Source organism: Pithys albifrons, chromosome 13 (genome assembly GCF_047495875.1).
Source record: "Pithys albifrons albifrons isolate INPA30051 chromosome 13, PitAlb_v1, whole genome shotgun sequence".
Classification (NCBI taxonomy): Eukaryota; Metazoa; Chordata; class Aves; order Passeriformes; family Thamnophilidae; genus Pithys; species Pithys albifrons.
The window spans coordinates 7,808,919-8,015,801 of NC_092470.1; the positions used below are offsets into that span (position 1 = coordinate 7,808,919).

Sequence of the window (206,883 nt, forward strand, 5' to 3'; positions counted from 1 at the left end):
TACAGAAGGGCTGCTGCAAAGCAACCAGGGTTGCTGGTTGACTTCTATTTTAAAAGCATATAGAACATCCTGAGCTCTTTCTCAGGGTTTTGGCAAAGAGGCTCTTTCAACTAACTGTGTTCTTAGGTAGAACAGCAACAAATGACTCAATGATTTGTTTTTACAATGTCCTCTCTGGGAAGACTAATTACCAGCTAACCTTCTAGTGTGCAGTTTCAAACATGAAAAGAATGGGGCCCCATTCTTTTTCAGGAAAAAATCATACTTCGGACTGGAGAATCTGTCTGGGTGGGAGCATTTTGCTGAAAGTTTCTAAAAGCTTTAGGAGTATGGGCTGGCCAAGAGAGACTTCATGATGCTTCTAGAAGTTTGAAAAATTAAGTAGGAAAAAAGAATGTTTTCTCAGTATTACTATTTCTCTCTTTGGGGTAGTAATACAGTCACCAAAGCAAAGCCACTGGAAAGCTCTTTTGCACACAAAGCTCAGAAAAGCAAAGGTAAATTCCATGCCTTAGTTGTGGAAGTTGTGTTCAGCAGCAAGAACCACATTGCACAAAGCATTGTGTTGAGCCACCAGCAGATTCTGCTTGACAAACGAAATCAAACTGATGGGCTTCTTCCAATTTGTCTTTGTTCTTTACAAAGTTCCCAAACAAACAACTTTTCTTTCATATTACTCTTCCTAATGGACTTCTTTCTCCCTTCTTAACTCCTATTCCTCTTGGAGTAAGTGGTGCTCTCTAAAGGCTTGGGCTGAGGCAAAGCACCAAATGTTTAACTTTACTGTACATGTAGTCTCTGCTGGCATTTTCCAGCTTTGAACTAAGCACTGAGCAGGCCAGGCAGTAGCTCCTGTTAGACTGTGTTCCTGGGTGTTTTATAACCTTTAAAATAAAAAATAAACTTGCTATGTTTTTATTCAGTTAAATCTTTCAATACTTTGAATGTCATTAAAGCTCCTGAAGACATACTTGATTACTTCAGCTTGAGCCACAAACCATCTCCCATTGCAACCACAGGCAAATTAGTACTGAGCAACTGCAGATGCTGCTGAGCAGAGAGAAAAATTGATAGACCAGGACAAAATTTACCAAAGGGAATGGGGAGTGGGAGGCTGAAATGGGTTTTCACTTCCTCCCTTCCCCCCAGTCCTTAGCACACCTCACACAGCCTGACGCCTCGCTCCCAACCATGCACTTGATCTTGTCTCCTGCACAGCTCCTCTTCTACAACTATCCTTTAAGCTGCATTATTTCAGAAATTTAAATTAAAAGGTTCCTCTGCATAAAAGAGATCTAGTTACAGAAACTTCACACAATATTCAGAATTTCCAGAATCCATATAAAATCCAAACCCCTTTCCTTCAGCTGCTTATTTCTGTTGGATTTTCAAGAAGTTCAGAACTGGAAAGAAACATCCTCTCTTCCTAAGACTGGAGGTATGACCACTACCTATGGAATATATTTACAGCACAAATAGGCTCTGAATAGTCTACAAACCAAAGTTACAAGAACTGTGTGAGTTCCAGTTACAATGTAAGCATGCATTTTGAAACTCTTCTAATAAAATCAAGTTATTTCAGCTGCAATGGTCAGCAGGGACAACAATATTTGTTTTCTTTTGCAACATCTTTGTCAATCTTCCTTCATGGCACAAAAAAAAGGAAAAAGTGTTAATTAATCACCTGATTATTTGTATGCAGTTGATCCAAACCACAGCCCCACTGTCCTCTACAAACATCATCGACTTGGTCTTGCAGGTTTTAAAAGCAAAACGAAAATCTAGGAGTAAAGAAAATAACTATTATTACCATTTTACAGACAAGGGGGTGACTGAGAATTTTAAAAAGGAGCAACTCCATCCCAAGATTACAGAGGAAAATGGACTGCAAAGGCCAGGACTAAGCACAGAGGTCCTGACTCCTAGGACAGTACTGGCTTATTACTTACACTATTGTAAAGGAAAAACACATATACAGAGATGAGACTCTTGCAGAGGAATTCTGCTTGTCTAAAGATCTCTAAGAGTAGAATTTAAATACTTTACACTTCTGACAAACTGAGCTGGGGAAAGTCCTTGAAGTTCTTTGGAATGAATGATCTTCCAAGGCCCTGGGTGGAGGGGTCTGGTTTGCCTTGTTACACACAGCCACTCCAGCCACTCACTTGTACATATTCAGACTCAGCGCAGATCTCTCAGCTAATAAATAATACCATCAGCTTTCACCAGGGCTTGCCTGCAGACAAATGAGCTTATCAGCACTTGTATCAGTTTACTGCAGTTTTGGTGTGTTGTTTCCTGCTTCTCCACAGCCAAGTGGCAAGGTCCATCTTGGGTATGCCTGTAAGAGATTTATTTATCTATTTATTTGTACACTCACATACGTGTTCAGGTTGCAATTTTTCAATGTGGGTGCATACAGCTCAACCCCTTGCATTCTCTTTCTCTCCCCATTCCAACAGGAGCTGAGCTTGTGGAGGACCTAAGCACTGTTCATCCTGGCTGAGTTCACTGGGAACTGACAGTGTTCAGTGCCTCCCAAAATCTAGGATATATAGCTATTTAGGTATCTGTGAGGCATTGCCTCAAGGAAAAAAAATAGGCATCACTTAGTGGCTGGCTGTGCTAAACACTGATTCATTGCTGCCTGACTAAAAACCTTTGAAAAGCTAAGTCCAGAGATGGGCCTTCCATGAGATTTGTAACCAAGGCCCAGCCAGCACAGGCAGCACTCACAGGTGAGAGCTCCAGGCTCTGCACTTGCCTGACCCTGTTCACTGGATCCCTTATGACAGCCGTGGAGACCAGACCCACAGGGCAGGTGTCAGCACCTCCACATACCAACTTTGAGCAAGTTGGTTCCTAATTCAGGAATCTTATTTTAGTCTCACCCTGATTAATTCAAATTATATTCAATGCTGCCTGTTTTAAACTGAAAGCTATTGATGACTGATGGCAAAGTTACATAACCATGTATGCAACATGCAGGGTCACTCTCAGAGAATCCTGATTAGAGCCTCTTACTAACTCTGTTGTTAAATCCTGAGGACTGAAAAAATCAAGGTGCCAATAAACAACTGCACTGTAACAGAGGCCTCGAGAATGTGAAAACTAAAAAACTGGGGGGAAAAAAGAGAAATCATGTTCTAAGTAAAAGAAAGCTATACATTTTAGCAAAACATATATAGAGAAAAAACACATGCAAAACCTCATAGAAGTTCATTTTGAGTTCTTGATAATCACCCTCCTAATGCTAATGATTTCATAGACTGATCAAATAATTAGTGGTGATAAGTTTTTTTTAAACTTGCCACTTAATTATTTTGGTTCCTTATGCACCTAAGCACTTACATAGTGTTATTTATGCAGGCCTGTATGTTATTTTTCTCTACTCTTTTGTGCTGTCTAATACTGAACAAACAGTATACAGTCACATTGCTCTAAGCTCCTGCTCTTTCCTTTCTACAGTGCAATTACAGTGCAACACCCTCTTAGCAGGCACCAGGTACCACAGACAACTGGGCTGCCTTCACAATTACAACAATATCTCAGCCAGTGCAAACAAGTGATGCAATGCAAGCTGTGTTCTTCCCAAGGGCAGAGAGCATCCCCCAGCCAGACTCTCAACTTGCTTCTTCCCAAGGAGAATCACTTGCAAGGTCACTTTTGAACCCTTACTTCCCATGAGGTGGCCATAGTCCACCCAGCAGAGCTGAGGGAAAAGAAAATTAACCTCTGAACTGTCTTTGCTCATGTACAGAGTACATGAACTGGCAAACAGCAATTCTAACACTAATTAATTGCAGCTTCACTTGCAAGGATTGAAAGATTCTCCTAAATAACCTGAAAGGTACATGACTAGTACCCAATTCTTGTGATTTTATTCAGAAGCTTAAATTAGATGGAAACATCCAAGTCTGGTATAAATTCCAAATGCACAAGCCTCAATTACATTCTCAATGTTTCTTATAAGGCTTGCTGGTGATTTCCATACAAATCTATCATTCAGAAAATGTTGTAACTAAAGAAAAACAACACCAACGAAATAGATCGTAACTTCATCTGTTTAAAGCATTGTGGAAATAGAGAACACCAAAATATATTAATTAGTGTAACAAAGGTTTTGATGGCATTAGTACTATAACAAATCTTCAGTTATTAATCAGGTGTCTTTATTTGACCATCATTGTTTGATCACCTAATGTCTACATTTGATATTCTGATGAATATAAATAACTTTTTAAATTATGATTCTCTTCTTTAAGCAGTCAAAATATGTATCTCTGAATTGGCCCCTAGTGGCATTTGAACTTTCAGCAGTTTTTCAAATATATAACTAGATATGAACAGAAAAGCACATAAAAGAAGACATCCAAGTCAAATGTATTAAAAAATAGTTTGAACTTTTGCAAAATGTTGAATATCTCTGAACTCCGGTTAAGGCTTAATATCCAAGTACACCTGTTTTCCTGTTCATTCCCCAGCTTCATTCTCATTCAGAATGTGTTTCAGAGTTCAGTTCACTGGATAATTTTTTCTTGTCATGACAGTCTCAGTTCAGCTGCCTCTGGTTAGAAACCTTTTCTTGTGGCAGCCCATCTCATTCTCCACCCCAAAAAATGGTGATAAGCAACCAGACTTCTTAAAGGCCAAACAAATGTTCTTTCAATCTTTTCAGACATTAACTGTCTGTAACACAGAACAAAACACTTCAAACCCAGCAATTCCATCAATATTCTTACCTAACAATCTAAAGAACCTCAAAAACCTTACCATCTTTTGCCTTAAATGTGTACATATAAATGTAAGAGAAAACCAAAACACACCATTGCACATGGAAACAGCCATGAGAACACACACACACCAGATGCCAGTTTTTCTGTGCCACTGGAAGGTTCCCAGGCTGCACAGGGGCTGGAATGGTCTGCAGGGAGACTTTCACAGCACCCACCAACCATTGCTGCCAAGAGGTCTTCTAGCACCTTTCTAGCAGATAAACAGCTTCTGGAGTGTCATAAAGGGCCATGTTTGGGGCAACTTGGTCTGGATTGGACCAAAATTGTGTGCTTTCTTGCACAGTGTAATATGACCTATTACAGTTTAGTCTTCATGCCCATAGCATTCCATAGCATCTAAAGGAATTGTGAACCAAAGGTTTGACCTTCCAGTAGGTAACATCTGTTGTCCCGGTGATGTGTTCCACAACAAATAAGGACATAACACTAAAGATAACATGTGACATTGACAAAGAAAAACAAAACAAAACAAAACAAACATGGGAGGGAGAAAATAAATGAGAATACATCACATTTTTCTGAGCAGGGCAGAACAAATGTTTGACTGAAAAGCTTCAGGTCCGGCTGGGAGAAGGCCAAGACTAATTTAACCTTTGGTCAAATGGTTGGGAGTTAGCTAGTTTCCTTTTTCCTCTTACATCACTCTCAGAGATTTCGACAAAAATAATATAGCCCCGATTACATGACATTACAGGCTCTCATAATGCACTGGGGAGGATAGTGTTGAAACCCCTTGGAGACAAATTAATCCCAGCAAAGCAACAGCTGTAAGATTGCTATAAACAGGGAAAACAACTAAAATGTTTGCATTATACACTTAGATGATTTTAATTCAAGTTACTAAGGGGATTAGATTATTGGATATTTTTAATAGGCCTGACAGCTTTGTATCATCATGAAAGTATCAGTTGTCAGGTTGCACATAGTTGCTATTAAGGCATTTAGCCACTCAGTACATTCTTCTAAAAGCTAAAGCAGACCCAGGTACAAGATGATTTATCTTGCTTTCAGAAACACAGTCAGAGAATACATGTTCTGCAGAGTTTTCCTGAATGTGCTGGAACGGATCAGCACTGCTGTCACCGTCTGCCTCCCGGAGCCCCCGTGGGTGCTCAGGTGTCAGGCACCTGCTGCAGGGACCAGGAGCCCCCTGGGCCCCAGCAGGGAAAGCTGCTGCAGCCGTGGCACTTCAAAATCAAGATTTCCCCACTGGAAGCAAAGACAACCCTCCCGTCCCACTCTCTGGTTACTCTGCGCACACACCCCCTTTTCTAATAGCCTTTAACGTGGTATCAAACACATGCTGTTCTCCTCTGCTACAAAACCACTCTGGTTGTAGCCCACACGCTTATTTTGCAAGAAGACAAACTGACCTAAAGACGGATCTAGTTTAAGCCCCTGTCTGTGGCTGCACCCAACCCACACATTCCTCCCAGTTTTTGGGGTCTCTGCCCATGTGCTGCCACACAGCCAAAGTTCAGCCACCTGTGCCTTACCTGGCAGAGACCCTCTTCTGTCATAGCAGAGACACATCCCAAGGCCATCTGTGCTCCAGGCCAGGTAATAGGCCTTGGAGAGCTGCAAAGTGGCCTTTCAGTTGGGCCAGACTGCAAAGCAGGGCTGATCCCGGCTTTGTTCCTCACCCACCAACCCCTCCTGCCCCCACAGCTCTGCCTTAGGCCCCACGCACCACGGCAATGGCCCTGGGTGGGGATGATGCTCCAGCCCAGCAAGGACACAGGACAGGTGACAGGCAGGTTCAGCTGGGCCAGGTCTGGATGTAGACAGTGCATGAAGTGAAGCACCGAGAAGCCAAGCTGGCTGGGAGATGTCCATGGCCACAACAGTGGGGCACTGCCACTTGGCACCTCAGCCCCAGGTGTGCCAATGGGCAGGCACTGGGCACTCACCAGTCACACCTTCATCACCAGTCACAGCACAAACCCTTCCCATCCTCATACCCTCCTCATGGTGGCAGAACCCCCCAGTGCAGCCCTGCCCTCCCCCTCTCCCCACAGCCAGGCCCAGGGCACCTGCTGCAGCACAGCAGCTCTTGCCCAAGCAGCTGAACAGTGCCCCTGTGGGAAAGACTTCAATGAAATGCTTTGCTTTCCTGAGATAAAGCAGCCAAAACTCCCTCCCTCAGTTTATAGCAGCCGGGGGAAAGCTGTGCAGGAAGCGAGAAGTGCAGAGACCTCTGCATGCGTTATGAGGAGAGAGGAAGACAAGTTTTTCCAAACTGAGAAATATGCTCATATGGAGTGGTATTTTTAGGTGTTTTGTGTTGCTACTTTGAGAACAGGGGCTGGTTGGGTTTTATCCTCCCTTACTTAGTTTGGATTCTATTTCTGCCTTCCAGTTTGGAGGAGTAGAGAGAGTTGGTCATGGTAACTGTGAATTATGACACTACATTCATTTTTAAGAGCTGGTTTTATATATGGTAAGGTTAATTTCATCCAAGTAAATTGTGATTGCAGTTTGTTAGTGCTTCGTTTAACAGATTGCAGCTAATAATGTCATGGCTATAACAACTAGTATATATTCTCACAAATATTGCTGTGAAATTTAGTGCATAATACAACTTAAAAATCTCATGAAAAGCATAAAGCAGTTTCATGAAAACGTGCATCGCTTTTAAATAAACACAATTTTTCATTTAAAACTATTCAGGTGAGACAAGATATGACTAGATATGCTGTTATTTTCCTATACATGTTTACCTTTTTATACATATGTTTCATGAAATCATGGATTTCAAGACAGATTTTAGGAATACACTGCAGGAACTATACCTTGATAAATCCTGTATCATTGTGTTGTATGTAATCCATAGGGGTTTAAAAATTTTAAAATCCACAGGAGTTTAAAAAACACACTGTCTTCTTACATAAATTTTAACATAATATAATAAAATGTGTAAACTTGAGAACAAGTAATTAATAAAACCAGTGAAAGTTTGCACATGATGTTGGAAGCTCAACACTACCCCCAAACCTCAAACCTGTGAATGCACAAGGCTCTTGTGTGGAGACTGCACTTCAGGCTGGGGCTGGGCTGGGGCAGGCCAGGGAGCAGAGGGTTCCCTGACAGCTCAGGCAGGTTCCTAAACCTTGCAACTCCGAAGGGATGGTATCTCTTGTTGTGTAATTCCCATGCACGCTGTTCACAAAATCACAGCACTGCTCTACTGTGAAATCAGAAGGATGGAGGGGCTTGCAGGCCACATACATTGCCAGGTGTGTAGTGAACCTGTGGGTGTCTGCTGTGCCTTTCTGGGCATGGGGCTGTGCCAGTCAGCTGCTGCCCTGGGACCACTGCTGGGGCCTGGCTGGTAGGGCAGTGCCTCTTGGGCTGACATGTTGTTTACAGGAGGTCAGATAAGCAATTACCTGTGTTCTTGTGAAGAGCATAGCTGTCACTTCTTGAGAGATGCAAAGTATATCTCAAAGACAAGGGTCTCCACTGCTATGCAAGGTATGCTTTGAAGATATTCTTCCGAATGAACCTTCAAGATCTACTGAATTGGAAAGGCATCTCTACATATGATAGAAGAAACAATAAGAAGATCTGTCAAGTAACAAGGTCATAATAGAGCACTTTCCTTAAAATGTAATTGTTCTTTATGTATGCAAAAGATATACAAGTCTGCTGGGAAATAAACAAGGTCCTGCAAGGATCATTCCAAACTTAGAAACTAAGAATGCTCTTACTTCATGGGTGCCCTGTTAACTCTGTATACTTTCATGTATTTTCTACAGAACATTTACACTTTAAAGTGTATAGCCTGTGCCAGAAAAGGAAAAGGAAAGACAGGGCAACAAATATAAATATAAATTTATACCTTGCAGAGTTATGCCATCTTTTCAGTCCTATGGTTTGAGAGCTGTAATCTCAAGCAGGGACTAAGCGAACTAAGCAAATGAGAAAAGCTCACTTAAGTGTGGCCCACAGTCATTACAGCTTTTTTTGGCCTGCAACTGACTCTAGTACCACACCACTGGGAAAGACCTGACCTTGGCTATCCACCAGCAGCTAAACAAGTAAGTACCATTTGACCAGCTTGGCTCTAGTATTGCAAGTAAAGAGATTGGCCTGTGTGGGTAAAGGAATAAGGTAAAGGAGTGCAGGATGGGAGCAAGGAGACTGCTAGAATAACCTGCAGTGTAACAGCCAGCCTGCAGGAACATCAATCCACACTAACAGGGCTCTGAAAACTCACTGTTTTCCAGCAGGACGCTAGAATATGCACACTGCTCCACCCATCAGCATGCAAAAGTAATTACTTGTAGAAAAACAGGGATCATAACCCACGGCACTTAGGGCCAAAAAAAGTCAGCACATGGATGAACCCCACGCAGGAAGGCTCGTGTGTGGCTGAGAGCTGAGTAGAGGTATCCATGGAAAGTAGCAGCTTCCAGCTACCACCCAGTTCAACTCCATGTGGAACCACCCCATTACCCATCAGCTGGCCCATCTGGAAATCAACAGGAAATGGAAAGTTCTGCCTTGCCAGAAGAAAGGTGTTGTCCTTGGCTATGATCTACTTACTTCACCTCTAACTTCAGCAGGAAATGCCCAGTTTGGATACCAAAATAACATAGTGGCCACTCATAAAATGTTGCTGACCCCAGCAGTGTAACACACTGTCAAGCAAATTCCACAACCTAATGGAGTAATTTTAGTAAAGTTCCTTGTTAAAAGTACTGAGATCATACATTTCTAGTAATTGTATGAAGAAAAACAGTGCTTTCAAGAGGATAGTCTGGTAAGGAGAAACAAATCAACACAGTCAATTAAAAGAAGCAATGATTAGAGTTTGTGGCACTGTTATATTTCAGCCTTATTAATGATTATAATATAGGAGAAAAAATCCCTTCCTAGGACTGACTAGTCAAGATCTGTGGGGTGAAGGAAGGAGGAGATAGCTGAGGTTGCTCTCCTGAGTCTCTGCATTAAAAGCCCTTTGTATGATACAGCTTTTAATAGACCACTCTCAAAAATTAAAAATACCAGTTTTAAAAATCAGTATGAGCCTCACTGCATATAAATGCAGAGATATGCATATATACATATTATTGAAACACATATTTTTACTTAACCTCTGAATTTGAGAGCCATGCTGGTAGGCAGATTTCTCAAATGTCTTCCATTTCATGGTACACTGTTATGGTGGGAAGTTATTGACATCAGAAAGGAAGAATAATGAAACTGAGGTCACAGAGTTATTTACACTGGCGGGTGGATCCCACAGCATTCCTGTATGATTCGATTGTTTTGATGACCCTCTTTTTGGGATTCTGTCACACATTACATCTGATATTTGGATCCTTGTAAGTTGAAAGGGACACTGAGAGGTCTGTTTGGTTTCTGTTACCAGTCAGTTAGCACAAGGTTAAAAAGTCTGCCCCTATTCAAGCCAATGGCACAATTCCCATTTCAAACTCCCTATCCCAAAGTGCTCACAAGCCAAACAGAAGGAGCCATATAGATACCAAGCTCAGCAAGGGACACTTAAAGAAGACCCAGGGAACAATCGGAGAAATTTGATTAAATTACTGAGAAGGGGAATGTGAAAGAGCAGTTGGCAGTATGCAAACTCCTGTAAAAGGCAATCTTTATTTTAAATTTTAAAAGGGAAATGTGGGAATTATTACCCTAAGGACTCTTATTTAGAGTTGAGAATTGACAAACTACTGCTACATAAACCAATAAAAGAAACACAGCACAAAAAGTCATGTTTAGATCATAAGTAGAAATCTCATAAATGCCCCAGAGCTGAGATGAGCCCTCCTTCTGTTTTCAGACCATTACTGTAAAGCTGTTAACCTTCACAGATACTGTACCACGGTCTGCCCAGCAGCAATTAAAAACCCAGGCCACAGTGACTGGGAAAAAACAGACCAGTGACACATTAGTAACAAGGCCGTGTAGGTATGGCTGTGAATAACACAGCTCTGATCCTAGTGCAGAAGCCAAGGGCTTCATTACATTTAATTGCTTCCGGCTTTAAATCAAGGCCTGCTTCAAAATGAGGGTGGCAGCTATTAAACGAAATTACTTTCCCCTCAAGCTCATATGGAAAAGTACAGTACCCAAGGAAGACAGTTTCTATTAAAAGCAGTGTGGTAAAGGTGCTGCTGCCAGTCCAGAGATGGTTTGTAACTGGGAGCAGCTCATAAATGAAGTTTTATATGGTATCTGTCTTTAATATTTTATGAGGGAGAAGCCTTTGCATTTGGCTCAGTTCCCTTTTGCAGCTCCTTGTGCTACACACCAACCCTTGCTAGTGCAGAAGGCACACGGCAGCACCAGGCTCTTGTCCCGGTGGGTTCCCCTGCAGGGTGGACACTGGGACTGCCAGGAGGATCCTCAGCAACAGAGTGCTCTGACATGCAGGCAGGTTTGGATGACTCTGTGTTTGAGCACGTATTTCAAACACAAGCACATTAGGTGATAGAAGAAACCCTCTCCCACAAAGATCACAACACTTTTATTCTGGACCTACCCAGATGACAGGCCCAATTAGTAGTGAATAAAAAAGCAGTATGAAAAAAAACACCCGCAACAGCCCTTGATCAAATAATCTGCTGTGGGAGATACCAGATTCCTAGTGGACAATCTGAAATGGAAATGAGGGATGGGTTACTCAAATCAAATCAAACACAAACTTAACGAGAATTTACCCAAATCTTCTGACAGACTTTTTAAATCCCTGTTGTGTTTCTGGCTCCAACTCATATTCAGCATCTGCTCTCTATCCTTGATCACTATCCGAATATTTGTTCCATGCACTTAATTTCATTCTCTTTCATTTTACAGCCTGCCTGGTTCATTTGTTCATGCTTTGATTTGCCCTCACATTTTCTCAGCTTTTCATCTCTTTCTGCTTTTTTTTCCCCTGTCTCCTGGCTTCATTGTCTCTTTCTCTCTTTTTTTTTTGCCTTAGTCTATACAGCCCTAAATTTCCCTTCCCTATTTCCCTGTTGCCTTCCTGTCACCATTTGTTTTCTATCACCCTGCTTTCTGCTGGTTGATGTTGGAAATATTTCAGGAATTTCTAATTCTCAGTGCCATGAGAACCGTTATCTTTGCATTTTCACTGGTGAAAGTGCTCTCAGCACGGTGAGGATGATGAGGATGATGACGGAGCAGGCCTGGGACGGAGAGGCTTCAGATGGACTCTTCCCTGAGCCCACTTTGCCTCCAGAGTGGTACGCTCCAGTGTGGAATGTGCGAGAGGAAGCCGGGTCCGTGGGGAGCGAGGGCTGGGGGCAGGGAATGCGTGTTGAGAAACCTCAAATTCCACACAACACAAATGAGCACAGGAGAAACTGGAATACAAGAGAGAAGCAGGATGAGGGACCAGCTGGAGAAGGGTGGGGGGGAAGAGCAGGGAAAAAAAATACACCCACCACCACCACACCCCAGCCTTCAAGTTGTGCTTCCATGCAGGTGCAGACGAGCAGCAGTACCAGCCCTTGCTAATATTCACTTGCTCTGAGTAGCAACACCAAGAAAGCCTTAGACCTCAATCCACCCATTATTTCTTTCCCTGAGCAGGGTTAGGGGTCACCTTTAAAATAACAACTGCAAATGAAAGGCAATTACGTGGAATAAAAAATGATCTGAAAAAGCCAGCCAGTGCATGGAGTGCTGGTGACTTGTCACTGCAGTGTGACAATATGCCAACTCAAAGTCACCACAGAGAGAAAAATAAATAAATGCATAAGTGACTGTATTGTAATACCTAGAGATGTCTCAGGAAATGACCATCAAAGGTTAACCAACCTGCTCTGTTATTGTTTCTGCTGCGCCTGCTATTGTTATTTGTATTCTGGTATCACCAAGAGGCCTCAACCAAGATCAAGGCCGTTGTGTTAGGCACAAGATAAATATGCACAGGAAGAGAAAGTTCCTGTTTTAAAAATTTGAAGCCCAATGGATGAGATGAGAAAGAAGTTGAGGAAAAACAGAGATAATGAGAAGTGAAATGACTCAAACTGAGTCACAGCAGGTCAGTCTGAGAGTGCCTATCCCATCTTTTACAGTGGCAAGGAGATGAGTGGGAAGAAACTGGGACTACTGTGTATATGATTATGTTTATTGCTTAGAAATGTAAAAATTCCACAGGTTCTTCCACTCAGTCTCAGAAGCCTCCTCTCTATATGCATATAAAAGGTAGTTCACATTTGGTCTTTGCTAGGTTGGTCCTTCACATGCCCACCATAGTGTCTCATCATGATAAATGTCCATGATGTTCACAACCACGTGTAGATGCTGATGAGATCAGGATATGTTCACCTAATACAGAATATCTCTGTCTTGTCCAGCTCTCTTCCTTCTTCCCCTCAGTTCCAGCACTGGCTTAATTAAGCTCTCACAGTCTCAAGAGCTGCCCGAACTGTCATGCTGTTATAGAAAAGGAAACCTCAATCAGTAGGTAGGACTCAAGAGTAGCTTGGACTCAGGTCATCTCTGCTTCAAGTTCACATTCTCCAAATACTGCTGCGAAGAGTTTACTAAAAAGCCATGCTGTGCATTTCAGCTGCAGCTGAAATTCAAGTAGTAATGCTGGTGAAGGGAAGCCACATGTCCACAATGCACTGTGCCAAACAGCAGCAGCACAGCACAGTGCTCTAAATGAGGCTTTCAAAGTCTTCAGAAACATTTTGCTGAAGTGCTATAACTTGCTAATGTAAGACATTGCAGAGATGTCCATAAGTGCCGATTGCACACACACCAGGATGGAGCCTTGGAAGAACTGCTGCCTATCACTCTTTACCATCTGCATTTTTCAGAACTTCAGGCCTTAAAAAACGTAGAATAAACCCAGTGCTAGTCCTGTAACAGCAGCTACTTCCAAGATTCAGGATAGATGCAGTGACTGGTAATACTGCAAGATGCTCATAAGATAATCAACCACAAGGTTTCTTCACACTGGGCCAACAGGGCACAGCAGTACCACGTTTGAGAGATGGCTGTACATTAACATCACAAGTACTGAAAAGACTTTTAGCATCAAACAACTTTCAGCTACCAAAGCAGCATGTTTATCAAAAGCTGTTGAACAGTTTGAGATGGCCAATTAGAAAAGAAACAAGAAATTACAAAACTCTGACATGGGGAAGGAGAAGAGTTTTCTGAAATCCCAACATAAACTAGAGAGAGGAGGTACTTCCATCAAGTGGGCCTCTCTCACAATGGCACATTCCTGAGCACCTTTTCAGAACTATTTGGGTCCAACCTATAAAGATCAAAACACAAGAATATCCAGCAGCAATCAGCTGAGAAAACAATTAGGACAACATAGAGTGGGTTAAACACTGTGGCCTATTTAAAGCTCTTAGAGGTGGTCCTTTATTCTCAGTAGTTCTCAGGCATGTCACAATAAAATCGCTTAAGGAGAAGAATCAAATTCAATGTACTTAACAAGCAGGTTCTATTCCAAATACTTGAACTTCATTTGTAATCATTAAACACTGGTGGCCTCAGGATGCAAAAGACAGAGAGGAAAGGACTCAGATATGAATCAAAAGATGCCCGATCACAAAAATACTTTATCATTACTTTCTAAGCTTTTGAAAAAAAGATGAAAATATCAGAATCAGTTGGTTAAAACTTGGTTGCATAATGCCAAGGTCATGGGTTCAATCTCCTATGTGGGCCATTGACTTAAGAGTTGGAGTCGATGATCCTTGTGGGTCCCTTCCAACTCTGAATAGTCTGTGATCTGTGAATGAAACTGCTGCTTCAGAAGGTGTTCAGAATATGGCATTTTAGGCAGATGTGGCCACACCAGACTGACAGAACTGACAGAAAAGTACCTGTGGTTTATTGTGGATCACAAACTGAATAGGAGTCAGCAAAAAATATAAACACAAGAGGGCAGAAACAGAAGCACAAGCACATTTAGAGTACACTTTACAGGCCGGAGATAGTGAAGATAAAACAATGAGGCTGACCAGAGATTTTGAAAGCATGAGCAATGAATGATTTAATGAACTAGGGGGATGCAGCTCATGGAAACGGTCCAGGAAGTGAGAAGGGTGGGCAGGTTAGGAACAGTAAGAACCCCTGAACATGTAAAAGGGTACACAAAAAGGTCTGGCAGAGTTTGACCTTCATACATGTAAACTGTGGCAATGAAAGTTCAGATTAGGCATTAGGAAAAATACTTCTAATGTTAAAATATTGGACTGAACTAGATCCCCAGACAAACTGTGGTGTCTTCATTGCTGGACACCTTTAAGGATAGTTAAGTTACTTGTTGGTAATGACTGAGGTAAACTGCATCACTCCTTTGGGCAAGGAGACAGACTGGGCGTTTGTTCAGCATAAAGATTTTTCACATTTTTCACTGCAATTCGTCAGTCCCCTGGTATAGAACTTGTTCCTCTGGACAGGAAAACAACACTAGACTGGATATGCTCATATTCAAATGCCCCAGTTGTCAGACATTCAAATTAGAGAATTGGTTTGAAAGACTGGGAAAAAAAGGAAGCCATTGGCATGTCTTGAATGGTAGTCTGGAGTCTGTATAACAGCAAATCAATTCAGCAGTGAAGGACAGAATGTATTTGGGATTGTCCTCAAATCACTGCCCATACTGAGAAACCACAGCTGTAATTTTTTGTGCAAATCAGTTTTCAAATACTGAGGCCACCTTCACATTCCCTCAGGCAGTACCTCTTTTTGTGTTGTCTGATACAAAATTCCTCTTGATTTTTCCTGTGGAGAAGAGAAGGTAAGGGTTCTCCCCACAAGGCTTATGGGCAAAAACAAGAAAAAGAGGTTGACAGGATTTTTAAGCAAATGCTCTTTATTACCTCTCATATTAGGTTCAAAACATTACCTTCCTTGTTCAACATGTCAATCTGTTTGACTTTTGTAACAAAAATATAGTTAGACCTGTGCATATTGCATTTCAGAAAACTCATTTTTTTTGAAACATCTGTTTGGAAGTGTTAAGGTTCTGCTGAAAAACCTCACACAGATGTGGGCAGTGTGCCATATTCTGAGCAACAACAGAATCTCCAAACATCCTCCCAGGACATGCTTAAATAAAATTCCCAAAGAAGAATGAAATCATAACCTAAATTTCCTTTAGGTAAGTTGCACATGGTACCATACCTGTCGAGTTGCACAGAACACCAAGTCACCTGCACGGTCTGACAGCGCAATGCCTTGCACTGTTGCATTTGGTTCCATGTACACAGTCCCACAGCAGGTTTTCCACTGCCCCATGACTATTGATCCCTAGCACATTATCCAAAGAAGAAGAAAATGGGGGGGGAAACACCACAGAACTCAGAGCAGTGTGTTTTTCTTACTTCTTCCCTTTTTGCCATTATGTACCCTGTATGTGCTGAATATTTGCCAGGACTCTCCACCCAAACTTATTGCTCTCAATTCTCCCGTGGTTTTCAACACTTCTCTTGGGATTCTCATCCTATTGTTTCTTTCAAATTTCATTTTATTTTCTCTTTTTCTCTCTAGCTTTCTTTACTTTCCCCCTCTATTTTCCACAGTCCCTCTCACCCCTGCAGGAAAGAAAGAAAAAAAAAGGAACGAAATGAACTGTATTTTAACAATCAGAATAACAGTGAAACAATGCTCTTGAGATCCCATCTGTTGCCAACACATCTCCCAAGACAGCAAATGATGGGCATTCCTTGCTAAATAAAGAGAATTTCCCACACCCATTAAAGATCTACACAGCAAAGACTGTTGCTTAAGTATTTACTTTTTATGGCATACAAGAAAACTACCTGGAATTGTAAATACCAATGACATATTGTTCACATCTCTACCAAACATGTGGTCAGTGGCCATATGGATAACTTCGGGGTGTGAAATGTCCTTTCTCTTTTTTTACAGTGCTGCAATATCCTTGTGCCAGAAGCTTTTTTAAAAGTTTAATTGCATAATTCTACCTCCAGTATATGAAATTAAATTCTATTTATAAATAAAACCCTCATGCCTTCCTACCCCCAAAATCTACCAAAGCAAACTGACTCAGTTGCCACATCCTACCTAATAAAAAGCTGCCTCTTAAAATTTTTTTTTAATTTATTCAAACTTCCTCAGATTAGGATTTCACAATACTTGATCTGAAACAGAAACATTTATGCACAACATTTATATACTGCATGTAATTCACAAAGAATAGCAATACTTTAGAATATAATTGCTTTGGATTTCTAGGGTGGACTTATTAACAACATCAACACTGGAATAAAACTTCTCAAAGTTACAGAGTTTACTAAAGCCTTAAATGGGAGCATAGCAAAGCTACAGCAGAGCATGTTTAAAGTGTCATTTCTCATTGACTTGATAATGAACTTCTCCATTAAAAAAGGAAAGTGACAGACTTTTGAAAAGATATTGTGCAAGTTCTTAGGAATTTTCTGGGGAGTTGCCTTGACATCCCTACTGTTTCAGCTTTAGGTCTGCACTCTAAAGACATGCAATTTCCATATGGTTAAGCAAATGTTTCTCACCAGCATATCTCCAAACCCAGGTTATTTTGTATCTCCTTTTTCATTAGAGTCGTATCCCAGATGGTGCTTCACAACAATAGGTGTTACTGTGAAAATACTGAGGCTTCAGAAATGTAAAACCACAAGAGAAAATCTAAGGCAACCCTGGAAAGAAAGTGGTGCAAAATAATACAATTTTCTTTGCATCAGTGCTGTGAGACTTTTTGAAAATGAGGGGAAATCCATAATCCAGAGAAATGAAATGAGGAAAAGGCAAATATGGAAGAATGTAAGGGGAGGTAACAGGTCTCTATTAGTTGAAGAGAAGAAAGGGGAAAAAGATCAAGCAGTGCCTTTGTAGAAGCAGCTTTTGAGTTGAGTGGGGAACATCTGAGTTGCTTGAGGATGTGGGTGGTGTGGTTATGCCCTCTTGCATGTGAAAGAATATAGACAGCACTGCTCTGTACAAGCTAGAATTGGAAGGAGGGGAAACATGGAAAGCCACACGGAAAGAAACTGCATTAGGAAAAGTGGGAAGATAAAACCAACCACAGACAGGATTATAGCTCAAGCAAATCCAAACCCTGACATGCATATTTGGTGTTCCACAGGTATGATTGATGCTGTGAGGAGGAATTATTCGGTGTTCAATCAGAAGGCCAAATTTCAAGGCAGTGGAAGCAAAGACAAGGTGCAAGCAGAGAAGGGAGGCAGATGATATGGAGTCATGATAAGGAAGTTGCTTTTGTGAGATATTTAGTTGAAGAAATTAGGCAAAAGATATTCAGTGAAGGTTCTGAATGAATTTACAGTTGAATCTCATTAGGATGAAAACAATGTCACTATAACCACGACACTGTAAGGCACAGCTCATAGGCAAGGATAGCATCTTTTATTATATGTAACTGATGTAGACCTTATTGATGTAATTGAAAGATAAAGACCTTCAAATAGCGAATTTCCTCTCTGCATTCCATACAAAGACTACACAGACCATGTTTTTCAATAAGATTAAAGATAAGTCTGAGAGACGGCAAATAGTGGAAAAGTCAGAGGCCTAGACAATATAAAGGTACATACCTTAGCAGAAGGCACTATCATTTACATATGGAAGAGAAGGGGAGACAGCTGTCTGGACAATGTACATAAAGCCTTGGAAGGAGGAGGACAGCTGAAACAGTTCAGAGAGGTGAATGTATTTGAAAGAAGAATATATGCACTACCATTATCTTCATATAACAAAATCCTTTGTTGAAAAATATGGATGATAAAAAGAAAATCCATGTCAAACTATAATGTATCTCTCCAGCTGAGTACAAACATCTCTGAAAACTCAGGGTTTGATCCTTATATCCAGAAAATGTTATTTCCAAAGAATGTTCTCTCTGCAGTGATACAATATCACAGATATTGCTGAACTGATCATCTGGTGCTGTGACAAACTATTTTGGAACTACAGTCTTTCAGGAAGTAATATAAACCCTATCTTCTGCCTACACATAACATGCTGGTTTTACTAATCCATTACTCAGCAAATCGTGTTGCACAAACTGCTTGTGTCTCTTCTCTGAGCTAAAATAACCACAGCCAGAAGTAAAAAGTCTGAGTTTCCTCATACAAGGAGGAAACAGCGAAAACATGTCAAGAGGAAATGGTCACACGTGTTTAGCAATGCCTGACTGATAAAATGGTGTGAACACATTTGTAAATCAGCTAAAATGCCTCAAGGATTACACATTGTGGTTACATTTATGCTTCCTTGTCTATTCTGGCAAAGTAACAGTCTCTCACATTTCTAAAATACTGCCATAAAGACGCAGGAAGCACAAGCAGCAGGTACAGCTTCATACTCCTTTCCAGTTGGAATTTGTAAAGTCACTTTTGCCTTTCCCCCTTTCCATTCCATGCCTCTTTTCACTTATTCATCTTGTAATCTGTTCCCTTATCTGGCCATGGCTGTGGAATGGATTTGTACCATGATGCACATGCAAACACTCACTCTCATATGCAAATCAAGGAGAGTGACATTTTCCTACAGTTTGTTGGGTGGGAAGAGTAGGAATACATGCTATAAACAATTCTGAAGGATTATAAATAGTGCCTGCTTCTGTCTGTGAGACAGAACCCAAGTCAGCAAGAGCCAGTTAGCCTTGTGCCTCCCACCTCTCTGTGAGATAAAGAAATCCACAACTAATTTGCTACTTGAAAAAAGCAAAGGACATAAAGAGCACAATCCTCTCCCACATGATGAGGGCTGAATTCATAGCCTTTACTCTTTACCATTAGTAACTATTAATACTACCTCAATTATGCTTGATGATGATGAAGATAGAACTAGCATAAAGATCCATTATGTTTTATTAATGTTAAGCGCATGTTGATTATAAATGGGACAGGATGTATTTACAAGAGCTTCACTCTTCGAGGAAGGTTGTGAAATCAGAGTCCAATCCTGCACCAAGAATAAAACCTGCACCTTCCATAATTGTAATAGTATCCAGATGTTCCTCTGTAACATGGATGCAGGTGGTGAAAGCAGTAAACTGGTACAGAGCAGATGTGCTCTTAGCACAGGTGGGACTTGCTCCCAGTGCTACAGTGAATTTTACACTCACTGATGTAACAAAAGAAGAGCCCAGAAGAGAGAAATGTACTGTAAAAAAGTGAATCAAAAATGTAAAAATCAGTTTCCATTTTGGTGGCACACCATGACAGTTGAGATTTTAGAAAACCTACCAAGCAAAACAAACAGGGACTTTTTACATTGAATCTACAACAATCCAGAGCCATGAGCAATGGAGCATGCTCAGACACAGGAACCCTGGAGGGTGCAGTACCTCGTACTTTTGGGATGTGTGTAATGTGCATCAGTTACAGAGATTGTTTCTGCCTCATACCACCACACAGATAATCTCTACTACCATGTTTTCAGTGTATATTAATTACTGACAACTTGAGATTTACACACCTTCTTTACTCTTCTATTGTTGTAGATTAGGGAAGACTGATTTGACTTTGTCAGCAAGCTGGGCCAACCAGTCTGATTCCTACTAACTTTTCAGACTGCATCTAAATAAATCTTATGAGTCTTCACTGTCATGTAGAACAGACTTTCTGAAATTCTACATGAAGGCTGAATGTTATTTGCACTTCTCTGTCATTACATAACACATACTCCCAAAATACACGCATCAGTTAGACCCTGTCTGTGCCAGGTGTCGAACCAATCTATTCCACTCTAAAGGATAATCTGTGCCCCAAAACTGTACACTGACAGTCCATTGGATATGAGGAGACAAAATGCACTTGAAAATTGAGAATATAATCATCACCCTGACAGCATTCCTGTGGGCTACTCACAGACATGTTCTCGGTGGATATATAAGCAAGGGAAAGTCCTGGAGAGGGTGTGAAAAGGGAAGGAACGAGACACTGTCCTGGATGTTATTATGTTAGGCTATGGAGTGCCTGCTAAGGGCAGGAGGCAGCATAGGAGTCTATTCTACAGGTTATGCTATTAAGGATTTTAGATACCAGAGACAGAATTTGTCCTCCGGATACAGGCAAGGCTGCAAGAGACTGTGAAAATGAAATCTGAAATCAATGTAAGGATGTCCTGGCTCACCTGAAAGATCAGAAAGGGGACCCCCAGCAGAACTCTGAGTGGATCTGATGATGCAAGACTTGGGTGACAGACACAGGAGGAAGAAAACACCACATAGTAAACTAGCATAGAATGCCAGCACAGTGTCCTTGGCTTGCAAAGCACTCTCAATAAACTGCAGTACTTTGGTAACCAGTGCACAGATTTATGTTGGGTTAGTTTTCATTATCTCCATGTCATTATTTATTCTAGATGCTCAGGGACACCACCAAAAATAAGTGTTTTATAGACCAATAGTAAAGAGGCTGGTCCCTATCCCAGAGAGTTTGCAGTCTAGACAAAATCATCTCTGCTATTCCTAATCATATCAAGCTGAATCTGGCCATTCACATTTGGAACACAGATGAAAATAAAATTTCTGAGGCATGCCCCATGACTACTTCCCCTCTGTGAGTTGAGTAATCAAGTTATAAACCATACCATGATGGGCTGGGCAATTAAACATTCTCGAGCTCATCTGAAGAAATTGCTATGGTAACAATTTCTATACCAGCTCTATTGGTGGTCCTATTTCTTCTACCCTTCTTCTTTATTTAGGAATGGTCATTCTTTATCACCTCTTTAACCACACAACATGGTTCTCCTCATAGCAGCAGACATATGAAGTTTAAGAATACTGCTATATAAGGAAAATATTATGGCTATGATATGTCTGGATCAAAGAGACAAAGATATCACATACCCAAACTGTGATATTAATTCCCTGTATGAATGAGAAGTTTGATGATGGTATGCTGAAAATATTGACAGTGAGACAGCACAATACCTCCTTAAGCAGCTTCCAGACAAATACTTTAGGGGACAATCACAGGACAGTGAGTGTTCTCCCAGACTGCAGGAGCATAATTGCTTTGTCATTGATAGGACCTAATAGCTTGATGGCTGCAAGATATCTACAGTGGCTGCAGTGCACTGTGGCCATAGCTGAGTTAGCTTTAAATTACCCAACAGAAACACCAGCCACTGGTCTAAAGTAAGCTGCTTTAAGACTTCCAGACTTGGGCCAGACACTAAGATTCACCCTATTCAGAGATGCAGGAAATCAACTGAGGCAGAAGCAGAGTTATGGTGAACTGCTGCACATCACCACTGCACAGTAAGATCACAGGATGTAATGATGAATACCACACATTGTCTCAGGAGAACCCAGATAGTAAAGTAGTAAAATCCTTAATAATCAAATTCTTTCCTTCCTGCAACATATATGGGGTTTCAATTTAAGGAATTGAGTGGTTTCATATAGATGCCATTTGATGCATCTGTGATCTTCATAAAAGTAAGGATCATGGTGTTCCTAAAAATCTCAGAGCTAATGAACCATACAGAGAGATGTTGGGGCAAGGTTGGAGCGAGGTTTCAGTTCTGTGAGAAATGTCTCTTCCCCCAGCCAATCTCACCCTTCCTTCCCCTGGGACCTTTTCCTGGTAGTGCCCCCAAGATGTTGGCCTGCTCTTCTTTCCTTCCCTCATGCTCTTTAGTGGGGCATGTCACTCTCCCTTCCTGCCAACAGCTACCCTCTTATGAGCAGCACCTTATCCCACCCTGAGCCTTGGGTAAAAAGAAGTGGGGAAAAGAGGGTAGAGTCTACTTCCCACTTCTACTATCTTCCCACTTCCAGAGCACAAAACAGGTGGCACAGAATCAGCGCCAAGTAACTGACTGTTCTTTGCTTCTGCTTCTATTAGGAATTTTTACATTATCCTATTGGTCAGTGCCAGCTACTCTTTCTGCCCTAAGAGCCAAAAGACAATGTCAATAATCTGCTGCTCAGATAAATTATTTATAGGAAGGCAGCACTGGAATGGAGCACAAAGCTGCCTGAGTGTCAAACTGTCTATTTTAAAGGTAAGCCCCAGTTCCAGAGAGCACCCTTACCCTTATATAAACACAGCTCACATGCATGTTAAGGTGCTTCTATTAAACAACAAGCTCCTTTCTTGAATGGGGGCTAAAATTTATTAGGGGCAACTGAATTGTAGCTCTAATACACACATCCAAAGGAATAATTCATTACTGTTATGTACAGAAAATGCTTTAGAGCTTTTGTATTAAGAATTTTGGAATACTTAGTACAACCAGAAATGGTGCATCCTAGAAATTTCTGAAGAGAGTGTGTTTGCTGTAATACAAGTGATAAAACTACTACCAACAGCCAAGTTTCCTTCCAGCTTTTCATTTCTGAGTAATTTCTGCAATGAAGAGAGAAGTGTAATAGACATGAAGGAATGTGGCAATCCATTTGTTTTATTTCTATGAAATTATTGCTGATTGCAGGTTTGGAGGATGTGTGGGTGAAGTTTGCTGATTTATTTCACTTTGGTCAGGAATGCTTTTTTAAAACACCTTTAACCTTTTTCTTCCAAACAGTTAATTTGGGTCACTACTTTTGCACTGAAGCTTTGATTGTTAGAGGAAATACTTCTGCATACTTTTGCTCTGCTGTAAGAGAGGCAATATATTGTGGGCCATATGCCAGCAGATTTTAACCACAAACTTAGAGAAAGGAGACAGATTAGATTGTGGTGGTCTTATAATTAGAGTTTCTCTGTACTCTTTTCTTGCTAAGAGTAAGTATTCGCCACTAAAGTGGTTCTATGTCATACAGATGGTGTATCCATGGTAATAGAGCAAACTAAACCCTCTCAGCTGCATTCCTGTAGTCTCTGATAAGCATTCTATAAAAATTTTATCACAGAAGAACTTCTTTAAAGTGCCCAACCAAATAATATACTTTAAGGTCTTTGGTGAGTTCTGAACTATTTTTCGGCCTGCAAGAATCTTACTCAGTTAGAGGCAGGTATCAAACAAACACCTGGTTTGTGATGATAAGGAAAAGCCTAACTTCTATTCAAACATTTACAAAACCAGTTCCTTTTAAAAGCTGATGGTCAAGGTAAAAAGAGAAACAAGATCTATCTGGTCATAGCATCTCTCAGCCTGCCATTGCCTGTTTGCCTTCAGCTGCAAACTTTGTAGATGTTTGGGCAATCCAGGCTTAACCACCTAAGACACAGATCCAGTGGATCCTGCACCAGCTCACCAGGGAGACTGCTCAGCCATTTCATAAATCTCCATCGTTCTTTCCTGATACTATGGGTTCAAGTCTTCCACTTCCTAAAGTCTTCCCATCCTGTGAAACAGCCAGCAATTGTGTGCCCTTGTGCTGTGGGTTCCTTTACTCCTGAGCAGCTGCTGGTGCCAGAGCAGGATCAGCGATGTGGTGACTCTCCCAGTCAGATCCAAGCGTGTGTGATCGCCCTGGGCAAGAAAAGGGATGAACACATTGGATGTTCCAGGGAGCTGTGACAGAATGGTGAGCTGTGCACCCATAGGTGGAACTCCAGGGTTTTTAACAGATGCAGCAGGACAGCCAGATGCACAGTCTTTGCGACACAACAGCTGGGCAGGGATGCTCCTCTCCTATCCTGGCACCATGACACAAACTGCAAAACCTGACTGCTTCCATATTCCATCTTTACTTGAAACACAAACATCCAAGTGAAAACAGTCTGACATCCCACTGGCGCAGTCGAGTGCAAAGCAAATTATTTTTTAGCCAGTGCAACAGAAATGTTGCATTAGACAACAGGTAGAGCCCTGAACCCACAAACCCACTGATGCACGTTTAGATGAAGGCAGTGTTAGTATCCACTGGCTTCCATTTTATATCCTCATGCCTGAAATTTCTAATAAGGATACTGCTTGTTTCAGTGTGTTTTTTAAACATATTTCAGGTTTAAAGAAACTTAATTTTGTAACTTTTAATTGCTTAGAGGATCTTAAAGGAATGCACAGAAGCCGCAGCACAATAAAGGCTTTAACACTGAAATAATTTCCTGTATAAATGAAACCTGGGTTCATATCCATGTTCCCCAAAACCATCGTAGTTGGCTAAAAATATCTCAATTAAGTCTGAAACTGATTTGCAGAGCAGGAACCCATGTAGAGAATTTTTTTTCTCAGATCTCATAATCTCTTCAGTGATTCTGCTGTGTAGAGAACTTGTTCGTGAGGAATGAATCTCAGGAAGTTGCAGAAGGAACCTCTTTCTCCTGAGGAACAAAAAGTAGATGCTGAGCACCTCTATGGGACAATAACTTCAACTTTTGCTTTACATGCCCATAACAAATGCATGCAGCACTAGCTGAGGAGGCAGCTTGCTGTGGGGGGAGAAAGGGAGGGAAATGCAAAGCTGGCAAGACAAATAACACTTTTACCCCAAATATGAGCTACTGCATAAACATGTAGGTTTATTAAGTCATTCAGAGAAAGAAATATTATGAAAAAAAAAATTTGGTAGGACTAGTGGATTCATTTTACTGTGTTCCAAAACAATCATTCCAGTGACCATCTCAGTGCAAAAGACAATAATTTCTCTAGCCATTCCCATCTGCGTGCTTTACCAGCTGTGGTAGATATTCCAAAGGGTCAGTGAGGATGTGCTTTTCTGCAGTCATCACTATTTTCTATCTCTCCTACCCCTCAGGCAAAGATGTATTTTCAGCTTCTTACTCCTTCCATCCCTTCAACAGATAATTTTTCCCTTGAAAAAGCTTTGCTGTGGACAAATGGTGCCTTCCAGAGCTTCTCAGAACATCAGTCTAAGTGAGTGTATTTTCCTATCAGTGTTTAGCATATTGATTAACTTGTTTTTAGATAAAAGCTGTGAAGGAGAATATGCTTCTTTCTTCTGTCCCTCAGCAGGGATCTCAGCAGTTTCCCACCACCTCCAGACTACATGCTGAATAGAGGTGTGGGGCCAAGTTGTCTGCAAACACCAACAGCTGTGTTTGGTGTAGCCAGCAGCCCGAGCACATGTCATCTCAGCACTGCCCTCCAGGTATGTTATTTGCTTTTAGTGCCATAAACATCAGAAAAAAAAGAAGCTTATGGGAGAAGTTCTATACAGCACAGTAGGAAATATCATCCTATTAGTTCATTGCTCTTCAGCTATCCTGTAAAGTTGATACTGATAATATTCCACTTAGAGTATTCTCAAAAAACCACACAAAACCTACAGGGAGAAATGAGGTTCAACTTGCCACTCTCCAGGTATATGTGTAGGTTTTCAAGAGTTCTTTTTAAAGAAGTGTATAAATTTTACTCCTACCCTATTCTAACGGCTCTTCAGAAAGGAAAAGGAAATCCAGGATCCAGAATGATTCAAAATATCAGTCATGAATAACAGTTTGGAGTTTCACTTCTCATTTTGGTGATAGATAGGGTCCTGCTTTCCAGTCTTTCCCACAGTTACAATTCTGGTAACTGTTCTTTGGCATCAAATACCTTTTTCAAGCATTTTTAACATAAAATCTGGAAAAATTATTTTTCTCAATGGAGAGTCTCTGCCCTGCTATTCACATGAATCTTTGAAACTGTTTTGTGGAGTCATTTACTAGCTGTGTCCTGTTGGAGGTCAAGGAACACACAGGTACTGCTGGACTTCCAGATCACACTAGATCCCTTTCCACCCTGCCCAACCACGATGTGTCTGCCCTGCAACAGCAATGACTGCCTGCAGTCTGTGGTACCATGCCAAGAGCAGCTCCCACCAAACCAGCCTGGCACAGCAGCAGTGACACCACAAGAAGGCAGATGTGGGCTAGGGCCCAGGGCATTACACAGGCTGTATCAGACTCTGCCGGAATTTTCATGGCACTTCAGCCCATGCTGTTGGATACTGAAGATTGGATCTAGCTGGGGGAAGACTGCAATGGCAGGGGAGGATATACCAAGAAACAAATCCCAGAAGCTGCTTCAGATCCCTGCACTGTAAAAGCTCTCCTGCTGGCACTGCAGGTACCTCACAGGTAGTAGCAAAGCAAGTGTTTCAGAACCCAACTCCAGTCCTTCCCTGTCACACTGAGACATGACACGGCACATCCTAATTGCATCATAAGAAGTAAAGCAACAAAGCCAACCCTAGTTGCCTCCCCCTGCTCAAAGCTTGTTGTTTGTTTCATAGCAGGATGCAAAAACAGAAGCACAAAGTGTTCTCTTCAAAGTCAGGATGCAGCTGAGCAGAACTTGCTGAGAAATTCAGGCGACCCGGGAACAAGGCTGTGATGTGATGCAGATCGATGTGGTCTAACACTTTCATTTCTTCTCATGACATAAGTCATTTTTGTAATGTCATTAGAAAAATGCAGAATAGCTGCAACTGAAGTGTTGACAACTCCTCTTTGGTGTCATGCTGCTTTCAAGTTAACATCTTTAGAAGAAATGCTGGCATAGTCATGTCCTCAGCAAGCACATGAAAGAACGTCACCAGAGACCCAGAAGTTCACAAGCTAAACACATGGTTCAGAAGCTGACCATTTGCTGGCAAGCCCACGTAACATTTGCTTAAATTCCCATGCTACTGAGATGATTAACAAATAGCTTATTCACCCTGCTTTTTTCCCATGTCCTAATAGCTCAGGTGATAAATAATCCTTTACAAAGGTTAAAAAATTATCCCCCAAACTCTTGCAGAAATCTGTTGCATCGCAATAATCAGCAACTACTGATTTAAGAGACATCCTAACAAAACAGGGCAATTACAGTCACTCAAAAGGTACCTGCCTAAGAACAGTCATTTTGAACACTGGCTCACATTTTAGTTCAGCTTTTTACATCTGGGGTCATAATGAAAATTCAAAAAAATTGACTTCATACTGACAGCCCAGAAAGTGGTCAAGCAACATACGAACACAAAATGGCATCCAAAACAAGTTAAAACCAAATGTACTGGGTCTTTTTCTGCTGTCTTCATATTCATTTGATCCAACTTAACCACTGAAACATACTTGTGTATAATTTTTTTCTCTTCCTTATTTCATATTCATATGAAATAAGTGGGTTTGGACTGTAGAGATGCAATCTGCTAGAGATTCTTCCTCATTTGCCCATCAAAATACTAGTCCCTTGATGTAGCAGAAGTTAGCTATTACTACTGCCCTTATTAACCAACCAAAGAAACCCAAGTAAGTTGCAGCTGGCACACACAATCCAAGCTACTACAGGCAAATCAGCAGTGTTTACCCCCCCTCGATTGGAATTTTGCCTGTATAGTTGCACCTGCAGCAATTCTATCCATATATACTAAGTGCTTTTTATGAAACTTTTGTTTTTCTTTTGAATTCTTTTGAATTCTCTGTATGATCCGACTCAGATCACTCTGTCCACAAAAATACCTCATGAGGCTGTATCAGGATCTCTGTACCACAAGCAGGTTTTGCAGCTATCAGTCCTTGTGGAAAGCATGTTGCCTTTGGATCTGCCAGCATTCTACTAAACCACAACAGGCTTTAATCAAAAATACCAGGAGAGGGAAAAGGCCTGTAAATGGAATCACTGTTTTCCTTTGCAATTTACATGCCTTATAAGTGGAATGTATGGATTAACTTCAGGCATTTCAAATATATTGAGAAGAAACATCAATATAAATTCTCCAGTAGGAGGAGTTTGTGTTCTGATCAAAAATTTTCTGTCTTCTGGTCAAGTTTCCAACCACGATCACTAAAACAAACAAGATTCTTAGGAAGAGTGCATGATACATTTTCTAAAAATCAGGACCCTGCAAGATACTTTGAAATAGTGACTCAAGATCTGAAACAAAAAAAGTCATGATAATTCCTGGAAGGCCTGATTGTGAGTTATCCCACCTGATGTGAAATGGTAAGAGAACACAGAACAACTTGATACTCATTCTAGTCACAGAGCTTGAAAAGGTTTTAAAGGACATATAAAGACCAGTAAAAGAATGGATTGAAAAATCCATAAAAAATACTTCAAATGGACTTTGAAATTTTCAAAACCATTTTAAGGTCCAAAAAAAATAGTTCATTTCTTTTTAATAATTCATTTACAAGTTGTATTAGAAATTATTCTGACATTTGGGTTTTATGGTCCTATTTCTCTCTTTCCTTTCTCCTCTCACTTTGGGAAAAAATGGAAAACAGGTAGGACCAAATGCAGAAAATGCTTTTTTCTGTTGATATTGTTCTAATGAAAAGAAACTACTTCCATGGAATTCACTAAAACAGAAAGGGAGAGAAAGAGAGAGAGAGAAGGATGTGCATGCACACACCTGTCCTAACAATTATAGTTTATATGTCCAAGGATGGACATATGTCTGAGGATGGAAAATCTCCAGTCACAACACTTGTACTTCTTTAAACCTTTGAAATTTCTCTTGGCAATGCAAATAATTATCCCACATGATGAATTTATCTATTTGTCTGATGACTGAACCATAACCTTGTACCTAACTAGCCAAAAACTGAAGATCTGCCTGGGTTTCTTTTATCTCATTAGCAATACAACTAGTGTATGGGTGTGGGGCTTTGTGAAGATGACAACTTAGGGTTGGCCCCAGGCAGCCCCAGCTGCCTGGATATGCCAATCTCTGGGAGGGCATATTCATTCTCATGAAAACAACCCAGTCCTTTCTGCTACTTTATACAATTTCCCTTTCAAAACATGAACCTACATAGTACCCACATGCAATTCTAATACTGCTTGAGAAATTTGTACTCCCAAAGTAATTTATACTGATACCTCATTTCCTTTTATGATTAGAAAGTAAATAAAAGCATTGTGGCTCTATACAACTCACAGTCATGTGCACTGCTCTATCACTGCCAAGAGAGTTTATATGTTGAATAACACTTAGACAGTACAAACCCTTCATAAAAATACTCCTCATAAGACTTCAAGCATTTGAAATGTTCCCAGCAGCACTGCTTGATCAGTCATGAGGTTTCTTTGTCTAGGAGCAACTCTGCAATACATTTTCTTGTGCCATAAGAACACAATTTCCTTAGGTTTATTTTTCCCATTAGTAATTTGGACATAATCTTTCAAAATCTCCCTCAGATATACAAAACTGAAGATATTCTGTCCAGAGAGATACTTGGCACCAAGGAATAATTGCGAGTAAAAGATCTCAAAACTTCTATTAAAGTCATCCAGTTGAACGCTCAGTGCCATGTATTTGAATTTCATCCATGTTTCATGTTTGGAAAAAAAAATCTAAAGGACAAAGACACCTCTTTCACAATGGTTAGAGATTGTCTCATTAGATAGGTCTGGTCGTTGAGAAGAAAGTGCAGAAGGCAGCTCAAGCCTTGCTGCCATAGCCATTTGTTTTGTTAACTACCTGCCAATGTTGCAAAGTGATGATCCGGCTGAGGTACATGGATTCCCAGCTTTCTTGAATAAACACTGTACTCCCCACCCTGAACTTCTAAAGCAAGAGTTCAAAAGAAAAAGCCAAGTTCATTTTCATATGCTGAAACAGGCAGAAACCAGCAACCCTTGGTTAAACAGGCAGGGCTTTATTCCTGACTTCCCCATTTACTTGTCAATATATTTGAGCAACTAAATTAATGAACTGATGTGTCTGTCCATAGTGCTAAATCTGAACCTCCACATTAAAAAAGATATTACACCTTTAATGGCATGTGGTGTGAAATGCATTTCACCATCCCTATTAATAATTTCCAAAATGATATTCAATAAGGAAAGGTATATCCACATACAAAAGCAGCTAAATTATTACAATGGAGAACACAATTGATAAACTCAGGGTGTTGCTGAGCTGTTAATAAAATTTATCATTTTATGCAGTACTGTAGCACATTTACTTGGTCAAACAACAAAGATTTGCCCGCCCCCCCCCTCCCCCCCCCCCCCCCCCCCCGTGTTGCAAAAGCATCTTCAAACTTGAGCCTAAAGGTAACACTGTATGAAGTCTTCCAGCATCCCAACCAAAGGGAAACATGATAATTTATAAATTATTTGCTTTGTAAGCACAGTTTCTCTGATATGTTTGCCCAGGAATTAACACAAACTATTCCCAAAGTACTTTCCTTTGAGGTGTAGTATCTACTGGAATACTCCAACCAATACTGGGTATCTTACAACTCTGTCAAAGTAAATACTATTTCAAGCTATGGCAGTAATGTTGCTGTTCACTATGGTGAGAAGGCAGCACTCCTTTATCAGATGGAATGATAGAGCTGGGAAGGACAGAGAAGAAAGATTTCAAGCATGAAGGTCAGTCTGTTGATGTGATATCTACCTGCCTCACTGACATTTTTCAGCAGAGTGACAGTGGAACTAAACATCCTTTTTAGCTACAGAAAAGATGACTCAACAAATTTGCTATTTGACCAAAAAGCACTGTCTAAAGCAAATATTCGAAGTAAGAAAGTTTTAACTTCTCTGTACAAAGTGTGTGCCATCTAGGTTCCTTATCTGTCAGATATGCTGCAGTTCTGGTACTTTGCCACACTTTCCCTTTGATTAACCTCTCTTTGTCTCACTTCTCTGATCATTTTTCCCCCACATATCTTTACTGACATGTGTGTTCTAAAGGGACTGTTTTTGCATCTTCTTACCATGAATAACATTCCTCATGGAGCCCTTTAAGATGCAGAACTGTAGGCAATAATGTAACTTGTTGTTTTCAGAAGCAATGCAACTGTAGATATGCAGGTTTAGGATTGCTAGCGCTGGATCTTTACTCGAAGGGCCTTGAAAGATATTTTGTATCTGGTCTCATAGACAGGATAAGAGTTCAAGGGTACAAAAAGTCAACCCGAGTGCTATTCCTCCAGTTCCAAGAGACACAGAAGTCAGCAGTCTTGTTCTGGCTGCAGCTGATTGAGTGAGGAGGTTACTGGTGCCAGCTGCTTCACAGCACATCCACCATCCCTGCACCACTGCTTGGATCCTAATCTAGGTCAATTAAAAGGACTAGGTCAGATTAAACTCTTTAACAATATATGCATAACTGTTTTCTCAGGCAGCCTATAGAGCACAAAATTATTGTGGTAGACCTCTAGAGAGTGGGAAAAGAAAGAGAAGAGAGCCCCTGGGCAGTAACCTGCTCACCCCGTAAAGCTGAAATCTGAAGAGAATGTGTGACTTTATTGTATCTTCACATTATGGTTCCCTAGACAGAACTGAGCATTGTTTCCTTTATCCACAGAAACAATGCCATGCATAACTCCACAGGAAAAAGTTATTTGCAGAAGTTACTTGACAGTATTGTACTTATCTGACAGAGCTGGGGGTAGGAATTAAATTGTGGCTATAAGAGAAAACCACAATGGGTGCATGGAACATACACAATGAAGGAAGTGGGTATGACAGACCAGCTAAGGGCAGGTCAAGTGGTAATAGATACCAAAGGGCACCAGAGGGATGTAATGGAGATTCTCCAGAGAGAACTGAGGTGGCATGAGTCTGATAATTCCTTAAGAGAAGAACCTCATGCAAGCCTGAATAGCTAGTAGGACCTCAGGAAAGATGCGCTTCTTGTAATCAGAAGGTTCACCACAAGAATCACATGGTCAGTGCCACAAACTTCTGATTTCCTGGACTACAGGGAAGATAATGGGAAAGAAGCATGAACACTTGTAGAAAACACAGTCTGTTGTTTAAAAAAATGTGGGAATAAGGAAACTGCAAAGCCTGAACATATAAATAAAGCTGAGGAAGAATTCATGGAGCAGTTTTAATTTCTTTCCAGTGCAACAGTTCAATAAGCACTGAAGATCCTGTATCATTAATACTGTTGGGTGAGGTCATCCATCCACATGCCAAGGGATGACAACATCTGATCTAGAAAGAGGCAGTGCTCTCATTCTGCCAAGATATTTGTGTCTGCTGTTATAACTAGAAGTTTGAAGAGACCCGAGATTAAGTCCCTCTGTACAGTCAACACCATGAAGTAAAGCTTGAAAGGCCCAAAGCCCACCTGCTGGGCAGTGCAGGACAGGTCTGCTGGAGAGCTTCACTGTATCATCCTGGCCAGCACTACCTGTAGCAGCCCAGAATGAAGGATGCTCTCGAGGAAAGCCCCAGTCTGCCTCCAGCTGATTAAAGAATCCATGATGACTGCTTTGAGCCCTTTTTTTTGCTGTGCACGTCAGTTATTTCCCTTGAAAAGTAACAAATACTTTTTTCTCCCCTTTTTAAATTAAGAACAAAATAAACCAGCATAAGTTAGAAATAAATTCTGACTTATTCTATGACTGTAACCATACAAACCCTCTGCAGGATATCGAGTTACACAATAGCCTCAATCCACAAAATATAACTTACAGGCATTACATCATCCCATCAGACCCAAAGGCAACAGCATTGTTACCTAACAGCTTCAGACAGCTGATTAACCACTTTTTGTAGGGTGTCCATTACACCACACCCAGCTTGTTCATAACCATGTTGTTGACAGCACAACACCGAAGGAGAAAAGCCGACTGCCCCCCACACCCCCCTGTGTCCACACAGAAATGCTACTGCCAGGATGAGTTTAATTGGTTGTGAACTCAGCCACAAGTACTTAGAAACCTTCAGAAAATAAAATAAACAAGCACAGCAACATAATGGCACATCTGAGCTTGTTTCAAGATGGTAGAGTGAAATTCTAAATTTATTCATGTTATGCCACTTCTTTGGGGAAACAAGAGTGTTTTAGAAGGATCAATGAAGATCCATAAGAGGGGAGTCATTCACCCTTGGCAATGACACTTTGAGATTCAAAATTGCACTATGGAAAAGGGTCTTTTCTTAAAAAAAAACAAACCACAGCTTGTTTTATTCTATTTCCTTCACATTCTTTCTGCTCATTTTTATGATACATTTCATCATGATGTACATTACTGGTGCTGAGTAAAGTGATCTTTTCAGCTTGACACAGAGTGGATAATGCATACTTTCCTTCTAACCTCTCCTTTCCATGTGCCTGCTGGAAATTGTTTCTCATTGTTCGTAAATCCAAGGCATGTTTACACTGGAATACAGGAAAAGCTAAAGCAGAATGCTAGTGTGTAAGCCATAGTGGCTTTTTTTGGCTTTTGCTGTGAAGTGATAAATGATTCTTGGTCCCCCATGGGTTAGAGGGCACCAAACTTCAAATAACTACAACATCCGATAACAAAGTTTTTCTCCATCATTTGCAATCAAAACACCAAGAACACAGCCCTCTGGACCTCTCATCCTTCATGTTCAATTGTAAATCCTGATTAAATAGCTTGCAGGTGTCAGGATTAGAGTATATTCATTGGGAGCCTAAACACAGCACCAGCTGGGTTCCTCATTTGCCAGTTGTAGTTGCTTCTTTGTTTTGAAACTGTTGACAGTACAACTAAAAATATTCCTTTGGGTAGAGACGGCATTAAATAACAAGCAGGATGAGTAAGAGAACAGCTGTAGATATTTTTCTGTGTTTAACATACCTGCCTTGTTGATTTATAGTAAGCCCTCCATATAATGTACATTCTGTGTAATCCAAAACATTTAACCTTTGGAGCTGAGGCTGTGATAAAGCTATCAAACACAGGAAAGGGTCTTGACAAGTCCTGTATTACCAGCCTTTTTCTCAAAGGAAAAGTGAAATATAGATTCACCTCCCTTTTAGTATACAACAACAAACAGTATTATACTTTATCAGTTGCTACCAACTAAATTGTATGTCAGACATGTACACAAACACCAGCATGGAGATGGGAGGAAAAAAACATGTAACTGAGGCAAGTTCTCAAAATCCTGCTCTGGTGAGTGTCCTGTTGGTCTGAGCATGGCTTCCTCGAAGGAGGAGAGGTTCAGCTCTTCTTTTCAAAACAGAATCAAAGGGAGTGAGTAGTTAAGAAACAGAGACACCATTTGCACAACTAGTCCTTTGCACAAAAACAAGCAGCATCTGCCAGCAGGCAAGACCATCAGTCCAAATAAATCCCTTTTATTATGATTTTACTGTGCAAGGGTACTCCACTGCCAGTACTGTTGTCTTGAGATCTATACCACAGTTGCAACCCATTTCTATCATTAAAAATTTGCCTCTTTTTTTCTATTTTGTCCAAAGCCATGTTCTCTTTGGAATTAAGTTCTGGCTACTTAAAAATCACTAAAGTTTTCAAATAGTTACTCATTTTGACTTCCTGTCCCAGACTCTTGAGTAAACCATAGTAATGTTTTAATCCCAAAGGCCACTTCATTTCAGTGGGCAGTGAACCAAGTCATACGGAATAGATGTAAAGAGAGACACATATGTGTACAAAAGACATTATTACTTTCCCCACAAAAGAGAGAGGGAAAAATCTGAAAAATTTAATAGTCTTTTCATTACATGGCACTGAAGCAAAAAAAAAAAAGAGGGTTTCAGATAATCAGTCCAAGATAAGCTTAAACAAAATATTGACTGCTTTACACATCTGCATTTATGAGGGGGGAGGATCATGAGTAGACATGGGCCAAATGGTCCCAAAGCAATTTGCACAGTAGTGAGGCACTCACCTCACTCATGACTAATTGAACTCACTTTTCCCAACATCAGGTCTCAGGAGAAATTCAAAGCACACTAGAGCATCTAATACTGAGATTTTAACAAGTTAGCTTGCAATGCTGCTAGAGTTTTAAAGGCAAGTTCTTCCCAGTAAATAATATAATGAGAAAACATCAGTACTTAAGAGGATGCCACAGGGTTAATGCCAGGTTTTAAAAGACTTCAAAATGGATTTTACCCAGTTCACATGTCAGGAGGCACAGCACGGAATCAATTTACAGCAGGAGCCAAAGATCACAAATTTTAGGGGAGCCTGGGGACTGATTCCCCCAATCGGTGCCGTGGGGTGCACAGATGAAAGAGCAAACTTGTTTTTTTTCTTTAATGATGACAGCGTATTCTGAAATTACGCACAGCAGGCAGGAGAAACCTGCATAGATTTCAAAAGATACTGCAGGTTTGTGTGCTGAAGCACACATTTAAGGTCCTAGTTAATGTGCTAGCCTTTCACCTCTGGAGGCCTGGGCTCAGATTTATCTGAGGTAAAATGAAGGAGAATTTGGGACTTCATCTTAACCCTTGTTGGCCTTTAGTGCACATCACAGGAGCACAAACCAGTCACCAAACTTTGGATCAAACTCTACTTACTTGTATTATTCTGAAGTCAGCCTGAAGTAACTCATGTCAACAGTAAGAACACAGTTCAGGATTTCCACTGGTTTAAACTGGAGTGAAAAGCCAGATTCTGTTCTTGTTTATATCAGTGGAAACCTACACCTGTACCAGTATTCAGGGAATCCATGCAGAGAGATCAAGTGTAAGATATGAGAGAACAAGACACCCACCCAGACTAGAAAGCAGACTTTTTTCAGAATATTCGCTCAGAGCTGCTCTACATTCTCTTTATTAAAAATAACACCTCTCTACATTTTACAGCTTTAAAGTCTTTGTTTTATCCAGATTGTTGTATCCAGCTCTAAATTAATTTTTAAAAAAATTATCTAAATAGTGTTGTTTGAGCTGATTTGAAGGGGAGGGGGAAATCTGAATTTCCTCTGCAACCAATACTTTTTAAATCCCTCTGAAATTTAAGTTTAAACAGCATATGTAGTGCTAAGCCTTAAAATACCTCAATGATGTTCTTTCCACCTTGGTTGCTGAAATATTTTGTAGGAAAACATGACAATCAATTTCTGTTACTCATCAGAAACCTTCCCTTATTCCATGAAAGGCCTTCAAATAAATTCTGTTGATAATGAACTTACAAAGCCCTCAGCAGGTTGAGACATCATTCTTAGAACCATTTTTATAACCACCAAGCCAAAAACCTTGCTGTGTATATTCACTGGAGTCTCCCTTCCCCCTCCTCACTCTTTCCAAGTTCATGCAGTAATCATGGGTATAAAGAAGCCCAGCACTCACAGCTGTTTCAATACTGCAGGCTAACAAGTCTGACACAAACATTCAGGCTGGAAGTTTGGCAGTTGTTTGTGTTGCACGTGTTGGACAACATTTTGTCTGTGCTTCAAGTGACAAACTGGCTTCAGAAACAGGTTTAACATGACAGCATCAACAGCGAGGAAAAGGGCCACTTCTGTAAAGTAAATGTCACACACACACATTGTCAGAGCTCACAGAAAAATCAGTCAAAACAGAATAATTCGACATCAGAAAGGAGTCAGTTATGCCCAATCACTTATGCTAACAGGAAGGATGTGTTATACAGTCCCACACAAGGAAAAAATATAACTGTGCAAAATATGATATATTTCAATCTGACACAGCAGACAAGTCTCTAATACAAAGAAATGTGTAGAAAAATACACTAAAGGACTGAACACAAAATGACAAACTACACCTTTGTGCTGGGAGAGGCAGTCATAAAGATTTATTCTGCTAAAATTCTTTCTCATTCTGGCTTGTTTTCATTGTTATAGAAAAATGTTTAAGGTAAAGAGAAAAGTCTTTATTAGCTCATTTGAGATCTTCTGTTTCCTAATCAGGACAGATGACTAAAGCAAGGAAGGCAGTGCAAACTTCCAGAGCTACAGCTTACCTGAGCCAGACTGCATGGCAAACAGTGGGGACAGAACGTCCAGAAAACAGAAGCCTTTGCCTTATAGGTTGCCTATAGGTATGAACAACCAAACAGCTTGAATGTCATCTCCAATGATCAGATACAATACATGTTCATTCACTCTCACAAAGCCAAAGTGATGTCCACGAGATGCTACTTTTTAACCAGAGTCCATCTTGGGCCCTGTGCTCTTCAACATCTTTATAAAGTACTTGGATGCAGGACTGGAAGGGACATTGAGCAAGTTTGCAGATGGCACAAAACTGGGAGGAGCTGTTGATGGCTGGAGCTGTGTCAGGGTAGGTTTAGGTTTGATATTAGGAAAAGGTTCTTCCCCCAGAGGGTGGTCAGGCACTGAACAGGCTCCCTAGGGCAGTGGGCACAACACCAAGGCTGCCAGAGCTCAAGGAGCATTTGGATGATACTCTGGGGCACATGGAGTGACTCTTGGGGATGGTTTTGTGCAGGGCTGAGGGCTGGACTTGATGACCCTTTATGAGTCCCTTCCAACAAGGCATGTTCTGTGATCCTGTGGAATAACCTGAAGCTTTTGTTCTATACAGCTCCATGCCTATATATGAAGAACTGTATTTCCCTGAATGGCAATGTCTTCATTTTATTCTAATCCAATAACTGAGGATAGAAACATGAAAACTGTAAGTAAATTCCAAAGGTATTTTAGCTTTCTTTTCCTATTGACATAGATTAGGCATATTACTTACACCTTCCTTGGAAAGACAAACAATCTGATCTGTTCTAATTGAACTGTATGTATAGAATATATGCAAGTTGTGTGTGTAGATGTGTAAAGAGAGATAAATCGAAAAAATCTTGCATGTCTTATGTGAGCCTTTGGTTAAACAACTTATTTACTAATTTGAAGTTTAGATTTCATAATTAAAACATTGTCAATGCTATGAAAGTAATTTCAGGCAGATTAATTATGATGGACAGTTGTGTCTGGAGTTGTCTGAATTTTGTTTCTTAAAAACAACTTGGAATAAATCTTGATCTATCCATAGAGGTTAGGAACAATGGTGTATGGAACAGCCTTCAACTCAGCTTACTGTAAAGGGCACTTGCTGGTTTCTAGCAGAGAGATGAGGCTGAAGCACAGCCACCAAAGCAAAGCAAACAGGCATTAATTTCACTTTGAGCACTTGAATTGTGTTTTGGAGATTCCTAATCAACCTGTTGCTCCTGTTCACTTGGAAGACACATTTCTCTCTTTCAGGGATGATCCTCAGCCCCACCTGTGACAGCGTGGCAGGGCAGCCCCAGCACACTCACCCTGCATCCCACGCCCCACAGTTCCCACCTCACTTTCGTACCCAAAACACCACAGATCTGTTTGCTGAAACTCAGGTGTGCTGGCAGGAAATGGGCTGTACAGATACTGCCTGTGACTGCTGGGTGTCTCTGGTTTCTTAGGCCAGCTAGAGCAAGGAAACTGGGAAACTGGGAATTAGTCACTCATGGCAACTAGCATGCAGCACAGATCAAATGATTATTTAACAGGAATCTAAAAAAAGGTACCAGAAATGCCAATTTACACGTTTTAGCAAGTATTTGGCATGGCACAAGCTGCAGATTAATACTAACAAAACCACCACTTTGCATTAAAACAGGCTGATTTTTCAGCATACTTTTTCACAGAGTACATGAATTCCATAAACTTCTATTTGTTATGTAAATAAATTTGAGATGAAACACAGAGACTGAAATGAAATTAATACAATTATCTTGGTGACATGTATCAGTTTAGGGTTTTGTCTCAAGTGGGCAAATTATGCCCAACCAATACAGGTAATTATTCTCTAAACAAGTTACTGCCATATGTTCTACAAATTCTGCCTCAGTACTCCTAAATGTTTCCTAAAAGATGATCAGACTACTGCAAATTCTTCCTAGTCATAAAAGACAACTCTTCTATATCATCTCAAATATTTAAATCAGCAAGAGCTAATTATGAAGTGATGTTTCACAGAACTTTATGTCTGGTCTAGTATTAAGTATTTTCATCAAATATGATGGCTAATTTTACTGTAAGTAATAAAAAAGCTCTTTCATGTAGTATAATTTAAAATGACCACATTTTTCAGCAAATGAAATGACATGTTGTCAATGAAATTTAAGCAACCTCAGGAGAACCACAGACATTTGACTAAATAATGATCAGATGAAAAATTAGTTGGTTAAGTCTTACCAAGGATGTCCACACATTAGAGTTAAGTCTGTACTGAAATGCTACATAAATATATACTTCTTTAGGGTTTCTTTCTTTCTTTTTTCTTTTTTTTCTTTTTTTTTTTTTTTTTTGCAAAGTGAGTGTTTTTCATTTAGAGATTATATCATGAACAGATGTAGGATAATGTTAATAGTCCCTTCTGGAAACATTAATCACAAGGTTTTACTTATTATTTGGTGTCAGCATTTAAAAGTTAAAGCATTTCCAGAACTGTCACCATTGAAATATTCCTTTTGCTTAAAGCTAAATTACAAAACAGTAATTTATTTTACAGTCCCAGCATCTTTTTAAGGGCATATATAAGCAGGAAAATGGCAGGCAGTGCCTTGTTCTCATGGCAGCTTTGTAGACTGGCAGTAGTTAGCCTGTTTCTACTTCAGGAAGAGAACTGAAACCCCAACTTTACCAACTTTTTAAAGGTTCAAGCAATTTTGAGTGTCCACAAAAGAGATTTTTGTTGTCAGCATGATACTGACATGATGTTTTCAAAGGTAGATTTTCCATTCTCAGCTCACTGAGCAAATATCAACCAGAATCAAATAAAAGCTGGCTAAGGCCTTGCTACCAAAGAGACCTTAACCTCTCTTTCATACATATTCTCACATGGAGAATATTGGACAGGTGAAGCAAACTGCTACTGCTTCAAAACACTTGGAAATGTATGTGCAGAAATGTCCCACTACTTGTATTCAAAACACTTCAGAAGGTAACCAAAGCAAGTCCATATCTTTCTATCCCCAGGAAAGGACCTTGTTGGTTACTTCAATGTCCTGGAACTCAGTAACTGGGCAGCTTTCCAGTTCAAGGTTTGCTACGTACCCACAGGTTGAGCAAAGACATTACGTGCACTCCTGTACTTGGAGTCTGTCCTGAAAGCATCAGTGAAGTGTAATTAAACAGAGCAGCACAGTCTCTGCATCCCCACAGTCACTCTCCATTCCCATTTGACCAAGGTGGAAGTTAATTGCTCCAGAGGAGATCTACCTGAGGCTTTAGAGCAGGCAGATAAGAGAAAGACTACTCACTTCCTTAAGCAGTGCTATATTTGTCAGTATTTAGAAGCCAAGAACTTTTTCTATAATATCCTTCATCACCTCTTCCCTTTTGGAATGAATGAACATCAAACAAACTCCTTCTGGAGATGCTGTCTCTCTCCACTGGCTCTAGAATTGAACCAGCTTCAACATCTTCAGTTCTGAAGTTTCAGCCTAACTCCACTAACTGTTCCCTTAGATTTTGTTAGGCATCTCTGGAGACCAACAGCAATGGGCTAAAGTAAAGATGGAAGTGCTTTTGCTTCTGTGTTTAGTAAAAGAGACCATATCTTGTCGCCTGCACCAAAAAGTGACCTAAACCTACTCCCTGGCAAACTGATTCCCTACTTAGCTTCCACAGCACAATTTTCTAAAACGCCCATGTGAAAATGCAAGCACGTGCACCAAGAATTATTTGGACACATGGTATCCATCATTTGGATTTACTAATTTTCCAAAATAAACTGTTTTGTCAGTTTTCCTGTACAAGTGAATTTTTGTGTAAAGGCAACGTGTAATGTTACAAGACACATTCATGTGCTGAACTTTCACAAAACCAAAATTGTTAGCAAAGCTAAGGTGGTGGGAGGCACTCCATTTTCACTTTGGCCACTTTCTGCTACCTCACATGAGTGACCTAACTGAGGACACAGCATTAACCAAAGTTACTTGAAGGACAAAATGTTTATGTAAGGAGATCCTTTCAGAAAATTTATCTGCATATGACACGCACAAAAGAGGCCTCTGCAAGGAACAGTAAATAACTACAGCTTATTTCCAGACCTAATTCCAGAGGCTCTACGTTCCTTCAGTTTGTCACATGTATTTCCTCAGGACACACTCACAGAGCCAAGGTTTGTGTGCTCCCTTCTATTACAATCACAGTTTTCACCCCTGCTTTTACACCATAGGCCTTCATACTTTCCATTCTCAGGGTATTTACATATGTTCAGTTTATTGATGGACTGAATTCTTCCTTGCTTGACATGAATTTTTTTTAATGCTTTATGTTTCTAGTTAAATACTACACTGTACTTAGAAATCAAAATTCCAGTCTTTACATATAACCACTCAGAAGTTTTGGGACTCTGAAACTTGGCCATGGCAAGATGAGACCAATACAAGCCACCTAAAGCTGCAGAGCCTCCACTGCCACACAACAGAAAAATGTACCTACAATTCCTCATTCCCTTGAGTGTCTCTCCTGGAAAGGGTTTATACCACTGCACACTTCAAGAGGTTTGACATGGGATCAGTTTGAAAGCATTCTGATTTGACCAAACCAAGGCTCACATTTTTACACAAAGGTTTTTTCAGCACTCATGTATGCAGTCTCATAAATGGACTTGTACTTGAAAGAGTTCACAATAACACAGTGTTAAGCTTCACAATCCGAACTTTAAAAACACTGAGTTAAAACTAACTTTTCTTCAGTTGAGGCTGGTCTCCTCAGAGGAGCAAACTTACACAACCACATGCTTTATCCTTGTTTCCATCTGACATTAACTTTGGAACCCATTCCCTCATTTCACCTAAATGCAATGAAGGCAGAACAGCTGCAACTCTACATCAAACCAGCCTTGTTCCTCCTCCTTTCACTTCCACCAAAGAGAGGATGCAGCTTGAAAGAAGCAACAGCAATCACCATCTTCAAAGCACCAGAGCAAACCTGCTTTGTGAGGTCTCTGCTCCCCAGACCAACCTTAACTTCCCCTTTCTAGCTCAGATACGGCCCAGGTCTTGTCTTCCTACTCCTCAAGGAGTGAAATGCAATTTTATTTGCAATGCTAAGAAGGGTAAAATGGGCAGTGGGTCATCCTGGTACCTCTCCATTAATTACATTGTCATAGTGAAAATTCCTGCTTTGTGGACTCCTCCACTTTCTTTCATCTGCAGGGTTCAGACCAGCCAAGGTGCTCAGAGAGTCTGAAAGCACCTCTCGCTTGGATCTTTGGAACTGTCAAGAATCATCAGCAATTTCAGTCCATGCTTAGAAAGTACTGCCAAAAACACAGTTTCAGACAAATCCTCACACTGAGCAGCCTTTACCCAAGAATCTTGCCCAGTCCTTGTGGCACAGTCTGGAGCTGCACCCATCCTCTTGGGAACTGCTGTGGATGCATGACCTGAGCTGTGCAGGGCCAGAACTACTGGATATTTTCACTAACGTTATACCTTCTTGCAGCTTCCAACTCCAATTATTTTTGAAGATATAAAGGAATGCTTCTCTTCCCTGACTCCCTTCCTGCCCCTGCCCTGTATAAAAACCCACATACTCAAAAAACAGAGACAAAAAAATGAGACACTTTCTGTCCCCTTGAAGCACTGCCCCTGCTTTAAGCAATACCAAGTAAAAGCACTTCTGTAAGAGGGAATAATTTGCTTATCTTCTTACTGGCATCTGCACAGAAAAACCCCAAAAAATCCTTAAACTGTATAATGAGCCTTTGTAGCAGAAGAAAGTTAATTCTGAAGGGCACAGAAGTTTCCACCCTCACAGCCCTGAGTGTGCCCATCAGGGACCTCTGACTCTGCACCAATTGGGTTACAGGACGCAGGAATGGTGGTTGGTGTTTCAGGCTGCAGTTCCTGGCCGAATCCCAAAGTAAGTTGCAATTAAAAGGTTAAATGTTGGTACCTGTCAAATGTGAAGACATACAGTGCTGTAACAATATGAAATAGCTTCCTTACAATTAAATTAATTTCATCAGGTATTGAAGTAGGGGTTGCAGACATTTTGCCTTTGGGTAACTTGAAGAAATACCTAAATGAAGTGCAATCATTTTCCGTCACTACTGTGTCTCAAGTAGAATACAAGCCTGGCCTTCAGATCGTTTCAACTGAATGATCCAAATACATGTAGGTCCAACAAATATTTGTATATTTTTTGTTTTCCATTAACACAGTGTTTCTGTTAAATTAGCCGTGTTGTTAAGAAAATTACATGTTTGTTTTCACTACTAGTCTGTGTTTAAACCAGCTATAAATGAAGAGACAGTGATGCTTCCAGGTAATCACAAAATGAATCTAAAAAGATTTTAGACTAAAATGGACTAAAAAGAGGCAGTATTACATAAATTACAACCCTCCCACATTAACCTTCCTCTAATCAAACTGTTCAGTGGTATAATTATTTCTCTGTTACAGGTCCATAGAAATAGGCTTGGGAAATAGAACACATCTGAAACAGGGAAAATCCCATAAATGGCAGATAACTCCTGGGAACTGAAAGCTCACTCTTACCCAGCAAACTCAAGACTAGACTTTCATAAGCTTCTAGACTTTTATGATTGAGCCTCTAATTCTTAAATCTAATTTGATTAAGGAGTGAGAATTATGAAAAATATGAAAGTATATTTAGCCAGAATTTCGAAGCACTCTGGGCTCTGGCCTGGATTCAGAGGATGGACCAACAGACTTCCCTAAGTTTCCTCAGTTGTAATACTCCTCCAAGCACTTAACTTCTACCTGTTTCCTTTTTCTTAGGTGCAAAGGGATGAGAAAGATGTTTATTCTGTTCTGAAACATTAGGCATCTTCCAATGAAAACGATTCACAGTTACTTTAAGTAAGTTTAAAATCTATTAGGTAAAATAGTATTCTCAAATGCTGCTCTTGCTACATTAGGAGGTCAGTGCAAAGATCTCGTGCCTGTATCACTGTTTAAAGTGTTGCAGGATTTTAACAAAATGTACGTGATTAAAGCTTTGGCTCAGCAAGTCTTACAAATTGACTTTTACAAATCCTACAAATTAAGTAAATTGTACTTACGCATATACACAACTCCTGTGTTTAAATACAGAAGTTCAGCTTGGCTGCAAGAAACATACTACACACAAAGCCAAAGTAAGAATAAATCTTAATTTTCCTGTACAGACGTAGGTGACACCCCCCCACTCCCAGCCTTGTAACTTGTCCTTCATTCATCAGCTGGTGTGTTTATTTTTGCTATACATGATGTGACTAGAACAACTTAGGCAATGAAAACTTCTTAATCAAGTGAAGATCTTTTAAAGAAAAAAGAGGACCTGCTCCACTTTTCAGAATGCAAGGTCAGGAGTTATATACACACATTTAGAGCCCAGTTTCATTTAGGTAAGTTTACAACTAAGAAAAGGAAACATTTCTTCATAGAACTTGTGAAACTCACTGCCACATAGAATTACTAATACAAGGAATGTTTTGGCAGTAACAGAAAGAGAACTAGATAAGTACATTACCATTAATAATCTCTGTCCTTACATAGATTATAGCCCTGTATCAGATCACACAGCCCGCAACAGCAAATCAGAGAGAACTCAGTTCCAGCTGCTGCCCAGCACTGCTCTTGCCCCCAGGCAAAGCACTGCAGGAATGTGTCTATATGCACCCACCTACCACCAGGGCATCACAGTTTTCCACCAGCCCGTGTCTGAGCAGCCCCATATTCCCGTGCCCAGAGCACAGAATGAGAAAGGAGGCTCTCTCAGTTGTCCCTCCAGCTCACATTGCAAGACAGGGCTGCAGTAAAGCCTTGGAGTGAAACACATACATTACTATGGAGTAAGAGAGGTGGAAAAGCAGCAGAGATTTTTTGAAGCTCTAACTCAGCTCACCTCAATTATATCAACTCAGCAAAGGGCATTACCTTACACTTGTTGCAGAATGAAGAGGTAAGACAGAAAAGAATCCTACCTCTGCAGAACATTCCCCTAAGGATGTGGCCTTCTCAACACCTCCCAGCTCTCTCTTTGTGCTCATGGGAAATGCCCTGGGGACCCAAGGGATATGTGGACTTGACTTCAAAGTGCTACCAGAATTTATTCATGGTGGAAATGAGAAATGAGTTATTCCTACACTCCAAGGAATTAATAGGAAAATATGGAGAAAAGAAACAACTGTATTTTTGAGTTTGATTTGTTATTTATTTTCTTTTTAAATTTCCCTTCATTCTTTTTCTGCAGAGGCATGATATGCTTTTTTACTACTTTCCAGGCTTGGTTCGAGCTATACAGTCACTTTACCTGGGCCTTTGAAGACAAACAAGTCATGGGAGAAGGAAGGAATGAAGCATACATCAGCAGAGGAGGTGATACCTGAAACTTAAAGGAGAGAGGGAGAGAGGCTGCCCGCATGGGTTCATCGGTGCCAGGCACAGCTGCAGAATAAACACTGCACTGTCCTCAAAATGATGAAAGGTAACAATTCAAAACTATGGGCAGCCTTTTCCCTTCTGCCTCTATTACTTCCTTTGTGTGCGAAGATTACTTTTTTCCTTTTCTTAAGCAAAGCCCAAAATCACAGCTAGGTTTGCTTCTCCATTCCAGTGGAACAGCTTGCTCTGTCCATGGCCCCCACTACCCAACCTCTGCTTTCTTCCAGCCTCGAACTTCCTTCCAGAACAACGACCCCGTGCCAGCCAAGGGCACACAGCTCAGCACTGAGCAGAAAGCTGTGTTTCTGCATATTGTTCTGTAAACCCATTCCAAAGTAAGAACAGCACCTGTGTCAGGAGGGGAAAAGCTAGGGAAAGAAGAAAGCAAAGACGAGAAAATGAGGAAAAGTGGAAAAAAAGTCTGTAGGTATCAGAATTTTGAGTCTGATGAGAGGGAGAGAATGGGAAAGAAGATAAAGCTTAGAAAAGGATGACTAGTTTAGCAACAATATTTGACAGGACCAAAAATGAGATGGGGAAACAAACAAAATAAAACAAAATACTCCCCCAAAAAAGAAAGAAAGACTCAGGTAAGGCTTTCTTTCAAGCTCAGAATGCTACAGGTAAGATTTAGAGGTTTTGGATTAAAATAGCTTTATTGGAGTTAGGAGCAGAGTCAGCTTCTTAGCTCAGAAGGAAATTTTCATCCAGGAAATTCATAATCACAGACTTCAGTACCAATCATGAGGAGAAGACGGGATTGTTTTCATTTTCTTTCAGTTGCACAGTAAGTCAGTAGAAGGAAGGGCTGATTACTCCACAGAGGTAAAACCAGCAGGGAGCATCAGCCCGAACATCACCACAATGTTTTATTTTGTCAACAGCTTCAGTACTTACTTTTAACCTTTCTACTGCACTGTGCATTTTCCTAGAGAACTGAGATTCAGTGATTTTACCATTACCCTTGAGCACCAAAGATAAGATGGCATTAAACAGAGGATGAAATACAGCCCTAGGGAAACCAGCAATGCCAGATTTCAACTCAGCACCAGAAATTATTTGGGTTCTGGTCTTTGTATCTTGAAAAATAAATAGCAGACTTAGAGGGTGTATAGAGAGAACAGCTAAAGTCATCAATGGTTTGCAGCAATTAACTTACAAGGAGAGAACAAAAATTTCAAGGATTTTCAATTTGGACAGAAGATCAAGGAGGGGGGCTACAATCAGGATTCCCCAAAATAATGGAAGAATTGGGAAAAATTAATGTAAAAACTTTATTCACAAAATCCTGCTAGTTTGGGGCCATTAGGAGGCACAAAAAGAAGATGTAATAGAAAAGAGATAAAATATTTCCTTACCCAGTGGGCAATATACTTCCTGCCCTTGCTGCCACAGGAGGTGGCAAGGACAGAGTGTGCCAGCGAGTTCAGAAAGGGATTACACACATTCACAGCACTGAGAAAACCATCAGCATCCTTCCTGTGAATGATAAGCACAGCAAGGTCCCCATACAAAAGCCTTCTTTCAAGAGAAGTTCTTCCAAAACCAGAAGGAAAACAGCATCTGAAGTAACGCATCTTGAATTTTTCAGGATATGTTACAAACTCAGCTGCACAAATGTTAGCATATGAAAAAGAATTTAAGAATTTTACCCAATTAGCACACAAATAATCATTTAAAAGCTCCTTTGGTGTAATTTTTTTGTCCCAGTCAGAACTTAAATTCCAATTGCAACTACTCTGATATATTTATATTATAGCAACTCACTTTTCAAAGTTTGAATCTACTTTACTTTCATTGAAAAAGATGTTTCTGAAATGAAACATCTGGCTAAAAGAAGAGGAGGAGTTTTGGCATCGCCAGACTTTAAAAATCTTACATATAAGAACCTATGGTGACACATCAAGAGGGGAAAAAAAGTAAGGAGAAAACTGTCATAGGCTTAATCCTGCCAGGGAGGCAATTGTTTTTCTTCTGAAATAAAAGTGCTACAGCTATAAGGGGCTTTCAAAGATACAACTTCTCTCGACCAGAGAACACAAAACACTGATTGACATCTATATAAATTTCCACACGGAGTATTTATTTTCATACACTGCTGCATTCTATTGTTATGAAAGGGAAATACTTACAAAAGATTCTTCTTTGGGTGCTATGTCATTCTGATTAGACCATGAATATGCTGACAATTTTATCAACAAGATTTTGCCTGTGTATAAGTTGAGAGATTTTTTCATGAGAAGAAAATTATTCCTGTTTTGTGATACCTTCCCTTCTTGGGTACTCGGAGATGGAAGCAGAAAAGAAAGGCCTTCAGCCAAGGTATTTTTAAGCAAGTTGTAAACACAAGTTAACCTGGGAATGTGAAATATTTTCTTTATTGGGAAGTAAAAACATCTGGCCCATCTAAATGTATTAAGTGGAATAAGTAGACCATTTGTACTGTTAATTGGTGGGAAAATGAATGTTATAAGATGATAAATTATAACCATGAAATTTGAAATACATGATGGCACTGTAAAACAGCTTCTAGCTCTGTACACTGATTTTCTAGTCTTTCAGCAGGGCAATGACAGATTGCCTTTAGTGCAACTTTAATGCCTTCATTTCCAAAACTATAAGGATTTGGTAAATTCTGTAGCCTTCTAGAAAGGGTAGTTTCCCCCACAGTATGAAGGTTTGACCTACTACAGTGAAAAACCTTTAGGCACTTCCAATTAAACCACAGAATCAAAAATAAAATCTCATGCAATTTCTACACACTCCTTAACACACTCCCATCCAAGGACTAATCACAGAGGAGTAACTTAGGATCAAGCAAGAAATGATGAAGCTTCTCCATGAGACTTTTGGGTCATGCCACCAGCTTCATGCACAGAAAAGTGCACAATTCCTCTAATAGCTCTGTAGGAACATTATTAGTCATTCTTATTCCAGGTCACTATGTCTGTTCCAGAACCTGGCTCTTCTGCTAGAAACCTAAACTGCAGCTCAAATTTCCTCAAGACCAGTTTATATCAATTTGTTTGTCTTTAATTGTTGTCTTTTAAATAGCACTGCTTTTCTGGTATTTTCTCCCATGGATATATTTATAAGTCACATCTCAAATTTCATTTTGCTAGGCTAAATAAACCATTGCCAATTAGTTTCTTCTTACAGATAAGCTTATCATTCCCATGATCCCAGTAACTCTCCTGTGGACTTGTTGCAGCCTGAGTTCCCCTTTTTTTCAACAAGGGAAATCAGAGTTGTGCATGGCATTCAGATACAGGTTTATCATGCCTTACCAGGCAAAAATACTTCCTTATTTCCACTGGGAAGATTTGGTCCATCTCAAATTCCACTTGCCCTTTGTGCCTGGAGCATATTGCTGGGGACCAGCTATCCAGAGATCCCCTAATACTCAGATCTTCCTCCATTGTTTCCAAATAATGAGCTCCAGTTTATCTCAGAAATTGTCAGTGATCCCAAAGTCCATTATCTTGCACTTCATTCCAGTAACTTCCAACCTGTTCTTAATACTCCAAACCTTGAGGTCATCCATGTCTTCCTGTAAGTAATTCCTGCCCTTTCTGCATTAGCAAGAGGTCCCAAATGTACCGCATCAACAAATGTCCTCAACATTAACTGTCAACATTTTCTGTCAAAGTCATTAATAAAAGTATAAAACACATCCAATACCCTGACTGATCACAAAGGAACTTTGTTACAACCTTTCTGCCTGGTACATCCTCTCTCTGCAGCATCCACTCCCCTCTTTTGGGCACTTCCTTACCCACAGTGCCTGTACAAACCCCCACCTCCTGTAGCCTCACACTGGGAGTCCCCTGTAGATCCCTAGCAAATGTTTTGTTGCCAAACATCTAGAACAGATATACTTTTCCCAGACATGATATTGTTTCAAATACTGATTTACTAGGCTGTGATCTAACTTTGGTAAGCACATCTCATGTCATCTGTCTTTTAATCTCAATCTTTAACTGTAGTTTGTCTTTAACACTTGTTCTTAAGCCTTGGAAGCTCATTATATCCACTCATTGCTTTTCTGCCAGTGGACTGGAGGACAGAGTGTATTACACAGTGAGTGTGGTACTTTCGAATTCTAGATAATGTTTGATTGAAATCTTTTCTAGAAAGAGATGACAGATATGAAAAAGCTTCTACACAGTGGGAAACAAAATAAAATAATATTTTAGCTGAAAAGAGATATCTTGGAAGGAAATATGATTGAACAGGGAATGACTAGTCATTATTTTTCAGAATAGAAGAATAAAGTAGAAGCACCACGTAAAATTACATGAAACAAACAAATTAAATAACTTGTTGCCATAGGACATGCAGAAGTCAAAAGTAAGAATGTCTTGTGAAAGAGATTTGATCAGTTCATGATCAGTTCATAATCACCCAGCACAAGATATTCTTAAGCTGCCAATGTAAAAAATTTGAGAGGGTCTATATCTAACCTTATTAGAAATGGCCACTGTTGGTACATCATTAAATGAATATCTGTTCTGACACTGGGATTTCCACCGCAAACCAGGATTGGGTGGAACACCTAATACAGGTAATCCCTTTAATGATCTCCAATTATATCATCCATGACACCGAACAGAACTCAGGCCCCTTCATCAATACATAGGAAATACCCTTAGAAATTAATGAACATATTTCCATACTCCATTCATCCACCCACACGGAATTCCAGAGCACTGTATAATCAATCCTGTTTTATCATGCTCCTCAATAATTTACTCAGCTCTCTGCTGAAGCGAACGTGGTCCCACATCCCCCTTACACAGCACAGAAAGTATTTCTTCCCTTTAATTTTTATATCATTTGAAATTGTGTAATAGCAAAACATAACTAACTAGTCATGTATGGAAAACCACAAGGATAATTTTACAGGGGACACTGGAGCAAAGCATCTCGTGCCCAGCACAAACTCATTTGACACTATACCTGTAAGATCCACACACTCTGGAGTGTTCGGTCTCAGCCAAAAATATATTTCCTGCTGAAGCACAAGACAACGTCACAGCCCCCAGAAGGAGCCTGTGGAAGAGAGGTGGGGGCTCAATGATTTTTCTCCCAAAATCAAGGACTTGTTTTGGCTTCTTCGTTGTTGAAGTAGTTTTGCATCTGCACGGATAATAATAAATAAATACATTGTAATCACTGTGGATTTATGAGGCAACGAAGTTATTTGGACTTTTGCAGAAAGCAAGGCTGGGAAAATAAGCTGGCAATTTTTCTGATGTGTAACATGCCCAACTAAAACAACCTTAAGTATAATTTCCCTTATTCAGCTATACTAAAAAAAAGAGAGCCAGCCACAGCTGGCATTAAACCCACAGTCTGTGGGCAGCTACATTATGTGCCCACTTTGCAGACTTCAGACAGAGCACTCACAGGCTGCTCACAACACTGACAAAGCAAATCCTACCCCAACTCTCACACCCTTGGCAATCACTTCTCTTCCTGCTTACTTTTCTGTCTTAAATTAATGTTCTAAATCCTCCATCACTAGCAACACCCTGCTGATCTTGCGCCACACTTACAAACACAAGACAATCACCAGAGAGTTTCTCCAGATGAGCCACCAGAGAAATAAACCTCACATTTTATTTTGTTTGTCTTTTCCTGAAAGGAAACGTTCTTGATGTGGCATCTTAATTTGGGTATCTACTGACTGGTGTAGCAAACTGTCTCTACATCCAGTATCCCAGCTGCTTCCTCTACAGATGTTAAACTTTTTGGAGCTTCTAAGAAGGCTAAGGTTCAAAATATTAGGAAATAATACCATTATATTTCCTGACATGGACCTTACAAGGCCAAGTCACCCTGGCACACCACCTTACAAATGCCGTGTTTTACCAAAGTGATTTTCAAATTCTTGTCAAAGTAAGGGTTATTTTTTTCTTAGCAAGGCTTTTCCCACACAAGAACAGATTACAGGAAGGTACTAATGCTGTTATTTTAGTCCTGAGTTCCCACTTATCTCCAGCTTTGGCTATAAAAGAACATAGGGATCTCTTTTGGGACCCTTACCAACATGAAATACATAACTCAGGCTTCACACCATTTTATAGCCAGCTTTTTGCCATTTCATCTGTACATTTATTTAGGTAGACTTCCTTAAACTAAAAGATACAATATGCTGCTTTCTATTTTTAAGTTCTCATCCTTGTACCTAAGCCTTGCAGAGATAAAGCAACAAGGGAAGGAGACACAGGGAACTCCAGCCATTTCAGTTATGAATGCACAGCTTTTAAGTGGTCAATAAATAAAACTTGACTTCCCCCCAAGCATAATCTACTGAAAACAGCCAGACCTTTCACATACAGTGAAAATAAATGTATAGCTGACTTAGCAGGAAGAACTCAACAAATACAGTGAACAGGATAAAAATTTCTGTAATAATATTGGCAGCCTTATAGGACTCCACATTCAAAGCTGACAAACAAAGATTTTAAGAAAGAAACATTCTTATGTCTTCCCTAGGGATGGTGACACATCTCTAAGGATATTCATGAACATGGTCTAAAAATGAATCCTTATTTTCTTGCTGAACACAACATTTCCCTGTTACTTATGTTACAATCAGAGATGCCAGTTTAACAGACTTTGAATTATCTGCATAACATGACTGAATATTAACTATCACAACTACTACTTGAGGCCCATGTGGGAGAGAGGATGTGGACCACAATGCTTAAAGATCAAACAAGACAGGAGTCCTTGCTCTGAGTTCTGCCAAAGCCTGTGCACTAAGGCAGTTCAGGTGAGAGCACAGGCAAAGGAAGGTGACAGCACATACAAAGAAGCAGAATGAGCAACACGAGACCACTTTCAGTCTTATTACTTCCACACTGATGTAGTTAATTTTCATGGGTAGGATAGTATGTCACTACCAGCAGCCTTGGAGCTTTAGTGCAAATGGGTTGCCTTTCATGCCCCATTCTTGCTAGACAGAAGACCTAGACCACTATCAATGCCTGTTTATCCAGTTATGAGATTCTGCAAGGTTTTAAGAGCCAGGAACCATATATTGCACAAGGACTATGCTGTGAAGTTCCAGCTTCCCTGAAGTCCACAGCAAAATTCCCATTGACTCAAGCAGAGCCAGGACTTCCTATCAGGTCCCAGGAGGTCAGCTGTGCTGAGAACTGTGAGCTGTGTGCATTGCAAAGAGCAAGTATCACCAACCTTTCAGCTTGCACTCGCTCCACTTGTGATCGTTTTTGCATGTGGTGGTTTCAGCTTTGTGTGCTTTACAGATCAAGAAGCCACCACAGCATTCAGGGTTTGTTTTATTTATTTCATGTTCTAACAAGGCACCCTTAGTTTCTGTTTTCCAACCAAAAGTGCTGCAGGAGTGGAAATTAGAATAAAACCTCATAATTCATCTGGTTTCCCACCCCCACAAGCTAGCTCTTTGTAATTATCCATTTGTTGCAGCTCAGTTACTAAAACCTCCCTGCTTCAAGCCTTGTCTCGTCAGCATCAGTTGCACATTATCAACAGAGCCTCAACTGTTCTTGCCTTACTGATGGAATCTGAAGACAAACCAGGATTTGGATGAATTGTACTCATAAGGACAGTAGTTGATTGTGGAAAGACACGGCAGTTCTTTGGCGGTGCTGCTCCTGACAGCTCCACCACCACAACCTCTCCCACCTCCAGAGCCTCCACAGCCACGTAACAAAGAGAAGGAGCCTGAGATAATCTGCACAAACAGATAAAGTCTGAGCTACAGGAAGTTTTGCATAGGTTCCTGCGAATTTTTCCTTCAATTTGTTTATATTTTATGTGTGCTTTTGTAACCACTCAATTTCACTTCAAGTTTCACATTTGAACAAGAACATTAAAAGCTCCAGTCAAAGCTCACTTGAAATCATCGGGTTTCACTTGCAAAACTAAGCGGCCTTCAACATTCAAAAAGGTGCAAATTCAAGTGAAAACTGCAACCGACGGTTTTATATCTAAATGAAGAGCAAAACTTTCAAGTAGGCAAGTTTTTTGTGGCTCTGTAAGAAATATTTCATGTAGCAGTTCTCCTGGTTTTACTCTTACTCTGTGTGGAGAAATGTGCTGTCTACGCTCATGTTGCAATACTCTAATATGCCAGATCATTTTTTCTTTAAACTGCTGCTTAAAATCTCTCCTTCATACTCTCTCTGGAGCAGAATCAGCCCCAGGACTTTGGGGCAATGAACTTTTATAATATTTCCCCCAAAATCTCTGCTCCTTTTTTAGGAGTAAGGGGTTCCTTGCTCATGGTTATGCACCGTCTGCCATTATCAACAAAGACTAAAATGCCAAGGATGGTCTTCAGCTGTCAGCTCTGCCCCTCTGAACAGGGTGTTACAGGATGTCTCATTCAGCATTTGAGCCACAGGAGAGGGGAGATTCTTTCGTTCAGAGCAGGGAATAGTCTCACAGCTGCAGAGCACAGGAGGCCCAGGGAACTTTCTAAGGCCAGCAGCTGTGGAAGGAAAATTTGGCTGGATTGGTCCATTATTGTCGATGTACATAAGGCCCCAAAATCAGTGTCAGGAAATTATGCACATGTAGAAAGACTCATAGCCTTATTTTTCATATTTAGCTGTGTAACTGTAAAACAATCAAACCTTGCTTTGATGCTATGCTCAATATTGTTAGTATTAATAAATTATTCTGGCTCTTCCAGTCAGGTCATATTTAAATGAATTAAATCTAAATTTAAGAGACCTATCACTGCCTGCTTTTTCAACTAAACCAGTCCACCAGTGCAGCAATTATGACTTGAAAAATTCATCAGAAGCATGAAGTTAAACCAAGTCAACATCTCTTCTTTCGTACTTTGGTATGTATAAAGTCAGGAACACTCAGTTTTTACTCTGTGACTTAAACACCAACTACTTATCCCAAAATTTTCAGCAGTATAGCTGTGTGCCCAATCCCATTGCAAAAGTTTCAATTTTAGAAGCTTCCTAGGAGCCCTGCATGAAGACAATGAAACCTAACCCAGCATTCGGCACTACACTTTTTTTAGCACTTCTGGCTGTGTTGTTGTGCACAAACCTAAAGATGGGGATATTTCCTGTCACTCTACTGCCAAATTATTTGAGTCTTCATGTAAACTCTGGGCTAACTCACGTTATTTTTGCACCCTGATTTCAATTCCTGTCACATAGAGGCAACTCTTGCCTAACTTCATGCAGGAGAGTTTTTAGTTCGACTCTCTGATATTCTGGGGATGTAAATTCAGAATATAATTAACAGTACATGTAACCTCAGCAAGGGCTGGGAAGACATATTTGCCAATATGTTCAGGCACACACTGGACGCAATTTTTCTATTTCCTTCCAGTTTCGGTCTGAGGTGAAGTGGCAAACACTGCCACTCCAAATCTAATGTTCTGCAAAGCAGCAGCAGCTTCAGCACTCCCTACTTTATACCCTGCAGAACAAGGCAAAGAAGAAACAGCCTTGCTCAAGGCTGAACAACAGGGGCAGAAACCTCCATTCAGCAAGGAGAGCCAAAGAAGGAGTCAGAGAGTGCCAAAGCCACCGGCTTCCTCCTGCTGGCTGTGCAAGTAAGAAAGGAGCCCAGAACAATGGAGACAGCAGAACAGCATTACTCTGGGGTCACTTGGTTTCGTTCCCAAATGGCTGCTAACAGATGCCTCTAAGGAAAACTTGCTCTGCGTTGCTGCTGCCTCATCACCCTGGAGCCACATACCCCATGGTCAGTTTGGCAAACTGCTCCTCCTTGTCTGCTCCATCTACCCAGGCTGACATCCAGACATCAGTGGGTCCACTCGGGGGGCCCAAACTCCACTGGCTCCCCTGTATTTTGGACTAATCCCTAGAACTAGTAATTACTCCTTTGGCAGTGCTTGCCTACCAGAGAGCATCTCCCAGCCCACTCCTGTGGCATCATGAAAGAAGTGCAGTGAAGAAAAGGATCGATACAGGATGGGTCAACTGAGAAGCAGAAAATGGTCAAAGGCCACTTGATAAGCCCAGGAATAGAGGGGTTGTGAGGCAAGAGAGGACACTGAAGGAAAGAACAACAATAGGAACATATCATGGAAAGGGACAGAGAATTGTGGGAACAAGAAAATAAAAGGAATGGTATGACATGATGGCCCCCAAACTATGGCTTGAAGGCAACACATAGTAAGTGAAAACGTTCTGAGGATGGCATGGAAAACAAAGTATAATGTTGCTGACAATGTGATAATTGTGCAGTGTTGGTGACAATAAGCCAAGACAGGCTGGAGAGCACAGCTCTCGGTTAGAGGACTCCGGCTGTGGAGCTGGCCAGCTCCAGCTGGATCCAGTGTGTGTGGGCACACCCTGCAGCAGAGATAGAACAGTCTGGGCCCATTTCCCTGCAGACTAGCGGGTGTCACACAAAACGTCCCCACCACTGCCTGTGGCTGAACTGGCCTCTGATTCCTAGTGCTGCTCATTTTGGTGCTCTTGCCAATGAGATGGTGACAGACATGTGAAGACATGGTCACTGCTGCTTTCTGATCCTGTCTCTGAGGGTATGATTTTAACTACCAAAAGTGCAACTCTGCTACACTTGACAAGTACCCAAAGTAGCACAAAACCATTAAAGATTCCTGCCAGAGATCAGATAAAGGAAAAGACCCTCCTGTGAGAATCAGAAAATAATGAAATTTCTTTATTTCTGACAAAATAAACACTGGAATGTTTATTTTCTTATGCCCATTTCATGTACAGGATGATTTTCAAATATTTCCATTTATTTTATAATATGCAGCAAAATGAATGTTCCTACACAGTGAAATAAACAACCCTTTTTTTCTCCCTGCCATGCACACACACACGACTCTACACACAGGAAACTTCCTTCCACATCCTTCCTTTGTGGTTGGGAACTCCTCTGGGGCTGACAACTCCCAGCAGAGCCAACAGAACACTTGCCATTGCTTTCAGTCAGAATATGACTGTGTCCCTTTCTTGTAGCAGGCAGAGAGTTAATTGAACAGAGTTGAAGATGTATTGTAGGAGACAGGAGTAAATCAAATTATATGAAAACATTCCCACGGTTTTGATTTACTTCACAGAAAGAAGCAAAATATTAGACATCTTATATTACTTCACATTTGCCTGGAGGGCAAATGTGAGGTAAATGTTCAGAAAATTCTAAAAATGTAGCAATAAGCCTCTTCTGCTCAGTTCTGTATGAAAAATGCATTACTGAGAATACAATATTATTCTAAGATGCTGAACAGGAGTCTCTAAACCCTTTTCAGAGAGTAGTAGATTCCACTGGTTTAGATGGGATATTCCTTTGCAAATCTGAAACTGTAAACTAATAAAAATTGTAAACAGAAGGGCTCTCGAAGTGGTAAACTGGACAAGTTTGTAGTGCTGCTGACATCTACTGAGAGAAAGCCAAATTGCACATCTTAGTACAGCGATGAGCCTCCCTTGGCCTCATTTGTTGGTTGCTCTTGTAATTTTCAGCCACACATTAATTATCTTGTATCGATATTCACTTGCTTCATTTAAGGTTAGTGAGTCAACAGAGGCATTACAGGAAATGGTAAGGAGGGAATCAAAGGGACATTCAGGAGATGGCTGTATTCCTCAGGAATGCTGCAGACTTGTTCTTACAAAAGTCGGAAAGCCCAGATTGACACACAGCATCAGGTATATCAGGATGCATTTCTAGTTCATACCAACTGCACATAAAGCCCTCAGACTGTGGCAGTTGAAGCTGAAACCCACCTAACACAAAATACTAATCAAAGACACCATGTTGCACAAGTAATATTGCAAATATATGTATCATTTGTTTCTCATAGGAAATTGATAATTTATCTATGTCAGGAATAAAACTATCACCACTATAAGAACTGAACTCAAAAAACAAGGCAGAAACTCTTTCTGATCTGTGTGTCTCATCACAATGACATATGGTAGTTACATTATTCAGGCAATTCAAGAAAAATTTTTGCTGGTATCTTGTGCATTATAAAGTATATTCTTTCCCCATGCTGAACAGAGAAGAATTCACAGCCATCCTTACAGCCATAGAACAATAACCATTACTGCAGGTCTCATGTCTAGGGATTACATCCCACATCAGGAAAGGTGTGTCTATCTCACTCTGGGTAATAGCAAAACTAATGGGGGTTTGGGGGGAGAAACAACGTAAAATTCTAATAGTGTTGGAGTGAGTCAGGGTAACAATGACTGAGTGGGTGTGTGCTTCTCCACTTTTGGGGTGAATTTCTCATCCCTGATGTTACACTGATTTACAGAATTATAAATAAAAACTAATTTGACAATAAATATTTGTAAGATGTGGCAATCTATCTGTAAAGCAGCTCAATTAATTTTCTTTCTGTAATAAGAGAAACATCCACAGTCAAAATTAAATATCACATTACAAGATTTGATCTGTGAATAAGCTGTTATGAAATGCCCCTCTGACCTTGACAGGACCAGGATTTCAGAGTCTGCAAGGGCTTTTCACAGTTGTTTTCTGCAGATTCTGAAACAGATATAAACATGAGATCTTTGCTCATGAATCTGATGTATAAAATATCCCCAGCAGTAATTTTTGGTCACACAGGACAAAGCTCAAACGTTTTCAGGTAAGTAGGTCCAATGGATAAAGCTGATACACACTCAGCTCCCACTTCAGCTCCGCTTTGAAAATCACACATAGATTAAAAACTGCAGCACAGGGTTTGAAACCCTCTCCTGATGGCTCTCTAACTGAAGGTACCTCATTTCCATCTATGCCCCAGATATTACCTTGAATTTTTCTTGGTACCTAAAGCTTGGCTTCTACCTACATTCTGACATCTCATGACCTTGGGAGGACTATTCAATGCAGCACTTACTTCTCTCACCGAGTACCTGAGGATTCATGAGCCATCCCTCCTGTCTGATCCAGGACATTTCCCACTGCTCACGCTGGCCTCCTCAGAAAAAGTAGTTGCAGCCTTGTCAGCCTTCCTGAAGTAGGAAAAGGTGGGTTATAGAGCTTCTGCACCACAACACTGCTTCCCAGAGCAACTGGAACCTAATCTTTCCCTTCAGCATGTCAGATAGGTTAGAACCCACGTTCTCCCTCTCCCCAAGGTTTGCTACAGTGGGCAACAGCTTCCCCTGAGGAGATAAGCTTGCACCAGCACAGAATCGTTTGCAGGCCTCTGGCTAATGAATCCTTCAGACATCCAGCAAAGAGAGTTGAAGGGAACAGGCTCCCTACAATAAGGGGATTTAATTTCAGCCGAATTGTACCTAATCTTTTGTTGGTGTGATTTCAGTGAACAGGTCACCCAGTTCCTGGAGAGGAATACCCAGGAACCCTCTCTCCTGTCAGAATGCTAATCCCAGAGTGCCCAGAGAGAATTCCTTACTGGCTCTCTTTCTGCTTTCTGGTGTAATCTGGACTTTGCACACAGAGGGGGCTTCTCACATATTTTATAAGAAGCCCTGGCACTTAACTCATGGCTGTGCCTTTCACTCTGTGCTCAGACTTGTAAAAACTGCACAGCATAGAGCTCAACAGTGCAACATCCAAGGCTCAGGAAATCCCTTAATGAAATGCCATTTATACACTTGTGTCAATGCACTTTAAATGGACATTTAGAAGGGCTAAGTGTCTAGTGAAGCAAAATCCCACAGCCTGGTACTTGGATGGAGTTCTAACACACTGTTATGTTTAATAATACACAGATCAGAAATAAAGATGAGGGAGCAGATACATTTGAACAACTGTTCCTGAACAGAAATCATTTCCTTATTCTATTATAAATCTATTTCTGATTACCTAAAAAGAATGCTGAAACTTAAGACTTTCTAGAAATAACTCTGTTCCAAAGATGAGTCTGTGAAAAGGCTCATTCTGGCTTGCACTCATCGAAATCCAAGGCACTCAATATCAACATTTTGGCAATTCTAATAACAAAGACTGCCAAAAATATGTTGTCTATCAAATGTACATGGAAGAAAGATGTTAGACTATTAAGAACAGATGTCACGGATATCTTCCACAATACTCATGCTCCCCAAGTACTCTGCAAGGCAATATGTACAAAACCTCATTGAAAGATTAGATTAATGCATCTTGCTCAAATGCTTCCAAGTGTTGTATACACATGTAAACTTACTCAGAAAATATGTACCTTTAAAGATGGTAGAAAGGAAGTTTGTGTCATAATTTGATAATGGCCTTGTATCTTACAATTTGAGCTTTAACACTTTGATAACATAGTAAAGACTACTTTTTATAGTCTGCTATTTAAACCATTTTGTTCTGTGTGTGCAAGGTTTCCCAGTTATTGAGTATTCATTTATTTACATTTTAATTATTACTCTGCTGACAAAGAAAGTTTACTCCAAAAATCCTATTAGAAAAACAACTAAACAACTTAATGAGAGGAATCTTTACATAAAAATAGCTTATTGTCTAAAATCAAAAGACCACTTAGAAAACATAAATATCTTGAAAGTTCATTTGAACAGGCACAGAACATGCCTTCTTCCTCTGCTTTATTTATTTGCATTATTAACAACTCTAAACAGTAAAAATTAAGCCAGTTTCCAAAGCTTGCTTGCTTTCTTTCTTTATGTATGTATGTATTAATTAATTAATTAGCACAGGAAGGATTGTAATCTTTATAACTGACAGAATTAAGAAAATATTTTACCTCTAGGGTTGATACTCCAGGTTTCAGGCATAAAAAATCACCCTGAACAATGGAAGCCAAAATTTTCATGTGTGAGTGATTTAAGTGATGGAGTGTTATAAAACCCTAAAAACAAAAAAAAAACACAAACAAACAAAACAAAACAAACAAAAAAACCCCAACAAAACTCCCCCAGAAACCTACTGCATATTTTAAAGCTCATAATAAAATATTGGGACACCATTTTGTTTCCTATGACATTTTCAAGTAAACAGCCAAGAAACCAAAGCATAGAAGTTTGAGCTAATGCTTTTAATTTTTAAATTTTCTTACTGAAATCAGAATTCAGTAAGAAGCAGATCATGGCTCTGTAACACACACCATCAAACTGCATTCACATGAGCACACAGACCTGAGCAAGACCCATCTTTATTTTAAGTCTAAACCTGCATGCTGAACTAAAGATTTCCTGAAGTAAAAGACCAACTATTTGATATCAAAATGACGGGGCTGAACTCAGAAATGTGATATTGTGAATGACATAGGAATAAATACAACACCATTTTAACAAGGCAACACAACCCTAATGTAATAGCAGCAACACCACTGACATTTTCTGTCCTTTAAAAGTCTGAAAACAGGGCTCATTTCTTGCCACAGTAACATCACCACATCATCATCAACACCAACAATACCTCCCTGGCCATGGCAGGCTCCAGGCTGTGCCAACCAGGGCCCAAACCACCAATTCCCTCTTTTTTTTCTTAAATCCTCCCCTCACAATTAGCACATGTGAAGGTGAACTTGGCATGTGAGGATGGCTCAATATTTTCCTCCCTTTGAATAACCTGTTTCTATCCAGTTTCCACAGCAATTGTATGAGTGTTTACATTGTGGGGTTTGTTGGTTTTTCTTCATTTCCCTCCTCCATTAATAGAAAGCAGACATGGCATGCCTGGGAGAGTGTGCTGGGCCGGGCAGCACTAGGGGCACAATGCGGGGTTGGCTGTTATTTGTTCTGTCCCTGCCTGCAGGCCCAGTGCCCTGGCTGTGCTGCAGGCCCGGCTGTCATGGAGAGCGCGGGTGCCTTCAGGAAATGCCTGTTCCAAGTGTTTCCTCAGCCCTCACCGAGCTTCTCCCTGCAGGGAGGCTGCACCCTCTCCCTCTACCTGGAGCAGCACCAGGGCTGCCACCAGCCCTGTCACTGCTCCGGTCCCTGTCACTGCTCTGGTTCCCTGTCACTGCTTCAGTTCCCTGTCACCGCTCCGGTCCCTGCCACTGCTCCCATTCCTCTCATTGCTCTGGTCCCCGACACCGCTCCGGGTCCCCTGACACCCCAGGCTGTGCCACACTCACAAACATCCTGGCTGGTGGGTGCCTTGCAGGGAGTTACTCCTGCTTTCTGTGCTTCTGTCCCCTTCAGCTCCCTAAGGAGGCCTGATACTGAATTAAAGTATCATGGGAGAAGTAGATATTTAATTACATGGTTAAGTCAGTTAGCCCAGCTTGACAGGAAAACATGTCAGAGTTGGAGTTAACCTGCTGCTCAGAAACTGCAAACAGGCTTGTATTCCTCAAGCAATGGAAACACAAATAGGATCAGGCAGGGGTTGCATACACCTGTATTGTCAATAAAAGTATCAAAAGACATTTTCAAAGCATTTGAATATTCAAATTTTATCATGGTAGGTTACTCTGCTGGCATGAGGTTCCACTACCCAGCACAACGCAGTTCATTAGCAGAGGTTCATTAAGCCAGGCAGAGCTCAGTGTTAATGAGGCCGATTGCCCTGGCCAACCAGCCAGCTTTGTTTTCAGGGACACACCGGTGTCTCTGACAGTGTTACAGCAGCATTACACTAGTTAATTATACAAAAATCTAGTTACAATTTTCAAACTCTAAAGCAAGTTTCAAACCAGGCCATTTTTGTCAAAGAAATAAAAAAAATGGTTTCTCTCTACTTTAGGGTTTAAAATTACTATGGCACCCTGAACGATTGCCACAACAACAAAAGCCACAAAATGTCTTTCGTGGCACACCCTGCAGTGAGGAACAGGGTGGTCATGGGGGGAAACATTGACTCTCCAGAGAGAAGCAGAGATTGGGACTTTGCTGAGGTCATGGCTCAGGCAGGCAGCACCTGGTTTTAAGCACCTAGTCCTGACCACAGACAAAACACTCCCAGGCAGGTGAAACAAATGGCAAGACAGATTCAGACTGACCTCACAAGTCTCACAGTTGTTCCAGCTGTTCCAAAAAATACTCTTGTCCTGGCAGACTGTGTGCCAGTTCGAGTATTGTCTGTCCTCACACAGCTGGCATTAAACCATAAAGGCAGCATAACCACCACACTGTCTGTTCTGCCATGTAGACAACAGGAATAAGTTTGTCTCCACATAATATCCTGGTTTAATTAGTTCTCTTGGGTGATCCTGTATTACACAGCACCAGTATTAATAATCGTAGAGCCATAACCTGGAAAAACACTTCCTGCTGCAGTGGCAGGCTGTAAAATGGAAGGCTGTAATCCTCCAGTAGACTCCTGGCTTTCCACTGGCTGGACATGGCCCTGTGGTCCCTGATCAAAGCCCATGTCCAACGTATTTCAATGCGATCTGATCCCGAGCAGCCCCGTGACACACAGCACTCCTACAAACATCCTCTTAAGTTACTACCACAGATATCCATCTCACTGCACTGTCCAGGCAACAAAGAACGGATTTCATATCGAGTTCTCTGATAAAGTGTAATCTGACTCTCATGCCTCCTCTACTCCCACCAGCAAAGCTATTTACTTAGACATCAGTTTAACAGGGAACATAAGTATTAAGTATAGGCTAGGTTTAAGAAGGAGTGTCATGCTGTCCTTCCTGACATGTCTGGAAAAGGTGTACTAGGCTTTCATCCTGATCTCTGAGTCTTAGAGGCTCCAGTTATTTTGGAGTTATTCTTACACACCAACATGTAAGACAGAGCACACCATGTTCTCTGCAGCAATTGCCTCCAAAGCTGCAGCAGAGAATTATGGACCACATACACAGGTTAGACAGATGTGACACAGCCTGAAATACAAACTGCTGCTCTCTCCAGACCTATGAAACTTTACCTCTCATCTCCCTGTTTTTAAAAGATAGGAAATGTGCATTTAGGGTGACAGTCTCCCACAAACCCAGTCCACGAGTAAAGGCACAGTTTGATCTCTCTAGCACGAAACAAGAGGCAGAGCCTCTTTTCTGGGAGAGAAGAGCCTGATACCTCCTAAGACAGGCATAATGGATGAAATATGAAATGGTACTTTGCCAATTCCCTTTATGCTAAGTCAAACACGATTGATAACCCTGAGCAACTGCTTGCAAGATAGAGAACAGAGCTCTTCTGAACATCTGGCTAATATATCTGACCCGTGCTCTGTTTTGCAAGAGGATTCTGATAACCTAATAACAATATATGCTGTTTGCTGCAATGTTTTTGCTTTTGGCTGTGGAGTTTGGTTTTGGTTTATTTTTTGGTTTTTTTTTTCTTTTAAACAGACTCCTATTTATGAAGTAACAAATTGTAGCTTTACTATCTAATGAAGGCTTTACTTGATTAAGAAATTTTCTACATCTTACTTTATTTTCATTTTTAAAATGTCTTTGCATATACTTTGTGGCACATGAGTACAAAAGTCAGCTTGTAATATATGTACCAAGAAGTTGATTATCTTTGGATCTCTAGAAAACTTTATAATTATTTAGGAAATAAAAATACCCAAATAGAGAAATTACTTAGCATTTTAAATGTACATATGTCAAGTGTCTCAACAGTCACTAATACAAACACAGAAAGTTCATTTCCTCTCTCCTGTATGGCAGTTTGAGTCACAGGAAGGGTCAAGACATAGTGTTCAAGCTCTTTTGCCTTTAGACAAAGCACAAAAAGAATGCATAAAGAGAGTTTACATCTGTTACAAATAATTGGAAGTACATTTTATTACTGTTTTTTACCAGCATTTTTCCTCTCTGAGAAAAACTAATCAATGTTGGAACAGGGCACAGTTCATAAGTAAAAGCATTTACCCAGATTGCCCCATCCTTTCAGCTAGATCAGAAAACAAAACTGGAGGATGAAACCTGAACTATCAATGTATTTCAGATTCAAGATCTGATGAGCAATTTCCATTAAATTCCATAGGACTTCAGATATCCAAACCACACTATCAGTTTTTAACCCCAAATAGAACTAAAAAGAGGAGCTGCCCTGCACCAAAGGGTTATGCTGCAGCTGTGCTGAGGGGCAGCACACACAGCAGCAGCAGCACACCCTGATTAGCCCTTCGCCTGGGCAGTGCCGAGTTGCTCTTTCAGTCAATGAGTGCTCTGTTCAGTGGATCTGTAAACACCTGTAGAGGAGAACCAAACACTTTCCCACAGGGGATTGTTCAACAGATAATTCCTCTGTTAAAAGAGCTGCTTAATACACACAATCTACATTTTCCTCTTAGATTTATCCATTCTGCTTCACTCCCTGTCTTTCCTCAAATGCACCTCTGAGTAATAAACTCTAAATAATTTATCTTCCTCCTCTGTGCTCCTATAACAATGAATAGATGGCACTGACTGAACTGTAACACTACAAATTTCCGGCGCATAGTTTTAACAATAAAGAATTAGGTATTCTAATAAACACAAGGTTAAAACTAAGGAAAATTAATTACCAAGCTATAGATCAATGAGCAAGAGGTGAAACAGCCAAAGAGATGCTCTTATTAGATTATCCAACTCAAGGCTGATTTATAGTTTTCACTGTGCTTCCTTATCCATCATTTTTATAGTACGTAGAAAGGGTTACAAAGCACAAATTGCCTTGTTTTAATTAACGATGCAGTTTGGGATGGAAGCATGGCTACCCTAGTCTGAGCCTAGGTTACCTTTTTTGTTGTTTTCAAAACATGAAAGCAGAAAACATATTTTATAAATCTGTGAGAGCTGTAACAGAATTGAACACAACACACTTATCAGCCTGCAAGCTCCCTACTATGGTTGTCTATGACTTGTGCAGAAGCATCAAGCTGTGGAGCAGCCCTGCTGAAAAGGCTCTGAGGGTCTTGGTAATGAGCAAGCTGCTCGAGCCAGCAGTGTTCCTGTTCAACCTGATGAAGGGGAGACTGCAAGGGGCTTGGACAGCATCCTCCAGTACCTCTGAGGTCATCAAAAGACAGAGCCAGGCACAGGCTGAAACAAGGGAGGCTTCGCCCCTGGCCTCGCAGGACAGTCACACACAAGAACAGGGTATCCTGAGAGGTTGTATAGTCTCCATCCTTGGAAGTTTTCAAGGCTCTGCTGGATTAAGACCCTGAGCAACCTCACCTGGCCTCACAGCTGCCTGCTTCATGCAGGAGGTTGGCCAAGATTTCTCCCCAGGTCCCTTCTAACCTGACCTGCCACACAATGTCAGTCTGACTCGGGATGCAACAAATTTGACAGGTGGCACAAGAGAGAACTTTTGAATTGTACTCACCACAACTCTGCCTCTCCCACCTGTGAAAGGGACGGTGACCCGCAGGTCAGACTGATACAGCAGTTCCCCAAAACTTTCTCAATCTGATGGTGTGACATAACTCAGCCAGCTCACACTATTGCTCCTGCCAGAGACAACTGCAGAAACATGTGCTGATGTTGACAGGCTGGGCTGTGAGGAAGCATAAATTAAACCAAAAGTGGCAACTGAAGATTACTAAATCCTGAATACGCTTCAGAAGAACCCCTCATCTTGTCTAGGGCCCCTGGCAACAAAGGTACAGATAATCTCAAAATTATAATAACAATTAAAAAAACAAAAGCATGAATGGAGTCACTTTAATATAATGTGTAAATAACTCAAAACTTTGACATGATTCACTCCTCCTGAAATAAGTGGGTTTGCAATTATATCCCACACTACAGACTTTTTTAAAAATACAGAAGTTGCACAAAAACTGAGCATGCTTTTCCTAGCCATTCCCTCATCACAGTTGTAATACCAGGATCAGATCTGGACTGCAACCAGTATTTCATTCAGTCCTGTAGCTTCATTGCTACATTGCTCTTCTAAACACTTTGGCACATACAAATATCTCCTCACTGTCTGTAAGGGATACCACGTTCTTAGCCATATCACATTACCAAAAGTAAAAAGATAAGGAAAAAAATATTTTCAAATATTGAGAAGAACTTGTTAAATTATTTATAATTTTCTTTTCAGCACAATTTAAGTGGTTACCATGGCTGGAATGAAGGACAGTGCACTGCCAGGAATTTCAAAAAAGACCCTTCCACCCCTCGAAAAGTTCAGTTGCCTTCTGCTTTAATGGCTTCTGGCAAGCTTGCACTATTGTTTTTGTACAAACAGAAGTAAGTTTGATACAAATAAAAAATGGAACTTTATGTGAATGAAGCAAACATCAAATTCCTTAATCTTCAAAAGAAACTGTATCCCTGAATAATTAACTATGATGTATTTATAAAACTAGAATAATTGAAAACAGAATTCTAAGTTGATTCATGTGGACTGTGCTGAAATATTTATTATTGCAAGTCCAAAAGATCTGTCTGGGTTTTGTCACTGGAAATGTCTAAACTCAGTGTCCAGATGTTTATTTAAGTTGCTCCCACATAGTTCTAATGTCAATTACCAGAGGTTATCAGAGAGCATCACTGTGTATCTTCCTTGACTAATATTCTCATTTCTTCTGCATCTTTGATGTTTTCTTTCATTAAAATTCCTGGCTCACAGCCACAAAAATCTGCCATGCAGGCAAAAAAACTGGTCTGCAGACATGACACATGATGATGCCCAATGTCTGTGCAAGGATAATATTTATCATCAGCTATCATTTAAGCAGTTCTATAATCAGTACAATGCCAACTTAAAACAGTTCAGAGAAGTACGTGTGAAAGCAGGGAATAAGAATTTCTAACCAATATAAAACAACTTGGGACAGCAAAGAAAATATTGTTACATATAATGAAGATTTCGTGGATCTGTGTGGCTTGAGGTTTTTTTCTCATATGGGAAAAGCCAGAGGAAAGCCAATGACAAAGTAATTTCACACATAATTACAAATGGAATTGATGGATCTGTAACTCTGGAAACCAGAATTACATCTAGACTTTTATAGTAACCAGGAGACAACACAGACCACTCATAACAGTGACTTAAACAGAAAGAGCTTATCACACAGTCTCTGAAGATTTCATACATTCAAATGCAAATAGCTAGATAAAATAGCTCATTGCTATTGATATTATCTGTTACCCAAAATCAGATGGTTCATTTTGTTGTAGGCAAACTCTGGAAGATTCATTTTGAAGATTCGTATGAAAACAGAAGAAAATCAATATGAATTCAATGTAAGTGAAAGTAGAGCTGTAAGATGGCTGGAGAAAATAGTGCCAATGGCATTTCATGTTTTCATGTTGGCACCCACGTAGTAGCACTGGGTTCCTCTCTTGGTGAGGAATTGTAGTTCTCATTGATGGGCACCTTGCAACCTCAATGGAAAACTGCCTAAATGACTTGGAAGTGTAAATATCATTGCCTATGCAGTTTACTCTCCTTGTGCTGTTAGTAGGGAAGGTGTACCCACCTACCAGCCAAAGCCCTTTAGCTGAGCATTCAGCCTTGCTGAGAGTCATTCTCCCTCATGGAAGATCTCCTACAAATGATGTCATTGCACCTCAGGATTCAGCTGAAATTCTGCATGTGCATCCCAAAATCCTATGGCTTCTCACAGAATCATGAGTTCTATCACAGCATTTGTGCCCACGGCAGCACCAACTGAACTGTCTATTCACAAGTGTACAAAGAGCATTCTCCTATCAAGTGCTCAGCTTCAGAGACTCAGCAAACCTTAAGACTGCAGCTACTTGCCACATTATATCACTGTCTTGATCTAATAAGCAAGTACATTAATACCAGCTGTGTGGAGAGAGGGAGGAAATATGAATATGTTCATTAAGCATTATGGCTCCACTTATCTCCCTCATGACTGCAGTGGAGATCTGCCAATTCATGCATGACACAATTATGGTCCCCAGTACCAAACGGGAAAAAAAAGTAATGAGGGTGTCAGTACAAATTCTTACAAATTTTCCTGTCAAGAAATCTCTTACACTTAATGCTGGAGAACAGCTCACTCATACTTGGGTGATCAGAAGAGAAATGCTTGGTTCAATGATTCCAGCAAGTAGAAAATCACTTTGCTTCCCACACACATTTCACCATGCTCATTTGTGTCTCCTCACATCCAGTGAGTGGTTCACAACTCTTTATTTACAAATTCCCTTGCACACAGAGATTAAACGAAACACAGACCCAATATCCCAGTTCAACAGAGCACTTGCACATAAATGTTCCTGGAGGAATCAAGCTTTGACTTCAGCCCTACAGTGAAGATTTCGCGCTTCACCAAAACAAGGGCCAATTTAATAAAATCTTAATAACCAAATGATCAAAACGGTTGCTTTAAACAAGAGATGACTAAATGCCCCTAAAGCTTTGCATACATAATAATAATCATCACAGTTTGTATTTACAAAGGGGTCAAAAGGAGTTAAGCATCTGTATCCCATGGAAAGTCAGTGTGATGGTAAAATGTTTCAGCTACAGTCAGCTAACATGTGCCTGCCTCAGTGGCAGCAGTGACACGGCACTGCAGAATATGAGAAAAAACACAATCATTAGCTGATTGAATAAGAAAAAATACCACAACAGAATAAATGCTGTTTTCACACAGCTGCCTTTTCAACTTCCCTCTTCTTCCCAGAACGTGGGAGTTCACAACCTTAAACCAAACATTAAGCAGCCAGGAAATCTCAATGGTGATCTCCACACATACCATCCTAAAAGCAGTGGACTCACAACAAAATGTGAACCACAAACAAAGGGAAATTACAGGCCATTTAGCACCTCCCTGGAACAAGGCCACACCATGCAAGACCTACTCCCTGAAAAATGTGTTCTTACAAAATACTTCAGAGAGATTATGCTTCCTTCTTATACCGCAGTGAAAAATACTCAAGGCTGGCAAAGCCGAGAAAAGCCACCTTTTGCTCCAGCAGGGTCCACAGGGGTAGGGCATAGCTTATGCCAACACAGCAGCCCCATTTCTTGTTCCCTTTCTGCCATTCATTTGCTATAAAAGGCCGGTTGCAATTCCCCTGGCCCAAGTACACTCCTTGCGGGCCCTAACCTGCTAAAGGCAGGTGATGGACCAGATACCAAATCGTGCCAAAGTGTTCTGAACCGGGTCCCACTACGGATGATTTTCACTGGCATGGTACATGGTACACAGTGAGCCTCCTGGATGCAAGGAATGGGCTCAGCAGGGAGCCGCACAGAGCGGCCAGCCCCGCACCCCAGGGAGCCGCACAGCGCGGCCAGCCCCGCACCTCCAGCCCGGGCTGCGCCGCTCCCACCTCCTCCAGAGGCTGCTAAAGGCTGCCAGCTGGCGGTGTGTCTGGGACACGGGAATTGGCTACGAATACCACACAGAAACCCCTCAACTTTTGCCTGGGGCTGCTCATGGAGCATGACCAGCTCTTGCCATGACTTCCCACTCAAATTTGGATTAATCAGTCCATAGTGACTGGATATTCCTTTCCCTGACTCCTGATCCTGTGTCTCTATGGCAGGTTCAGAAACCCCACAGCAGAGTCAGTCATGGTTTCCAAAATTCTCTCAATCTGCAGGCCCCATTTCCTCCACACAGGTGCTTGCAGCTTACTGATTTTTTTGGGAAAACTACTTAGAAGTAGGCCACAAGCCATCAGATAGAAACCTTCTAACAGGACTCTAAAAACCAGGAAAAGCTTATGTTTCTACCCCTAGTTACTCTTACAGTTCCTCTAAAATAATTAAGTAGAGGAACATTCAAGTCTTTCTTCCTTCAAGTGTTATTTCCTAAATACTTGGCATAAAATTTCAGGTGGCTAAACCCTCTAGATCACATTATCACCACAGCTGGCAAGCCAGTTCTCTCCCTCAGGAAAGTTACAGCTGCAAACAAAGTACTTTGGTGGATCAGGTACTCCCAACAATTCAGAAATCAAGGGACTGCAGGTGCTGCTGCACAGATCCTGCCTCACATGCTACAGCTCTCTGACTCTCAGGACACCACTTGAATTCTGCCTCTGTGCCATCTCTCTGACCTGCAAAATTGGCCAGCTTTAGGTCTTAAGAGTCTTTTCTTACCCATCTGCATTCCCAAAAGTTTTCTTTCCCTACGTGGCAATTTATTTCCTAACTCCATCTCCAGTGTTTTCCTCGTGAAGTACTGGGGCAAAAGAGTTCCAATCTTCCTCCAAATTTTACATGATCAAAACAAAACATTATTCACACAAGGAACTTCACAAACATAATATCAATTCTTTACTTTCACTGTGTTAACAGCCCGTTCCAATATAACAGTCCACTCTCGGAACAGGGAGCACGATTCTCAACTTGCAATGTACATTTCGAAATGTTCTGGAACTGGAAAACAGTGAAATACACAACAGCAATATCATCTTCAATCAGAAACTTATTTCAGTATGACCAAACCATTCCACGATTTGTCCTTTATTATCCAACAAATCATTCTATGATCCTCTTATTCTCTAACCTTTTACAAACTTCTGGATTACACATCCTCCTTAACATGGGACTCTCTTTACACGTGACTCTGCTTTCTTTTCACAGAATCTTAATTCAAAGTGCAAACTTGTTGCTCAGAACCAATAACCTCCCCAAGAAAGCCTCCAGGTTTAGCAGTAATAAAAAACTTACTTACAATTCATCCCTTGAACTTGGGTTTGTATTCAAACAGCACTCTTCCACAAAGACTCAACACTGTGCTGAGCAGCTGCTAATTGTTTAACAAGCACACATAATGCACTTCACCTGTTACCACAGTGATTTACACGCCCCACTGCTTAAGGGTGAAGGTTGCCCATTCAAGGGATCACTTTGGCAGAGGTCCAACATGCTGAATGCTCTCTAAATAAAGACTAAAAAAGCCTCTTCTTCACTAAGTTCAGAGAGCAGAAGTGTTAACAGCACAAGGAAAGAGCTCAGTTTTAGTTAGTGCAAGCGATGGTCAGCAGAAACCCATGCTGAGATAGATTTCAGTCCTGTAGAGAACAGATCCCTGCTGTGCAGCTTTGGGTGGATTCCTTCAGCACAGAAAAGCCAGCACCGAGAAAACTCACAGAGCATCTTAAAAGGTGTGAGAGCACAGCCAGTATAGGGTGATGATCCTGAGAAGGGAACAACCTGGAAGTGGCAGCTTGTGCTTCGTGCAACAGCAAAGGGGAAAGCCACTACACTCTGCTTGTCCTTCAGCGGCACAGACTGCAGTGAGCAGGGGGCAAGATGCAGCCAGACAAGCAGGTGGTAGCATGGACAGCATTGGTGTGAGAGATGGGCTGCATCTACAAGGGAGGAGCCCTCCTCTGGCCTGTGTTCTGGCTGAACAGAAACAGATGCTACTGGAGATCAACGTGACTGGCTGAAAACATGCCAAAAAATTGTGCTGACAAAGGCAAGGGAAGGTGAGAAGCTGGAAGGATGAAGAGGGAGCACAGAAAGAGAGGAGGGGAAAACAGAAAAAGGTGGTGAAAAGGTCAGAAGGCCTGGAAGTGGCAAACATCTGCAGTCTGAACCAAAATGGGAAATACGAAAGGAAAGCCTCAGTAGGAGGGCCGCTGTGGCTAAAATACAAAGACATTCACCTGTCTGTGAGATATTCCAAGGACTGAGGTACGTAGGAAGTGCCCAAGTGCACAGCTGGTACTTAGATGGAGTTCCAGAAAACAAGGTAAGACGGCAGTGGCAGGAGGATCCATGACACAGGGGAAGAAGTCAAACTCAGACACAGGCAACAATGTCATATGAAAGGGAATGGATGGTGCAGCAGATGAATTTGGTTTATGACAGGAGGTTAAGTCTAATAAGAATAAGGGAAGAGCAGATGACAAGAAGCCAGTGAACAATGACAACATGAAGACTGTGAAAGGAAAGGGTACAGATGACCTAGTCCAAAAATACCACACATCAGCTTAGCAGCAGTTCCACCTGTCAAACTGCAGTGCCACAGGGACTGCCTGGGAGAGCTGGTGGAGCATTTGGGAGAGAGTTATTGCCTGCTACTGAAGTGCTGAACGCACTCAAGAAGTGGCAGAGACCCCCCTTTCTCCATTTCTAGGTAATATCATGTAGCTTTTTGAATGACCTGCAGCTGAAGCATCCTTAACTTCCAGAGACACCATTCCTGCAGCAATATGTACACATCCAGGGACAGCTCTGCACACACAGCTGCTGCATCTTGGAAAACTGGTGCTGCCAGGCTAAACAAAGGATCACTGAGCTTTGTTTTTTTGGAACTGAAGTCAAACTAGGCTTGGAATATTCTAGTCAACAGTGGAATATCATTGTGAAATGTTCTCAGATGTGTTCCTGATCTTTCAAAAAGTCACATTAAAATGCAGAAAATGTTATTGTAAGGAAAACTGGTATTTATCTTCAAAGAACAGCTGAAACTTAAAAATACACAGAACACTTTCTCCAAGAAAACCAGAGGGTGGATCCCTTAATTTACATTATGAAAAAATAGTATTTCAAAATATGAAAGCAGTGTACAAAAATAAGGAAAAACTTCCAAATCTTTAATAAAACTATTAAAGTCTTCAGATTAACCTGATCTCTTGATGTGCTTTGTCATGATAAACAAAAATAAAACAGCAGAGTCCCTTAAAGCCCAAACACAATTTGAGTTACAAAATAACCTGGAATTCTCAGCTATTTACAATATAAGGGCTGAAAGTGTTACTTTAAGGTGCAGGCACAGAAACAAGTTCTTGTGTGGTAAGAAACTGACTTACAGCCTGAGGATCGTGCATTTAATTGTAGCTGTCTGGGTATGTATTTTCACAAGGTAAAAGCAAGATAATATTAAATAGGTAAAAGAAGTATCTCACATTTATACAAGACAAGAGCTTTCAATCACATGAGCAGTTCAGAGGCACCGTATCTTCCTTCATGGACGTGTGTGCCAGTGCCCTTTGCAATCACACTTCTGCACAGAAGAAACCTTCTCTTGTAGATGACCCATCACAGCCTGCAAAAGGGCATTAGAGAGCTCACTTTACTTAAGCTGAAAACTGTGGGGCATTCCACAAGGATTAACTGCCCCAAGTGCTCAAAAAAAAGTTCCCAAATTACACTCAGGTTACCACTAAGTGACATGTACATTTATGAGGTTTACATTGAACCCTTCCCGTAGCTGTAATGTGAAAATTTTAAGAAAAAAATTACTAGATCAAGTATTCCCAATATTCATGTTTGGGTTTTAGGAAGTACTGCACAGTTACATGGCTCATCCTCAGGCATCCCTTCTTGAATTCAGTCCTCTGCTGAAAAATAATCTTCATCTCTCACTTCTCTGTACTGCATTGAGGCCTCCCCCTCTGGTTCAAACCTGACCATTTTTATATTCAGTCTCTCTGCAAGCTTCTGCGCTGCAAGCTTGGCTTGCATTGCCTGTGTAAGAAAAAAAAGGACACAAGTTAGAAAAAGATTCATTTGCCATTGTCATGAAAAACTACTATACTGAAGTTTAAACTTGACATCATATCAGTAATTCCAGAGTGGGCTTAATTAAAAGTTTTAGTAACTAGCAGACAAATTTCAGGTTTCTTTTCACATTTATACATAACTGAACTATTAATATTTGACAACCCCTTTCTAAGATTAAAGATCCCCCATGTGGCAGCTCTCACCTGTGATACACCAATGTCAGTTCTAACAGAACAGAATCAGTCCACAAAAGAGACCAACTGTGCACAGTAACCAGGTAGCAAAAACAAGGTTTGGCTTTCAGCAACCTCAGCAAAGAATGCCTCCATTTTCCAAATAAATTACCACCCTTAAAGATTAAGAAATTAGCAAGTGCTTTTAAAACAATAAGCAGCAACAAACACTTTTACAATAGTGTCTAATTTAAACATTAGCTTCACACTATCTGGATAAGTTAAAATCCATTACATTGGAATTTGAAGAACCTCAGAACTGGGATTCTTCAGACACAGCATAAAGAAAGGCAAACACAGATACCAGCATGTTATAAGAATAACAAATACTGTCAGGCCTTCATTTACGCAGGTGCCAAAAACTCTTCAGAGACTTACAGGCAAGGTATACATTTCCATGTCTAGTTAGAGGTGAAGTGAGTACAGTCAGGTTAGCACATCAACACACAAAGACTGTGTTCAATGTAGGAATAACAGTTTCAGAAAGCATTAACACATTCTTTAATTATGTCATTAAAAGAATCAAATGCAAGACAAAGTGCCTTTCCTCAAAGTCTGCCCATCTCAAGTCATTACCATGAAAAGATTCCTTTATCTTTCCTTTTCCAGGAGAGATCCTGGTGATGTACTTTTCAGACCAAACAGTAAATTCATACCTCATAAGCTTCTTTTTGCTGTATCTGAATTGCTATGGACTCCTCTATGGGTAACAGCTTAGCAGGGGAGTGGTGAAGGGGTGGCAGTCGAGCTGCTGTGATATCATCCAAATGTTTCTTATCTCTGAGCCGTCTTTCTTCAGCAGTAACTGGGGAGCCAAGTCCCCCAGGGGACCGGCTGGCTGAGGAACTATGAGATGATCCACTTTGCTCCCCTGATAATCTGAAAGACATAACACACCCAAGCTGTGACCCAAATTTGCAGCACAAGGTTGAACAACTTCTGTTCCAAAACATATTTTTAACACCTAAGAGTTGAAATCTGAAATACCGTTGAGAACATACACAAATAAAAAATATGCAGCACTCATTAAAACTAAAACTATTTCTCTGTAGAGAAACAATATAAGTTACTCCTGATAGAGAACAAAAGAGGTATGGCAATTAATTAGCAAGTAGCAATGCTTTGGGAGCCATATGAAGTACAAACTGCTATGAGTACAGACAATGTGAACTGTAATTTCCCTGGAAGTGTAGGAAAAGCAAAACACTTCCTGCTGTTAAAGTTCTACACATTCTAGAATTGATCCACCAGAGAGTTTTGCCATTTGCCTAATAGTTTTGCAGCTTAAGCTATGAAATTCCATGAAGATTCATGAATTAGACCACTGCTCAATACTGACATTCTGTGGCACTCAAGGAGCCAACATATGAACCCCTCATGTGTCATAAGACTTTAAATCCCTTTAATCATCACTCTAAAGCCATCATGCTTATTCTGTAGCATTTCCAGTTTTATACACATCAAGTCCCTCACAAAAGGTTTTCCTATCCCATTATACTTACGCATTTGTTTTAAATTTGCTTTTCTTTATGACTGGGTTCCTGGCTCGAGCCTCTAGAACTTCAATATAATGTGGTGTCTTGGGATAGAGGCTTCCAAATACATTGCCCTTATGTTTTGCCACATTCTGTTCTTTTTCCAGTGTTTTTTCACTGTTATTTCCATCTACAATTGTAATTTTCTGAAAGGCATCAACCAACGTGTCTTTGCTGTTGTCCAGAGCAGTTGTGCTTTCTGCACCACCCTCAGTATTGCTCTGAGAGACCTGCTGATCATTTTTCAGATGACTGCCCATGGCTGACGTGGAGACAACTTCACTGAAATGATTCTGATCTTTTGTAGCAATCTTTACTTCATCATTTTTCCTCTGAGTCCTTTGAGTTTCCAAGGCTGTACCTGTGGCATCTTCCTCAATACATTCTGTCTCCTGCCCTTTGCAAGAAATCTCAGAAATATCTTCAGAGTTTTCATTAAAGACTGAGAAATTTTCACAGTTCAGTGTGTCCTGGTTTTCCTGTTTACTTGTATTAATCTCCTGTTTTGCCTGGAACTCCAACCTGACAGCAGACAACAGCTCAGCTGTCCTGGCTCGTTCTTCCTCTTGCAAAATGGCAAGCCTCAGCTTTTCAGCAAAATCAGAGATCTTCTTACCCTTATCTGGAAGCCTAGAAATGAACTTCCTAAGAAAAACAAAAAATAAATTAACAGGGTATAAACAATCTTATTTCAACCTGAGATACAGAAGCGTTTTATTAGGGCAGCCAATGGGACAGGTTTTACATTTACCAGCTTCTCATTTACACATCAGACTCCTGAAACGTGAAGATGCAAAGCAGGTGCAGTAACCACGTGTGGTCACTGAGTGACTCACAGAACCATGGAATGGTGTGGGTTGGAAGGGACCTTGAAGGTCATCTCGTTCCAACCCCCTTCCACTTTTCCAGGCTGCTCAGAACTCCATCCAGCCTGTCCCTGAACACTCCCAGGGATGGGGCAGCCACAGCTTTCCTGGCAAACCTGTGCCAGGGCTTGTCCCCCCCCTCACAGGGAAGCGTTTTACCCCAATAGCCCATCTAACCCGACTCTCGGCCAGCGTGACCCCCCTGCCCCTTGTTCTGCCACCCCACGCCCTTGCCGTCTTGCTCCATCTTTCCTGTCGGCCTCTTCAAATATAGGAAGGCCACAATTATGTCACCCGGGAACCCTCCCTTCCCGGGGCTGACCACCTGCAGTTCCCCCCGCCCTCCCTCACAGCCCAGCCGCGCCCTGCCCTGCCCGCGGGGCCGCACGGACAGCACGGCCCGAGCCCTGCCCGCACTCTGGTCCCCCACCGGTCGGCCAGCAGGCGCTCCTGCCGCCGCAGCATGTCCCGCAGCTCGGGCAGCGCCCGCCCGCGCAACGCCGCTCCGGCCGCCATCGCCGCCCGCCCGCCTGCCCCGGCCGCCACACGGGCGCCGCCATGCTGCCGGAAGTGACGGCGCGGCGGCGGGGCCCGGTCCGGCGGGAACGCGAAGCCGAGTCGGCCCCTCAGGGGCGCGGCAGTGCGGCCTTCGTGGGGGCTGCGGGTGCTCCGGCCGGCCCGGGACAGGGGCTGGGGGGCTCAGCCCGGCACGGCAGCTCCAACACCGCGGAAAAGCACCTGGAGCGCTGTGTTTGTTTCTGGGACCTCTCTGACATCTTTCAGCGATTTTTTCTGGGGGGCAGCAGTTCTGGAGATTCTGATTCTTTCCCCTTCCCACACTCAACTGGTGTCTTTATGTCTGAGTGTTTTTGACACCTTTTTACTGTGGAAATCAATAAAATCTGAAAATATTTTTCTTTTCTGCAGAAATAAACTATTACAGAAATTTCTGTTATCTTTCTAAGTTTTTTTTACGCCATTGTGCTGTGAAAATCGATAAACTCTGAAATTAATTATTTTTTTTCTACAGGTACAAACTATTAGGGCATTTCTGGTATCATTTTTGGATGATGTATAGGGCTTTAAAATCCAGGGGTTTCACCTTTCCTTACCTGTGTTATGCTACATTTATTATACTTTATTTTAAAATGCAATTACTTTTTGTTTTGAAATGCAAATCTTAGAATGGATATGTTAGAGGCATGTTTTTTCAGTGAATAATTAGCAAGGTTTGACTACAGGATCTGAAGGGTCACACGTGCCTGGCGGGCGGGTCCGGCAGCGCGAGGCTCATCCCGGAGTCACAGAACCCTTTCTGCAGAGACACGGCATTCCAGAGACAACTCCAGGAGTCACAGAGCCCTCCCTGCAGGAACAGCATCCCAGAGACAACTCCAGGAGTCAGGGAGCCCTCCCTGCAGGAACAGCATCCCAGAAACAACTCCAGGAGTCACAGAACCCTCCCTGCAGGAAGAGCATCCCAGAGACAACTCCATGAGTCAGGGAGCCCTCCCTGCAGAAACAACATCCCAGAAACAATTCCAGGCTCGAAGCAGAGGTGGGTTGTGTTCCTGAGCTCAGCCCTCTGAGCGAGCTCCAAAAGCCTCAGACTGAAGTGTCTCCCCTGTGCATGGCTTGGTGTTCCATGGATGAGAGACGTGCCTTCTCCTTGCATCCGAACAGCCTTTAGCAGAGTGACAATTCCTGTTCAGGACTCAAGGTTTGCTGTTCAGAGGTCTGGTAGAAGTGTTTACAGGACCTTTACTTTTTGACTTGTTCATGCACGATACAGAGACCGAGCACAGAGGTTCAGGCTGTGGTAACACCGACTCCAGACCTTCCAAGCACAGCACCCTCAGGAAGACACTCCATGGAGCAGTGAGGTGGTGGTGAGTGGTGGCTCCCTGGGGGCAGCTGACGGCTTTTCTAAGCCCATCCCAGTGGAGGTTTCTTGGTCCAAGCAATAGAGAGAAGGCACATTTCTCAGAGGCTCTTGGAGTGGCTGTTTTCTGAGCAGGATGAAGGCAAGCCCAGCCCGGAGAGACTGGAGGAGGAAGCGCTCCAAAATGTCCACCTGCCCTTTGTTTGTGCAGCTGGACAGCCCAGGGAAGGGCTGAGGGCCAGGGGAAATGGGATTAGGCAAGTAGGCAGCTACCTATGGAAAAAACACCACGGTCGGGGTGAGAACACCACGAGAGCATTTCACTGTCTGTTATGCACAACCTGGATCATCTCCTGTGGAAAATTCCTCAGGGAGTTCTGCCTAAAAGTTCAGGGAAGAGGAAAGCACTGAGTTTTTCTCACCAGGAGATCCCTGGCTGTTGAAGGACACAAGTTCTTTGAATTGCTGCCATTGTAATGCTGGGTTAAGTTATGCCATCTATGTAGCATTTCTTGTAGAAGGAACTCTTGATCCTGCTTTTCAGCCTTTCTCCTCTGCAGATAGGAGAAAGTGGGAAGGCTGGGCAAGGAAACAGCTTCTGCCTCTAGGGAAGTGGGAGTCTAGAAGGAGCAATCTCATTAGACCACTGCCCTGCAGTCACAAGATGTTCAGCTGCTTTATGACATGTACAGAAAAATAATGCCACTATTTACCAAAGGTTTCAGCTTATGTGCTAAACTGCATGCATAGAAAAAAACAGAGAAAAAATTAATTAAGTGCTGGAATCATGACTGATCATTCTGTACCTCTACCATTCTCCAAATCTGTATTGGTTTAAAGTTATTGGGAAGAAATATTGCTCATCTTTACCTTGAGCTGCTACCACCTTCTTGTCTTGCGTTCCTTCCATGCTGCAGTGCTTGAGGGCCTTAACTCAGGTCTCTTAAGCACATTTCTTCTTTTACACAGGCAAATAGCCCCAGGTGCTGAACAGGAATGAAATAAAACATAAGTGGAATGAAACTCTCAGCATGTACATCTCTATTCTATGGAGCAGGGATTTCCCGTGCAGAACTGCAGACTTAATGCAGAGAGAACTTACTTCTCATCTGTCCACATCTAAAAGTCTTCAGATGTCAAAACAAAAAGTGCTTAAAGCTCTCTGAAAAGTATCCAACTCCTACAACCCCATGTTGTAGGTTCAGCACCAAGCACTGCTGATCTCTACAAGATTTTATGAGGTCCTGTTGGCAATCTGTGCTGAATGCAGATGCCTGGGGAAGCACTTTTGAGTAAAGAACTTCGCAGTCTTCATCTGAGCATTGCAAACCTGTGATTTGTCATGTTTGCATGACCTCTTCTTATTTAGTTGACATACAGATTGCTTTATTGTGACAGTCTTAAAAATAAATCTCTATTATCAGTGAGTGGATATAAACTGTAAATAAAGATGGGCCACAGCCATCCCAGCCTCATCCTGCTGAAGCCTGGAGAGCATCATCCCAGATGCATTCAGATGTTATCTGTGGGATCTGAAGCTGCTGGGGTTTTTTTTGCAAGAGCTGTTCTACCCACTTCTTGTTTATCCTGTGCGAGTCAATAGTTCTTTATTTCATGAAAGAGTTCATCTACTTTGTTACTTGGCTTTGAGGAGGAGTCTTTAGCAAGGGAGTGCCTTCCTGTTCTCAAGAGCTCGTCTGCCAAAGGAAACACCGACAGGAACATCGAGGCTCCACTTTGCATCCTCACATGTTTTGAACAAACAAGGTTATGCAGAGTAACAGTTTGCAACGTTTTGAGGTAGGTTTATTCCTAAATGACTGTGGACACAACAGAATAGCAAGTTTAAATACAGCATTTATTGCAATTTATCCTTTTCATGTCCTACGTACAGGATCTATTAAAAGCATACAATGTAATGCAGTATTTATACAGCATATATGAAAACTGTATCCCAAAATACTTTCCAGAGTATCTGGAATAAATCCCAAAAGAATACTTGTCATGGTACAAATGTAGTCATACAATTGACTTACATTTAATGCACTTTCTGGGACCTTTCTATATGGCTTTTATTGCTGTTTATGGAAATTTTAGTAGTTTCTATAGTACTAATTAACCCCATCTCAAATTGACAAAATTTATACAGAAGTGTTACAGTCTTTTCAGTCAGATTTGTTATTATCTATGCTAGTTTACATTGCTGCTGGTTTGACTACAAAGCTCTACATTTTCATGGAACACAGTCATATAAATACAGTTCCTCTCCTGTTCCTTTAGACCAGAAATCCAATCAAATGATGGTCATCCAGCTTAAAATACAGCATGCACTTCAGTTCTTATTGGGTTTAGAAAAAAATACTATACTTCATCAAACAGTCAAGACAGAATTTACACGGAAATCTTTTACAGTAAAAACTTAAGGCCTTGCTGCAGTCTTGGTAAAGTCTTGAGCAGATTTTCGTAATTTTGCAAGTCTCAGAGTTAAAGTAGCTCTTGGTATTTTCAGAGGAGATTCTCTATCAAAATAGAATGAACTTCCTTTTAAAGTCCATGTCAAACCAGCATTTTGATACATATCCTGCCCTCTCCTACCATTCACTGAGCACCTCACAGTTACCAGGTTCTGTTTTCCAAGTTCTGGCCAAAACAGAAGGATAAAGGATTTTCACTTATTTAAACTTGGTTATTATCTTTTCCAACAACATGCATTTCCTTTTATCTAAAAAATACCACTTCCATCCATTTACCTTAAGTTTGAAGGTAACTTTTACAAACCCTAGTTCAGAATTAAATTCCTGAAATATAGAGGGATTATTTGGGCACATAAATGCTAAAAGACATTACGTGACAACCTAAAGTTGCATCCCTAATGGACATTGCTATACCAGATGGGATTAGTTTTTAGTGTCTTTCTCTTCAAAAAACAGACGCTGTACAAATATTTACTGTTATCGGCCACTAGATGGGGATACGATGCCACAGGCACCGAGTTGATCCGTGAAATCGGAGCTGAGCCCTTATTCATCATCTTCTGGGTTCAATATGAGGTCAATATTATTATTTTAAATACAACTTTAGTAAGTGTACTTGATTTGAATAGACTTGCATTAGACTGGATATAAAAGCAGTCCCATTGTGGCCCTGTGGCAAGGTGAGTACCTCCTGGGACTGACTGAATGAAAGAACAATACTGATCATACAAAGCTTAAATTGTTGGTTTTCTATAGTTACTGTAATTAAAATTTTAAAAGTCCTTCATTCATGTTAACAGAACTACAAGAAAACAGTCATAATTCACTAAGACTTCGAGATCAAAACAAGATGTAAAAAAATCCCTTATATATATTTAAATTACTTCAGTACTAGATACAGTAATTCCTGCTGCTACTTTGTAGCCAAGGATAGGCTTTTAAGTGCTTTGGAAAAAAATTACTCAAACGCCAAAGCCCTGATTCCGAATTGCTGTTGCTGTAGGAATTGCAGGGACTGCTGCACTTGCAGTTACCAAAATTGTTTGATGGAAACTGCTTCCTCAGATGGAAAAGTAAATAAATAAGGTGTCAGGGGTTTTCCTACCCAGTTGCTATTGAATGTATCACCAATGGCCACTCTATCCCATGACTGAGGAAGTGCAAACCGGTGCCTCAGTCCAACAAAGCAAATTCCATTATGATCTGCTCTATCGGTTACTATTTTGAGCAACAAACACAACACTCATCTGCACTGTGGAGGGGAGTGTTTGGCACAGCCCAGCTGCATCTCTCCCTTGCAGCAAAAGCGTGGGGGGCACAGTGAGCTGCTGCCGGGGCAGAGCCCTGACTGTGCCAGGCCTGTGGGAGGCGTGGGCTGCCCTCGGGCTGGGCACAGACACAGCAGGAGCTGCCACAGCCATGCCCTCTGCCAGTGCAGCTTCAGGTAGTGCTGGCAACAGAATATATAGAGCTTCATTACACAAACAGAATGACGACACAACTGAAGAAAACAAAAACTGTACAGCTGTACAACTCCTTCCTTGTAAGCACCTGACATGGCACGCTCACTGCACAGCTGCTGCAGGGGCAGCATGTGCTGCCTCACTCACCCCTCCTTCACAGTCAACGCCAGTAGTAACTTCAGATAAAAGTTACTAAAAAGCTGCTTTCAGGATAAATTTAGCAAGACTCCATGCTGTTGTTCTTCTCTATGAATTGATAAGAATTTATCTAATCAAGCTGCAAAGACGCAAGATATCTGCTCATATTTGGAAAGCACAGGCACTCGACTGCTCAAGATGTGCTGTTCTTTGTGCTGAATTCCAACACCCTCTTGAACGGCGTGTACGTCCTCACCGGCCTCGGGCTCTCGGGACCTCTGTGCTCAGGACTTGGGCTGGCAGAGAGAGAAGAAAAAAATCTTACAGAGGGTAAATCTTACAGCTGGGCTCAAAATGCCATGGCAATGAAGTTGTGCTCTGTTTTGATAATGACAGGCTAAAATTAATCACTGTATTTGGGATGTTCCATAATTCTTTTCTATAATGCCACAAGGAATATTTAATAAAAACTGTGGCAGATACTGGCACGTTTACATGCAGGCAATTGCTGCAGTGGAATGTCCAGCAATAAAGTTACTAGGACTAAGGGTCCCACAACAAAAAAAGACAGCAATATACATTTTAGAACACAATTATGAACAGAACAGCAATTCCATGAAATTTAAACTGCACAGAAGTACATTTTCACATAAACCTCTGAAATAGAAAAAAAATTAGATAAGTAGGGCCTGTGCTTACATAACAAAGAGGACCCAGAAAAGACAACAAAGATAGGTTTCTGTTGACAGCCTGAGTGAAAAACACTGTTTTAAGGTGTCAAAACACATGCAATCGAAATATGCTCTAGGCCAAACTCTGAAATGAGTTTCTTTTAAATTATTAAGGAAATTTTAGTTCGGTTGCCGATTTCCAATCAGCTTAATGACTTTATATGCTCATTTATAGTCCTCAAATGAAATGATTCAATTTGCAGGGCAGTTGGGATGAACAAGTTTACTTGTGGGTAGTAAAAATGATGTGCAGTGTTCCTCCTTATCTTACTATTTTGTTTTGTTTTGCCCTTCCCTGTGGTGACCTGGGGAGAAGCCTCAAGTGCAAGTCCCCAGCTGTGTTCCCAGGGCTCAGGGCAGCCCTGGGCAGTGCCCAGGGCAGAGGAAGGGGGGGCACAACTCCTGATCTCTACAAAGCCAGGCTGCAGAGCCACCACAGACCAGAGACAATGTTCTGCTGCAGGAATGGAAATGTCACTACATGGTTTACTTGGCATCTCCCACTCGGGCTAGGAGATGTCCAGGAATTGCTACAGCCCTACCCTGTTCCTGTCAGTGTGCCCTGCCCTTTGCAGTGGTCCTGGCACATCTCTGGGCACACACATGTGCACAAAGCCAGCCCTGCCCAGGCTCTGCTGCACTGGCAGCACACACAGTGCATCACTGTTCCCATATCTCACAGATTCAGGCTCTGACTGCCAGTTTTACTCCCTGCTTAAATCACATTACTGTAAATAACTGCTCCCCAAGGATTTGCAATATGTTTGCATCTTTAAAAAGAAATAATAAATCCTAAACCCTAAGTCACTGGAGTACACTACACCGAGGAGTGAAGTGCTTCTTTAAACTCCACAACCCACTTGAACAGTTTATTAGCAAAATGCTTTACTAATACAGCACCAATGAGAGACATTTTAGGGAATTTTCCTACAAACAAGCCAGAAAAGCAAATACCTGTATGGAAGATCACATTCTACACCAGTATCTCTGGTTTCTATACTGGTCTTGGGTTGGTTTTCCATTAAGTAGTCCAGTTTATCTTGTAATTCTTTATTCTGGAAAACAGTATTTTCATCACAAGTTTATTTTATTTAAATTATGTTAATTAAACAAGGAAATAAAATTGCACATTGCCTTTGCCCCACAAGAAATAATGTAAAAGTATTTATTGAAAAAATAAAGGAATCCTTAATCCTGGGAAAAAATACAAATTAAACCAACAATTTTATTCAAAAGCTTCTGGCTTAAGTCATTATAATACCCTTATAAAATTGTAAGTTAAAAAACTTATCAAGAAACTTGAGACTTTATTACATACATTCCTCATGTGACTGGTGATGTAGTTTAATTGCCATTTGAAGAACAGCAAATACATATAAATAAAATGTAAATATGCATGCAGATAACATTGGAGACAGAAGTTCAAATTTTATCTAGTTTCATAAAATAATCACAATAATATAAACTTAAAATGTAATGCCTTACCTCACATTCTAAGAAAGAGATTTTTTCTAAAAGTTGTATTATAAATAATTCCTTTTCTTTTACTTTCTTCTTTAGCATTTCAATCTATGAAGAAAAATCAAAGACATTTAGTCTGATGGGGCTGGAAAGAGGAGGAAGAAGACCTGGATACCACAGGAAGAAAACATGTTTAATTTTATTGTTCAGCAAGAACAGAATACCTTTAAGTTTCCACAAACTGCTTTTATCAAATTTAGTGGACTTTTACTAAAGTGAGTTCATTCTGTAGAACAGCTAAACTGAAATCAAGGAAAGTTCAGAATTTTTTCTTTTTTCCTGGAAGTCATCATGCTACATTGATATGCAAGAGAGACTATTTGTTAATACTTGGGTCAAATTTTCCAGGCACTCTCACCAGTCACATTTTAACTTTATATCTTAAAACCTGTCTTGTGAAAAAACACTGATAGCCACTTCCAAACCACCAGTGTAAAACCTTTCCAGGATGTCTGAAACATGATTAGTAGAAATATTCCGATCCTGCTAAAAGAGAGACTCAGGGTACAATAATGAAAACAGCAGCAGTACTATCACCCTTTCAACTAGATATTATAATATATTTAAACTAAAACACACAGAGCTATGCAAAATAATGAAGCAAAACAAATGCATCAATAAAACCAAAAAATGGAAAGTTATAACACCAACTGAACTTTAATTTAGTCTCCATGACCTGCAGTTACCATATCTCATTGACACAATGATCAGTTATTACTTGGGAGAGCTAAAATGTAAACACCATACAGTGTTTTCAGCTGGACAGTTTCAGAACACAGAAGTGCTGTCATCATCCATCCTTCTCAGAATCAGGTATTTCTCTTTTTTCTCTTTTAGTTTAAAGTGCCTGTGAAACTATCCATGTCATCTAAAGCTTTTATCATTTCAGTTTTCAACTTACAGAAACAAGAAGCTTGTGGCATTTTCAGAAAATCTTAGAACATATCTTGATTTTCATATTTAATTACAACTTTGTTTAATAGTATGGCTAAATTAAGTCAGCTGTGTCTTCACTGGTTCAGTAGCTTCAGTCCTGCCAATAAATTCCACTTCAGAAAAGATAAACTGTTCTTTTAGGACTTTCAAGTGGATCTTTTCTATTAATATTCTGTTCTCCTACTCTGCATACAAGGAAATAATAGTAACAGCGATAATCAGTGCAATGCAAAGAAGCCCAAAGTCAAGCACAGCTGTGTGAGCAGAGGAGGGCTTTGCCCTGGCACACAGCAATTCATGTTATTGAAAGTAATCAACCTCATCAGCTGCTTGGTCTGGTTTTCACATCAAACACAAAATATTTCTGTTTCCAAAGAAGTGATCAAATTATCTGTCACCCAAAAGCAAGACCAAACTCTTGTGTTTCACAGCCATTAAGTTTTATATTCGCTCTATGATACAAAGGTTCTAAGGCATGGAACAAACTCTGACAGTAACCATTATGTTTACCAGTCTGAGGTGCAAATAGATTTTTTGTAAGTTAAAATTAAACTTCTAGTTGTTTATTCTTCACATTGGCTACAGAGACACAAACTCCTGAAGGATGTTTTTGAGTTGTTTGAACTAGAACAGTCTGAAAGCAAAAATGGGCATGGACACCTTAAAATCTAACAGAGAATACAAAGAGGAAGATCTTGACAAACAGTTTCCTCCTGTTCCCAAACACAGAACTGAACTCCAAAAAGGTATTTTGTTGGTTGGGTGAGGCTGCTCTAAGGCCCAGCAGACTGACCCCTCCACAACAGCACTCCCTGCCTGACTGTGACGTGTTTACATGGTACACAGAACCCACCACACCAATCTCTTTGTCCTTTTTAAGAATGACACCAGATTTTTGAAATATGCCTTCTCTTCTGCAGACAATGTGGTTGTGCATCACCACATGCTCCAGGTCCCAGCCCAGCAGTAAAGCAGGAAGGTGTGGTTGGCCCAGGCAGATCACAGAAAGATAAGGCTGTCCTTGTGTAACATATAACACCTTTTGGTGGATCTTTCTAACACTGGGAACTCAAAGGCACAGTCACACAGACCAAGTACATTCCAGGAGAAATGAATTCAGCAGTGGCTAAAAGGGAAGGTGTTTCAGCACCAGGAAAGGAGTCCTGCAGTGCTGCTCCAGAGCACCCTGTGAGGCCACTGCAGGAGGAAAGCAGGGCCAGAAAGGAGCAGGAGTGCTGCATCCCCAGACATATGGCCAAGGAGCTGCCTCAGCAGCTACTGCAGTCCAAGGGCTGAAACAGGTGGTCTGACACAGATGACACAGCCAAGCACAGTAATTTACTATATAAAAAAGTTTATTTACTGAATAAGGACTTGAATACACATCATCTTATGCCATTAGCACCAGACCAGGAGTTAATAAACCTGATTTCATTAACCCTTGAGGTGATATGCCACAGAAAACCAGGAATAACTCTAAGAAATTATATTAATATATTAATCTATTAAATAAAAAAAAACCCAAAGCCCACAAATCCAGGTCTTGAAAGTATCTTTGCTTCAAGGAGCAGCATAAATCAGGAGAATGACTAGCAGATGACAGAGCAATCAATTTTGACTTCAGGTTGAATATAAGGTAAGGAGGCAGAGAGGAGAAGCAAGATAGGTCAAACACAATTCTGAACTCCAGGCCGGAGTGGTGGCCAGAACAGTCTGGTCAGAATGGTCAGAAACAAATCAGTGCAAGCCAAAGACTCTCAAATTCTGTGGACTGATTCATGTATCCAACTCATTTCTGGACTGGCTCCAGGATAAAATTATCGCTGAGATGTTCCTATGTTTTCTTTGGTCAATACCCAAGGCCTATACTGCCCCTCATCCTTGCTGTGTGTGCAGCCTTCAGCCCTTCAGCTCACTGCCAGCTCAGCAATGGGTGCCCAAATCTGGCTTTTGCATAACTCCCCTCTCAGATTTCTTCACCATTTTCTAAAAGGTCTATTCAGGTACATCCTTCAGCCTCTCTCTACCAACCTTCTCCAAAAGTGCCCAGATAGACTTTCCCTAACACTTAACTCCTAACCTGACTTGCATTGTTAGGACTCCACATTTCTACCAGTATTTCTAGAACCTTCATATCCACATTGAGCAGTCAAAAAAATTGCAACCTACTTAGAAATATCATTTATATGAATGACCCACTCACTCCTTTCAAGAAAGTTCTGCTAACAGTAAATACATGACTTCTGCCGCCCTGGGCCACAGTCACCCTTTTTTCTACCACTTCATTCTCTCTTACCTCCTCCACCCCATTGTATTCATTGCTCCTGCTTTCTCTTCTCCTGTTGGGAGACATCTGATTATTCCAGAACTGGGAAGGGAAAAGCTACAGGCCCCAGGCTACAGTTTGTAATTTATCAGGTTTGTGAGCAGCTGAGGGGCATCAGGAGCCCTTAGGCCACCCCAGGGGTGGGGAGCATTCCCACAGTGCCCCCGCAGTGAGAGAGATGTAATCCCTGGCTCAGGCAGCCACAGGCTGCTCATGGGAGCTCAGCCCCTCGGCTGCCCCACCTCAGTCCCTGGCACTTCATTGTCAGGCACAGGAAGGGCACCTGGTCCCCTCCTGCCCTGGCACGATCCAAGAAGTTCCCTGCAGACAGTGCTGGGTGTGCAGCTTGCATTTCACATACCCACAGCAATTTCTAATGGTCTGAATCAGCACATAAGGCCCCACACACAGTGTGAATCATCCTGGAGTTATCCACTGGCTCAGGATTGACATGGTCATGCACTTCCTTTCATGATCTCTCCTTGTTTCTATCCTCTTGCTGTTATCACCTCTATGCTTTTGCCTCCTTCAGAAATCTTGAGGTTACTCCTCTCAAACTTACTCCATCTCCAACTGTCACCTTATCTAGCAGCAGCTCCCAGAAAATTCAATTCTCATCCATCCCATGAACAAAGATCTGTTTCTTCCTCATTAATGCACCTTACAGAGTCTCCAAATACCAAACAGTTGTCATGGGACTAGAATGGGCTGTGTAAATACTTTCTAGGAAGAGCTACACTTCTATCTCTTGCACCAACAACTAAACTTTGCTTCACTAAGGCAGAAAGTGAGGTATGAGAGTCAACAGCATTAAACTGATCTCATGGATAGAATACCTAAGGAGAACAGTCAAGAGGAGAATTGCAAGACCTAAAAGAAAGAGTCACTAAAGAAATGTAGGAGCTGTGAGTAGTGGTACTAGAAGGAAAAGTCAACAGAATTACAAGGTTACTAAAGCAGAAGGAAAGAGCATCCTAAGAGTAAACTAAATATGCCCAATTGTAGAGCCTTTACAAAGAAAATCTGAAAAAGAAAACTTTATTTCATTCTGTTTACTCAGACACAGACCTGGAGGCTTAAAATATACAGTGATCTATTGGATTGAAACAGATCCAGCTATTAGATAAACTCAGTCAACATTTACCACTTGATATTATCATTCATAAATTTAAAATATTTATCAGAACATGACAGCTTTGATATATTTAAGTATCATATTTTTTCAAGTATACTGTATTTTCCTTATTCATCTGCCATCAATGGACGGGGCATCTGTAACACTGACACAGAGACATGGACAAACTGGTCACAGATACGACAAACACAGGACAAACACATGCCACACAGGTGCACAAAACAAGACAGACAAGGCATTGCAACATCAGCCTGAACTCTAAGAGACAATTGTTGTGCAAGGAGAACAGGATTTTCCTCAGTCCAGTATTTCCCTGGACCTTAAGTGATATTTATCAGAGGCTAGACAAGAGTGTTGAAATTCTTTCAGGGAACAATAATACAGTAAATAGGGATAAGCACCTTCACCTTTAATCCTCCCTAAATCCTTTGAGCAACCTGTCAATACTTTTTGTGTCTTAAAACTCACATTGTGTTTAATGAGAAAGTAACAACTGATTAATATAAGTTAATGCACCAGCTTCGAGACCTTCCTAAACCAACAAGCTGTATGAACACATCAGGCCAGGCTTTGATGTGCCTGGATTGCCAAAGCAGGCCCATGGGGCTGAGATGTCCTCAGGAGTGACAGACATTGGCTCTTTGTCTGCAGTTCAACCCACCTGCTTAAGAGCTACCTCAGTAATGGGCAAGTTTTCTAATTAATGACTTGGCCAGGCAATTCCAGCTGAAAGGGCTGATGTTGTGCATGTGCAAACACTCTCACCAAACATCAGCAGTGACTCTACTCGTGCCAATAGATAAGCAATGTGCTGCTTGCTCAAGTCCACCGAGGCATGCCAAGCACCTGAACTGGGGAGAGAGGGGTAGGGGGCAACTTATTGATGTTCTGCCCTTTATCTTCTTCCTCCAAGCTCCCAAGATGGGTTCTCTTTCTGCACTTCTCGTTTGTGTTTTTGTTGCTGTTTTGTTTTTATGGTAGGCACTACATAATGCAGATTTTGGTTAATAAAAATTTGGCATCTGTCTGTTACTGGTGATTCCATCTTCTTATCTTCTACACTTCTGTCCAGCTTCTTTTACTTGACCTTGAAACTGTTCTTCCATATTAGAACAGGGAAATTTTCCTATGTATCTGGAGTCGGAGCATCTTGATACAGCTGTTTGCAGATGGTTAAGTCTTTGGTGGAAAAATTTCTTCTTTACTCCCCACTTGTGCAACACAATCTTCTGTACACAGGACATCATTTGCTCATTAGTACTTTGTCCTTTCATGCAAGTATCCTCCACAACAGAACAGGAGACAGCTTCTCCCTGGTGTTTGGTCCCCATTTATTATCCAGCGAATCTGAGACTAAAGCTGGAGAACAGCTCATGGGCCATGACCTAGAGACAGTTCAATTCAGTAGTTAGGGGAATTTCATGTGAAATCTGAGTTCTGTTGATAATTTCTTGGCATGAAATCAAATATCCTTTCCTCTCCAGACCCCTTCAGAACAGCTTCCTGTATCTGCATCAACCCATTCATCTTGCTTACAAAATGTAAATGCTTATTTCTTTCCCTCTCCTGCCTCTCAACAATGAAACAATATTACATATAAAATAAGCTTATTCTGCAATGAAACTGCAATCCATTTCAATGTCAATTGCACACATTTCAAAACTAAAGTTCTCTTCAATCTTTCCATGTTTGAAATTGAGATCAAGCCACTAAATTATTTTGTTGGTGATTTAAAAGCAATGTTTTGTATTTCATGTATTTTACACTAAACTCTCGTTTCCTACACTGGCACAGGATGAACTGGTTGAGTGTATCAAACAGATACATAAAATACAAGCCTTCACCCCTCCCACAGAACAAAAGCAGTTTCAGCCCTGAATGAAACAACATGGCAGGAGTTTCCCATGCCCTCTCATGGCACCTCTGTACCCACCCCTGCCTGTCCAGTTCCATCTCTGCAGTGGAAACTCCTTAGTGGAAGGGCCTGAAGTTCGTGTGTCTCCCTGCAAATTCCCCCTCTCATCTTTGACCTTAGAGTCTCCCTGCAGATTCTTCCTCTCAAACTGTCCTTTTCCTGGATTGCCTTTGAAAGTCTCTCTCTGTCCAGCCCTGCTTTGGTATAGCTACAAAGACAAGGGCTAAGAAGCCCCTGAGCTTTCGAAGAACCCACTGTGGCCATCTGCCTCTTCTCTCTCTTATTTTTAAAGCCTGCAATGCATGAATAGTGTGAGTAAAGGGCCGGGTTTCGAAACACCTGCCAGATGCAGGTCCTGCACTTTCAACTGCCAGTTGTACTACCCTACGCCATGAACAAACACATTTATTTAACAAACAAGTTCAACACAGGGATAAATCTGTCAGCCTTAAATCATCTGCAATCTCTCCTAATGAGACCATGAGGCTTTAAGACTATGCAGGGAAACTTTCTGCTCACCTGCTGCACTAATGGGCTGTGATCTTGGCTCTCACAGCAAACAATCCCTACAAGGCTGAAAAATGGGTGTGCATGGGACCTAACACACAGAGATGTTGATGGTGTCAACTCCAGCAAATTTCTACTTTATTTCTTCCATTTGTTTTTCTTCTGAGAGTGTATTTTCTGTGCTCCTATTTAGTTTATGACTGGTTTGACTAGATTAAGTTGAAAAAGGTTCTATTAATGCCTAAGATGGAAGGATTTATTTTCAGAGAGAAAAAAAAAAACAAAACAGAAGTAAATTATGTCTTTGCACACTGAATTGTGACTGTCCTTCTCTGCCTGGGCTCAATTCCCCAGACCACACATCTACTGCATTCAGTACCAACAAGATGGGACCCATAAAGAGGAAGGTGTTAATACTCCTTCCCTGCATGGCCTCCTACATTTGGTGCTTCTCTGCCAGCATCCCCTTTCATGCATGCCTAAATTAGGACTGACCACCACCTCCTGAGACATTTTTAAATGCCATCAAACCAGCACTGGAGCTGTTGGAGCTGCTCACAAAACTCCACCTGCTGCCTCACAAAACTTCACTGTAACACTTTCGCTTTTTCCTGACTGCTTGCAGTTCTTTTGCAGAATGCCCTGTATCTGTTGCTTGCAAATGATCCCTCATCCTTCCATCAAAAAGCCCAAAGAGCAATCTAGTTCATGATTTTTTTTCAGCCAGGAGATTCCTTCCAGTACTTGTTCAATTTTGACAGTTCTCCATGTGAGTTTGAAGCCATATATCTTGTTTGTTCAGCACCCCTTTTAAGTGATTTCATTTCCCCAGTTTGTCTAATCTGGACATGGTAACAGCATAAACTCCTCTGTTACACTGAAAGAATAAAACCATTATTCATACTTCAGATTGGTGTCCAAGGATACTTAGATTGATAGTAAATAAAGCTCATCCTGCAGGCAAGCAAGCACATGCTTGGCCATCTCTCTCACCCAGTAGTTCATACAGTAGTTCTGTTTCAGCTTCTAACAAAAGCACTGCCAATAATTTTGACTATTTCCTTTCTTTAGACTTCTCTCTTGAGTTTCCCAGGCCAGCCTGTTCTCAGTCTGTTCTCATGCTCAGCATTTCAGAAAGCAGGATTTCTCACTGCTTTGATCTTCTTTCTCAATTATCTAAATGCAAGTTATCAATCATGGTAATACGTTCATAAACCCTACATACAATGGCATGTTATTTTACAGATATCAACTATGACAGTACTGCAATAATGAGTAACATGTCAGGGTTTTGTGACAATTTTCTAGATATTTCTCCTCATTACATTCTGCAACCAGTTAAATTCAGTGTAGAGAGGATGTGTGTTTAAATATACCCTGATATACATGTTTTCTGGGACTTAAATAGTAGCACAATCTTCCCAATTTGCCCTATGAAGTATGTTTAGTGCTGCTACTCACTAGTTTTTAACTGAACATGGGAGTAGACCCTTCAGATAGCATTCTTTCTCAGTATTTTTGTTGCCTGTTTCTCAGCTTCTATGCCATAGTTAACGAGTGTTGCTTAAAATATACCTAAAACCACTTATCAAATACTGCACAGAGGAGAGCACAGAATCCTGAGAAACACCACATGCTGGGATAGCCCAGGGCACACACATCTGCAGTGCCTCTTCTCTTTCCCCATGGTGGGCAGCTGCTCTTCCTTACACCAGTAAGGCCTGTATTAAGAGGCCAGTTTAAAGTAGTGCATTCCAACTGTACTGTGGGTATTTCCTCAAACACTTCAAACACAGAACAAACACAAGCCACAGACAGCACAAAATTTTTAAAAACCCCAACATTAAATGCCGAATGTATTTGGTATCATCTGACCTGATCAGACTTCTGGTACAAGAGCCTTTAGCCAGAAAATACAGATGCAGCTACAGGTGTTCATGGAGTTCTCAAGGAAACTGAATTAAAAGAAAAACTAAAACACACAAGGACTGAAGGAGAGACCAAAAATACCTTCCCTATGGCTACGTGGCAGTGAAGAATTAACAGAGGCTTAACTGATTTTGAAAAGCAGACAATTGTGACAGGTAAGTAGTGACTTGGTCACCTCCCACTCTACTTGTTAAATATGATAACCAGACCATCCAGATGGGCTTTCTGTGTATATGAAGGCACCAGCCGAGATACATTACAGGGAAACAGCAAGCTAAACTCACTCATTGAACCTAATATTTATGAAGTCATAACCACTGGCTCAAGCTTTATATATAGTGTTTTATTGCCAAAATACCCCAATGAGCTGGAAGGATTTGTTCTGCCAATGCAGCCCACTGGAAGTCAAGTTACATCCAGAAGTTTAAAATATATTTCGTACTAAAGGGGAAAATTGAGGTCACCATCCTCATACATTACTACAATCATTGTGGTTGCCACATGTATCAAAAGTGACAGGTTCTTTAGAACTTTTGTTTAGAACAAACAGAAAAAACTCAGAATATGATGGTTGGTGTACAGAGATACAAAACAGATTAAATAGTTGTTCCTATAATCCATTCATTAGATGGATTGTTAGATTGGAGAAGTTTTCTGTCATAGAATATCATAGTATAAAGATTGTTAGGTCAGTTTTAAACCAGCTGTGATGCTTGAAAACAGTGAGAATGGCAGCTGAGCTAAAAAAAAACTCATGGTTTGATATGACAGAAGAACTTTAATCCTTCTGTGTGAAAGACACTGAGTACCACACATCTGACCATACAGCAGGACCACATCAGAATCTGATAAAACAAGACAGATACAGGTCAATATACATATAAACACCACTTTGACAAAAATGGAACAACAATGTCCAATCAGAAATCCTGTAACAGCATGTTGTGAATGCAGAAAGAATGCCTTGGATTTCAATGTTTCCAAGCACTTGATTTTGTGAATATGTGATGTACAAATACAAACCAAAGATATTTCATGAAGGCCCATCCTCTGTGCAGTGGGAAGGCTCATGCAACAGAGCTCTCAGTCTGCTTTGGAAAGCTCCAATTTAAACTTCATTTACCTGTTTTCTATGCCATTCTTTTATCCACTTGAAGAAACAGAAATGTCTGCAATCATAGCTTGCTGACTGTAAAACAGTTTCCTGACACGTAGGTAGCCTGTAACTTACAGCAGCTACCCAGAAAATTCCACTTAAAATTTTACAGGAAATTGTATCAGCTAAGATGATATCCCAAGACCAGGGTAAAAAAACATGAGTGGTGAAATACTGTGTTTGTCTGCCTACTTCTGTGAGGACACAAATTAAAAAACCAAAACAAACCAAAACCCCCCAACAAAAACAAAAGACTAAAACACTGAAGGTCAGTTTTTGCCTTCCACTTCTGCACAGGAAGGAGACCCTGAATGACCAGCCTGCATTGTGTCAGCAGGTACCCTCTGAATAGTTCCAATTGAGTTGCAAGTTGGATGTTGCATTCCCTGAACTACCACAAAGAGTTACAGAATTAGAGTCAGCCTAAAGACCAGAGCTGATAACCCACAGCCACTGGATTAAACTGCTCTCACCTCCTCTTTCTGCCTCACTCCCTCCAGGTGCTCAACTCATCTTCCATTGTAACTAAGGTGCCACAAGGAAACTGCCACAGAACAGAGAGCTCTGTGGAATATGTACTAAAGGAATCAGTGTTCCCTAAAGACTCAGAGCTGCTTTACCACATCTCACCTCCTCAACCATATGCTTGACTTTCTTCTGCTGGCAGTGGACCATGTCATCCAGGTGTTTGATGCGCTCTCTCAGGCTGGCTGCCACCTCCTCCAGATGCTGTGACCTGGCAAAGCATGAAGGGTCCAGCTGTCAGTGGGGAGCTGTGCAGGATAAGCAAAGCAAGGGCAATCCCCAGAATTCATCATAAATCAGGATAGGCAAGTCAAATTCCACTGAAAGATGTCAATTTGTCCAAAGTACATTTAATGGTAATCTCAATCAAAGTGTTTGTCTCCACCCAGGTTTACTCACCCTTGCCTTGCATACTGACACACTTACTCAGAGCCTGCAGTGCTGACAATTAAGCAATGTGACAAAACTCGTCTCAAGATGTGTTTTTCCTTTAAGTGAAAGGTTTTTAGACAACTAGATCTTTATCATTAGAAAGACGTTTAGCCTGACATTGCCACCTGCAAACATTTTGGAAATGTATACTGAATAAAAGCCAGGAAGCAGGTCTGCTTTCAAAGCTGTCTTACTGCAGGGAAGGCTTGAGTCAAGAATTTGGCATCGCTGCCAAAAGCAGCAGAATGCCAACTGGAGTGGCATAAACAGTCAGCAGGAATTGCTGAGAACATTTTAAGTTTGTACCTGACTCTTCAGACAGATTCTGCATTTCTCTCTTTAACAGAGAATTTGAACACTCACAGAATTCCTGTCCCAATTTGCTTTGTCAGCTTGTGAGAAAAGTAGTTTGAGAATATGCAAAGAAACGGGAATGAAGCTTTTTAATAAATTTTTGGCTCATTGGCCATGGAGGTCTCCATTTTTATCTGAATGTACAGTTCTTACAATTCCTCAAAGAAAGCAGTCGCTTGCTTACAAAATGAACTTCCACACGCCTCGGCTCAGGACTGGACAGAATTTGAGAAGTGGAGGAGGGGAATCATCTTGGTCTGTGCATAGCAGAAGAAGCTGTTGAAGCTGAAAATAGAACTACCAATCTGAGACAAAGCAGCAGATGGCAAACTGTAAGACATGATTCCAGTGAATGACTGAATTGTATCCTGCTTCTATTAACAGTGAAGTACTCTACAGAAATGGAACTGCAGCACTTTGACAAGGACCCAAAAAATTCAAGACATCACTCCAGATTTTTCAGTCGTGTATCAAGTTCTCTCAAAACTGCAATTTATATTTTGATTGCAATTTTAACACATATTTGGTCTCTCATTGAAAGAGTCAAAATTTTAAGCATGGACATCAATGGAGAAATGAACAGATGTTTGTCCTCAGGTGGAGATCAAGCCAGGTACAGAAAGGTAAAGAGAACTTCAGAACAGACTTCAGCATTCATTGCTGCAGAGCACAGATTGCAACTCTGAGCTCTCTTGCATTGCACAAACTTCTGCCTCTCCACTGCCTTGTCCCTTTTACTGCAGTGTAACTTTGAGGCTGAAAGGGATGCACTGAAGCGAGAAGTCTCTGTTATTCAGAGGTGAAGGAAGACAGCAATTATCTTTCATCTCCATATTCTATATTGGTGAACATCTGTTCACTTTATTATTTCAACAGGCTGCTGTGAAAGGCCGTTCTTGCCCTGACACCAGAGCTGGCCACAGATAGCACAACCAGGCAGTGAGAGGCTCTCAGCAGGGACTTCCTTTCATGTTTATACTTCCTAAAGAACAGCAGGATGCCAAAACCCTTGAAACTGAATTTCTGGGTGCCATAGAACCATAAGCAGTAATCAAGCACAATTACTCAGTCTCTGGTTATAATTTATCTCTACCCACTCAAGCAGACTTTTGAGTGGCTGGGCCAATTTTCACTCCACTTGCAGTTACTCTGTTTCAGTGCTGGATAGAATTCTCTCCAAACTTTGCCTCTGGCTTTGCTTGGAGCTTTCTCTTGCCTGGTCATGGAGCTCTGTCAGACTCAAAGAAGCAGTAATAGATGTACAGATGTGGACAGGAACATCCGAGCGGCCCCTCCAAGCCTCAAATCTGTTGTCTGCTTTCCCTCTTTTATACCAAAGAGACACCTCTGGCAGTTACATGCAAAACTCTTGCTCTCCTCAGGGGTCCATGTTTTCCAAGGGGATGTCCTACAGCTTAACACAGGATGGAGAATGTCTTCTTGTTTAAAACTGTGTTGAGCAGTCCAGAAGGAGATAACGACAGTATTCACAGTCAGGATCCTACTGTGCTGATTTGGGGATCCAGATCTAAGAAAGATGCAATCCACAAATATGGCACAACTTGTCCCATCTACAATGTACTCTGCATATTTGCAAGCAACTTTTCAGGAGAGATGCATGAAGGTGGTCTTTGTTGCAAAAATTAATCATCTTGATATTTTACATGTAAATAAACCTACATTCAGATAGACAATCCCTACCAGACTACAGTTTTAAAGTTAAGAAAAGTAAAATTTGGGTGTCTTTAAAAACAAAGCATCCCCTAAAGTTTCCAGCAATACTAGAAGTTCCACAGACAAGACAAATCTCACCTTTCACTGTCGGAGTTGTTTTCAGATTTTGCTCCAGATATTTGTTTTTCATTTAATTCAAGTTGTTTCTGCAGCTGCTGACGTTCCTAAACAAGAAATGTTATCCTTCAGTTCTCCATGTGTCAAAATGTAAAGGCTTCACCAAGCATATTTCATTGCAATTCAAAACATCATTTGTGAAATTAAAATAGAAACTGATTAAACTAAATTTATGCATTTCCTACAGCCAATTTACACAGAATGCATAATAATAAAATCAAATTCCCTGCTATGCATGGAAATAAGATCAGAGTTTTCACTTTTCTATTTGAAGATGTGTGGCTGTACTTGAAACTGACAGTTTTAATAAAAAGCTGAGTCATCAAAATCTTTAACTACAAAAATGTCAAATTGTCTGTGTTATTACTCAAAAAAAATATCTCAATCCAAGGCTGTATTTTCTTCCCCCCAGATATCCCTGTTTATTTTTAAGTGCCCACCAGCACAGTGCTTGTGAAGATCTACAAGGACCTGGGAACTGAGTCAAAACAAGTTAACAGAAAAGTAAGTTTGTTATCCACTTTAATGGGAATTTAAGAGGCATCCAGCCTTATTCAGCAATTACCAGCCAGTCAAGAGCAAATTAAATAACTAGCATGAAGAAACTCTTCTGTACTTCTGAACTACATCGGAATCCCTCACTCACTGCCTAACACAGGCTGGAGCTGAAGCCCAGATGAAGTTAATGGAATCACTCAAGGGGGATATTAAGCTGAATGATTTCTCAGTGTAGTCACTAATTCTACTAATAGATTTGCCAGTATTAGACAAAAGGGGCTCAATGCACATTAGACTGACCAGTCAAGCCAGTGAGACTGACTTACAAAAACCTATTTCTCAGTATACCATGATTAAATGTGAACTACAGTAAAATGGGTGTAAAAACCCCACTTCATTTGTACAAACAGAAGATTTTGTTCTCTCCAATGACTAAATTCTCCCTGCCCCTGTATTTTACATAGTGAGGCACAAATCTTTAAAGATAATGAGATCTCTGCCACTGAATGAGATGAGAAATGCCAAAGTACATGCAAGACCATTTCATGGTCACTGCAGCCAAGGCTGCCCTTGAGCTTCACATTCTCCACCAGCTTCTCCTGGCTGGTGAGAACAAGGTCCAGCACAGCATCTCCTTGTTGGCTCCTCTGCCACTTGGAGAAGGAAGTTACCCACACATTCCAAGGACCTCAATTGCTTATGCCCTGATGTGTTGTCCCTCCAATAGATGGTGGCTGAAGTTCCCTATGAGGACCAGGGCTTTTGAACGAGAGGTGAGAGCTACTCCCATCTGTCTGTCTGTCTCTGTGTCTGTCTGTCTGTAGAGAGTCTCATCCTTTCAGTATCCCTGGCTGGGCAGCCTGTGACAGGTCCCCACTGTAATGTGACCTGTCCCTGCCCTCCTTTTAACCCTGACCCATAAGCTCTCAGTTGGTTCCTCATCCATCCCCACCTGTTGCTCCATGCACTCCATGGACCTACCACAACATTTGCAAGTGATTTTGGATCATTTATGATTATTACTTGCTTAGGCTTGGGCCTTGCACACCAAAGGGCAATGGAACAGTCATTTAAACTCTTTATTTAAAGTAGTGGTTAATTTCCTAAAGAAATGTTGACAGCTTAGCCCTGACTGCAAAGACCAGTACAAAGATAGAACCACTACTTCATCACAGTGTCCCTGTGCCAGCCCAGGTCCTTTTACTGATGTGAATACCACAACACAGCAATGGTGTGTCACTGAGCAGGGAACTGAGCAGCAGAAAAACAACAGTAAGCTGTTACATTTCCTGCATGCACTGGTGCATTTCCTTTAAAGGCAGCAATCAGCCACCTTTCCTACCTCCTCCATGCGTTCAATGAGCCGGTCCAGCTCCCCAATCCTCTGGTCCTTTTCCTGGATGCTTGTTTCTGTGATCTGCATCTTCTTATTTGCCTCTTCAATAGCCTTCAGAAGCCGATTTGTTTCCTCCTTCAAATAAGAACATTTACAGTCACACTGACGTCTAATATATTAAGGATGATCTTTCCTTTTCTTTTAGGGTATAGAGGCAGGCTATAGCTTTTAGGCAAGCTCACAGCTTTTCACTGCACCCACTCAGAAATCTAGAGCTGTGACCCTAAGTGTGAATTACTCAGAGCAAAAGCTTTGGGGTACTTGAAGTACACAGGTATTAGTAAAGCACCACTATGACAATCTGAGAACAATTTCTTAGATATTTCTTAGATATTTGTTTTCCCTTCTGAGGATGCTGTGAAGTAACAGCTAAGAAAAATAGGCTGTGGCAGAAGGTAGCTTTTAGAACATCACAATTTGCCACATTCAGCTTTGTACTCTCCTTACATATAAAGCAATATGAATAGAAAGAGACTGGCACATCTATCTTCAATCTCCATCATTATCCCTCTCTATCAGCTAAGAAAATGTAATAATGACTAACTGCTCATAGAGCGCTTTTCCTTGGGGATGAAGAGAAACCAGGGGACAGGAGGGGTTCTTGCTCCAGTAGCATCCAGTGAAGTCGTTCCCCCTCTCCTTCTTAAACTGTCACTAAAATTAGACATTATATTTTTCTTTTTTTTAAGAGAATCAGAAATTAAAATCCCAACTAACTCTACTTCAAACTTTGAAATCTACATTATCATTAATGTTGCTATGTTTGAACATATTCTTTCCCTAGTCCTACAACCCAAGAAGTTTGGGAAGGTTAGTAACTAGAGCATGACTAGTCACAGAAACAGAAGTGAAGGAACACGTGTCAGCTCTGGAGTATTAAATGACTGAGAGACAACACCCAGCTGAGCCCCACTCCTGCAGGCTGCCTATACATACCAGCAGGATTTCTTTCTCAGCTTTATGTTTCTGTTCCTCTTCTCGCATTTTTTCCTCATACTGACTGTACAGTTTTCTTGTCATCTCTCTCATGACTTCAGCATTGGCTTCCTGTGCTGATTCCACCTGTCAGGGAGGAAAGTTGACCCATCAGTCAGCAAGTGTTGCTGGCAGCAGGAGAAAGAGTTCACATCATGGGAAGAACACTTTGAGCTTCAGCTGCACCTTGTTATAACTCCGACATTGCTGAGGCAGATGTTCACTGGCATCAAGAGCATTTCCAGCATTCTGCCAGTGCACACATCATCCCAGCCTGGAGAAGTTATCATTCCAGCATGTTTCAGTTTGTCTGAATTTAACTCATTTACTCATTGCTTACCCAAGACCAGGCCATGCCTCTTTACTGAGCCCTTTCCTTACACCTCCCAGTCCCCTGGTTTGCTCCCCCATTGAAAAGATACTGTCTCCTCCCATTCTACAGCAGCCTGGATTAGAGATGGATTAGACTCAATCCCTGTTTCTAAATGACCACAAACACTCACAGTAATAATTACTTTACTGCAGTACCCTCCCTGTTCCCTCTTGATTTTTCACTTTCTGCTCTTTGTCTAGGCATGAGAACTGAGGTGACAATAGAGCAAAGCAGATCAGGGAACAATCAAACTTAAAATTAATATTCTCCAGGGGGTGGAAGGGTTAATTTTTAACAACAGAACCAGAAACTTTACTAGAGCTACAGGGAAGAGGGCAGGAATGGTAATTCAGAGACAGGATTTCCTCCTCCTGTTGGCTGAAAACACTGACTGAAACACACCCTCTGATTAACACCAGATAGGATATTCACAGCTTAAGCCCATCTACTGTGTAGACCAGAATATAAGCACAGTGAAATAACTAGTCCAGGACTTAGTCCTCTTCCTAGAGATGCCATGAATCAGCCAACATTAGAGTGAACTTCTGGGGGTGACAGGAAGAGGAGGAATATACTGTCATCTGGGACAAGGATAAAGTGTTCCCTGCTGATCACCTCACTTCACACAGCTACAAAATACATAGCTCTGATGATTAAGGTTTGGGGTTGGTTCTTTTTTTCCATGTGAAGGACTGAGAGATTTATTAAACCCTTGTGTTCATCTTGCATGGCAGCAACAAGCCTGTTCACTACCCTGTACTAAAACAACAGTGTGTTTCATCCCTTCAAAAGGGGCAGAGCTCCAAAGGATCCACTTGTACTGCAATTGTCCCCTTTGCCCTCTCACCTGGACCAACCCTGGGGCACAGCTAATGACCTGCACTTTGTGAGAGGGAAGGGAATTAAATTAACTTTCCACATTTCACGAAGCCTGAAAGAATCAAATCATTCAGAAAGTGCCAATAATTCAAACCCAGAATCCTTAGTAGGTCTAGTAGAACTGAGACTTAAGCTGCAGTTCTCAGTCCCCAGCAGCACACATACCCTTCCCTGACTTGTTGGTGCATGTCCTTAAGATTATAGTGAAGCCCAAATTTCTGTATTAAAATCTTAATTGCATCATCTTTGCTTTTTTATTTGGTTTTCCCCTCTATTTATTTCCTGCTGACAGCAGCAGGTACAAAATACAGCTGCTTTTGTAGCCTGTAAAGCTTCACTGCGAGAGGAAACCGGAACATGAATTGGAAGTTGAAATGCACTTATGTTGATGTTTTCTTGCTTAATCATTGATCATAAGCATGAATGCAAGTCACTGGGTAGCCAAAAAGAAGCATCTTGTCTGATAAAATTGAACATGAATAAAGCAGCAGTCACCTTATTTCACAAATTTGAACAAAAAATGCACAATTTTTTCAAAATTTGACAAATTCTGATACAGTACTATACTTAATCTAGTTTACTTTGAACAATTTTAAAAGCAACAAAGGTTTCCAGAAGAAGATGTGGTATTCTTGTTTGGGTTTTCTGGTGGGCTTGGATTCTTTGGAGATTAAAGGAATACATTTGGCAGATGAGGGGAGAACATGGTCAAGCTTTCTGGAATATGAAACCCTGCAATTTGTGTCTTATTCCCTTGCATTTCTCTGAAAGAAATAGCTTAATTCCCTTTCCAAGATGCTCACTGTTACAGCACATACCTGCTGACCACATGCTCATAAGATTTAACAGATTACCTGTTAAAAATGCTGCAATGCTAAATAAAGTCAACATCCAGAAATTCATATAGCACTGTGTAGTTACAATATTCCTTCACTGAATAGAAATAGACATGGAATGGTTTGAATTTTCACCTGCCAACATCCCTGAATGTTATGGAAAGTCTGATTGTCGCCAGCTGAGATTCTTTGTTATTAAACCAGTATTGATCCACAGCAATATGTGAGCTTTAGGCTCTTTTACAAATAAGGCCAAGGAATTATTTTAACACACTCCTAATACCCTTACTGTGCAATATTTTTAGGGGAGTTTATTACCACACCTTTAACTTCAGTAACTGATTTTCAATTTGTGCGGTTTCCAGTTGCTTTTGCTTCTCTCTCAACTTTTCCATAGATTGCTCATGTGTATGCTTTAAATTCCTGATTTGCTCCCTTATGTCAGTGTTCTCCAATGTAACATCCACTAGAGTTTTCTAGAAGAAAGAAGCAAACCACATATTAAAATTCAGAAATAATGTGATGAACTAATATAGTCAAGAGATTATGAAACAGCACATTTAAAGAGCTTCCTGATGTATTAATGCAGTGTGAACAGTTTTGCAAGTTTTAACATTTAAAATTATGGCTTTTGTTGTTGCTAGAAGGTATTTCCATGAGGAATGTGCTCAATGAAATCAAGTCCTGGAACACCATTAAAAAAAATAAAAAAGGAAGGAACATGGAGACATTTCAGTATGAATAATCTTCCCCTCTTCTCTCCAAGGACCATGTGACATATATAAAAGGCACTAAACTGAAAAAAACTGTGACCTACAAGAAAGCAGGAACATCGAGTTGTTCAGCTCAGTTACATGGGAATTTGAAAGTCTTTAAAAAAGAAAACTCATTCCCACCTTGTCCCTCCCTCCCTTCACAGGTATAAAAAATCTTTAGAGTAAGTGTTTAACAACCAAACATGCCACTTCCATTTCTGTTAACAGCTGAAGGCAGGAACGAGTCAGGAGATGGACCATTTTGCACTATACAGATCACATTTTCACCTTAGATAATTTATAGAGACACAACCAGTGCCATTACTCTGCTGCATATCAGTATCTCTTTATTGGACACTATTTTTAATGGGTTTTTTAAACAGAGGTGCTGGAAAGTTTTTTTTCTTAGTTTCCTAAGTCAGTTGCTTTAGGTATCAAAGCCAGTACTTTATGGTCTTGTTTAGTTTTGGAATCTATAGCTGTCACCCATGTTTTATGTATGCTTTTAAATCCATGTTAGAAAAGGCAGTTGTGAGCTGTGGCACAGCTGGTAAGATGTACCTGCAAGTCTATGGATGCTGATGTCAAGGAGCTGTTCATTTCGCTAAAGCTATCTAAGGCTGCAGCCTGCACTCGCACATGAGTCTCTAAGGATTCCTGATGAGCATTTGTCACCTGAGCAGGAAAAAACAAACAGAACAGAACAAAACAAAAAGAAGTTTTATATAGGATAATGATCACGCTTACCTATTCTTTCAAAGGGAGCTACTGAAGAGAGAGACCCCAGCGCTCATTTTCACAGTACTGGGATGCTTACAGGCCTCAAAGGGTATTCCTGCCCCTCACAGACAACCAAACGGAACTCAGAATCCAGCAACGCTAACAGAAATAAGGCACAAGTGTCTGTGTTTATTGTTAGTCTGCAACCACTGGGTGAGCTGTTCTTTTTGAAAGGACAAGAGGACACTTAGCAGCTGTCTGTTCAGGAGGATTATATACACAGAGTGGGCAGAGTGTAAAAAGTCACAGAGGGAAAAGCAGAAGAACTCAAGAAATAAGGAAATCTAGAAAGGTTTGGGTGAACTGTAGAAGCCTTAATTAAGAAGGAAATGACTAATCAGGTACATAAAGAAGCAACATCAAGACTTCAGGATGAAACGATAGGAAGCAGGTAGGAGAAGTCAGAGAGCTTTGTTTGTGACAATTAGTAATTTTCTGTTATGTACACAAACACATGCTTAAAAACTGAAGGAGATAAAAAGGCACAAAATTACTTCATTCAAGAAGAGGCCAAAACCCAAACAGTGTAAATAATTTTGAACAATTCAATACTAAAGAGGAAAAGCATGTTACTAACAGAGGACAGCCCAACTCACATTCTTAGGTGGACCAGATTTGTTTCTGGATAAAAACAGAAGAACACCAGTGACTGGTATGGAGGACAATGAGTGTTCAGTTACCAAGCCATACACAGATTAGGTCAGCACAGGAAGTAGAAGCCAAGGAAGTACTGTTAGCCTTACATGAATGTGTGCTCATGTCAAAACAAACAAACAAACAAACAAAAGTAGAAATGCTTTGGATGGATTAAGAAAGTTACAAGATAAGAACTTGTGTGAAGAAGCTCAGGGCAGGATATTGGAAGTACAAATCTCAAACAAACTTTATGAACAAAAAGTATTCCTGGAAATTGATAGGAACAAAGGCAGAGTGATTGAAAGCTGAAGCAAAGAGTATAGAAAGGATTTTAAAAAAGGATCCTCAAGTAGATGAAAGATGACAGTCATATAAAACCAACATCAAACTCCAAATCACCAACCAAAGAGCTGATGTTATGAGGTAGAACAACACTTGTGGTTCCTTCCAGGCAGTTTAGAGTATTAACATGGGGAGGGATGTCTCATAATATGCCATTTATGTCAGGAGTGCTTCATAAACTGCTGATTTGCTGCAGAACTAGATATTCTGTCAGAGCTGGTCAGAAACCCTTAATTAAGAAAGAATTTCTGACTCAAGCAGGATTTTTACTGGTCTGACAGAAGATCTGGAAGTACAGGATATCACCAGTGCTATTCAGTAAAGATCAGCAGCAAAGACAACAAAACTGCAACTGAGTCAGCATTTACCTTCGTGCACCCTGGGTGGGAGAGCGAGTCTTGTCAGCAGCGTTATGGCTATTTAATGCAGTTTACAGAAATTGAGTGATTTGGGGGGGTTTTCTGGTCTTTTTTTATTGTTTAGTTTGGTTTGGGTGTGGTTTTTTTGAGACTGGTTGCCACAGAATAGAAGTACCAGTTTACAGCAAGTTCTGATTTTTATACCTAATCCAACATGCAGGGAACTGACAGCCTCCAGATGAGGATGGCAGAAGGGCACAAATCAGAGTCCCAGTCCCTTCAATCAGAATACCTTTAATTGCCAGAGCTTCATCTGAACCAGGGCTGTGAAAATCAATGTGGAATATAAATCCAAAGCAAGTTTTCAGGGAGATTTTTTGTTTGACCACAAAACTCAGCAGTTAATATGAAGGACACTTCTACAGACTGCAACAGCTTTCATTGCTAAAGCAGCATGTCAGAAGAAAGAGAAGTCATCAAATGACCACGGAAATGTTCAACTAAGAACCAAAAGGTAACTTTTGAGAACTGTCAAGCACTTTGATGTGAAATAATATTGCTACTTCTTTTACTGTAGTGTTTGAACAACAGAGGCTGTAAAACACAGCAAAGTCTGTTGAAATGACACTGTTCCCCATCACTCCTAACTATGCATGGTATGTCATTTACTCAATTCCCCTGGCAGCTTTCTGGTACATACATCTCCACTAATTACCAACATACACAGACAATGCTACCAAGATCATTCTTTTATTTCCAGGCAATTAGTAATTCCATATGCAAAAGCATCCCTGTCCTGCTTTACCCTTCCAGTTGGAAAAATAAAGAAAGGAAAGTACAGTTGTCACATAAACCAATGAACTGGAGGAATTTGGAAAACTAGTTCTGTTCTGCTAAAGCAAAAGAAATATTTCTGAATAACACCATATGCTTTCCCTACAAATGAAGGGATACTTACTTTCAGTTCATTTGTAAGCTGCTGTATTTTTCGTTTCATTTCATCATATTCACCATACATTTTCTTTCTCACTTTTTCCAGAGTGGCTCTCACCTGGTGTCAGAAAAATGAAATGCCTTTCTGAAACTTATGGATGACACTGTTTATAGTAGGACACAATTTTTTCTATGTTCTTCATTGTTACTTTCCTTAATTTCCATTATTAATCTACCTCTGCATTACAGCAATTTACTCTTAAGAATAAGACAAAAACTTAAGTCTCAAGACTTGCCTGATGATACAAAAAAAGTCTCTATGACAGTTTTCTAAACGTAATTCTAAATGTCTCTGTAGACACATTTGTAAATAATAATTTAAATAAATGAATTTCAATTAAACTAGTCATAAATCATTCTAATCTGATTACTAAATTAATTCAAATTAATTTGAGCACATATTGTTTTATCTCTGAAGAAATGCATCCACATATAGATTTAACACACCTTCATACTTTTGAAAGTGGTTAGTTTTCCCTGAGTATCCTTTGAAGACAAACCCTTTGAATTTCAGACTTTTATTTACCAATGCAATTTTCAATCTGAAGAACAGAGAACTCAGTCTGATATGCAAATTACTCCTTGCCTTTCTAGAGAAAAATCAAACCAAACTCCAAGCTGGCTCCCAGCTCGAATTTACATGTCATTGCAACCATGTTTGCTGCAGGCCAAATTCCAGCTATGTAATTCAGGCTCCTTTTCTCCCTTCCCCTCTGTCAGACTGACTGTGGGTATCTCGGGCAGTGAGTGCACCTGGGCTGCCCTGCACAGGCTTGGGCTGAGGGGCAAACTCCAGCAGGGCCTTCTCCAAGCAGGGATGTTCCCAGCAGCTCCTTACAGAGAGAGCATCCCCATTCCCTTCCAGAAAGGGGCACAGGCCACCAAATATGTACCAGGGGAGCTCCCTGACCACATGCTCCTTTTTCAGGAGAAGCAGAGGAGGAGGCTGACTCCTGCCTTGCCTCAGGAAGGCACCACTCACCCTGGCCCGGCCCTGCCCTGCTCACAGGCACCTGCACACACACCCTGGAAAGCTGCAGATTTGCTCAGGTGCAGAGGAGACCATCAGCAGCTCTGACAGGGCCCATCATTTTTGGTCTGTTGGAGTCAGCACACACATGGCACAAGCTGGGGACTCTCATTTAAGACTCTGCCTTTAAAAACGAAACAGGCAGGCCAAAGTTCACAAATGAGCACAGCTGAGCACAGCTTCCAGGGGACAGGAGAGCAACAGCCAGTGTGCCTTTTCCTTTGTCTTCCCCACTTTCTCCTGGAAGAATCAGTACCCTGGACACACAAGCAAGACAGGCAGTTCACCTGGTCTGACATGTCCCTCCGTGCCATGAGACAGCTGTGAACAGAAAGGGCAGGGAAATGGCCCCAGCCCAAGCAATTGCAGCAGGTCCCAGAAACAGAGCAGTCTGGGGAGCTGACCCTGCTGTGTGACAATTCACCTGCCCCTTGACACCACCACAGCAGGGCAGAGAAACCACCAAGGCAGGAAAAGAGCAGCCAAGGCAGGCTGTGTGTCATGCCAGCACTGCAGGAGTGACATACCCTGACATTCCCAAAGCTGAGAGTGGCGAATCCTGGGAGCTAACAGAGTAATCAGGGAAAGAAGCAAGTGCTGATAGCTGTGGAGACCAGACAGATGTTAAGGGCACACATAATTACAGTCTCTCACACTGCTCCTTTGACTCAGTGTTCCTCCCTTTATATCAACTCAGTTTGCACTTGAATCAGTGTAACCTGATAACCACTGACCAACAGCTCCATGGGTGGTGAGGGTGCATGGAAAGAGAAGGTCAAATTATTTGCCTTGGGGTAATTAGGGTGTTACTGCCAAAGCCTGAGAGCTGAGATGGGCAAGAGGGGCCGTTTCAAGAACAGAAAAATTTCAGCAGCATCAGAAATGCATTTTTTGTCTTTCAGGAGAGTTTCTGCCAATTATGATAAATGAGCATGCATGGAGAAAGTAGTACAAAGACATCCTTATTAGGCTGCCTATTTTAAGTCTGCCCCAAAGTATACCCAAGTGATTTTACTATGTCACCTAATTTAGAGGCCTTTTCAAAACTGGGGGGTTTGGGGACGGGAGGAAGAAAGGAGAAAGTTTATCCTTCCAGGTGTCTGCTTGCAGAGTTTTTTCGGAGAGCACTCACTTGGCACAGAGGCCCTGAGTCTGCACTGCACAGTTCCAAGGTATAGAGAATGTTTTTTTCCCAATCCAAAGGGTAACAAGGGCAACCTTTAAGCTTCAAAGTAGATTCCCAATGCAAATTCAGGTGTTGGGCTGGACAGCAGCATTATAGGCTCACAGCTCTGTGTGAATATATGGAAAGAATGTTTGACAAATGCTGAAGCCGAAAGTGTAACTCACTTCTTTAATGTAATTCATCTCCTCTTTCAGCTGATCAGCTGACCAGCCATAAACCACCATTTCTCTCTTGTGGTTGTTGTCAGTTCGGTGCACGACGCCATAGACCATCCCATGGGAGAGCTTCCCTGGAGACATCCCATTTGGGATGTGGTACAGCTCCTGGAGAGTAAAAGTAATACATTTATTTCAAAACCAGTGCTAGAATTAAAAAATAACAAACAAAAATACAGTAACATAGGGCCAGGGGAGGCAGCCAACTATAGTGAAAGCACAAGACTAGCTAAGAACAGAAGCACCCAAACATTTTGGAGGCAAACTGTCAATCTTCATGTTTTGGGAAGAACAATGACCAATTCATAATTGATAGAGAATATAGAAAGGCCCGATTTCCACTGCCTATATTAGACAAATACATCCACATTATGACTTTTTGTAAAAAGGAGAAAAATATTCTTAACTAACTTGAAGTATTTGCAAACTATGAACCTAAAAGGAGTGACTATTTCTGAATGGAAAGTTAGAAAGAAAGTTTGGCTGTTACTGCTTAGCTTTGCACTTTGTTTTTGCATCCTAGAAAGTCTCCAGTCCTTTCCCTGACAGATGAGAGAACAGCATCTGCAGTCTGAAGCAGCAACACTCTCACTTTTTAGCAGCCAAACACAGCTATGGTGGCAATATAAATAAATACTTCTTTGGATAAGGGGAAAATTAACATAAAAATTCACTTGCATTAAGAAAAATGGGTAAAGATAGACATTTGTTTTATATTGTGTCCCTCCTGCACGTCACTGACAGATTTTCCTCAACATTGTAAATCCTACACTTTTCCCTTTATCATATCATTATCAGCTTAATCGTGTTGCTGAAGCTCTAGGTGTGTGTGCAGGGCTGGGAGAGGAACAATCACAAAGCAGACACTTAATAAAGAACTTTTCAGGCAAAGAAAGACAAAGCTGTAAGTCCTCATTTAAAAAGAAAGCCTTAGAACAACTTAATGAAAAATCATTGGGCAACAAGCCCTACCTATACATGATATAATTTTGAACTTTGAAAACGCTACATGCAAAGCTTCATATCCTCCTAACCAGCCATTTCATAATTATGTGTTACTGGGGTTTTTTATTTTGCTGTCTGGATGTGCACAAACAACACCCCCTCACCCCCCACCCCCCGATATTCTGAGAATAGAGAAATTCAGAAACTAGATGGGACATGACTTAAAACTTTTTTGTGTTTGTTTGCTCCCAGGGTTGTACAGTTTCTTTCATAGTTGCATTGCAGCTCCTCCCCTGCATCTGGATAATGGGATTACATACAAGTTTCCATCTTCCTGATAAGAGAATGAATAATCACTTTGATTGTTTAGAGGTTACCAAGGCGCCAGACACTGAATTCATAAATCCATACCCTTTACCCATGATCATTAAATTTTAATGATGTCAACAGCTGAATACCAGCAATATCAAGATCCTTTGTGCTTCTGAAACATTAGCAGAATTGTCTAAAGTGCTGTTTGCACAGTTCTGTATGAAAAATTATGATCAAATTCCTTATTTTTAGGATATTGTGAACACATTCCTAAGGAATGCTTTGAAGGATTTCCTCCCCGCCCCCAGCAAAGACCTACAAATTCAGACCAATGCATTTGCAGCTGGAGAATCACCCGTGGCACTTACACATGTATGTCACAGATGGACAGACTGCCATTTACATCAGAATGGGCAGCACATGCAGGATTAAGTATGCACAAAGGCAAAGTGGTTTTATGTCTCTGGCAACAATGCTAAACTTGCCTGTTCTATGTGTTTGTACAAGCCTCCCAAGACACCTTTGTTACTTCTCTTTTAGAAGATAAAAAGAATCTCCATCATCTGTTGACTATTCCAGTTCTACTGTGTGCTACTTAAAACACAGGGTACTGGTTTTTCCCTCTCCTTATTCCTCCAATGTATCACAACCCCCCAACAAGTGCCTGTTAAAATTTCAGTACAGTTCTTGCTTGATTTACAGTTGTGTGAATCAACAACTACACAAATAACTGCTCTCCTATTTCTTTAGCTGTTTTCATTGCTGTCCTATTACAGCTGTACTTATCTTCTACTTCCCCTTTTCTCTGTTTGGTAACTTAATTTCCACTCAGTGACCACCATTTTCAGAGTTCTGTGCAACCAGACAAAAATGGGCTGAGCTGATCAGTCTCCTCTTGGAGGACGAGTTACCATCAGACAACTCTGCTCAGTGCAGGGTTGAGAGGTGGACAGATTGCTTTGCTGGCTTCTTTAATACACTTTTGCCTCTAAAGGAGGCCTTGCTGAATAGCTGAGCTCTCACATTTCTCCACAGATCTGCATCACTAAGTATGCATCAAGTACACTTGCTGCCAGTTTGCCTCCTCTCTTAAGCTGCTTCCACCCACCTTTGTCTATTTTTCTCCCTTCACTGTTTTTTCCATTTCTGCCTTGTCCTCTCTTTTTTCTCTGTCACATCCTCTCTCCCATGTTTCCCCTTTTATAAATCCTGGATTTTCCACATCCCCAAGGACTACAGAACAGTTTTTTTACAGTCAAATACTGTTCATTGTTTTCCTCTGTGTCCCACAGATATCCACACTGGAACTCATGTTTTTTTCAAAGCAGGTCCTCAGTGATCTTCACTCTTATCTACAGAGAGGCATCTCAGTGGAGAGAACAGCATAAGTCAGGACATGCAAGTAAATCCTGCAAAGCTAACCAGAAAAGGACTTAAAGAAAGTTTCATTAAATTAGTCAACCATTGCTGGTTAAGGTCAAAATATCAGGCCACATCTCTTCTGATGTGAGCTGCTGATCTGCAAAGGAAGGCTTAGCTTGAGCAATGTGTGAGTACCTCTTTGCCCCTGCAGTCAGTCCCACGACAGCCCAAGGTAACAGCAAGAACACACCACGTGAATGCACATGCACCCTGTACCAGCTTCCAGGAACTCGCTCTGTCTGTGCTGCAGCAACAGACATGTTGCACTTGGTATAATCTCACACAGAACCTACTAAAGAAATGCAGACTGTGTTTACTTAACTCATAAATATTTAAAACAGAAGCCTACACCCCAAGGTTGCAAAAGTCTGATAATTGCCATGCATCCTGTTTATGTCTCTGTCCAAGGAGGTGGCACAGGTCAGCCTACAAGAGATGCAGTAAAGGCATCATAAAACCAAACCCTAAAGATGAGTTACAAGCTGCTTTTTCTATGGCCCACGGTTTTGGCATTACGTAAATAAAACTGAGGGATGATTTGCTTCCTCATCTATCTCCATCAGTTTTTCTACTTCAAGTCAGATAGCCCCATACTTTATACTTCTGCCTGCCCCAAAACTGAAAGCAATAGCACAGAAGACATACCTTATTTTGAGGAAAAAAGGACATCTAATGTAATGCTTAACATAATTTCGGGTTAAGTACTCATGTGGCTTTAAAATCCTCCTGACTCGTGATCTTCCGTTTCCCTACACCATCTAAAAACTTTGAACAAGAACTACATCAGTTAAGTGAGGGTTTATCTTTTCCTTAACAGCTACATTCCAGACATTTCTGAAATATCCAATTATCTTTTACTTGTTCACTAGTTACACAAGGAACCAGAATATTCACATTGTCACTTAGGTTACGTTTCTTCTGTTCAGTAAAATGACACATTTATAGCATTGGGTTCACCAAGAAAATTACTGTGCTCTGACAAAAGGTAGCTCAGTTTTTACGGTTTTTTGTATTCCTCTACAGCCCATGAAAATCATGTTACATTTAGGGAGGTTTTGTATTAAAATAGGGAAAATATGCCATGACACAGACATGAGTGTTCTTAAGTTCATGGTGCTAAATCTAAATAAGAAGTATGGCTTAACACATTCCAGCTTTTAAGCTCCCTGGATGTAGAATTTAGGTATCCATCTCAAAGAAGAGAAGAGACAGGCATTATACAAAGTCATATCTAATCCATGGAATCTGTATACAGAACACCAGTGTTTCCATATTAGGGAAATAAGATACAACAAGTACAGCAGTAACCTCTGAAGTCAATGGAATTCTTTCTGTAGCTTTCATGTAGTGCTGGTCTTAATGAAGGTGTCTCTTAATCAGTTCACATCAGAAATCGAGCAGTCAACACTGGAGAGACTGAGGAACAGCAGCATCAGACACCTGTGGCAGATGACCCACATTTGCCAGGGCAAGAATTCTGCTCTGCAGACACGAGTGGGCTGGCGCAGCAGAGAAAACAGGCACTGTCCCAGATTCAGTGAGCACAGCAGCCCCTGTTCCTGCACTCCTGTTCTTGATCCAGGCCTGACACAAGTTCCTGCTTCATCCTCACCATGGCACACAGGAGCAAACTGCCCTTCTGGCTTCTTTACAGCCTATGTTTTTGCTGGGGAAAAAAATGTTTGCTGTGGTTCTGTATGCCTGCTTACGGAGTAAAAGGAATTTCACCTCTTGGTTCTGATTTTTTAAAAAATAAGAAAATTAAAGCATTTGAGGATATGTACAGGCAAAGTACCAAGCAGAGTCAAAGACTAAACACTTCTCCAGCTCCAGTGAGAGCCACAAAGACAGCAAAGTGACACAAATTTCTGGTGTGTTATCTCATTTCCATTCTCTTGTCCATATGTCTAAATGAAAAAGAAAAGTCTGTCTATACATGTCTCCATATTCTGCCCTCAAAAGCTCAGCTGCGGCTTCCAATGACACTTCCAAATTTAGCTATGACAGCAAAGAAAGAGACTGATGGATAAAAATAAGCCCAATCCCAAACAGGGTCAATACAACTGTCTGGTAGCCCTTTATTATGCAAGACAAGAGAGGCTCCAGGACATGCAGATTTTGCATACAATCTGCCAAACACAATATTCCTTTGTACTTGGTGGTGCAGTAAACAGCCTCACACCACTGTCATCCATTGTCCATCAGGAAAAAAGTAATGGAACAAAATCAGAATGCTTTGTGATTCTCTATCTAAAGTGCTAACAATTCAGAGGTATCTGGCAATAGGCTTTTAGCCTGTAACCAACCAACCAGCCTCTACTTGGAAGTTCTCATATCCTTCTTTCAAGGTACCCCAGCCTAAATATAAACCCCCAGCCTGACACAATGGAGCACAGGCTCACTCTCCCTTCAGTTTCTGAGATCAGACTCTAACTGCACCATCTGCCAGCCTGTCACAGAAGACAGGGAGAGGCCACCCCAGCACAGTAATGCCTGCAGCAATTTTGTTGCAAAAATGGACCAGATTCATCACTTTAATTTCTTACCCCAGTTCACTTTTATTTCATGGATCTATAGCAATAAAAACATACTGCACTGATAGAGATTTAATGAATACAGCAGAGAAGCCTGGCTACAAGTGAGAAAGAATAAGCCAACAGCCACTGATAAAGAATCCCTTCTGAACTGACATCAAGTAGCAAAACAAGTTATTGGCAGGATCAGCACTAGCAGTTCATTTGCTGTTTCTGCAGCTGAAACATCTCTGAATGGTACTGAGTCTGTGAAAGATGCAGAGCAGTAATAGCCAGTGAGCCATCAGTGTGTCATGTTAGGGCAGCTCAAACCCACCTCCTTCTAATGAAAGATTGGAAAGAGGAGATTACCACCAAATGTCATGCCATGGTGTATTTATAGTTTTCTGGCATTCCCTCTGACACTTTGCTCTCCTCCCTCACCAGCAGAGGCAGAGACAGGGAATAGTCTGTCTCTTCCCAGCACTTGTGCTGTCCAAACAGGACAAGTGTCCTGTCCTGCTCTGACTGCCTGATTTGCGTGATCACTCCAACAAAAGCTGTACAATCCCACAGATTATCCCTGCACTGCACTTCTGTAAGTCACAATTATGTATTTTAAAAACCAAAATCACTTTCCATGTTCCCATTTTCTAAATACTCAGCATATAAAGACAGCACAGAATTCTAGATTCCATCAAAGAGCTGATGTTAAATGTCATTCTTGCTGAAGTTAGATTCTTTTTTGCCTTAAATTGTCAAATCCAAAGCAGAAACTGGAGCAGTTCCCTAATTTCTGTTACCCTTACAGCCAAAAAGAGGTCACAATTCTCAAAGGACTGTGTGAGAATTACCTAAATTTGTAAAATTTGTTCTCCAAGTGCTTTAAGCCATTTCATTAACATGAAGCCACCTGAACATCAGTGATCATCAGAGATAGCTGATCACTGCATTTACAATGTTTAGTTAAATTGGAGTAAAAGTATCACAGCATGACTAATCATGAGGCATGTGTGCTCTATTAGTTACTGTGTAACAAATTCAAATACATCAAGCAATAGATTAGGTAGACAATAAAAATCTACACATAATATATTCCTGTCTGGCTTTAGAGATACAAGGAAAGACCAATTCATGATCAGTGATTTTTCTGGGGTTGTTTCCATACACTGCACTCTGTGGGGTAATTTTTTTATTCCACAGAAACTATAAAACACAAGTAGATGGCACAATTCCTCTTTGTTTTTTAATTACTATGAATTTGACTATCCCATCTATCTCTGAAGCCTGTGTGCATGTTTCCTAAAAGTCTTTAAATTATCTAAAAGTACTGAACTTTAGAAAACTACTCAGATCATACAGTATTGAAAATGCATACCCTTTTATTTGGTCTCAGCTATAAAGGTTCCACCTCTTAAAAATCAGTATGCAGTATACTGAGCCCAAGAATTTATTATCTTTCATCTCCTCTCATTAACATTCTCTCATATAAATCCCACTTGCCTTTACTTGTATGGTGTGGGAAATAACAGTTCTCATTAAATACAAGGTCCCACAGAGAAAAACACTGGCCACATGGGAAAGTCACTGCAAATTGTCCAAGCCCTAATCATTCACACTTCTTTCTTATTATGGCACTACTCAGCTCCACAAAGTGAGTAAGCCATGAGTCAATATGTACCCTCCTCAAAAACAAACTCAGACTCCTCTCAGGGCAATGGGCCCATTGGCTCAGGCCAGTCTGGCGTTTCTGCAATCACACAAAAGCTGGAGGGGACTGACAGAGAAGCTACTCCAAGTGCCACAACTAAACCCCTCTGTACAAAATTAATTATTCCTACTTAATGGTGGCCCAGATTTAGTTTGCATTAAGGCCTATTTAATCAATTCTGTGGGTAGTATTTCTACATCCTGAGGGACCGATTACTCTGCCAGAGCCCTGTATGAAAACCTGAGTGTATACAAGATTTGAGCACAAGAAATATCTGATAAGGAACCCTTATCTTGACCATTTTACTTTGCATTTATCTTTTATTGCTATAGAATCTTTGTCTTTCTGAGTAAGATTACAGCTATTTTTGCTCCTGAGTATCACTAAGAATTTATTTCAAGTAAATCCTATTGTTGTTTTGCTCATATTGTCAAATTGCCATTCATTGAGTCTGCCAAATTTCACCAACTTCTTGTTTGATTTTGGTTTACCAAAGCATAAATGTGGTGAAGCTGTGGACTCAGTCCAACTTCCCTTTCCATCCTTAGGACAAATTAAACATCATCTCTTGCCCTGTAAGAGCTCTTAAAGAACAAGTTCTGCACCAGAGCAGATTTAAGATTTTTTCTGTATGCACACACTTGCTTCTGGAAAAAAATTGCCCTTCTGAACCATTCAAGCTCATGACATTCAAATCACTTTCACTTCAGAACAATCTTGAATTCCTTATATTGTATGTATTTGTACATCACTCTTTACCAAAATGAGGTGACTGAGCAAGAGACCAAGGTCCCTGGCACACCAGCTCCTTACACACTGAGGCTCAAATCTTGTACGTTGTTGAACTTGCATGAAAGATAAACCCCCTCCAGCCGAGCATCAAGATCTTGTTTCATGCAAGACTCAATTCCTGATAACAGTTTGCTGCTCTTTGATATATAAATATCAAATAATCAGATTTTAAAGGTACCTCAGTCATAAATCACCTACAACACCCCTCTGTTGTTCCTTCACCACAGCCCTACTTTACATGCAGCTTTCCCATCCCAAAATCCAGGGCTCAGGCTCAAAGCTCACAGCAACTAAAATCAGCATTTTTGGAGGGCAATATTTGCTTGTTTATAGAGAATTTAACTTTGATTCTGGAAACTTACACTTTTCTTTCTTTCAGTTTCCTTTGCTCCCTGTTCAGGCTGTGAGACTTCATCAGGTGGTACTGTCAGGCGCAACCTACAGACATTCATCTGAAAGGAAAACAAGATTCAGGTGTTACAAAACGTTATTTTAATAATTTTCTTTACAGAATGAACTGTACTAACATTCAAGTTTGAATTTACTATTTTCTACCTCCTGCCACATAACTGACAAAAGATTATTTTTTAAAGGTTAGAGGGGTTTTTAACTGGCAAAAAATAATTCAAGGGCATCCCCTAATTACATACCTGAATAGCAGAAATTAATTTCAATCAACAACTTGTTCTTATGTACTCATAAATGACATTGAGAGCTGAGATAATAAGACAATGAACACAATTTTCTACTTTCTGAGTTTTGTTTGCTGATTTGCCATCCTTTTATTCTTCAAAAGGGATTATTTAGAAACAGAGTGATTTTTAGAGTGAATGTTTCTCTTTTTTTCAGTATATACCCAAGTATTTAATCTAAGGATACCTCAGTACTGCAGCTCCACTGAATGTGAATAGGAATATTATTGAAATCTGATAAATACAAATTGTTTGTAAAAATTAAGTTTCAAAATGCTTCAGAAATAATTTAGAGCTGTTGCTTCCCAACTGATTCCAGAGAAGCCATTCCCTTGCCAAGAGGCCAATAAGGATGACCCCCTTCTGTCCCCAGTGCAGTCTGCCTTGCCTTGGGCTAAGACATGTCTGGTGTAATGATATTTTCAAAGCAATGCTGGTTAAAACATTCAGTCTCAGTTCTTTTCATGAGACATTTTTATGGAAAACAAGTGTAAGTCCTAAACAAAGCGTAGCAAATGAGGAAAGGAGAAACTTGGCTGGCCAAACTCAAAGCTGCACAATCCCTTCCTGTGAAATCCCAGCTGCCTGTTGACAACAAAGAGAGCTCTTAAAGCTCTTCCTCAAAGTCTGAAGTGTCTCTTTCATGATCACTGTGGGCCATCTCCACAGTTCTACAGCTTTCAATCTCATCTGATCGAGATCTCTCCAGATTTTCCCAACAATTTACTTTTGGTCGCACTGAATGTGCTTTCCCTCTGAAATACACCTTCCCATTGCATTTGTCCAAGTCATCACAGCACTTCCTTTTGCCTTGAAATGCTCACAGGAACTCAGAGCACTGCAGCAAAGTCCTTCCCACAGAGCCCATATGTCACAATTCACTTCTTCTTACTGGCTTTCCTATCTATAAGCTAACTTGACTGCACTCTCAAGCCTCTTTACAACTTCCTCAGAGCACTATTCAGCATCACAACAAAGATCCCTGTTTTCCCTTTCCAGACAATTGACAATTTTCAACTTTTCCAACAGGCTTTAACTTTTTCTTCTTCCCAAGCAAAAGCAACTGGAAGAACTATCAGGAAATATCACTCTTTTTTCCCTGACCTCTGTTTAAATTCATTGAGAGGATGAATCAACAGCATTTAGACCACTGGTATGTTGTCAACTGTATTTAAAAAATGTTATGTATTGCCTTCCATCTTTCTCTCAGTTTGGTCTTGGTATCACCTTTTTCCACCTATTTAATTTCCTTTCTCCATTAGCTTAGTAATGCTCCTTCCTTTTAAAACATGCCTGTTTACAGCATGCAGGGAAACAGAGGCTGGCATTCCTCCATGTAGGCAAACAAAGACCAGAGTCACAAATAGGAAATAGAACTGAATCTGTGCTATGCAGGAAGTGATGGCCAAGGCAAACTATTTCTTACAGTGATTTCAAACGAAGGAAAAATGGACAAACAGGAATCAGTGGATTGCTAGGATAAAATATTTAAAAATCCTCAAATAAATAGAAATCGATAATGACTGACAATTCAAAGTTAGGAGAAATGGAATTGTGTATGAGTCCCTGAAGCTGGCAAATAACTTGCCTACTAATCAGTACGGGGCTAATTATAGGCAACATAGATCCAGAGTGCAGAGATTGTAAATAAGTAATTACCCCAGTACCTGTGTACCAGTCAGTGAGTCATGACTGTCTGTCACATCACAGCCATTGATCTGCTATGGAGCTACTATGAAGGAAATCACAGAAGCCAGTGCTGATGGCCATCAAATCATAACAAATAGATCGGAAATATAAATTAATGGTAATTTGTTGAGACTAAAACAACTGCACAGTCAAAGGGTTGTCATCATTTAAACAGTTTTTCTCGCCCTTTTCACATTGCCTTCTCTATTACCCCAAATCATTTCCCTCACCCCATCCCAGCTGGCAACCAGCTGAGGATTTTAGCCTTGAAGTGATGCCCAGTAAGGCTTGCACAGCCATGGCAAAGTACCACCCAGTTCCTTGCTAGGACAAACCTCTACAGGCTGTGCTCTCACTATTGTTTATAACAATAGGACTTCCTCAGAATCCCTGGGGAAACAGCAGCAAACATATAAAGCAGCCATCCACTCCTGCTCCTTGCAAGCCCCAGATGTTGCATTCTACCTAAGGACAGAACTACAGACCAATCTGTCAAAATGCTGAAACACACAGATTGGAAGGAAAAAACAACAAGCAGTGTTTTTGCCTCTAATCTCCAGGAGCAATTATGAATACTGGACATACACTGCTCTTGCTGTGCAATGCCTCCTGAAGAAGCAACACTGCACCATTTGTCAGGGAGTTCACTTGAGCAAATGAATGAGCCTGGAAATCACAGGAGCCCTACTCCAGCAGCAAACACTGCTGCAGTGTTGCCTTAAAATGGAAAGGATCGTAACAGGAAGCACCTCGACTCAGTGCCAAACAATGGCAGGATAATGTGCAAGGGAGGATAAAGAGGTGATTTCCAAAACCAATTGGGTAATGCAGAGAGAAGATGGGGAGGAGAACAAGAACTACTCCAGCAGGGAAAAAAATTGTGATTCCATATCCTTCAACTACTTATTGACAGCAAGAACAAGTGAGAAAAAACAGGGACAGGCACAGCTTCCACCTTCCCTTTAAGTCACTGATACTGTAACTGTGAGCATAACTTTTAAAAAGAAAAACTGTGAAGAAGAAGAACCAGGTATATCTCTAATTATCTTTCAGATTTTATTTAATTTGCAGCGTCTGTAGCTTTGACAAGTCAACAGTATAAGTAATCTTAATTGTGCTAACATTTTACGTTTGCTTCTGGCTTTTTGACACCAACAACCCATGAGTGGTCTTTCCAAAGCTCACCTGACACCATTTGTGAAACAAATATGCAGACGGGAAAACAAGGAGTGACAGGTTCAGTCCGGCACAACACCAGACAACAAAAGTTTGCTGAGTGCAGTGAAAATTAACAGGTCAAGACATGCTTTTTTACCAAATTTCTAAGAGACTAGTGGGGCAGCATAGATGAGAGCTACTGCAGTATGGCATTTGAGAAAAAAACCCAACCTAGGTTAGTTTAAAGTGTTGAGAATTCATGGCCCAGATCCACAGTCCACATTCATGTTTACCATCCTACTCAAATCACTAGGGTGCAACTTAAAACAAATACTGATGACAGATTCAGTCTGAGTACTGTTCTTCAGCCTCTTCTTGCTCCTTTCTGAAAAACAAAGCACCTAGAAAGGCATTAATCATAGTTAACTATGGACTGAAATATTTACAGATCTAGCACTAAAATAATGAGCAATGTCATTATGGAATAACTGAAGTTACCAGGACAGCAACAGAGAAACACAGGCTGCTTTACTACCAAGCAGTGTCATTCTTTTTGCAACAGTCCCACAGGAAAGATGTGGTTGAATACTGATCTACTGTCAAACCAACTTTGGAGTTAAATATCACCAGAATTTAATACTGTTGATATTGTCTGATAATAAAACAGCATGGGGAAAATGCTTGTTGAGGAAATACCTCCCACCCTGCCAGCTCAGCAGGCAAAAAATCACTCCACTTGCCTGAAGCCCAGTGTTAGCTTTGCACTTTTGAAGGGGAAAGCAGAAAAAGCAGAGGAAGTGCAATTTCAGTCAGTTCTAAAAAGCCAAGAAGAAAGTACTTTCTTTGGTCATTTATATGTTGATTAGCCTGTTCCATTTATGAAATCTCTGCTGTGAGATTCCACACACAATTAAAGGGCACTTTTCCTCTGACCACAGGCACACAGGAATGTGACACACATCTTTCATTTATTCAGCAGTTATTCTAACTGTCTTCCTCTCCTATTCTGACAACTCATGGTAAGGGAGTCACATTTCACTAAAAAAAGAGACAACTGCTCCCCAGTGGGTTTTATTTGCAAGGTAAATTTTTAGTAGCTTCCTTAAAAGAATATATTAAATACAATTCATTTTACATCATGCCCAGTAAATCTAACAAGGGGATGAAAATAAGAGAATTATCACCTAAACAAAAGTTCCCTTACTGTAATTTTTAAAGAAATACCAAAATAGAAAAACTCAATGGGAATACAAAAGCCATACAGGGAACATTATGATCTTCAAGTCACCTTAATTTTTCCACATAAATGAGCAATTTCGATTTTTATGAAAACAAGGGATCTTTTTCTGTGGAAGAGCCTGACCTTCTTATCACATAAAACAGAGCCAAACAGCCTTCTTCATTGTTTCAATTAGAAACTGATATTGTTTGAGCATCAAAACAATCACTGCATAAATCAAAAAGTGTCATGGTCACACGGATGTATTTCTTTGTAAGGACAAGATTATTACTTATTTAGACCTATTTCTTCACACGTGGAATGAGCACTCACAATGACAGCAGTGTGGTTACAGCAGCAAGAAAATTGCTATTTAAAGCTGGGTGGTTGTCGAGACATTCCTGTCATATCTGCCTGAGTTTTAACAACTTTTTTAAATCACAGCCCAACAGATTAGTACATCATTATTACTTAAAGCATTTATCAAAGTTAGAAAACACATCAATAAATCATATTTCTGTATCTGAGGAACTGATTATACAGATAAATTACTGTTGCCATCTAAAACATTTTGGTGAGCTTCCTCACGACAGACAGAGAGCCTGTACCGGCAAGTTCTCAGTTTAAAGCATCCAGGTGAGTTTCAAGGATGCGGGAAAAGTCTCTAAGCGCACCTCCCTCGCGGGTCTCCCGAACAGCCAAGGACCAGCACTACAAAAACCTTGCGGGACACCACCAAAAGCTCATTATTTCTCCGCACCTACAACGCACGCAAGAAAAGATGCTCTCGCACACCGCAAAGACACCGAAAGTAAGAGCGAGAAGAAAAAAAAAAGAAAAAGGAAAGAAAGGAAGAAAGAAGGAAAAGAAGGGGGAAAGCAGACGCGAAGTACGAGAAGGTGTCCCGCCGCCGCTTCGCCCCGCCGCCCCCCGTTGCCCCGCGCACCTTTCGCCGGGCGCGGCCGCCGTCGCCAGGCGGCCTCCGGGGGGTGGTGGCGGTGACCGTGAGCCCCGAGCTGTAGCGCAGCATCCCCGCGGGCCGGCGCGCACCGACTGCGGCTCCGGGCCTGCCGCTCCGCCCCCGCGCACTTGGCCGCGGGCGGCCGCAGGGGCCGGGCGGGGGCGGGCCGGGCAGCGGGGCCGGGGCTGCGCTCCCCTCCGCCCCAGCTGCGCCCCCGCGCTGCGTCCCGGAGCGCCGCTGCGATCCCGGGGGTGACGGCACGGCGGGGTCCCGGCGCGGGACGGCATTGCCCCCGCTCGCGGCAGGGTTGGGTGAGGGGGCGCAGGGGGGCAGAGGTTGTAAGAGCAGATCCGGACGGGTCCGTCTGTCACTCAGCCACCTTCCCGGACTGGAAAATGGGGAGTAGGGCTTGCGGGAGCTACTGGGAGCAACTGAGTCCCGTTCTCCGGTACCCACCTCTGAGCAGTCTCACCAGAGAGAGTTGAATCCTGTCCTCCCTTTCGTCCCACAGCAGTAATCCTTGAGCCACCCAGGGTAGTCGGTTGTTATCCGTGCTCTACCCCGGGCCACTGTCCTCCCTTTCTTCCTTCCCACAGCAGCAACCCATGAGCCACCCAGGGCTGTTGGTTGTTATCCGTGCTCCAGGAATGGGTACCAGACTGACCAGAAAGCATCCAGGTCCCTGACAGCTTTGGCTTGACAGACACAAAGCCGGTGCAGCTCAGTGCATGAGTGACAGCACCAGCCCTGGTGCCAAAGGTCCAAGAAGGTGAGTCTGGTCTGCTGGAGCTGCCTGGCCCCAAGCCAGATTGCAGGTGTGGACTTCAGCATTTCAGATGCTCAGCTCTTCTGGATCTGGGCTGAGGGAACACCACGACCCTGCACTGCTGTACACTGGCCAAGGCACACACATCTGCACCTGCAGCCTCTGTCATGAGCAGTACATTCCTCACTAATCAAGGGAGTTATAACCAGAGGAGATGCTTTCGTTTGAAAGAAATGGTGGAACAAATACCTTGAACAGCATTTTTAAAATAATTTATCTCCTGTCTCCATATAATTTGATTAAGACCGCAAGAAAACAGTTATGGCCATGCCTGTTAAGATATAGAAGACGAGAGTGTTGAAGAGAGGAAAGTGATTTGGATTGGAAAAATGGAAACTGCACTGAACTAGAGTGTCTCACCCTCTCTGTGTACAATGCCTCTGTTTACTTCTGCCTCTCAGTTCTTTGTCCCCAGGGCAAGATGCTGAGCTATCAACATGACAAGGATTTGAAGAAGAGAGTCAGAAATCATTTCCCAGGCCAGAGGAATGAATGAAGGGTCTGCATTTAGTATTCAGCATCTTTTTTGTTGTTTTCATAGCTACTATTCTCTTTTCCTCCCAAGGAAGGCAATGTAGCCCAAGGCGACTGAGAACAACCACTTGTATCTGGACTTCTCTCAACTCAAGATTGGCTGCAAGTACATCAGTACAAACAATTGCATTTCCATATGAATCACTTTCTGTCTTAACTCCTGGTTGTAATGCTGCTTTTGTGGGTTTGTAGGTGGAGAAAAGGTTTATCATCCCCAACAGGAACATGTTCTTCCATAAGTATGTTGTCTACCCACTGGGCTGTCATTTACTTGTTCCTGGTCATTCTGGGGAGCAGGAATGTCTATTTAATTTCTGGTATACAGACAGCGAGTGACCTTTGTGGTTTCAGCTGAGCAAGAGTTCACAGACCAGTGAGATTGCCCTGGTTAGTTAGAAGCTGTGCCTTCTGGGATTCATTTCCCTCTGGAAAAGGACATCTATGCAGGGCTGCCCAGTCACTGCAAGGCACAAACAGAACTGCCTTTCTAAGAACAGGCCCAGAGACTAAACTTGTACCACACTATGAGAAAGGATCTCCCTTCCCATAGGGTAAAGCATGAGACAGTGAGGCACAATAATCAGATCTCTGGGAGAATTTGCAAGGTCTGCATTTGAGAATATTGATAATTTTGAAGGAAATCCTATTGGTGCAGATGAGGAAGACTTGTCCATGGATATTGCAAAGATAATGAAAATATAGCTTCTTCAGTCACATTTACCTTACTAGCAGCTCCCTCCATTTCTTGGAAAGTAGCAGCAGGCCATGTTTACCTGATTTATCAGTCTTTGAACAGAAACATCTACTTTTGGGCATACGTCCAAATTAATATCCTCCAAGAAAGAATAACCTGCAAGCACAGTTAGTAGTATCCCTTTTGGGATATTCTCTGGCTCTCCTTGCCTTGCCCCAGTCAGCAAGCTGCACAAGTGTAGTAAGGACTCTGAGTTGTTTGCTGCCTTGCCAGTTGACTGTGTATGACATGCAACCACCTGCAGTCTCTTTAGCCCTCGTGTAGGCTGTGTGGCTCTTTGCACAAAAGCAACACCTTGAATAACTTTTTCTCTATCCCCAAAGCTCTGATACACCTCAGGGATTATGAAGCCAAGCACTAATATTGAGTGAACAACTGGTATGCCCCAGGTAGCAAAAGAGAAACTCAAAAGAAGCTGTTGCAGCAATAAGAGATGTACACAGGAGGGCTGCAAAAATGCTCACAATTATAGAATTATTTTTGGATTGAGACACTATAAAAAGATTTGTGATCTTCAGCTTAGACAAAAGACAATGGTGGGGAATGGTCAACAAAGGCATAGAAGATTGTGACTGGTTTGCAAAAGTAGACAGGGAATAGCTGTTCATTATTTTCTACCCTTGAGAACAACAGATTTGAAGGAAACCAGGCACCACATTGGGGTCTGAAATTATGTCAGAAAAATCACTGTTCATGAAGAGTATAAATGCTCCCAAAAAGCAGCTGGGTAAACCCATGGAAGCCAAGCTATGAGAGCTGTAAAACATGAAGATACATCAACAATTACTGACTCAGGAGGTCCTGGAATTGTGGGTTTGTTTTCTCAAACGGTGTAGTCATACAGACTACTCATAGGCAAAACACAATAACCTGACCAGGATGCTGAGCTTTGTGACTGCAATGATCCAAGGGCACAGCAGGTTAATTACAAGATGACACTGTGGTATGACTATCTGGAGTGGTAGTTGTTGTGAAATAGCTAATATAATTACACAGAAACTGCAAGAAATTTAAAGTGTAGGCACCTTCTTTGGGTTTTTGTACACTACCTTGTTCCCCCCACCAGTGTTACCAAAATATTTTCCCCCAGGAGTCCCAAAGACCATTATGCTGTGGGAAAAATGAAACAGGATGTCCAAAATCAACAGACCTTTCTAAGAAAAGCCCCTGGTCACAAGATGGACAACAGAGCATGCAATACATGGAGTATGAAGTAGGTCTGTCCTACCAGAACAACAGATCACAAAATAATTCCTGCAGGAGTGGGTAGTCTGGTCTTACTGTAACAAATTGCCTAAACGGGGGCATGATAAAAGGCTGATATTTTTTCCCCATCAAAATCTCCTCTCCATCTTCAGGCTAACTGCTGACACAGTCTAGAGGAAGAAGAAAGTTCAAATAGCACATGACCAACTGGAATATTAATCTTATGAGATTTAGGAATAATTGCAGAGTTACAAATTGAACAAGAACTCACACCTGTGGTCATTAAGGTTATAGAGTCCCATTTGTATTGCTACAGAAATGAGGTGTTATAATTAACTTCTAATAGCCTTCACTTTCCAGGGGCATTAAGAACTATTCTGCCTTCATCATCCCTAAGGCATGAAACCCATTTATAGCAGAGATTATCAAATGGACAGGTGCATGTAAAATATTTCAGAATCAGAATTACTAAGAACTGTAGGCATGATCAACTATTTTTCCTCATAGCTGCCAGCTCTCACTCTTGTCTCTACAGACACACACTTAGCTCAGCATCATGTAACTATCAAGCCCTCTTTTTTAAGCATTTAAAATGAAAGTTTGAGCCTGCTAATGATCATAAACCAGCTTGTTAGGTGATACATACCAGAAAGTGAGCCCCCAAATTCAGTTTTCATAGGTGCCCCTATACACAATACACAAACCAATATATAGTATTGTGCAGTTCTAATCTTGAACAGTATTTGGTCAAATACATCTTTGCTGCATTTGGAGCTACTGTGGTTTATAGTTACCCTTTTGAAGTGACGTAACACATACAGCTATCTGGATGTTCAGCTTGGTTTAGCCACAAGCACCATATCACCTCTCAGACCTGTAACTGTTTACTCTCACTTAACACTCCTGGTACATGGCTAGGACACGATTACTACAAAAACTCAGAGCCCCTCCTCTGATCTCAATATACAAATCTATAATTAGAAATTCCCACGCCAGGAGTTTTTGAAATGCAGAATACAGTGTTATTTTGCAAAGTCCTCAATACCTATTTTATGTAAATATTTCAATTAGGATTGAACTGAGTAAAACAAGAAATTCCTGGAGTTACCTGCATTAACAGCTTGATTCCATGCTTACCGACAAAGTCACAGACTGTAATTGCAGTAAATGTTTCTTTGAATGTCTTCTGTTTTTAATTGTGCTACTTTCTACTTAAAGTCCATCTTCCTGTTGAGATTCTCAAAGTACTTTTTAACTATATATCAATAAAGTCATCAAATGCAAGATAGTTCAATAAGTACAATGCAACATGCATGGTAATTTCCTCTGGAACAGACAGAAAGGACAAAAGAGGATGAGTTAGTTGCTACAAGTTGTATCTGAACATGAATATAGAGCAAGTCCATTGAAGCCAATCAGGGAATTATAATAGTAACAGGGTTCTGCTGCCTGCCTTTCTGTAAGTCAGTGTATTTCACAGTTTGTACACCTAGCAGTTAGAAAAATGAGAATCACATCTGGTAGATATGATCTGTAGAGTCAGACTGCTAAAAATAATTCATAGAGAAATAAAAATTCAGATTTTAAAGGCTGCAAAGCCCTAGTAGGGCATGTTGTTCAGTAAAAAGATATATTTACCTTTTGGGGGGAGGGCTTTGCATTGAGCATGTCCATAAGTCATAATTTTACACAGCTATAGTCATGGCTTTTATTTTATTAAATTAAAAAAGCTTGGACTTTAAAATCACCCAAGAAATATGAAATGTATCAGGACAAATATAGGACAGTTTCATTTATCATGAATATGTGGCCACATTTGAAGGAAAAAAACAGCACCATAATTTTTCAGCCCCAAATTTAGATAGCATCACTCCAGATTTTGCTGAAGCATATAGGGCATCAATCCAGTCCTGATTCAGCAGAAAAAGTACCACCCCTTGACTCATCCTCATCATTTCCTCTTCCGTGCAGGTCTCCCATTCAGCTCCCAAGTGGGTCACGGCCCAGGGCACTGTGGCTCGAGGCACACGTACAGTGCTGGAGGCCTGTCATTCATTCTCCAGCAGCAGCTTTGGGATTAGTCAGTCTGTGCAAGCAGGACAGTTCAGCATAAATGTCACATAAAAGTAAAGCAGCACAGGAGCAGCAGCATTGTTCACACAGGGGTGTGACCTGCCAGGTCACGCAGTGGAACTGGTTAAGGTGGGTAGGAGAGGGAAAACAGGCACACCCCGGCATTAGCACCTCTGTTGCAGTGGTAGGTAGCTCCTTTAAAATCATATTCCACCCCCTGGAGATTGTATCAAATGATAGATCTCTCCTGATTCCAGTATTGTCATTGTGGCAGGAAATAAGGAAATGTTAGAGGCAGAAATGAAGTGTGGAGTGCATGTTCTACAAATGTAAGGAATGGACATATTTCAGGGAGTAGGAATGTTAAGGACAGGAAATACACCCTGAGATAAGCTCAGCTGGTTAGAGAAGGATGCTAATAACACCAAGGCTGTGGGTTCACTTAGGAGTTGGACTCGATGATCCTTGTGGGTCCCTTTCAACCCAGAATGTTCTGCAGTTCTGGGAAATTACCACATGCATTTCACTGATTTCTAGCTTACAAAGGGGAAGACAAGACATTTCATCTTTATTTCTCCACAGGAAAGAAAACATAGAAGAGTAAAAAAGGCAAAAACTATATTCTGCATCAGCTCTATTTTATGGTGAATGGCCAGGACAGCAAGTGGTTGACTTCAGCCCTATTTCAGGGCAGAGGATGAGGGAAGATTTTTCTAAATAACAAAGGCATTTGTTTAGAACATCTGCAAAGGTGCTACAGAAGTTCTTGGTTGTTTGGCTTCCCCTTTGTTTTAGATGTGGTGTAGGGCCTCCATGTTCCCCCATCTCAGAATGTTACACATGGGAATTTAGCAGTTCCTAATGACTCCAGCAGCCCATTGGCTGTCTGAACACATGGCTGGGACACAGAGCTGTGCATAGAAGTTGTTTAGTGCAACTAAAAGACCTCATTCTATTATTTACTTCCTTTCTACATACTAACAAGAAGTTCATTAGAAGTAATATAAAAAGAAAATATGGTGGAAGGGGAGATATTTTAACTATAAAACATGAAGTCATACTGACTCCTGAAATAAGGGGACCTTCATCAGGTAAACTTTAGTCCCATTTGCTCCAAAAGACATTCTAGCAGACCTATCTTGATCTACAGTATAGTGAAATCGCCTTATCCTGTCACCAAGATCTGCCTTATTTCCTGTGTGTAAGTCATTGCAATGATAGAAATAAGTCATAATCAATACAGAAGATAATGTTGGGTCTAACTGGAGTAAGGTTATTAGGAGGGAGTGTAGGAAGGACTAAATAGTTAAGGGTACTTAATAATAGCTCAGCCACAATGACTAAATATCACTTAGGGGAATGCCCCTCTAAGGACAGACCCAGTCCCAGAAAGGAAATGGATTCACACACCTAAGCACTGACGTACCTGGTCACACACCAGCTGTGAATCTGCACGGCCACTCCCACCCTTCCCATGTGTCATCCTGCAGGACGCCACAGACCAGGAGGGTGTTTTTCTTTCTCCTGCATGTAGTGCATTGTCCAGTCAGCAAGAATGCAGTTGAGAGTGGCCTAGTTCTGGGTCCTGATCACAGAGCAAGAGATGTGAGCCATTCCAGATGTGTACTATTCCAGGAAGGCACTTTCAATACTACAGACTTTGAAATAGGTCAAATGTGCACCAGTGAGTTGGACCACTAGAGCAGGATTTCCTGACATTCTGCCTGCTTGTTGATAATGTGAAATCTAAGTAACCCTGTGGCTTTTGAGTGACAAAGACTGGTCAAAAAAAGGAAATAAACCAGTTTACGAGATCACTCATAATTCAGAAGTTAAGGTTTCTATAATGAAGTTAATTGTTTCTGCAGTGAAACTATTCCCATCAGGTTTCTCTGTCCAGAGAAAATCACATCAAAAAGTAGTGAGTACTTGATCAACAGATTATTCACTTCCACTGGGTTTTGATTTCATAAATTTATTCCAATCAGGAGATTTGCACGGCAGAAGTACCTGTAAAATTTTTCTGCTTTCCCTGCATTTCAGAATGTGCCTAAAATTCAGAGTGCCTCATGAAACCAGATGCAAACAAGAACAGAAAGACACTGAAAATCACTAAAAGACAATTGCCCTACTTGTGCTCTCATTTTTACTGCATCTGTCTGATAATAACTGAGATGCAGAGATGCTCTGGATATTAATGTGGGTTAATAGAATTAAAGTAGCACAAAGGAACTGTCTTATTGCTTTTTATAATTAACCTGGAGATCCATTGCTGCTGCAGGTCACTGAATGAAGTTATTAGCACTGAAGGAAGAGACGGGTACACACAGATGGGGACACAGGAGCAGGTTTGGGTCACACAAAATGATGGGGGAGCTAGTATGAAATCAGCCTGAGCTATCAGTCAGGGTCACCTCGTGGCCAGTGACAATTTGAGAGAGACTGACAGTGACACAACTGACACTGGACATGGGGGGAAGGAAAAGAGGGGATTTGCCTCTGGGGCTCTGGGATTTGCCTCTGGGGCTCTGGGAATTGGCCACTGCTGAAAACAGGATGTCAGACCATCACTCTGCCCCTGGAAATTTCTATAGCCCTACCTTTTAGAGAAATATTTACATAGTGGTTAATACAGCAACGCAAGATCCAATCTTGTGCCTCTAAAGTCAATAGCAAAATTCACAGTAATTTCCACAGATGCTGCACAGAGGCTATAATGAGTTAATAGCAAGCACTGGATACATTGAAAACACCTGATGGATGTTCATTTTCTACCTTGTTTTATTTTAGTAAACTATTTGAGGAAGTAAAAACCACTTTAGAAATCTTGAATTCACTGTCCTATGACACGCAGGGTACTTTTGCTAAAGCATTAGAATTAAAAGTACACCAAAATATTCTGACAGCTATCAAACTCTTAATGAGGCATTTTGGTACATCTCCCACTTCTCATATGAGTGGAGTTACAGTCTCTATGAATTTCGGGGTTCTCCTGGGTTAACATGCACATTTAATAATTTGATGAATTAACAAAAGAGAAAACACTTAGACAAAAACATCTTATAAAATTAAACATTGGATAAAAAAATGTTAAAGTGCCCTCCAGATTTGTATTCCTGCTCAACATTTCTGTCCTGTCCTTAGGGAGAAAATGTTGAAGTGGATTTCTCAATAGAATATTGTTTTCCTCTCCTTGGATTATGCAAAGGACAGTGGCCAATGTGGGCGTAAGTTGCAGAGAAAGATGAGTACAACTAGAACACCTTCTGCATCCTGCCCAGTCAGTCAGACCTTCCTGTTTAATAATGTGTCTTTTCTGCATAAACCTGCTCTAACCATAAACAGAATCTCACCCTCAGATTTGGAATCATTTCAGTATAAAGGTGATTCTCTGACAAAAATAGGATGATCTAGGAAAGCAATGAGTTGACACGTTTGCATGTTTGGCTGAAGTTTTGACCCTGATGGGAACCTGACATTTACTTCTATATCTCTGGCTGGATGTTTGCAGTGCAGCACAACCACACAACCACCACCATAAGGATATCTGAAATAGGGTGGGGTTTTTCTGGAAGCTTGCCACTGACCCATGTCCACAGATTTCTTAAGTGCATCTTGTCAACCTTTAAGATTGTTCAGAAGTTGTTTCTGTATTACCAAGATAGCACCATAGTCATAGTTCCAAGCTAAAAGCTTGTTTCCCCCATCTACAGAACCTAAACGATTTCTTAATTTTTCACCTTTTGTGGCTGATGTTTGTTAATTTTCTATGAATGCCACAGGTGTTTGCCAGGGTTTCCACAGATCCCATCAAGTCCTCTGGAAAGCTTTGCCTGTGGTTAGTTTGCTCTTTGTCCAACAGTGCCAGAAACAGCTGCTGTAACCATGAGGTCCCATTCCTTGGCTATCTTTAGGTTACCATGTTTGGGTATCAGCAACCACTTTGCAACAGCAACATAAAGGGTATAATTCACTGACTCACCCTGTTTGTAGATACAACCTGAATTTCACTGTTTCTGGAGCCACAAACAGCCTGGACACAGAGTTGCTTTGACTGATTTTTTATGTCTTTTGGTAAATAACATCTGATCATTTTAATGTAAAACCCACAAAAGAATGAGATGCCATAGGGCTAGAACAGTGTGATTTTGTGCAGAGCTTGATAATAGAAAGTGGGGAACCTGTAGAAATCTTGGTCCTGTTAACCTGTGAAATTTAACAGATTCCTGATGGCATGGCAAGTGTAAGCCACCAGCAAATAAACCACACACATTTCACCACAGCTCATTCTGTCCCGCTCGAATTCTGGGGAAGTGGAAGAACTCTCAGGGCCCACAATGTGCAATGGCGACTGCTCAAAACTCAGTACTCTGCAAATGTCATATTCTTCAGTTCACCAACAGTATTTTTGGAACTGGGCTGGCCACTGGTGTTGATCCATATTTCAGTAAGCAAACTTAAACAGATCATGGTTTTGGTGAAAGAGGGTAATACTAGGATCTTGTTAAATCGGATGAAAAAGGGGGAAAATTCTGAGAAAGATCACAAGAAATAGAAACACTCCATCCCCCTAATGAAAGCATGAACAAACCTGCTCATACTTTTCTTACACTGTTGACATCTTCATAGGTCAGTGCCTGAAGTTAGGTAGAATGAACTCAGGTCTTATCAAGGCTGAAAATAATTTGAGATTACATTAAAAAGTTGAGGCAAAAGACAATTTGAATGCCAGTGAATACTTTCTGTCAAAACAAAGTCTAGCCATAGTCATGAACTATCTCATATTGCCTTCCAGAACATCACTCAGTGTCATGCAGAGCAGTAAAAATGCCCAGGCTCCTTTAAGAGCTGCTGTCTGTCTTCTCTGGCAGTGGCCAGGATTTCCTGCTTCAGAAGGATATGTAAGAACTGCACAGGAGATAGATGCTAATTATCCTCCCACTCCCTCCAAATATCTCCCTGGTTTTCTAGTCCTCAGAGACTGGCTTATTTCCTGAACTATAGGTTTAGTAACTCCAGCCAACACATTTTCATGAATAATGGGTATTCTTACCAGCTATGAACTTCTGGTTTTTGATAAACCATCAGTACCAATGTGTCTAGTCACACTGTATAAAAACAAAGTACCAATTTCAGGGCTCCTCGCTCCACTCTGGTGATTGTCCCCTTGCTACAGTGTTACAGAACAGTAAAGGGTAGATATTCTATGTTTCTTCTGTCCTTCATAAATTAATTTCTTCAGACTCAAACCCACTCAATTTTCTGTCCTCTTACAGAGTTGTGCAATAGTACCTGAGTACTTACAGCAGCAGCAGCACTCGTATAGGAAAGCACATCAGTCACTTTGTGCACCTTAACATCTTGAATGTGATTTTGACTGTGGTTCTACACTGAAAAGGATTTTTGTTGAGCAGCACATCACTTTCTGTACAGACTGCTTCTTGAATGGAAACCTGGCTGTTCTGTATTGTATTTCAACCCATGAAGGATTAAATAATTTCTCCTATCTTGCAAGTAACATGCTCTGGCAGGAGCTCAATTGCAAGATTCCAAAGCTTGGAGATGCCTTTTAGCTTCTCAATCTCTCTTAGGTTGGTTTATAGATGAACTCCCTTTGCAGCATCACAATTGCTCCACACCAGTTGCTGCCTAAGAAAACAAGACAAAAGGTGCATTATTAGGGCATAATGTACACAAGTCAACAGGGAGGTTGCAACACCTCAGCTGCAATGACAGCCACTGCAGGACGCCCAGGCTGCTTAGGAGTGCAGAGGGATGAATTCTGACATCCTCTCTAGAATGCAGGATGCCAGCAAAGCCAGGCAGAAGCGCCACGGAGCAATTCATCCTGCCCATGGGAGGTGACCAACAGTTTCGTGGATATAAGCGTGATATTTTTCACAACAAACCCCCGTTTTGGCTGAGTGCCTCCAGTCACGCTGCATAGATGGCACACGGAGGGCAGGGTGACACTAAGCGCACTGACGGTGAGTTCAAACACAGGGCACGGGGGAGCCGAGCCGCGCTCTGCTGCCTCCTGCGGGCCGCGCTGCCCCCGCGCAGCTCCCACGTTTAAGAGTTTCAAACGTTTTTCCTCCAAAAATACTCTCTCTTCAGAAAACTTCTACCAGATTTCCCTTTTGGTGCCTTTTTTCCCCCCTTAATTTCTCTCAAACGCCACGATGCTCTGCTAACCATAGAATAACTTTCAGAATGGCAAAGTTATTGGGTATTATTCTCCTATTTTCCTTCCACATTCTAATTTGTAAGAATTAGAAAAGTGATGAAAAACATTACTTTGAGAAGATAAAGTTCCAATCAAAACTAAAATGTGCTGTTTTTATGTGATTCTCTGCACTCAGTTCACCCTCGGAGCATCCTCCAAGGGCTCCCAGCTGGCAGCTGTGCACGCTCAGTTTGTGGTCAGCAGCATGGCATCCCTGGGACTGGCTGGGAAGAAAAGCTAAAATAACATGACTTCATAAAAGTTTGTGGAATCAATGCTCAATTAGTTGATATCTAGTGTTCTATGCTCAGCAGGTATAGGAGTATTTAATCACTCAGTGGGGAAACCTTGCCTGTGCAGGTCTGTACACTGGTGGTGAGTCTGACACTGCAGAGAACAGATCTAAGTGGAATCCCCCACCCACTGAGCTTCCAGGTATGTAGTTCCCTCCTGCCACCTGCACTGCCCTTGAGCTGTTACTGCTAATGTCATTTAATGGCATTTTGACACCTACAGATGCTCCTGAGACTTGTGTAATCCAGCTTTGAGTCAAACACCTGCATTTGTGGAAACAGCACTGTGAAGCTTTACAGGTGAATACAGACACGATCAACAAGAGGCCAGGTAAGAGGAAATTGCACAAGTACAGAAAGCTCCTTATTTTGCTCAAGTAAAGCTGAAAGACAGGTGTTTAATGTCATGCCCACGGTGAGTCATGACATTTCCTGGGCTGCCACCCTGGCAGGGTCACCATGGCACACTGCAGATGCTGCCTGCCTCTCACTTTACCTCAGGACACATGGTGAGCTTAAAAGTAAAGCAAATAAAATCCCATACATACAGTACGGATTTCGTCCACAAGAGAGAGAAGACCCCAATAGACACCTAGAGAGCACAACCAGGAGAGAAATCTCCCCAGATATGGGTTGGTTCTTTCCTCTGACCAAAATACCCCAAAGCTCCAAACCTGCCCAAAAAAGCAGAAATGTCCCAACAGCCACCTATCAAACAGCCAGACCTTTCTGTTGGCACTCAGGAACTCTGTCTGCTGTGAATGAGCTAATGTTAAGTGTTTTCCAGACATCTGGTGGTCAGGCCTCTTCACTTCCTCTCTGGTCTGGTGCATCTAAAACAGGCACTGGGTCTTCCAGCAGAGTCTCTGCCCTTGTCACTGAGGAAGGAAGGATCACAGCTGGAAAGTGCAAGAGAGACCATCAGCCAGGCACTGTGGCAGAAGGCACACCGCAGCACAAATGGCCAGTCCTGAGTCACTCACCTGCAGCTCTGCAGGGCTGCTGTGCCATAAGCAGCTGGGAAGGCATCACCTTCACAAGGTGACAGGTCTGATGAAAACCTGTATTTTTGACTTTGAAAAAATAATTTGATGGGACCTATAACAAACATACACATGTCTTTACATGATACCTATTTCATTTGAAAACCCCAAATATTCTGGTTTGGGAGCATTTTGTGTTGGTTTGTTTTATTTGTACAAAGTCACAGCTACCTTTCTCCCGCAGGACTGCAGCTTACTGAGTAGGGGTTTCCCAGTGCTGCTATAGCCCATTTTCTCAGTAGGAAGCCAACAAGAGCACAAGGGCAGAAGAGGAAAGGAGGTTCATTAAGCAGACTGAAGTTTCCTTTCTGCTATCCCCACTCTGTATCAATAGCACCAGTGTGGTACATTCATACACAAGATTCCTTTCCCCTCATACAAGTAGCATCACATGGCCTATATACTTCTCATTCTTTTCTCTTCTCTGCTTGTCCCAGAATGCTTATTAAATTCCATCTGAAAATGTTCCCTAGCAAAGGGATAAAGAGAGCAGGGAAAGCACAGAAATCAGATTCACTGAAAAAATCTGATCCTTGGCATTTCCTCCTAACGTTTTTATCCAGGAAGTTTCAAAGCAGACATAGTATCAAGTTTTCAAGGTCTGGTGCTCCATATTCTGGGCATGTTGACAAAAGTACAAAGGTCAAGGACTGAAACAGCAGCTCAAACAGATTAAAAACCAGAATCCTCCTGCTTCTCAGTGCTCTATTTCCAACTATTAGACCACCCTGTCTTCTCTGGATGGTTCAGCTTCCCTTATTTTCCTTTTGGTAAAGTGTTTAAAAGACAAATTAATAGGCTTGTTAGGACTCTGCCAAAAAGTTCTTTCACACAGCAGATATGCAACAAAAAGCTGGAACTCAGATCAAAGTGGTCTGCACTGGGAAGGATTTACAGTACCCACAGTGTGACCCTGGCCACTGAAATTGTGTATCAGTTTGAAACAGCTGGGATTATGTTTTCAGGCAGGAACCAAATCAGCTGATCCAGCACTTGCAGTGATGCACACCCATCTCTCTCTGCCTCCAGTGTGTGTGCACATCTGCTTGCTCTTGCACACTCCAGTCTCAAAGACCCAGTGAGTCCTTTTTCCTTAAATAGAATGTGCTATAATTTAACCAAAAGACTTGAAGAACAAAATTAAAAGTATACCAGTCTTGATCTCATCTGCAGTACAGAAATCACATGCTGGCAGCCTCAGCCAAGTCAGGTTCCAGGACTCAGTCCTCATGTCCCAGGAAAAGGCCAGGCTGAGATGGGAACAGCCAGCTGTGGGGGTGTGGGGGGTGAGCTTTTAGTCAACAGCTCAGCTCTCCTATGCACAGTGGAACTGCTTTCTACTAGTCTGGCACAGACTGAGTTTTCCAAGGGACAAGCCCCTGTCTCATCTCTCTTTTCACTGCAAGGCCAGCAGTTTTTCCTTTCTCTCTCACAAAAAAACATAGAAGTAAACACATCTTTTAACAAAAAGCCAAATCCAATGGAAAACACAGAACTACACACACGATTTACTTTCTGGAAAAATAATATAAGATAATATGTAAGCCACACAAAATAGATGCTTTTGATACTGGCAGACACTTCTGCATTTCTGCAAAACAGAACTACCCATGCTGCCCAGGGACACACAGCTAATCAGTCTCTATTAACAGTGTATCCACAGAAATATCAGAAACATATGCTGCTCCTTTCCCAGCACTATCATTTGTCTCAGCCGGACTCTCCTGAGAATCGTTGCTGCAAATACTCACAGGAAATAGGCATTTCCTAGCACTGCTTCAATGTCCTCCTTACCATCCTGATCTTCAATCTCTGGTCTTTCCCTGGAAATAAAATCTGGTATTGATCCCAGCCCAACATAGGTATTTATATATTTATGATGGTTTAAGCAAAATTCAGGGCCTGGATCTTTAAGAAGAGTGAAGGGAAGATCAAAATCAAAATTAATCAGAACTGGACCCTGAGTAGATCTTTCCTGCTGTCTGTATTTCTCTCTTACTTCATACAACACTTTTTGGCAGGGTCCATCCCAGCCAGACTGAAAGCAACCAAAGTAAAAGGAGTGTTTGAGACCAGTGAAAATAGCTTTGTAACCTAATACAGGAAGCATTACTCAGAAAGCCCATTCTGCTGAAGAAGCAAAGTACACAGAATGCACAGCAAAACTCAGGTTACCTGTAATGAGCCCCTTCTCTGCCCTCACACTGAAGTGTTCCTACAGTTTTCCTATTGACAACTTGGACAGTTAAAACTTTCATCATCCACCTGTGCTCCAAATTCAAGCAAAATTTCAATTCTTCTAATGGCATGTAGCTTCAGGATCTAAATAAAACAGTAAATTGTTATTAGAAGTGGAGAAAAGAGCAAATGTTCCTGCTTACATAAAACAGTCTCTGCTGCTGTCATGTGAGGTTCTCTGGTTCCCTGTCACACTTGTACTGAGGTAGGTGAGCCAAACTGACTACTGGACTTGACCTTGTCCATTGAACTTTACTCCCTTTCTATTTAAGTCTTTCTTTTCTTATATGTTAAAACAAACACCCTGAACACAAAAAAAACCTTTTCTGTAATTTCTGTACCTTTTCCTTAACAGCCCAGTGCTCACGAGTAAATTTAGAAATGACAATGGAATTTACCCCACTATAACATAGTGGGGTCAGAGGGTTAAACATGTGACCTAGTCAGAACCTTATGCAAAATAAAAGAAATTAAATGTGTTAGAAACCTTGGCAATCTCTGAAGAAAGCTGCTCTTTAGGCAAAGTCTTTGAACACTTTGCAATGTTACTTGATGACTGCAGTTGGTAGAAATTAAGCAGCTGAAATATGTAGCTCTACTCCCAGGACAGGAAGACCCAGCTAAGCTAAAAGAATCAACATCTAATTACTAAAATATGCTGTGTGATCCAGAAAAGGCTTAGAAGCTGAAGCTAATGTACTGTGTAGCTCACTCAGCAAAGCACACAGCTGGTCTGTAAAAAATGAGGAAAACACATGTCTTCTGGAATAGCTGGGAAAATTATTTAGAGATCAGAACAGATTATTTAATCAGGAAAAGGATAAGAATTAAGTTGAGAAGAAGGAGGATAAATCAGAGGAGTATACAGATTAATCAACAAGTTATAGTCTCATCACCAAGGGACTACATGGTGAGCTCTAAAGAGGAAATGCCATTTCCAAGTCTAAATGAACCAAGTAAAGGCGAGTTATTTTCCTGAAAACACAGGTGAGGAAGGATGTCCTGCTCTCCCAGCAGGAGTTTGCAACAACATGTCTCCCTCCTCCTAAGATCAAATGAGGAGTCTTCTAGATGTTGCACCTGCTTTACAAGCTGCAAAGAAAGTAGCTATCCAAAGAGAAGAAAATGCAGAAACTTCTTCATAGCATCAGTATTTTTCAGATAATTGTTTTCTTATTTTGTTTTCAACACGTGCATCTTCCATATGGAATCCAACTGTCATATCAAGCTATATGCACATACAAGGCAGAACTGGGAGAGCTGACTGACTTTATTTTAATTTTTCTTTTACAGTTTAGTGTAACTGGAGGTAGATGCAACATGAAGTGATTTTCTTCCAGTGGTTTGAAATAATAGTCATCTATGAACATTATAGGATAAAGTACTGGGGATTGGAATCAGTTGTTTAAAGCTAAGTCTACATAAACATGCAAATGAAACAACAAAGAAATCACAGCAGGTTCTCTGATGATTGTCAGTACAGTGTAGTGCAGGTCTTCTTGGACAAAAGGCTGGGTTTGTGTTGTTAAAATAGTAAAACTAGTACTGCAAAAAATATATGATGGATGCTACTTGAACAGATACAAAATACAGAGCATTACAACCATGCTGTTCATATTATTTCCCATATAAGTTAAATGATCACAATCAAGTTGAAGGGAATTACCTGGCAAAAGAGTCTGTCACCTGCTATGCATGAGTATATTTCTGATCCCGCAGGCAGGAATTTCATTCCATGTAACTCCATGAAAATGGATGCTGCCATTGTCAGGACTTGGCCTTACCAAGTCTATCAGCCTCACTTTCAGAGCTGTTAAATCTGCTCTTTTCAGTGGATTGCTGTGTGGGAATAATGCAATCTCACAGCAAGTTCAAAGTATTTTTTACAATTACACCATTACTTGATCCAATCAATGAAGTGCTCACTAACATGTAACTGGGGACAAACACTAATAAACAGGCAGGACTAACTAGATTACTAACAAAACTTTGTAGTAGTGCCCTTTCCTTAGAATTCTAGATTTGCGAAGGAGCAAAACCAGTCTGGTGCAATATAAATGGCAAAAAAATATATTTTTTGAAACAAAATGAAAAATGCTTTAAAACTAAAATCTTCAATGCACTTTCTTTTAAATTTCCCACGGAGTTTGTTGAATAGGTGGATCACCCACAATACAGACACCTCTATAAACTGAAATACTAATATGTATCTGCACATATGACCACACACTGTCATATTTGTGATATATGACAAATAGATGCTCAGGAAAAGCTTAGAAAGAAAAAGCAGGTTACGTGTTTTGTGTTTCCTGAGTGCAATATCTTGTGAGCAGCATAAAATTTTGGTATCAATTGCTGAACAGATTTAAGAATGTATTTAATTGAAAGACCACAAGTCATTTTACTGGAACAAGTGGGACTCTTTAGAAACTTGAAGATAAGACTGTCCCAATGTCCTCAAATCAGCAGGCCTGGAACATTCTGCCTCTGGCAGGATTGAATTTCTTTCAGGAAATGAAAGACACCAAGTAATAACTGACATCATTCTCACCCTTCCCTACGAAGAACAGAAAGCTTCTCACATTAAGTTTACAAGGAAGTTGTAGTCAAGCCTCTCTCACCATGCAGATGTGATGGTCCTTTTAAAGTCAACAGGCAGCATTAACATTTGACCTCTAATATACAGAACACAATAAAACTTGCACCGGTTTAAAATGTACTTCCTGGCCCAGGAACTGTGAATCTGCTCTGAAATGAACAAATGTAACCATGTTCATTTGTTTCGCTCTTAGTGAAAACCCAAATATAGCATTCAATATAAATTTATGGACTTTACATAACAAACTGATTTATATAATATTAGAAACTTTACAAAATAGTACTAAAGTAGTCAACAAAAAGATCAAGTTTAAAATATTTACATTTTATACATAATTTTTCCCTACTTACAATTATTAAATAATCTCCTGTGGTTTCCTTAATTTTAGGGAAAAGCTTTTAGTGACTAAAAATTAATTTTGAATTACTTCCAAATGGCTTTTTACTTAAACAGAATTTGAGCAAAATCCCATTTCCAATGGGAAACATTATCCCCGAGTCTTCAGTAGCAGTTATATATATCTTGTGTTTTATAATGCAATCCTCTTTTCTATAATAAACAGTGGAGATCTAAAGAAGAAAATGGCACAGTATGGATGGAAACATTATATTCCCAACTCTTAAATCCCTTTATATCATTTAGCTTCTAGAATATCCAGTTTCTTGATAATTTATGTTATTCTTCCAGTACTTTCATGGAATCACGTCAATACTTATTTAGATTTTTGCATCATCATCTTTTGCAAAGTTATTTCCTGAAGATACTTCACAGAGACTGTCACCATCTGTGCTGAAATCATCATCATCATCGTCATCATCATCATCATCAGAATCAGCCAACACTTTACTTGGTGACTTCTTCAGTCTACTAAAACAAAAATACATATCTTTGCTATAAAACCAGCACAACTACATGCAGAACATTTATACAAAGCTTCAAATATTGACTTGTGGATTTACATTTTTAAAGGATGTCAGAGAAACTTGTGCTTCAATAGAGATAGTTTATCATAGACTACATCTCACATGGAGGAAACATGCAAGAGAGTGAGGATCAAGCAATCACACCTTCCAGCACCTCTACAGTGACAAAGAGGGGAAACTAAACTGCAAACTGGGATGTTCAAAGATGGCTACGTAAAACTAACACAGGAGAACTGTACAGCTCAGTCATCAGCAGGATATTTTCATTACTACAAATGGTAAGAGTGTTGAGTCCTATCAGTCTTTTCCATTCTACATTCCGTGCCTCAATAGCTTTACTCAGGAGGGAGATCTTGGAAAGGAGGTTGGGACACCTAGAGACACTGAAAAGAGTTGGAGGACATGTGTAGAGAAAGGAAATGCAGAAGAGTTTCACAGGTCTGTGCCTTGCACTCTGTTTATGACAAACTCATAGAGGAAGGCCTCAGTTTATGGACTACAGAAGCAAGAGGTCAAACCTGTGAGTGGTGGTGTGATATAATTGTAAGGTCTGACAAGTCATCCTACCTTAATTCTTTCTTTGCAGTGTTGAGCTGTCCTTGCAATTGTTCATTTATGTCTAGTTGCTCCTCAAGTTCTCTCTGAAGTTTCTTTTTAGCACTTTCCAGTCTGTCTATTTCTTCTTCAGCTTCTTCAACTTGACGTTTCATTGCTTTCAAACGCAAACTCAACTGAAATATTTACATGTCAGCTGATTAGAGGACTGTTTTAATTAAAGGAATTTTATTCTTCCAGCATCTATGAGAGGAGAATAAAGACAAAACTTTGCCAGAGTAGTGACACTGTAATCCTCTGCTTCAGAAATACTTGGAAGTCAGCATTAGACTTTGAGAAAAATGATGGAATACAATTTTTTTTTAGATAAAAACCCCAGCAAACAAAGCAAAGACAGCCTTGGTAGAGTAAGACAGCCTTATATGATAGCAAGAGCTGATTACCAACAAGGAAAGACTGGAGTTATGAGTGTGTCTAAGTCAAGCAACTTCAACAGACACTATAAAATACATTTTAAAAATCGAGAGGATTTATTTTTTTAGATCTAGAGGATTTTTAACGATCATTCCCTTAACAGATGCCTGTTCATTCTCTAAGCAGAATATTAACTGTTTGACTCATGTGCTGAGACAAACCATGTTTTAAGCAAGGAGTCAACAAAGACCACAGGAATGGTAGAGCACATTGCTATTGGAACATCCATGTATGCTTAATACTTATGGCCCATATTTAACAATTAACAGCTTGTTTCTCTGAACAAAATTTCATAGAGGCAAAACAGAATATATTCTTTGTTTGTGTATTTATGGGATTGATTACTGTCTATTATTTGCTTTATTTCTTAAAATAATTATAGCATTGCTTCTACGGTGCTTTCCTTTCATAATTTTCAAAATTAATAACAATTTAGTACGAGACAAAAGCACATGATGACCATGGAAACTGTGAATCTCACTCACCAGGAGTTCACAAACAACAAGGTAATCAGCATCTACCTATGATCTTCCCATATCTTTTAAACATGATGACTTATGCTAGTAGTATTAATATATTTGCATATTAAGTCTTTCCCTCTACCTGGTCCTTCTGATCAGTCAATGACAGATGTTCATCATCTACTTGCAACATTAACTCCTTCACTTTTCTCTCAAGTCTGCGGTTACTCAGCTGGAAATTCGCTCTGTCCCTAAAAAAAAGCAAAACAAAGAAAAGACAGGGTTGTAAAAAAGGAACTGAAATACTTCCAATCCTGATGATATAATTCCTCAGCCATCTTCTAAGGTTCAAATAAATACTGATGGTCCCTACTTTGATTTACTGATTCCATGCAATATGTTAAGGAATTTGTTCAAAAGCTTGAATGACTAAGTGGAATTTCTTCTGTCACCAGAGCGGCATTTAGAAACAAAAATACACTTTTCCATGACTAGAGAATGAAGTGGAAGTGTTAAAGTACAGTTAGTATTTCTAAACCTGTTAGTGATACTAGACATTGATAAAATAAGGAGCTATGGAACCATGTTAGCACTGTGCCCAGTTTTAAATTTGTAAGACAACTTCTACCGTGCTTTCAGTCAAAAAGAAAATTTGTAATACCTTATGAAACAGTAATTTGGGTCTTGTGGGGGGAAAAAAATAAAGTCAATTGCAATAGAGACTTAATATTAGCAAGGAGACAAAATAACAAACATGAACATGCATGTTTTGATCTTCAAATAACTAATTTCACCTTTCTTCATTCTCAAGTCGTTCTTCCAGCTCTGTGATCCTTGCTTCCATCTGAGCAACAAGTCCCTCTTTGCTGGACCGGTAGGAACCCTCCAGGTGAAGGATTCGGCTCTTCAGATCTTTGTTCTGGAGTTGGAACATACCTGATTACTGCTTACTCAAATTAACAAATAGCACCTTCACACAAAATTAATTTCTCTAGGAAAACATAAAGTGATCAGTATATTTTTAATTCAGTAAACATGGGAAAAGAATGTCAGTGAGGTTTTGCAGTTTATTGCAAACAAATGTTCCATTACTGTGCCTTATTAAGAATTTAGTGTTCAGCTTCAGTTAAAGTTTTAGAATTAAATGGAACTTTGAATTTCAGATAGTTGCAAGCCCCTTCCCACAGTATTTTTAGTATGCCAATTTTTCTTTTCAAATAGTCTCAGATCTGTCTTATGCTCCACACAACTCCTTTGTCAAACGTTGTGTTCTTCCCCCACAACTCACTGGTGTACGGCTAAAACAAGCACACAAAGAAATTACTTCCATCCAGTATCATTTTACTCTACCAAAGCTGTTACTTGGTTTCCCCCCTTTCCTAACTATCCACTGCTACTCCTATGACATAAATAGTTTGAAAAAGACTTGGTAAAGCAAACTTTTTGCTCAGATTCACACTTTTCTGAGGCTCAGTAATTTACATTTTAAATGGGGACCTAATGAAAGAGTTGCCAGGAAATAAAGACAGACAAAAAACCAAACCATAAACAAAAAAATTACATGAAAAACAGAAAATAAAGCTCTTTGTTACAGAACTTCAAACCAAGCAGTCAGGTCTCAAACACCAAAAAAAGGACTACGATAGAAAAGTCAGAACTAAAGGATAAGAATGCACATAGTATATACCGGTAGGTGGCATTCTTTTTTCTCAAACAATTAAAATGGGATTAATTTCACATAATTTAAGGCATCAAATTAGGTGTGTGGTACAAGCACGTTGTCTAAATTTCCATTACAATCTGTTTTACATTGAGTTTGCCAATAGCACTTGCTAAAATAGCTTTTCTCTGGATCTCAGCTAAGGGCTCTGATAGTAATCTCACTTGCAAAGACCACTGGGCTGCAGAAAACTTCTTTACTCCTACAGAAAAGAACACTCAACTAAAATCACGATTGTTTGAAATTGTATCTTCAACACGTTTGTGAAACAGTGTTAAGACTTTACAGAACAGCTCCTCAAAAGTGGTCCAAGGATTTACAGCCAGACATAATTACCTGTCTTTCCAATGAAATTTTGTCACACTCCAAATCTTGCTTTATAGCTCTTTCCTGAAGTAGCTCTGTCCTCATTTGTTCTATCTGTTATAGAAGAAAGCAGAAATGTTAATAAAATATTTATGTTTATCTAGATGATACTGTGTGAATGTACCTATATGAAGTAGATACACCGATGCAATGAGAAATGTGCTCTTCCTCAGAACTCAGGGCATACACATGATTTCAGATGAGCTTTACAGTTACAGTCTTGAACAAAATTGTCCACTGCAGGAAGTCCATGGTATTCCCAGTACTTACTCCAGGCATTTCACAACTCCACAGGATACTGCTGATATTCACTGTATGTATTTTCTGTAGCAAGGAACTGAACTCTAAACTGTTGTACAAGAAATACACCATGTGGCAGGGACACTGAGCTCTGGACCACATCAGTCTGTAAACACCTCTCACAGGTGTTCTCTTCATACTTAAATCTGAACCTCTGAAATGACAGCTTGCCTTAAAGCTGCTGACTATAAAGTTTCACTTTCTTACACACAAACTGGGAGCTGCAGGGAAGTGCCCAGAACTCAATGGAACACTCCACAGACAATTGCAGGTGTCTGTATGCATGAGAATAGTAGAAGCTCTTTTCATCACTCTGCTGCACAGTGGATATGAACATTTCTTCCCTCCTCTGTGTCTCTCATACTGGGCAGGGAGGGAAGGCACCAACTTCTAAGTTTGGAGAGGGTGTTTTCCCTTGTTTTGTTAAAAGACAACTTTTGCTCCAGTTTCTGTAAATATTTCAGTTGCATATTCAACAACCACAAGGAAGATACATTGTCCATGAGTAAGACCTTAAAAATCTACCTGATCAATCCAGAATCAATGTAAGAATGCAGCATTAGTTTCTCTTATTTCACTATTGAACTTTATTGGGGAAAAAAATATTAAATTTGAGGCTCAGAGAGAAACTCTAAATTGCCCAACAGTTGTTACTGAACTTTGAAGCCAAAGGACAAAGTCTGTAATGCTGAAATGCTTTTCTTGGCTCTCATTCCTGCTGAAACTACCCTCAAGTCTCAGAAATACCTCTGCAGGCACAGCAAATGTTACCACAGCATTTGTGCTATTCCCTGTAGTGTTCATAATGTTGAATATCACATGGAGAACACAGTGAACATGCCAATTATTGTACCTGCAAACAGACTGGTAAGGATTGCAGTGGCCACAGCACTCTGCCCTGCTTTGCATGACTTACATCTGAACTTGCATAAACACACCATGCCAGCCAAGGAGCTCTAAGTTACAGATTTATCTCAGTAAAGGTCTTTCAAAAGTCGTTGGGAATTCTTGCATAAAAAAAATCCAAAACGAATGCTAAGAATGTGAAGGTCAAAAAAGCACAACACATGAGAATTTACCTTAGGCCTCTTTTTTAACCACGTTATTATATTAAAAGGTATGTTTTTAGTTAATCACATGTTTAAAGTAGCTTTGAAATTAATATATGATTACAAACAATGGCAGCAATGCATGCAGTTGCATATGTTATGTCACACTGTGGCTTCAGGGGAGCAGAAAGCCCTTCTGAAAACTAAGGTCATAACAGCTACTGGAACACAAATGTCAGCACGTGGCTCTGTTCTCAACAGCCAGGTAAGTTCTTGAAAGCTCTCACTGTCACCTAGAAGCCTAATAATAACAAAGTTTTATACATTATATAGTAAAATATTATTTATATGTTAAAGTACTGTTTTATAGACAAATTAAAATTTTGTATGTGTACAAAAGCTGCATTTATTGATGAAATGGATGAAAAAAATTACGTGAGGTATTACATAGAATTTATTCTGCTGTAATTGCTTTAGCCATCAAGACAGACACAGAAAGAAATAAAGCCAAATTTGTGCTGAAATGAATGACTAATTAAAATTGTAGCTGTTAACTGAAGAAAGGGGTTTTGTTTTATGTAGGAACTGGCTTAATGGACCACTCAAGTTCCACTGTGCTCTTACTGTGCTCAAAGGCTGTGACAAATTTGTGCAACCTTCCCAAGATTCAAATTAAGGAATTATTTAGAGGACAATTACTATATTTCCAAGATGACTGCTAGTGTTGTTGGACACCTCTTGGTAAAAGCAACCTCACAGAAGAGTGGGAGAGAGAAAGAATGCTGTATCTGATTGGGATCAGAAAGTTACGTGCAAATATATACACAAAGTTGTAAAAAGAGGACAGCAGGACACAATTCTGGCTGGATGAGATCCAAAATCTTTTCACTGATCTCCTCATATTCTTCAATAGTTGACACATGATTAACAGGCACAAAGGGAAAAAAAAGCAGTTGTCTGCCCAAACGTGCTCAGTTTCACTTATTTTACAGCAGTAAGAAGACCATACCATGGGGAACTTTGTTTCATGTTCTACTTTGACTGTATCCAATATATTTTAATTATGTTAAAAGAATAAACTAGTATTGCAGTTTAAGTTACCACAGCTGGATATGAAGAATGCTAACAACAAAGAAATGAGAAAAGCAACAGTATTAGATTTTACAAAGCTTTATCAGACATACCAGTGTTTTGTGCCAGCTTTAGGATTAGAAGCAGCTGTTGAGTTCATTATTAGTGAAAGCAATTTGATTTCTAATAATATTTTGGATGCTGTCACTATTGTTTACCACCTCATACCAGGTTTACAGCCTAGGTTTCCTGTTATTTCCTAAGAAGAGAAGAGTAAAATATATATATATATATGAGAGTGTGTGCCTACATATACCCACATGCACGATTTGCACGTATTTGACCAAAACCCTGAATATTTAACAAACAAGATAAAGCCAAACAAACCCCCTGGATAATTCCTGATTGAAAAGTAGCCTTAATTACTCCAGTTTCATTTGTTTGCTTCCCACACATGGTGCCAGCTAACGAGCAGGTACACAGCTATCCACTGGCAACACTTTACCTAAAGGAAGTGAATGATGCAGTCAGTGCGATTTTATCCTTCTTTATTTATTCTAAAATTGTCATAAAAACTAATTAGTCCTTCTTTCAGACATACCAGAAACAACTCTGAAGTCAATAGATTCATGTTTGCCTTTTCACAGAACACAAGAATTGATGAGGGTATGTTAAGCACTTTTCAACTATGTTTTCAAAATCAAAATGGCAAAGGGTACTTCATTTCACTGGTTTGAAGGGTTAAAAATCCCTCATGTTTTAAAACTTGTCCTGTCCCTGCTCATTTCAGACTCCAAGAGCAGCTGAGCACTCAGGCTTCCCATATGTGTGTGTTGACCATTTTGGTCTGCCTACTAATATCTTGTAAGTTAAAAACTAATCTGATATGACCTACACTTTTCCCTAAAATTTTTTTCTCTTTCCACTTTGCTGTGTACCTCCCAAGAACAAAGCAGAGGATTTCATGCAGCCATCCAGATTTTAAAGGGCGTTTAAATCAAAAAAGAGTAACATTTTGTGGTAAATGAAATGCAAACTATTAGTCTTGCCAATGTTTGTTCAAACATTCAGCTTTTTGTAAAATAGAACCAGTTGTATGATTTTGTTTTTACAGGAGATTGGAGTTCATTGTTGGTATGTTAAAATAACACATTTATAATAATAATTTTTTAATGTCCAGAAATACAGATATTACCAAAACAAATCCATTATAATTTCTCATGTCATTATAAATGCTTAGCAGACCCTGAAATACTCTTTAGTAATTTGAGTACTTAGTCATTCTGGCATAAAATCAAAACAAAGCAACCTTTGTAACTCATGTGTGAAATGAGAAACTCCAGACCTCAAAATAAACACATTTTTTACTCATTATGTAACATTTTGGTCACCAAACTGTATTTTAGGTTTCCATTCAGTTAGCAAATTAACTTACTATAGTACCCAGCAATGCAGCTATGAGTAAAGTTCTTCTATCCCAGGTTTACAAGACAGGCACAGACTCCAATATTAAAGACTTCCTGACTGAACAATAGCATAACCCCACATTATTATAGGTCCATTACATTCTGTTTCACCCACTGGCTCAGAGTCTGTACAGTATCAATGGAACAACAGTAGAGTCTGTATCACAGTCAAACAGAATCTCAGTAACCTGAGCCCAAACGAAGCACTAACGGTGCCTTGGTGCTCCAAGATGTGCGAAAGAAAGCTGAGCTCTACCTCACTTCAGACTCTCCAGCTGCCTCAGTGGGACACACAATTGCATCAAAAAGACACGGAATCTTAAGATTTTACTTTCTGTTCTCCCTCAGAAGCTAAAGCTATTCAAAAGAATGTCTGCAGGTCTTTTTTTTTTTCTGCAGAAACAAAGAGAAGTGAAAACAGGACAGACTATTGTGGGTTGTACTTCAGTGCTAACTGTCTCCTGGATGTCTAGGAATTTCCTATGCGCTGTAGCACTTCATGTAGAGTTAGAGCAGTAGATGTGCTGTAGTGAGTTGTGCATCAGTTTCACAACTTTCAGACTGCAAAACTAAGGCAAAGAACATTGTCCAGTCCACGATATTCCAAGATCGCCATACCACTGTATTCCTGTCCCTGAACTAATGGAACACTTGCATAATCCCGACTACTCAGCCGTGGCTGCTCTGGCCACTTCTGCAGTAATCAGACCCTATACTGTACTTTTCTGATTTATTTTAATCTTTGTTACAGGACTTATAATTTCTTATGTCAGTTCTTTCAGAAACCTTGAATAATGTTATTAAGACCTCTGGTGTTCAAAACAATGAACTCCTAATTCTCTTGGTAATTTTGAACTCCACAACTTCTTTCCTGTACTTAATGCAGTCAGAAACATTTTAGTTACTTGTTTGAATTACTGTGATAGGTCTTATTTAGCTCAGCAACTATCACTTTATCTTCACATTTTCTGCCCCATGAAATCCAACCTCATTAATAAATCATTCTTCCCCTCTTTCTGGGATATTGAGTATAACATTTCTGGAACAAAAGATTGTTTTTATGTGGAAAATGCTTTCCAACTGTCTTATCTTTGATATACCTTAATCAGTTTTTACACTTGTAATGAAAATAGAGGTTTCACTCTGTTGAAAATGGCTAACATCCTCAGTTCAGCTGATTCCACTAATTAATTCCACAATTCCTAAATTCCTCCTTCTTCTTTGACATTAAGGCTCTATTATGCTGAATTACCTTTCAGTAAGATTAAAACTGTCATCTTTCAATTTAAGAGCTCTACAACAGCCTCTGTCTGACAGCCTCACCACCTAAACCTGAGCCTGAGACAGCATTATCTCTGCACACTTCAATGAATGCCTGATGAAGCTCATCAAGAATATTAGAGTAGGATAATGGTCTTCAGTCTTTATACACATTCTGTGTCCATTTTCCAGTTAAAAAAAAAACAAAAAACAAAACCAGTAAGAAACTGGTCTGTGATGACATGAAGGTAAACCTTGGGGTTTTTGGATTTATATACTCTGCTTAAGTAGAGCATATAAATCCTACTGCTAATCATTATTTAGTTGATCAATACTGATTGTGATTCTAATAACACTTTTTCATAGAATCATTATACTAAAGATGGAAAACTTGGTTCAAGTACCTGTTCTCTGCATCTGCTGATCCTCTCAGACAACAAATCTGAATTAGTCTTTTCCTCATCAAGCTCAAGTTCCAGGTGAGATAGCTTGTCCTAAGTGGAGTAAAGAAAAGCAATTTCAACATCCTTTCCATCCTCTTCAGATTGCTACCAGGGAATTCTTCCTTAAACATCAGGACTCAAACTGTCTGAAAGACTAAACCTGAAATGTGAAATGCCTCTTAAAACACATACAGAATTTAGAGAAAGAGGTGGCAGGTATATCAGCCTTTGAAGTGAGTTCGTTTGTCTGACAGAAATAAAATAGACACTTTGCATCCCTTTTTTTTAATCACTCCCACCCATTTCAAGAAAATAAGAGAAATTCTGTAACGTTTCTAGAGACTACTTTTGAATGTCTGAACTACATTATACATTTGGAAGACAGATTTCTTTTCATATGAGTACAATGATATGAAGTGTTTGTTTCTGAAAGTCAAAGGACAGCCCAGTTGGAGTGAACAGTTACGAAGCCAATCCTGAACAAGGCAGTCCATAATCATGATGTTGTTCAGACTCCTGAATCAAACTCACCAAATGCTAAATAGAACTTAGACTTCTAAGTACTTTTAAAGTTCTCAATGATGGGCCTACAAATGAAAATAATGCAAATTTGCCTGATAAATTCCAGATAAAATTAATTAAAATAATGAAAGAATAATTGTAATTTAGAACATATATTGCTACAATAGGTATGCTAACAAACCACCTTTAGAATACACCAGAGTAATTCCTATAGTAATACTACATGGATTTTCAACAACATCAAGCTATGTTGATTCTTCCCTGGTAGAATTCATGTGAACTACCAATATTATTTTAATCTCCTTAAGTAAGAAACAAACCCTTAAGAATGTCTTTTACCTCCATTAGTTTGATTTGCCTTGCCCGATCATCTTTTAAGTGGCTCTTGGCTTCCAGTTCATACTCCAAGCTTTTCACAGTCTGTTCTAGCAGCTGAGTTTTTGTTATTGCCTCATCCTGGGCTCTCTGGTGGTCTCTCAAGTTTTCTTCCATCAGACGCATCTGAAACAGTAAGATTATGGTAAAACACTTAACACTGTACTGTTATAAATAAGTGATGTCAGTAAAGGGAACTCACTGCAAACACTACAGACCTGGAAGCATGACAGGAATTGCACTGAGTTATGGACTTCTCACAGTAATTTTTCTTTTATCCACACGATGGCACCAAGAAAATAACTTGGATTAAATATCAGCTCTAAAGGGGTGCTTCACACCACAGGTTTTACACTGACAATTGTCCATGGTGGGTTTCTTAAAATTTATTTCTTTTTATCAAGTTACAGCAAGCCAAAATGTTGACAATTTTCTAAATGGTTCTATCTTTGGAGCTTTTGCAATATTATTCCTTTCCTTTTCAGACTCCCAATACTTCAGCTTTTAAATAACTATGTAGTTTATATATGTATTTGATGCACTTGGATGACAGCATTTTACCAATGAAATAATTGCTTACATATATATATATGTGTGTGTGTGCATATGTATATGTATGTACTAGTACACATTCATGGGGCTATCTGCTGAGGACAAAGATCTCCTATTCAACAACAGCATGTCCTCAGTAAAATTATCCAAAACCTTCATGGTACTTCAAAAAATGTATGAGGGAGAGGGTGTTTAGGTGAAACCGTGACCATTCCTTGCACAAGTAACGTGTATATAATACAGGATGAGGGGTTTTTCTTTAACATACAGTTTTCCATTTCCTTCCTCTGTTTAGTCAGGTGCTTATTTTAGTGATGAGGCTAAGATAACATATTAGTGAATGTTTGCAGTTTGTTACCTATTGCCAAGTCCTGACCACAACACACTGGACACCTGCAGGACTTGGGGAACAGCCAGTTATGTGCAGAGATCTGTACATTAATAGCCTTTTGCGTGCATTTAATCTTTCAGAATGACAATGGACTGGCAGCTTTCCAGCTGGGTATCTTTTATGCATCCACAGAGTTTGAAACAGATGCAGCAATGAAGACCTCCCATATTGCCTTGCAAGACTGTTTCACTATTTTTCTGCTGGAACAAGATGCAGCTCGTGTTGCCCTGATCATTACACTCCCTGGCTTTTGATGAGACTCTCGAAAAGCAAGTTTGGTGCACTGTGACAGTGAGATGACTCTGACAGACAACAGACTTTCATGTTAAATGGAAGGACTATTTGTACTTCTTGTTAAACACAAAGGAGGAAGTGATAATAAAGACTTTCAACTGTCCTAATATTTAGTCTCCTAGAAAGGCTGCTGTTTAACCTGCCTATCTTATATTTTCAGATTTTGTTTCCTCTTTTGCAGCTAGTTGCCATAACTACATTTTTAAAGCTCTAGGCTTTTAAATATTTCCTCATGGAGATTAGAATTCCACAGCTGGTAATATTTTGTCCATTATACATTGTTTGGATTTTGTCAAATAATGTAGTTTTAATTTTGTTCATTAAGTTTTTCTCTGCATTTGTTTGGTAGCTGTAATAGATAACACCAGAAGCATTCTTAATAATAACTATAAACACTGTGTTTACACTTTGTGAATATATTTTTACATATTTAATGTATGTATTAGTGTACCTTTTTACATATATTTATTCAACTCATGAGCTCTGCACTCAGTATCACTTTTTATCTTTCACTGTTCATTATGAGTCTTTATTTCTTTACAAAGGCTCTCCATCCCTGAATGAAATAAATACATAAGGAAGACAGAACAATAAACAGGCACAACTCTTTCTTCTATTAGTGTTCTTTTAAATTGAATTTTAAATGATTTTTTAAGGAGAAAGGGCAATGCAATAGAAGTTATAAACTGGAAAAATCAAACTATTAAAATATTCCACGTATAGAAAATATCTATGACCAACGTATTCTCACAGCTTCTCCAGCTGCTTATTTTTAAAAGACTGGATTGTCTTTCTGGCAAAATTTACATACTAAGAGGCAGACACTTCGTGACTGGGGCTGAATCTTGGCTGCACAGACCCCTTTGTCATTTAAATCTGAAACTTGGCTCATATGAAAGAAGAGGAGAATATATGTCAGCTCCTCTAGAGCCAGAATTTGGTTTTGTTGTTTGTGTTTGGTGGGGTTTTATCTCCTAAATAACTGCTGGGGTTTTTTTCCTAATTCAAAAATATTTCTACCTTCCAGTTCCTTCAGTAGAGGCATTAAAGAGCAGCAGATCATCAGTGGAATCCTTGTCATCTCACTTAAGATCCACTCATTTGTCAATCACTGCATGTTTCTGTCACAAACAGGAAAGCCCATTTCCCGGGCAGCAATAATATGCTGATCACCATCACAAAGCATGACACTCAAAAGCACTGACTGAGATCCATGTCTCATGATGAAGTACACAAAGTGTAATAGCAAACATTCACTACCTTGAAAACTATCTGAACTGAATTGTAGTCAAAGGTTAGAATTTGTCACCAGACTTCTGAGTCATTACCTCATCTTGCATTCTTATGGTCATCAGGCGTGATTTTTCTACCTCGAGGTTTTTCTCCTTTAATTGCCTCTGCAGATCTGCAAATTCCCTGCGATTTTTCTCCTTGTATTCATCAAGCTGGCTCTGGAGCTCCAGAGCTGATGTTCTTGAGATCTCTACCATTTCAGACAGCTGGGAAAAAAGTACATTTAATTTTTTTCATAATACAGTTTTACAAAAGGTTCTGTCACACCAAAAGGTTTTTATTTCAGCTTCAATATTCAGCTCCGTGTTTTCAGATAGGAAATTTATCAAACATGTTCCTAAATGACCGAATTTCTATGCAGAATTGTGAAAACACAACAGAGAAAGGTTATTTTCTGAGAGCACGTGTGGCAAGACTGTTCTCTTTTTGTCTGTCAGCAGTTCTTCCAGCTCAGTGACCCAATGAGCCACACGGTCACACTTCAGTGTCAATATTAGTTGTGCAGTTTACACACAGAGGGCACAGTGAGTCTGATGCTGCAGCATTTTGAGAATCAGCTGTAAAACTCTGAAACATCACTGACATTACCACTGAACTCATATCTAAAATCTTGTTTAAACAGAACTGGTTTACAATGCTATTCTGAGATAGTGGTGTCCAATCACTGTTCCAGCTCTGAAAGCTTTTACTGAGGGCCTCTAGGTTAAAGAGACTAACAGTAAACTTTGCATTTCAATTCTTTTTGTACACTTAAAAATAAATAACCCTTTACATGAATGACAAATGAATTTGTCAGTTCATTTGCTCCTGTCTGTTACACAGATTCCTGCAGCTTCCTTGAACTCATACCTCCTCCTGTAACTTCTCAACAGTCTTGTTTAGTTGCCATCGTTCCTTCTCCATCTCATTCTTTATCTGCTTCAACTGTTCCTTCTGCTGAGTTTCATCTTTTAACTGCTGAGTTAACTGTTGTCGTTCCTGTGAAATACAACGGGTGTTCTCCTGCAGGAAATTCAAAATTACACATAATGAAATGTAGACTCTCGTTCCAATGCCTCAAAGGACTCTTATTTCACACTGTGTGCTGCAGTAATATCAGCAGCTGCTGTAACATTAAGACAAATTTAAATTCAAAGTTTAAAAAGAAAAAAAAGTTTATAGAGTTATAGTTTGCTAGTCAGTATAATACAAACATTATTTTAGCAATGCAGTGCTTTATCCTTCCTATAAATTTCTTGAACACTGTTGCAACATTTGCAGGAGCAATTTAATTATTCTGTTACATGCAAAAGATAAATTCCTCTGCAACTGCACACCAGCCAGGAAATTCTACTTTCTGTCTAAGGTCCAATATCCACTCCAGGTTTCACATTTTCCTGTGTGCTCCCGAAAAGTTCTCAACAACCACCTGTTTTTCTAGCTGAAAATAAACAATCAAAAAAAATCCCAACCACACACACACAAAACCCCTGCAACAACAACAAAACAAACCTCCAAATTTGTTCCTATGAAGAGTGAGAAATAAACAATGGGATCTTTTCCCCATTGCTGTGCTTCTATAGCACCCAGAAGCCCTAAGCAAGATGATGCTGTGCCAACAGAACTTTGCAGCTCCCAGCACACAAATTCCCTTCCCAACAGAACTTTTGTGATTAATGTTCAAACCAGACTTGAACGTTCTGGATTAAATTTTGAATGACCTGCAGAGCTATGCTGTACATCATCTACCAGGGGCTCCAAGTGTCTCTGCTATCACATTCAGGATGTTTAAGAATTTACCTCCCTGCTGCCCATACCATCCATCAGCAGAGCCACAGACTGTCAGGAGTTCATTCCAACACAAGCACAGTCAGATGGTTCACATGCACAGACATCCTTTTGGGCAAAGTGTGTAGCAGCTAATTGTTCTCTGGGCTTGAGGACTTGGTTGGAAATGGTGGTTCTCTTATCTCACCATTCTGCATGACCTTCTCAAAATCTATTTAAAAGGTGCCCATAATATGATAGTCTTATTTAGCTAGTAACTATGCCATAGAATCATTTATTCTTCAAATAGTGAAATTACCATTAAACTTTTAGAAGGTCCTTGTTCTTTTGCTAGAATCTAGCCAGCAACTGAACTTTCATTTTTATTTCTTTTCTTAGGTATTAAAACCATGATGCAACTGAAATGGTGCTACTGAGTATCCAAATGCTGCAGTTCCCTCAGTGCCTTTCAATACAGTGCTGAGTTTCAGTATTTGAGATTTGGATGCCCTACAGCCCAGCTTAATGGCCAGCTCAAGTGTAGTCTCTAATTTAAATGCCCATCATACACAAAAACCCTCTTTTCAGTGGAATCGGACCTGTCAGTTAGAGTGTAACCCCAAGACAAGCAAACAGCTTGTCAGCTGCCAGTTGAAAGCCAATCATTAGTGGCAATTAATTATTTTCTGAGGAAGCTAAGGTGTTATTTCTGCCCACGTGAGGCTAACTAGTTCTCAGTTTCAGGTGAGTGGACAGACAAAATTCCAGAAGACAGGGAGACCTAAAATAACAACAGAACACACAAACATTTCCATATACCCAGAGCAGAAAAGAAAATAAAATGGGGGAAATAAAAAGTAGTAATTTGTTTACACAGTCACCTATAAATTATTGTGATATTTCCTTATAATACCTAATAATATTCGTTGAAGGTTCTCTTTGCAGAATTAATAATTTCTTTCAATTGAGAACTGAAAATTAAGAATGTACTTCAACGTACAATGCTCTGCAATGCTCATTCTAAGTGCCCACCATTATTTACCACAATGAAAAGATACATTCCATGTTCTTTCACCCATGGAAAGGATCCCATGTTCTGATGGCTTAATTTAAAAAGCACAGATTACTTGACACTGTCATCCATAATGTTGGTAAAATTGATAATTTTTTAAGATATTACAGTACCACAGATGCTGTGGTCAATGGGCATAATAACTAAGCTATTTCCTTTCCCAAGAGAGTTCTCAAAACTGTTAAGATGTATTTCATTTCTTGAAACACTGCACTACACAGAGGAGCTACCCTAAACCAGAGGTTATAACACAATGTGAAACACCACCAAAATTCTCCTTGCCTGACCATCCATAAAGAAAATTTCAGTATAAAGCACTAATACAAACTGGCTATAAGAATGAAGTGCACACCAGCTTTAACTTTTCTGAATAGAAATCTGGAATAGGGGAGGAACAGATTTGGCTGTTTAAAATAACTGTTACAGTTCTATTCGTATTGTCAGTCTTTCTTATGCTAAGCCACCATTAAAAGTAATTTGTGTTATGTAAAAAGCAAGATGGGACAGTCAGGAATTAAATTTCCACTGTGATAAACATTATTATTGTGCCAAAACTTGTTGTCCAAATTGTCAGTGGTAACACAAGGCCAAATCAACCTACTGCACAACATTGTTCATTAGAACAAGCAAAACTCTAAAGACAGAAAGGCTGAATTGTTCTAAACAAAAGGGACGACTGATTACATCCTGAAATCCATTAGCACTCACATCCGGTGGGCAGGAGTGCAGAATCAGAAAGAGGATTAAATTTAGTCTGCCACAATTGAGATGTAAGTTGTGAATACAGTGACAAGACTGACTCTTCTATCTGCCACCCTTCCCAGAATTCTTGAATTTGGAGGCCCTGCCTGAAGGCAGCATTATTTGGCACGATGCCCCTGAAGGATGCAAAAACAGAAAAGAAAGAACACACTTTTCAAGAGTATCGACCCAAAGCTCTAATCAAGATGCAGGAGATGCATGTGGGGCACTGGTTCACGTCACACAGGAAGGTCAAGCCAGCCTGGGACAGAAGGGGGTTCTACCAGGAGGGTGCTGAATGCCAGGCAGGGAAGGGCAGGGGCCTCCGGTGGGGACTGTGGGGACTGTCAGCGATACACACAAGCAAATGAGGAATATCAGTGAGGTGGTACAGATTTAAAGTGAAAAAAACCAAACATCAGCCCTGACCAGAAGTCTCAGATAAAACACCTACTGATGTAGTCACAAGGAACATCCGCTTAAAAACATCCTTTTGTAGAAACAAAACTTTATCCATATTGTTAAAATCTTAAGTTCTTCAAGCATGTTCAATTTTAAAGACAAAGGAGTATTTTCTTCTTGTTTTTACTTTTTTGTCTTTTTACCATAATTAACCAAACCATGAGAACACACTGGTTAGCACAATCTTCCCTTGGTTTTGAGTCCACTTAGAGACAAGTTTCATTTACAGAACAGCAAAGTAAAATTTATGTTGAAGACAAGGGAAAACATCCCTTCAGTTAAAAAAGGGTCACTACCAATGGACACACACCTCACTCTGGCGTCTGACTTGTTTGATAGAACCACTTAAAAACTGGGCTTCTAGAGGCAAAACAGAGATCATTCTAAACTGATACTGCTGAAATCAATACTTCTTCAGTACATGTAAAAGGTGAATTACAGAGAAGAAAAATTAGGTTTGTAACTTTTGCAGATATAGAACATGATGTCAATAAGAACAGTGTTAAGATTTATACACAATCATCTCCGTACTGAAGGGATCTGAATTTTCACCCCATCTGAATCATTCACTGTTTACTCACACATAATATTGCCAAAAGTCTCTCCACTGCTCTGAAGCAGATGCTTTCTCCACACGTGTAATTTCTGGGCTAATCTGAGAGAAAGCATATCCTTTCTGGATACTGAGCAGACTACAGAGCAAAGTGGAAAGAGGACTCCATACAGAGTTCAAGAGGCTGCAAATCCAAGTGATATGTGTTACATTTCCAGTTCCACGCAACATTTGTAAATAAGACAGGCTTGTAAAAATAATAAAACCAATTTCCTCATATTTGTCTATTACCAGTATTTCTGTTTATATTGAAGTACAGTTTATTCCTTTACATGCAAATACCTTCACACAACCTGATCTGCATGACCATTCAAAATAAAACATGTTTATAAAACCTGTTTGCAAATCATTTCCCCAAAATTTTGCTAGATGCATGGATATAAAAAAAAACCAAACTACAACTTTAGCAAGAAAACAATTTTAATTTGATGATGTTATGGTTTTGAAAAACGTGAACATTGCATTGAGGTCTAGACTTTAAAACAAAGCGTGTGTGGGTGGGTGGGTGGGTGTGTGTGTGTGTGTGGCTCGGCTTCGGGAAGGAAGATTTGGGAAGGGCTGTCCCCACGTGGGTGTGCCCTTCCAGCCTGCACAGTGGATTTTAGGTGAGGCTCAGCGTGCGCAGAACTGGCCCCACCGTTTAAGTCCTGAGGTTCATCTGCCACGGCCGAGCGAGCTTGAACAGTGACAGTGAAGTCCTCAGGACTGTCTACAGCACCCGGCATTTCCCAGGAGGTCTCCCATCCAAGTACTAATCCAGGTCTGACCCTGCTTAGCTTCCGAGATCTGGTGGGATCGGATGTCAGGGAGGCAAGAATGACATATAACTCTACAGAAAACAGCAGTGACTCACGTAAATAAACTGGAAATTTAAAATTCAAATGCTCCAAGTCATTCTTGTTCTTACCTGCATATCTTCTAGTTGGCTTTCCAAAGACAATTTTAATGCTACCAAGTCCTTTGCCTCTTTTTCAGCACGTTTCAATGCTTCTTCCAACAGTTGCTTCTCTTCCTGCAGTGATACAATTTGGTACATTCAGAAATCGCTGCCAGGCCTTTGATCTGACAGGCAAACCAAGCTATAGATTCACTCTGGCCTGTCACTGAGCTCCCCAGTTCCAAGCTGTGACTTGCTTTCAATCTGGTTTTCACTGGGGAAATCTTTCCTGTACACATCAGCAAACTGCATCCTGCTTCTTGACCACCTGCTGATTTTCCTCACCCTTCCCAATGGCATTTTCCACCCTCCCCTTTGTCATTTTTTATTCTATAATTAATCCACTGCAAACAGGAAGAAAACTTAAGGGGCTTGTTTTCTTAACTCACCTCATATGTCTTTACTTTTTCCTTCACTGAATTTTCTTCTGCTTTCATATTATCAATTTGTCTGTGCAACTCCTCAGTTTTCCTCTCTAGCTCACTCACTGTTCTCCTCAGCTGTTCATTTTCCTCAGTCAGCTCTTTGACTCGATTTTCTACACTATTTCGCTCCTCCTGTGCAGCATTTCTTTCACTTGCAAGGACAGTAGCACTCTAGGGAAAATAAATTACGTCATGTTAGAAGTGAAAAAAAGAAATAACTGATACTGTTTTCCAACAGATTATGTCATGTTAAAAGTAAAAAAAAAGATAACTGACACTGCACCACAGCAAATACAGCTAGGTTGTAACATTAAATATCAATTAAGATTTTAACATTTAGCATTTCTTTATTTATCTACAGATAAAGTACATACAACAATAGAACAGTCTCATGCTTGTCATCACATATTTTCACTTTAACATCCTCCTTTTTATTGCCCTAAAATAATGTCATTACCAAACCCCATTGTTAGGTAATTCCAAGTAATCTAAAAAACTGAACAGACAACAAAAGCCACATGGACCTCTAAGGAAGAACCTCTCTATGAAGAGTATTATCCACAGCCACACAAATTTAAGCAGCCTCATGCCACTGCTGATTCCACACACTAACATACAACACCTTACAGCCATGCAACTAGTTGTGGGGCTGCAGAGGAAATGACAGATAAATACAATGAGATATTGACACTGAACAAGAAAAAAGGGGAAGCAGGGAACACTACTGGAAAGAAAAAGTCCTAATGGATTCCAAAACATGGTCCCACAAAGAGCTGTGCCAGCACAAAGAGCAGTACAGACTGGAAGCACCTCCCAGTGGCACTGGTGCAGCTCTACCTGCAGATCAGACCCAGGCCACGCCTGGGACCAGACTTAGTCAGCACCTCTGCTCGGGTTTTATCCCTGCCTGAGGGTGGAGGGAGTTCAACTTGTATTCAAAAAGATACACCTTGGATTTTTCAGAAACTCCAATCAATACATAGCACAAACACAATCACAGTTTATCACGTGACAGTAGATTTTTAATGTTTTTTTTGCAAGGCAACTGGCTGCAGCACGTAACTTTTCAGAGCTAAGAATCATCTTGCCACTTACCCTCTAAACTTCCTACCATTCATTGTGGAAACCATGAGTGGAAGTCACTGTCTACATTCTTGTACTATCTACGTTGTTGTAACAGAGGCCAGGTATGTACTTAGACACGTGTGGAGTAAAGAGCTGGAAAGAGTTAATCTTTGCTCTTCACTGACTTCTCATTCAGAATCCTCCTCAAAAAACGTAGAAGAACCAAAGATAGAATTTGTGGTTCTTGCTCCTGGGCATTCAGGGTTGATACAAAGCAATGCTCTGTACAAAGATCTGGTTCTCATGTGCAGACCCACTGCCTGCCCCATTAAGACCTTAAACAACAGAACAGACACAGTCCAGAGCAGGGTCCTCTCTTGCGGCCATGGCTGATGCTTAAAGGCAAAGAGAGCAAGAACAGCTCTGGGGTGAGCCTTTCTCCATTACACACTCTCAGCTCACACTGGTTTCCTCCATGAATGTATCATCCACTAATTTCTCTAATCACTTTTGAATCCATTTATACCTTTGGCCTCTGTGTTATCTGGTAACAATAGGTAATTGCACATTAACTACTGAAACACAACGTTTTGCATGTGAAATTATTTTTATCTGTGTGAAAACAAGAAATCCCTACCAAACTACTCTGCAAGAAACTATTTTGTGGAATGTTTTATGAAAGCATGAAAATCACTTTTCAGTTATGTTACTTTTGATTGTTGCTCCTGATTTTCCACTGCCCACACCCAAAAGGAATAAGCAAAGTTATATAAAAGGGTGTTTACAAAGAGTGCCCTCACTAGATTGTTCTCTAGCAAGCAACAGCTTTAAAATCATGCAAATTAGTTCGATAAAGCAGTAACTCAGAAAACACTCAGACTGTCTACAGGGTCAATGAACTTATTATACAAAAACTGGCAGCATAAGCAGGCTGACAAGTTCTGGTCCTTTGAAAATGCTGAAAAAACTTGTTCTTCCAAGTACACAACTGGTTAAAAGCTCTGAAATAAATCTCCATTGAAGCTTTTAAGTTTTCATATACTGAAATTTCAATAACATTTATATATTCCTTGAATTTTTGCTTTCTGCATGCAGCGAAGTTTTACTAATTAGCAAGTACTCCACCAGTGGCTCCTTTTAGTCTCATTTCCCGTTTCTGGAGCCGAGTGAAAGCAGCTGAGGCACGCTGGGAGCTGAGGGAAAGGAATGTTGATTTGTCTGTTCTTTTTCATCCACCCGCCTCCGCAGGGCGGCACAGCCAGGGAGGGCTGCGCAGCCCCACACTGTACCTGCACAGCCAGGGAGGGCTGCACAGCCCCTCACTGTACCTGCACAGCCAGGGAGGGCTGCGCAGCCCCTCACTGTACCTGCACAGCCAGGGAGGGCTGCGCAGCCCCTCACTGTACCTGCACAGCCAGGGAGGGCTGCGCAGCCCCTCACTGTACCTGCACAGCCAGGGAGGGCTGCGCAGCCCCTCACTGTACCTGCACAGCCAGGGAGGGCTGCGCAGCCCCTCACTGTACCTGCACAGCCAGGGAGGGCTGCGCAGCCCCACACTGTACCTGCACAGCCAGGGAGGGCTGCGCAGCCCCACACTGTGCCTGCACAGCCAGGGAGGGCTGCGCAGCCCCTCACTGTGCCTGCACAGCCAGGGAGGGCTGCGCAGCCCCTCACTGTGCCTGCACAGCCAGGGAGGGCTGCGCAGCCCCACACTGTGCCTGCACAGCCAGGGAGGGCTGCGCAGCCCCACACTGTGCCTGCACAGCCAGGGAGGGCTGCGCAGCCCCACACTGTGCCTGCACAGCCAGGGAGGGCTGCACAGCCCCTCACTGTGCCTGCACAGCCCCTCACTGTACCTGCACAGCCCCTCACTGTGCCTGCACAGCCAGGGAGGGCTGCGCAGCCCCACACTGTGCCTGCACAGCCAGGGAGGGCTGCACAGCCCCACACTGTGCCTGCACGGCCCCTCACTGTACCTGCACAGCCCCACACTGTACCTGCACAGCCAGGGAGGGCTGCACAGCCCCTCACTGTACCTGCACAGCCCCTCACTGTGCCTGCACAGCCCCTCACTGTGCCTGCACAGCCCCTCACTGTGCCTGCACAGCCAGGGAGGGTTGCACAGCCCCTCACTGTATCTGCACAGCCAGGGAGGGTTGCACAGCCCCTCACTGTATCTGCACAGCCCCTCACTGTACCTGCACATTCCACCCCTTCACCTACCATGGTTTGCTCTGCTTTCCCAACACAGGAAGCATTTTTTACTGAGAAGTGGATGTACCCATACACAAAAGCAAACAACACAACCACCCCCTGGATCTACATACATAAATTTACACAGAAGTAGCATCTATCTATATGTATAATTTAACTTAAGATGCTCAAAATTAACTTGAAACTACACTGATGCAGTCATATCCAGAGATCTGCCCCAGCCTGCTTTTTGCTGTACATGTCTTAGGATACAGTCCCTACAATTAAACTGAACTGTTACTTGCTCTCCTTTTTCACTGTGTATTTCAGTAAGCTGGCAAGAAGCTAAGTGACTACATATAAAAGGTAAAGAAGCATAAACGGCAAGTTGTGAGTACTATCTTTATTAACCTAATTTGAAACTCCGGAAATATATTGGGTCTTTAAGTAAAATCTGCCTAAAATTCCAGCTGTTTGAGTGATCAGCACTTCACCAATAGGTCTTCACAGGTCTGTAATGACCTTGGCATCATTACAAGGGTTACACCTTCCCATGAACGAGCTGTTCCCAAACCAATTTTCTAACACAGTAAGTATAAAAATTTCTTTCTTTTACCTGAAAGAGGTAAGTCTGAAAAGATACCAACAATAAATATACACACACACACATACTTTTTTGAGAAGGCAGAAAACCTCTGCTGGGAATATATAGGGAGCTGCACTGTATTGTAGTTGGCGAGTGAGCATTTTTCTTACTTAGCTTCTGGGGAAAGGAGGACGAATTTTCTTCTCAATGTGCTTTCACTGTACACCATTGTTTCAAAATCTTTTCAACTTGTTTCAGATAAGACTGAAAAGAAACACAGGAGTATCTATCCTATCAGATTTCCTTACACAAGTGTACCATACACAAGGCATGGAAGATCACCCTGAGGAGATCGTTCAGGATAAAAAAAAAAACACACAAGGATCTTCAATTTGATAGTGAAATGTAGTTCGGACAGACCTTGTAGCAACACCATCAGGGGAGAACCTGGTGGAGAGAGATTCCTATCCATATATTGAACAGTTACATAAGGTTCAGGCCAGCAGCGATCACATCATCCACAGACACTGCTGAAGCAGAAAGAGACTTGAGCCCTTTGCCTGTGGGACCACACTGGCAGTGCACCCAACCAGTCCACTCACACAGAGACCACAGGCTGAACTGACCACTCCATCATTAGAGATGGCTCACTGTATTCTGCATAAAATTCCCCCAGCAAAATGTAGCTGTAGAAGATATGAAAACCACTACACTGAAATTGCAGAGAAACTACCATGTACTTCAATAAAGTTGGAATGGCAGTTATTGCACTTCATAGGCTAAAACCTCAAAGTGGCAGCAGCAAGGACAGTTTAAGGTGTCCAACAGCACAGCACAACAGAGAGTTCTGTATGGCAGGACTTGCTGACAGCCAGCAGTAATCCTGTTCTGTCCTTCTGTCTGCATGAGCAGGGAGGCTTTCATGGAAAGTTCAGGGACTGATTCACACAATCCATAAAGGAGCTGAAGGCTGTTGGCAAAAGCATTCACTTAGAGAGTGTCAGAGTGGTGAGGATGAAAGCAGAAGGATAACTGAACACTACAGAGCTCGTAAGGACAAAGGAGGAAAAAAGCCAGACAAAGGGAATACACATGTAGAGACTGTGCTGTGGATCCATAACCCTCATTCCACAGGTGACTTGTTATGGTCCTGTACACAAGCAGTACGAGTTAACTAAAGGTCCTTAAGGCTTAATGACACTACGTCAATTAATGGCTCCTGTCATTGTCCATTCACCAATCCTTTACATTTATTTATTTGAGGATGTTGGAAAAGTTTTGGCAATTATTTGAACTACGTTTATATAACTTAACCCACAGTAACGGAACTGGGTGAAGGTCACAAAGCAATGATTGAAGTTGAATATAAAACATTAACAAAGATGTCCTTAATATAAGAACTTCAGAGAATGTGGATCTTCAGAGTATTTAAAAGAGATTATGAACATAAACACGTACAGAGCACATAACAGACAGAACTGGTTAAACAAGATTCTTGACAAGAAAACCTGGAACAAAATCCTGTATATTCAGACATATTTGCCATACAGAAGAAAGACAAAAGAACCCCCCCAAAAAACCCCAACCAATAAAAAAAACTTGGAAAAAAACCAACCTTATTGAAAAACAGGAGGAGGGGAAGGGAATTCTATCAAACATTTAAGTGAGCTCCTTGGATCTTAAAATTAACATATCTGGATTCCAATATTGCAGTTTCTTCCCTATGATATATAAAACATGCTTATTTCTTTTTCATCACACTTACTAGTTGTGACAGCACATTTTAGTAAACCAATTTTTTATTATTACTATTTACTGCATTGTATTACAGAATTATATTCATCCAAGGTAAACACCCTATAGCATTTCTCCTGTTATGTTTATTTGCTTGCATTTGCTTTCTCTTTCCTTTCGATCTATCTGTCCTCGCTGTCTTCCAGAGCATTCAGTGTCCTCTGTGTTTGGGCTGCTTCACCTTCAGATACTCATCTCTTCAATCCCATAAGGAATTCTACCTTCCTAAAACCCACATCCTTTACAGACTTCTTAAACACACTCATAGTACCTTATTATCTATTGCATACCTTAAATATTTTATTATGCTTTCTCAAACGTTATCATGTTTAAACTCATGATTTAAAACTGAGCAAGCCTTATCAGCAAAATTACACTAGGGAGATTAGGAAAAAGGAGCTGGAAATGGGTTGCAAACTTCTGGAAAAAGCTGAGAATATCAAAAAAGAAGCTTGTCCAGAAGAAAGAAAACACGGCTGTAATGAGAAGGTCCCACAACACAAAGTCCTCTGTGACTGACTGAGGATAACCTGCATTCTGATGTCACTGTGCCACAGGGCACAGGCAGGAGCTTTACTTAGCCCAGCAGTGCACTCAAACCAACATGAACAAAAGAAGTTATCAAATCCTAAAAGAAAGATCCACTGAAAAAAATCAGTTTCTGACAATAAAAAAAGATTATATATGGCAGAAAATAATCTATGGTGGTCAATAACCACTGATTTCTTTTTAATAGTTCTCATACACTTTAATACTAAATCTTAAAGGATTAGTCAATCGGCTTGAGAACTGAAGAGTTTACAGGGAAAGAATGTTTCTGCAGAAACAACACAAGTGCTGCAGAAATGAGTGAGGCAGTAAAGGACAGTTTCCCAGCTAAGGTACCCAAAGACAGCCCTAGAGAACCCAGAATCTATTCTTGTCTCTGCCAAAGACCTCCTGAGGCAAGTCACTCAGCTAAAACTTTCCAGAGGGGATCAGTAACTGCACGCTCCTTAATTTCCTTGGTGCTTGATTTGAGACACTGGGGTTTGGTTTCCAAACACTTTGAATGCACAGTTGCAACTAAAGTCAGCAAAAATTGTACCCTGAATATCTCAAGGACTATATAATGGTTAACGTGATGTTAACCAAGGCACTTCAGTCTGAACAGGCACAACTAAAGGATCCTTTTAACATTAATCTCTCTACCTCCTCATTCCCTATACTTAATACAGGAGATAACATTCCTCATAAGCTACGCTGGGAGAATAAATTAGTTTGTGAAAAAAATCAATAGAATTTCGCCTTCAGAAGAAGTTTTTGTTAGTATGTACAGAGTGCAGGAACTGACTAAGTCTGGAAAAAAAAATTGAAAAATGAAATATTGTGCTTGAGTACAAACTACATTTAACTCAGATGAGAAGAAAGTGAGAGAATGCAATATATATACATATGTACATAGATAAATAAATATATATGTGGGTACTGTTTATTTGGTATGTACATCTGACAAAGTTTCCCTAGCATAGGTCTGCTTATCTGAGCCCACAGTCACAGCTGCTGGAGTTTATAGGCATGTGGCATTTGGTTTTCAGCTTTAGGCCTAGAGAAGTTCCCCTCCATCACGGAACTTCAGCAGTGAAATTCATTTTCCTCACTTCCCATCCTGCTCTTTTTAGGTGTTTTGCCTAAAAAGAAATTAATCTAATAAAGTTTGGGTTTGTGTCCTTGTATATTGTTAGATATGTGTCCAGAAGTATTTTAAAATGTATTAAATTTAGTCAAGACCAAGTTTAAATTAAGCAATAAATATTGTTCCACCTTCTTTCCTGCACAAAGCTCAGCAAAGCAAATAAATTTCTATACTATTCTACTCTCAACTTTGGTGCAAGCAGTGAACAGATTTAAAGAATCAGAGATGAAGCTTAGATAGTATAAAAGGCATTAAAATCAAACAAGGCCCCTGAGATATAAATAAAATCTTCTATTTCAACCTGAATACAGGAAAAAAATACTCCTGGATAGGAATGCAGAAAATGTTCTGTGGCTTCACACCTTCTTTTTTTTAACCACACCCTCAACACTGGCAAAGACACGAGTGTGGTTGTGTAAGTGATCATTAAAAAGCGGTTTTGGCCAACTCCAGTGTTTCAGCTGGTGGAACTCCCCTTTGGCAGCAACTACAGGACACAGGAGTGTCCTTTTACAAGCCACAGGAAGAGCTGAAGTGTGTGGGGGTGAAGTATCTCATCCACAGCATGTTAGAATAACTACATTTTGGTTAGATCCACTGTTTATCAGGCACAACTCAAAAAAGTTTCCTAAAAACCTTTACATTTCCCTTCAGACTCAAGTTCAAATGAGTAAAACTAGCTCAACAAATTAACTGTTCTTTAATTGCCATACCTGAAGTACAAACCTAAAATCTCCATTCAAAATGAGCTAGAGCACAAACCAGAGCATTTTAATCGTAGTAACACTTTGAAATATTCTTTTTGTACTCATGCTTGTGGAATCAAAGCAAATGACAGGATCATCTTCCAAAGTCTTCAGGTAAAAAGGGCAAGGTGTTGCTGCTCACTTCATTCTGTTCCTGGTGTAGAACACCTAAGGTACCAAGGCAGATACTGGCTGCTGAAACCAGGTCTGCAGACCAATGGGCCACCTTTTTAGGCTGATGCACTGGTTGTTTAACTTATCCAACTCTACATAACAGGTTTCATGTGGCTTCAAAGAGATATCAAATCCCTTTCTGTTGTCTTTTCCTCTCTTTTTGTATATAAACAAAACAGTTTATATAAAAAAACTAGACACTGACTTCCCAAGGTAACATGCAGATGATTTCCAAAGAAAGAAAAAAACCTCAAACCATTCTACACCCAAAGACTGACACCCAAGCAAAAAAGACAAATGTGGTGAGACTCAACACAGGGACAACCTTTTAACTGTAATCATTATCAGTTCCTCTGCAAAGAGAACTTCTGAAATCAGTATTATTTTGCTATAGTCATCTAGTTTTCAAAGCTCATGAATGTAAATAACAGGGTTTTATTTCTGTTTGCAGCTCTGTTTATAGTTCCAGTATTTTTACCCACTGTGTACCTTTAGGCAACTCTTTTAACCTCATTATTTCTTGAAGCAGTTGGAAGCCCTGGGATGAAAAACACTGCAACACTGGGTAGTATGGAAAATAAATCCATCTCTACAAAAGGAATATGAAAACTCCATAAAAGCAAAATGGAATGTCAGGCTACCAACCCATCCAGAAACAGCTTTCCAAGACCCCTCCAAAAAAAGGAAAAAACCAACATTAAACAACCCCCCAAGATTCTGGAAAAGAGACTAAATGGCCTAATGGCTTTACTTACTGTTTTTACCTTACACTGATTGCATTAATTCTTCCAATGATCTCAAAATGAGACCTGGTCAACTTTTAACACATGGCTATGGCTTTGAGAGTCAACTATTATTAGTTACTTATTGATGATTCTTGTGGGTCCCTTCCAGCTCAGAAGAGTCTGTGAAATGATTCTGTCTGTGAAAAAGGGTCAGTGTTTTTTCTCTCTTAGTGAGGTATGCTGCAATCAGCTTAAATTCTCAGCTGTACTTCAGTAAGCAAGCAAGTCAGACTGTCTTTCATTTCAGCTGGAGCAATTCTAGTAATGGATTAAAAATTCACTTGTGACAGTTTAGAGAAAAGATTTGTTTTCTTCCCAAGGTCATTTTCAGTGATTGAAAAAGTAACATCTCCTTAATATTATTTCCAAAACTATTTAGGTTTTCATTTATGAGAGGTGATAAAACATTTAAATGTCTACATTTTAAGACTGGAAACACAACCCTCTTTTACACAGAGCATATTAAGCAAAATTTTCCAATTTAGGCATGACCCTACATTTACAGAGTTATAAAATCCAGAGCCAGGAAAGTATTAACTTCTCAACCAGTCCCTGTATCAATGTCATATTATCCCCCTGGCCATGTATCATGACATACTCAGACTGGCTTATACTAACAGTTTTTTGAAGGTCAGAAGTTGTTGCAAAGACGAGAGTAAAATATTAACTAATTCCGTGTTCACATTGTTCCCTACTGTTTGACAGTCAAACACTTCACATGCATATGCAAAAAAACATAGACTTTCACAGGACAAACCACCTGAATACACATACTGTCTTCTGCTGATAAGGATTAGGGATCCTCCTGATGGCATTAAAGAACTACCTGGCTGCACAGGCTCTTGCCAAGTTTCAGAAACACAAAAAATCTCCACAAACAACCCCCCTTCCCAATCCAGTAACTCAAATAGTCCTAGCAGAGTAAGGCTTACGGTAGTGAAATGATTATTACAGATAAAACATAATTTTTTTATATACTGTATAGCTGTGGTCCAATCCAACTCAAACAGAGCTTTGCAGGGCAGTTTTGCTCAGAAACTTTACTGACTCTCCAGACAGTATAAAACTCACTCATTTGTAGTTTCATGGCACTGTCTGCATCCAAACACACACATACCCACTAACTAAATGGAGGAGCAAATTGCACATAAATTAAAGACCAGAGGAGGCAGAACTTAAAGACACAGTCACCAAGTTACATCTTCAGTGCATTTTAGAGGCACATTTTATATCCTTGTTGACAACACAGCTAATATTCCATAATTTGTTTGGTACTTTATTTATAAATGCCTAAAAACATGCATGATGCTATTACCAAACAACTTCCTTTGCACACACAGAACAGTTACAGCAAAACAAATTAAATGTCTCCCAAATTTTCCATGTACAGCTCTAAAATATGTTTCCAATAATGATGTCTATTTGAGGAGTGCCTGCAGCCTTCCTTCCACCATCACACTGCTGTCTGCACACCCTCCCTCTTCCCCCTCTCCATCTGTGTTTGTGCCACACTGAAAACCAATCAGACATACCAGGCTTTTAGAAGGCTGCTGGAAGAGGGCAGAAAATGGAGGGAGGAGAGGGGTTATGTCATGCAAGATGAAACACTGACTTGGACCAGTCGCTCCACTATTTGACTCTGCACTCAGATCAGTTACCAACCCAACCAGCTCCTTCCACCGACACAAAGCAAGTGTTTTCTCAACATGGCAAAAGCTGCCTCAGGCAAGCAGAGGAAAGAAAATACCACCAGTGGCACTTGAAATCCTGGTTCGTCTTCTCTAAATCTTTTCCAATTGCTGTGTATGTTGTTTGAGATGAATGGACTAGACTCAGCATTCAGGATGCAGATTCAGAGGAGTTACAGATGTTTGCATACAAGGGTATAACAATGTTCTCATGCCCAAGTAATCCTTATCATATAATTTGTTTCTTTTACTGCTGTCAAGACCATGGATTTTTAATGTGATTTATTATAACTCCAAGATTTCACCTTAGAGTGGCAGAAGGTAGCTGGGATCCTATTGGGTTTTTTCACATATATAAAATTTTACAGGTATACACATTAAATCTGTGTATCACTTTCAGTAACAAAGTCTCTGCAAGGCTCCACAGTTGTATCTTCACTTGACTCTGAGGATCTTGGGTTTGTACAGACTTATACCAAAATAGTTCTCAGAATATACTAAATTATGTTTCATTTTACATTTAAACTATGTATTCCAAGCCATTTCTACAAAAAATCAGTATCATTTACAACACTGAAGTTTCTGTTAAGCTTCTGCTCCATGTGGGGATTTTTATTAGCTATGAGGAAGAAGCATCATATTATCAGATTAGGCAGAAAAAGATTCAACAGTTCCTTTCATTTCAAAGGTCCCTACAGCTCTGTGCTAAATTCACCTAAATTCACAAGATGGGGAAAAACCAAACCCAATGCTTCTTACTGTATATAATACTCAAAATTTTATATTACTTTCTAATCTTAAAGGAGTACACTTTCAGTTCATAACGTACAGAAGGCAACCACTGCCTTTTGCTGTGGTCAGATTCCTTCTTCTCTTTAATCCTATCACATGTCAAACACACACATGTCAGCTAAAGGTCATGTGACCACACAGTTCATTGCATTCTTACATGTGTTGATAAATTAATCAGCTCTAAACTCTGTTTTAACCATTTTCAGAGCAAGGTCAGACATATGACAAATGCTGAATAAACCAATCGAGGTCAGGCTTAGATAAGCCTCTTCATAACATGATGATTACAGCTTTTCCTGAGCAGCAGAGTTTGTGCAGTGCTTCTCAAACACACACACAGGTTTGAAGTGCTGTGCATTTCCAACTGCCTTCCTGAGCTGATACAGTTCCAGTGGAATTTGAACAGTACTAGTTGCAGTAAGTTACAACCTTTTACCTGCAGTATTACATTCCAAAAGCTGTTTCCAAATTTTACTGAAACAGTGGCACTTCATTTACAGTGCCAGAGCACTCGTGGTTAAAGCAGGACAGCTCTGGACTGTGATGTTACAGGGGCAGATTAAGTAACAGAAATCGTTTGTACTACATGAAGAACTGGAGGGAATGCATATTAATTTCTGTTCTAGCACTGAGATTATAAAGAATCCATTCTTAATCAGAAAGACATTAATTTCTTAATTTATTATTCAAGGCAATCATTATCCCACAGAGGTACATTATGGGAGTTTTACTCTTGTTAAATGGAAGTAGCCTGATCTGAGTCTTCATCTTAAGAAATGAAGTCAAGATAATACAGCCATCTGAAGACCACCAGAAGCAAAAAAACATTAAAAAGATAAACTATAGCAAACAAAGTTAGTACCTGTGTCTTTGTATAAAAATCTCAATTAAAAAAAAACAAAACAAAACCAGAAAACAAACAACAATAAAAATCCAACAAAACCCCCCAACGTAGCATCACACCATGAGAACAGAATCATACATGACAGACAACCCTGCACTGTTCTTCTCTTGGATGACCTTGAGTATGTTTCTAATATTACTTCAAGACAGATCTAAGGGCCATTCTAACCACACAGACTAAATGCACTGTACAGTACTTGCCAACCTACCTGATGTCTCCAGCAGCTCAGTATTCTGTTGATTTAACACTGGCATAAAAACTACTTCTTTGTCCCTGCAAAACCTTCCTTCACAGCCTATATACATATCCTCAAATACCTTTATTCATTGTACCAATTTAGATGATCCAGAAGCAACATAAGTGCCAACACTCTTGTACATCCATGTTCCAACAGAACCTGATCTTTCAAACATCAGTACCCATTTTCTGTGTGACAAACCACTATTACAGCATTCACACCCCTATTCTCCTCACCACATACAACAGAATGGCCTTTTCCACTAATCTCTGATGTAAATTTCTTGTATCCCACCATCCAGTATGAATCATTCCAGCTTGCAATAATATTTAAAAAATAATAAATTTAACAGGTCAAGCAGTTTCAACTGGATATTTCAGATTAATTATAAACCAAATAATTAACATCATATATAAGATCACAGCAGATCACTCAGCTAACTTATAAGTTATAACTTATAAGCTAACTTATAGGTTCCTGATAGACAATGTATCAAACTAAACAACTACTCCCAACCAGCAGGCATAAAGGTAGTGCTGTGCTTGAAAAAATTCTTTAAGAGTACATATACCAGTAAGATTTAAAACAACAAACACACAAACAGAAAAAACCCAAAACACCACCTTCCAATTAAACTTTTACTTCAAATAAAATCCAAAATCACTTGAACTAAAACCAGAAGAGAATTGGTGCTTAGAGCAACATTAATCAAATATATTTCACTTTTGAACACCTCATTACATTTACTATTAAATTTACTATTAGGTAGACTGTGTCATGCAAGTAAATAAATGCTATTTATAACTATCTCTAGGCCACAGCAACCCAGTCAAAGAGCCATTTCCCAGACTGTGTCATTGTTATGCTGAACAGACTACTCTTTCATTTCTTGTCAGTTGTAATTACAGTTCCATAATTGAAATACAGTAAATTACCAGGCACTAACTTTGAAAGATGGTTCATTGAGGTTGAGCTGTCACTACAATTACTGTATAATAAAAAATGATAATTTAAACGTTCTACTTTTCTCTCAAATTAAAAAATTAATTCAGTTCAAGCAGCTCAGATGAGTCAAATATCTTCATGATGATGTAAACAAAGAGAAACAACACTTTCAAGCAAAGCTGAACAATCTCAAGTACAAGTCCTAGGCTGCATAAACAACTCAGCACATACAAAGTTTTCTAACCTCTGAAGAAAACTGCACATTTAAAAGCAATCCTTTAAAAGGATAATCCTTATCAGAGTTCACTCATACAGTATCTATCCAGCATCTTCCACATATGCTCCTATTTTACTCATAAAGCCTATAAAGCTTTGGAAACCGCTTTCAAGTTTCAAGTTTAATTTTAACTAAGTTCTACATTATGTTTTAGGTCATCACTAGTATCATGACTACAACTCACTTAAGTCCAAGGAGGTATAGATAAGAGACATAAATTAGCATGGACACTTCTAAGCTTAAAACTGGGTCTACAGTTCTGACTTACATTCCTCAGGCACAATTTGCCTGTAAAAATTTTCTTAAACGTGACAAATAAAATGAGGGAAAGGAATACAGAAAAGACACAAATAGCTGTCATTGTAAATATAATGCTCAAAGTTTTATGAGAACAACCCCTTATCAAAAAATATTTCAATATATTCGTAACTGCTGTCTCTGCAAAGAAAAATTCACAAAAGACATCTTTTGGAAAACAGTAACAGATAAGCACATCTGAAACCTGTTCCTATTCTCCCCCTCACAAAGACTTCCTGCTGATAGTGGAAGGGGCAGTTCCTTTGGTCCTGTTTTCTTCCTGTCTGATTCAAAACACCCAAATCCCTGCCGTTTCCCTTGTGCTGGCACTCCTTTGACCATTCAGTAAACAACCTAAGTTCAATAAATGAAAAGGACAAAATAAAACAAAAACCCCACATTAGTACTAAGTAGTTGAATGGACAAGGTGGAACAATGTGACCAGGGAACAGGATGTGGCACAACTGTAATTTCAACAGCCCCACTGGCAAAGCAGCAAATCCCACTGGTGCTCCTCAGGGCATCCTCAAGGTTTCTGTGGTTCTGTTTAACCGAAGACAAGCAAATGGTCCTCTGTATTATACTCCAATCTATTCTCTCTCAAAGTTTGCAATTAAGCAAATGTAGTAAATAACTGCTTGAAGAAAGGCCCACAACTTCAGCTGTGACAAACAATCAAAACTTTAGATGTATATGAAATAGAACTTATTCTCAGCAGCTAAGAATCCCTTAGCCTGAATCTCTGCCTATTCATTTTGCTAAGAAAATAGTAGTATCTGAAAGACTCTACTATAAGACATCTGAGAGGTAAGATTTTTCCATGTAGAGATTAATTGTAATCACTTACGTACCTCTGTTGCTTTCTCCAGGCTCTGTCGTAGATCGAGCAGTTCTTTATCGTGTTGCTCTTTAAGTTTGTCCATCTCTGTGTCATGGCTGGATACTTCCTCTTTAAGGGCTCCTTTTAAAGCTGTGAGCTCTCTCTCTCTTTTTCTCAAAATCTCTTCTTGTTGATCTTTTGCTATTAATATTTCTTGCAGATCCTGCTTCATTTGCATCAGCTCCTAAAGCCCAAAATTAAACACAAATGTGTGACAAACAGCCCCCAGGGATGTTACAGTTGTGTTTCAGAGAAGGAAGGCATGTAAGCTCTCCAAGGCCAACTTTGTTTCATATGATGGACACATGTTTTCTAGTAAGCTAAAAATTTACTAAACCCTAAGATTATTAGAAGTATAATGTGTAGCTGATGTTTTATATAATAGGTCAGTGTATCTGATGCTGTAAGAACTATCAAAAGATTTTGATGGTGTATGTTACACCATCTGTAAATAAAGCAGGAGTCAAATGGAGGTTGCAATTTAACAACTTCCCAAGTCCTACTTTCAGTAGCAAAGACACAGATAAAAACAAAGACAAAACATTTTTTCCCACACGGCAAGAGAAGCAAACCCAATGGTATTTCTTTGTTTCATTTTCTACTGGAAATAATAAAGTTGCTTCTCCAAGTGCTGAAGACAAAACAAGTGGCTCCAAACCAGAGTCCATGTTTTCACACCCTTCCTCCTCCCACCATGTTCACTCTAGAAATCATTTCCGCTCTCCAAACTGCAGGGAAGGAAGTGGGTAGTCAGTAAGCATGAAGAATAAAGACACATGCATGAAATAACAGCAAAAATTGAAAATGCACAGCTTCAAGAATTATCTAATTTGCTCTTTCTCAAGCTGTGAATAATTGTACTTTCAAAAAGACTGCAGACTTCCCCTGCACTGAAGCAGGATCGGTACATCGAAGCCATTCCTGACACATACCTGCTTTGTCCTTAAAAGTCTACAATGAGAGGGGTTCTACTACTATCCCAGAGAGCCAAATTCCAGTATTTAATTACCAGTATTAACAGAAACTTTCCCCAACACTTACTCTAACTCTTTGATGCTAAGTCTCTCTTTTCTTACTCTACCTCCACACAACACAGAAATATTGATCACTATCACCATTACAGCAACATTCTGTAAGATGCTTTTTCAGAATCTCCTCTCACTCCTCCATTCAGGTTTAAGTCCTCCTTCATAGGCAATGTTTTTCAGTACTGCCACCATCACTTGAGATATTCCCATACTTATGAACAACTTTCAACTACAGTGCTGAGATTTAAGACAGTAACTTCAGAGAGTAATCAATTCTCACCTGTACATAACAAGCTAATTATTCGACTCACCAGGTCTTGTGTGCAACCATCTTTAATATTCCTGATATCTATTGTCTATGCTTTGCTCCCTATTTCTTCTTTACACTAGTGTTAAGACAAGTTAATTGTCTTGGTACTTCAGAGCATTAAGGCATTCTGAATTCTAATCTTCTGTAACATTTGTGCACTGATACTTTCACACACCCTTATCAACGAATTTAACAAGCTGTGTTCTGTATTTCATCATCAGTGCATGAATACAATGAGGGCTACAGCCAACTCATGTTGCATCCCAAGGTGACAGAAAACCCAGAACTCTTGTTCCTCTCCAGACTATCCCCTCTCTTTTCCTCCTGATCCCATCAATAGAAAGTCAACAATTTAGACTGCTTTGGTGAGTTCTTTTCATTTTCTTAGTTGAATCTCATCTGGCCTTGCTAATTTTTATGCCTTCTTTAAACTGATCTTCCCTGTTTTGACCTCAAATCCTAATTGGCAAAACTGACTCATATGATTATCTGGTAATAATGGACAATGTAACTGTCCCTCAAGCATTAAGTTATTTCTTCTCCTGTTCTCTAAAACAATGGTACTTACACTTTATATTCCTTTCAGTGTTAACGTACCTCTTATAGTATGTTCTCTCAAGTCACTTAATAACAGTATATTATTTTGGATTAATGGAACGGGAAAAGCAAAGGCATATATTTCTTCTACCTGTGTCCTAGTTCCCACTTCTCATGAAATTCTTCAAATTTTTTCATTCTCCTGGTACTTTATAACTAACCTCAATGAGAATCTCCTTCTCCCCTTGGTCAGTGTGTTTTGCATTATCCAGTTCATCGTGCATCTCGGAGAGCTGGTCCTGAAGATCTCTGATCTCAGTCTGGTGCTGCTCCTGTTCCATCTTCACTTGAAAAAGCCTTATCAGTAAAAATCAGACAAGATTTTTTAATTTGTAGAAATACTAATTGGTTCATTCAAGTACTAAAAAGATACACAGATCTATTCCCATGCTGCCCACAAGAGAATGGGATATAACAAGGTAAAAAAATTAAATGTCAGAGGGGTAAAAATGAGAAATCTTCTAAGTAGGTATTTAAGAGGGAAGTTGCATTTTAATTCAAATCTGGTACTCTAGTCATTCAAGTGTTCCCACATTTCGGAGATTCAAGCTATGTATTATGACCATGAAATACTACAATCTGCACTAAGAGGCAGACTATAAATTCAGCAATCCTTCTCTTCCTTCCAGATACTCCAAAAACATCCCATCAACATACTCAGGGGACACAGGTACCTTTACTCCAAAAGATTTAAGGAAAGGTACAAATTCCAATGATAACTATTCGACAATTAACTCACTCCTCCAGGTTGTGCCTGAGTTCCTTCTCATTTTCTTCCAGCTGCTTTTTTAGGGCTTCCTTTTCACGTACACTTTCATCAAGCTGCAGCTGAAGATCTTTCAGGCTTGCTCGTGTAGCATCTCTCTCTTCTTTGGAATTTTGCTGATTCTGAATTTTGTACACCAAAGTTAAGCAAGATAACAGCAGCCACATGAGTAACAGTTTAACTCAGCCTGTGTCTGCCTCAACACAATCAACAAATTAACATCTACCTCAGCAGACACCCAAGATATTTTATGCACATGCCTAGCAGTTTTGTTCACTGCTCCAAAACTCCTTCTCAAATACTGACAAGAAAGACATTTGTCAAAAAATGAGCAACCACACTTAATATAGAAAGCCTTCTGTAAAAGCACAGGTATATTGGATTAAGAAATATATGAAGCAAAAGAGATTCAGCTGGTTGACCAGCTGTCACTTCCTTAGAAAAGTGTATTTGAAATAGTCAAAGGCATTACAACAACAAAGTGCCATACCCTAATTTCCAGATCCAGTTTTTTCTCTAATTCTTCCACTTTCCTTTCAAGTTCTGCTTTTTGTTCTGCCAATGCTTTTACTTCAGCTGAAGAATCCGAAACCTACAATTAAGTAGAGAAATTTATTACCATAAATCCAAGATATTCTTTGAGACTAGTTTTGGTTTTTTAAATGTACAGCAGAGACACAAGCAGGACTAACAAAGTGTAGCATCAACTGCCTGAGCTCACCAGGGACTTTCATATGGGTCAGGCCAAGCTAAGATTTTCAAAGGAACCATGATTTGATTTTCATAAAACTTCTTGATAATTCCTCAAGCAAGTTGTCAGTAAAACAGGAAATACACAAACCTAAACAAAAATTCAAATTAGGCAACATATGAATCAACTCACAAACATGTGGGCCCAAATTTGACTGAGATATTTCTAATTATGCAAAATGGACATCAAGGGAATTCTTATGTCAAGATAGATTTTCAAATACCTTTTTTAGGTAATTTCTTAGGATGCATTTTGCCACCCACCCACCCCAGAAAAAAGGGGGGCTGTAATAAATAACAATAGTTATGTGAGTCTCTCACTCCACATCTGTCTCACTGCAATCAACAGATTAATATTTATCTCTGCAGATACCTAAGAAATTCTATGTGCATGTGCCTAACATTTTTATTCACTGCTCCAGACTCAAGTACTAAGAAAGAGATTTCTTAAAAAGAGTAACTATGCTGTGAGCAACTACACTTAAAATAAGATCTCCTGAAAAAGTACATGTCTATCTGGATTAAAAGAACGTGAAGCAAAATAGATTTTCATTTTATCTAATTATAGCCCAAGATAAAATAATAAGCAATAAGCATTTCATCCTTCTCATGCCATCGCTGCAACAACTGGGCATTTCTTCCCTTTGCTTTAGAACTGATAAAACAATGCACCCTGCAGCAGGAAACAAAAACTTTTCAGTAGGCAGATTGCCCAATGCTATTATTATAATGTGGCTTTTAAACAATATCCTACATTACTGCTTTTCTAAATTACAAATGAAAATACTCGCTCCACTTCTATATCTAAGGAGAAGATGCTCCACCACTACTTTTTAAAGCCACGTATGGCAGCTTTTCCTTTGATCCGACAACCTACTGATGTTCATGTTAAGTTTGCACCTCTCTCCTTCCACAATGCAGAAACAAAATGTAAATGGTCTCATGGTAGACTTCTTTACATTATTTCTTATCTGTTAGCAAATAGATTTTCCATAAGTCACCTCGGTGCATGATCAAAACTAAGCTCTGCTCCTGGGGGACAACAAGAACAGCCTCGCTGAAGTTGGGGAGGGAATTCAAATTTTTAAAGCCCTCTCTGAATATTGCATCACTTTGAAACAAGCCAAAGCAAATTCAAAATTCTTTACCTGTGTCTTTCCAGCAGCTCTTGACTTCAAAGTCTGAATTTTCTCAAAAACTAAGTTGACTTTCCTCTTTGTTGCATCGTCATTATCAGGACTTCTAAAACAGCACAAGTAAGCAGTGACATGATCAAAGTTACTATTTTGTTAACAGTACAAATGCAGAGTGTCCAAACTACTGCAAATCACCACAAAACCCAAAAATAATAAGAACTTTTACAAATCATCTTAATTATGATTTATTGAAACTCTTATTGAGAGGGGTTAAAAATTTATATCCCAAAGGTTTGTTAAAAAGCCAACAACAACAAATCACTGAATTCTTCAGTTGAAACTCTCCTACAAGATTGTAGCTGTGGAAAGACAGATATTTAACATGTATATTATTCAAATATACCAAAATTAGAAGTAACTAGTACTAGGTTTTTAAGTCCTGACTACTGCACCATTTGAAACAGCTCTCAGAACTTGCTACAACAGGAATGCAAAGAAATTTAAATCCATTATATATATTTAATTAATGTCTTCTTCCTTTATCTATCAATAACTCATCAGTAGAAAATACCAAACTAAACAGTTACAGGTAGATAAAGGATGAAATGCACACCAACAAGAGAGCTTCTGTCAAACCTCATGAAATAACATTTTTCTGTTGTTACTTAAAAACACAAAGGCTTAAATTCCCCAGATGAACAATTTGAATTCTGCATTTACCTCTATATCATAGGAAGTTGAACTCCAGAAGTATTTAAAAGACAAAACAGAATCTGATTCACAAGTTTCAAGTGTATTTAATCATATCCTGCACAACACCTTATATAAGTCCTGAGAGCCTGGATATGCTGAGCTCCTGTAATGCCTTAGAGGACACAGCTGAGATACAGAACTGTGAAACACACTTTTCATTTAGTTGTAGCTTTGACTTCCCTGTTTCACATTTTAAATGTAATAGAAAATAAACACTGAGGAAATACAGGCTCCTATCCAAAAATTAACTATGTTTACTAACCCTTCCTTAAGGTAATTGTAAAGGATCTGTTTAGCAGTCTCCTCATTTGTTTGCTGTGCAAGATCTTGCTGGCCTTTTAAGAGATCAGGAGTTGCCTAAAAGGACAAGATAAAATGTCAAAAGATACAATCCTGTGACAGTTGTAAATACAACATATACCACTGAACTTCTCCATTCTGTTCTATTATGAAAACATTTATGTACTGTTGACCCAAAGTTCTCAAAGATCCTCTGGAGTTCTGGCTTGCTCAATAAGAAACCATACTCCACACCAAAAGAAAAACCCCAGGCTAATTTTGTGTAGTTACAAGTATTTTCATATTCTACTTTTGTGCATTTTTGTTTGAGAATCATCATAACATCATTTACAAGAATCTGCTTTGGCCCCACCACCTTCCTTCATGTGTAAAAGAATAAGTTGCTCTACAAACAATGTTTTCTATACTTACAACAACAACAATAATTTTTATATTTACATTTCTCCAGAGCAATCCCTTTGGAAGTACTGTGTGATGGGAATTTTTTCTCATGAAGACCAGAAAAATAAGTGATTAACAACATGACAGTTTGTGTATGCTAGAGGGCAAACAACAGCTTAAAGCACAAATTCAGAATTACCTGGATATTAGGGACAGATGAACATGTTTTCACAGAAACCTTCTTGGCTCCTGCATCAGGTGGAATTGTGATTCGGTTTGGCAACAATAAAGTAGAAGTCACTGTTTTAACTTCCTCCCTCTTATTCTGCCCTGGGAGTGTAGATGACTTACTCATCAGGCTCTCAGGATCAGCTCCATTTTGCTTGTGATGTTGCAACGAGCTGAAATTGTTATTCTCGGGGTCTTTACCAGGCATGTGCAGCTTTCCAATACTTCGAGCAGAAATCTTCATCTCTTTGGAAAGCAACTTCTGATCTCTGGGTAACTGCTTGCGAAGGCAAACTTTAGAAGGCCTCAGCAAGTGCTCAGTTGACTTACCCAAGCTTTTACTGAACTCACTTAAATAACCTGAATTTACATCAAGACCTAATGACAAGGCACTATCAACACTTCTTGATCTTTTACGATCATCTGGATGAATTCTATTCCTTTTTCCTGACCTGCCTCTCCGGTGAGGATCAACTTTCTTATCAAACTTTTCAATTAGCTGATCTACTCCTGGAAGTGAACCAGTGTCAATATCCCGGCCGGTTCCTGGCAAAAATGGAATGTATCTCCTGTTCTCGTGCCGATTAACGTTGTCTGCATAGATGGCATACTCTTGGTCATCAAGCAAGAATCTGTACAGGGAATTTGCAGAGGTGGGAGTGGCTGATGAGGACGATGACTGTCGCGAGTCATCCAACACCGGCCCGGTAGAATCCTGTCTGCGGAAGGGAAGAACATCCGGTCTGGGTTTCCTTGGCTCCGGGTAAGAAGTGGGACTGACACATGGGGATCCTCCTGCAGGTGAAAATGGCTCTGAAACAACCCCCTCACTGGGGCTGATCTTGCTACTGGGACAATCCAACAGCTGCTTACTTTGATCTTCTACTGACCTGTTCAAATGTAACTTTTTTGAACTTGCTTTGCTTGGCTCTGCCAGGTATGCATTTGTTTTTGGTAGGGACACTACCTTAGAGGAGGAAATCCAAGGCTTTGCTTCAGTTTTTTCATCTGCAAAAGGTTTAGATTTACTGCACACAGAGGACTGGTAATTATCCAAATTCAAGTTATTTTTTTCAGGATCATAAGGTTGTAAAAGTTCAGGATGTCTTTGAAAATTCAGCAAACTGGAGGATTTCATTGTTTCATCTTTAAAATCTGATACTCCACTTTCCTTTTCCTCCACAGTGGTTATCTTCAGTTTTTTAAGCATAGAGGGTTGCACGTGTTGTATTCCAGTAAACTTTGTATGTTCATTGGTTTTGTCCTCCAACTTACAAGCAGTATTGGAGTCTGTGGTTGGCTTGTTTACAGCCTGAGTAATGACCTGCTGTTCTTTTCCAGGAGGAGAAGGACTTTCTGATAAAAATCCTTCTGTATTGTTTAGCACTATGTAAGGATGCCCATCAATTCCTTGGACTCTAATACTGACACCATAAGACCCCGTCCTGGAATTGTGTGTGGTTTTAGTTTTTTGAGTCTCCTCACTTGCGAGTTCAAGAGTGACTTCATAGTCTGGCTGCATGTGCTTAAACCCACCAAAATACGGCTCCATGTCCATCACAGGATTGCATCTGAATAGGAGAGAAATTACAAAATTGTCATGTCTTTAAATCACTTACATTATTTTGTTGATTTCTCTATTCCACCATTCAATGTGACTATGAAGACTAATGGCAATATGCAGAGAAATCAATATCCAAGCCATAAAGCCCAACACAAACATTGTGATACAAAGACAAATGTCAGACTGACATTCTGGGTCAATGTAATGTTATTTTATGATGACAAATGTTACCTTCACAGAGTTGGTGCTATTTGCTTTAGAATCAAATTACTTCAAATATAAGCAACTCTGGAACAATTTTCTGAGTCAAACCAGTTTTACTTTGGGTATCTCCATTATATTTACTGTAGCCATCACCCTTTTATAGCCAGCAGTTAGTACCAGTCATATTAACATTTAAATAGAAGCCCAAGAGAGCAAAACAAACCGGGCAGTTTCAGGTTATGAGTTTCAGGTAACTAAAGTACTGCAAGGAAGGTCAGTATCCCCATTCCTTTGAGTTGTGCTTTTATGTACTTGACCTTCAGCATTTGTTTCTAATGACATCTGAAAATAAACTTTTTTTATCTATTATATCATTTTCATTCCTAAGAATAAACTTTCCTACGGATTAATTTAACAATGTCCCAATTGTAAGCTGGTTCCAGAAAACTTCAGTTGCTGTCATAAGACAAGGTACTTTGCTGGGCAACAAAAATGGAAAAATACTGCTAGTATTTCCAAGGCTGATAGTACCTTTTTCTGAAGCAATAGTAATGTTAACTCCAGTCTAAATGTACTAAAACTGTCTCAGTTCTAGAAAACAATAAATTGAACCCTACCTGTGGTTTTAATGTTAAATGCCATTCTTTCTCTCTCTAACAGCTGGGTTTGCAGGTAGTTTACTCTCCTGTCATGCATATTATGAGCCAAGTGTCTAGAGGCAGTGACAGTAAGAGCTGTGTCTATAAAAGAATGGAACACAAGACTCTGTCAGACTGATGCAAAACCTGGAGGAATAAACTTTTGAACTGAGCTGGAGAGTTGAGTAATCACTGAAGCCTGACAAAACCAAGATCACTAAAAGATGGTGAGTAATCATCGTGAGGAAACCAAAACAACAGGATGGTTCATGCTAAAAAACCCTCTGCAGCCAGTTTCACTCTCCATCTATCTTGGGATGAACCACCTCCCTCAGATATATGTCAACAGCAGAATTCTCATTTCCACACAGTGAACGAAAAAGTTTGGCTCAATATTCAAAATTCAGGAAAAGAGTAATTTTCAACCAAATACATCCTTGAAAAATGTCAAGAGCTGAAAGAAACTGACTTGAGTTTACCACAGACTCAGCCAGAGCTTGCAGGCCAAAGCCTTTGTATCTCCATAGGCCCTTTCTCACCCTGAAACCACATGAGAACCAGGTGTAGTCCCCGTGTGGTCACATCACCTTTCATCAGGCTACAGGATCAAGTTCTTTAACCAGTTCCAAATATTTTGGTTGAAGAGATGCTTCCTTGTTACAATGTTATCAATTGACTTCAAAAATACAGCTCTTACCATAACTATGCCCAAACCTGAAAGCTGCAGCATCCCATTGTCTCATCTGGGACATCCCTCCCTGCTCCTCTGCTGAGCCCACCACACGCAGCCACACAGCTCCACTGACCCAGCAAACAAAGGAGTACCTTTCTATCAGATCAGCAAGTCAGGCACCACGGAATGGCAGCATCACCTATTTTGCCACCAACATGGCCTTGGACTACTTGAGGCAATCAGAAAACTTCAAACTGAATTTGTGTTTCAACTCCGTATTCAGGGACAGAAACCTTTCAAAACTTCTACGAACAAAGAAACCCAGCACTCAAAGCTGTTCCAGCCTTTCAGTTTGGGGATTTCCTCCTAAAAAAAAAAAAAGACTTCATAAAGGTATTAAAACACTCATTTAAAATACTGGCCTCCAGTGGGTATGGAAGTCCCATATTTCATTATTATTCAGAAATTGCATCATTTTTCTGAACAACTCCTTTTTCCCAAAAATAAGAAACTATGACGTTGTTTATAGAGAACTTGTCAGCAGAGATTCTCATGTCTGAAAATCCAATACTCTGCATATTCTTCTGGAGCAGTTTGCTGTCCAGTGGTGATAAGATACTTTACAAAGAACCACTGAAGATGAACATCGAGGGTGTAACAGCTTGGGGTTTGTTTTTTTTCAAATGTCTTTAAAACATTTCCTTTCGCAGCTATTTCACAGCTCGCTAACAGGAGACCTGCCTTACAAAAAAAAAAAAAGAAAACCTCTGTCATCTGGAACCCTGACTGCTCTCCCTGACAACACGGGCAGAAAAGAGTGCTTTTGAGAACCAGACTGCTGTGCCAGACATGTCTGTTCCCTTCTCAGCATTACAGCATCACAAAGGCACGGAATGTCTCCACTCATTCATTTCAGTTCTTCTGTAGCCAGATCTGCAAGACAGATTTATTCCAAAAAATTGTCTTTCCAATCCTGCTAATGCCAAACTCTGCACGAGAAGCTTGCTCTTCTGTATCCTGCCCACACACCCCCCTCATTACAAAGTCTGCCTCAAACACATCTGTCCAACTTTCTGCTCCAGACTGAGACCAGCCAGCTGCGCTGGACAGACAGGGCTCCTGCGATTACAATCCAGGCAGAGATGTTGTCCAGCATGTGGTGGGACACACTATCCCACCAACAGACACGTTGCTTGGCTTAAAGAGCCACAGATCCCTCACAGGTATTGCCTCACATTACACGTAGGCTCCTCTGGCATACAAGCAGCAAGGGAATATGGAGGAATAAAACGACATTTGGTTCCATGTAATCTATTTACAAATTTTTTTCCCCACTGCCCATATTATTTAATCAGTGTCATTTTTGAAACAGCAGGATGGAACAGTTTATGGATGTTTACTCCAGAGTTTTCACGTGCACAGCAAAATGCCAGGAAGGAACTATAAAATTTGTCCTCCAGCCTTACATAACATTGAGCTTGCTCTCCAAGCTAAATAATGGATTCTCTGTGCAGCTGCCTATTCAGAAAGTATCAGCAATATCACACAAAGACAAAGTGGTTGTTAGGTCAATAATAAATGGCAGCGCTATGGAAAAAGGACAGGAAATAACTTTCCAAGGGAGGTGGACAGAAAACTTACATACTGTGAGGGTAAAGAAAAGGAAGTAGACAGGATAATTCATGGAAAGACCAAAACTGTAATGTTTTCAATTTTGATGGAACACAGTCTCCCAAACATGCCATGCAAGTATGAGAGGAAACGTCATCATTGTCAATTTTACCTATAACTGCTCCTGCAAAAGAAAAATGAACCTGGGTTGCTGTTCCCTTTTAGTGCATATGGAAGATTGCTCTGGGGTAACTGATAAGTTTATTTGATCTACTGCTTACAGGAGAGAAGGGAGAAAAGTGAAATTTTAAAGTTCTAGATACAAGACTGTAAAAAAAGTCCATGAAACTCATTGAAGAGCAAACTGAAAATATCCAGCAACAGAAAGACATCTGAAACCACAATTTTGTCATCTTTTAAACAGATGCCTTATCCCCAGTGAAGATTTTTTTCCTACTTAGGCATATTTTTTTGTCTATATAAAATTACATTTGTGTCATATCTGGCAGTCACTCCCCACAATTATTAGAATGAAAATTAGGATAGTTACAGTATACAGTGAAACTTCCACAATTTATGTTTTCCCCTGTAGTATTTGTGAACTGCCACTCCCTGTCTGGTGGTCAAAATTTAAAACCTTCAAAAGACCCACACAAAGGATTTTATATTATATATACTGTCATAGTATATCTGCAGGCAGCAGTGGAAAAAAATTACTCAGAGAAATTTATCTTACTGTTGGTCAGCTTTTCTGATGTCAGCATCAAAGACCTAACTAAAACTTCTATAAAGGAAAAACTAGAAAAAAAGATGGCTGAGTTTTCAAAAATTCATTCCCTTTTAAACCAACCCAAAAGCTTCACATCCCACCTCCTCTTTCTACTTGTTGGAAGGAAAGAAACTGTGAAAAATCTTATACTTGAAAAAAATCAGGAGTTACTGGGAACCTAAGCCACATGGCATATATTTTTCAAAACTCCATATACCAGTGTTACACTGCAAAGACTTATGCTTGGTATCACACAGACACAAGACCAAATCAAAGTATCTCTCTTCAGCATCCAGGACAGGGCTGACCTGTTATTATAGGCAGAATTAGCCTTACCTATTCCATAAAAAGCTTGCAAATTGTCTTCTTTAAAAAATACCACATGCATTCATGTAAATGAACCACATTTCTAAACTGAGCACTGGATCCCATCCACCACCTCAGACACAGGCCCTCCACACAACTCTATTACCAACTGGAGCAGTGCAAAGAGAATAGCCCAGGGATGACCTGCTGATTGCACTGCGGTCCCAGGTGCAGCCAACACTGACCGCTCCCCGCACTGGGATCCACACCCACTGCCGGCCCAGGGGAGCACCGTGTCTGTGCAGGGAAGGGAATGCTGGGGGACACACACCCACACTGCAGGCGGGTCACTCCAGCCTCCCTTTGAAAGCAGTAATTCCAGCCTCCACTCCAGAAGCCATTTGGGTCTGAGCCTTCCATAAATGCAACATGAATTGTTGTTTTTTCCCTTTGATCAAGGTGTGATTAAACATGGTAGTCATATACCTTTGGGTGCATAAGGAAAAATGAGGGCCAGCCAGGAACACTGACCCAGGGAAGGAAGCATTCCATCACAGTATTTCTACATTTTTTGTAGAAAGAATTTCAACACTTTGGAATCAATTACTTTCTATTCTGTGAAAAATACCATTCTCTGTTCTGATTCAACATGGCAGACTAGGCATGACAAGTTAGAGAACTTCCTGCAGGATGAAAATTCCAAATAATGCTTTTCTTCCATAGTTTTTAGTGGAAACAAACACCCATGCTTCAGTTAGCATAGATTACAGATATTATTTTATAATTTCTCCTGAAACACAGTATAGCAAAGTGGACAATCTTTGTGTTTGCTGCCTTAGAAATGAGGATTTTAGTTTCAATTCTGCCCAAAACCAAACAACCTTACTCAGTCACTCAGCCAATAGAGTATCAGCAGCCACCTTGTCAAGGACAGGAAGAGGACTGTATTTAATAAAGCCTGTCAGTAGAAAGAGCTATTAAAAGCATTTAGAGCAAAAGATACTGTTCACTTGCTCACAGCATGGTTCATACTCCCTCTGGCTGAAAAACACCGTGTGTAAGGAAGTCTCAATGTCTGAAATGTAAAACATCTTGTTAGTCCTATGAAAGTATGTGACACATCAGCCAAGTACTTGAGCTGTGTGACAACTAGCAGGTTTTGTTGGCTTATTTATTGGGTTGGGTTTTTTCAGAATGAAAATCTGCTTCAATGGCTGTAAGTGAACAACAAGACATTTTGGCACATCATCAGGTCTCATAAATTGTCAAAGTTTTATTGAAAACAAGGACATAACATCTATATCCAATTATCATTATCTGCTATGTATGTATTCATGTAGCAATTCTACAGGATTTAGCCCCAGAGGAAATAACATGTGACCTACTAACCTTGCTTACTGAGTGAAAATCAAAGCCCTAAATTTGCTAATGATGAAAATGCTAAGAAACTACCAAATTTCTTATGTAATATTCTAAACTATTACCACTGCATTCTGTATACTTTGTATCATTTATCAAAAAGCTCTCTTTTTCTTTAGGGAAACAGTTTCCAGATTTTCCCAAATCATAAAAAAAGGAATCAGAGACCAAACACAAAGCAACATTAAAAGTATACTAAAACAGAAGTCAATCAGTATCTGAAATACAGTTCCAAGGAACTAATTCATGTCATCTGTAGTGACCAGTCCCACGTCCTGCATAAGTGAAACTAGTTCAGTCACTGGAGGGACACGGACAGTTACCTTTGTTTATTCATAGTTACTTTGGTACAAGCTCTATGTGGATACAAAGAACTGCTGGAGTGTAGTTGTGCCAATGATGCTGTTTTATCTCCCATACAGGCTCAGATACACCTTTACAAATCCTTTTACTTATCGCAGAGTTAATTATACACACAAGCAAACCACACTCCGTTTTCCTTCATTATTACAAACTTGTAAAGGAGAAAGTTAAAAACAACTACAAAAAAGCAATAAAGTTACAAAGAGGAAATTTTATTTTACATACTCTCTCCTAGTTTCTCAAATTCCAAATGTTTCTATCTGCTGAAATAGTGACAGAAACAACAGCTGAGTGACACAAGGATACTTACTCATTCTAAAAGCAGCTTGTGATTTCAGAGACAATAGCTGGTTTGTATCCAAACACCTGACATGACTACATTCACTCCACAACAGATTCTGTGTTGTTTCACTACATTTTCCTCCCATTGTCAGTGTTAGAGACTGTATTTTGTTCCAAAGGAAACTATCTTAATACATCCCAATTGCATCATTATTGTTTAAATAGAAGAGAGCATCCTGTTCATAATTTTAGAGGCTTGAGCAAAAAATCTCAAGTTTGTTAAGAGTCTCTTAAAAAGCCCTTCTCAAAGGAATGATGACAGAGTTATGGCAACTGTTATTAAAAAGTTTTGCAAGTGCTCCAAATCCACAATTTACTTATAATATTATCTAATATAAATAAATAAATACATAACAAAAAGTTCTGATACTCCAAAAATTATTCATTCACTTCAAATGTGACATTACATTGGACCTTCTTATCAGTATTCCCACCCAAAAATATAACTTATCTAGAGGAATTAGTGACAGCAACACAATTGCAACCAGTGTAACCTTGATTATGGGTGCATAACTCATTCCTAAACAAAATTACTGATGAACTACATGAGTACAACTGCTTGCAAAGCCCAAGGCCTCCCCTATACGAAGGGACACAGAACAGGAGTAGTCTCTATGGAGATGTAAGTATTTCAGTACAAAAACGACATGTAAAATAGGCTGTAGGAGTCATATTTACACAGCCAACATAAGGCCACAGCTTCATGTGTATTCAACCTAGTTATGCCTCCCACTTTTCTATTGTTAAACTTTGTCTTAATTACATTGTATTCTTTAAACACTTGGCTTCACACCCATCTGGTTTCTTTCAACTAACTCAGCCATGCGTTTTCCAATTTAAATATGCAGTCAGGACTGCAGGCCCCGAGCCCAGGCACCACCAGACAAGATGATATCATCACACTGTCTGAAAGACTTAAACTGAGCCCAGGAGAGGCTGGAAAACTACACCCAGAGGAAAGGAGCCTCCTACTGTGCCGCACTGCATCACCACGCGTTGCATCCCCCAGAAGGGCTTAGAATGCCCATGCAACCAAAGCGTTCTGCTGTGGGCCCTGCCTGCACACTGAGCACAGGTTTAACCAGCTCCCACTTCTCACCCTCACACTGGAATAGTGTTAATTACTGAGGGGAAATGAAAGAGGCAGGGCTGTTTCTTTATGAAGCTTGAAGTGTTTGTGCAATTATAATGTAACATTACACACCAATTGTTCTTGTAAATAAAGGCTGCTACTGCTAAACACTTGTGCCTGTATGTAACAGCTAATGGTGTGCAACTGAGTGCATGAAGGGATACCCCAACCCATTACTTATTTCAACACGGCCTCAAAATATTCTGAGCTTGACTCACATCACTGAAAACATTCCCTCACCTCTCTCTAAAAGCCTGTTTTCTCCATCCCTTCCACATTATGCTTTATGGTCAAACAGAATACAAATAACTGCACACTCTTGCTTGTTTTTATGTACAGGAAATACATCTGCCATTCTAATAAACTTCAACAGATCTTAGAGATATCTTCCAACAGAATTTAAAATGGGATTAAAACATTCCTAATGGCTGGTAAATACTTACCAGGCTTCTGCAAGTGTCCATGAGAGTTTCTGTATATACACACACAGAAATACATAAGCACAGATCTATATGAATACCTAAGCATGGGCAGTCCAGACAATGCATCTCCTTTTCATTCTGTATTTAGTTTCCTCATCCACATTTTAGCTGCTTTTAAATTATGTGTGCAATATACATGTAACTAAAGTACTATGAACTGCTGTAAATGCCTGGAGTAAAAATCTTGTCATGCTCAGACTCAGAGAGTCCTGTAGCTATTTGAATGGTAATGACTCTTGCACGCCTGGGAACCCTCACAAGAAAGGGCCATTGTGGTAGTAATTGAGGCATCTTCCAGTCTTACCAATCTCCCTGATGTGTTTTTGAAGTCTAAGTGCTTTCTGAGTTGTTTGTCCAATCACGTTTACTCTTCATCACTCTCTGTCTTTACCACAAACAAGTAGAATGTGCAAAGGTTATTACAGGACATTGATTTTAAATGTCATGCTGTCAACCTGGTCAATGAATCTCATAAACACAAAAGATGGACCAATTAGATTTAAAACAGTTATTTTGCCTAAAATTTATAGGCATTCATGGAAAAACTAAACTATATACTTAAAACCTTTGGCTACGGATTTTGTCATCCACTCTACTTCACACAAAATGGAAGGTTATAAGCCTACATTTGGATAAACCCCTTCGAAGAGGCTGCCAGGTCTGTTGGCAGAGATGGTTCAAGATCTCAACAAATCCACTGCACTCTAATCCCAAACAGTGTTGACTCCATGACTACCATTCCATCAAATCTTTAGCACATACATTCCTAACATGTTCATTTCTCAGGCTTAAACATTAAATTTTCATACTTGGTTGTATTGAAAAGTGTTACCATTTTGATCTAGCACCACTCAGAGTCAAGGTCAAAGCAGTTTCTGAAATGTGTTAATATTTCCAGATAAACATGCTTGGAATAAACATTCCATGAACACGTGAAGCACTTTCCCTCACATAAAAACCTGGTAAGGGAGTGTTCTCAGTAGGCTGATTCTCCATTCTCCAATTAAGAGTAGAAACATCAAAAAAAAAAATCCTCTTTGGGGTTTTTGCACTCTTACCAACCCAACACTCGAAGATGTTAAACTGCCAAACCCAAGCTCAGGATGCATCAAGTCTGTACAATCTTCCTCATTGTGCAGTTTGTTGAGACCTAGCAACAAAACAGAAGAAATTCTAACATCTTCATCTCATCCTGCTGTTAAAGACAGTTGTTAATCTCAGTATCTTAAAGATGCAGTTCTTTGCAGAGCCCAGCTCTGAGTGGTCTCCTTGAACTGATAAACTTCTCCTAGCCCTAAATAAAGGAAGGAGAAGTAGGACAGACAAAAGAAAGAAATACAAATTTCTTAAGCCTGCTTTATTTGAATACATGGGCAGTAGGTAGATGCAACATTTCTGCTGCCATCCAGAGTAGCATAGACAGGGAGCAGAAGTGAAAAAAATGCCCCATTATTTTCTTGTGCACTGCCATTTCTCAGAAGTCTATTAGCACCAGTGACCTTGACCAGATTTTTGTCAGTTCCTTCCTATCAAGGTGGGTAGATGCTGCCATAAGCTCAACATTGTTTTGCTCAATCAGGCTCCCATACTTGATGTTAATATACACATTTTCAGGTCATTTCCACAGAAAAAAGGCCATATAATAATGACATCACCACTGTGACTTCAAAAAGCAGAAATGGTACACCAGTGGACTACAGAATGAAATGGTGGTAGTCTATTTTTGTTTGATTTCTGACATCAGCAGAATTATTTGGCCTTAAAATACTTACATTGCTATTTTTAAATCATAACCTGCCCCAGGTCCACGCTGAATAACCTCCGTGCGCATGTGCTCATCTTGCATTGTTCCATGACAAAGTATTTTAAAATTCATGTTTGAGGTCATGCCTCTTCACCTACACATTTCAGATGACACTGCAGAACCCAGACAAACCAGTTTCACCAATACTCCCAGAAAGATCCACTACCTATTACACAATGAAAACCAGAAGAAGGAACTGTCACCAGTTCTTTTCTGCAGCTTTGTCATCCTTTTACTGAGGCAAAATTCCTTACACAGGATATACCATAGACCATTTTTGCAGCAAATGAAATTCCACATCCCCTATTTAAACTCTGCAGGTGAACGTAAGGGCATCCTCAGATATTTTACTAGTGACAGGGAGATCTAATAATGCAATTAACAGAAATTAAAATAAGCTGGTTTACTTGCAGGCAATCAGGCAGCCTAAGCAATCATCCCACTCATTAAATTTAAAAGCAAAATGCAACTATGTTGGATACTGAGAATAAAACAACCAAAGCAGTTGTGTGATACACTCATGGAGTAGGCAGGCTCTCTTAATCACTGCAAATTCTGTATGTAATCAAAGAGGTCAGCAATGGTAAGGCCTCCCTTCTCATTACTGTCCTAACACTAGTTATGTCTGCTAAAACAATCATTCCTAGTGTGTGTAAAAATATCAGTCCCTTTATAACATACTTCATTTGAAGCAATGCATTTTTATCTCAGATTAATTAAAAATACAATATTAAACTGAAAAAATGCTAATAACAATTCTCTTATGTGAAAGATGCTCTTAATATCCTAAGCATATTTTAATAAAAATTTGAAGCATTGCTTTCTTATTTTACAGAGTTTTCTGTTTAAAAAGTGTAACTGTGTCCCAAAAAGAGTTACATACATTAAAAGGTAGTATAAATGCCTTTCATTACATGGCAGACTTCATCTCCTTTGTAAAACATGCTGCTTATTACACTGTTAATGCAATGCTTCTATACTGTATGAAAAATCTCCGTTTCCACTAATAATCTTTTTTCAAAACAAAAGACAAAAGTTCAAACTAACACACTAGTTTGTTGGTTTGTTTTTTTTTAAAAAGCTTATAGCAACTTTGTACACTTTTACATTAATCAGCAGTAACAACATCTGGCTTAGTACACACTGTGAGCATAAGCAGATTTATTCTGGGTCTAACATGGGATAAAAAAGAGACAATTCAACAACTGACACTACTAGAAAATATAATTGCTAGTCAAACAAGTTCTTACAAAGCACCTTTAGAAAGTAAACAGTGGTTTGGTTTTGCTATTTTAATTATATTTTTATGCAAGTTTTAAAGTTCTGTTAAAGCCAGCTCTATAAAGAGATTCATAACTATAAGACATGTGACAGTTGTCAGCATAAGCGTCAGACACTGAATCTATCAAATTCCCACAGCTGTACCAAAAAACAGGATATTCCAGAGGCTTTCTGATTCACCTACAGGATTCACTTTCATGAGTCCATTCAAGTTGAATATAGTGTAGATGTTCAGAAAAACAGAACAACTTACACAAATAGGCTTCCACTATTTCTGCTTTGTTAATTATTTAGCCTACGTTGTAACGATTTTTAAAAAATATTTACATGCTAAAAAGAGAAAGATAAAAGCTACAACAACTGTTCCTCTGTCAACTGCAAACGTTAATGCAAACTCACCACAAAAGTTTTATCGCAGCACTGATCTCCCCCTACAGCTGTCATCAAATGGGAAGGATATAAATTATATCAGAGGCAAAGTTAATCGGGAAGAAGAACAAACGGCAGAACTGCCATTCTAAGCTTTTCCCATGAAGAACACACACAACGCGGACACACCCTTTCGCAAAAAAACCAAAACCGAAACACGCTAATTCGCGGAATAAAAGGGAGATGAAGAAGTCAAGAGTGCCCCGAGCCCAGGAATGCGAGGAATCCTCGGAGGAATGCGTGCGGCAGGAGGGATCCAAGGGGCTCCGGCCGCGCCCGCCCACCTGGAGTCCCAGCCCGGACGCAGCACCTCCAGCTGCGGCCCCGCGGACACAGACCCCGCTCCTGAAAGTCCCCCCGGAGAGCGGAGAAAGCCTCGGGTCCCACCGGTGCCGCTTCCCCGGCAGCGCCCTCTCCCCGTGGCGGCCGCGCCGCTGGCCAGGGCAGCCCCGCGGTGCGCCCAGGGCAAGGGAAGCGCTGCCTCGGGCGTGCGGACACAGCCGCGCTGTCCTCTCCTCATGCCCGGGAGGGCCCGGCGCCCTCGGCCTCTGGGAAGGCGCGTGTTTAACGGAGCGGAGGGCAGCACCGACCCGGGGAGCCGGGAGCCTCCCCCACCGCCGCGGGTGGCGGCACCGCGCGGTGACTGCCCCGTGCCCGCCGCGCTCCCGTCCGGGCCACAGCCCCCTGCCCGCCCCGCCCCGGGGCACGGAGAGCCGGCGCCGCCGCGACTCCCCCGGCCCCCAGACCGCCCGCCGCCGCTCTCCTCACCCGTCCTGAGACGCCGCTCGCTCGCTCGCTCGCTCGCTCGCTCGCTCTCTCAGGGGATCCCTGCCAACTCCACGCCGCTCCCCGCCGGCCTGCCAGCCGCGCTCGCCGCCGGAGCCCAGGACCGACTGCCCGCCCCTCCAGAGGGAAGGGGGCGCCGGGGCCGGGCCGGGCTGGGGCGGAGCCAGGCGGAGGGCGCTCCTCAGGTGAGCCGGGGGTTGCCCTTCGCCTTCCCGCGCGCCCGCGGCCTTCGCTCTGCCTGAGCGGGAGCGCCCCGACAGGCTCCCGTGTCCCGTACGGGGATCCCCGCCCCGACAGGCTCCCGTGTCCCGTACGGGGATCCCCGCCCCGACAGGCTCCCGTGTCACGCACGGGGAGCGCCCCGACAGGCTCCCGTGTCCCGTACGGGGATCCCCGCCCCGACAGGCTCCTGTGTCACGCACGGGGAGCGCCCCAACAGGCTCCCGTGTCCCGCACACGGATCCCCGCCCCGACAGGCTCCTGTGTCCCGCACGGGGATCCCCGCCCCGACAGGCCCCCGTGTCACGCACGGGGAGCGCCCCGACAGGCTCCTGTGTCCCGCACACGGATCCCCGCCCCGACAGGCTCCTGTGTCCCGCACGGGGATCCCCGCCCCGACAGGCTCCTGTGTCCCGCTAGGGGAGCGGGAGCGTCCTGCCCTCCTCAGCTTGGGCTGCGGGGAACCGGGACGGGACAGCCCGGGGTGACCAGAACAGCGCCCTGAGGGAGAAGCCCCCCAAGCAGTGTCGGTGCGGGCCGCCTGACAAACGCGTGTTCCCGCGCTGTGCGGAGGCGGGACGGGCTGAGACGGCACCGGGAAGGGACGGGACGGGACGTGAGGAGGAGGAAAAGGAGAAGGTGGTAAGAGAAACGCTGAGGAAGCCGCTGGGAGCGAACAGGGCAGCACACCTGGGCTGTCCTCAGCTCTCTGGGTGATTTTCCACCATGTGTTCAGCTAGACTGGAAGTATCACAAGGTGATTCCAGAATGTTCTATGGGTGCAGTGAGAACTGCAGTGCTGCCTTTCTGCAGCCTGGCTCAGACCCCTGACCCATGAGGGAAGGAAAAGTAGGTGCTAAAGACTTGGCATTCACAGGTGTCATACAGAAAATAAATAAATAAATGTCGTGTCTACAACCAGGTCACCAGAACTGGGCCTCAGGTAATTTTTTTCAATGCTCATAAGTTTGTTTTCAAGATTTGAGCCACATAATCTAAGGAGCATTGTCAGAAAAAAATGTTACAGTGAATATACAAGGGATAAAAACAATCCAAAATAGGACAGATCCCTGTGTACAACAGAAAAATGCAGGGCAGTGAACATGAGAAGGAAAAATTTAGTGTATGAGCCGTGAAAGGCATGTCAGAGCTGTTCTACAGGAAGAGTGTGGATAGACAAACATCCTCTTTCCAAATCAGCAGTGCTGGAGGTCACTGCTCAAACTGCTGTCAGGGCTGCTCCACTACCTGTTGCACATCTGTCAAAACAAGCCCAATTAGCAAACACTATTGTATGTATAGAGAGAATTGTATGTAATTGTATAGCTTTTCTATAAAGAATGTCCTTTCTTAATTAGAATGTATAAACAGGAGAGGTTCAACTAGAAAAGGAACTGTTCCAAATACAACCTCAGTATTAACACTGCTGGGACACTGTATCCAGTTTTGGGTTCTATGCTGGGAAAAAATACATCAGAAAATTAAGTGCATTCTAAGAATTTTGAAAACATGTATTTTAGTGGTATTCCAAGTCAATATTACATAAAGATCTATTGACTGCTGCAAGAAACAATCCAAAGCAAAACAAGGAGACAGAGAAGAGTGTCTGACTGCAATTGCTTGTGATAAAATGCTATACTGATGGTTAATCAGCAGAAAGAACTCTAAACTGTGGGAATTGAGCAAGTTATAAAGTTCTAAAGAGGCAGCTAGTGAGGTGTTTGCAGACATCTGACAGTGCTTGCTAACAGGATGGAAGTATTAGGTGTGACAGGGTCTATAAAGCTTCTGTTGTGGAAATATGCACCTCTACATAATGTATTAAGTTAATTCTCCCTCAAAATGTTCTTGAGAGGAAAGTCACAAATGTGTGGATTTTTCTGCTCTTGGTACTGACTTGTCAAAAAAATGTTCATGAGACAGAACAGCCCAAACTTGTGCTGCCATCTTGATCTTTTATGTACTTTGCCATTTAACATTTGCTTTTCATATGCATTTCTTTCACATAACCAGAGTCCATAATTAATCAGGGAGCTGTTCAAGTAAAAGATGTATATATAAGAAAAAAATGTGTAATGTTTAAGTAAAAGTTTACTTAGCTCCTTTCACTGTAGTTTTCAGAAAGCACACGAAGTTCTTACCCACCCACACCCCCACCCCAGCAACTGATAAAACTGGGAAACAATGAATGGAGAAGAAAGTAATTAAACCTTTTTTTTCTCAGTTACATGAGTTACATGGCCAAGTTTCAGCTGAACTCACAGATGTAAGTATATATGGCTGCATTTTATTGCAATTAGTGTTAAGGAACATGCTGACATTTTGTTCAGCCTTGTGTTGTAGTTGGGTAACGTGGGAAGGAATTGCACTTAATAGAAAACAAAATACTTCATTAAAGAGGTGTATACACCTATGATTTTCAGGTTATTGTTAGAGGTTAATTAAAACAGTGTTAACCAATGATGTTGTCCAGTAATACAGGTCCACTGCATTTAAAAACAAACCAGAAAAAGACCCCATAAAAGATCCAATTCTTGCTAAAATAACCAGGCTATGATGACTACTAGTCATTATTAGGTAGTCTGTAATTAATTTTTTTCATTATGTACCTCTCAGGTAACAACTCAAGAGACAATTCAGTTGCTGTCTGGCATGCTGAACATTAAGTTGCTCAGAAAACTGTTCTTTTGTTCTCTATTGAGTTTCAGAAAAATTGTTTCATATGATAATTAGGCCAAGGCATTTTTCTTTCTTTTTTTTCTATCATTTTTTTTTAATTAAAGAGAGGAGGGGAAAAAAAGAGAGAGAAAAAGGTAGGACCAGCGCAATTGCTGAAACATATTGGCTGTGAGCATCTGAGACTGAAAAGGAGAATTTTGACTGAATTTTGACACAAAGCTCTATCCTACACTTTTTGAACCTTGAGGAAAGTTTATTTTGAACCTTTGAACCTTTCAACTTTCATTAAAACTGTAGTTTAAATCAAACATTTTGTCAAACAATTTCTTACAGATCTTTGGCATATTCTGAACACGAGTTTTACAAGTACTTCATATACTAATGCTACAAAGACTGTTCACTAAGAGCCACAGTCCATCTGGAATTCTGCAGAAGTACAAGGTTATCCAGTGAGGTAAGGATTTTTTGAAGGAATGTATACAAACCCAGCAATAAGCTAAAATTGCACTGGGGACAGAGTTAGGTCATACACAGAACATCACCTCAGTGCAGGCTGCCATTTCCTTTCCCACCCCTCATCCACTTATTTTTCTTTTCCTCGCCTTTAAATTAAGGTTTTGGTCCTTGTTTACAAGACTGGCTTGACACTTTGATTAATGTCCTCTGTCCAGGCAGTGTATTATCAGGCAGTTGTGAAATGCAGTACAAAATGGAGTTTGCAGCTAAAGCAAAAGCAAACAGTAATGCCCTAGCAGTTTGTGCTGTAGATTAATTCCAGCTGCCTGCTGCCCCAGCACACCTCGGGAACTGAAGAGCACTCTGAAATTCAGCTCTCCTTGTGCTTTGAGTCACACTGTGTTGAAAGCTTGGCCTGCTGGTGCTCTGCTTGGCTCCCAGCAAGATGCACCTCTATCTCTCTGCTATTCCACTACACATTAAACTGAGATTTGACACTTTATTCTAGTCCCCGATTTCCTTTCAAGAAAGGATCTAATCCAATAATTGCAGTGGAAAGTAGGAAAAAAAAAGTCTTTCTTAAGGTATTAAATGTCATTGAAACACTGCTTCTGACTCATCTTTTATAATACGTGTTGCACATTTTCTTTATTATAAAAGACTATAGATGTCTGTTGCTTAAGAAATAAGTTATCCCTGTCATTATGTATTTAGTAAGCTATTGAATAGACATTTTCATTTATTTCTTATTTCAAGAAGCAATCTTCAAAATTCAGGTTCTCTTTCTAGTCTGTTATTTTCACTGACCTGTTTCTCGAAAGAAGCAGAATGTTTACAGAGCTGATTCTAAAATTTTATCTGTAAAATTTGATCAGTATCACAACCATTTTAAGAAATTTGAAGGATTTTAGAGTTATATGAGCACAGGGAAGTGCCCTTTTATAAAAGCAGACCACTTTGTCAATCACAGACACCAAGAAACAGTTCTATTTTAACTATTAAATTTACTGTGACTTAGATATACTTCCACAGAAGGGTATGGGGTTTTTGTAGATGCTTTTTAATGTATGATCTCTGTTTTTTCCTCAAAAGACAATTAACCAATAAAGCAAGCCCCTCATTTTCCACCTTTCTTACATTTTCTCCTCCTCTTTTCACAGTGATTCTTTTCTCTTTCCTCTCTCTTCCTCTTCTCTGTCTCTTCCTCCCTCCCTCTCTCTTTTTTTCTGGAGGTAGCCCATCTTTGCCACTTCTCCCATGTCTCTGTTCTGCCTTGCACAGCTGTCAAACACAGGGTACTGCTGACAGAACCCAGAGCACAGGGTTCCCTCTGTCCCCAACGCAAGCACAGCAGGTGCTCCAAGACAGCCTGAATAATCCTCACCACTAGGCCTAGCCATGCATTCAAGGACATATTTGCATTGCAGGAGAATAAGACACAGTAAATAAAATGTACAAAAGGACAGATTAAACTGTAAAGCAAGAAATTAATATTTTCAGATGTCTTTAACAGTGAAAAATATCTCGGTTTTACTTTATATTATCTAATACACAGTAAGGAAAACGTTAGGAAGTGAAGATTTAAATTGAAACTTGTCTTCTATAGAGTTTAATTTCATTTTATTTAGCTCAAGTTTACAGATACTCCTGCTGAATGTAAGATTAACCTTACTTATGTACATAGAGTCAAGAGTGAGATACAGTATTCAGAGGTGCAAAGTGAGATGAAGAGAAGACACCACTGACTTTAAAAACTGTTGAGGGGAAAATACACAAACCACAAAGTTTGATCACAATATGATAGTTTCGATGTTCATTTACCAATAATATGTTGTCTAGTAATTAAGTAAATAATTAATACTGATATGAACTTTAGTTGAAGATTCTGGACACTGCTCTATATCTAGCCACGGACAACTTTTGGCTGTATTCACATTTCTTCCTTCATCTTAATGACACAGTCTTGCTCCCACTAGTCTTATTCAAGTAATCCTAGCAATGGCAAATAAAGTTTTCTCCAAGAAGATCCTGCAGAAATCCCAGGTACTTCCAAGCACCTACACTAAACTTGCAGAGAGCATTGTAGCTGCAACCTGCTCTGCTGTGGTCTGTGTAGCTCCCCTTGGCCCAGTCCAGTCTCCTGGGATATGGCTGTGCCCTGTGTGCAGGAACAAACTGGTGTGTTAAGGGTAGTGTAGTCTGAGCCTCTATTTCCACAAATACATAAAGTTAGTAATTTGTTGGCATTGTCAACGTATTTATTTAAAGGAAGTTTAAAGAGTGCATTGTTTCAGTCAGTGCAGATGAAAACTCTGATTCATTTATCACAGAAATAGCAGTGTAGTAAATGAAATGGTTTCTATGCTCTTGATGCACATAGCTTTTAAGAACTGTTGCTTTCTTCTAGTTTTTAATAATGCCCTCAGTATTAGGACATGTAGAGCTCCATGTAGATACAGATCCATACCAAAAAATGCTTTATAATCTTTTTAATCACAAAAAAGAGTACAGAGCATGCTATGTTGAAACCAAAATCGTGTATCAGGACAAGAGAAGGAAGAGACCTTCTGAGTAATTTAACAAATCTGTCTCTTATCCTGAAATAACCTGCATGTGTAACATTAAGCAAATGTACCCATTATTGAAATATTTAAAGTTTAACACAGAAATACTTGGAAGATTAAGGTCTAAATTCTTAAGATTGACATCCAAGGATTAAGTCCTGGAGACAGAATATATTCAGTCTCCCAGAAATATTAATTTAAATTCTTGGTTTACCCTTATTTAGTTTGCTTTCTTTTGTTTACAATGCGTTTGAAAGATTATCTTTGTTTAGGGTATGCAGCATTTTAACACATATCTAGTGTAGCAAGGAAGACAGCACAGAAGAACAAAATATTTTTCGTGTTTTAAAATCTACTGTTTATTAGAAGTATAGCACAACAAATTTTTATTTAATGTATCAATTAATCCCTTTTGTGACATGAGGATTTGCAGGCATTGCATCTTATATTCAGTTTCCTTAAAAATGTGTGTCTTTGATGAGAACTAAGACCGACACCCAGTAAGGAATTTAGGCTCCTGATTCTTACTGAAATAAAATTATTTCAGCAGAGAGATGAACTCTTAAATTACCTAAGTCTAAACCCAAGAATAAACTTCAGGAACAGGGGTAAAATCATCACAATCCCATGTGAAAATTCAGGGGGTTTTTTTCTTATACACGCACATGGATGTCTTAGTTATTAATGATGGGGGGGCGGGTTTCTGCTTTTGGACAAAGATAAAGAAACATTGTGGAAGTCTAAAGCAGTACCCAGTTGAATCCCTCTCTCCTGGCTGTGTTCCGGTGTGCAGCCCCGGCACTCTCGTGCTGTGGGGCAATAGCACCACTTGGTGGCCACAGTAATTCTGGCAGTTTGATCCCTGGCAAATATCTGAGTAGCTTGAGAATAAAGACCAGGAAAAAAGGATTATCTTTAATGTTTTTACATTTGTTTTTATTTCTGGCCTTTTTTAATCACGTGAGGTAACGCCATTTAAATAGTTCTGTGAAGCAATATTTTCAAAGGGATGTCCAATACAAGAGACTTTAAGATTCAACTTAAAGGTATTGAACCTTCACCTTTGTGTAAAGCATCACTGCTGATTCACCTGCTAATTACTGATGCACTGAAGACTTAAGAAAATAACTGTATCTTTGTAAGTCTGGGTAAGACCCAGAAAGACAAGAAAGACAGGTCTTAGGGAATTGGAATTTCTAACCTTTATATGTTTGTTTTGTCAGGACTGATGCAGAAAGCTGCTTAAGCATGTGCTTAACTTAAAATGCCTGGTTCCGTCCTATTCATTTCAATATGACATAAATAGTTATTTATAATGAAATGTGAAGAATTATTTAGGGCTGACCATGCTGGTTGAAGACCAAAGCAGGGAAAAGGGAGGGAAAATTACTGAGTGATCCAGAAATCCTTTGCTTTTTCTTTTCCAAGGGGAAAAAATTTGTGACAAACAGGTATGGAACTACTTTTACTCATTTGGAATGGTGGCAATCATAGCAGAATAAAGTCAGCTCTCTTCTAACTGAAAACATATATCCATTATATATTTAAAAAAATAAATAAGGAACAGAAGAGAGATTTGTAGCCTATTAAAAGAGTACTTACACTGCAATAACCACAAACTGTACTACCATACTGTCAGAGTCATCATGTCAGGGGGCAGTAGGAGGGTCTGCATGAAGCTGAGAGCTTGTTGAAAAGAAGTGTGTGAAGGCCTCAGAACACACTACCCTGTCTCTCCTCACTTTGAAGCTCCAGGAAGGAATTGTTGTGTGCTTTATGGGAAATCCTAACCAAACCCCAAAAATCAAGCAAGACCTTTTGCTGTTTTCAGATTAGAATGTACATGTGTATAATAAGCATTTCACAGAAAACTGGATTTTTTTAAATTTTTGAGTTCCACTTGTGAACTAGGTACTTATTTTTCACAACTCTTACAAAAGGTAATTTGGGATCTAAAACCATCAACAAACAAATTAATCAAACTCAGGGGAACTGGTTCATCCTGGTCTTTACCATGGTTTGTTCCTTGCTTTCCTAGAAAATAACAATGTCTTGTATTCGCTTCTATTTCAGAACCATCCATTGTTCTAAGAGAAGGAGCTTACACAGCCTAATAATGAGTCAGCCCGGAATATTTAAGGTATTTTAAATCCTCCGATATGGAGGCTTCAGTGATGCAATAGCTTCTATCTTTGGCTCTTAGGCAAAGCCTGCTCATTTTTAGCAGGGCTTGAAGCACTTACAGAGATATGTTCATACAAATTTGACACTATGCTGATAAACTAAACTGATACTCCAGATTTCACTTAATACGGTTTTGTTTAGGAAGAAGAGCTTTTCCTGGTTAGTGCTTTGTGACTGTAGAGGGTGCTCTTAAAATACTGGTGATGGTAATAATGTATGGCAGTTTCTTTTTCTGTAGAGCTTATCAATGTTAGGATGTTTATATTTAGCAAAGAACATTGTACAGTTAGTGTGTTTTATTTTTAATATGGGCAAGAGTCACTCTCCACATTTGCATCCAAAAACAGCCCTGGAAACTTTTCTGCATTTAGTTTATTTTTGCAAGTATGTTTCTGCTAAACAGTGATAGTATCTTCTGAGAAAAGTATTGATGTGCTCTAAAACAAGTTGAAAGCAGTACTAAAGAGAGTATATTTTAGTTGCAAGGCCATTGAGAGTTGGATAACAACTTATTGTTCCAAAGAAGCCATTTAAATGTTAAAAAAAATTCTTTAGTTGCATGACGTTGATGCTCCTGCATTGTGCTGGTATTCTGCTGGGAAGGATTTAACTTTATTTTACTTTGATTTGGCTGTAGTTTTATTGATTGCATCACCATACTCCTAAGATATCTGGTTTTTTATACTTCAACTGAAATAGCAGAGTGAAAAAAAATTCCTAGGTACAATAAGACTCAATCAAAATTTCTCCTGCTATACTTTTCCCTCAACATTTAAATGCAAAATTTTATGTTCCACTCAGTACAGCCAAGAAACAATTGAGTTAATTCTGTATGCTTGAGAAATGTTGCTTCTTTCCAGTAAGAGTAGAGTCTATAAACCTCAGAAAGAGGTTTATAAGAATTTTGTTTTAATGATTAGGACTACAGTAAGCTTGTTTTAAAGCAGTGTAGGGAGAACTAACATTTCTGAGGTCAGGGCCTTTCCTGTGAGATCGCTGCTCTGTCAGTCCTAGATGGGATGAGGTGTGATCTCTGACTGGCATGACTGTCGAAAAAAGCCTGTACCATAACTACAGAGCAAAACTACACTTTTTCTTGAATGGGTTATTATACTGGGAGGAGATGAAACAGATGCTGAAGAAGCAGTTTTCCCAATCCAAACTTTTCTTGACAATACTCTGCTTCTCATACAGGATTTATATCCTTATACTGGCAGAGTGAACTCAGAAGACAAGACTTCCACTGGTGATCACTCATTTGAGATTCAGAGTGTGACACAGACTGTGATTCTTTGCTCTCCTTTTACAGCAGCTCTACTGTAGGCCCAGGTCAGTGCACAGCAGTCAGTGCAGCCTGTTTGCCTGGGCAAGCCCTCTGAGCTTTTCTGGCCAACTTCAGCAGCATCTATCCTGGGGATACTTGGCCAAGATCACTACATTAGGAAACCTTTTAAGCACAGACCAAGCTTAACAGCTGTTTGCTGACTTCTAATGAGATGAACTTGTCCCGTTCCAATCTCCAGCTTCCACTTCAAATTCATCATTAGCAGCTTGCAGGTTGGGGCATGTCCCTTGACATGTCTGTGTAGTAGGTCATACAAAGGGGACTTACGTTACCTGCAGGTGACTGCAGGCTTGCCATGTGAATATCCAATGAAATTCTGTCTTTGTGAGAGCTGGCAAAAGTAACTAGCCCCCCCCCCATCAGGCAAGGCCTGTTCAACAGAATTGTTACTGCCCGAGGTCTGACTGATAGTAGGAAATATTTCTGTTGCGAGTCATGTAATAGGGGAGTGCAATGACAGGCCAAAGACAAGGATTTTGCCTCATAGGGCTTTCCTTCCTCAGTATTTGGTGTTAAGTAGTGATTTGACCAAAAAAACCCTAGGCCTCCCCCAACCTTGTTAAGTACACAAACTAATAAGTTAAACATTCATGCTCAGTTCTCTTTCTATCACAGCATTTCTGGTGGGCAGTGTTTCCACTTCCCTAGGAGAAAGTAGAAGTGTCTCCCCTGAACATCCCTTATACTGAGGATCTTAAAAGGGGAAGTTAAAAGTGCAAATCTTATACAGAGACAAGACTTGAACACAGACTTCCTCTGATCACTAATCCTCTATTCACCAAGCTATTAGATAAAACAGACAATAATTTTCCTCCCATTTTGTATGCAAAGGTTGGCATAAATTTCTAACTCCGGGAGAGAGTTCAAAAGTCTATTTTGTAGATTTTCACACCTCTGCAGCTCACATTATAAAGGACCAGAATGTCAGAAACAGATGGAACTTAAGACCCATCTTTTCTTTAGAATGGCCAATCTGGATGTAATTTATCAACTTGGGTCGTTTCTGTGGTGGATCCTCTTTCCCTGAAGTGTGGAAAGAGGCAATGAATGCACCTCATTCTGTGTCGGAGACTCCACTACACAGCAAAGAGTCACAGTATCAAACCCTCTAACCTGTAGCCACTTACAAAAGTTACCCATTCTAAATTGAACCTTTACTGATTCCCTTTTCACAACACATTCTACAACTCTAGAAAATCTTAAAAACTCAGGGAAGAAAAAATCTTGCATTGTACAATACTTGCATATTTCCAGCAGTGAAAGCTGTATAGGAGACACATGTTGGAATGACAATAAGACAAATGAAAGCTTTCATTGGAAAGATGCAAACCAGAAGACAGATAGCTTGTTTTGCTTTAGGCAAAGCATGAATGCAAACATTTAAACTGGAGAAACTCCCCTTTCCTTCTGTGGCCCCTCTGAGCCATTACATTAATTACTTTGAACTATTTACCTACTTCCCTTCGTTTATGCCCCAGGTGCAGACACTCTGGGTACTGAAAATTATTTTCATTCTTTTCTCTGGAGCAAAAAAACCGATATATGGAAGCACTCATCTTTTCCTTTCTGAAACCCATGAAGGTGAGGAGAGGTGGCATCCTAACATATGTATTGTGCTTGCCTACATTCTAATACCCCGTAACAAAACATGAGAGGGTAGTGGGTGTCAGCGATGTTTCTTTTTGAGGTACAGTGAAAATATTTGTTTAGTTTTGTTGCAATAGCAGGGGCAGCTGGCAGTGTTTGCACGTATGTGTCTTCTAACACTTCACTGATGAGATAGTCCTAATCTTTGAAGAAAGACAAATATCTCATTTTGCAAATGTGCTGACCTGTGCTCATGCAGTGTCTGACAACCCTTTTTTGAGATCAGTGCTAGCCTGTCTTTGAAATGTGTCCTTAAAGTCTGACCAGCCAGATCCAGGCTACACTTTTCCATATGTGAAGCTAGAGAATTAATGGAGGCATTAAATGTTTAGAAAATAAACAATCAATCACATTAGAATATAGTTTTTTTTAAAAAATCACAGTAGAGACTCAAAACCTAAATTTCTAAATTGGCAGCAAAGAGGATCAGTCTTAATATCTACAATTCTTTTTGGCAATATAACCATGTCTCAAAGCTCTTGCTTAGAGTTTCATTTCCAACTTCCCTCAGAGGGAAAAATGAATTAAACTTTTTCTTGTGCTCTTACTGAGAGGTTCTTCTGCTCTTGATTATTTTGTAATGCAAACAGCAGACCATGGCTGTATAGATATCTTTAAATAAAGATTAACAAAATCTGTGGCTATTTTCACAAAGTGTATTCAACTTCTCCCTCTCTAGTAAAGAGTATCAGTCAATCCCAGGGTAGCCCAGGTCACCAAGGGGTGGCTACTGAGTGTGGCTGCCCTGTCCCAGCTGCCTGGCAGCAGGCCCACCTCAGGAACAGCCAGCTGGCTCTGCTGTGTTTCTTCTTCCTCCGAGTCTACATGTGGACCTGGGAAGCAGCTGAGTGTGTTTTGCCCGATCGGTT

The 206,883-nt window shown here is 40.4% G+C and overlaps 2 protein-coding genes across 10 annotated transcripts; both read right to left on the reverse strand.

Annotated features, from left to right (window-relative positions):
* Nucleotides 1–70,744: 70,744 nt before the first annotated feature.
* On the reverse strand, nt 70,745–138,016 carry MYZAP (myocardial zonula adherens protein). Of its 5 annotated transcripts, XM_071568385.1 has the most exons (15): nt 122,512–122,666; nt 117,170–117,259; nt 109,062–109,220; nt 106,647–106,739; nt 104,133–104,246; nt 103,140–103,292; nt 100,690–100,815; nt 99,700–99,828; nt 97,821–97,906; nt 95,328–95,433; nt 84,758–84,841; nt 84,227–84,327; nt 75,686–76,363; nt 74,840–75,062; nt 70,745–73,914 (listed from the first exon to the last, which is right to left on the reverse strand). In XM_071568385.1, exons 1-15 carry the CDS (start codon nt 122,593–122,595, stop codon nt 73,777–73,779), a joined length of 2,364 nt encoding a protein of 787 aa, XP_071424486.1. In that variant the 5' UTR covers nt 122,596–122,666; the 3' UTR covers nt 70,745–73,776. The 5 variants fall into 5 exon arrangements, with proteins under 5 accessions (XP_071424486.1, XP_071424483.1, XP_071424482.1 ...); XM_071568382.1 differs by lacking the exons at nt 70,745–73,914; nt 74,840–75,062; nt 75,686–76,363; nt 122,512–122,666 and adding exons at nt 80,306–82,837; nt 137,657–138,016; XM_071568381.1 differs by lacking the exons at nt 70,745–73,914; nt 74,840–75,062; nt 75,686–76,363; nt 122,512–122,666 and adding exons at nt 80,306–82,837; nt 122,983–123,110.
* Nucleotides 138,017–138,971: 955 nt separating this feature from the next.
* CGNL1 (cingulin like 1) lies at nt 138,972–195,168 on the reverse strand. 5 transcript variants are annotated; one of them, XM_071568364.1, is made up of 21 exons: nt 194,105–194,177; nt 191,679–191,770; nt 183,503–183,625; nt 181,089–182,688; nt 180,471–180,565; nt 179,468–179,561; nt 178,060–178,161; nt 177,543–177,691; nt 176,965–177,100; nt 174,840–175,052; nt 159,794–160,000; nt 159,375–159,479; nt 154,683–154,835; nt 153,869–154,039; nt 151,268–151,429; nt 150,368–150,457; nt 144,788–144,871; nt 143,526–143,650; nt 142,874–142,982; nt 141,809–141,972; nt 138,972–141,185 (listed from the first exon to the last, which is right to left on the reverse strand). In XM_071568364.1, the coding sequence occupies exons 4-21, from the start codon at nt 182,673–182,675 to the stop codon at nt 141,035–141,037; spliced, it is 3,897 nt and encodes a 1,298-aa protein (XP_071424465.1). In that variant the 5' UTR covers nt 182,676–182,688; nt 183,503–183,625; nt 191,679–191,770; nt 194,105–194,177; the 3' UTR covers nt 138,972–141,034. The 5 variants fall into 5 exon arrangements, with proteins under 5 accessions (XP_071424465.1, XP_071424468.1, XP_071424464.1 ...); XM_071568367.1 differs by lacking the exons at nt 191,679–191,770; nt 194,105–194,177 and adding an exon at nt 194,903–195,168 and having other exon boundaries at nt 138,972–141,182; XM_071568363.1 differs by lacking the exons at nt 191,679–191,770; nt 194,105–194,177 and adding an exon at nt 194,903–195,168.
* Between the last annotated feature and the right edge of the window lie 11,715 nt (nt 195,169–206,883).

Bases quoted from the DNA above. Each gene is read 5' to 3' on its own strand.
- CGNL1 (XM_071568366.1), bottom strand. From the start codon at position 182,675: ATGGACATGGAGCCGTATTTTGGTGGGTTTAAGCACATGCAGCCAGAC. The intron at 180,566-181,088 runs GTAATTCTGAAT...TTGTCCTTTTAG, and splicing joins CATCTGTCCCTAATATCCAG to GCAACTCCTGATCTCTTAAA. The intron at 141,186-141,808 runs GTAGGATGACTT...TTTTTGTTTTAG, and splicing joins ACTGCAAAGAAAGAATTAAG to TAGACTGAAGAAGTCACCAA.
- MYZAP (XM_071568385.1), bottom strand. From the start codon at position 122,595: ATGCTGCGCTACAGCTCGGGGCTCACGGTCACCGCCACCACCCCCCGG. The intron at 76,364-84,226 runs GTATTTGCTTTT...TGTTTTTCTTAG, and splicing joins GAATGTGATCTTCCATACAG to GAAGTTCATTTCTAGGCTTC. The intron at 75,063-75,685 runs GTAAGTATAATG...TATGTCTTTCAG, and splicing joins AGCAAATTTAAAACAAATGC to ATTATCAGGGGAGCAAAGTG.